This window comes from Acipenser ruthenus, chromosome 5 (assembly GCF_902713425.1).
Source record: "Acipenser ruthenus chromosome 5, fAciRut3.2 maternal haplotype, whole genome shotgun sequence".
NCBI classification, from domain to species: Eukaryota; Metazoa; Chordata; class Actinopteri; order Acipenseriformes; family Acipenseridae; genus Acipenser; species Acipenser ruthenus.
The window spans coordinates 64,780,392-65,068,749 of record NC_081193.1 but is presented as its reverse complement, the minus strand read 5'-3'; the positions used below and the strand labels follow the sequence as shown (position 1 = coordinate 65,068,749).

The window sequence follows — 288,358 nt, the reverse complement described above, 5'->3', positions numbered from 1 at the left end:
GAAAGGGTCCCCAAAAATGGAAAGCATAAGTAAAACTAAGCTTGTTTCTATATATGGAAGTTTACCCTGGTAAATTTGCATGGTAATTCTACAGTTTACCATGTTTGTACTCGTCTGTACCCTAACCATGTTTCCCTATGCTTTCAGTGCTTTAATTTAACAATGTCGTAGAGTCTATGTATATTTTAGTTGTGCAAAGGAAAAAAGTACAGTACATACAGTAGGCTACACAAGCAAATACATTTTGTCGTATTTATGCACTAATTACTGAGAAGAAAAGATTTCAGTTTGTGTTTTTAATTATAGAACTCTGTAATGATTTGTTTCCGTGTTTCCCTTCCATTATTAATGTGAAGTTTAAAATAAAGCACCTTAAAATATAAAAGAAACCAAAACAAAATGCATTTATTGTCACTGTTATTAATAAACACATTTTATTTTGGTTTATTTTTTTTATGGTGCTTTATTTTAAAGTAACTAAAAGCCCATTTAATCAGGACGTTTCACATACAAACAGCTAGTTGAGAGATATGCATAAAATAACAGACACAAACCGAAGTCGTAAATCAGGAAAACATGATAATACATCAAGAGTAAGTGCGAAACTTCGATATTATAATGAGATTCGTACATTTGCATACTAAAGTAGTTTGAAACGAACAGTCATAACTAAACTAAAGGGATGAAACTAAGTTACGGGAGTGACAATTACTTTAATACATCACAGGTAGGTCTACGAAGTCACAAAAACCTACGAAAAGTCAAGATACGAAAGAAAAGTCAGGAAGGCAGCCACTTCCTTCTGGAGTACTGAGTCCTGCAGAGGGTCTGTCACGGATGTATTCGTGACCCCTCGAAAGGGAGGAGGCCCCAAACGGAACTGTAGCACGTAACCGTTGTGCATGGTAGCGAGCACCCAGGTGTCCGAGGTGCAAGCGCGCCAGTATTGCAGCTATGGTGCGGAAAAAAGATGGGTCTGAGGCCGCAAGTCTCCAGGGCCCTTGCTAGGGGCTGTTGAGGTTGGGGTGGAGCACTCTGAGGCGGCTGCCTAGGGTGATGGCCCTGGAATTGCCTCCTAGAATGCTGTTGTGTGGGCACACCATGTCCTGCGTTCCCTCTACCTTGCGGGAGAGCCTGGTTGCCCGCTGCTGCTGTGGCCTGTAGGCGTCGCCTAAAGACATATATGTTCACTCCTTTAAATCAATATTGCACAGGCAGTTGCTCACATACGACAGACAGTAAGAAAAGGCAGCCTGCAATGCAAGCGAAGCAGGCTGATGAAGAACGGAGAAAAAGAGGCTTTACTTTAGAGCCGCTGATTCCACGAAAGCGGCGAGCCAGCTTTCAGCATTAACTTAGGGGAAGAGAAAAGCTCTTTTGAGAAGCAAAAAGAGAATGTGGCTTCCGTGGGCTGACTATTTAATCCCTCGGTAGGCGGGATCGAGGACGTCACCCCAGGAAGGGGCCTATCGGCTGCTCTAATATAAAGAGCTCAGTAAATACCTAACAATAGGAGGCATATCCCATAAGTAATGTTTTGGTGGTTGTCTTCGAATTGAAAGGATGTTTCAATTTTCTAGCTATAAAACATTTCTATACAGTGGCGACTCGAGGCTTGAAAAACTGGTGGGACACAGTCCGCCCCCCCCCCACACACACACATATATATATTTTTTTTACACACACACATTATATATATATATATATATATATATATATATATATATATATATATATATATATATATATATATATAAACTAACAAAGCAGAACCGTGTTCAAATCTGATGCCCAGTTTTAACCATTTTTGTGTAAACATTAAGCTAGCTTTCTAACATTACCAGATCTTTAATCACAGCCAGTTCTACACCAGATTGTCACAATCAAGAGAGCTGCAAACAACACTTTACAGGCAAGGGTCTCTTATCGACAGACAGCTGCACCTGCACTAACCTGAGCGTTTGAAATGGAAGCATCATCACACTCGTGCTGTTAATAACATTCTGAATTTCAGGTTCGGTTTCTGTTGATGTGTCTGGCGTTGGTGGTTTAGCTTTTTTGTTGTAGAAAAACTCGAAACACAGCTGTCTTTTTGCCATTTTAACAGGGCTACATAAAATTCACTCCGTTTTTAGCACATATTTTTGCTGACTGAAAAAGTGAAAGTCTCACATGAGAACAAATATAACGGTGAAGGGTCTTAGACACTCTTTGGTTATGTTATTAAGGTTTAAAAGTTTGAAATAAACCGCACACTTACATATTCTCTACGTTACGTTATTTTTTAGTTTAAAGAATAATATATCCTTGTTTATTTCTACTTCATTAATTAATATTTCTACCTCATATTTAGTTTTTTCACTTATTTTGATTTACAAGAAAACTATCATTTATATATAGGCTACTCCATAAATTAGTTTCAGATGTGTTTCCCAACAAAGCCCTGAAGAAGTTCTTCAAAGCCTGCACGTGAACATCACAAACAAGCTGAGACTGGAAGCAGCCGCAGTGTGACATGGCATGTCTAAATTCCATTGCTGAACAATTGATTGGTAATCATTCCTGGACACAGCTGCTGGTGAGTGCAAGGGTGGTTGGACGGCATTGGCTAACGACTGCTTTTTGAGGATTCGGTTCCAAAATGAGTGACGTTTACATTATTTCTCAATTATAAAGCAACACTTCATGAAAGCAGATGGATGAGGATTAAGATTTCCCTAATTACGATGCCCTAGCTGCTGCCTACCATCTGCCATTGGACACTGTGGTCCATATTTTGTTACAACACACTATGCACCCCCCCACCATTGCGATCTACAAAATGTTCCCTGGGGTAAATTGCCCTTTTTGGGTGTAGATCCTACCAATGTTGAAAACTCTGTTGAAGCATTTGACATAGCCAATACTCTGAATAGTTTAAACGGACCAGTGTATTTCTAAACATACAGCGTAATGACGACTGCCGTTCAAGCTGTTTTATAAATAAATATATGATCATTGTTGTTTAGATTCTCAATGAAACGGGAGATCGGACTAGGTTTGTTAATATTCCCGTTCCCAGTAGAGCTATCAGGGGCATCAGCTCAAGTCAGGCACAATGCCAGCAAGTGTCACAAGTGACATTTTAGAATTATTATTTATGCCCTTGAATGGTTTATTATTGTGTTAAACTCTCTTTTTTACCTGATTTGTTTTTTGTATTTATTTATTTTTTTTGTTTGCTACACCTTGGAATCTTTCGATTCGAATCACTGTTTATTTTTTGTGTGTACTGTATTTTACCGTCTGCATGAGGACTTTCTCCACATTAGTAGGAGGTCCCGCCCCACAACCAGTCGAGCGAATGAGAGTGGAGATTGAGCATCTGGGGGGGATATAAAAGGGAAGGACAGAAAGAAGGAAAGGAAGCAGTAGGGTTGTGGCAGTGGAAGAGAAAACAGACTTTGTTGGACTTACTATACAAACTGAAGGAAAGAAGAAACAGAAATAATCTTCTGCTACACTGAAGAAAGAATTCTGACCAGATGGTGAAGAATTGATTTGGATTTCTTTTTGTTCATTTGGGATTTTTTTATATGGGACTGTGTTGTGACTTTTATGTTTACTTTACTGGATGTTTTTTTTGTTTGTTTTATGCTGTCCCAACTTAGTGTTGAGTTTCTTTCTTACACTGTTTATATTGGGCTGTTTTTAGAGGAATAACACACATTGTGAGTTTCGTTGGGTTTTAGAAGGTACTTTATTGTATAGTCTTGTGGAACTGTGTAAATGTTATATCTCCCTTCTTGCCTTCACTGAGCGTGTTGGAGACATTGCTTGCTCCGAGTGCTTGTTGTTGGTCCGGCTTCATTGAAGAAGTTTCCCAGGTTCGAGTGGACTGCGTCAGAAGACCTGCTACCTGCAAAAGGAAAGAAGGAGGGATTGCCAAAGAGAACCACTGCGGTTCATAGAGTGGATTACCTGGGCGAGAATATGAGTTCGCTGCCGGTTCCAGATGACGTGTACTGCCTGGAAAAGGGAAGTGACGTTTATTATTCTCAGTCAGAACTATGGGGCGAGCAGTGGAGCGTGGCCACTGGACTGCGTTTTCTGTTTGTGTGTGTGTGTGAGTGTTCTGTGATTGGTTGTTTATGTTCTGTTAATGCATACTGGACTTGCAGGGCGGTGCTAGTAGCCTTCATCTTAGCCTGTGAAAGGACGCTCACAGAACTGTTCATGTGAAGCTCACCGTCGGATCTGTGGCTGTTCACACTTAAACTGCACCCGAGAAGGGAAATAACTGTGTACTGTACATCAAACAAAGTCTCAAGTCTAGAGATGTTAACCAATCCAGGGGGAAAAGGTGGAGAGACCATCAGTACAGCAGTCTTTGAGCTTCACATTTTCTATTACAGTTTTGTGGAGAGCTGCTCTCAGAACATCCCTACATACATCCACTTTGAAAAAGGGATGTACTTCCCAAAAATACACTTTTTTTTTTTTTGAGGGGATTTTAGCCTTTTTTCAAGGTTATTCATTATGCTCATGTGCATACGTCCATGAAAATAAGTTTGTTTGTTTTATCCAAAAACAAAAAGTGACTAGCATATACTTTTGAGGTGTTTTCAATAGTTTTTTGGTTGACTGTGTGGGATATATAAGCAATAAAACACAACAGGGTATTGGTTGAGCTAGAATAACCGCACGCCCAGGGGCGTAGTAAGGGGCCTTTAGCCCCTGGAAGTGTGGTTATTCTAGCACAACCAACACCCTGGATTGTCTTAGTGCGCTTATAAAATGGGTTACTAGTTTTTAGAAATAAAGATATAGACACATTTTTATTTAAAAATGAATATAGTTTTTTTTTCCTAAATATATTACTACGCTAGGAAAAATAGTGTGATAATTCCAATGAATTTAATAGATAAACAAATTATTTTTTTTATAATAAATTAAATAAATTCAAATAAATTAAATAAATTCTCAGAATATTAAGTATTTGTCTCTTGAAGTTAACTGTACCAGGGAATGTAAATTAAATGGCTGGTTACGCAGTTGGACAGATTGTGCAGTAGGTGGCACTGTTTGGTGAGTAGGGGAGTTTGTTTCTGCCTTTTGTTTAGGAGTTGATGACGGTACTCCAGAGAGGATGTATACTTTATACTTGAGGGTGTACAATACAATGTAATTTTGTTATAAAACAAAACAGTTATTTAGTTTCCACTGACACACAGCCTTTTAACAAAGTTGCTGGAATGTTTAAATTGAGTTACGATGTTGCTACAAGGTTGTGTGTTAGTGGCTTCTCAATGACCGCATGAAGCATGTGAAGCTAGTGATGTAATATAAACACCAGTCTCCAATACGCGCTGGGTCTGCTGGCAAATATTGTATATAAACGTCGGAGGCGTTTAATTGAAGTTTTACGGTAAAGCGTGAAATGTGCTTATTTGAAACTAAATGCATGTATACAATCCATGTAATCCCCGTACTAGCTTTAACTTTATATTCACGTTATTTTCTATATAATCATTGAAAATAATAGTGACTGTTTTATACCTGTGTTTTTCTTTCATTATGTTAGTGAAATGATGACATTGACAAAGTTTATACCGACATGAAAATGTAGGCAATGTTGACAAAGATTAGTATAAATTAAGATGATATACGTAAGCAATAAGGCACGACAGGGTGTGGGATATACTCTAATATCCACACGCCCCGGATGCGTTATAAGGCACGAGGCGAAAGTAATCTCCAAATATGTAGGCATTTTATGGGTTAAGTTGAAAAATCAGGATACAAAATAAACAGGCCAATGGGAAAACTTTCAAAACGTTGCCTCCCCATTGAAAGTGTTGTACACAGCTCCGTACACTGCGTATGCCTGGCTACGCCACTAGTTGGGTCTATATTTACATGAATGGGCTGGATTTGTGCTGTTGCTGAATAGTAAATGAATGGCCTTATGTGCTCTGATTGGCTAAAACAAATGTATGTATTGCATACATTTTAATATTTTAGATGAAATAAAATTATTAACTGTTAAATTAATAATAAAACAATGAAAACAATGGTTGAAGTGGGAGAAGGGAGGGCTGCTGGTTCTAAGTGAGTAATCCTGTTATGAAGCGTGTCCAGGAGGTTGATGACTGAAGAAACGGCAGAGTTGAGAGTCTGAATGAGTTGCTTAATATCATTGGTGATTTGGAGAAGTATGTCGGAGAAAGAATTAGGAGAAGCTGAAGGCTCAGGTGAAACAGTAGGCGGGAGATGTGAAGTAGAAAGAGCAGGATCGGGAGTGCGTGCAGCAGGGGAGGAGCGAATTAACATTCTTTTTTTAAAGAGAGCTTTCATAAGCTTGTCAGTAGGTCAGTCTTTAAAGAAAAGCCAACCTGTTGGTGAAGGTGTTTAGAGAGGCGGGAAGGATTAGTAGCATCAGAGACCTGGATAACCAGGACAGCAGGAGCGGGATCAGTGGAGGTTGAGGCAGCGGGTCCAGCGGTGTCAAGGGTAGATGGGTCAGCGGCGTTCTCAGGATTTATTTTTACAATCACCAGGTTTGTTACTGTAGTTGCAGCTGGCTGCCACTAGAGTACCTCCAATGGTAAACCCTAACGAACAGTAATACACACAGGTGTAAGAAAATAAGGCATCGGTTTTCAAAACAAAACAGTGACAAAAGTGCCCAAAAGAAAAACAAAAAACAACAAAAAACAAAAGGTGACTGTGGCAGGGTTGGGGTTAAATCTATCCCTGCCAACAATCACAAGTGTTGCCATTCCTTAATTTGCTAATTGGTCACCTTTATAAAAAGGGAGAGAAAACCCTGTGTTTGGTGGTGGTGTTTAGGTGAACAGAAGCCAGTGAAGGTGTTGCTCAGCCTCACAATAGTAAATGTTTTTTAACTCTTTATTTTGGCCCTCATGCCATGTTAATTTAATAAATGTGCACTCCAGAGCTTAAACAGCCTATGAGTCTCCTTTCTCCCGGTAACAGCTTGGGCCCTGATGCTATCCTGTCTAAACAGAGGGTCCCGCACTCCAGGAATGCTACCCTACACACTCAGTCTATACTGATCAACAGGGTAAAATGAAAGCTTACTTTTGCTTTTCTTGTTATGCTCTTACCACGCCAAGCGTTTCCGTGTCCAGTCTCGGCAGTCTGTTTTCTCCATTTCACTGCAGCAAAGTCAGTAGATTGCAGACGCTCCCTCGGACACACCCCTCCTAGTAAATCATGGACTCACAGTTATTTTGACTCCAGCAGAGCCTCCCTGTCAATCCATTGCCTGGTAGCACGTCTCCTGTGGAGGGTCTGAGCAAATCCTGCAGCAGTATGCACACTCTCTGAATTCAGTGACAGGTCTTCCCCTGTCACATACACTCCCCCTCAGAATGGCACCTGCGGTCCATTCGAAATTCTACAACCCCACACCTTCCCGAGAGAAGAAGTCTGCATTTTGGTGCATTTTCTTTGCTAGGTGGATTACCCTAAGGCATAGGGCTGCAGAGCCAAATACTACTGTGTGATTCTGGCATTGGTATCCTTTATCCAGTGCAGCCATTTTAAGGGAGCATGGTCGGTGACCAGAGTGAAGTGCCGACCCAGGAGGTAGTACCGGAGTGCCTCGACTACCCATTTTACTGCAAGGCACTCCTCGATGGTACTATAGTTTTTCTCGCGGGGAAGTAGTTTCCTGTTGATATACAGAACTGGGACAGCTGCACCCAGACCTGTCTCAGATGCATCCGTCTGCAGGATAAAACCCCTGCTGAAATCCGGATTGAACAGCACTGGCTTGTTACACAGTTTCATCTTCAACATCCGAAAGGCCCTCTGGCATGGCTCTTTCCACTGGACCATATTTGGGGCAGCCTTCTGGGTGAGGTCCGTCAAGGGAATGGCTATGGAGGCAAAATTTGGAATACATTTACGGTAATAGCCCACCAGTCCCAGGAAGGAGTGCACCTGGGTTTTGGTCTTGGGAGTTGGACAATCAACCAAGGCTTGCACCTTATTGCCTTATTGATCTGTCTGCCCCCCTCCCCAATCGATACCCAAAATACTCTGATTCTGACAATTGCACACTTCTTTGGGTTAGCAGTGTGACCGGCCTCCCGCAAGGATTGCAACACAGCCACTACCATACGCAGATGACTCGGCCACTCCATGCTGTGGATGACCACATCATCTATGTAGGCAGCGGTGTACTGCTGATGGGGCCTCAAGACGCAGTCCATCATCCATTCAAAAGTGTCCGAGGCTCCATGTAACCCAAAAGGCAGTGTGGTGAACTAGTACAAACCGAAGGGAGTCAAAAACGAAGTCTTCTCTCGAGACCCTTTAGTCAGGGGTATCTGCCAGTACCCTTTCGTTAGGTCCAGTGTCGTCATAAAATGAGCCGTGCCTAGACGCTCCAGCAATTCATCTACCCGGAGCATTGGGTATGAATCAAAATTCGTTTTGTCATTGACTTTTCATTGACTTTTCTACTGGAAACCAATATAAGCACCTGGCTTTATCTCCTGGCTTTAACATGTGCAATTGGGCCCCTCAGTTATAAGTGGTCTCCTGTCTGTGCTGGGCCTGTCGTAAGTTATTCTGAGACCACTTGTGCAAATCCAGCACATACTGGACTGTGTTGGTTGAACTGCTCTGCTGACCCTCCCATCTCTGATGAGAACCAGCACACTCCGGGGCTTCGCCCATATAGCAGAATAAATGGGGAGAACCCTGTGGAAGTCTGGGGTACTTCTCTAACAGCAAAGAGAAGTGGCAGAATCAGCTTATCCTAATTATGCACATCACTAGCAATAAACCAATGCAACATGCTCTTCAGGGTCTTATTAAACCACTCCACCAAGCCATCAGTCTGGGGGTGATAAACCAAGTTCATGATGGTCTTAATATTTAAAAGCTTGCATGCCTTGCTTACCAGCCATGACGTAAAACTGTTGCCTTGGTCCATTAACATTTCATAACATAAGAAATTCAAGAATGCTTTAGTGCCAGCGTGGTCAGTTAGTGCTCAGGAGAGGAAAAACAAAAACTCCTAACCGGGTAAGGGAAATTAAAACCTCTGGGAATCCACTGCTAGACAGACCGCCCTTCCTCCAGACAGGTAGCTAAAGGTCTTATTGCGGTCACAGAAAGGGTTATATAATATTATTATTATTATTATTTATTTCTTAGCAGACGCCCTTATCCAGGGCGACTTACAATTGTTACAAGATATCACATTATACATTATTTCACATTATACAGATATCACATTATTTTTACATACAATTACCCATTTATACAGTTGGGTTTTTACTGGAGCAATCTAGGTAAAGTACCTTGCTCAAGGGTACAACAGCAGTGTCCCCCACTGGGGATTGAACCCACAACCCTCCAGTCAAGAGTCCAGAGCCCTAACCACTACTCCAAACTGCTGCCCAATATTGTTCATGACAGCATCCAGTCTTTTCTTGAAGGATCTGATAGTCTCTGCTTCAACAACTGTCCGGCAGCCTATTCCAATGGTTCACCACCCTTTCTGTGAAAAAGGTTCTGAATGCCCTTCTTCCTCTTCTACCCGTGGCCCCTGGTTCTGTTCTCTGTGACCTGTAAAAAATAATTCTCAGCAGTTACTTTGTTAAACCCCTTGACAATTTTAAATACCCCTATTGAGTCACCTCTGACTCTCCTTCTTTCTAGGCTATATAGATTAATCTCTTTCAGTCTATCTTCATATGACAAGCCTTTTAATCATGGAATTAATAGTGTTGCTCTCCTCTGTACTCTTTCCAAAGCCTCTATGACTTTCTTATGATATGGGGACCAGAACTGTATACAGTATTCTAGGTGTGGTCGTACCAGTGTCTTAAATAATTTTATTATAACTTCTCTAGATTTGAATTCAACTGTCTTGGCTATGTAATCTAATATTCTTTTTTTATAGCTTTTCCACTATATGTTGGCTTTTCCGTCTAGTTGGCTTAACCACTCCAGGGCATATGCATGTGTGTCAAATGAAAGAGCACTTGCAGTACCATGCCATACCTGCGTACATCAAGATTTACCATCTATTCTGTTTTTTTTTCAATCTGATTTCTTTGTATATACGCCCTAAGGCAGTGTTAGTAATGTGATATGTGTCTAGAAGTCGGGAAGGAGAGGTCGAAATCATCTGGTGAGTTTATTATCCAATTGCGTGCCATACAAAAATCCCTATCTATCCGTAACGGCCACTCTGTTGATAAACAACGGCGCTATCCGCCCAAAGGAGCTATTATTGGCCCCAAAAATGAAGATAAAAAGGATTAAGGTTAGTAGGATTGACCGACAGCAAAACTTAGGGACATCAGAAGTACCAATTTACGAATACACGGTTTATTACATTGATGTCAATAAAGCCAGAAATAAATTAATTACAAAAACCCAGTAAAGAAACAGATATGAATAAATAGAAATGAATAAAAGTATAAATATGAATAGAATGACTGTTGAGTGAAAGTAAGTAGAAATGATAGAAACAAAATCAGAGGAAAAGTATACAGTATTAGTTTTTTGGACCTAACTGAGGATCAGATTATTAGTCGTTTTCAACTAAATACACAAGCAACATTGGATTTATGTGAGGAGTTATCAGAGGATTTGGAGATTTGCCGTTCCTGTGGCAGTGAAGATAACCACTGCCCTAGTAATTCTGTGTGGCATGGGGCTAAATATGGAGAATATTGTATGGCAAAATGAAAAAGAAATAACCAAATAAATACATAAATGTCAAAGATCCATTGGAGACAACTCGGGTATAAGCCAGTCTACCATGTCCAAAATAGTGACTGAAGTGACTGCGCGTGCATAAATATATATGCTTTCCAAAAACTACACAGTTGTCACAAAAACAAAAGAATAATTGTATACAGTTGTGGGGATTCAACATGTTATCCCATCCTCTTTTTGTATGGTCAGGAGATCTTTGCCTTGTGGGTCAACCCAGGGGAAAAAAGAAACAAGGACCAGGGGTCACAGATGGAAATTAGATAAAGGGGCATTCAGAACAGAAAATAGGAGGCACTTTTTTACACAGGGAATTGTGAGGGACTGGAACCAACTCCCCAGTAATGTTGTTGAAGCTGACACCCTGGGATCCTTCAAGAAGCTGCTTGATGAGCTTCTGGGATCAATAAGCTACTAACAACCAAACGAGCAATATGGGCTGAATGGCCTCCTCTCGTTTGTAAAGTTTCTTATGTTCTTATATAAATGAAAAATGTCTTTCTGTTCTTTTTTATTTTCTCCAAAACCAGAGTGGCAGACTCTCCAGTTGTATTGGAGTTTGCAGCTATTTATTGTAAAGCACACCTCGTGTTTTATATTAAAAAAACATTCAGAAATGCAAATAACTTTTACAAACGCCTAAAGAACTACATTTAGGAAATTCTGAGCCCCGTCTGATCATTACCATCCTAACTGATATTCTGCCTAGTCAATGAGCACGTTTGTGACTACAGGTTTTGAAAATCTCACCTACATTGACACGTCTAAATCCAATGTTACCTGTAGGAGATAATTTAGTCATCTAGACGAGCATAAGTGATTTAGATTCTTAAACCGCATAACTGAACACTGAGTCATTTATGAAAATTGGGGCTATACCAGCCCTGACTACACCTGCCTAAAAAAACTTTAGTCAATTTAGTCACCTATGAAAATAGGGCCCACAGAGCACAGACATAGGCACAAACACGGCACACACTCTCAGTAAATCACAGCTAGTAAACATTTTAAACACTTCTAATAAGATCTACACCCTTAGACAAAATTAATTTGTATTTGTAAATATGCATTTCAGTAGTAAGTAGTTTATTTATGAAATAAGAGTCTTTGCATGTACACTTTTGTTTGTACAACTGCACATATCTAAAAACAATTTTATTTATCACACAAATGTTAATTAAGCGGTAATGGCAGAGCACATGGAGTGTATGTGGAGATTCCAGTCTTCTGACTGGATGACTGTGGTAGAGCGGCCGGGTGTCTACCGTAGTCAGGAGTCAGAAAGGAGACTCAGAACTGAAGAGTTGCAAGTGTATTTTCATAAATCAAAATTAACAACAAAAAACACAGCTCAACGAGCCGAAAGAAAAGGTTAAACAAAAACAAGTCGTGCAAATGAAATGAAACAGGAAATCCCCCACTCAAGTCTTTCACTATCACAGTGAGGTTTTAAATAATATATATATATCTTTTTATAGGATGTGGGTGCTCCCAATTATTCTATTTTGGAGCAGCCACATTCTCACATGTTTTTGGCAGGGACAGGAATTAACTCCATCCCTGCCAACCACCGGATGTTATACTAGCAAAGGAGACTTTTGTCTCCAAGTAATAACTATATAAGTTGTTACAAGGTGACCTTGTCCACTCACCATATAATCACTCATACAAGTCTGAAATAAACTATTGATCATATGAAGCCCATCTAAGAGGCTTATGAATACAAGTTATTTTTTGGGTTAGAATTTTTCTTTGGGTCTGCCTCAGTAACTGTCTTGTTACTGTATGTTTCGGTACAGCACAAAGCGATATACCAAGTCTGCATTGCAAATAACCCTGGATTTACACAGCCATTCCAAGAGAGAATCCTTTTGAAACACAAAATGATATGCAAAGTGAATATAAACAAGAAGAATACATTAGTTAAGATAAATGTGATATTTCAGACATGTACCAAGTTGCTCCTAAATGTACTATAGCACATTTTAAAGTTACATTGTTTTAACAAGGCACATCAGAGGGCATATGAAAGGCTAAAAATCTATCTCGTTATTTCTCACGTTACAAGGGCATTTGTACATTTGACATTAGAAACTTGCTTTACTGGTACACACATTTTCATATTTTTTCAAAGGACCTTCCCTACTGATGTCAAAAGCTTCAGTATAGACATCTGTGCTGGTTTTCAAGAGTAAATGAGAGCAAGTTTACTTTATAAAACAAGTGAAGTGTATTTTGTACCTTTGGAGGACACCTGAAGGTAAGTGGATATTATATATATATATATATATATATATATATATCAGTACATGATGGCTGAGGTTAGAATTGAGGGCTTTATAATAAAAGGAAATTAAAAATAAATGACTTATACTTTAACAGTCGTTGCTACTGGTAAGAATGATGTTAGGTGTTATCAGTTTGGTCCTGGGGTCTGACTCCCCTTACCTTTCTGTTCCTTGACAGTATTTCCAGAAGAAGACCTCTTGGCTAAGACTGTTTTTTCTTTTTTTATTTTTTACCCCCTTGAGCATCTATTTTCTTTTTTTCTTTGCATTTGCACATTGACAGTCTGTCTGTATTATCCCCATACGGGATCCTCCTGGCTGGTACTGATTTGAGAGTGAAAAGTGTTTCCCCTAAAGAAACAGTTGAACTAGACAGAAATAAAGTTAAGGTGGAGGGTGAAGTGACACAAAGGGGAAGGAGAGCATGGAGATAGCCCAGAAGGGAAAGAGTGGCAGGTAGTAGCATGGAAAAGAGACTGAAATGCTGTGAGGTGTTGACCATAGGGACGGACATTTCCCTGTTAGGTTTGGATTCAGTCTGTCAGACACTCGGTCTTGCCATTGAAGAAGGTTATTAAAAGTTGCCTCTTTAAATCTATTTAAAGAGTACCGCAAGTGCTTTAGCATTGAAGGATCCCACATGAAAGATCTGTACTGGTGACTTGCTAAAACTCATAAGTTTAAAGCACGCCTGTGACCTCAAAAGGGCTCTCAAACGTGTCTTCTCACTAAGTTCAGCTGGGACACGAGATTGTAACTATTAAATTGCCACCTGTAACACTTTGCTCCAAGTGTATGTAAGAAGAACATCAGTAAGAAATACCACATAGAACAAATGTGGTACTTCATACATCCACTGGGGGCAGAGTTCTGCAGGGACAGGTTCATGGAAACAATCTAGTGAAGCAGCTGAACTTTAAGAGAAGACTTTTTTAGAGGACTTTTGAGGCCATACAGCTGCTTTAAGAAGTCATGAGGATGTGATAGAAATCCGGCAGGCTGGTTCAAGAGCTGCCAGTGATCCATTGTCGGTTGGCCTGTGAGCTGGCTCACAACATTTGCATATAAAGAAATGCCATTCAATGCCAAAGGGTTAATCTATATGCTGTTTCTATTATCTTTGAACCTGTGCTTTATGTAAGATGCTGAGAAGATACAAATTCAATATTTTTCAACCAAGTTATTTGGACATTTATATAATGCGATGGAAAACTGTTTCCTGTATAAAAGCTTTCGGTTGTAGACATGGACTGTACTGAATCCATACATACAGATATACTTTCGTTTTTGCTCTAATTTTGGACAACATAATGTTAACTTAATTGGGGTGTATGAAACCAGCTATAAGTGAAAAACTTAAATACCGGTATTTTAAATATAGCATGGAGCAATACTTACCAATCTCTTCCTTAGTTTTTCATCATGTTATTCTGTTTCAAATTCTTGGAGTGCCTCTATTGTATCCATTTTTTTGCAATCAGGTAGGACCATTTCAATGCTCTCCAGTGTGTCAATCATCATCATCATTTGTTATTTTTTTTAAGTATTCATTGATTTATGTTACGGATTTCTCCAGTTTGTCAAGCTTTTCTAGACCTGAAAAAAGACAACTGTAATTGAATGAACAGTATGAACAAGTGCAAGCACATGGAATATTGGATGTTACTGCATTAGTTATTAGACATCCCATATCCACATTATTTTTTTATATGGATTACTATTACATGCATTTTTTACATGCCTAATATTGAATTTTTTTTTTAATAAGCATTTTATTTTTCTTGAAACTAAGACTACATTTACCTGAAGGAGAAAGGGAAAGCATACTGAAAAAATCCCCAAACAATGAAGAACTATCAACACTTTGTGGCACATGGAAATTAGTAGATATAGGAAAAGGACACCCCATAAACAACATTCTAGAAACAAAAGACTTTTTAGTCTATTCATTGTAATGATACCAACTAATGTAGTTACAGCTTCCGGACACTAGAGTGCGAGAACGCTGCCACCACACAGTACATGATATATTGGGGTACACTCACCTTAGTCTAAAGCTGCATCCACACTGGACGCGAGCGAGTGATGTGAGCGAAGTCACTGAATGTCAATCCACACCAGACGTGACTTGGAAACGATCCAAAAGACTGGAAATAAATACATGACCCCGCCCATGCATTTTTAATGGACGTACTAGAGATGGGTTGTCCTATTATAAAACAGGTCTTGTTTTGATAAAAGGTTACCACCCTGACCTCCAGCAACTCTGTTGTAAAATAAAGGTTGGACTTGTAAAATCTATAGTAGGTCAGAGTTATTGAACATCCCTATATATCCAACAGTTTTATTGTTATCATATATTATTAGTAATTGTACAGATGTACTCGTAGTATTATTTTTTTCTTCGTGGTACCAGTCGTAGTCGTAGTCTGATTTGAAGCCCGGTACATCTCCAGGTGTCAGAAGACAGCTGGACAATAGCAGTATAGTTGAACTGATATTTTCAACAAACTTATTTTATTGTTATACATTTATATATACAACTTACTGCAATCTCAATTGTATTTCTTTACAAATTCCTCCATTGATCCTTTCTATTAACTTCTTTAAGTATTTTAAAGTGCAACATTATTATTATTACGTTGTCATTGTTAAGCATATATAATCACTATATTATTATTATTATTATTATTATTATTATTATTATTATTATTATTATCCAAGTTATTTGCACAAGTCACCACTTACCTTGTATTACTACCGATGCCATTCTGCAAATCTATTTTTCTACTTTATCGTAAACACTATTCAAGACTGCGACACATCAGATCATGGGTGAGTGTTTGAGCCGCCTCTGACTTAATTTACTTGTGAATAATTATACACAGAACAAGGTCATATGCCATGGCAAGACGCAAGACTTATTTAGTTTCCTTTTAAAACAGTCCAGTGAACAAATATGGCTCTATGGAACAAATATCTTCAAAACTATGAGCTTGGAAATGTGTTACTGTTTACAATGGAAACACACCTAAACTATATCTTAGGTATATTGACGACATCTACTACAAACCAACTGATTCTCATTCATATCTGCAGTATGACTCCTCACACCCTAAGGCTTGCCGTGACTCGATTCCCTATTCACAACTGTTAAGACTCAGATGTATTTGCAGGGACGATCAAGATTTCTTCACCAAAAGTGAGGAAATGTGTGTGTTTTTTGGAAATTGTGGCTTTCCAGACAAGATCATCACTAAAGCTAAATCCCCCTTTTCAAATATAAATAGATAAAATGCTTTATAAAATAACAATATACAACACACAGATGATAGAATCCCTCTGGTCCTCACTTACCACCCTACCAACAGAAAGATACAGACAATTGTGCAAAGAAACTTTAACATTTTACAATAAGACCCATCTACAGCGCCTATTTTCAAGACTCCCCCCTTGATATCATATAGAAGAGACAAGAATATAACAGAATATGTGGTACACAGTGCTATTTAACCTTCTGGGGAACCTTTGAAAGGCACATATCCATGTAATAGACTGCAATGTAATACCTGTAAATACATTCATTCTGAAACAGAGATTAGAGGCACTACATCTTCATTCAACATTCATGAACATTTTACATGTACCTCTAAAGAAAGTCTACTGCATTATCTGCAAGAAATGCAACAATTTGTATGTTGGAGAAACTAAAAGGCGTTTAGCAGACCGGTTTGTAGAACACTTAAGCATTTGCATTAATACCACTGCATTTCCAGTAGCCCGTCACTTCAACAGTGATGATCACACTGCTGAAAACATAACAGTCTGTGCTGATCGCATCAGTGCTATGGATCAAATGTTGCTCGGAAACAAAAGGAATGAGAGTTTATCTTCAAACTGGGAACTTTGGAACCTCTGGGAATGAACATTCTATTCTAATAATCATGACACCATCCACAGATTTTTTGTATAATTACAAATCTTGAATAATAACAAGTTGTGACAGAGACAGAATGATTCTTGTTGATAAATCTCCCTCCTGACCTGCGAGGGCGCTGTGTAAAAGGGAACAGAGTGCCCTGGACTGGATGGCCAGACAATTCATTCCCAGGGTTAGGTGGAATTCGGCCATCTAGAAAGGGGGTGGAGCTACGGTACACTAAATCATCGACCCGGAAGGTAAACAATGTGGCAGCCACGGATTGGAGGAGCGGTTGCAATCATTAACCAAGGGGTCATGATTAACGGTATAAAAGGGGACGTAGCAAAGTGATCTGTTCCTTTGTTATGGTTAACGCTAACCGGAAAGAGTACCGTATTGTGAATTGTGAGTGTTTTGTTTGTTTTTGTTGTGTCTAATTGTACTTGTTTGTTATTTAGACTGCTAACACGATTCGGAGCTGTCGCTACAGGTCAGCACAAAACCTGGACAACACTGCACTTGTTTCACGATAAATTGTATTTGCACCGTGAGCATTACAGCACTCACTTTGGACTGGTGACCATGTTTGTATATTGTGGGTGTATTAAAGACTGTTTATTGTTTTGGGACTGTGGCAATGTGCCCCGCCCCTGTGTGCATTTGTGTGTTATGTGTTGTATGTTGCGTGCGTGTGTAAATGTTGGTGTATAGATTGGTACACGGGATATAAACGGGTCTGTGTTTCACGTGTGATTTAAATGTATATTTGTATTTAGGCACGAGGATGGCACAGCACTTCACGTGCAAGTAAAATGTAATATGTGAGCACGGGGAATTGCACTTTATTGATTCACGTGCAGTTGTACCGCGACTCCAATTGAATGATTGATTAGCAGTCGAGTCTCGGTACAACTGCATATATAGATGCACATTTCATTCAGTCGGGGTTGGGTGTTCGAGAGTGGAGAACGGGAGAGAGAGAGAGAGGAGTTAAAATAAATAAGATCGTAAATATAAGTGTTTGTACTCACCGTGTTTGTTTGTCTCTCCGTGCACCGTTTGTTAAGTGTTTAGTACGTTTTGTTTGTCTATTTATTTTGGCGCAAGTGCCGTGTCCTGTTTTGTTTTGTGTTCAAACCTTTTATTTTCTGTGCTGTTAATTATTAAATGCTGAGCGCGATCACGCGCTCAGCTTAACCAAAATCCAAGTCTCTGTGTGTTACTTCCTGGCTCTGGTCTGACACCACCCACTCCGGCCGTCTTTGTGACACGTGGTGTCCTGCGTGGGATCTACAGCGCCTCCAGGACTCAGGCCAGAGCGGGAACCGCAGTTTTTGGGGTAAAAAAAAAACAAAAAAAACCCAAAAAAAAACCACCAACCGAGGGAAAAAAAAAAAATGGCAGATGACTACAGGAAACTGCGGGACTGGATTCTGGAGAATGCTGGGCTGGAGGCCCAGTCGATACCAGTAGCCGTCCGGTTCCTGCAGTTGATGGACAGCGAGCGATGGGAGGCGTATGCGAGGGAACAGACCGTAAGCACCTGGGAGGAAGGTGTGGGGTTGGTCCTCAGCTACCTGGAAGCAGTTATAAGTGGAACAGCAGCCCAGGTAGCAGGTCCACCAGCAGCGGAAGAATGCCTGCTGTCCCCGTCTCCACCAGCAGAGGAAGAATGCCTGCTGGTTTTGCCTCCACAGCCCAAGCGGGAGGAGCCTGAGCGTCCACAGCCCGAGCGGGAGGAGCCCGAGCGTCCACAGCCCGAGCGGGAGGAGCCCGAGCGTCCACAGCCCAAGCGGGAGGAGCCCGAACGTCCTACGCCTGAGTGGGAGGAGCCCGAACGTCCTACGCCTGAGTGGGAGGAGCCCGAACGTCCTACGCCTGAGTGGGAGGAGCCCGAACGTCCTACGCCTGAGTGGGAGGAGCCCGAACGTCCACAGCCCAAGAGGGGGGAGTCGGTGCGTCCACAGCCCAAAAGGGAGGAGTCGGTGCGTCCACAGCCCAAAAGGGAGGAGTTGGTGCGTCCACAGCCCAAAAGGGAGGAGTCGGTGCGTCCACAGCCCAAAAGGGAGGAGTCGGTGCGTCCACAGCCCGAAGAGAGGGAAGTCGGGGCTTCCACAGCCCTAGGACCCAAGCTGCCAGCAGAGGGAGAATACCTGTTGGTTCACCTGCTGCTGCCATCCCAAGAGCCAGAAGGGGAGAAGTTACAGGCGCAACCCCCTGAATTTTTCTGGGGGGGAGAAGGGCAGGATGCTGGTGTCCCCCAGCAGCCTCTATTTATGCTGCTGAAGGGAGCACGGGGCACACCAGCCCAGCCGCCACAGCAGAGAGAGCCAGCACCGCCACAGCCTCCCTCTGAGTGGCCAGCATCAGCCCCATGGCCTCTGCATCCACCGCAAGGAGCAGAGCAGCAGGAGCTGCCTCTGCCTCCGCCACCTCCACCGCTTCCTCCACTAGGAGCAGAGGAGCAGGAGCTGCCTCTGCCTCCACCACCGCCAGGAGCAGAGGAGCAGGAGCTGCCTCTGCCTCCGCCACCACCACCGCAAGGAGCAGAGGAGCAGGAGCTGCCTCTGCATCCGCCACCACCACCGGAAGGAGCAGAGGAGCAGGAGCTGCCTCTGCCACTTCCAGGAGCAGAGGAGCAGGAGCTGCCTCTGCCTCCACCACCGCCAGAAGCAGAACAGCAGGAGCTGTCTCTGCTTCCCGTACCTCCACCACAGAGAGTACGGTGGCCGGAGCCCCGGAAAGGGGAGCTGTCGGCCACGAAGAAGGGGGAGGAGGTCTGGAGACCACCAACCCCAGCAGCAGTTTCGCTGCCGGAGATCGTGGGGGAGGTCCGGAGACCTGCTCCCACTGCAGCTTCTTTGCTGCTGGAAGTACTGTGGTCGGAGCCCCACCAAAGGGAGCTACCGGCTACAAAGACAGGGGGAGAGGTCAGGAGACCACTTTCCCCAGCAGCAGTTTCGCTGCAGGAATGGACCAGCATGCTGTCAGCCGTGCCACTACCGGCAGGGGTGCTGACAGCATGGCCAGCCATGGGCCCACTGAAGCCTCCCTTCCCAGCCCGAGACTTTGTTCTGGACTGCTGGGTTTTTAAGGGGGGAGGTGGCCATTGAGGCCATGTGTGCTGCGCACAAGGGGGGGTATATGTGGCAATGTGCCCCGCCCCTGTGTGCATTTGTGTGTTATGTGTTGTATGTTGCGTGCGTGTGTAAATGTTGGTGTATAGATTGGTACACGGGATATAAACGGGTCTGTGTTTCACGTGTGATTTAAATGTATATTTGTATTTAGGCACGAGGATGGCACAGCACTTCACGTGCAAGTAAAATGTAATATGTGAGCACGGGGAATTGCACTTTATTGATTCACGTGCAGTTGTACCGCGACTCCAATTGAATGATTGATTAGCAGTCGAGTCTCGGTACAACTGCATATATAGATGCACATTTCATTCAGTCGGGGTTGGGTGTTCGAGAGTGGAGAACGGGAGAGAGAGAGGAGTTAAAATAAATAAGATCGTAAATATAAGTGTTTGTACTCACCGTGTTTGTTTGTCTCTCCGTGCACCGTTTGTTAAGTGTTTAGTACGTTTTGTTTGTCTATTTATTTTGGCGCAAGTGCCGTGTCCTGTTTTGTTTTGTGTTCAAACCTTTTATTTTCTGTGCTGTTAATTATTAAATGCTGAGCGCGATCACGCGCTCAGCTTAACCAAAATCCAAGTCTCTGTGTGTTACTTCCTGGCTCTGGTCTGACACCACCCACTCCGGCCGTTTTTGTGACAGGGACTGAACCCCTGGGTTAAACTGTGTAGTACACAGCCTTGTGTACTACCATTCATTATTATTTACTGTTTGTCATCAGACTTTGGATTACAAATAAAATACCATTGCACCTGGATTATCGTTGTCTGGATGTTATTGATCACCGCATCACTCCTGCGCCTGTACGCTGCTAACCACTTTGCCACGCAAGTTTACTTTTCTTTTTAAAACAGCTGAAGGGCTTTTGCCCGAAACATCCTGAAAATAAAATATTTTTTAATCTTTTAAACCTTTTGTTTAAATTATATATATATATATATATATAAAATAATCATTAATATCTTAAAAACCATAGCGGCACAAACGTTTGTTTCATTCAATGGCACAAACCTGCACAAACTAATTTGATATTTGACGTTTGTGCTGTTTGTAGGAGGGCCAACTTTGACAACATTGTAACTATAAGACATCAAGTCAAAAAAGTTATCAAAGAATTGAATACTTTTTTTCAGCATTGATACATATATTAAGAGATTAAAAAAATGTATATAGCACAATATTCCTCTGTGATTTGTCACAATTAAAAGTGGGCTTAATTATTTAATATTTCTTTGCATATTAAGGGAGAGTAAAAGGTCAGACCTCTTAATTGAATTTGACTACAACTCATTTGGTTGGTCACTAAATTTGAATTTGAAAGTAGAAAAAGGCATATCATTGTTACCGGGTCATCAACATATCCCTAAAGGATACCTGTATGTTGCTGAACTGATTTTATAAATTTTAATAATTAACTTATGTGTGTATTATTGTAGCGTAGGGGAGGTTGTTTGGCCTGTCGCAGCACTTTAACAAGAATGCCCACTCGACCCTGTTTATTTCACTATCATTTCCCTGGTGGGATTAACTGCTTTATTTCAGCATTCACAAAAGGGGTTGGAATGGCACAAACTGCCCTTTTCACTATGGTGGCTGCGCCTGCTTTCTCCTCCCTCTCCCTATTTGACAGCTCCAGCTGTATTTGTAATACATTATCCCAACCCAATCACCACCTCATTCCCATGCTGTGCCTAAAGTCACAATAACAGAGCATAAACAAGGACTCGTTTAGCAGTGCACTACCAGGCCGGTTCTTGTATTCTTGTACCTAGTCCTCGGTTAAGAATTAGCTACTGCCTCACTGCCCATACAAATGACTGTAAACATTATAGGGTGTACCCCCCCTGACACTCTACACTAGTGATGCGTTGGTGTTGGTATTTAATCCTTTTAGTAAAGTTTACACATTTTGATAAAATAGCACTACTGTTCATATATATGAAATGCAGTTAAGCACAGAATATTTTGTACATGTGATGGGGTGCCAGCTCGCCCCTATAATTTGTGTTTATTATTGTTATTTTTACTGTTGTTTTTCTTAGAATTCTTGTTTGTTTTGGATTGGCAGGGAGGGGGTTAAATTCCTCCCTGTAAAATACATGTGAGAATGTGGCTGGAGCCTTAAGTGTTTAATTGTTAATTATTAGTTAATTGGGAAGAGGAACTCTGCCCACGGCCACCCTGGCCGGAGGTTCCTGCAATGTTGGCCACGCCCAAGGATGCCTGCCTCGCATCGCCTGGGGTTGCCTGCTGCTCTGCTTTTGTTCCTCCTAGGGTCGCCGAGGGTCCTGCTTCGCCTGGGGTTGCCTGCTGCTCTGCATTGCCTTGGGAGCCACCGGTTGCAGAGTACGAGAGAGAAGTGGAGCTCCCGCTGCCGCCTTCATGGCCAGGGGCTCCCCTCCCGAGTTCACCTCCTGAGGGTCTGCTGCCGCCGTCGCCTCCCGAGGGTCTGCTGCCGCCGTCGCCTCCCGAGGGTCCTGCTTCTCCTGGGGTCGCTGCCAGTCCTGAATGGCAGCAGGAAGTACTGTGGCCGGAGCCTCACAAAGGGGAGCTGCCGGCCACGAAGAAGGGGGGGGAGGTGAGGAGACCACTTCAACCACAGCCCCGACCACCACCCCTGTGCCACAGCCCGGCGCCTGGGGGTTGGATCCCTCGGCCTGGGCTCTCGGACACCCAGGCTCCATGTCTGGACCTTTGGTCGCTGGGCCTGACTCCCAGGTCGCAGCACCACCAGGCACAGGAGGTCGTCTGGTCTCCTGCTTCGCTCCCCCTGGTTGCCCAGACGTCGCTGCACTGTCGCCTGGGCTTGCACCTCTGCCTGGGGCTGCAGCCAACTGGTCACCTGCCTGTGCTCCCGACGCCCCATCCAATGCACCTGTGTCCCCTTTCGCCAGGTCTCGGTCCCGCCAAGAGGGCGACGGGCTATGGACTGACCCTCCCTCAGCAATGGGAGAAGGAAGACCTCCCACCATGGCCGCCCCCATGGGCCACTTGCTTCCCCTCGTCCGGGACTTTGGGACAAAGGGGGGAGGTGGCCGTTGGGGCCAAGTGTGCTGCGCACAAGGGGGGGGAAATGTGATGGGGTGCCAGCTCGCCCCTATAATTTGTGTTTATTATTGTTATTTTTACTGTTGTTTTTCTTAGAATTCTTGTTTGTTTTGGATTGGCAGGGAGGGGGTTAAATTCCTCCCTGTAAAATACATGTGAGAATGTGGCTGGAGCCCAATTAACAATTAAACACTTAAGGCTCCAGCCACATTCTCACATGTATTTTACAGGGAGGAATTTAACCCCCTCCCTGCCAATCCAAAACAGACTATAAAAGACAGCTGAAACCCTTTGTTAGGGAGAGGGTGATTTGGAGTGTTTTGTTTGAAGAAAGAGACAGAGTAGATGTTGTCTGTAAGCCTTTGTTTGATGTTTAAACCTTTTGTTTTGCCCTTGTGCCTTTTCATTTGTGTTTTGTCAATTAAAATATTTTGGTTTTACTGCATTTTCTGTCTCTGAGTCTTCCCTCTGCGGCTATCCTGCCACAGGACTGTATAAAGAAACCAGACACATTTTTATGGCCGCAACTTTTGAAGGCCATGTCAAATACAGTTTGAAATTCAGGAAAGGGCGCTGCGGTCGAATATTAGTATTTATTACTTGAACATAAAACTGGTACCACATTGAATGTTTGTGTAAAATAAAGATAAAAAGTAATTCAGCATTGGTAGTAAATGAATAATATCTTACTAAGGCTGTGGGACATGCAGTTATAAATATTTATTCTGGAAAATGGTGATACAATAATAATTTATAATGTAAAAAAACAGTACTTATATAAGAAGCCCAGCTGGCACTTGTTTATCTTATAGAAATGCTTGCAGAAAATGCAAACACTTGAACCATTGTTCCCTTGATAAGTAACCTAATTGACCCAGTTAACTGATAAAAGTACCAGTAAAGCAGAAAACATACATGCAGGTAAGCAGTACTAAAGAATGGCAAATTCGGTACTTTTATAGCCATTCTCTGCAGCAAAATTAGCACCAAACCAGACAAAATAAATCAAAACCGCTGTAACTTCCAGGGGATGGCAATTAAATAAACCCCCACTGTGCAAACAAAATGTAAGCTGCATAATAAAGAGATGGTAAAAGGAAAAGGAAGCGACTCTAAATATCAGCCCCATGGTAACCCCTAACGAGTGGCTTTGAAATGTAAGAAACTGTATGACAAACAACAATGTGTAGCATATAACGCCAAAATCTGTCAGCTTGTTATCCAACATCAGCAATTTCAATTGTTTGTAAAACACAGCAATAAATGTAGATTTCAGAGGCAGGGGGTCTGGGGAAAATACTGGAAAAACCAACATGCTTCAAAGGCAATACATCTTGTATATCTTTTTCTTGTTCAAGTTATTTTATTTCCAATGTAACAGGTGCGAAGTAAAAGCAATCACAATGAAGGATTAGCTTGATTTAATTCTGTTGTGACTATCTACTGTAGCAAACAGACTTTAAAGAGATTCAAGTTAATCAGTGTTTGGTCAGCATGAAGCAAACACAATGATTACTGTATAATTAAGACTGGAATAGGACACACTCCGTTACATGCAGTGATAAGAATTAAGTTTGCATCCATGACAACTAAAAATCGAAAACTTGAAAATGTTTATGTTTATTTATACAACATGTGTGAGCTTTTTACTATTGAGGTATCTGCTGATTATAGTCCACTGTGATGTCATACTGTTGAGAAAATATTTTCTCAATACTGTTACATGACATCACACTGACTGGATCTTTTTTCTGCAACCAAATTAAGAAGTGAAAGGACACTAACACTAGAACTACAGCTAAGAAGGTTGCTTTGACTTTGCTTGACAGCTCTTGCTGTGCAGGTACATTCATGTCTCCACCCCTGAATGATAGCTGCATTGAAACCAGCTATGTTAGGCTTCACCAGTAGAAGAGAATCTGGTGGAACCTTCAGAAAATTCATAACTTCTGCTGGAATACTCTGTAATGTTAGTGTTTTGCTCTTTGAAGTTCTGTGCAGTCACACCATTTTTTGTTTAACAGAAAGCAGCAAATCCCCAGGGAGTGCGACATTTCCTGCAGCGGGAAGCAATCCTTAACACAGCTGTGACAGTGCAATGAACCCTCTAAAAACTCCATATGCATATACGGAGTGTGTAACACCCCTAGCGAAAATAAGGTTGCACAATTAATTTTCTCTGGGTCTTTGCTCATGTCATGCTTTACAGCATTGCATGCAAAGGCCTAATCAGTTTAAATAGCCAGTGCATTCAAGGCAGGCTGCCCCCCCAAGAGAAACACTAGATCAACGCTCATCAGCTGATTGTACCTAATGGAACAGCATGTGCTTATTATGCCTGTTTGCCTGTACCCTGATGTTTTATCCAAAATCTTTTCTAGGATAATACCTTTCCCCAATTAACACTGATTGAGCAATTTAATATCTACACTCCATTCTGTCAAACTCAATTGCTTGTGGTTCTGTAAAGGAAGTGTGAGTGATATGAAGTCAAAACATCTGAGACTGGGGTGATTATGAAAGCTACGGTTAATGTTTCTGTATGCTTCAGTGTTGACGGGCATTTTTGTATCTGTGATCATTTTGTAATCCACAATCCGTTTTTATGAAAGGGGAATGTGATGGTTGATCTGTCTTGTCTATTGAAAGACTGGCATCAAATTGATTAGCAAAAATGCTGAACGGATCAGTTTGATTAATTACAGAATGAAACAGCTGTGTGCTGCTGGTATTTCAACTCCTTCTAGCTCTGTAAAGCTTCAAGATACATTGATATATGCCAAACCTCAATAATTACTAAGAAGATTATGCATGATGACTCTATCATGGGCCCATACTACTGTGCAATCTCAGTCTCCCAGACTTCCCACAATATATTGTTTTGGAAAAGGAAAACATTTCTATAAAACTTGTAACAAAGAAAATCCTTGAGTTATTAAATTAACACTGTGTACTCGGGACTCTTAGGTTTACAGTTGTCTGCGTCTGGCAGTCTGACGCGGGCAGCCCCACCGCAGATTTATTTGTGTTTTTTAAATCATGCAGGTAATACAGCTGCATTGTGTGAGGTTCAAGCTTCAGAATGTTAGCGAGCTCATACTCTGTGTTGTAGTTCCTGCTGTGGAGTACTGAAAAACATGGACCCGGAAACGCCTTGGATCAGAGCGGAATGAAAAACTGAACACTTGAGTCAGAGTCCTGCACGGGTCTGATTTTTACAACCTGATTCCAACCCGGACCCGCTACTACAGGACCCGACCCAAACCCGTAACCCGCTGTAGCACCGTCTTCTTACCTGTGACCCAACCCGCTTTAATAAGACCTGCAACCCGACCCAGACCCGCAAGTGTTTGTCCTTTACCTACTGCCAACTTGAAATTAGACACAAATATACATTTTACTGGTTGAATTTAAGTCATAATAAATAAAAAAAAGAAAAGTATAGATCACACACTATTGTCTTGTAATGCTAATTAGTAATTGTTGTATCTATAATTCATTTGTTACACAATCTTTGCGGTTATCAAGAAAATGGCACACATGTCAATCAGCTTTTACAAAAACCACCTTACTACTTTCCATTGCTACTATTCTTTTCTTGCCGATTTCTTAATTCCAATACAAGAATTATGCATGAACTGAAAAAAATTAATGAAGAACAGATGTTATAAATGTAGGATTGTGCAGATATAATACATTGTTTATGTATAACATTATTGTACAAATTGAAAATATAATAGGATGACATTTTTTTCTGAAAAAAAAGACATGAAGGCTTTTTTTTTGCCAGACACATGCACAAAGAAAAAGAAAGACAAAAAAAGTACTTAAAAGGCTAAAGTTGGCTTTTATACAATCTGAAATTAAAAAAGCCTTTTTTTTGTTTTTTAATGCTGCCAAAAAATCCACAAACTTTTAATTATCTGTCAACTCTTCTAGAACAAAACCCACCAATCGTGGTTCTAATATAACTATGATATTGTAATAAACCTCAGTTCCCGCAGGCAGGTGAATCACACAGGGCAAGGCAATCCACACATAGGCAGAGGGCGGGCGCGAACCCGGGACATCTCGCACTAAAGCATAGCGGCGATACCTATGTACAAAAGAGCCGGCTCCCTTGCAGGAACATATATCGGGCTTATGTCTTTTCAGATTGCATCACCTACCAGCACTGACCCCTACCCCCATGCACGCTACACTCTCCCCTGCCAGCCTCAAGTCCACCCTCGGACTTGCTCCCCAGGCTACAGGCTTCTAAGTGCACCACCGGGGTACCTGCGTGCACTTTCAACACCAATGTAATGAACCTCAGTTCCTACAGGCAGGTGCATCACACAGGGCGAGGCAATCCACACACAGGCAGATGGCTACAATATATTTCACACTTCTGGCAAAGATTTTCCGCCTAAAATAGACAACTCGAGTCATTACTTCAGACAAAAATAAATAAATAAATAAATTAAAAACACGTTGTTAAAAAAACAACACTATGACCAGGAGGGAGAGCCTGAAGCCAAGGTTTATAAAATGCCCATCTTACTCGCGTTCACATTCAACCACATACCCATGTCCAGAACAGCAGCGGTGAAATTCTGCCGGTACTTAGTACCTGGACTTATTTAATTGGCACAAAATAAATCCGCCCCTGTGTGACAGGGAGATAAGGAATCTGAGCTGCAAGTCCACCTCCCAACCAGGAAGGATGTCAGGTAAGGTTGGTGGTGCGCCATCTCCAAGATGGGTCAACTCGATGGTGGGATGAAACTGGAAGTCTTGGGGAAAAGGCGTAGTTGTATGACTGAGGAACAACTCCATTGTGATCAGCTGTGGTGCAGGCCGCACTGATCATAGGGAGTTTTGCAGTACAAAGGGAACGCAGCTACATGAGTAGGGCCCCTTACACTGACGTTAATGCAGCTTGTTTTCTTTTGGCAGACGGAGACGACGGAAGCTGAAGCTACGCAGCCAGCACAACACCTGTACGCTGTTATCCTTAAACTTGAAGAGACATTGAACATTTTAATTGTTCATTTGTTTAAACAAGGTACAGCGTTCGCATCTCAACTTCACACTTAATTTACAGCAGAGCCCTATGCAGCATAGCCCAATTTAAACTCCAATTATAAAATAGTTCGCAATTACCTAATGTAATAATTTATAATCCAATATAAATTGCAATTTTTAAAAGAGGAAAAGAGTAGTTGTAGATCTTGACAGCGTAGAAAGAGTTACTGCGGTACCACACATTATTTATATATGTGTGTGTGTGTTACAGGTCGGCACGGGTACCCGTCAGGTTTTAAAATTACCCAACCTGACCCGGGTCTCTTTTTGCAACCCAGGTATCAATTATTAATTTGAGAATTTAAACAAAATGTAGAAAATATGACAATTCAGTTGTATGGGTGCGTCTCTGGCAGGTGTAATAAAGACAATGTTAAAACAGGCTTTGCACTAAACATTTTCTTAACTGACAGGATATCAAGGTTTTACAGAAAACAGTAACACACAACAGCAAGTACACCTCAATAATAATAACTGCGACGACTACTCTTATCAGGAACTAAATCGGAAAGAAAACATCACAACATCCTGGTGGGCTTATGTCAGTGATAACTCTGTGATCCATTAATAATAACATTGTGGCTTCCAATATGGAATACTTTATCTACAGTTATTGTGCAGATACAGTTTATTAACAAAAAGATAAAAAAAGAGCCTTTATTAAAAATAAATAAACAAATGTCTGGGTATACGGTTATTTAAATGGTCTGACTGGCAGTTGTATGTGTGACATGCGATACTAGGGCCCTATGAAATCTGTTTTATTATTTTGAATTTTCTGGTTTATTTTTTCCTGATTTCGGATTTTTCGGTTTTAAAAATCTGTAGTTTGTTAGTTTGTTTTTTTTATAACCACAAGTGTTTGATACATTGACAGCAATGATGAAGCTAGAAATGCATGAAAAATGACAAAAAAACCCCTTTCTAAACGGTTTTAATCAAAGTGTTTTCAGAAAAAAGGGTACAAATTGACACAATGTAATAGAAACAAACTAGGAACGTTGTAAATTTAAAAAAATCAAAACGTAGGCTTTTTTAGTAGTTTTTCTTTTCAGCACAAGCTGAACTATAACATTTCAAAACAGATAGATTACAAACAATTAAATAAAAGCCTACATATTTTGATTTATTCTAATTTAATAAAAAGACACTAGTACCTCTGTAAAACCCTCCAGCGAGCAGTACATCGCCAGCTCTCTGCTTTCCCTGTCAACACATTCTCTGCTCAACCTCCTCCAATCTGGTTTTCGCCCGGCAAACTCCACTGAAACTGCTCTTCTCTCCGTCACTAACTCTCTACTCTCTGCTTGTGCCACCTCCCTCTCCTCTGTCTTAATTCTGCTCGACCTCTCTGTTGCCTTTGACACAGTTGACCACTCTATTCTCCTGTCCTTGCATTGTTCTCCTCCTACCGCTCTGATCGCACTACCAGGTGTCCTGGCGCGGCTCACACTCTGCCTCTTCCTTCTTTCGACACATGTCTTCACATCTCTTCTTTCGACACATGTCCCCCAAGGCTTAGTCCTGGGACCCCTCCTGTTTTCTCTCTACACCCGCTCCTTGGGTCCCCTCATCTCCTCCCATGGCTTCTCGTATCATTTCTATGCTGATGAGGCCCAGGTCTTCCTCTCCTTTCCCCCCCTCTGACTCTGACATTTGCTCCCGTATCTCTACCTGCCTCTCAGCCATCTCCTCCTGGATGCACTGACATCATCTCAAACTCAACCTCTCCAAATCAGACCTCCTTTTATCCCCTCCCCCCTTCCCACCACTGATCTCTCTCTTTTTCCTCTTGAATCCACCACCTTCTCTCCCTCCTCATCCACCAAGAACCTTTGTGCTATCCTCAACCCCTCCCTCTCCTCTCAGCACTTCTACGCTGGCATGCTCCTGTCACTTCTTCCTCAGCAACATATGCAGAATTCCCCCCTTCCTCACTGACTACTCCACACAGCTCCTAGTGCACTGGCTCCCTATTGCTGCTCACATCCAATTCAAAACTCTGCTGTTTCGACCTTTCTACTCCCTCATATCTCCAGACCATAATTTCTCCCTACACCACCTCTCGCCCCCTCCTCTCACCACCGGCAGATTAGCTGTACCCCCCCTCCGCTCCCCCGCTTCCAGAGCTCGCTCCTTCTCCTCTCTTGCCCCTCAGTGGTGGAATGACCAAATGTATATCTTGCAAACTGTAAGCATACAGATGTGGCACATCCCCTTTTATGGGAAGTCGTGCACAGCCAAAATAGGCCACTTTTTTCTTCATAGCTGTGTTTTTTTGCATAGTTTTGTTAAAGAAGCAACACCACCCTGAGACATACCACTAATGGTATGCCAGTAGTGGTGCATGGTATGGCACCTGCATTTTTGTTTTATAAATAAAATAAATATAACCTTGGTGCCTGTGTTTGCAACCACAATCCTTCAGTCTCTAAAAGGAGGTATACATACAGACTACAGTTAAGTTTTAATATATGTTCCAGGTCTGGGTCTTGATAAAAAGATTAAACAAAACACAAATCAAAAAAAGGTTTAAAACAAGCTCACAATGGGAAGAAGCCTTCCCGCATATGTTAAAAACAGACCGAGAGAGAAGAAGTGCAGATGACAGCGGCAGCGGACTTCATAGAGTGGATCTACAGGAACCACACGCAGGCAGCTCGGACGCCCTACAATGAATGGGTTAGCCTGAATTTAAAACAGAAAGAAATAAGTTAGATCACAACAAGAAACTACACTGACAAATAACCACACTTCTATTTATCCAAGAGTAAAATTATGAATATGCTCACTTTCTTAACACAGATGCCACAAGCTCTGTTTCAGCCCGTCCTTGGCATTCCTCTCTCTCAACCACATTGCAATCTCCTGCGTCTCCTCAACCACCATTAAATAGGCGAGAAATAACAAGCAGATTAACTCCATGAATGATAATTAACAAGGAATTAACAATAAAGTAAAATGAACACAGTGGTACAATGTCAGAATTAACTAAAAACAAACCAATACAGAAATTAACAAAAATAGTGCACCTGGTTAAGATCAAGAGGAGCTAATTAAACAGACAGATCACTGTAGCCACTGATTACCCCCATTGAATGAAATGTACTTGATTTCAGAAAGATATAATTAAAGTGCTTCACATAGTGACATTCTAACAACCCAGTACTGAAGTGGCAATACAGGTTTTACTTAAGCCCCTGCAACAAATTAAACAAAATTAGCATCTGCTTGTTACATGTATTTCAATTCAAATGTTCCATTGATTCCTTATTAAGTTTCTTTTTCTTTACAACAAATCTAAATATATTTTTGATAGTAAAAAAAAAAAAAATGTTTATTAGTTTTTACCATTGTGATGCTCCCCCTAGCATTTTATAATGTTTCATTGATTCATTCCAAAAATGCTCAAGCAGGATCATGCCCTGCATCCAAACCATTTTTAATTAAACACTTGTCTTTGGAGAATGCCTCTATTTGGCAGTCCGAACGACATATTACCCATGTTTCTGTGCAATACAAATCTCTTTCAGTCATAGTTGATAAAACAGAGACACAGAAGGGTTTAAAGGTACATAAGGACCTTTTTATTTGCTTGTGTTACATGTTCCCATGTGTTGCTTCAACTGTTCACGTAAGGTGTGTGTATTGTTTTATTTTATTTTATTTTATTTATATTTTGACAACTTTTTTAAACTTTTTGCATTGCCTGCCTCAAAATGGCTTCACATGTACCTGCATGGACCTCTCAGAACTACATTTCCCATCATCCTCCAGCTCACATATGTAACAGATGGATTTACCAGTGAGCAGGAGGATGATGGGAAATGTTTTTCTGGATCAATGGATAAACACTCCAGAGACTTGATAAAATGTTCTCTTTTAGTTTTGTCATTGCCAAATACATTGTTCCAGTTTGTATCCACTCTGGCAACCTCTTTTATGTGTTTTTCTTGGATATTATTTGTTTCTTGGTTGTCAGACATGTTTCCTAGTTGATACAGCCACTGTGTCATACAAAGAAGACCTGTTTCTGTTCTTGTTCTAGAGAACTGTATTACTTCCTTATGTGAGATAGCTCTCCAATGTCATTCATTCTGTATAATTCTCGCCTTCCAGGTTTCTAAAGTAAACAACATCTCCACTTCTTTAAATCCACTGTTTATGCTTCTAAAATAAAAAATTATCCCCAGTCCTTGATCCAACAGTAATCCTCTGGTGAATCACAGACATGTTGTGGAATTCCCCTTTGTGAAGCAGTCTCACTAAAAGCCTTGTTATTGTTCATATATATATATATATATATATATATATATATATATATATATATATATATATATATATATATATATATATATGCACAATGTTTTATTGAAACATAATCACACATTTGTGGTCACATACAGTACATAATCCTGTGGCTGTTGTTGATACTGCAGTCTTTTTGGCTGGCTGGTTGTAAATTAACTTTCTTCTTCCAAGAAAACTGTTTGCTCATGTGACTTTTTGATGCTACCTCAGTTTGAAGCCAACAAGCACTGAGGCGTACAGGAAATACAGATGTAGACGGAAGAGATTGTACACTGCAAATAAGAATGCTTAGGAGCCAGAACATTATTATTAAATGCAATAAACAAAACAGCTCATTCTATATCCCTAATAATGTCACTTATCAGAGTAACAGTTTAAACAAATCACTGACTACTCTTACTTCTGATTGGTGATGAGCCCTCAAGTTATATTTGTTTTCTGATAGCAAATAACATTGTTCCACCAGGTCCCTGATTTCCAAGCTTTCTGATACAGTAATACAGACAGTTTTATCTCCTTAACGGAGGGCAAGCTAATTCTCATGGGTTATGAATGAGTCTTATTTTCACTGGTGAGAATACATGTTTAATTCCAATGAAGCACATTACGTCTACATTGTCTTTCAGTATACAGTATAGCATTATTATTACAGCATTGGGGTTACCTTGCAAGAAGGGTACTGCCATCTCCGAAAGAACAAGTGTGTCTGTTCCAGTGCTAAACAATCAGTATTATTGCCCACATAACCCTGACATATAGGGTATGGCTATGAACAATTTATTACATTAGGTAGGGAGCGATTCCCTGTTAATGCAGTTTGTTCACAACTTGCATTCAGTGATTGGGCTATTGTGCACATTGAGTGAAGTGAAGCATTTCCCAGTTATGTGTGTTACCTAGCTGAGGATAACTATTAAAGAGTAAGCCATTTTTTTTTTTTTTTTTCTTTTACAGTTATCTTACCTTTTGCATGGTGTTTGCTATCATTCTCAGAAGTTCACATTGAAATTACTATACTCAAGTACTTTTTTATTTATAATTTGTGGTAAGTTGTTCTGGCACAAATAACACAGGCTAGATCAGTCAAGGGTCTCTTTAGACATACTGTACTTAATTCAGAATATTGCTAGGCAATACAATAATTCATTGTATTAATTAATTGTAATTAGCATGTAATTAGCAGAAATATTTGATTTTATTTTTTTCACGACTCTTATAAAATCTGGCTAACAACAAGTTAAGCTTTTCACCAAAAACAAAATAACAATTTCAGTTTCATTATTTTATATATATATATCTTCCAGATCCTGGGAATGGTTCACTGTATAACAATTCATTAAACACAATAAAACCATTTGCCTGTTTTCTATTTGTAGATACAGATATGGTTTCCTCCAGTGGAACTTATTAGAAACATGTAGACGTATCGTGATTGGCAGGAGTCCAGGAATAGAAATATTTGTTTCTCAGAGCACCATACCCATAACGTCTGCAGATTCCCAAGAGGGATTTATAACAGCAGCTGAAATTATAACTCAATCCCTGATTTCAATTCACACTGACCAGGGCTTGTTCTTGAAACTTAATGAAATATGGCTTGTTGTTAATATCTACAAGGGAGTTATTCATTCAACCTCAAAATTAAATTGCCCTTTTCTCCGGATTTGATCCAGTCTAAATTGACATAAGATACTTATAAAGCTGTTGATTGTCATCTATTCATTAGATTAATTAGAATTGATTGCTATTTGAAATGCTGCTGGAGCGTGTGTGACTGTCAAGCTACATTTCTAACACAGTTTCAGTTCTTTATTTTATTTTCAGTTGCTGATTTTATGTTTCAATGTAAAAAGACTTGTTGATTCTATTTCTTACCAGCCATTCTCTGAGATCGCAGAATCCTGATTTGCTGGTGATTCCAAAAAAGTCAGTTAAAATCTGCTTGGGCAGATGGTTTTAGTAGTTCAGAAATGGAATTCAGTGGAATCCATTGATATTAGGATAGTCATCATATTTGAATATTTAGTCTATTCCATTAAACAGCTTTTACAATCCCTTACCTTTTTCTGATATTTGCTATGGTTCTTAGTAGTTATTAGTACCGTTGTTCAAATATTGAATTTTATTTATTTTGACTGGTACATTTTTTCAAAAGTATTTCCAAATCTCACTCCTATTTTTTTTCCACTCCTGTGTATATTGGCCCTAACATCATAGTTTTTTTTTTCATTGAAATGTACTGGCAAGTTGCATTATTTGAGGAAAAAAGCAGACTGAAAGCAGATAGGTGGCTTCCTAAGCTCATTCTGCCAGTGTATCCCTGTTCTGGTAAGTCAGTTAATGTATTTTAAATCTGTACTATAAACATATATTTATAGCCTGTTCTAGCCTGTTTAAAATTAAACATTCACAGCATTTGATGGTCTTGAGATCAAATGTGAAACGTGCGCTTGAGGCATATAGTAATTACTATAGTAATTACAATGTGGAGATCAGGATTCAAACACTGTAAAATATTTGAGTGAATTTTTTGACAAATACTGTATCCTGCTGTGAGATCCTTCGAAAAAAAGTATATATATGCTGCATCGATGATTTCACAGTATCCAATTAGAGCCTACACTCAAGTAGATGCTCTTATCCAAATAACCGCTCAGACAAAGTGAAGATTGAGAAAATATGGTAAGCGTTGCTATTTTGAGAAAATACAGTAGTATATCCTCTAATTATAAGTGTTTTTTTTAAAAAAGATTATTGGGGAGTGTCACAGACTGTGAGAATGTGGGGTGCGCTATCGAAGAAAACCACTTGAGACAGTATTGATTTTCGAGAAAATTCTATTATTTTCTGTTTATTTTCTTTCACAACATCTTCTTAATTCCACAGGCCTTTTATTCATACAGTTCTCTATACATTCCTTCTTCTTATCTTAATAACTCAAAGTTTCTTTAAAGATCATACTCTCTTTACAAAAAATAACCAAAATAATTCCTTGAAAAATCCTCCCCTCCTACCAACAATGGTATTCGGTTTGGTCAAATTAAAAAAGTCTTAAACGTAAGAGAACCGCTAACCAAGGACTTGCAATGAACAGAAAAAAAAAAATGTTTTAAAGTTTTTACAGCTTCCTGCTCAACGTCTTCACTTCATGGGAAGAGCCAGCATTCTGTTGGGTTTTCTCTCTTTCTCTCTCTGGATCTATTGTCCACACAGAGTGTTAGCGTCCTCTTTTAACAAGCATCTGTGATAGCAGTGTGCTTGCCTCCTTCCAAAAAAAAACAACCCCAAGCTGTTACAATCTGGGCCCTATATACACAAGGAAACGCCCCCCCCCCCCAGCACTCAAACATCTGCTGATTCAAGAATGTTCCAGCATGTTCCAGGGTTGTTGCCCCCAACAAAGATGGCGACCGCTGAAACTGCACTTCCACCCCAACGTCAGTCCCACGTCAGGTGATCCTTGTTGGGAACTTCGTGGTTGATTCACAGCCCTCTGATGGCTGGGAGGTTGAATTGCAGTACAGGATTGCTTTACTCCATCACAGGGAGATAATCCAATTAAATTAGCTTTTTTATTTGTTATATCTCATTGCATGGCCAATATGTGCTGTCTTGCCCCAAACAAAGATGGTGCTTTTACACTTCTGTGTATTGTAATAAATTTGCATCTCAGCCTATTGAATTGCAGGGAAAGCCAAGTGCTGGACGCGAACCGCAAACCATACGATTCATAGATGAACGTCTTACCATTCAACTAGAACATGCTCTGTAGTCGAGATGTCAGTATTATTAACTCATCAGCCGCTAGGAGGAGATCCATTACAGTATGCAAACTTGATGGCAAAATACAAAGATGGCACTCAAGGCATATGAGATTCTGATGCCATGCAGGCATAATTCGCGATATAAATGACAACACATTACGAGTGCGAGAAAAAAAGAAAGAAAACTAACTGTGAATTAAAAAGCAGTGTTTTAATACTGAACATTTAGACATTCTTTACAAATGCATATAGTTTACTACAGGACAAATACGTATCATTAACTGGAACAAAACAGTTTGTGTCATTATCTTAAAAAAGGCATGAATTGTGAACTGATGAGAGCTATCAATTCGGCGTTGGACTTGGTGGGTTTTTTGTGTGTGCATTTGTATAAGACTATGTTAAAGAATAATTTGGTGACGTTGATGTTTTGTAACTGAACTGTATCCCGTTAAGACAACCCACACAGCACTTGACAAGCTGCACAAAATGTCAGATGATTATTGGTTGTTAGTTGCGATGGAAATTGATTGTATCCTGGGGTTACTTAGTAAAGCCCGGCCACACAGCATTTGACAGGCTGCACAAAACATGACAATAAGTGGGTTTGTGAGATGACATTAAGAGAGGTAATTTCTCAAAGAACCTGTGGTGCATGGCAAGTGTTTTTTGAAAAATCGTGATAATAAACGGGGTATGATAGGTGATATAAAACGGGTTCATCTGTATTTAAAATAAACAGGAAAATTCAATAAAAGTGAAGCTGCAGTTATATATTTGTGCATATGAGGAAATGCAATATGCAGTACTGTACTAAGGTTATTGTAGGTGAAATCACTGACAAAAAATAAATAATTGCAGAGAATCATCTATAAGGACCTCTTTACCTAAGATACCTGAGAGTGACTTTCTTTATCTCTACCTCGACTTGATAATAAATATCAGTGACCTGGAAGCACACAATAATGGAGTTCCTCGTGTGTTTCAGTCAGCAGGTACATGAAACAAAGCATGGTATAGGACAAGCCTTTTGTACAGTGTTGATTAACAAGCATAGAGCCCTCCAGGGCAAGTAAGCACTCTAGGATAAAATAGTATCATATCCATACACCATTAACTGCCTTTACCCTTAACTATTGGACCAGCCCTAAGTGGGGATCCCTCAGTGCTGGAAAAGCAGTTGCATTCATAAATACCCTTTAGTGTTTAATTATTATTTATTTCTTAGCAGATGCCCTTATCCAGGGCAGCTTACAATTGTTACAAAATATCACATTATTTTTACATACAATTACATTATTTTTTACACATTATTTTTACATACAATTACCCACTTATACAGTTGGGTTTTTACTGGAGCAATCTAGGTAAAGTACCTTGCTCAAGGGTACAGCAGCGTCCCCCAACTGGGATTGAACCCACGACCCTCCTGTCAAAAGTCCAGAGCCCTAACCACTACTCCACACTGCTGACCACTGCCATGACATACAAATGAAAGTCGATGAAGCAAATCCAAGTAAAGATTTGGGTCCAGGCTAACCCTTCTAAAAGTTTACCATGATATTTTTGCACAGTATGTTTGCAGTTTTCTTCCCATGGTTACACTTTGTATTTACTGTTTGTGAACACAGTCCTGCCAGGCAGTGCAGTGCAAAAGGGTCAGAAAAAACTGAGAGAGAAAAGAAAAACAGTATGGGCACAACAGCCAACACCCTAGAGCTGTGAAGAATGTTCAAGGATAAATATCAGGATTTTCTTCCTATGCATCGGGACACGGGACTTTTGGTAGGAAATCAGGACTGTCCTGACCATATAGGGACTGTTAGCATGTATGCATAGTTTACTCTGGTTTGCAATTATTATTATTATTTATTTCTTAGCAGACACCCTTACCCATTTATACAGTTGGGTTTTTACTGGAACAATCTAGGTAAAGTACCTTGCTCAAGGGTACAACAGCAGGGATTGAACCCACAACCCTCCGGTCAAGAGTCCAGAGCCCTAACTACTACTCCACACTGCTGCCTACTACTCCACACTGCAATGTTTATTAATATGCTTTAAGATAACTCACGCAGTGCTCCATAAGGTTTTGGGTCAATAATTTACTTTCTAATTTAGACACTATGGGCCTCATTTACAAAAGAGCACTAAACATTATGGTGCTAAGGCCCTGTTTTTATTTATTTATTTTTTTAATTCAAGGCAGTGTCACGGGTAAAGTATCATATTTTGTGGAAAATGCACGAAACTATTTAGAAATTATGTGTACAGGTTTTTTAAAAAAAAATCAAGATAAATGAGAGATAAATGTACTGACATCATCAAAATGAATGTCAAAGTTATTCAAGCACTTACAATAGCTTGTGAAATGGTGTTGTAGTTAACAGCCTGTAGGTAAAGTGAATCTGCAAGGACCGCTTTCAATTCTACGTCAGATGCATGCTCCACCATTTACGTAACTCTGGTTGTCCAATTTTTCAAGAGGGATATTTGCACAAACAAACGCCTCTGTCAGGTCCAAATTTAATGTGTTTCGACTTCATGGTTTTCAGTGGTCTTTTGAAACATGGAAGTCACCGTTTTTTGTTTCTTTGCAAGTAAAGCAGTTGCATACTGCTCTGGATTTCTGCCATTCTGTTTTGGTCAATACTTGAATCTAAATGCCTGTCAACAGGTGATTTTTGTCAGTGATCTATAACGTTGCAAGACGTACAAATAGCTTACCTCCTAGGGCTAGATAAGCCTCCAAATAGCAATCGATTAATTGGGCACACAAAATCGAATCGTTCAAATAAATACTGATGATTGTATTGCCCACATACATTTTTGCTCCATTCCTCTCCCCTGATGTGATTATTTTAATATCATTGCAGTTAATTAAAAGCCTGTGAATGAGAGGGGTAATTATGCCTTGGTAGTGTCAGGAGAAAACGTAAACACACACACAACAACATTTGCAACAAGCCTAAAACAAGTTTCACATACTACACGGGTGTTACTAAAATATTTATTCCAAACAGATTACAGTACTTTGGAATGTAATATATATAAACTAGACACAAGTTTATGAAAACTGTCTTTTTTTATTCAGTGACAGCTGCAGTATCACACATTGCATCTTCTTAATACTGTACCACCTGGCCTTCACTATCTGTGAAACACAATGTGGAAATCCCTGCCTAAAACATAATCATCATAATAATAATAATACCTTAATACAAATGAATAGATTTACTTACTACAACATGCATACCCGCTATAGGACATTACTCCAAAATTGCATTTAACATCACTGATTATTTATTTAAATAAAAATATATTGTTAAATATTCATTATATAACAGTTCATTTTGAAACTCCAAAGAAGCGCAAACTATACAACATGCACAATTTATTTACAGGCTGTTTGCCAGGAAAACAAGCCTGTCATCCTGCTCTGGATTCAAGGTGGCACACTTTTTTGTTTATTTACATCGAATACACAGAGGGGGTACTTACAAAGCATTTTCAAAACTGATTTGTTGTTTAAGATGGGACCAACAAATCAGATACTAGTTAACACGAGCAGGAAAAGAAGAACACGCCCACTGCTTGTCTGTGGCAGAAATACTGTAAATAGCATGGCAGGTTGATCAACTTAAATAATGTTATTATTGAATCGATTATCCAGTATTTATATCGCTGTATATAATGAGGAATGGAATTGATCGAAAAGTCGATTTTCGATTTAATCGTAGCAGCCCTATTGCCTCCGTCGCTGTGTAAAACTCCTGCTGTTTACTGCTTTATGTGATCTGCTGCACACATTTTTTGCCTTTTTAGAGACATCCGTTTTCTTGTTTACAGTATGTAGTATTTTAATTTCCCTCCTAGATTGCTTATAGTCACATGACATAATCACTGCACAGCACTGTGTGCATGGCGAATATTACATGCAGGCACAAAGCAGAGCTGTACAGTTTAGTTAATGTGATTTTTTTTGTATGAAATACAAATAATAATTATGAAATATTTTCTTTTATTATTTCTTAAGAATATTGAAAAAATCATGGTATTGGGTTAATTTCACGATTTCCGCGCAGTCCGTGAAATCGCGATTTACGCAGGGCCTTAATTATGGAAAAACGTCTTGTGATATGGTGAGTGTTTATTTGTTTTGTCGTGTTTAATACTGTGCTTGTTTGTGATTTATTAGATGGCTAAACATGATCCAGGAGCTGTCGCTTAAGGCCAGTATGAACCTGGACAACACTGCACCTTTGTTCACAATAAACTGTAATTACACCACGAGCACTAAATCACTCACTGTGGACTTGTGTTTGTGTTTTGTGTTTCGTGTGAGTGTTTAAAGAATGGGACTGTTTATTATTTCGGGACCAACCCGCGGATTACAGTAAAGCAATATTTTGTTATTATTTACTGTGTGTTTTGTGTCATCAGACACTTGGATTTAAAAATAAAACACCATTGCACCTGGAGAGAAAGCGGCTTGTAACAGCTTTGTCGCAGTGGTTCGGGGCTTCCTGGGCAATCACAAGGCCGAAAACTATGTGGAGCTGGTTGAGACTCTGGTGAAGAACTACGGCACAATGGGCTGTAGGATGTCCCTCAAAGTCCATATCCTTGATGCTCATCTTGATAAATTCAAGGAGAACATGGGAGCGTACTCGGAGGAGCAAGGCGAGCGCTTCCACCAGGATATACTGGACTTTGAACGCCGCTACCAAGGACAGTATAGCGAGAACATGATGGGAGACTACATTTGGGGGCTGATTCGTGAAAGTGATTTACAATATAATCGTAAATCTCAAAAAACTACTCACTTCTAAATCTTTTGTAGTCATTTTTGTATTACTTTAGTATAAATACATGTTAATTTGGATTCATATGTTGTTTTTTTCTGACTTTATGTTTTCTCATTGGAAATAGGTAAATTTCAAAATATCACTGTCCTGGTCACAAAAGCAAAGTTTGTGGGGAATAATAGCCATTTTCTATACTTTTGAGGCATAAGCAATTAGGAAATAACACTTACTACCCAGGAACAAAAATTGTGTTACATAGTGTTATCGTTGTCTGTTTATTGATCACCGCTGCACACCTGCACCTGCACACTGGTAACCACTTTGCCACAGTGCCACACTATGCTAATCAGAATGAATATGTGATTTGTATGGTAGTGCAGGCTAATGTATGTAAATGAGGTACCCACTCTGAATAATGAGATGAGCTTTATTCACACCATATTTACCAAAGGGTGATAATCATAGTGTGCACCATAAATGAGTGGTAATTAGGGCTGGGACAATGCATCAATCCATCAATGCATCGAATCGTTGGAATAACCATCGATGGATAAAATAACCATCGATGGTTGAAAAAAAACGTATCTATCAGTTCATTAATAGGACCATTTTTTAATAGGACCGGCAAAATTTAAATCTACACTCTTATTCCTTGCCTTTCCTTTGGTTCCTTTAAATAATAATAATAAAAAACAAACTCCCCACCCACTACGCAGCATGTACGTTTTCAGAGTAATAAGCGTGACAAAAAAAAAAACCTAGAGAAGAGACTAGAGACTAGGCTGCATTTCAGGATCAGATTTTGTTGGTTAAATTTTGAATTAAATTTAATTTTATATTATATTGTCTTTGTATGATCATCTACAAGCTGATCTCAAGTCAACAACTGGCAGTAATGCCATGCCTGGTCTAGTGAAATTGCTGTGTTCATTATATTATTGGGTGTAGTTGCTGGGATTTCCCAGGCCGCCTTTTCAAGGTGTTTCGGGCAGGTACTGCCTACCCTGCTGAAGCTCACAGTGAATTATATTAAATTTCCCACACAGAGTACAGTGCAGGAAGTGAAAGTGGGCTTCTACCAGGTTGCTGGCTTCCCCATTGAGCGGACATTTGGTTTGTTAAAAAGTCAATTCAGGGGGGCCCCCCCGAGTGGCTCATCCAGCTAAAGTGCTGCCACTGGGAGCACAGGATGAGTCACACAGCTTGGACGGCGCCAGTTCGTGTTCAGGCTGTGCAAAGAGGCCGAACTTTCCTGGGGACCCCAAGGGGAGGCGTCACATTGGCTCTGACACTCCTGGGGTAGGGGATGGGAAACTGGCAGGGATTGCTTCTCCTCATCGCGCAACAGTGAACCCTACTGGCTAGACCCCAAGCACATTCAGAGTGGATAAAAAGCAAGGCTGATCTCTGTTCTCCGCCTCTGCTCTGGATTGCTCAGCGTAAAAGCGATTCTGGCTTTAGGCTTGTGAGATGGGAGGACGCTCACACGCCCTCAGAACATCTGTGCTGACTGGGGACTCGCTGCGGTGAGGAGAAAAAACATAACTGGACATGCCAAATTGGGGGAAAATAAATAAAAATAATAATTGGTCACTCTAAAATTAAAAAAAAAATTTGTAGACAGCCTTCACCCCTATGGAGCCTGCTCTGCAGGGTGATAATACCAGGCAAGGAAGAGAAGCGAGGCTATGTATCATTAGTCAATATTTCCTGTGTAAGTAGATTAAAAAGAAAATGATTCCATTGCACAACATGACTTTTATTGTATATGAATTAAAGGAAAAAAGCCCTTTTTTAACATCAGACAAGGAATACATGTTAAAATTAAAAGGTAAGCATATTCCTGTTACTGTGACAAAATCCTATCCATAGCAATGGGTGTAGTGGTTTAAAACATACATACTTTTGTTTGTAAGAGAAATTAACATTATATAAACACTATGCAAAGGATGTGTATACCTAGAGGAGCATTTGATTATTATTTCTTTCTTCTTGACTTTCTCCCAGGAACAGTGAAAATTACCTGTAAATAACAGGTTATATTAAGTGTGAATAAACATGAATGCATGTTATTATTTGTTTATTATTATTTGTTTATTTAGCAGACACCTTTATCCAAGGCAACTTACAGAGACTAAGGTGTGTGAACTATGTCACTTACAATTATGTCTCACCCGAAAGACAGAGTACAAGGAGGTTAAGTGACTTGCTCAGGGTCACACAATGAGTCAGTGGCTGAGGTGGGATTTGAATTGGGGACTTCCTGGTTACAAGCCCCTTTCTTTAACCACTGAACCACATGTTATAATTTCTTAGATTTTATTGTATAGGTCATTACATTGGTAGAAATAATAGAGTGGTTAAATAAAACACTTAATTCTTAAATCAGATTACAGTTTTACCTTAAGATGTTGTCTTCTGATCTTTAAAATTAGGTTAAAAATGTTCCTTTTCGATATGGCTTATTCTTGATTGTACAGCGCTCTGTGAGAACTCTATTGTGAAAGACACTATATAAAAAACAACTTGTATTGTATTGTATGTTTCATAATTATAAAATACACATTATAAAAGCAATTAAGTGGTGTGTGTCGTTTGTACCTGGTTGAGAGTCATCTTTAAGTCTCATGATGTCAATGACGCCCTGCACACCTTCCAGTTGTTCTGGGAAGAAGTTGTCAATTTTTTTCCCCAGGCTGGTCAGTTCCACCTGTCCAGATGGTCCTCCTTCTGTGCATGTTGCCGCATACCGATTCTGAGCAATTTTCTCTTTAATGTTTCTTTTCAGCTCAATCCATTTTTTTAACATGGCTCTTTGGCTGTGACCCCAGGCATTGACCTTGTGTTGTATGGCTGCCCATATACCTGCCTTCTGGAAGCAGGAGTTTTGGAAGCGGCTAGACCAAACAAGGTAGTATAATTTAAAACAACCCCCTCCACTAGAATTTCAAACTCCTCTGCGTGCGGTTTTAGTTTGCGTTGCCTCTGCCTGTCCTCTGCGAGGGGTTGTGTCTTGTCACAAGGCTAGATAAGATCCTTAGGCCTGGCCTGATGTGGGAAATATCATCTGGCTGTAATTATGATTAATAAAATGTAGGGAGAACATGAGGACGTTTTAATACAGGGCCAGTTCTGCTACCTGCCTTGGAAAAGAAGGGATCTGAAGAAATACTTTCACCCTAACTGAATGAACAATGTGGAGTTCTCAGTTAAAAAAAGACTAAGAGAAGAGCCTGCTTGCTTTCAAAATAACTATTTTTTATAAGCCTGACCACACCATTAAAAAAGGAACTTCTTGTACTTTCCAACTAACAGTTTTTCTGAGAATAACAAATTAACTTTCTGTGAACTGCTAAAATAAGTTTGTGCTTAGCAATTACCATCTAAACAAACTTTCTGTTAACTGAAAAAACATGATAATTGCTTGCAACTGTAGTGTCACTGAGTTGACCATTATGGTCTGGTGATGAGTTTCTGAAGAATTAGCACAAAATGTAATTTTGCTAAATGTGTTAGTACAGGATCTGTTCAGGATGTTTTAACTAACATGCTAGCTTGCTGAAATTAATTATTATTCTAGTTAAATTATTAAAGAACAGCATAGTGCTCATTTAAAACTAAGCTAATGCATTATATTCATTTTTATCTAACATAGTATATGCATTTTTACTTATACATGTATATAAATAAAGTACATAAGTGTATATATGCAATATATGTATTTTTTAGCATGATTTCAGTAATGCATTATAGGTATATTAGCTTTCAACACATTTTAACCACATAGCATGATAATATGCAGTGACATCAATTAGGACAAGCGGCAACTTTCAGGCAGAAATAAATACTGGAGTCAGGTTCCCCTACATTGTTCACAATCTTCGATCTCAACTTGAGCTTGTGTGTTGTTGAACTCAGCCTTTGCAGTTTTAATCCTGAATAAGAAACTCTGCCTGAAAGCTCTCTCACCTACTTGACATCACCTGATTGCTCTGAATTACTTACTCCTTAAAAGAAAAGGGTAAGCATACATTACCTGCCTGAAAAATAGATGTCTTATATAAGTAGAATATGCTAACACTGTTAGTTTTGGATAAGATTGTTTTGTATGCCTAAACAACATGATACTACATTTTATAACGCTTTTTTTTTTATTATTATTTTTATAGAATTGAGTTCTTAAAGGATTATTGTTTTAGATTTACCATCTTTAATCGAGGGCCTAAACTTTTTTTTTTTTTAAATTTTTAGTCGTTGCCAATTAGTTTTATTATTTTCTCCCCAATTTGAAATGCCCAATTATTTTTTAGGCTCAGCTCACCGCTACCACCCCCGCGCTGACTCGGGAGGGGCGAAGATGAACACACGCTGTCCTCCAAAGCGTGTGCCGTCAGCCGCCCACTTCTTTACACTCTACAGACTCACCGTGCAGCCGCCTCAGAGCTACAGCATCGGAGGACAACGCAGCTCTGGGCAGCTTACAGGCAAGCCCGCAGGCACCCGGCCAGACTACAGGGTCGCTGGTGCGCGGTGAGCCGAGGACACCCTGGCCGACCTAACCCTCCCTCCCCCCGGGCGACACTCAGCCAATTGAGCGCCGCCCCCTGGGAGCTCCCGTCCATGGTCGGCTGTGGAATAGCCTGGACTCAAACTCGCGACGTCCAGGCTATAGAGCGCATCCTGCACTCTAGCGAGTGCTTTTACTGGATGCGCCACTCGGGAGCCGAGGGCCTAAACTCTTGATAAACATAATGGGGGTTACTTTCAAAAGAGATCCGCTAGAGGATCGCATTATTTTTGACTGTTTTTCCCACCGATTCAGTATTTTCTAAAGCTGCGGAAAACACGGCGGGACTCTATCCGCTAGTTTGGTTCATTAGTTATTCTGACAGTTTCTTTTGGTGGAATACGTAATGATCTAAGAATCTGTGTCTATTTTCTAAAGACAAAAGTGGTGGATAATGTAAACTTCCACCAGTTAGCTTTCTCCCTGCTTCAGCACGGTCAATACGACTATCTGCCAGTAAAAAACAGAGTAACACACAGAGACTGAGTCTCCCTGGCATTCAACGTGGATCCTATGTTAGAAGCAGCTGTGTGTGTGTCTCTGTGTCTGTTTGTGTGTGTGTGTATGTGTCTGTGTGTGTGTATTACGATCCAAAGCTGAAATACAATCCCATTGCAATTCACACAATGCTCTTTACCTTAAGCCCATCTGAAGAAGAGCCGACCATCCCTTTGTGTCAAAGTGAGACTAATTATTCTCCAGGGTAGCCCCAAATGTGTCAAATATAGGATACTTTGGAAAATTACAAAATTAAAAAAACAAACAAACTGTTAATGCGACGATGCTGAAGTTGGCTTCTTATTCGGCCAGCTTCTTATCCATATGTACCTGTATTATTATTTGTTTATTTAGCAGATGCCTTTATCCAAGGTGACTTACAGAGACTAGGGTGTGTGAACTATGCATCAGCTGCAGAGTCACTTACAATTACGTTTCACCCGAAAGACAGAGCACAAGGAGGTTAAGTGACTTGCTCAGAGTCACACAATGAGTCAGTGGCTGAGGTGGGATTTGAACCGGGGATCTCTTGGTTACAAGCCCTTTTCTTTAACCACTGGAACACACCACCCTGTCTTACATGGAATTTGCTTTCCTTTGTTATCTTGTCTAATAACCCATTTTTTAGTTTCATGGTTGCCCCATTTAATATAGCATACTCACACAGACCTGAACAAGAAAAAGTTAATTTAACAAACATTCTGGAGGAAACTATAAGGTCTGTAAATATACTGCAGAGCTAAAATGTTATTTAGGTAGAGATTGATGTTCAACAATGATACAGGGTACACATTCCTCTGCACAGATATATGTTGGGCTTACCTTTGAAAAGGTAATATTTTCCACTGTTTTGGTACAATTTTTGATAGTTTATATAGCATTTGCTAACAATTGAACCGGAAGTATTATTTTGGAGGATAAAACCGCTTAAATGCTCATTACTTATTCATTTAAAACTGCAGAAAATTCTGCATGAAATGTGATCCACCAGCAGATAAAACGGAGGATCACGTTTGAAAATAGGTGGATATTTTTTATTTTTTAAAACAAAATCTGCGTAGAGGTAACGAAGGACCAATGTTAAAGATCACATTCCAATATCCTCCAGAGTTTCGAGACTATTCTTTTAATGTCATTGGATAATTATTCTCAGTGAAAAAGTTATTATTATTTTTTTGTGTAGTCAAATCATTAATCTTTATAATTTCTACAAGCTCACTACGTTCTTTCATTTCTGTTCTACTAAAAGCGGTATCAATTAAGTTCTTATTATAACCCCTAGATCGAAAGCAAGCCTACATATCTTTAACTTTAATTTTAAAATCTGATGTATCACTACATATTCTTTTTAGCCGTACAAACTGACCATATGGCAAATATCAAACTACTTGTATCGTAAACCATTATATATAAAAAAAAACAAATATTCACCATCCACGGTCATCCCCTACACAGCCTGTTGAATTTCACTATCTTCTGCAGTGGCACAGTTGTACAGGTTCAAGGGTCAAGGAATACAGAAGATCAAACATAGCTCTGGTGAAAAGTTTCAATCCACTGTTCATTAGAGAAAAATGGATGAAGCACAATCTCTTCCCACCAGACAGAGGGGTGATGTTGCAGCCACATTTGTCTTTCCTGTCTATGTACAGTCCACAAATGACTGTGCATGGGGATGAACTGGTTGAGGGTGCCTGCAAAATGAAAAGCTCTAGACATAACAGCAGTAGATACATGATCCTTCTCCTGCAAACGCATCAAACAGGAGTTTATAACTAATGAGCCAGTCTCTGTCTTTTTCTCCCTTTATCCATGTTTGTCTGAGTAAACCAGTAGATGAAGAACAGTTTCCTATAGATATAGATTTCAAATGTTCATCTCGTTTAACCAAATATTGACAAAATGTATTTTTTTCTGTAACATGTTTTCCACATAATGTCTGCTGTAATAGACTAGTTTGAAAATAAAGATAGTCTGCATGGGTAATGTTACTGTAAAAACTAAAAACTAAAACTGTACATTGCCCAAAAGCAACATTTGACGATGTAGGGTTAGGAGAAACAATCAAGTGATGTGTGATATTTTAGGAATGTAAGCAGACATCAATTATGTTTTTTCCACTCTCTCCTGTTTTCTGCTGAAATCCTCGTGGAAACCCAGTTTAAGAAAGCTGCATGATATTAGTAGTCATGTAAGGCCAAATTGGAGGGGGTCTGTGCTGACTATCTGGCGCATGCGTGATACTGCAGGAAGGGGGCAGCAGCAGCGTAGATCTGCCTGTTAGTCATGGCAGTGACATGGAGAGGTGGGGAAGAGGGTGTGTTGGCTTTCCCTCTCTCTGAGTGGCTGAGAGGCAGGCTTGGTTATGCATTCGGGTGGCCAGAGAGAGGATACCGAGTGACGCTGGCGAAAGACGCCAGTGTAAACAAAAACCAGGCAGGAATGCCAGCGGGTGAAGAGAGAACAAATCAGGCAAGCATGGCTGAGGAAGACAGCCTGCCTTAAACAAATAAATCAAGAATTAAAATAAGTAATTACGTACGCGAAGAGATGTGTGTAGTTATAAGGGGAACTCTGGCCACCCCAGTGTATAGGGAATAGCTGAGCGTAGGTTGGAGACCCGAACTGACCGGCTTAGCGGCAGTGGGGGAACTGTGTAAGCAGCACCTTTATTTTGTAGTTTTATTACTGTGTTTTATTTTCTCTTTTTATTTCGCCTTTGGTTTTCATTATTATTTTAGAGCACCTGTGTGTGCTGTCAGATACAACTGCAACCCCTGCTTACCATCGTTGGTATAAGGGGAGTTACAGCACCAGCGCCATCTGATGACAAATAAAAAAATAGAAAATTCCCAAAATAAAACTTGGCGCCAGTGCGGTGTTTCAAATAAAACCTTCTGTCTCCGGTGTGTGTCAGTGAATTGTCCACCACCTGTCCACAATGACCATTAGAAGACCATGCACACTTTTATCAATCAAGGTCCACACTCCAAAATAATACATATAGTGAATCTCAAACCATTACAAAATTTGAAAACATGGAAAAAGACTTCTAGTCGAAACATTTGTTATTGAAATGTAGTTACTTCTAGTATTTCTATATTCATCACTAATTAGTGTTTGATGCAAAAACTGTTTTGTTTACCCTCCATGAAGTGCATTAATATATTTTTTAGAATTCAATATGTTTACACCATTTATTACACCATTTATATAGAAATGTACACTTTCAAGATGTGCAGCATTCATGATTATAGTTATCTGGTATATAAATGCATTAATGCATTAAACCCTTTCACTGGTGTGGTAAATTAAGTGCATGCACCCCCTCCCCCATAACACAATTGCCATGAGTTTCTTTTAAAACCCAGAATCCAAGGCCTACATAGTGGATGCCTGTACATTACAGATAATAACAATATGAATTATAAAAAAATGTGTTTCACATAATTTTCGTGTTTAAAAAAATGTTCCTCTCAATGATTAAATAATGTATCTTGCAGTCCACATAATGATTACTACATTAGATGTGTGTAGGTCAAGCACCTTCTGTATAAAAAAGTAGCATAGCATTTATATTGTTAGGGACAACAATGCATTAATGTATGAAATCTTTTGTATTTAAAATGAGCACTCCTGTCTGGGCAAACTTCCCCTAGATAGCAAAAACAACGAATTGCCCAAGCATATGATCAAGATTAAGAGACTTTCAGGGGAGCAGTTCAATAGACAGAACAGGCTTCATTAGGAAACAACTAATTATGTATGTGAGCTGCTGTCAAACTTCCAGCCTGTAGATGTATTTAGGCACTGTCTGTTAATTAATATAAATTAACAAGTGATGTTATCTGCTACAAATGAACACTGTAACCTACATACTGGCTCAGGAGGACAGAAGATCAATGGGTGCCATCTATTCCTGTCTCACCTCTTTTCATCCAGTAAACCTAAGCAGGAACATAATGGCCACTGAGATCCTGATCACATGACTTGCATGAATGAATAAACAACCTGTTCACAAAATGTTAGGGTTCCTGTTCAAGACTGGGTTTGTTCCACCTCAGCCTGAGATAACTTCTTTGGTTCTGTGGTGAAAATCTTGATCCCTTGACCCATGTTTATATTTCTTGCCTCCATTCAGGCACTTCTTTCCTTAGTCCCTTCATACTGCAATCCCCACAACTTGTTATAATTTGTTTGGTTCTGACTCATGGAGGCTGTGCTCTCTTGTTTGTACTCCAGTCTTAATTTACATATACAAGGGGGAGGGGGGATTGCAGGGTGCTGAGCACAAAACCTGATAATGCAAGTTAAATATAGATGCTCAGTAATCATACCTGCTAAGCAGTGAATTGCAAAATAACGCAGAATACATTTCAATGTAGTTCTCAACTTAACGGACCGATAGTAAAAAACAAACCTTTGCACAGTGGAGCATTGAAAGGACTGGCTCAGCGAGAATGGAAATACCCAAACGACAATGAACAGTGAGTAAGCAAGATTCGCAAGAACCACACTTTTGCTCTCCGGTCAGTGGCTCTGACCGGAATCTGTAAAATTTCCCTTAAAACCGGACACTTGTCAACCCTAACTCCAGACTTGCTTTGTGTCTCAAAGTACACTTTGTAACTGAGATATTTACATGCAGTAGTATGAGTAGTAGAATTACCATAATATAGCCATTGAAATGTTCATTTAAATGTTTTACTTTCACTTTTTCAAAATATAAAATTACCAAATTGCTCACAATATTATGGATTTCAGTTTAATCCAACTGTTTAAATTAGAAAATAGTCATTAATAATGCTTTTCAGTTTGCAAAATAGATTCTTAGTATAGTATCTTAAATTATAGTATCTTACATTAGTGCAACATGCTGTAACTTTGTTTTTAAACAAATTAACAGTTAAACTATTACATTTTTATGGAATGCGATAGTTTAAATGGTCTCCAACCGTAGTCCTGGAGAGCCCCTATCCAGCAGGTTTTATAGGTCTGTACATCATCAGTGGCTAAAGATCTGGAACACCTGTTAATCTTGACTAATTAAGCCAATAATTGGTTCAATTAAGTAACTGAGAGATTGGTTGAAATGAAAACCGGCAGCCACAGTAGCTCTCCAGGACCAGGGTTGGAGGTTAGTATCTCATGAGCATGACTAAGTATCTGGTCAGCACTTGTGGTAACCTCATGTTTCTCTTCTTTTGTAATTTCTCTCTCAGTCTTTGCAATACTGTCATTTTGGTAGATGAGCCATCACTTTGTGTTGCTGCTGCACCCACTTTCTGAGAACAAAAACAGGATCGGGCTCAATCACAAATGTGTCAGTTTTTCTTGCAAGTTAGTCGTCAGGAGCTATGAACTGTTGTATGACGTAGCCTACTGTATAATGTAAAGGGCATATATGTGCATATTTTTCTTCAGATAAATCAAGATAAATAAATCGCAAAATATGAAACATGACTAAAGACCCTTTCACACTGGCATGCTCTACCCTCTACCCAGGTCGGAACCTACCCAGGTCAGGACCCGATGTCATGCAGGTTGGCTACATGATTTCAAACTGCTTTTGATAAAGCAGGGTTGACCTGGGTGACAGACACAAGTACACAATGCACGTATCAATGCCCCGGAAGCAGCTTGTTACGGACGCTTCCATCCAAGCTTCTCTGGATTGAACCGTCGGCCCAAATGTTGATTAGAACAAATTTTTCTACATCCCTGCTGCAATTTGGCTCATGGTGCGTCTCAAGCAACAAAAATATGGCTAAACAGAATACACAGAAATGTTCCGTGTGGAAGTGAAACCTTCATGCAGGCGTGGTTGTTTTGTTATTGCGTCAGCTTACGAACAGTCGTCATGCATTTTTTCTCTATCAACCCGGATCAAAGCTTGTTGACCCACATCCTGAAGTGGGTCGCTGTGTCCCGAGTCAACCCGGGTACGACCCACATACGTGGTTTCACACTATGCGGGATACCTGGGTAGGAGTGGCAGTGTGAAAGAGGCTTAAAATTACACATTTTGCATTTGTTTTTGTAACCGGGTGAAAAGTTCCAGGCAGTAAGATAATATAATTGGATGCAAGACAATATTGATTTATTTATGTTAAAATATCATGAGTCTAAAAATACGGTGATTGTCTCCTAACCCAGTGGTGGGCAAACCTTTTATATGATGCCTCATTTTTTTTTTTTTTTTTTTAAACTTGACGATTCAACATTTACCTAACAGATCAATCTGAAAAACATTATCATTCACTAATTAAATCTAAGAAAATAAATCTGAAAAAATAAATCTAGGTGAAGCTAACATGCCACGTCCTTTGACGCATTTGATTTGGTGTTGCTGCAGAGCTGCCACACTCCGACTTTTAAGAATGTGTTTGTTAACATTTATGTATTTAGCTAAATCTGGACTTTTTTAGATAAATCTAGGAAAAAATATGTGATTTAATTATACAGAATGCTGGTATGTAGATGAGCTAGATTTGGCAGGTTTTACTGTAAAAGGCAATAAATAAGTAGTTTGGGAAAAGCTAAAACATGTATTATTCATTTTAAATCACAGCAACTACCAGTTTACTTAACTCCACAAGAACTGACAACTTTAACAGCAAGGGCCATTTACTGAGTTTTTAGAAGCTTTCCAAATGGTTTCACAAAGTTATTTTAATTTCACCGGAACTTCTGTCCTTGACTTCAGTAGCACTAGGTGCAGAATGCAATTTACCCATCACATTGTTGAATAAGTAGACAGGCTTTTGAAACTCTTTTATTTCACAATTGATAGTTTTATTTTAGATGACAACCAAGTAGCATCCCCCTTTAGAAGTTATCTTGGTGGCAATTAGAGGTGTGCATAAACTGACAATGAAAAGTTTTTCTCAATGATAACTCCTTGCCCAGGACTACAATCCCACAATTCACTGCAGAGATGATATTTCATATCAAAAGGATAAAAGAACGGTAAGACAAATAATCACTTAGATAATATAAATTGGAGAGTCTCTCTCAGGAGGAAGTCTCAGCACAACTCCACGGTCAGCTTTCCCTGGCAGCTCCAACACAGGCAACTTAAGTCTTGGATCTCTGCAACAGCCTCAGATTCAACAGCACTCCGATCCCCTCTGTTCGCTCTGCAACTCCTGCTTTGATCTCTCAAAATCTCCTGTCAGCTCTCACCCCACTCATACACCCTCTTCAATCTATTAACACCTAGTCGAAACCTTGTGCACATTTAAAACAGAATACGATATTTTGAAAAACTCCCATTGACTTGGTATTGTTCCACTGGGTACAAATGGAAACACAATTGGCTGTTTATACTGTTATGCTTTCAGAAGTGATACTAGAAATAACTACTTACATTACAGACTGATACCACAAGTGTCCCAAAAGATGCTCTTTAAAATTAACCTGAGGCATAGAGACAGAGGTGTGTGTTACCATACCATGGTTCTAAGCTGTCAAGTTTTAACTTAACTGTAAAGTGGTTTGAATAACGCTGACTCCTTGGGTTATCTTCACTCTCTGACATGTTATGTTTGCAAGTCTTGTTCACCTGAGTGAAAGTGAAGGGGTTGTAGGGAATCAAAGAAACAAGAAGCTATCGTAAATCACTGTCTAGCCCAGAGAATCTCACTTCAGGGTACTCCCATTAAGGCAGGCCCTAAACACAACAAATACAACCTGGATTCTACATCCCTACGCTTTGGATTGTGTGGTGCAGTAAGCTCTACAGTCCTGCACACATGCTTCTCTGCGTTTCATCTTTTGCATTGGTATTTCTACTATCTTTCTTCCCATTTGCCAGTGTCACATGTCTGTAGCGACGCTACAATGACCAATCCTAACCCAAACCATGTGTGCATCCCTAATGACATAAATAAATAAATAGTCATTCAATTTAGCCTGGGCCCCTCTCAGAAGCCTGGCTGGGCATTTGCTGAACATATTACTATGGAAAAAATTGAAAGAAATTTGCAATGAATGGTACCTGATGTTTATTTAAAAATGGGTTTGTTTTCCAGAGACCTTTTTATGCTTTATCCAGATGACACCTTGGAGATCTGCACTTATTGCCTCTGACACACATCACTGAATTATTAGTTCAACAGCTGGGACTCTAAACAGAGCGCTTGTGCTTACCTTTGAAACTCATTTTCAGAGGAGAAACGGGATGATGCTGAATTCTAAACAAAAATGTTTTTTTATTAATATGTTGAGGGAACCCTTAAATATTGAGGTAAAATTATAATAATCTAATAGTCAAGTGGGCTAAATGCCTTCTTTAGTATAACCATAAAGTGCTTTCAGGAAAATGGTTGGGGATGAAACACACTGCCACCATTACCTAAATTTGATTTGTGTTTCACTTGGTTACATCATTCGAGGGAGTTATGGTTTGTTATGTCAGAGCACTTCAGTGGTTTTAAGACCAGGCAGTGCACTGGGAGAGGCAGAACATACTGTAGGCCCCCATGACCACATTGTCTAACCTGGTAGATGTTCTCATCTATTTTAAAACCTAGTTGAACAATAATCTAAAAACAGTCAGTGGCCATATTGGGCTACCACAGTGTCTACTGTGTTGCTAACAAGTGTTTACAACAAAGTTGCTTGCTTTCATCAGAAGCAAATGAAGATACTAGCAATGGGGCAGCAGACAATTAACACGATTTTAATTTTATACATACTGCACCTCAGTACGAAATGAGTGTCACTTCTCCCATTGAAGCAATTGGACCAGAGCATTTTTTCTTAGTTCAAACATCTTAGTTTACTGGTGACGGAAACAGACAGGACCAGTTTCCATTTTCAGTACCTGGCACTTCACTTAACACAGTGATATTTGAACTATAAAACAACTTTAAAATCAGTTTCATTTGATGGTAATTCAACAGTTGCCCAGTGTTTCATGTGTTTAAAGTTGCCTCAGCTGCTCACGTACCTGCCCACCTAGTTTTTGACATTTTCAACTTGGCTCCAGGAATGGCTGTGCACATCTGTTCTGCATAGAAACACTCATACATTATGCTTATTATTAGCAAATACATTAAAAAAAAAAAAAAAAATAGAAATCAAATGAGTCAAATTGAAAAATGTAAACCGAGTAAATAAGGCTACATATTTTCTTTCCATGTAACAAATATTTAATCTACTGTTAGCTTAAACGTATCAGCATATATATATTTTTTTCAGTAATTACAAATATCTAGTAGTCTACATGTTTTAATGTTGATCGTGCTATTTGTTCAGCAACTTGTGCAGTGTTGTTATTGTGATATGCTGAAATAAAGTTGCTGATAGTAATCAGACTGTATCCAGTTGTTAGATTTCTTCAACTCGTCATTCAAACCAGAGAGTAGTTGCTATTTTAAAAACTTTAGTTTCCATACTACATTTAAATAGATCGATTGAACGTATAGGACAGCGAGGAAGCAGGCTTAGTCTATATTTAAAGACAACATTCAAGGGGCATGTATTAGACCTGAGATTTTCTTTCACCAAGCTGAAAAAAGCTCAAATACATGAATACTGTATTTACGTATTTTTCGGCAGATTGATTTGGAACAGTGATTAAACATAATTTGAACGATAACATTCTAGGTCTACCAGAGATAAAAGCCCTCGTATTGATCAGGTTAAAGGAAAAGTCCGATCCATGTTTTTAACCCTCCCGGTTCAGCATGCAAATTTAGCACATTGTTCTACAAACAATTTCCACCAAATTGCATTAGAATGGTAGGCACTGTAATAAATCAGGAATCTGGTATCCACCTTGGAAAAGTACCCAGTACTGTGTAGGAAAAATACATTTTGGGTTTTGTTACTTTAAAATTTTCAGGTACCCGTGCCAAAAACAAAGCGTTAGCCAAAATGTTTGTCCACTTGATTTTCGGTGTTTGGGTTATAGGCCTTTTGAATGTATAAAACATATTTTAGAAATCATCTGTTTAACACCATGTACAGAACTAATTGTCACTTAAACATACTGACGCTATGTCATTGATGTTGAAGCTCAGGAAGATGAGGAGGAGCTTGAGCATAATGAAGTGACAGCGATGAAAGTGATGCATTTCTTTAATGCAGTTATTATGTTATTAAAAGTTCTGATCATTTTAAGCATGGTGAAAGTAGGCCAGCTACAAACCTCTTGGTGTATTTTGTTGTATTAAAAATGTACAAGTTTGAGATTAAATAATAAATTATTTTTGATAATGATAGCCTACGTATTGCTTTTATTGTTCATTTTTAAAAACAGTTTAGAAGTTTGTATTATTATTATTATTATTATTATTATTATTATTATTATTATTATTATTATTAATAACAATGGTAGATCTAATTCCATTTTTAAAAACAAATTCGTACTTCTGCCTGTTCATTTTCCAACGTTTTGCATACCGTATCCTTGTTAACCAGTGCATATAAAAATACTTTATTTTGTATACTTTCGCTTTATACTTGAGGGTGTACAATACAATGGAATTGTGTTATTCTGTTACTTAGTTTCCACTGACACACAACCCTTTAACAAAGTTGCTGGAATGTTTAAATTGAGTTACGATGTTGCTACAAGGTTGTGTGTTAGCGGCTTCTCAATGACCGCATGAAGCACGTGAAGCTAGTGATCTAATATAAACGCTGGTCTCAAATAATCGCCAGTCTCCAATACCGGGCCCAGTCTGCTGGCAAATATTGTAAATAAACGCAGACATTTAATTGAAGTTTGAAGTTAATTGAAGTTTTACAGTATATATATATATATATATATATATATATATATATATATATATATATATATATATATATATATATATATATATATATATATATTAGCTCAAAGAGCCAGCTGCCCTTAAACAACAAGCGTTTAATAACAAAATTGGGAGAACACTGGAAGTTTGAAGTTAATTGAAGTTTTACAGTATATATATATATATATATATATATATATATATATATATATATATATATATATATATATATATATATATATATATATATTAGCTCAAAGAGCCAGCTGCCCTTAAACAACAAGCGTTTAATAACAAAATTGGGAGAACACTGGAAAATGAATAAAAATAATTGTTTAAAAAAAGGTAACAGCACAATAAAACATTTAAATATAATCTGTAGCTGCATGCTGTTTAATCTTACTGTATGTTCTGAATATTAACTGACAAAGAGTCAGGCAGTTAAGTTGTAAAAATACAGCGTGAATAGCCTTTTAATTGAGTGGCTCTCAAGCTGTGAATGAGCTTTACTACTATGACCAGACTGGTCTGGCATGTCTTTCAGATATGGTTACATATGAATACAATACCTCCTGTTATCCTTCAGTTTGGATTTGGTGCCTTTTATAGGATTTTCAGTAGCAGTAGTACTCAAGTTTATACCATATTCATATATATATATATATATATATATATATATATATATATATATATATATATATATATATATATATATATATATATATATATATATAATAAAACAGTCTATAACATTTCCTTTTAATATGACAGCTAGATTGCTTTTTCTGTTACCAATCCAGCATATCCCATAAATCAGTACTACAAATTTCAATAGTTAAAGAGCAAATAGGTGCAAATTACTTTACTGCCCTCTTTTTTATGACATTTGCAATCGCTCTGTGCTCTTTCAGTGTCCTTCCTCAAAAAATGAGGTTTATTGCTATTTTTGTATAGCCTGCAAGGTTGTAATTGCTTGCTTGGTTTCAAGTTGTTGGAAGGAGCTGTAAAGTTTGTGTACGACTGTCTACATGGCTGCTAATATACATGGCTAGTATACCCATTAGCATTCAAATAGGGGAAAAGGCTTCTACTGTACTTATATATTCTGTTATTCATTTGATTTCATGCACTGGTGTCCAAGTATTAGCACTTCCATGGTTGAACATATGTGCAAATGCAAGGAGTATAGTACTCAAATAAACCAAGGGACACAACTGGTTGACATGGAGACAGCCTTGTAAGACTCTTTCCGGAATAGGGGAGCTAAGAAGAGAGACAGCAACTTCAGGCAACTTGTGTCTGAGCTGGTAATTTCAAAACATGTAAAAGCCCTTTAGTCCTGCTATACGAAAATGTCAATAAAACGACATGCAGATCTACTGAGATTCATTGCAATCATCATAAAAAAAAGTAATAGGACAGGGGGCTCTTAGAGTGCAGGAGACGCCCTATAGGCAGGTGCCAGCGGACTGGCCTGCATGCAATTCAGAACTGCGTGGTCCTCTAACGTTGGAAGTTCTGGATATGGCTGCACGGCGGGCTTGCAGCGCAAAAAAAAGCAGACGGCTGACAGCACTCATTTCAGAGGATGCGAGTGCTCGTCTTCTCTCTCCCGAGTAAGTTCGGGGGTTGCAGCGGCGAGGCAGGTTGAATAATAATTGGACATTCCTAAATTGGGAGAACATTGGAAAATGAATAAAAATAATTGTTAAAAAAAAGGTAACAGGACAATAAATCATTGAAATATAATCTGTAGCTGCATGCTGTTTAATCTTACTGTATGTTCTGAATATTAACTGACAAAGAGTCAGGCAGTTAAGTTGTAAAAATACAGCGTGAATAGCCTTTTAATTGAGTGGCTCTCAAGATGTGAATGAGATTTACTACTATGACCAGACTGGTCTGGCATGCCTTTCAGATATGGTTACATAGGAATACAATACCTCCTGTTATCCTTCACTTTGGATTTGGTGCCTTTTATAGGATTTTCAGTAGCAGTAGTACTCAAGTTTATACCATATTCATTTATATAATTTTAGACCAAGGAAACTTTTCCCTTCTCTTTTTTATTGAATGAAATCATTGTTGAAAAAAGCATGACATGCCAAGTATACTTTTTCAGAATGATGTATCATCTGCACTTATACTTGGTTCGTGAACTTTCAGTAATGGATTCTGAATAGTGCAATTATTCTCTTTTCTGTATGCCAGTTCCTATTAACTGCCACAGATGTTACAAACTGTTTAAGTGCACCATGTATGAATTGGTCCAGTTTTATAAAAAATAATAAGGTAGACCTCCATTATCCATCCATTCCTATTACTGTTAATAATAAAAATAATAAGGTAGACCTCCATTATCCATCCATTCCTATTACTGTTAATGATAACAGTTTATTTGATGCCCTAACCACTACTCCACACTGCTGCCCCTAATAAACAATTTTGCCCATACAGTGGTCCATAAAAGGAACCTGTATACCTTCTCAGTAAGAGTGTGGTATTTATCCTAATGCACGTTAATTTTTTATTCGAAAGCCATCGTGTGGGAGAAATTTTTAGTTATAATTGTTTACTTTATAATCTGACATTTCAAATCAAACTATAGGAATGAGTTGCTGTGATGTTAATTAAGTTTGTCTTCACTGATTTCAAACGCAGTGACGAACAAGCAACACCTGAACTGAGTACATTGGTTTTAGAATAATTTTAGAACTATCTTGCGGTTAAATATGTTTTCCCAATAAAATTGAAATGTTTATTGTGTTTTAATGAAGTTTGAAGTGAAAATAATTCTGAAATTATTTTCCTTTAATTATTGTATAACTTGTTTGTATAACTTGTCCTCCTTTGTAAAAACTTGTGAAAAGTAATCATTTAATATATTTGCTATTTTTGTTTCCTCGTCTATGATTTTGCCATTTGTATGTCTTAAACTCCTCTTTGAATGTTCTCTTGCTGTTATAATATTGGAAAAACATTTTGGAATTGGTTTTAGCCCCCATAGCAATGTTCTTTTCTATCTCTCTCTTGGCCTTTCTAACTTCCTTTTTGACTTGCGGAAATATATATATATATATATATATATATATATATATATATATATATATATATATATATAACATCAACTTTTTGTGTGATTATATTAACCTGGGTCTACAATATATCCCCTCTGAGCAGCATATGTCGTCAACTTTTCAGATTAGTTTACTTTCATATACAGGTGTGTGTGTTAACAATGTATTGAACAAAGACTGTAGGCGGTTATCATAAGCCCTTGTATAAAAGTACTAGGCATACTGTGGTCAGTTTAGTTATTTCCATTTAAATTTAAGCTATAATGAACATGTTAAATATAATAGCCATTCTTGGACTAAACCTGACCTCTGTTTCTAAAATTTTCCTGCACAAGCAGGTTTTCAGAGGCCAGTGTTTTAATTAATATGAAACTCTACTGTAAGCGCTTTTCCAAATTCACCGCATGAAGTCATTTTTGGCTCACAAACATCATCCCCAATTAAAGTCAATACCTGCTTGATAAGAACTGATACCATAGATAACTTTTCTAATTTAAATGAAATTCTCACCTCGGCTGCCAAGTTTTCATTAATTTCTATGATATCATGAAGAGAGTTAATTTTGCTCATTATAGAAAGGCCTTGGATTCAAAAGTGCTGACCACAAGTAAATCTCACTTTGACTGCCAAAAAGAACTTTACAGGTCTAGCACCGTTCTGCTGCAAGCAGGCAAAAGGCTGGGCTATTTTTCTTCCAGTAAGTCTTTTGTGAACTAAAGTTATTAAATACAGTTTACACTTTATTGTCTTATATTCAAACCTAACGGTTCCTGTTTTTCATTGCAGTAAAACCTTTATATAAACTAAACATTTATATTCTTTGGTTTAATTGATATTATAATGTCTAAAAGACTTTTTGTTTAGTTGGAGACAGAAACTGAACTAATTCTTAAATGGATTACATTAAATGAACATTATCTCAAATGTGTCAACAATTTGTCTACAACATAGTCAATGTCAAGCATCTGTTATAATAATCTTTAAATGTGTTCTTTCAAATATATAACATATATTTCCAATTCAGATACTTCAATAATTTTATTTTATTCCATTAATCTGTTATATGAAGTCATTTAAGCTTTCAATGGAGGGTCCAGTTATTTTCATCTAAATTCAAGCCTCTGTTAACATGTTAGAATGTAATAGTTTTATAGTGACTGAACTAAGTCTGACCTTTTCTCTGTTCATACAAAATCCAGTTGAAGCAGGTTTTAAGACAACCTCTCCTTTTGCCAATTTTCAGTGTTGATTAACGTGAGACACTACCGTAAGCATTTTCTAATAGTCATTATTTTAAACCAATCTTTAGCTTAATTCAGTAAAATCGTCCTACGCTCTGTGCCTCCATCTCTTCTTTAATTTCTCTGATATGTAGAAAAATGTTTATTTTAATATAAACTCCAACCTTCAATTATCTGAAAGGTATTTTGTTCATTAATATTAACGAGACAGCTCATTATAGAGAGGATCTTGGCTTTTAAATTGCTGGCCAGCAAAAAATCCCTGCTTCATCAGCCAAAACCAATGAGTCATCTCCAACAATGCTTTTACTTCAAGCAAGTAAGAACAAGGTTACAAAATTAGTTATTTTCCTTCAATCGATTCACTGTATACTAAAGTTATTATATTAAGTTTCTTATTTATTAAAATACTTTTGTTTTTTCTTACTATAATCAAACCTAGTTTGATTGCTTCTGGCATATTAACTCTGTTCCACAGAGTTTGCCATTCTGCTCTTGCTGGATCAGAATGTTTTAAGGCTCTGAGTCTAATTAAAAAATATGCTTTTGCCTGATAAGGGAGGTTTGGAACTTTCAGCAGGTCGGCCTGACCTTTTGATACCAGGAGTTCTCTTTTTCAGAACCTTACACAGACTTATTTAAAATGATACAACATACAGGATCCTACAACATTACTATTAGCAATGTATTTCATTCTATAGCATCCAATCCATATCTAGTAAGTCAGCTGTTCCCAGCAAGATTCAAATTCTCCTCCTGGCTCAGCTTGAAGTGACTCTGTGAACACCACAACAGGCCTTACACAGATCTGCTAATAATATTTTCTACTGGTTTTATTAAAACACATTACAGTCATTACAATATTTGTTGCAGTTTCACAAATGTCCAATTTGTACCCCAAAGATCGTCCTGCTTCCAGAAGCGCTGACAGTCTTTAAAAGAATAATACCTGCAAAAACTTAAACCCATCTCTACATTCTCATTCCCATCATCACTGAGCAAACACATTTTAGCTGAATCTGGGTCCATCATAGAACCGCACATCCTTGCAACCGAAGCCTTCCATGCAAAAGGATCTAATGATTTATAGCACAAAAGGGACGTGCCAGAACCATATGTGACAGTTGGAAAGAAATTAATACAAGATTCATTGATATAAGCAGGGAAACATTTTCCCTCTTCTAGCTGTGGTCTAGTGAGAGGGAGGTAGAAGAGGTAAAGTGATATTGAGGAGGGTCGGAAGGGTAGCAATGCACCATCTGTGAAGTGACAGAGGGGGAGACAACAGCATGTTTTGCCTGCTGTATTTCACAACACCTCACAGAGACATCAACCCGATTCATGACATCAATCGTACCATATTGAGTTTTTACTGTGGTTTTTTCTCAGTATTAGTACTGTTCACTTCTACTCTGCTGATATTCCCCTCATAAAGATGCTTGCCATCTTGTAATCCTGTGTAATAACAGTAATATTTCTTATAGAGAAAAAACAAGATAAAATAAATGATAGTCTACCATTTTGAATGGTGCCTTTTCTTGACGTGTATACTAACCCACAGTTTTGAAAGAGTTATGTCAATTTAACTAAGAAGACACAAACTTACAAATGAACAGTCATAGCACAGTGTACATTATCTTTTTGAAAAAGTTAAATGTTCAGGATTTTCTCTACTGTGATGAAAAATTTGAGATTCTATATTTTATCCCTGCTATTCAATTATTTATAGTGCTGTATTAGTCATTTAAGCTTTATAGTTATTATGTTTCTGGCTGAGTAAGGAAGCCATTCTCGATGTGTGCTCTTAACTCCCTTTTAACCTCACTAAAGCCCTGGGAGGCTGAAAATCAGTTTATGATGAGAACTGAAAAAATCCATGTTGTGTTGTTACTTTTCTCACATAATGCACTATTTACAGTAATATCAGTACTGTAATTCCATGTAAAAACATGAAAGAAACACTCTTAAATATTATATATCTGTGCATCAACACCCCCATCACTGAATGGCAAAGACGGGTGGTGCCACTGCTTAGGAACAATAACGTTCTCTTCTTGAGTTCATGCCATGATATTATTTGATCTTTTTCTACAGTATGCAGCATCTAGGGTCTGTTTTCCAGAGCATAAGTCCATATATTTATTTATGCATTTATTTATTTCATTGCGCCCTTATATTTTTATGACGGTTGAAATCACTGGTTCCTATTGCAAATATTCAAAGTCTGTGTCTGTGTCATGCTACACTTCATATAACCATTATATAATAAATGGCAGGTTTCAAATGTTTGCCAAGCACAGTTTAGTCATTTCACATGTCAACAGCATGTTAAGAGAAATGTTAAAAAACAACAATTTAATCATCCACTACAAGAGTCCATCTGGTTTACTGGCAGAACCATCACAGTTGGAGTGTATGTGTTTCTTGTGGGAGCCTGGCTATTCATCTTCCACCTCGTAATAAACCAGTGGTTGTATTATATGTTCATGCTAGCAATAAGAAGTGCACGTCCAACCACTTAGATCGCAGACCATTCTGGTAAAGGATTGTGGCAAAGTGTGTAAGTGTGTGCAGGTGAAGGTAATACAGCAGTGCAGAAGAAACAGACAGACAACGATATCCAGGTGCAAGGGTTTTTATTGATTGGTAATTGTCCAGAGTCTGACGGCAAACTGTAAACAGTAATGATGTAAAGTGATACAGCGGCGTGTATCACTTTATTTATAATCCCTGGGTTTGACCCGCAACCGAAAGTCCCATTCTTTTTACACGTCCCCTATTTATACCCTCATGACCTCTTGGTTAACGAGCGCATCCGCTCCTCCAATCCGCGGATGCCCGGTCATTGAGTTCGGGTACCGTAGCTCCACCCCTTTTCTAGGTGGTCGACTTCCACCTAACCCTGGGAATAAACTGTTATGCCATTTAGTCCAGGTTACTCTGTTCCCTTTACACAGCGCCCTCGCAGGTCAGGAGGGAGATCTAACAGCAAGAATCATTCGATCTCGGTCACAAGGATCCACAGCACTTGAGGAAGCAAAGAAGTTTTGCCTTGCTTTTAGAATTCCGTAAAACATACTGGAACGTGAAGTCCGAAACGCTGCCAGTAAAATGGTAATAGTGTACTCTATTCACAAAGCTTTTTTTAATGGATACAGTCCTAGAACGATAAACATAACATGTTCATGGATGTCAACTATTTTAAAGGGTTAAATAACTCTTCCATTGAGCCCAATAGTGCCCCTGTAAGATGTTTTAAATTGAATCATTCTGTCTCCCATGGCTTGTCCTATGCCAGTTAAAAACAATTAGCACATGTGTTAAAACAACCCATGTATGCCAACTCTACAATAAAGGATATATTGCTGGGTATTAACTGACTTTGTTTCAGAATTGTAAAGGGTGTAAGCATGTGTGTTGTACTAGTTACAGTATGTGAACAAATTTGTCTAAATGACACGATAGATTAGATTTAGTGGAAGAGCTATGATTTTAGCAGTCTGGTAAATAATACATTAAATGAAAACCTGATGTTGAGCTATGCAAGAAGGCTGGTATAGGTTACTGAAAAAGGAAATTGAATGTCCTCAATTCTGTTATATGCATGTTGGTGTTATTTTCTTAAAATCAGTAGTACTCCTGGTAGACCAATCTTGTCACAAACACCTCTTGTTTCAATGGGCAAATAAAAGAACATTACAGCTTGTCGCTCAGTGTATTCAGAATAACCACTGCAGTTTAAACAGAGAGGCTTTATTTTAAATGCTCAGGTACCATATTGATTTTTTGAAAAGAATAAACAAAACATGGGCAAAATAAGCAAGGCGGTTGTGAAGATATTTACAAATAGCTCATTTGTCATCATTTGTCACTTATCACATATGTTTGCATTACCCATGTGTGTATTATCCAGTTTTCCAACATCTTTATTTTGTTACTAATCTCCAAAAAAACCTTTATGCAGGTTTGGGGTAAGTATGCTACTGGCATGCAGATTGTTTTTTAGAGCAACAACACATGTTTTAAGATGCGTGAGACTGCATCAGCTTTGATAGTCATCATCCATCTTCTGTTGGTTGCACTGGTATACGCACCGCACGTAGGAGGTCTATAGCTTTTGTTTCTGTAACTTCCAGATTCCTTCTAATCCTCTTCATGAGGACTATTGATTAATTTAATTTTAGCCTTTTATTTTAATTGTGGTATAACATAGATTTTTATTGTTTTTAATCCGAGAATTTCTTTTTTTTTGATGAGGAAAACTAGGATCCCTGCTGATCGGTTATTCTCAGTTATGCTCTGCATAAAATGTAACATGATTTATTCTTTTTTTTTTTTTTAGTTGTCGCTAGTGGTTTTTTTATCGCGGTTTTCTCCCCAACTTGGAATGCCCAATTATTATTTTTATCCGGAGGACAACACCGATCTGAGTGGCTTCTACAGCGCCCTATCGGCCACAGGAGTCGTTGGTGCACTGTGAACCAAGGATTACCCTGCCGACCTGAACCCTCCCCACCCGAGCGGAGCTCGACCAATTGTGCGCCGCCCCCTAGAAACTCAGTCACTATCAACGATGGCATAACCTGGACTCGAACCAGCGATCTGCAGGCTATAGGGCGCATCCTGCACTCCACGTGGAGCGCCTTTACTGGATGCGCCACTCGGGAGCCCCACAAAATGTAACATGATTTATGATTATTGCAATTATGACAGTTTTTGTAGATTAAACTTTAATTCCGCCCATCTTGACAACATATGTACGCCCGAAAATAGTTACCCCACTCAATGGTACTACAGTAATCCGACACGTATCCGCCTGTCACATTTCCTCCATGATCAATCTCTTCAGCAATGTTAGTCTATTATTGAACAGAGAACATTAGTTTAGAGATTGTAGATCCTACCAAAGTTTTCGTACACTGTGTTGTATGTGCTCTGTGCGCAGCCATTGCTGTTAGTATCACGTGAGCTGTTCGGTGTGTATCAACTTCAACCTCTGCCTGTCACTCAGCAGCGAATGCACGCACCCACACAGCAAATGGCTACTCTGTCACAAGCATTAATACCCTGCATCTTTCTAAACAAGGGATTTAGGGGATCTCCCTAATGAAAGCTGAATCTCAAAACAATAATTGTGTGAATATAGTAATTGTTACAGCTGTGTATAATGGTATTTAAAACAGGATTCATTTATTTGACTTTTTACATATCCACCTTTACTCTGGTCTCATCGAGACGGATTTCTGTATTTTCCACCACTAAGGAACTCTGACTGCTAAACTTTGTATCACTGAGCATTTTAATATTTTTTTTTTGCAATTCCAGTAAAACCTGTCTAATCCAGCCCCTCTACATACTGGCTTTCTGTATAATTCAGCATAATTTTGGGTCCCGACCAAATCCCTAATGAAATGAATGGTGTGATACCCTCTACAATCAGTAACCTGTCTATTCTGGAATCCAGCATGATTTAAAAAAATATCTTCTGCCTGAAATCAATGTAAATCTGTCTGTGTAATCTGGCACTGGGTCATGTGATCTTTATTTTCTAAGTTTAAAGCTAGTATAAAAAACAAAACAAAAACAAAAGCAAGATGTTGCGTATATACTTGCATGTCCCACCAGCTGAATTGTGCAGTTGTTGAACAGCAAATGCATGTCTAAACATCCACACAACCAGCGATCTCTTGAAAAAGACATTATGCTTATCAAAGAAGCTCAACATTTACAGAAACCAATACAAAAAGTGCTAAATTAAAAAATTGTAAGGCAAACCGTTTCAGACATTCTAAAAAAAGAAAAGATGCCACTTAAGACACACTGAGAGGACCTGTTTATTATATATGTTACGGTAAAAGTCAGAATCTGGTCAATCTTAAATTCTACTGGTAAATGTCAACATTTACCAAATAAGGTGTTGAGTGTCGGATATTATGAAGAAATAGATTGCTTTTTGGACATTTACCAGTTAATCTTATGATTTACTGAAGCTTATTGCTAAAAGCAGGTATATCATCGAAGAATGTATTTATTCCTGCATATAAATTGTCAATTAACAAAATAATTATTAATGTCGAACAATATATTTATTTCTGCATACACATTTTCCATTAACAAAAAGCACTGATGTCGAAATGTATTTCTGCATACAAATGTTCCATTAAAAAAAAACAAAAAAACATTAATGATGTCAAGCAATATATTTATTTCTGCATACACATTTTCCATTAACAAAATAATCATTAATGAGCTTACAGTAATGCACAATTGAGCAATTCAACATGGTACTGAACAATATTGTGATCTACTTATGTAGAACAACCAACATTCTGGCATGTTTGCGTATAAAACCATTCACAGTGGTGCTGAAGGATATTGTACTCAAAATACCTAGTAGTTTGATAAAAAAAAAAATAACATTCTGTTAAACGCAAATTACATATTTTATGACCTTCATTTTTTTTTCAACAGAAAATCACACTTTGGTTATGACACAAAATGCCACAACAGACAGTGAACAGGTATATTTACTTATTGATTGCAGCATTTTATGGCACTAGGTTATACAGAACTCAGTCATTAGCCAGGCACTTGGTTATTCTTGAGATTTACCGGTAAATGTCCGACGTAAAATGTTTTCATGTTTATTTCGGATATTTACCACTTTGCTTGGTAAATGTTGACAAATTTGCCAATATTCAGACTTTTACCATAACATATATACTGTGTATTTACAGTTGCAGACAAAAGTATTGACACTCTACACTTAATAAAGGATTATTCAAGAAAACATGTCAAGTACAAGCATTTAGTGAACATTAGTGGAGGATGGAGGGGAGTAGTGCTGCGACGCTAGCATCACTGTCAAGCCTTCCTTAATTGTGATGGGCTAGTCGACACTTTTGGTTGATCCCTAGAGCCAGCACTGCCACCATTGTGTGTGCCGATACTGCAGGGAGCCACAAATAGGCTGATTCCTGGTGCCAGCGTTACACTTCAGCCATCGACACCAGGCCAATAGGAAATCCATGTTACCTGGCGGAGGAAAAAGCACTGAAGACATATATTACAGCGAAGCTATGTCTAGGTTGGTTCCCACCACTACAATCTCATTTTATCTTTTCAAAAGCAGAATCCAATATTAGCATTAAGTAAATACCAGCTACTCTCAAGAAACGTTTTGGCAACACAGCAGGTGATGGTTAAGACAAAGGAGTTGGATTCACGATTGAGAAATGCACTCATTGCAAACTACAACAAAGGAAATGCAGAACACTATCAAAGAAATATGGAATACCAAAATCTATAATCCGAACAATAATCAATAAGTACCACAAAACAAATTCAACTAAAACGCTTGAAGGAAGTGGACATCCAAAGACAATTACGGTTACAGCAGGTAGCAGAATTGTCAGAGTAGCTAAAAAAAATCCAAAGATCAACAACCAAGGACTTAAAAGATTTAGACGCATCAGGCATAATAGTACACAAAAACTGCATGAAGGCTGCAAACCACGGACACACAGAATACTAAAGCAGGTATGCTAACACTTTTGTCATGAACGAATACTTTAAATTAAATACATTTTTTTCTAGAGATTATTTGTTAAATTACTAGAAATTGCATATTTTGTTTTATTAAAGTGTTTAAAATGTACTAAATGCTTGTCCTTAATCCGTTAATTCTGGTATAATAAGTGTAGGGGGCCAGTACTCTGGTCTGCGACTGTACAGCAATGTTATATATATATTATTATTTATTATTATTATTTATTTCTTAGCCGACGCCCTTATCCAGGGCGACTTACAATCGTAAATATATATATTTAAGCATTAACATAGTGTTGTCATTTTACTTTTTTTTAATTTTTTTTTTTTTAGGTACAGCATTTGTTTTTTTACAGTAACTCTGAAATCCAGCGCACTAATTTGGCACAATTTCCCAGTCCCAAGCGACAATGCAATGGACAATACTAATTATTCCAGTATCTTTCTGTAATTTTCTTTTTAACCAGACTGACTAATTAATTAAAATACATTTTATTTTTAAATAAGGTGACCCCCTGTGAGAGATGTTTTAATACACAGTAACAGAAAAAAAAGTACTGTCAAGAGCAATACAGATGTACTGTAGTAATTGCACATCAAAACAATGTATTCTTAAAATCCCAACACTGGTGGAAATGCAGATAAATATGTGGTTTGTGAATCCAGAAAGATGTAGGTTTATGAAAACCATAAAATAAATAAATAAATAAATAAATAAGATATTTAGCTGTGATTAGTGTATGTCACATCTGAATTTTTGTAAACACCATGGCAACACTCGCCAAGGTGTTCACACTTACACTGGCACCTTCCTCTCTCATTACTGTCTACAATATGTAATATTTACTTCATAAATGATCAGAATAAATTCCCACAACAAAAAAAACTGTTTTTGAAAAGCTATTACTAGCATTGAGAACTGGTGTTTGATAAGAAAATGCACAAACACAAAGTCTCCCAGGATAAACTTGTATTTTCAATGTCCTGTTTTACCTGGGCCATTACATTAAAACAATTTATATATCTATATATTGTAACAGAACAAGGGGTAGGATCATTAATGGGAGGTACGTGAGGGCAAGTTTGTTGGCAAACTATGGCATCACGTTACCGGAAACAAGATGGCCAAACCCAGGGAGACTGCATTTCCCAGACAGCCCCACAAAAGGAAATGATGTCACAATGACAGGGCGTTAATACGATACAAAAAGGGACAGCCCCATTTAGTGAAGTAGTAGGAGACAGCATTGTGCTGCTGCAACAAAAGAGATAGAGAGAGACCTAATACTGATACCTGTGAGTTTTGACCTGGACTGTTCCAATTACCCGATTTGTGGCCTGACCCTGTTTTGTGTGGATAACCTGCTATGTGTACCTGTACCTTGCCTGTTTACTGACCTGCTTTTGAAACTGTGGCATAATAAACTTGGTGCTGCCCTGATTTACACTAAACTTTGTTGTGTGTGAACATAGTTGTACATGTCTCTCCTGTTTTATATGTGCACAAGTTTCGACTGCCCTCTTTATTTGTCACTATATATATATAGTGCCTTGCAAAAGTATTTAGACCCCTGACCAATTCTCTCATATTGCTGAATTACAAATGGTACATTGAAATTTCATTCTGTTTGATATTTTATTTTAAAACACTGAAATTCAAAATCAATTACTGTAAGGTGACATTGGTTTTATGTTGGGAAATATTTTTAAGAAAAATAAAAAAAATGAAATATCTTGCTTGCATAAGTATTCAACTCTCATGCATTAATATTTGGTAGAGCCACCTTTCACTGCAATAACAGCTTTAAGTCTTTTGGGGTAAGTATGTACCAGATTTGCACACAGGGTCGGAGTGATTTTGGCCCATTTTTCTTGGCAGATTTGCTCCAGGTTGTTCAGGTTGGTTGGACGACGCTTGTGGATCGCAATTTTCAAATAGTGCCACAGATTCTCAATGGGATTGAGATCAGGACTTTGACTGGGCCACTGTAGGACATTCACCTTTTTGTTCTTGAGCCACTCCAATGTTGCTTTGGCCTTGTGCTTGGGATCATTGTCCTGCTGAAAGGTGAATTTCCTCCCAAGCTTCAGTTTTTTAGCGGACTGAAGTAGGTTCTCTTGCAGTATTTCCCTGTATTTTGCTCCATCCATTCTTCCTTCAATTTTAACAAGATGCCCAGTCCCTGCTGATGAGAAGCATCCCCACAGCATGATGCTGCCACCACCAAACTTCACTGTAGGGATGGTGCGTCTTGAGGCATGGGCAGTGTTAGGTTTGCGCCACACATAGCACTTTGAGTTTTGGCCAAAAAGCTCTATCTTGGTCTCATCTGACCACAAAACCTTTTCCCACATCGCAGCTGGGTCACTCTCATGCTTTCTGGCAAACTCCAGACGTGCTTTCAGATGGTACTTTTTGAGTAAAGGATTCTTTCTTGCCACCCTCCCATACAGGCCAGTGTTATGCAGAGCTCTTGATATGGTTGACTGGTGCACCATTACTCCACTCCCAGCCACTGAACTCTGTAGCTCCTTCAAAGTGATTGTTGGCCTCTCTGTGGCTTATCTCACAAGTCTCCTTCTTGATTGAGCGCTGAGTTTTGAGGGACGGCCTTTTCTTGGCAGTGCCTGGGTGGTGTGATGCATCTTCCACTTCCTGATTATCCAACTGTGCTCACTGGGATATCCAAACACTTGGATATTATTACCCTTTCCCTAATCTATGCATTTGTATCTCTAACTTCTGTAGAATGCTCTTTGGTCTTCATTTTCCTTCAGATTCACAGCCTGACCAATGATCCTTCAACAGTGGGGTTTTTATCCAGAAAATGTGACAGCAACTTTAATGGTTCACAGGTGGAGGCCAATGGTAAGGTAATTGTGTCCTTGTTAGGGCAATTTCTTTTCGGTGTAAACTGGGAGCTTCCACAGCACAGGGGTTGAATACTTATGCAAGCAAGATATTTCAGTTTTTTATTTTTCTTAAAAATATTTCCCAACATAAAACCAATGTCACCTTACAATAATTGATTTTGAGTTTCAGTGTTTTAAAATAACAAACAGAACGAAATTTTAATGTACCATTTGTAATTCAGTAATATGAGAGAATTGGTCAGGGGTCTGAATACTTTTGCAAGGCACTGTATGTGTATATATATATATATATATATATATATATATATATATATATATATATATATATATATATACACACACACACACAGACACACACACATACACAAAAAAAACTGTGCACAATCACCCTAAATCAGCTAATATTAGTCACTGCTCTCCAATCTAGTTTCAATGGTACGGTTTACCTTGTTTGCCACTATAGAAAACATCCATCAAGCACAGGTCAGGTATCAATACATTTTCTTTTGTTTTAAATCTTACGGCTAATTACTTGTGTCACATTTATATACAATTAATAAAAATGGAGTAATGGAATTTGCACAGCATCAAGTGTTTTGTGTAAAAGCAATTTTAAAGTTAACATCAGAACTATGCCATATGTTCTATGCATAGTTTGTACACGTGTTTATCAAAAGCCAAATGACCACATAAAACAGTATGTGTTTTTATGACCTACATTTATTTTAAAAAGCAAATTTATGTCCCATCTTAAATGAAACAGTTTACAAAGAAAGACATAGTAAAAGCATACAAACCAACAAACTGTGTACTAGCAGCATCCAAATGTTGGAGTTTCTAGAAATCATCAGTATAGCCCTGACAAGCTACAGAAATGTCAGCTTACAGGAAGCTGTCCTCTTCATAGTGCAGATAAACAAACAAAAAACAAATCTTAACAAAATAAACACTGTAAGGTTAAATAATGGTGTTAAATACAAGACACTTCCTCAGAGTTTCTGTACAAAGATGAACACATTTGGCATTGTAAAAGTGGTTTGTTGGCTCGCACCCTAGTTCTAGTACAAGGTATTAGAACTATTATAGCCTCAAGTAAACTATACAAAAAGAAAATGAATTGGTGGTGAGTAAATTAGTGAGCTGTTAAGAAGGCATGTGTTTAAAAAAAGAAAACCAGTCCATACACTGTTCATATCAGGCACCATTCGTTCCTGCAAATAAATAATTTCTAATACAACGGCATTTCAACAAGTATTTGATCACATTAGTGCTAACTTTTAAACCCAGTTTTGTGACTATTGACTATAACTTTTTATTGCTATGACACTGACAGTGGAAATAAAAACTACTTACAAAAAATAGAGCTCCTTTACCATCAGTTACTACCTAGCTCTTATAGTTTACAATACTGAAAAGCCAATAGAGTTGGTTAATATCTTGACTGATTAAACATTGAATGGTGGATTACGTTACCTTATGGTTTATAACAAAATAAGAATATAACGTTTGTTGTTTTTAGATTTGTCTGAAATGACACCATGAGATACATTCATTTTTTTTTTGTAGTGAGCACAAACTAAAGCAGATTCCCATATAGCTTCACTTGATAAATAATATGAATTAGTTCTCTTTAACTACCCCATCACTGCTGGTATTGTCAGCTGAACATGGTCAGACACAGACTATAGCTACTACAACTATTAAGTAATTGTATTTAAACCCTATGTTTACATTAAATCAGTTAGGGCTTTTAGTGTAATCTAAGGTTTCTTGTCGATGGTGTAGAAAAACCACTCTGTGAATTTCCTCAGCTGAGCGGCAGCAGTCTGGGACTCCTCCTGAAGTCGCATGTTGTCTTGCCTCAAGTGCTGCACTTCAACCTTTAGGATAGCCTTGTCTTCCTTTTCCTGGTGGGATAAAAACAAATGAAGCATGTTAAAGTGCTGACACCTGGAAGACTTAATGGAGGAAAAGGCCAACATCACCAAATCACCACAATCATTTGAGCTACATTTCCATTGCACAATGTTGCCTTGCTCTGAATACGTTCTTGTTAAGCAGTTCCCATGAGCCTATAAAATTAGCAGTAAATCATTTCCACTAGAAATTGCATCCAACAATGATAAATCAGTAGTTTAAGATCTTTAACCCCTAGCACCTAAGATGACTTTGCTTGTTTTGAGCCTTGTGTGCTTATTTAACCTGCCTTGAGAATGCTTTACTAACAGTCTCTAAATGAACCTTCTTGCAGAGGGATGGGAGGGCAAACAGTTCATAATAGAGGAAATATTTATAATTTCAAGTTTAATATCGAATGGAATATATGCACATATGATTGATCAAATCATTTCAACTTAGATCTGTCTCTGTTTATTTGATCTATTTACACGGGCACCTAACATTTTGCAAATATAAATTTTTAACCATGCCATTTTTTACTTCTCCTAAATGAACAAAAAATCCACTTAGTGTTTCTCCTAGATTGATCATTTACTCAAACACGATGTTTCTAGTCAGTATGACACATGAAACTATATTCTCACCCCAATGGCAGGGTAAATGGGACTTTTATGCTACCGCTTAACAATATTAGGCTAAGGCTACAGGCTAAATTATCAAGAGCAAGACATGCATACTTGCACCTAAAGGATGGCTAACTGTAGAAAGATTTAAGCTTTAGAAATCAACTACAAAAGATGCATTACCTTTCGCAAGTCATATTGCAGCTGTCGGAGAATCACTTCCAGTTGGTTTACCTTCCCTGTAAGAGTAGATGGTGAACTCTCCCTAAATAACCAAAAAGAAGGCGAATAAAGGGAATTATAGCCATCACATTACAAATATGGTATAAAAACACATATTCTACATAATAAAAATAATAATTCACTAAAACTTAACACTATTCAAATATACAAGGGTCTACTGGTCTAAGAAGCTTTACACATTTTATGACTGAATGTTTAAAGTTATGGATGACTAGAATTGTCCCCCAAAAATATACCACATACAAGCAGTTCTTGAATGCCAATCAAGATTTACTTCCCTCAAGTTTCTGTTGCTGCCAGGGTTATGGCGAGACAGCTTCCCCACAAAGCTCAGGGGAACTATAGATCAGCGAGTGTCCTCCAATCCCACAATCAAGCCAATTGCCTTTTAACACCCAGGAGCTCTGAAGTGGATGTCAGCGAGCTATCAACCCCTGGAACACCTGACTAGTTATGGCTGCTATTGCATGGTGAATCGATTATTGATCATCTGTCCTTAAATTTCCAGAGCTTCGATTACATATTGGTGAATCGATGCATCAAATTAGAACCCAGTTTAAAGTCTCCTGTTGGCGGTTTACATTAAAGCCTTAAGTGTATGTGAGTGAGAGCTTCTTTTAGTGCTAGTACGGTAGATTAGAGCGTTGCTAGGATACACAATTTAGGCCTCTACATTCACATTGGACAAGCCAAATCAGAAGTAGGCATATTGTATTCACATTTTCTTGATTAAAAAATTAAGGCAAAGGTTTTTTTTTTTTTAAGCTTTTGTTTCAAAGCATGTTGTTTGGATTATATGGCAATATTATAAAAAAAGAAGCTGAATTTAGTACGATAGTTACATTAGTCAGAATTTGTGAGATTAATTCAAATGTTAACGATAGTTCAGACAGAAATTACTTCCGTTAAAATATAGTATTTTCGATTATTATTACAATGTTAACACTAGAACCACTGCGGTTATACTCATACCTAAAAACACCGCCGGCAGTCATTATGACAGTTACATTTTAAACATCAGTATTAAAATGAAAGACAAACTATCAGATACAACTCAAAAGCTTTATTCAAGCATGTTATATCAAACATCTGCACAGCCAAAACATTATTTAAATGAACAATCAAACAAAATTGTTTGTTTTCTAACTTACCACGATAAAACAGTACTTTAAAAAATGAAAAACTATAATAAAATAAACATTTCAAAAGAAACTAGTTGTAAACAGGTATATGTTACATATGTTTTCTCTGCGTGTGCCACTCGGTGCAGCACTGAATCCAGGTTGAGCTGCAGCAGCCTGCTGCTTTGCAGTTTTGTGATTGAAATGTTTCTGCTGAATTGCTGTTCAAGATGACATCTGATATTTTCCCCAGTGCATTCCTTGTACAAAAGGAATTGGTGGCTGCCAGATCCAGTAGAGATAACAACAGGCTTGTATATTTAAAAAAAAAATAGAATATTGTAGGTTATATTCAAAATAAAAACATGTATTGTAAAGGGCAGTCAAAGTGACAGCTTTGGCGGTTCTAGGTATGTGATTATTATAACATTTTTACTTTTGGGATCCTGTCTTTCAAACGCTAATCAGGGTATGTTTTTAAGTCAAGAACAGACAACCGCGTATATCTTTCACACACACACACACACACACACACACACACACACACAGAGTAATTAATTTTAAAAGTGAAAACCGTCAAAATGACTACTTTGACTGCCCTTTTTTATTTTGAATATAACCAACAATATTCTATTTTTTTTTTTTTTTTTTTTAAATATACAAGCCTGTTATCTCTACTGGACCTGGCAGCCATCAACTCCTTCATTTTGTACAAGGAGTGCACCCTGGGGAAAATATTAGTAGGAGAGATTTCATCTTGAAGCCAGCCACAGCGCTTCAGCAGAAACATTTCGATAAGAAAACTGCAAAGCTGCAGGCTACAGCAGCTCAACCTGGATTCTGTGCTGCGAGTGACACACGCATAGAAAAAACATGCTACTTTCATTTTAAAATTACAAAATAAATTTGTTTACAGTTTTGCATGTTCATATACCTGTTTACACACTAGTTTCTTTTTAAATGTTTATTTTATTATAGTTTTTCATTTTTTTGAAGTAGTGCTTTATAGTGGGAAGTTAAAAAATAAACCCTTTTATGTTTAATTGTTCATTTAAATGCAGTGTTTCGGCTGTGCAGATGTTTGATACAACATAGTTTGTCTTTCATTTTAATATTGATGTTGTTTAAAATGTAAATGTCATAATGACTGCCGGCGGCGGTTTTAGGTACGAGTATAACCGCGGCGGTTAAAGGGAGAGCTGATGAGGATGCATGCATATTCTTTCCAGTTGTTAAACTCAAGTCCTTTGCATTTCTTTTTAAATAAGTGTTCTAATTTGACTGCAAGTTGTGCCTTTTTGTTTAACTATTATGCACAAGTGTTTTTAGTTACTGGATCTTCTGTTAAAAAAAAACTAATGTTTGTTTTTTATTTTGAAAAATAAAATGTCATTGCATCGATTACTGTTGATAAATGCCTATACGATAAATCGAATATGAAATTAGGGTGCCGACTGTACCACTAATAGAAACATTCCCTGCCGGTTTTGCCTCCCTAACCAGCGGGACTGCAGAGCCAATGCGACGCTCCATGTGGAATCCCCAGCGAAGACAGATTGCACAGCCCGGATGCAGACCTGCACTCCCTTGACTGTGTGATCCACTCTGTATACCATGTTGTCATGCCTTTACCAAGTGAGGTACTTGGGGACCCAATGACATCTGAGAGCCAAGGGGTGTTGGGTTTATTGGTATTCAGCATTTTATTTTCGTAGCTCAATCCAGTGAAACTGGTGCAGGTAATGGAATAATTTCTCCACACAGTCGTTGTATACTGCATTCATCATAGTGGCAATTACATTTTGTTATTTGGCCAACACACAGGGGGAAATAGTAAAACTTCTCCTTTAATTCAGTTCTTAATATAGTGTCCTTGTTTGACACAAGACATGCAAGTTGTAGTGGACATTTTGTCCTGTAACTGGCCTTACAATCCCCTCTGCAATCATAAACATGTACTCTTGTGAAAATAAAAAAATAATAAAAAATAGCAACGGTAACAAGCAACACGGAGCAAAGATGTTTGTTACTAATTACATACAAAACATGTGCATTTTGCACTTTGGTATAAAGAGGCTATCGAAATTCCAGCATGTAAAAAAAGTAAAACTGAATTCTCAAACGCAGTGTTTTTACTGGTTTTAATTTTTCTTGTTTTACTTCGTAAGTAAACTAATGATCATTAAACAGAGACAACAACTGTAATGTTTGTATTTTTGCAAGCTTTGATTAAACTAAATTAATATTTATTATATTCATACTACAGCGTAGCCCAGGAGTTTTCAATCGGGGGTATGTGTACCCCTGGGGGTACTTAAGGGTCAGGGGGTGGCCAGAACGACTCAGAAAAGCACAAATAAAAATGAAAGCAAAAGAAAAGAATGATCTTGAATTTTTTTTTATGGTATTATAATTGTCTCTAAACCACTGTGCATAAATATTTCATTTTTGTTTCGCAGCTCAAAGTGAATCACAGATGAGAATAATGTTTTTGATACTGTAAACATTTTAAATGGCACACAATTATGCTGAGATGGGAAGTAAATGGTAACATGATAAATATTTACAGTGCAAACTATTTTGTATTGCTTGTTCACTTTTTTATTTTTTTTATTTAAGAGGATAGCCTACATGCAATGTAATAGCTTAAAGACGGTGCTTACACATTATTGTTTTTATCAGGTTACTGTTTTTATTTCTGTTAAGTTAGTTTTTTTTGTACACCTGAGGGATATGAAGGATGTTCCGTCTTCTCCAATTCCGGTGCCATCACAGTAACAGTGCCATCACAGTAACAGTTGCAAACTGGTCACAAATCTTAATAAAGTACCTGGATTTTGCCCACGATTCTGGCTCTACTGAGGATCTGTCACTCTCACCTTTTCAACGACATGGAAATGCCCCCCTTCACACTACATCAGTAATACAACTTGCATTTCTCAATAATGTATTCATATAATCTTTACAGAGTCGCCACTAAGTAAACGGAGGCATCGTTTGACACGCAATGCATTCTGGGCAATCTTAAGAGAGGAGATGCCTTAAGCAGCGATTCACACTTTGGTGGGAGTGGTATGGTGTTTGATGTAGAAAGCGGGTGGTGAGGGATTTGTCACAAAGAAACATGCAAATATTTCTGTTATTTTTTTTTTTTTTAAACGGATATGTATAATTGCTTCCGCCCACTTGCATCAGAAAGTGAATTCATATGCATGTTTTGATGAAATCTTTTTTAATGTTGCCTTCACTTATCTGTACACCACTTTTGGAAATGTAATGTACACTACACATAAAATACATGTAAATACAACTCCTGCAGTTTACAGATACAGTGTCGTACTGTGAAAACATGCCGATTTAGTGGGAGAGGGGGGTTAAAAAATCAGTGATCGCTTTTCTGTGCGTCAATAAGACAAATGTTTGCTGTATTTATATTTTCTCAGAAATAACCCTGTGATTTACAGAAATGTTTTCAGGGTATGGACAATGTTTCCTGCAGTTGCTGCGAAGTAGTTCAGTGAAACAAACCAGATGCACTGTTTCACATAGATGCATTAGTACTCTTATTCAATGATACAATGTGGTTACATTAGTATCTTTTAACTAAATCCAGTATTAATGTAAAAACGAGGTTCCCAAAACTGAAAGTGGGTTTGAGCAATTTATTGAGATTAATGTAAAAAAAAAATATATATATATATATATGCAATTTTCTTTTCAGGCCTGCTGTGTTGGAATGAGCACAGTGACCTAGAAAGGTAATGGTGACATTTCTATTTCAGGGAACCAGGGTTATGATAATAACCTAATGTTCCCTTTCAAGTACAAAATGTTTCCATTACTGAATGGGATATAATAGCCAAGCCATCGCAAGTGAAGGACTTGCAGCACCAGCAAAAGGAAAAGGAAGATAAACTGCCTTTACTATTCTGCCCAAAGACCGATTTAGGGTCCATGGCATAATGTCCACATTACAGTGAGGGAGAGCCCTCATGCAGTGTATGTGTTGCAATGTTATACTGTGTAACCTCAGCATTTAACACCAGATGTCCAATTAAAATGTGTGGCTAACTACCCCAGGACATAAAGTGGAACCCAATAAAGTGTTAAAAGACAAAAAGGCTGCCCTTAACACCCTGGTCTCAAAAAAACAGGGTTCTGCTGATCTATAACATACAGTCGATAGAATCTGGTAAAATGCTGCTACAGATGCGCCCTGGAATAACGCCCAAGAGGTTGCAAGGCCTCTGCAAAAAACAAAGGCTTTCGCCATTGAGAATGCTTGCATTTCGCCTACCCGCTTGGTGGAGGTAATAGTAAACAGTAAAGCTGTCTTTAAGGACACGAATTTCAGCTCTACTGAATGTAGGGACTTGAATGGCGGTCAGCGAGGGACAAGGTCCTTTCTAGGGGGTCTTAACCTCCGAGCTCCCTTTAAAAACTGTCCTACCAGGAAGTGTGAGCCTGGGGGACCATCAATTTCAATATGGCAAGCCGAAATAGCTGCCAGGTAGACCTTAGCTGTGAAGGGAGATTCCCCTTCATTAAAAATGTAATATCTGCCATGGGGCAAGTTGTGGGGTCCAGTGCACAAGACACCACGTCTGGAAGACACCCCATTTGTAGACATACTTCGAGCGGATAGATGCTGCCCTGGCATTCTGAAGAGACAAGGACCCAGTCAGATAACCTGAGGTGACTCAAATGTCTCCACTCAGGGGCCAGACCCAGAGTTGCATAACTGCTGGGTGTGGATGCCACAGAGTGCCACTCGCTTGACTCAGCAGGTCATGATGGGCCTGATCTTCTCCATGCACAGTGGAAGCATTGGCAATGGTGGAAAAGCACAGAGCAGTCTTGGGCCATCTGTGGGCCAGTGCGCCTATGCCCAGTGGGCAACAGCTCTCCATTAGTGAATACCAATAGGGACAATTGGTGGACTCCTTCGCGCAACCGAACTTCTCCCAGATGAGCTTAAAAAAGCTTTCTGGGCAACACAACTGAGACTGGGAGTCCGAAGAGCACCCTGGTAGTTGATATAAGCCACCACTGTGGAGTTGTCCATGGGAATCAACATGCGTCTCCCTTGTATATCCCGGGAAATTGCTGCAGGGCCAGATGAACAGCCCGCAGCTCGAAAACATTATGTGGGAGACCCTCCCATGAGGGTTTCAACACGGCATGCACCTCTGGCCATTCCAGACAGCGCCCCAACCTTGGTTGGAAGCATCAGTGGTCACCACCTCTCTGTCGTGACACTACCCAGAACTGAGCCTATGCACAGATGAGCTGGTAGTTTCCACCACGAGAGAGCTTTCAAACAGAGACACTGTGTGCAGGCGGTGTCGGTCCAAGACAGGGTTAAGGACCCTGTGGTTGAACCAGGCTTGGAGAGGGTACATGTGTAGGAGCCTTAAGGGGAGAACCTGAGATACTGCTGCCATCAGGCCCAGAAATCTCTGGAAGGTCAGGACCATCACCGCTGCACTGGGCTGAAAAAGCTCCAAGCAGACAGTTAACCTCTGGATCCGTTCGACAAAGTGGAGATCCTGTTTACAGAATCGAGGCTTCCCCCGAGATAGACAAGCCTTTGAAAGGGTGTCAGCCAGCTTTTGAATGGTTCGTGAAGCCTAGCCGTTGGAGGTGGCTGGTGACCAGTCCCATGTGCAACACTGCCTGTGCTGGTGACTCGACAGATAATTGAGCACTGTTGTCCAGGTAATTGAGCACTGGTGCCTTTGAGTCTCAGAGGAGCCAGAATAGCGTCCATGCACTTTGAGAAAGTGCGAGGAGCTAGACAGAGGTCGAACAGTATTGCACGGAACTCGTGTGTGGCCCCTTCAAAATCGAACTGCAAATATTTCCTGTGGCCGGGTTTTACAGGGATGTGAAAGTAGGCATCCTTGAGGTCCACCATAGGGAACCAGTCACCTGACTTGACTGACTGTTGCATTATTAGCATCTTGAACCTGTGTACTCTCAAGTACAGGTTGAGACGTCTGAGGCCGAGGCTCGGTCCGAGACCACCATCCCGTTTCGGCATCAGGAAATACATCACAGGACCAGCTTTTAAAACTCACAAATTGGTAGATAAACTTTGTGACTAAAATTCTTTCATACCTACTGAAAATAAGTTAAAACAAAAAACAAACATGTTAAAAAAGTGAGACACTCATTCTAGATATATTATGGTCTGCTGACTGGGATATAGTCAAGCTGTATGTACAGTATTGTCCCTTTATAAACTGGGATGGGCATGGCTCCCATTTTCTCTATAATGTCATTCCAGTAGCCCTTTCATTCAGAACACAAATAACAAAGTCTCTTAACTATGGCATCTGACTGAATGCATGCATGGACAAACAAGACGCATGAAAACCTAACATACTTTTTATATTCTGCAATTATTTTTCTCTAACTTGGAAATACATTGCATGAACATGTAAATATGTAAAACTGAACAGCAGAAGATATTCGCCATTATGCATACTTCTGTTTAAATAACAAAAAAAAATGCAAATAGTGAAATCCTAATCCATCTCCCATAAATCTGTAAAAACAGAATAAATGGTATTCTGTTGCCACACAGTTTTCAAAAAGCATTCTAGATTTGTGTTTATAATATCTGGGTGCTTGACTCTGCCTTTAGTAAGCAGCTACATCAATTTGCTGTACTAAATGATCCAGGCAGTACCTTTGTCTTAAACTGGGTTCACATTTTCAATTGTGTGACCCCAAGGCAAAGGGATATGTGGACCCCAACAAAACTGACCACCTTTATATAATATCATAAAAGTTGGTAATCTATACTGATTTTATAATGAATATAAACTAACAGACTGAATTGGCAAGTACCTAAATAAAATCTATTGTGAAAATATAATTTAAAGTGAATTAAGAAGTTACCACTGTTCTGGGGTATTCATATGACTGTTGAAGGTGTTAGTTGACTTTAGATTAAGATTTTGATTCATTTAAAAAAAAAAAAAAAAAAAGTACATACCCAGTTTCATCAATGTTCTTCCCCTCTGCTTCTGCAATTTGTCTGGACAACGCCTCAGAGATCTGCAAAGCCTGTGCCTGCTGCATGTCAGTCATGGTGCAAAAGGACGCAACTCTCTGATCTGCAGAAAGAAAAAGAGAAAAAGAACTTTCACTTCACAGTTTTCATGGGAATCAGCTTACACATTTGTATGGTTAGTCAGTCAGTGTAATCCTGTTAGTGCCATAGGCAGGCCAGGGAATTCAAAATGCATTTAATTTGCTGTCCTTGCCAGAGCTGAAGGGTTTGGCATCATAGCTACAAGGACAAATAACAAGCACAAAAACCTACTCGTGCCTGCCCTTCCCCTGACATCTACATACAGAGGCAAACCCACAGCAAGTGCTTGTGCACATGTCAGCAGAGGACAGACCAATTCTTTCTGATTAGTTCATGATAATTTGATAAGAAGATTGCTCTTGCTCAGGTCTACGGCAAACCCACAAATCTGGCAAGATGTACATGAAATATATAGATATATTTATAAAAAATGAAGAAAAACTCTGCCTCATGCAAGCATGCACAAGCGCAGACACAAATCTTTTCTATATCACAAGCTCTCGTGCCATGCCAAATTGTCACCTAGAAAGCCACTGTGATGACAGACAGGACTCGGATCCTCGTCTGAGTCAAGACCTGGAATTAAATGCAGAGTTTTCCCTAAGAACAACAGCTTTAGCAAAGGGTCCAGCTGCACTCCAACAGCTGCTTTTAAATGTAATACCTAAACAGAGAGCTGTCAAATCCTAGTCATGCTTGTTTTACTGAGAGAGGCCCTTAGGTCTGCTTAAAGCCCCAAATAAAGCAATACTTACATAATGCCAGCCAGTGTAGCGGACTTAAGAATTGTATGCCTCATTTCTTCCAACACTCAATAAATACGTCAGACACTGGTGTAGTGAATTATTATTATTTATTTTTTTTAAAGCGTTTCAGACAACTGTTTATTACACAATCTAGACTGCAACAACAATATCCCCACCTTAGTCAAAATGTGAGTCAACTCTAATCTTTTGTCTCACTGAAAGCATTAAATACTATATTTTAACACACTCATCTGTGCCCATTTTCCAAAATCTTAGCTGTCAAATGAAAAGCCATGTTTGTATGTAGATGTTAAACAAAAAAAACAAAAAAAACAATATGATATAAACATATTAAAAAACATGCAAGTCAGCCAAGCCGTTTCAGTTTTTGAATCAAAGGTTTGATAGGGATTTACTGCATGAAAGCCCCTGTTGAGAGAGCAGTGCGGCTTTGTTACCGCTTGTGTTTTGCAGATCAGTGGGGATAAGGACTTGTGTTTTCCTACACTAATGCATGTGTAACGTATGCATGCTTAAACAGTTTAACAGATGCCCACGTCATTATAAAATGTGTGGCTGGTGTCTAGCAAGATTAGCACCGGAAAAGCAACTGCAACAATTGTGCCAATTTGGCAGATTGTTGTTTCAATTTGCATAGATCCACAGGCAGAGCTGGGAAACTGTTCCAAAAACTTTGCTCAAGGTAAATCAAGATTATTTTCCACTGTTGCTCAATACCTTACATAAAATGTACTTGTGAGCGAATCTGACATTCTGCCAAAGTACATCTCAACTCAAATGCACCTAATGGAGATCTTTAGACACAAGCATCAGATAAGTGAGAATTAATTGAAACGTAAATTAGTCAAGTGAGAACTGTCCAACTGTTTCTATAGGGTGATCCAAAATGTTTCTCTGGTTATTGACGCAGAACTGAAAATCAGTCTTCTTGAACAGCAATGGTGACAGGCAATTTGTACAGCTCATATTAGTGACAGACATGGCACATGAATTTAATACCAAATCAGCTTATTGGGAGCTACATGCCTATTCCAAAAACCTGCTCGAACCAGGGAGCACAGGTTTGGTTTCCATTTTTTTTATCCAGCAAACATGTTTTTGTATGATGGATAAATTACAAAGTACCTTAACAGACTTAACATCTAAAAACTAAATATTTGAGTAATTACAATAAGAAATCTTTGAATTATTGTAAACTAGGGACCTCCCAGTCTTGGTATACCTTCTGTTACATGAAGCCTTAAAAAACGGTAAAAAAAAGGGCCTATTTCACAGTCTAAAAATTGGTATTGCAAGATATTTTACAATTGAACACAACATTTATTAAAAGCAGAAAAAATATCAGTCGCATTCAAAAATTGATAATTTTCTCTAGTTTTAATACAACTAATGTTCCTAAATATTTAAATGCTTAAATAATTGTAAAAACAACAACAGACATGTGAAATGTCCCCTTCTTGTACTGGACAGAGTGATCCGATCTTTGATGCAGCTGGTGTCTTTTTTGTTGAAGACATTTTACAGAAATCGTACAGCTCTATGCAGTGTGCTCAATTATTTAACGAAAGCAAACTAAACCGTCTGCCATTTGGGATTGGTTTGTTTATTAGTATCAACCGCTGCGGTTTAAAGTATAAATAATTATACCATGACAGCCGACAACTGTATGATATCTCTTCTTTTAAAATATAAAATACCTCTATTTTGTTGTCTCTTGAATTAATTCAATGTAAATATTAAACATAGTTTTAATACGTGCAATGGTGCATACCAGCCACCACCGTTGCCCCATAGCTACAGTATTGGTATCAGCCTGCACTTAAGAATGCCAGATTTTTTGTATCTGTCAGGAGTTTGAGTAATTTAGAGCCACAAAAAGAAACAATGAATTATTTCATATTCATGTCAGGCTGCAGCGGCAGGCTTAGCGTGGTTAATGGTCTGTTCAGACCATTTATATTTGTTGCATTAAAAGACAGATTATACAATTATTAATTTTTTAAACAATTATTCGAATAAACGATTACACGTGTCCATCCCTATTGTAAACATCATAAAAAACATAAGATAGTAAAGCTTACAACACCTAAGTACTATTAACGTAAGTGTGGATAGAACTCTCAGTAACAAAATTAAGTTTATTTTAAATTAAGCTTTGGAGGGAGGGGGCATAGTAAGTAATATGTTACTTCTCAAACTCAATTACATGTATTACTCACCGTCATTATGAATCTCTACCCTGTCACATTTGATCATTTTAGTGTTATCAGCTTAAAGCTTCAACATTCCAAAGACCCAGTTACTTATACACACACACACACACACACACACACACACACACACACACACACACACACACAATTAGAGTTAATAACAAGGATTTCACACGTTAAAAAAACAAGCTGTCATATCAACACCCAACAGATGTTACCTTCCAGAAAGAGAGCATATGAAAGTTCTAAAGGAAGAAAAAGAAAGAAAGTGATACATTAGCACCACACGGGAACAAATGTAGAACAAGCAGATTTAAAAGCGGCAAACTATTTTATTATGAGGTTTTTAGAAGGACAATTCTAGGTTGTATACAGTGTCTGCCGCCACCCGAATTACTACAATATAGCACACACTTTTTAATAGATATTAAATAAATAAACAGAAAAACAATTCTCATCTTCAAAGAAGACGTTTTTGAGAATATATGTCTGTATCCATTACATTCTGGTACTTATGCATGATGTTGTGTTGAACAAGACAGGTTTTTCACCCCACCCATCAACGTAATTATACAGAAGTCTAATGTTTTACAGCAATCGCCTTAGAAACTGACTGTTGTTTATATGTCAGCTTCCATAAAATCACCACCAGACCACAGCAGGCCAGCATTTGCTTCTCTAATCTTTAAATACATATTCACTGGATATTCAGCTTCCAAGAAAACATGCATCCCCCCCCCCCAGATTAAGGTTAATAGTATAAAATCTTTTAATATTTCAGGAAATCAAAATACCTTTAGAACAATATTTCAGGATTGTTGAAAAAAATGTATCAAGCTCTGAAACCACTGTATGATTTAAAATCAACCGATGACTAGCTTGCAGAGCTAATCATTAGCTTCCATTACGCTTTATCAATAATATTCCTTGTCAATTATACTTAAATTAAATAACTACCAAGAATCATTAAAATGCAAATAAAAATACAAACCATGATAAAAATTGTAAAATATATGAAAACCACATGACCTCTATGAAATCATAATTTTCAGAATCTCCTACTGTTAGGGCCGGCACCCAGGCACCCCGGGCAACCGCCCTTGGCCCTGACGCCAGAGGGGAGCCCACACACATACAAAAAGAAAATTGCAAATATGATTAAATGTACTATTTCTGTGCCAGCTATCCTACTCAAGCAGCCTTTACGGCTAGAAATGTTTAGTTTTCACTAAACTAAAACCAAGCTGTATGCGTGCCGTGCAGTGCAGTGAAACTTTTAGATCTCCTCTTTTTTATTTTCTTCTTTCCTGCTTGTGTCCTGTTCCCTTAATCTTGCCTCTTCTCACTCCCTATTGGCTTCCGTCCTCCCCAGTTCTTCATAAAGTCGAAAGCTATGACTGACATAAAATTAAACAAATGTACCAATTAAAGTCATTCTATAATTGGCACATTTTACGATATACTTTACAACAATCAAGTCTTTGACAAGCGTTTTTTCGCACCTCATTATCATTTTACAATTTTAGTCCATCAAAAATGAAGCCTACCGAACCTCTGTAACCTCCAAATAAAAAGAAACAAAAATCTAGACGTCAAAAATGGAAGGAAAAAGATGCAAAAAAAGAAAATCTAAAAAAACTGCAATCAAGACTGTTGATTAAACATTTTTTGCAGCCATGTAGCAGTCAGACGGAGAAGACTGAAACACCTACAGTAACCGAGAACGAAGTGGAAGAACCACCTTACGACACTGAAAATGAACTCCAAACCCAATGTGCAAGTTTTTCTGCTTCAGTTAATTCTCAGGGTCATGGTAAGACTAAGTTTGTGGCTGCTGAAGCTCTACCTTTCTGAACCACTACCAGAGCGCAGTGGAGTTTCTGCTGAGTGGCCGGACAAACTTACTCATCACTTGCGATATCAAGCAGTTTTGAAAGGAACTAAGCAGCTAGAAGGGTCAGATATGTTACATGGAGATTTTCCAGTGACCGAATACCTTGACGGCACTAAGAGATGATTCTCTTCTGCCCACTACTAATTGGAAAGTAGGCAACGGATCAAAAAGTCAGAAGAGATTGGCTAGTATACTGAAAACCAGCTGATTCTGTGTTCTGCTTCTGCTGTTTGCTATTTGATCATGATGAGGTCGAGTTTTTCTAGTCTGACAGGATTTCGTGACTGGAAACATCTGCCTGGCACAGACGGGTCCCTTCATGTACTTACTGGAAGTGGAATGAAATGGAGTTAGCTGTTAAATCAAATGTGACAATTGACAAAGAAATGCTAAAAATGCTAAAAAATGGAAATGGAGAAAGAAAGGTGGCATCAAGTGTTAAAACGTTTGTTAGAAGTAATCTGATTAGCTAAATGCAAATCTCCCCTTACGTGGATCTGACAGTTTTCACCGAGCACAATGGCATATTTCTGCAGCTACTCAAACTAATTTCCAAATACGACCCAGTTTTGATGAAGCACTTGCGACAGCCTAGCGAGAAAACCAATGTCTTAGCAATGACATGTAAAATGAGCTTCTCAGTCTTTTGGCAGATGCCGTGCTGGATAGCATTACTGCAAAAGTCAAGAAAGCAAACTACTTCAGCTTGATAGTGGACTGTATGCCTGACATTTCTAAAAACTATCGCTAGTGCTCCATTATGTTGAAATCGACGAAACCAACAAAACAGCCGAAATTAGGGAGAGCTTTCTGGAATTTCTGCATGTTACAGACGCAACTGGAAAAGGTCTTGCTGATGTTGTGTTAGACTGCCTAGCAAAATATGGATTTTCAATCTCTGATCTTCGTGGCCAGTGTTACGACAATGGTGCTAATATGAGGGGCCAGTACAAAGATGTGCAAGCCATCATTGCCGAAAATAATCATCTTTCTTTCTTTGTTCCCTGTTCCCCCCCACAACTGGAACCTTGTCATTGTGCATGCTGCTAAAAGTTTAGGCATTTAGGCAAAGACGTTTTTTTTGGAATTTTGCAGAGAACGTATTGCATTCTTTGCTGCATCCACGAAATGCTGGGATGTTGTTTCACACCATTTTCCCCAATCTCACCATTAAAGGGCTCTCCAAAACATGTTGGAGTGCTCGCCTGGATTCAGCTAGACCAAATCTGTTCCAATTTCCACAGCTTATTGAATCCTTTGAGCAACTTTTGCATGGCAACACTCTCCATGCTGAAGCTTTTTTCTGAAGCACAATCTCTGACGGCTCAAATTTCCACATACAAATATCTTGTTTTGCTAATGATCTGGTATGAAATCTTGTCAAAATTAACAGAATTAGCACGATTCTACAATCCGAAAAGACAGACATGTCCATTGCGATTCCCTTGGTTCAAACCATGATATCAGCAAGTTGAAATTTATCAAGGGTTATCTAATGATTAAATGCCTTAGCTCGCCTCTCAAATCGAGTGGAATGAAGCAGAATGAGTAAACTTTGATACCATTCTTCACAAATTTGCCTCTGGCAAATCAAGACTGAAAGTCTTTTGTTAATTTGACTGATAACTGTCAATTCAGTCAGGCCACATTCACTATTGTAAGTACACTGTCAAATTTTCTATGTAAATTTAAAAATTCTTATTTATGTAAAGTGTGTGTTCTGTTATGTACTAAGTATGCTACAGTAAAAAAAAAAGAAAGTGCACTAAAATTATTTCGTTTTAATAAAAAATAGTCTTTTACTATTTTCACACTGTACAGTAATGTGTAAAATGCAGCAACATGTTTTATTTTGTGTTACCGGTAGGCTGAAGTAAAAAGAAAGTGTGCTCCAGGTATTCATTTTTTAAAAATCGGACAACATGTCTCCAGACATGTTCGGTTTAGCGAGGGACTACTGATTATGAAAACCTGGCGGCGGGCCTGCCTACTGTAGATATTGTGCATTCAATAAAAAACAAACTGTGCTTCAATCTGATGCAAAGTTATTTTCTGGACAATCGATAGGTGTAAATGAACTTGGAGGAAGCAGTAAATTGTTTGCCACGAGGCAGATCATAACAAGTGAACAGCATGTATGTTTTCATACCTTCAAATGCTCGTGCAGCATCTACAAGATGAGACCAGTCCAAGTCAGAGGCTGTGTCTGGTAGGGGCATCAGGCCAGGGTCAGTAAACTTGGACTTCTCAGCGAGGGACCCGTCAGAAAACCAGAATTCATCTGAAAGACAACCAAATCAGGTTAATGCACAAATACACCAAGCATTAGCACTAAATGATTGCTTAATTATAGAATACAATGTTTTCACCAGTCAAATAAAGGACCAAGTACTTTACATCATTTGATTATTTCAGGTTACAATGCCCAAATATCACCTATTTTAATTGGATACATTCAGAGGCATGTTCCTATTCTGAAAAAAAAAATACAGATGAACAAAGGCTGGATCTTATGAAAGTAGGCTTTCAAGTATCTGTATAAACCCTCATAATATGCACAACATTTATAAAAATCTATCAGTAAGCTCCAACACTTTGGCACCTAAAAAAATATCCATAGATTTCTTTCAAGTGATCAAACTTTTTTCCAGTGAATTTCTTTCAAAATACATTTTACAAAATCTCCAATGTCTGGACTTCTTGTAGAATATACTAACTGCTGTGTGGCAAAGTTTGAAATACCACTTGGAAGCTTGTGCAAGTGGAATAAGCTGCACAGAAATAAAGAAATTCCAAAGACCATCTGTTGCAAGTGGACAACGGTGGCAATGAGGGGCATGTTTGGAGAAACATGGATACTGATAACAAGATTGCATGTCTTATTGCACTTTTAAACTCTCACAGTATATTGTAGCACAACAGAAAAAAATATATATTCTAGACATATCAGCCACCACAATTTAGCCCGTTTTTACCAAGCACATAGAGAGTAAACAGTGTAGTTTGTATAAAGTAGGTAATTTCCTTGAAAACATTCAGTACCCAAATACTATCAAAGCTTCTCCCACAAGAGATTCCTGTGGTTGTACTCAGCAGGAATTCATGAAACACAGGCATTCATGAAGACTTTGAGTTCCAGAAATGTACTGAATCACATAATGCTCCAACAGACCGGAAACCTGAAGAGAGGGTTCACTGCAAAGGGGGACTAAAATGTTGAAGATGATCAACTTCATAAAGCTGTCATCTGGTTTGAATGAAGTTTAAGATAACAGCCCATGTTTGAAATCAGCGTATTCTTATTCCAAGTGGGAGGGCATATTTCTGGCAATGGGAATACAGTGGAGGTGTTTCTATGTATATACAGCATACAATAATATTGATTATATTAATATCCATTTTTGTATTTGATTTGTGTCTTGATTACTGTGGTTGATAATTCATTATTATTACAGTAGTTTCTAGTGAATGGTGTCAAACTGTGACAGTAATGCGTTGAAATGATTTCATGTGACACTATAATAAAAAAAAAACAAAAAAAACTTGAGATATATAATCTAATGACAGTTGGTAATCCTTTGCTTTGCATTTTAACATGCAATGCATCACTGTTTATTCAACATGTGTTCTTTCTTTTTTTACCCAGTTAGATCACACCAAAAGAGAAATTAATGCAGGGGGACACATTTAACATATATTAGGGTTTTTAATCGATTAATGACCTTGGGAAAAAGGGCAACTGGACGGTATAGCCATCATATATTTCAGAATGAAGAAAAAAAAGACGGCAACTTGCAAAATTTGCTCATCAGTACTTTTCCTTCACTTATCTAAGTCACAAGTATGTTTTTTTATTCAACATATTTCTTTCAAAACGGTATCAGATCATTACAGCTATTTCATACTTTTTCTTCAGCTAACTAAAATAAAATAGCACTCTGTAAGTTACCTGTCTAAGTCTGAAACTTGAAAGCTTACGGTATACCAAAAACAGCAAATAAAAAGTTAATATTTTAAATGACTCACTTTGTCCAACTTCCAATTACATGTAAGCAAATATTTTCAAAATGTAAAATTACATGTAAGTAAATATATGTATATAGTCAACATTAGCTGGCATTATGAAAGCATTGTTAATACCTTGTATTACTTGGAATTATCATTCAATACAATTTCATATCACTAGCAAACAGCTGTGATTAATCGATTAATAGATTGGATGATTAATCAATCAATAGAGCATGTCAAGATATATTCTTCTCTATAGTAAAAAAATAAAAATAAATCCTGCAGTTTATTTTTTACAGTCAGTATAATTGATTAACAGCCGAGTGCCTTTTTTTCTCTTCATTAAACCTGACGCTAGCAGTTTAACCTCACCTGCAGGTTTAAGGCTGGATATCTTTACTGCCAGTCAGAGGGTTCTTGTCCATTAACTGACACTTGTACGCATCTCTTAATACAATGCCTTAGGAAACAGACCCTCATTACACTGCTTAAAAGAACACTTAGTGTCACAAAGTATTTATTTAAATGCACTGTGTCCAAATCGAAGAACCTACGTGCTTTCTGTGATCCTACACTTTTGAATTCAGCCAGAAGCGTGATACAAATATCATAACTAAGCATTACAATACTGCTTTAATAGAGCATGTACCAGAGGATAATGACCAGCTCTTCTAGGATCCTTAATGGCCAAGACAATACGTTAGTTTTAAAAGTTTTCTAATTCACATCTTTATGTGGAATATCCAGTTTATGGACCAGAATGGATTAACAGATACGACCAAGTACAATATCAGTTACTATACCCAATTAGGCTGGTCAGAACAGTTTCCATCAAATAAAATGTTAATTAAAAAAAAAATGTAGGTCAGCACTTACTTCTTAGGTTTGATGCACCAGGGTTTAGTGTCATTCTGGGTGGTAGAGTGCTGTGGTACGGAGGCGTAGTGCTGAACAGAATATCATTTGGCAATACTTGGTCAAGCATTGAACTTCGAGAACTGGCATACGAGGATCCTCTTCTGTTACTGCACAAACTCTCATCCGACAGAGTGCGATACAGAGACCTCCTTGAGGACAGACTGCCAGAAGCAGACATCTGATTTAAAAAAAATTAAATAAATATAAAAACTTTTTTTGATGTATTACATTCTGAAAATATGTTACACCTTGAAACGTCACTGGCTCTGTATCATTATTGGGGGAATACAGAATCAAACCTTTTTACTTCAGGCAAAAACAAATTCAATAAAATACAAATACAACACACTCACAGGACATCCACATAACAGACACGGGGGTGATGAAAAGCAGGCAACCCATAATGTAGAGCTGATGTAAGAGGGCTCTTACCTTCCCTTATGCCATGTTTCCCTCTAAAAAGTAGGATTATTTTTCACTGTTGTCATAGTGTGTGCTTTTTTTGTTCAACAACCAATATATATGCTTTTTTATTTTTTTAAAACAGTTTTACATTTAAAATGTCTCTGTCATGACAGACTATATACAGAAACAGTTAATATATTAATGGGAAATCAATCAATGAAATACAGGGTATGCCAACACCTCATTACTTAACAACTTAAGCAACACCACTAGTAGATTGTTAAATCTTTGGTGCCGAATGCACCCACCCAAGCATGTAAGCTGTACATTTCTGAAACGTCTAAACAATGCAGCATTACAATGTACTAATCTTGAAATGTAGTAATCTTCCTGTAACAGGATGTTTGATAAGGTACTCTTGATAACCCCTAAACCCTTACGGTCAAGGACCAGGATTATTATATCAGGATTAATAACCCTTGGATTTAAGAGTTCAGACAAGGTTTGTTTTTACTTCTTGGATAAAGCCTTGTGGAAAAGTCATCAGATTTACTAGTGATCTCAAGAATGTCCTCATGAATGCATCTTAATTTCCCAGTCAAATTTATTATTAACTCAAGTGCTTCAGTTGTGTTATTATTAGGTTACCTTCAAATACCATGTTGGAAATATGGGCCTTATGAAATGCTATTAGTATAAAAAGACATTAGGAAAAAAGCAGACGCTCATGTTTAACATCACTGTGGAGCACTAAGCTACGTACCATATGATATGCATAACATCCTACTACTGCACTACGTAGACAAGGCATTTCTTCAAGAACACAAAGACAAAGAAGAGTCAGGTTGAAAGGTGCCACATGTCCCAGAAAAAGTGCGTTCAGGGTCAATGCCCCCAAAAAGAAAATAAATAAGCAGCATACAAAATAAAAATAAAAAAAGTCAGTGCTCCTACTTATTTTGTGATAATTTTTTTTTTTTGTTTGCATTAAATACGACTGTTGGGGTTTACATTTTTGTAAATATTTATCTTGTCATGGTTTATCAGCTTCTTAACATTCATTAGATATTATCTTAAAACAGGGGTTGTCATCATGTGTGGCCTGAAGACAGAGGAGTGTGATTAACGTGTGTTAAAAAAATGAATCTCCCAAAAACGTATGCGATAATCGCAGAAGTTAACTGTGATTAATTGATAGTCCTAGTTTAAGCAGTGGATTTTTGTTGCAGTTGTGAAAAACAAAAAATCTAGAGCTGGATCTCTACATAGCAAAAAAAAATTAAACCTATAAAAACCTATAATTTTTTTTTTTTTTTAAACTTAAAACAGTGATGTTTGGGTCTTGTCATTGTAAGTGCCAGTTGTAATCACCAATGTCAGTGGTAAAGTTAATGGCTTAGATAATATACAAAGTGAAGGTGTCTAGTGTTGCTTCCTTCTGAATAAACCATCATAATTAGGCTTGATAGTTTTAGACATGTATTTCTACCAATACTACTTGCCTTAAATGGCACTTGTGCTGACTTTATATATATTATTTTTTAAAAAAGGAAAAAAAAAAAAGATTAAAAAAGCAAGATAGCAAATGATGCACAGGAATAAAGGAAGTGGGCTTAATAGACTAGTTGGTCACTCTAACAAAGTTAATTGCTCCGTATCATTAGATTGATATTGCGCCCTTTTTAATTCAAACACCTAATGAATCCCCCCTATCGTTTCTTGCTAATTCTGCATTTGTTACGTGCTTCTCCAAGCAGAATATTTATTTTATGAAACAAGCAGTGTGTAGTGTAGTGACTACATCTTCCTTACAACGAGAGTAAAGTGATCAGTTCTGTTCAAGGAATGTATAATTAGAAAACAATGTTTTAGCTTGTTGCATCATTGTCAGCTATCCATGATGTTATTAAGAAATGGAGATGGTTTAACAATGCTAATTACAGCTTTAAAAGGCAGGTAGAGGAGACAGAAATAAACGTTGAAAGTAGCAAGCCTAACCTTTTTAGCAGTCTAGGCCAAAACACAACTGTACATTTAATTTAACAATCTATTCCTACAAGTATTACTGTACAGCATTCACTGAATTGATCCATGCAGATTGTATGTAAAACACATAGAAATCAACCGTGGACTGTAATTGGCTGTATGAAACAAATTGGGTTCTACCACATGTCATCTAATACTGTTTATTTTAAAATAAGTAGTGCAATATATATATATATATATATATATATATATATATATATATATATATATATATATATATATATATATATATATATATATGCTGTTTTGAAGGCAAAGGGTGATCACACCAATTATGGATTTGATTTAGATTTTTCTTCTGTTCACTCACTTTGCATTTAGTTAATTGATAAATATAATCTATTAACATGTCTATTTTTGAAAGCATTCTTACTTTACAGCACCTGCCTAAAACTTTTGCACAGTACTGTATATAAGAAGAATATATACAAGAAGATGGGCCAAAATCACTCCAACACTGTGTGCAAAGCTGGTACATACTTACCCCAAAAGACTTAAAGCTGTTATTGCAGCGAAAGGTGGCTCTACCAAATATTAATGTGTGGGGGTTGAATACTTATGCAAGCAATTTCAGTTTTTTATTTTTCTTAAAAATATTTCCCAACATAAAACCAATGTCACCTTACAATAATTGATTTTGAATTTCAGTGTTTTAAAATAAAATATCAAACAGAACGAAATTTCAATGTACCGTTTGTAATTCAGTAATATGATAGAATTGGTCAGGGGTCTGAATACTTTTGCAAGACAGTGAGAGCATGCCACACTTGCACAAACCAATAAATCTTCAATTCATGTATTAAACAAATATGTATACTTGTCCACAAACTTGCTCGGGGAGTAAGTTTTTGTTTCTATAGTTTAAATTACCTTTGGGAAACAAACCAACTAGGCAGCCAAAGTGAACCACTAGAGGCTAAATTTAGGAATAAAGAAGGGAACAGTTACCAAGGAAATATAATTTAAGATTCTGGAACACGGCAGCTTTTAAACTACTGTATGCTTCACCTGAAAATCAACATTGAAGTCAGCTTTTTTTTTAAAGCTTTCAAATCATAAATATACTGTAATCAATATGTAAAAAGCACTTTAGCTTAAGGCTGATGCAGATTCACAAAAAACTGCATAATTACTTCCATCTGGTCTGAGAAACCAAGTTGATTTAACCCAAGAGGTTATACTATTTAGTGAAATACTGTAAGGATCCTGTTTTTATAGGGTCACAAGAAGGGAAATCTGTGAAAGGTGGCAATTTCCTGGTGCAGTCATCGTAAAACCTCGCAGTTCAGGAAGCCGTCTATAATGACCTGTCAGTTTTAAAGTAAAATCCATTTACATCCAAATCACACAGACTATTTTTGCTGCACCGTTTTGCCACCTGCTCTTGCAAAGTACAGCTCCTTTTTTAATGATCTCAGTTTATCAAAAGAGCACACGTCAGTAACTGGTGAAATATTAAATGTTCTCTAAAGCTTGAAATACTAAAACAAAGGTTTCCTAACCCTGTGACAGCATTAGCTCACAGGACAGTGCAAGGTCACAGTGTCTGGCAGCTTCTATTCAGGGATAGTGCACGGCAGGGTTTTGATTTTAATTTAAAATGACTACATTCTAATATCATGCCATTCTGCATTGATTAAGAGGATGAGATGCACAGCAGTACTTGAATGACAATGGAGTAAATTAATGTAAGAATAACTGTCTGAAGAAAGTACAAAATGCGTTCTGTTGCAAGAAATATCTGTTTAAACAAAATGAACCCAACATAAAAATGCGCTGGTGGTCCACTTTTAAAAACAAACAAAAAAATCCAACATAAACATTGAATCCACAGTACATTTAAAAAAATATCTTTGACGATATCTTCAAAGCAAAAAACTAAACACAAAAAACCGACATACACTACTCTAAACAATTAAGGCATTATGCACATTTCATGGGGTGTGTGCGTGAAGTGTCACAATTAAACTGAGCATCTCTATTGTGGGAGAGAACAGTGGTATTTTAATTCAAAGCATACTGAGAAAAAGAGGCAGAACTGCCAAATAAGGATGGACTTAAAAGGATTTTTTTAAAAAAGGATTCAAGATAATAGTGATTATTGTGATCATTTTAAGATGATAATAATCAATTGAAAATGGAATAATCATGCAACCCTATCCTGACGTCGAGTGATGTCAGATATTTGCATATTACCGTTACTTGATTATACTTGTTTGGCAAATCTCCAGGCACTCTATATCTAGTTGTGACACATACTAGATGCAGAGAGCCCAGATGAGCGTAAGCAGTTGTTTGTGTTGTAAATATGCTAACATGTTAGCATAAGTTTAATAGATAAGTCAGTGAAATCCAGTATCAACAACTAAATCCTGTCAAGGCAAAGAGAAAAACTGTCTATTGACATCATTAACTTTACCATATAACCAAACATACAGGTTATGTGTGGGGGAGGGTGTGTGCCAACACGGGATATGTGTTCAAAGTTAAGAGAAAAAAGATAGAGAAGTAAATTAGAAACCAACATTACAATACAATATTTTAACCTTGAAGACCATTCCAGCCACAAAATAGCATGCTTTTGTGTATTTGTGCAAATGTGTAAACATCTTAGCCATATCCTGTATTTACACTTATCTTCAACCATTGGGACTCTTAAGTCTGCATCAGTATGGCATATGTATGATTATACGGTATATGAAAAATGTATTGCATTTTAAAAGTAAATTGTATACCGAAGTAGAACAGCATACACCAATTTGTGAGTCTTCTCAGGTGTATTTAATTCCTAATTTTCCACTCTATAACTGTTTAACAATGGGTTTACATTTTCCAGGTTTGCTAGTATTACTACCTGTCCTAGCAGACACAAGCTCATTTGGAAGACAGACAGTCAGGATATTGGATTTTTGACGTATGAACTCCAGCCCACTGAGGATGCAGCTGAAGCCAGCTTAAGTCAGCAAAATACACACTGACCATTGTTATACTACTATCATGCATTCAGCATACCTCCACTGATTAATTTTCCAAAATGCTGTAATCCTTGCCTGGCTCATTCTCTGCAAACAATAGTACAGTTAGTGCTTCCTCTCTGGACATGAGGGTGTTGGAAAGAGTTGTGTTTTAAATAGTAAGCAGAATATAGTGTCTAAATATAGCTCCATTGTATGCATTCTTTGCAGCCTTTCCTGGCTGATAATGAATTCCACAAGGTAGGGAATTGTGAAGCGCAATTAAGTAAATTAGACTTAAAAATGATAATGATTTAGATCATCCTCATGGCCACAGTACTTTCCAGGCTTGCATCTATAGCTACATAAAACAGGAAAATATCTCACCCAATATGTACTTTAAAGCATACACTAGAGTGAGTAACTGTCCGGATATCATTACTTTTACAAAGAGAATTCAGGCTTCCTCAACGATAATGAGATATGTCGACAGTCTGCTTACATTTACACTAAACAAGTTAAAATGGGAACTAGAAAAATATACAAAAATACATCTTGGTTGAAATAAACCATCTCTCTGAAGCAGATAATGCAATCAGACTTATTTTGTCACTGGAATGCAACTGGGCTGTATGTCCGGTGCTGTTGTCAAATTACATTTTATTCCATTTCATAGTGTGAAAGGAACAAAGCCTTCTTAAAAGGATAGCCCTAACAAGCAATATTAAGCTCAAAATGTGTTTTCGTGGGCAATTCATTGGTGTGGTGTTTAACAACGTTAAATAATTAAGATGACAAAATTACTATAGCTTGTATGCAACCAGAACGTGCATGTATTTTCAGTTGTCAAAAGTAGTGCTTCATAGTTTTTCAAGGCGAATGTGCCCAGCATTATTCCTTCTTATGCTTTTCTAGTGAGCTTAAAGTTTTGTGGTCTACTCTTTTTGATGATTTTTGAAATATCAATGGGTTGCCTGTGCAAATTGCCTGTGACAGAAGTACAGACTAAAGGCATGGCTAACCTTCCTCTTGCTCTCTTCCACAGGGGGGCTGTCTGGTATCATCAGCTTCAGAAAATCCTCCTTGGAAAAGCTTGGCTGGTGCTTAGTCTCTCTTCCGGAAGTCTGGAGCTGACAAGACATTGGCATTTCCGCTGCATCACCATATAGTCTCCTAAGAGAAATAAAAGATGAATGGAGTATTAAATAAATACCATCATTCAAAAGTAAAAGTAAATGACAGCAGGTTGAAATGTTTGATTGTTAACTATTAGCCTGGAGTAAAATTAGTCGGGTTAGCAGCAACTATTTGGCAGAATGTTAAAATATCTTCTTATTCCTGTTTTGATGTCATGTAGTGACCAAGGAGGTCATTAAGTTAACCATTAATTTATGTTAACAGAAAAGCAAAACTTGCTTTGTGAACTGTTTGTAAAACATGTAAAGAATAAAAGTACAGCTAACTTATTTTTTTTGTTATTTGGATTTGAGTGCATGTTCATGTATTTGTGTTTCAGTATTTAAGTTACCGTTGGGTCCGAACATTTATTAGCGAAATAAATAAAATAACATTTTTAGTAATTAAAACATCTAGTTATCTACATAATGTGTTAATCCGGATCGTGCTGTTTGTTCAGCAACTTGTTCACTGTGTGTTCAAAAAGTTAAAGCCTCCTTCTCCTGGCTTTAGAGAAGAGATGCAATGTGCCTGTGATATGCTTAAATAAAGTTTCTGAAAGTAATCAGACTGCGGAAAGCTGTTTGATTTCAACTTGTCATTCAAACCGGAGACTAGTTGCTATAGTATTGTGATTACTGTATTGCTGCTGATAGCAAACCCTAGTCTCGATTATTTATTTTACTTTATTTGCTATACTACATTTAAATATATAGATAGAACAGCGATGAAGCAGAATAGTCACAGACAACATTCAGAGGGTGTGTACAAGAACAGAGATTTTCTTTCAACAAGCAGAAAAAATACACAAATGCTGTATTTACGTATTTTTGGGTGGATTAGGAACAGTGATTAAACGTAGTTGGAGAGATGACATTTCAGGTCCTTTATGAGATATTTAAAGTTCTCATATTGGCCAATCAGGTTAAAGGAAATCTCCGATCCATTTTCGAATTTTTTTGTTTTTTTGTTAAAAGAGAATAGCGGTGTTAAGACATGGGAGAACAAAAAGTGAATTACTGGCACCGGTAGCTACAATGATACAAACATGAAGGATGTATCATCTGCAAATCTAAATGTGAAGGATATTAGCACTGTTAAATATTTTTTTCCAAACGTTCAGACTCCTCTGGGGCCCTCTGAGTGTGTGGGCCCCTGTGCAGTTACACTGGCTATTCCTCTGCCACTGACGGTACATCATCATGGCAAATCATCTTACGGTTGAAAGAGTAACAAAATGAGTTTTTGCGAATCAGATCTTAGAACCGTCTAGCCTAAGAGCCAACATGCTGTAGCATGTGACTATCACAAGGTAAGCAGAATGCCTAGTGCCATAAGAGTTCAACCATAAAGATTTTGACAGCTTAAATCCAGGGATTTAAAGTATGCCTAGTTTAAACCAGATCTGAAGGCTGGAAAACGCCTATGCATAGAATTGTGAAACAATGGATAGCTGGACATGTATCTATGCATGACAAGCTTTTGTCATGTACCTAATTTTCCACAATTTGTATTAACTTCTTGGGGTAATTGGACATTGTATATTGTTAGACTGCTATACTCCTCTATACACACACACACACACACACGCATAAAGAAGAATAAATGGGATGAATATTTACAAGATCGCCAGGTCTCTTTTTAGAAACACTACAATGTACTGTAATGGCAAATACCAACCTACTGATAATGTAAACGTGACTGCAAACAGCAGTTCTCCAGGTAGGTTTCAGCATTTGGTAAATCAACCACCAAGGTCACAGTCTAGTCTGGATTTGTCCCTTGAAGCAGTCCATCACTTGACAGATGACAGTTAAGCACTTGGCATTCGACTGAGAAAGCTCACATTTAAAACGTGCTTCGTCTGCTAGGTCAGTGGTTTTCAGACTGCAGTTTGTATTATTGCTCTTACATCTCGAAAATGTAACTGCTAATTTAATGTTGTTTTCAGCAGTATTTGAAGCAGAGCTAAGCAGACTAGTAATATAAAAAGATAAACAATATACCAAGGTTCATTAAAGGTGTTAGAACCCAAGCTTAAAAAAAAAAGTGCAATTCCCTCATAGTTTTCCTGTTGATTTAATGAATATTTTTAATTTACTTCTGAGAATCTAAAATATAGCAAAAACTGGAATCCTATTAGAGCTATGTGCTACAGCAGTGGAAGTTCTTAAACAAGCATGTCTCGATCATGTTAACTGACCTAGTGACCTGCAGCCTCTATTTGAAAAAGGCTTCTGTGCAGACAACACTGGATATGAAAACTGATAGGGTGACATATGGCACGGAAGACACACTGGAATGTCAAATCCATGCAGGTCACCGATGTACACTTGAATGCCATAATCTTTCGGCGCCGGCAAGAAGCGCCAGCAGAGAGCTCAACAAAAGAGCCGGGAGTCTAGCTGTGGGAGTCCAGCAAGGGGAGGCCTGCACTGAGACGCTGTTCGACTAGATCCGAACCTAACGGGGCTCTAGAAGAAGCTATCTACTAGTCAGGTCTGTACCCTCCACCCCACTGCTCCTACTGTGCCTTTTGTCCTGCCTGTCCTGCTATGACTGCCTCTCACATCCCTGTTCTGTCCTCCCGTCCTCGTCCTCTGCCCTCCCGCCGCTGCTGCTCCTCCAACCCCTCTAACCTCATTTCTCTGCCTCTCCCCCCCTCCCGCACACTCTCTGGTGCACTCTGGAACTGTCACTCTTCTGCTAACAAAGCTGATTTCATCTCTGCCTTTGCCTCCCACCTCTCGCTCTATTTCCTTGCTCTCACTGAAACCTGGCTGTCCCCTGATAACACTGTTACTCCTGCTGCCCTGTCCTCTCTCTACGTCCTGTCCCATACCCCGCGTCTCACTGGACGGGGAGGTGGGACGGGTCTTCTCCTCTCTCCCTCCTTACTCTTTTCTGTCCTCTCCTCACTCTCTGTCAATACCTTTGAATTTCATGCAGTCCAACTAACCTCTCCCTGTCAACTCCTGCTCATTGTTCTGTACCACCCCCCTGGGCCTCTCACTCACTTTCTGGATGAACTTGACTATCTACTCTCCTCCCTCCCCTCTCTGTCTACCCCAACTGTCCTATTAGCTGACTTCAACATCCATCTCTCCAACCCCAGCCACTCTGCTGGATTCCTCCCTCTCCTTCACTCCTTCGACTTCTGTCTCTCTCCATCCCCTCCTACCCACAAAGCTGGCCGTCAACTGGACCTCACCTTCTCCAGGGCCTGCTGCCCCTCCACCCTCTCTGTCACCCCCCTGGACCTCTGATCACTATTTCATCTCTTTTTCTCTGTCTCTCCCCCCTCTCCCAGCTCCTCCTACCCCCACTGTCACCTCTCGCCGTAACCTCCGATCTCTCTCCCCCTCTGTCCTTGCCTCCACTGCTCTCTCTCACCTCCCTCCTATCGACTCCTTTTCACAACTCTCCGTAGACTCTGCTACCTCCACCCTCTTCTCCTCACTCACCTCCTCCCTCGACTCCCTCTGTCCCCTCACCTCCCGACCTGCTCGCCCCTCCCCTCCCCATCCCTGGCTCTCCTCTGCGCTCCGCTCGGCAAGAATCACACTGCGATCTGCTGAAAAGAAATGGAAGAGAACCAAACTCCCTGCTGCCCTAGACCTTTACCGCACTCTCCTCTCCTCCTTCTCCTCTACTCTCTCCTTTGCTAAATGTACTTATTTCCAATCTGTAATCCAAGCCTCCACTAACAACCCACGTAAACTATTCTCTACCTTCTCCTCCCTCCTAAACCCTCCCCCCCTCCTCCTCCCTCCTCTATCTCTCCTGATGACTTTGCCTCCTTCTTCTCTTCTAAAATCTCAGATATCCGCAAACTCTTTAACACCTCTCTCTCCCCCGCACCCCCTCCTGCTCCAACCCCTACACCCACTACTTCCCCTACTAACTCGCCCTCCTTCTCCACCTTCTTGCCCCTCTCAGACTCTGACCTCTCCTCCCTACTCCAGGGTCACAAACCCACCACGTGTGCCTTGGACCCCCTCCCCACTCACCTCTTTCAAGCTGCTGCTCCTGCTCTACTCCCCTTCATCTCCTCCCTCCTCAACACCTCTCTACTTTCTGGTATCTTTCCCTCTGGTTTCAAAAAAGCCTCTATCACTTCCCTCCTCAAAAAACCTACCCTCGACCCCACCTCCCTCCAGAGCTACCGTCCTGTCTCCCTCCTACCCTTCCTCTCCAAAACCCTCGAGCGGACTGTACACCGCCAGCTCTCTGCTTTCCTGTCCAACCACTCTCTGCTTGACCCTCTCCAATCTGGCTTCCGCTCTGCTCACTCCACTGAAACCGCCCTCCTGTCTGTCACCAACTCACAAGTATGCCCGAGCTGCCTCTCTCTCCTCTGTCCTAATTCTCCTCGACCTCTCTGCTGCCTTTGACACTGTTGATCACTCTATTCTACTATCATCTCTCGCTGACCTGGGGATCTCTGGCACTGCTCTGGCCTGGTTCTCCTCCTATCTCTCCAACCGCACTTACCAGGTAACCTGGCGTGGAGCAACCTCCACACCTCACCCTCTCTTAACTGGAGTCCCCCAAGGGTCAGTCTTGGGTCCTCTCCTGTTCTCTCTTGTTCTCTCTCTACACCCGCTCCCTGGGCCTCCTCATCGCATCCTATGGTTTCTCATACCATTTCTATGCTGATGATGCTCAGATTTTCCTCTCCTTCCCCACCTCTGACTACACCATCTCCTCCTGTATCTCTACCTGTCTGTCTGCTATTTCCTCCTGGATGCACTCGCATCACCTCAAACTCAACCTCTCTAAATCTGACCTCTTTTTCTTTCCCTCCTCCTCCCCCTCCTCTGATCTCTCTATCTCTGTTCCTCTGGAATCTACCACACTCTCTTCCTCCGCTAAGAACCCTGGAGTCACCCTGGACCCCTGCCTCTCTTATTCCCAGCACATCTCCACTCTGGCACGCACTTGCCGATTCTTCCTGAGCAACATCCGAATAATCCGACCCTTCCTCACCAACTACGCTACCCAGCTCCTGGTCCAGGCCCTGGTACTCTCCCGCCTAGACTACTGCAACTCCCTCCTGGCTGGCCTCCCTGCGTCCGCCACCCGTCCACTCCAGCTCATCCAGAACTCTACTGCCCGCCTGGTGTTCACATTCCGGCGCCTCCTTAAGACTCACCTCTTCAAACAGCACCTGTAGAACTCCTCTGTTTGTATCCTGGGACACTATCACCCTTCATTTAAATGTGCTTTATTTTGCTCTTATCTGCCCCCTATTTTACTGCATTTAATCCCGTACTTCAGAATACTGTAATCTGCCAAGTGTTTAACCTGTAGTATTTTGTATTTAATCATATCCTGATGTAACTATCACTATTTAATCATATCCTGATGTAACTATCACTATTATCTGCTGTATTATTGAATTGTGTTTTGTCACACTTGTACTTTGCTTGAACAAAAGTTATTGTATTTCTTGCTCTTATTGTATTACTTGTATTGTAACACTTGAAATGTATTTGCTTACGATTGTAAGTCGCCCTGGATAAGGGCGTCTGCTAAGAAATAATAATAATAATAATAATAATAATAATAATAATAATAATAATAATAATAATAATAATAATAATAATAATAATAATAATAATCTCATGGAAAGGCAGACATGACTGAATAGCCACTTAGTGAAGACTCATGGGGTTTGGCGGTGGTACACAGTATAAATGGTAACATGGAGTACCTGAAGCAAACTTAAGGGGCCTCAGAAATCATCATTTCTGATGTATGGAATACCCCAAATAGCCAAGCCAACAAAGATATACAGGAAATCTAGTTTTCAAAGCAATGAAAGGTCAAGACACTACCTCACACACAAGTAAAAACACACACTCAAGCCATCACAAACACTATTAAAAGGAGCAGGGTGTTATTACAACCTAGGATCTATTTAAAATGAAGTATGTTTCTAAATATTTGTTCAATTAACTGATATGCAGGTAAGCATGTAAACCATTAAAGAAAAATGTGGACTTCCATATTGTTCTTTAGGACACAAAGGCGTACCGTCAGTACATTTTTAACAGAAAAGCACTTTTCATAAAGGCAGCGAGGGCGGTCACGCTTACAAGGCAAGCAATACCTGCCTAAACTCTGGATTTTTCCCAGCAACTCAGGGTCTCTGGGCTCCATCAACAATCTCCAGGAGGGTTCCAATTTAACTACAGTTCCTCCCTGCTTGTGCTATTATTGGCTACTTCAAGTTTATATTAAAAAAAAATGGAGTGATATGTGGAACCACTCCAGTTCATAACATTCATTTTATTTTAATGGGCACTTGAAACAAGCAATGATGGCAGGGATCTCTATTAAGCCATCCATTCAGAGAAGAAGGATGCAGTTACGGGGAGTGACATTAAGGAAGCTCGTGGACGTTTCACTTCGCAAAGTGAGCATGGGTGAGAGGCGTTATAAAAGCTGTTGCATTTAAATGCAAGTTTAAAAAAATACATTTACTTAACCATTTTACTTAAAATAGTATATTTTTCCCCCTCAGTTATATCCTTGTATAAATACTGTTGTGCCGTCAGGCTAACGGGTTCAACAACACTAATAAAGCTACAAAGTGTTTGGGTTTTTGCTTTTTAATCCCCAAGGTGGCAATATGGTGGTAGGATATTGAAATAATGGAGAATACGTGATGACTTTTTAATTCTAATAACCAGCAACCCGAACTCCTATTTAAACATTCAGAAACTATTGTTGTGGTCTCTGACACTGCCATCCCAATTGTCTGAACTGTCGGAAGGAGGAGGAGGTGGAGCTAGACAGTGATTTGGTGCGTAACAGACTATTTCTGCTGGTACTCACGTGAGAACCTAAAAAAAAGTTATGTGAACCCCTGGACAGACTTTTATAATGAAGGTCACACACAAGAAGGATAGTACCTTATACTGTAATTCTAAAGTTGTGACCCACATTCTAGCATGCCTCTCCACGTGTGGCCTACATTTAAGCTACAAAGACTGGGACGGCTGGTTACAAAAATAGGTATGCGATACATAAACAAGTTTCCCCCCCCCCCATTTAATTAATCTATAGAGTCCATCCTAGATGATAAATTAGAACTAAAATCAACTAATTTAAATTTATTGGATTTATGATGATACACATTGAATGTAACAACTGCCACTAGACATGTGTATCATATTGTTTGTTCCTTTTTTTTTTTTTTTTTACTACTGATAATATTAATTTAGATTCCCTTCTGCTTTATTCACAGTTTTTACATTAAAAAAGTATTATGAATTTGAAGTCATATCCATAATAAATTACTGCAGTGGTTCACCATAGCCCATCTGTTCTACATGTATTTTCCATTTCACACCTCACCTCCCACATTCTGTAATGTCAGACTCTTCAGGTGGTGGGCTGCCCTCAGTTTTTTTCCACCCTATCAGGTACTTGCTGACAGCGCCTTGTCGAACATACGCCCTTGCTTCTGACCCAGAGACCTGCTGACTGCTATTCTGAGACATTATGAAGACCTTGGAGGTGTCCAAGGAACCACTGTTCTTTGAACTGCGTGCGGAAAGACTTCCCGAGTGGTGCAAACTGCTAAATAGTAAATACAGAAACACACAAAGGAGTTTAACACAAATACTGAAATAATTACCAGTGCTTCTAGCAACACTAATATTTTAAAGCCCGGCTTGAACCACACGCTCACTGTCCATTATCGTTTCTAAGACTTTATTTTCACTTAAATTTTGGGGAAGCCAATGTATCAAGCTGGATGGCAGTACTCTGCCCATTCACATACAGTAGTTTCCAGTACCAATAGTATCATTTTTAGTCAACAGCAAAAATTATGTTAAGCTAATGAGGGCTAAGAAAATGATTTAAATCATTGTAGTTATGCAGCTCAAGAGAAAATTTATATATTCACAAATGACGGGAGATTTTACTTTCAAATGAATTGTGAGAATGCGACTGTAAAGGAATGGTCATGGATTCAGGGCATGTCATAAGCAATTTGCTGTGCTTATGGCAGTGCAGTGTGATAGGGCATATAGAGCTGATGATCAAACACTCATCTAATAATATCACTGTCACTTGATCTTTGGGTTGCTGACCACATTTCCTTTGTAAGGCACAGACAAAGATCTGATTAAAAGAATGCTTCAAATGTTTGGATTACAGATGCAATGATGTACAATATGTTTGAAACTGTCTGGTACTTTATCACTCACTTCATCTTATTTAATTCTGCATTAACTTATTTGCAAGCTGAAGTCTCAGTACACCCGTGTGAATCAGGCTACGATACCCAGGGTTGGTCTATGAGTAAACACCCACTGTTCTTGGACCTGTCATATGTCATAGATTGTACGGGCAGCAGTGTGGAGTAGTGGTTAGGGCTCTGGACTCTTGACTGGAGGGTCGTGGGTTCAATCCCCAGTGGGGGACACTGCTGTTGTACCCTTGAGCAAGGTACTTTACCTAGATTACTCCAGTAAAAACCCAACTGTATAAATGGGTAATTGTATGTAAAAATAATGTGATATCTGTATAATGTGAAATAATGTATAATGTGATATCTTGTAACAATTGTAAGTCGCCCTGGATAAGGGCGTCTGCTAAGAAATAAATAATAATAATAATAATAATAATACTGTATGATAAATAATTCATACGCTTAATATATGTCACATGTCATAAAATTAAACTGCTGTAGTAAGGCATACCTTAAAAATCAAGACCAATTGTCACATCTTTAATTTCAAACTGGAGCAATGTGATGGGGTGCTAGCTCGTCCCTATAAATTTGTGTTTTGTTATTGTTGTTGTTTTTACTGTTTTCATTATGGTTTTAGTGATTCTTGGTTTGTTTTGGATTGGCAGGGAGGGGGTTAAATTCCTCCCTGTAAAATGCATGTGAGAATGTGGCTGGAGCCTTAAGTGTATAATTGTTAATTATTAGTTAATTGGGCTCCAGCCACAGACTATAAAAGACAGCTGAAACCCTTTGTAGAGAGAGGAGTTTTTGGGTGAGTTTTGTTTGTTGGTGTGCTGTTTAGTTTTTTTTGGTAAAGAAACTGTAGTGAAGGCTAATGCCCAGCCTACATTTCTGTATTTTGTTTAAACCTTTTGTTTGGGCCCTTGTGCCTATTTATTTGATTATTTTTGTTTAATAAAGATCATTATTTTGCCCCTTCCACTGTCTCTGAGCCTCAAACCTCTGTCATCCTGCCACAAGCATCTATAGTCTAATCCAGCATGTGGATCTGACAAAGTGAAGCACAAGTCGTCAAAAAAGTAGTACTTAATAGTGCACTACAAAACTAGAGGTTTCAATAGATAATTTACTATAGAAATGTTTCTCACTAAAGAACAAGAGGGAATAGGATTACTCATATCCTTTTCACAGAATCTTGATAAAAGCAACTAAACCACTTTTAATACAACACTCCAAAACAAAGCTACAACAATGGTAACCTGCAGCTATAAATGCAGCTCAGTGAAACAGGGTACAGTAGAACCTGTCTGTGGCGGAGTGTCCCGCCCCTATATTTATATGTGCACTGTTTATTATTATTTATATTACTGTTTGCGGCGCGGATAAAAGCGCAGCGTATTTGTTATTGTTTTTATATTTAAAAACCCTGTGAGGATGCGTGGCTGATCAGCTACTGATTATTTAACTAGCTGACAGTCACGTATCCTTACTAAACTCATGCAGACTGTGGCCAAGGGGTAATAAGATAATTAACAGCTAGTTAACCCCTCGGCCAGAGTATAAGAACCTGCAGCTGTCCGTGCTGCGGGGAGAGTGTACAGAGGAGAGTACTGGGAGCAGAGAGAGCGAGGAGAGAGAAAACAGTTAAGAACAATTGCTATATTTAAATATACTTGTTTCTGTTTATTTGTTTGGCCAACACGGCTTTTTGTTTTGTGTTTTGTTTGTTTAAATCTTTTGTTTTGTTTATTTATGTAATAAAATCAGCTGAACGCCGTTGCGTTCAGTTTCACCCGCCCATCCACTGTTTTGGTTCAGTTACTTCCTGGTCCGTGACGTCACCACACCTCACCACTGCAAGCCATCCTGCCACACTGTCATCTCCATTGAATTGGTTCCAGGGGCCCAACAGATACATGAAAATATTTTACCTCAGAGGGAGGAGTTATACTGCATTGTAGTTGCTTCATCCACATCGTGGCATTATAGTGTCAGGTACATCAGAGTGTAAAACACCAAAGTACAGTACTGCATGTTTATACAAAGAAAATCTGTGACAACTATTGCAAAACAAAGCACTGTAACAATGTAAAACAGTAATTACTGTGCTTTTTCAGTGCATGCCAAAATATATATGTTTTTGCATCGTTAAGTGCGTGTTAAATAGCTTTTTTTATAATAAAAAAAGAGAAAAAAAAAATCACTGAAAAAAAATCATGGTTTCAGCTTTTTATCTGTACAGACATTAACCCTTTGCTTTCTTTTTCTTGTTTTCTTTTATTGTACATGGTTAAGCTGGGCAGTTTGTTTTACGTGAATTGCATGTAAAAAGTGAAACTGAATTTCAAAACGCACCATCTTTTCTTTTTACCTGCAAATGACTCCATTCTGTCCTGCAAAGCACTGAATGTACTCTTTTAGACCCATAATAATATGTGCATGGATCAGTTTCCCTCTGTACCGTTCAGTTGGTTGCAGCATGTGTAAATGACACATGCAAGAGGTTCATCGGTTAATACAGGGTATTATGTCTTACAGGATTGGTTCTACTGTATTTAACTTCAATAATTATGAGAATTCACATAACCTTATATCCGATCCGTGCAAAAAACATAAAAAAATAGATTTGAACTGCACATTGCATTTTTGTTATTACTAACACTGCAGAAACAAAAGAAAACTTTCTTATTACACTGCCAAAAGAACACCAACATTCAAGCACACCATGTAGTTTTCATAGAGCAATAATTCAAAATCTTACACAAGAGAGAGAACTGTACGTAGTAAAAGTGACAGGAGGTACAATATATACCTGGAGTGGGGTGAGATTTCACTGAGGTCTCCGATACTTCCTTCGGTAGCGTGGCTGGCTGCTATAGCTGCTATAGCAGAGGCATAGCTCTGGATGCTGAACAGTTTGGCTTGCTCTTCCTCTGGCCCTGCATCTTCTTGATGATCTGCCCACTGTATCATCTGCTCAGCCCGGCTGTGTTGGGCTGCCCGGCTGCCTGCCAAATGCATGGCTGCCATACCACTGGGTGGGATGCATGGGGCAGTGTCAATCCCACTGTCAGTTGAAGCCCCTTTAATGTAAGTTAATCCCAGCATCTCAGGATCCATGAGATCCCCTGAGCCAAAGTGCTTGTCATCACTGTTGCTCGATGCATTGCTTGATAAGGTGTTGCTGCTGGAATGACTGGAATTTCTATCTCCATTCTGCTGGAAAAATAAAAAAGCACAATCATTTATAAACAAAAACATTTTTGGCAAGGATATGGAAAAGTAGCTAAGGAGTAAGGGCACAGTTGTTCACATTTCACAATTGTAATTTCTAAGAAATTATGGTCAGAACTCGTATTATTGTGTCTAATTACGAATCAATGATTTCCCACTGATTTTGTACAAAGAAAAAAAATATTTTGGTGACATTTCATGTTGGTTTAGGTATGTAATTTGCAGCACTAGCTTTTATAACAGAATGGGCTCTCCAGGAGTCTATAATAAACATTCTTTTTACATCTTTTTCATTTTTTGTAGTTTGAAGAAAGTGCAGGTAGAAATGAACCCATTAACAGTGAGAAAGCTGTTATCCAAGAGCAGCATACTGGTAATCAAAAAATTCACTACATAAAGAACTCTGGTATGCTTCCCACTGTGCTGTGCTGTTTATGCTGTTCATGTTATTGAGTTTTGAGCAGTCTTAATTGTCAAGGCACTAAACAAATACATATTTTGCAATATATGCTTACTGTAACTATAAAGCTAACATTAGTGTAAATAACCATAAGCAAAGGCAGGCCCACCAGGCCAACATTGTGCCAATACTGAGAAAATGATGGCAAGAGTCAAAAACTTAAATTAAGAAGAGTTAGTTATCTGATAAACAAATGCCATCCTGCCAGACACCTCACTGCTCTTGAAAAATATGACACGTTCTCATTTATGACACTGTAAAAGCTCCCAAATTTTATAAGATTACTGTGGGATAAAACATGCTTTGTTTCAAATAATATTCTTTGAAAATTGTGATGAATATTTAAACATCTTTCATTTTTAATAAGATGGACTGTACAAATAAACATAACATGGAAATGCCCGATGTAAATTTTAAATATAATCAAACGCTGTACCACACGAAATTACCCGACACAAAAACTCTTCCATACATTAAAAATTGTTCTAAAAAAGGCTAATTTGAATATGGTAATTGTTGTCCCTTAATATATATTAGTACTAAAATAGACTTACATGTGAAAATTTGTTTGGTGAGTCTTTCCCACTGGTTTCCTTCTGAAGGCCTTTATCTTTCAACGAATTTAATATCTTGGTGGATGGTATGTGCCACTTTGCATCTGTAACATAACACATGAACACTAAACAAATCTCTTACACAAATAAGCTTTAAAAAGTGAATTCAAAAAGGTACTACTTGTGAGAATTCCCTTGAATTCTGAAGTCAAAATTAACCCCATCCCCACCACACACACACATACTACAGCAATTTCCAAACATGCAACTTGAGGTACCAATATTAAATGGCTTACCAGTAGACCTGGTCCTTTCTAAAGTTCCCTCCCTCTCTCGTGGTCCATCGCCATCTGCCAGAGTGCCAGATGGATCGCCTGGATGATCATGCAGAACAGGAGACTGACACCTTGGGAAAGAAATAGGATCAGTCACAAGATGCTCTTTTTGTCTATTCTATATAAAGAAGTAATAACTGGGAGAGAATAGGAGTCCAACAAGGAGGCAATGCACCCTCGAAATTGAATAAAAACACTGTACTCCCCCCTCCCCCCTCCCCCCTCCCCCCATCCTCAACCCTTGCTGCTTTATACAGATCTAACAATTCCTAATTGCAGGCTGTCACAAGCCTTCAACTTAAATACTTCCTGGCAAATTAACAAGAAAGGGCAAATGAATTAAAATATATTGACATGCTTTCTATTCTGGATATTAATCCTACTTAGAATACACAGTGTCACCAAAGAGTATTAAGTCTCTTACCTCAAGTTTCAATACCTAGAATTTTATATATTGCAAAGGAGGCAATGCATGTGAAAGACAATACTTCAGTTCTATATCTGCTGGTGCAGCCAAGCTAGATGTTTTTGGATAGCGGCCCTCTCTCAAGCTGCTTCCTGCTGTATGGCGTGCCACTGCCTATTGCCTTTTTGCTGAAGTTTACATGTCTGGAACTTGCTATATAAATACATGGATAGGTTACGTGATTGACACTAAATTACTTCATGTTGGTCAAATGTGTCCGGTTAAAATGTGGCAGTAATTCAAATCAGTGAAGTGTATGTACTTAGCTTTACTGGACATGTGTTTTACACAACTGAACCAAACTAACAAAGATGAAACATTTTCTGGATAGTTTACAATGTGGTAACACTGTCACCTCTGCCAACTGAGCAAAGACTTTTAGTGTCCTCTGCAACTGCAAAGGCACAGCTTTCGTTGTCTCGGTTAACAAATTCATTTCATCATTACACATACTGCATTTTCTTTGTCAAGGACACTGTTCTCTATATCGACAGAGTTCTAACTCAGTACTGGAGTCGAGACATTAACTATTAACCTCTTGATACAAGCAAATGTAACAGTGCCAAGATTTCTGTAAACAAACAGGAACAAAAAGGACACACATTAAAAATGTGTGCAGCTGTTTAAAGATAAAAACACATTAAAAAAAAAGAATCCTGGTTAGTCTAAAATAAATATTCTACCGGTAACCATTGGATGGCCTCCAGGAAGACAGACTAAAGAGGCCCAGGTGTAATTGTAACCAGATCTGCGAACATATTGGATTTACGCCAGACTGTCTAGAACACTGGGCAGCAGCAACCAAGACATAGCAAATGCCAGTGGATTATCTTGTAACTGACTGGCCTGCATGGCCAATGCTTGAAGTTGAAAATACATCTGTAGTAATAAGAAGTAATTAACTACCCTTCATATCCTGCCTGCTGTGCCCAACTGCTGCTTCCACCAGGCCCAGGGTCACTGGAGGATGACTGGTTGCTTGGAGAGCTTCTGTAGTGCTGACCGGCATTACTTTTATTGCAACGAGGTATCTGGGGGTTTTCAACATCTTGAGTTGGCCTACAAATAAAACAGAGGACATATTGCTATTATTTAGTATTCACATAGGTTGAATAAAATCAGTTATTGCATGAATACAGTAGTTTAACAGTCAAAAGCAAAGTGTCTTGTGCAATTACACTTTATAAATCAACATCAGTTATTCATACAGTGTGGTTCATCGAGATACAAACTTGTTCACAGGGATTAACTGTAATCTAGCACTCACTCATTCTCTTGTAATCATCAAATCTAATCATGTCACAGAAAATAAACATGGGTCAAAAGTGAGCCACTGGCTCTCCCAATATGCATTTTAGTTCAGTCTTAGAGAAAGAACAGAATGTTTCCCTTTTCAAAAGGATGGCTTTTTAGGCTGAACTGCTTATCAAAACATTTGGCAATTGCTTAGGGGGGGGGAGATTAAGTGAATTTGAAAATTGTCCCTTTTCCTTTGCATATAAAAAGGAAGGAAATATATTTGCTCAAAGCAGATGGCCAAATCCTATTTATAGGAGCCTAACTGTGTCTCTCAGTATCAACCAACAGACATGTTCCAAATCTCAACGTGAAACATGACACACAGCACTTCAGGCAACAGCATTTGGAATGTGGAGACTTAAAAGCACTGATGCCAACTGAAATACAAACACATAACTCTTCAAGTTCACTGGGCTAGCATAATAGAACGACACAATGTTAAGACCTTTTAGAAGGAGAGGGCACCGAAATTTTTTTTAGTAATCACAATGTTGAGTATGTAGTTCAGCAAAGAAACTGGAAAACCATGTGATTTCTCTTAACACATTAAATTGATATGTGATGTGTGTCAGAGTGTGAATGTTGGAAAGAAACCCCAGAGTACTCACCTCAGAGAAAAACTTGAAAAAGCCACTAATTATCTTCTCCATGTACAAATATAATCTCAATATAGAAAATACATTTACGTTTTCTTTTTTCTTTCTTTATTTTATTTAGAATCTCCAATTATTTTGATCCTTGATTTTCTCCCAATTTGGAATGCCAAATTATTATTATTATTATTATTATTATTTTCCTTCACAGCAGCAATTCCCCACACAGCTCAGGGACCAGAAGCTCAGTGGGCGTCCTCTGATCCCATGAGCCAATCGACGGCTTTTTACACCCAGGAACTCAAGAGCGGATGTCTGCAGGCTACCAGCCTCTGGAGGACAAAGACCAGCCCAGCAGATCTCTGCCCCCAAGCTCACTGGTCGGAGTCGAGGGTCTCCGACTCAGGGTACATGGTAAAAATCGTCTAGGAATATTTTTGAAAAAAAAAGACAAAAACAAAAAGGACAAAACTATATCGAAAGATTTATTTTTAATAATGTGCTCACTTTCATTTTTAACTGTGGCATAAATCGACATGTTTTTATATTATTATTATTATTATTATTGTATTTGCCATTTCTTCTAAACATTACTGTGATCTCAGGCTGTACATATTTGACAGCCGGGGTATTGACTAGGACTATATAAAGATTATATACTATATAAATATTATTACTTTAATTAAGGGTTTAGTTAAGTGATTGAGAGCTCAGTTGTAATGAAAAGCAGAAGACCCATGGGGTCCCCAGGCCCGGGTTTGAGAACCCCCGTTTTAGAGCATCCATTTGAATGCATCTCACCAAATTTGATATATCCTGTACTTACAAACTCGAGTTAAGTTTGATACATTTAACCTGCTTTACACAAAAAATGACACTTTTTATCAAATATAAACCAATAAACAAAAACTACTAAATAAGCACCACATTCCTGGGAATGTCGAAAGAAGAAATATGTAGAAACGTTTTAAATAACATGTTTACACGGATAATCACAAATAAACTAAAATATAGGGGGTAGCGTCTCGCTTACATCTTGGCAAATTTGTTAACACCAGCCTGTATTTGTAAGTCTAATGTCTTTACTTGTCGGGTTATCTTGCAATAACCAAAAGATCGCTCAATCTCTCATCCCCAGTAGCATATACGCAGGTGTATTTTGACACTAATACCAACATTTGCATACGCCGAAAATATGTTTGGAAAATAAATCCATATATTTTAATGTATAACATTGCCTTAATTTATTTCCATATAAATGCATATTTAAGCAAAGTAACATTTTACTATTGACTGTAGTGCAGTGGTTCCCAACCCGCAGCCATTTTAGAAGTAACTTGAAATACGCAACTGTTTAAGAGCTGAAAACAGACCCAGCAGTGTCAGCACCAGTCTTACCAGTCCCAGTTGTGTCAGCACCAGTCTCCAGCCCCAGTTGTGTCAGCACCAGTCTTACTAGTTCCAGCTGTAGCATCAGTGTCACCAGTCTCAACATTAACTTCAGTAGCAGTGAACCAAATGCATGTCTCTTGTCCTTTTAATATCACATATTTCTGACAATGTGAATAGGATCATTTTAGGTTTGTGTTGTTTTGCTGAGAGACAATTTGTTTTAAAAATATATGGGTCATGAAATTTCAATCATCCAAGGTGGGTCACTGGGTAAAGAGTTAGTAATGTATATTGCTTTTCAGTTTGCATTAATAATCTCCAGGCTTTATAAGATGATAACTTTCACCTTCATAACAGGATATGCAGGTTTGTTTTTTTTAAGACACAAATTTGATTTTTGCCTCGGTAAAAATCTATTCCTAACTATGCCCCTGTGAGACAAGTCGGAATTATGTCCTCTACAATCTTGCGACATGAGTCTTTTTTGGAAAGGCGTACAGCCTTAAAAGACCATCAAACCTTTCACCTGTCATTCTAAAATCTCTCTCACTGTCACATACCCACATCTCTCTAATTAGTGTTTGAAATTCTCCCTTTCGGGTTCTGTGTTGGTTGAGAGGACTGATGTACCAATAATGTTGCTTTTTTATTTTTATAAACCTTGTTCATATTTAAAAGTACGAACAGCAGTCAAAATGGCTACAACAAGATGCGTCCTTTGTACAGCAAATAGTGAAGCTGCACAGCTTTTAGCTATCTGCGCCGGACGTATCGCATTCATCTGCGACAGAAGTATGAACTAGGTTTTAGAGTTTTCCACAATTCTGAAACAGCATGTTGTGAAGAAAGCCTCTGTAAGGTCGGTTAACTTCTGTTCTCCGATGCATTTGTTCGTCTGTCACCCATTTACATGCTATCTCATTCGCTGACTTATACATGCACGTAAATGCTGTGTGCAAACACAACCAAACAATTTACAAACTCGCAGATTTGTATTTTCAGTGCATGACATACTGCATTTTTTAAAGGAAATAAAAGGAAGCGCCTAATCAAATGTGCTTTTACATCCATTTCCAAGACTTCACGGATTTCATTCAAATTAACAACTTTCACAATTTCCATGACCTGCTCGTAGCCTTACTCATTATCAAGTAAAATACAGAAAACTCTGATTACACTTCTCCCAATGAGTTGACAAATACAAAAACAGACTTTTGGTAAACTATTACATATGTTGCATTGACCTGGGCTTTAGAAAAAATAATAAAATACTCAAGTCACTGATGCAACTAGTATAAATCCCATACTGTAAGGTCAATACATTTGAAATGTAAGAGGTGAAGTTAAAATACCTCACACAGATAAGTCATTATTCTCTGCAAAGTGACCTTTTTTATAAAATTAGAGAGATAAACAGATTCAGGCATTTCAACATGGATTTCTTGGAGTCTTTTCACAGCGGTACCATCACAGCATGCCTCTGTGATGGTGTAATGAACAACAGGCTGTCATTAAACATTAAAAAAAGTACAAAGTAAAAGTACAAACTATGATGGCTTTGGCTACATTTTACACAATTTAAAATTTAAAATAAAAATGTGAAACTTACTGTATATGCACCCAGCTACCTCCAGACCCTTATTTCTCCCTACACCCCCAATCGACCTCTCCACTCCTCCTGCACTAGAAGACTGGCTCTACCTCATCTACGCTCCCCTGCCTCCAGAGCCCGCTCCGTCTCCACCCTCGCCCCGCAGTGGTGGAATGACCTTCCTACAGATGTCAGGACTGCCCAGTCCCTGACCACCTTCCGGCGCCTCCTCAAGACTCACCTCTTCAGACAGCACCTGTAGAACGCCTCTTTTTTTCCCCTCTGGACACTCTTCCTTAAATGCGCTTTACTTGCTCTTATCTGCCCCCTATTTTACTGCATTTTATCCTGTACTTTAGAGTACTGTAATCGGTCAAGTGTTATTTAATCTGTAGTATTTTGTATTTAATTATATCCTGATGTAACTATCACTGACACCGTTATCCGCTCTGTTATTGAATCGTATTTTGTCATACTTGTACTTGCTAGAAGTATAGTCATTGTATTTATCTTGCTCTTAATTGTATTATTACTTGTACTCTGATTCTTGAAATGTATTTTTGTTTACGACTGTAAGTCGCCCTGGATAAGGACGTCTGCTAAGAAATAAATAAAAATAATAATAATATAATAGTGCAAACAAAAAGTGAAAAATGTATGCATACTATAAAAAAAAAGGTTATTCATTTTAATTATAATATCAACCAGGAAATGAAATCATGCTAAGTAAATCAATACTACATAAAAATGAGTTAACAATTAAAAAGAAAAAAAACACAACACAACACAATACAATATAACACACACACACATTAACCACTTGATGTACCATCTTATTGAGGGGGTCTAATAATTTATAAATGTTTTCAATTAACTAAAAAAAAAAAAAGAAAAAACCCTCAATCATTTAATATATACAATTATTTGCACATTTTTAAAAAAGTAGTCTTAAAATTCAATTTAAGAACTTTGTGTTGCACTCACTTTGAGGGGCCTCTACTATGCGACCCAATAACTCTTTGGCTTTAAGCCTTACAAGCTTGACCAGTTCTCCGGAAATGTTTGTTTTTTTAGCATTATTACATCATAATTTTCTAAGGGCTTTTATAGATCACCATAACATGTAGTACGCTACATTGCCCTTTTTTGAGGGAAAAAGATTATGTATGTGAAGTCAAAAGTTATTTTCCAGTGGATGTCCCCAGATAATGACCTGTAATCTGTGATTAACCCTGTCAGTTGTAACATAAATAGTCAACAGAGTGGCTAAGATAACTTTGCGTCCAACTGCTGCATGTGGAGTGGAAGGAATTTAATGCAGTACACTACCTCGCGCCATCTGGCAGCTTTCTGTCAAAGGAGGTGCTGCGGGGAATGGCTGCTTGGGCCTGCTGAAGAAACTGCTGGCCCTGCAGCCGGTCGGCAGGTCCTTGGATGGGAGAGGCACGCGAAACGGGCAGACCACCAGGAGTAGGGACGCGATGCCATGTTGTGTTCCTTCTGAAAGGGGTTTTGTACTCACAAGGGGTGCCTTCGCTGTCAAGTTTGTACTCCACCATTGGAATCCGGTACAGCTCTGAGCAGCCCCTGACAAAAAACAAAATTAAGATTTAAATTTGGCCATTTAGCATAAATAAGCCTGAAGCAAGACAGATCCATTACATGACATCATACTGCATGTGTACAGACAGTCTTTCCTTCAGCAGATGTGTATTTTAAGTCTATTTCGGTACAAACTAGCTTCCCACATTAAACATGCATGGCACATTGTACTGAAACACGCACTGCCCATTTTGTAGTAGAAGTAGAAGAAAAATAAGTCCATGAATTTTGACAATTTAGATTTGTCATATTACCAATTTATATCAAAATGTTATAAATATGGCATGGAATAAATGGATTTCACACTGTACCACCAACATAGATGCCTGCCTTTGTTTTGCTGTTCTCCCCAAGGCCGCCAAAGCTTGCCTTTCTGAGCTACGATTTTGTTTATACTGGTTCGGCATCCTTTGCTGTAACTATCTTTGCTTGGTTTAGTGTGTGTGTGTGTGTTTTAAATCTTCTAAAAAGGATCAAGCTTATTAAAGTTGAAATACCTGCTGGAAATTGATTTCATTTTTATTGGAAGTAAACTCTAATCTAAATGAAGTTCATCATTGCATAACGGCTCTTCAATCATAAATCACTTGTTATCAGTCACAGACTTTCCATTTTAGTCATGCATTTTGGGGATTTTGACAAATATTAGTATCTGGCTCATATGCAGCACAGGCCACCAACAGGTTTTCTCAAAAAGAACCATTATAAATCATACTGTAGATCATTTGAGACCCAAAGCACTATTAGCTAATGTCGAAATATACCGTAATTTATATACTGTATCTCGTGTAATCTGTAAAGTGTAATGGGTAAGCTTTGTCAAGGCAGCAAGGTCATAGATTTAAAACCTAAGGTCTTAACACAATTTTATTTTCTGGCATAGAATTACGTACACAGCACTATGCCATTTATGTAGTTTGAATTTTTAAACACCTAGGTAATAGAGTACTTATAAAATGCAGCAGAGGGCAGCCCAATAAGATCCATATCTGGAAGCTATAACTCTTATGGTTGGTTTCACAGACCCTGCTTAGCAGTAATCTTGGACTGTCTAATATTAAATTGGGCTAATCAGGGTCCATAAAACCAGCCCATAGAGATCCATGCTATCCAGCTGAAAGTGCCTTGGTTCAGGAAGTCTGCCACCATCGTGTTACCAACAGCAGCATTTGAAAAACACTTCCACGTCCCCATCCCCCAACTTATGCCAAACAATTCAGAAAAACTGTTTATGACATTTTATGACAATGCTGCTAACCCAATCATTAAACAAATGAGTGTGTTACCCTGAAGCACTTTTGCTATGCATTAACTAATATATGGGTTAAATAATGTAAACAAGATGCAAAATAATGTTTTGCTTATACTGTAGAGGGCTCCTTATGGTCACAACACAAATATGATATTCTACATTTCATGTTATTCCTTGAATTCCTTGAAAAATACCAATCCTAGTTGGTTAGTTTACCCAATTCTGTATGAACAGTCATCATTAAAATGTTTATCTGCACTCTAATCTTTGACCGCAGACCTTTCTAACCCTGAACCAGTGAGTTTCAGCGCTGGTTGTTAAATATCATGGAATAGCTTTATCCATTTTCTACTGTCAAGAAAACACACTATGGTTCAACCCCAGCCACATGACAACAAATCTAGGAGTCATACAGCAATACTGCTTTCTTTGTTCTGGTCATTAAGTAAACTCTGTCTTTTTTTTCCTTCTTCACAGTGCTAAGTGAAACTGGTCGCAAACTGTTTGTCAGTGGTTACCAATTAAATAAAAATAGCATTTTCCCCCAAAATGCACATATCAGTTGCCAGAAACAGGTAGTTTTCTGTCAAGATACAAAATATTATTAGTTACTCAAGGAGCCTCTAATGATTTTGGCTTAATTCTGACATGGCTAAGCGCCCATGTACAGTGGCACACACATCTAATGTGGAAGTCTTGAGGTACTGCACTCCTTAAAAGGCATGAAGCTATATTAAAATAAATAAATAAAATAAAAGGCCCGTATTTAAAAAATAACTCTGTGCGGTCCACTTTCACTGAAAGGGACAGCTAAGGCCTTTCCAAAATGGCCATTTCCATGGATTATTTTTAAACCTTTACCACATTAAATACTGTAGGTCTATTTCAAACTGCTGGGAAAAAAATACTGGCACTGCTTGGGTTTCAGAACCTATTTTCAATTTTGTCTTCAACATATTACATCCAAAACTATTTTGGAGCAGAACCGCCTGGTGCTTTGCTTAAAGGTTTTTGTTGGTTTACTGAATCTGACTGCACCGAATGAATAGGGTCTGAATTTTCCCACAAATTCCTTTAAACTGAGATCATTGTTGACCTGATGAGTTTCCACTTGAGTTATTTGGGAACCCTCAAGACTCCTTACGCAAACGCACATACCATGTTCAATTTAACAGCAAGCAAAAGACAAAGAAATATAGTCCAGCTTAGCTGCCCATTTTGGTAAAGGCTGAGCTAGCCAACAGAGAATTTCCTTGACATACATGAGTCATGACACAGGGAAGGAAATGGAGTGGACTACTTTTACCACCAAAACAGAGGGCCAGATGTAGTGATAAGAAAACCAGAGAGCACTTCTGCTATCAACTACTGGGAGTGACTAACACATGAGCATACAACCTAAAACAGCACTGCCAGCACAAACTCAGGAAGCATCACCTTTACAACATGATTACACACATGAGCCACCGCTGCTCAGATCTGTAATCTCCAACCTTGCTTACGACACCAAAGAGTGCTGGAGGACATCCAAGTCCTGCCATCTCTATTTTTGAGAAAACATATGCACACCTTTCCTTTGGTCTATGGTGTATGTTATTTTTACATTTTATTCTATAAAGATAGTTGCTGAAGTCTTCAGCCAGACACAGATTTGTCTGCTACACTGCATAAACACCTGTCCATGCCATTGTATAGCTCCTGAACACAATTAAAACAATTGAAAAGTATTTTGTCCTACACAAAAACAATAGTGCTTTATTGCAGAATGGTGAAATTATGTTTGCTACATCAACAACAACCACAACAAAATGTTATGGTGCCAATCGAAACTGTAATGACATTACAGTGATGAATGACTTATTGGTTATTATGAAGATTATGGTTGTGCATTATAATGCTGTAAAGCTATATGTTATAAGAAGAGGGGGACATATAATGTGCTTGTAGTTGCTGACTCAGTAAATAACATACAGACTAAATAATAACTGTCAGACACTGTAACCATTGTTCTGTCTTTAAATCAAGATATATATTAAATAATCATAATTAGAATATAATGACTGTAGATGGTCTGATAGTTTACAGACCAACTGTTTCCCCATTACTATTACAGCTATTAATATTGCATTCTCCTGTTTTTGTTTCAGGTCTTTTGTTAAATACCTGATTTGCACAGTACTGCCTGACAAGCAAAATTAAATGTGTAGTCTGCTGTATTTCATCTAATTAGCTTTTATGGCAGCGATGGGCTTTTGCGCTACCATTATTTTATTTTATTTTAGGACAGACAGGATGCAGCACCCTATCCTCCCAATCAAAGCCAGTTGCACTCATTATCAGCATTGTACTTTTCTCAGCAACAGGGTTTTCCATTGAATTACTTGTTCATTTATGCCAATTTGCTTTAGGTTGAATGTAACCCATTCAATGTTGTGGGTTCTTATATTTCTACATATGAATGAGATTTTAAAATAAATCATGGTAGAGGCTGAACCGTCAGTTGGTTGTGTTATAGGGAAGAGCTCATAAAGCAGATTAGTTACAAAAAAAAACTTTAAAAATCAATCTTATCCAAAATGATCTATCAACTGGAGCTATTATAGCAAAGGGAAATATCAAGTCAGCTAATCTCATTAAAATAAGCATCTGCTTATTTCTTATTCCATAATTAAATGAGTTTCATGAATGAAAAATTGTTCGCATTAAAATGCAGGAATTCTAATCCGTTCTGTGTTAATATTTTCGCAACTTGACATTATCTTAACTACAGTACAGAATACCTGTAGTCCTTCAGACAAATCACCACTTTAAAAGTTCCATAAAGTTCCATAAATAATGTAGGAGTGGGATTTATTTATGATACAAGACTAAAAAAAATACAAATGATTAAAGAATAAAAACATGAAGCAGGTGTTTCAAAAGCTTTGGGAATGCTTTTAAAAGAACATAAGAAATGCTGTGAATGAGAAGAAGCTGTCAAGCCCATCGAGGATCAACACTTGCTAACACATCATTCGTCCCTGGGATGTATCTAAGCATGCTTTGAATGATCAAAGAGCAACTAAAATGGTATTGCTGACAAGCGACAAGTTGGTCATTATTTGTCAAAGGGGTTATCTAATTAACTCATTCAAAACATCTTTACCTGTTGTAGGTGCAGTTTTAAAAAGAACAACATGATATAACAATGTATTTTCTTGGTCATTTCATCTGAATATTAGAGTTGTACCCAACCATTCAACACATCTTTCCCTTTCATTAACAAACTAGCTGCTTCTTCAAATAACTGACATTATTTGCAGCCAGTGATATGCTTGACTCTTCTGAGACTGAAAGTGAAACATTAACAGACCACATACCTGAAAGTAAGGCCCTCAAACTGAAAGCTTTCTTTTTTTTTAATTATTAAAATACTATTATAATGGAAGTGTGTGACAGAAAAATTATACACTTCTTTCATTATTTTAACCCCTTTCCCACTGAATGAAGCCACAAGCAAATTAAAACCACAAGATATATATATATATATATATATATATTTACCTCCTGGGTGTGCCATCCTCATGTGGTTGAATAATCACCACCTTTACAGCCACAGATGTCCGCAAGAGGTCAATCATCTGCTCATGGGTTAAAGTGGCCACTGCCACTTTGCAGATCTCCACGAGACGACTGCCTTGCCTGAGGCCAGCCTTCCATGCAAATCCAAAGGGCTCAACATCTGCCACTATTCCCTCAAAGTTCACGTGGAACCCGAGCTGGCCTAGTGCGTTCCTCCGGAGGGTCATTTCTGATGTCTCACAGCCCCTGGTTACAATCTAGATTACAAAAACAGGAAGAGAGAAGAGAAAGAAAGCCATCGTTAATATGTTGTCTTCAGAGATACATTTTCTTAAAAGGCAAGGCAATTGTTTTTTACGTAAATTAATCTGGGCCTCTTTGGTGCAATAAAGCGCCAGACAGCAGCAAATATTTCCCTCAAACAATGAAACAGGTCAAGTATTATGCCACTTGATACAGTAGTTTAGACATGGTCTCTTAATAGGTTACACAATACCAAAATCCTTACAAAGCTATTCTGTAGCTCATGGCTATTCTAGTTTAAATTGTTCATGCATTCAACAGGTGCAGGAGGACAGAAGGCAGCAGCAAAATAGGAAAACCTTCAACGTCTTCAGGCATCTTGCCCAAACAAATGGATCAGGGGGCAGACTTTTCGTAGGTTACTCTATTGTAATGGCAAATAAAGCAAAGATGGCCCATGACATTTCAAGGCTAGAGTTTCATAAAAGATAGTATGTTGTAGGCAAGAGATGTGGCTTCAATATACATTCTTCAGTAGATGTATTGCTACAATATAGTAATTCAATTCAAATTATTAAAAAAAACTGTCAAACTCTAAAGTTTAACAACCTGTGAAATTCACAACTGTAGGCTGCATATTGACTTGGTGTTTTAAAAGAAATAGCCAAATGTTTCACAGTGAAGATCAACCCTAAAATTCTAACCCTGGAAGGTTTGGCTAGAAAGGAGTTCTAGCCAAACCTTGCATTATGTAACAAAAGCTAGGCTAATATTTAAAGGTATGTTTGCAATTCCTTGTGGTTTAACCAGTTAAAAAATAAAATCCATGTTTATGAAATTATTTATTTGCATATCACCAATACAAACCTGCTTTTAAGTCAAATGTCCTTAATATGATTACAATGGGATTTACTGATGCAGACATACCATACATAGTAGAAAGTGGGCCACTTTGAATGATTAGTCTGGTTGTTGGTCTCTGAATTGCTTATTACAGACACCTTATTACAGTGTGCAAATGCACGGATTCAAATACATTCTGATTGGCTGCAGAGTACCACAGCTCAATGCTAAGTTAATCCCATCTGAACCTGCAAGTGTAGTCTTGTGTGTTAAAAATCCCCAACAGAAGTTCTGTAGGTACATCACTCTACCCTAATGTATCTCATACCCAAAACATCACTTGTCTGCCAAACACAACTATTAATAATATCTTCAAGCCCTGCTACTGCCAAGGAAGAAGGAACAGTGAACCACCTTCATTTTCTAAATAGTGTTTTTGTTTAGCCTTTTGCAGGAAACACTTAATTATGGGGCACTACATAATAATTCCAGTAAATATATATATATATATATATATATATATATATATATATATATATATACACACACACACAGACGTGCTCAAATTTGTTGGTACCCCTCCACAAAAAACGAAGAATGCACAATTTTCTCTGAAATAACTTGAAACTGACAAAAGTAATTGGCATCCACCATTGTTTATTCCATATTTAATAGAAATCAGACTTTGCTTTTGATTTTTTATTCAACATAATATTGTAAATAAGAAAACAAATGAAAATGGCATGGACAAAAATGATGGGACCGCTAACCTAATATTTTGTTGCACAACCTTTAGAGGCAATCACTGCAATCAAACGTTTTCTGTAGCTCTCAATGAGACTTCTGCACCTGTTAACAGGTAGTTTGGCCCACTCTTCCTGAGCAAACTGCTCCAGCTGTCTCAGGTTTGATGGGTGCCTTCTCCAGACTGCAAGTTTCAGCTCTTTCCATAGATGTTCGATAGAATTCAGATCAGGACTCATAGAAGGCCACTTCAGAATAGTCCAATGTTTTGTTCTTATCCATTCTTGGGTGCTTTTAGTTGTGTGTTTTGGGTCATTATCCTGTTGGAGGACCCATGACCTGCGACTGAGACAGAGCTTTCTGACACTGGGCAGTACGTTTCGCTCCAGAATGCCTTGATAGTCTTGAGATTTCATTGTGCCCTGCACAGATTCAAGGCACCCTGTGCCAGGCGCAGCAAAGCAGCCCCAAAACATAACCGAGCCTCCTCCGTGTTTCACTGTAGGTATGGTGTTCTTTTCTTTGAAAGCTTCATTTTTTCGTCTGTGAACATAGAGCTGATGTGACTTGCCAAAAAGCTCCAGTTTTGACTCATCTGTCCAAAGGACATTCTCCCAGAAGGATTGTGGCTTGTCAATATGCATTTTAGCAAATTCCAGTCTGGCTTTTTTATGTTTTTCTGTCAAAAGTGGAGTCCTCCTGGGTCTTCTTCCATGGAGCCCACTTTCACTCAAAAAGCGACGGATGGTGCGATCAGAAACTGACGTACCTTCACCTTGGAGTTCAGCTTGTATCTCTTTGGCAGTTGTCCTTGGTTCTTTTTCTACCATTCGCACTATCCTTCTGTTCAATCTGGGGTCGATTTTCCTCTTGCAGCCGCGCCCAGAGAGGTTGGCTACAGTTCCATGGACCTTAAACTTCTTAATAATATTTGCAACTGTTGTCACAGGAACATCAAGCTGCTTGGAGATGGTCTTGTAGCCTTTACCTTTACCATGCTTGTCTATTATTTTCTTTCTGATCTCCTCAGACAACTCTCTCCTTTGCTTTCTCTGGTCCATGTTCAGTGTGGTGCACACAATGATACCAAACAGCAGTGACTACTTTTCTCCATTTAATAGGCTGAATGACTGATTACAAGATTGGAGACATGTGTGATACTAATTAAAGAAACGAATTAGTTTGAAATATCACTATAATCCAATTATTTATTATCTTTTCTAAGGGGTACCAACAAATGTGTCCAGGCCATTTTAGAATATCTTTGTAGAATAAGCAATAATTCATCTCTTTTCACAGCTTCTTTGCTTTATTCTATGACATACCAAAGGCATGCAAGTATACATGATAAAATATCTTTTAATTTCATCACTTTTCAGGAGGAATGAAGCAATATTTCAATGAGCTGTAAGGGTACCAACAAATTTGAGCACGTCTGTGTATATATATTATATATATATATATATATATATATATATATATATATATATATATATATATATATATGTTCCTCTAAAACGCACACATTATGGTAAAGATGAATTATATTTTTAACGGAAATTGAATTGAAGCTGTTTGCAAAAAAAATTTAAAGAGCGCTCTTTGCAGATATATCTGCTATTTCCTGCTGGATGCACTCGCATCACCTCAAACTCAACCTCTCTAAATCTGACCTCTTTTTCTTTCCCTCCTCCTCCCCTTCCTCTGATCTCTCTATCTCTGTTCCTCTGGAATCTACCACACTATCTCCCTCTTCCTCCGCTAAGAACCTCGGAGTCACCCTGGACCCCTGCCTCTCTTATTCCCAGCACATCTCCACTCTGGCACGCACTTGCCGATTCTTCCTGAGCAACATCCGAAGAATCCGACCCTTCCTCACCAACTATGCTACCCAGCTCCTGGTCCAGGCCCTGGTACTCTCCCGCCTAGACTACTGCAACTCCCTCCTGGCTGGCCTCCCTGCGTCCGCCACCCGTCCGCTCCGGCTCATCCAGAACTCTGCTGCCCGCCTGGTGTTCTCTCTGCCCCGCTTCGCCCACGCTACTCCACTACTCCGCTCGCTCCACTGGCTCCCGATCACCACTCGCATCCAGTTCAAGACTCTTGTACTAGCCTACAGATGCCTTGACCAGACTGCACCCAGCTACCTCCAGACCCTCATCTCTCCCTACACCCCCACTCGACCTCTCCGCTCCGCCTGCACTAGAAGACTGGCTCTACCTCCGCTACGCTCCCCTGCCTCCAGAGCCCGCTCCTTCTCCACCCTTGCTCCACAGTGGTGGAATGACCTTCCTACAGATGTCAGGACTGCCCAGTCCCTGACCACATTCCGGCGCCTCCTTAAGACTCACCTCTTCAAACAGCACCTGTAGAACTCCTCTGTTTGTATCCTGGGACACTATCACCCTTCATTTAAATGTGCTTTATTTTGCTCTTATCTGCCCCCTATTTTACTGCATTTAATCCTGTACTTCAGAATACTGTAATCTGCCAAGTGTTTAACCTGTAGTATTTTGTATTTAATCATATCCTGATGTAACTATCACTATTTAATCATATCCTGATGTAACTATCACTATTATCTGCTGTATTATTGAATTGTGGTTTGTCACACTTGAAAAAAAGTTATTGTATTTCTTGCTCTTATTGTATTACTTGTATTGTAACACTTGAAATGTATTTGCTTACGATTGTAAGTCGCCCTGGATAAGGGCGTCTGCTAATAAATAAATAATAATAATAATATTGCAGTCATTGTCTGGGAAATAATAATAATAATAATAATAATAATAATAATAATAATAATAATAATAATAATAATAATAATAATAATAATAATAACAACAACAACAACAACAACAACAACAGTGTCAGATGTGTTTCTTCAGGAGGAAGTGCAGTGTCGAAAAGAGTGCAAAAGACGCCAGTTTTATTGATTACAAATACTATGAAAAAATACCATGAAAAATAAAATAAACATTTAACAATGTATGCATTTTTCATATAGAAAAATGTGAAATCTACAAAGTGATGTCAATAGCTGTACTAGATAAGATGTACTGGAATTACTTTGTTAGCTAATATGTACTGTAGTTTAGGAGTGTGCAGATATATTTCTCACTTTTTTGATGTGACCCACCGTGGCACCTCCAGCCTCTAACAGTCTAATATCCTGTGCTGTTTAATGACTGTTCATTCTTGAACCTGGCTATGTGTCTGCTTTTCAAAATACCATAATAAAACTGTCAAGGAAAAGAAATGCTACGTGCCATTGTCAGGAGAAAGAATCTAAAGGATATCAAGACAAAACCATTAGAAAATGCCTGTAACAAAAGGGTGCTGAGCCACCACGGACAGCCAAGACAGCACTGGTTTGATACGACAAGTATGCATCCATTCTTTAACTCTTTCACTACAAATCTGTCTAAAAGATAACTTTACTCAAAACTGCAGACCTAATACAAAAATATATATGTTTAGCTATATATTTTATTGCACAAGACACTGAAACAGTCAAATGACTATTATTATTTGTTTACATAGCAGACACCTTAATCCAAGGTGACTTACAGAGACTAGGGTGTGTGAACTACACAACAGCTTCAGAGTCACTTACAACAACGTCTCACCCAAAAGACGGAGCACAAGGAGGTTAAGTGACTTGCTCAAGGTCACACAGTGAGTCAGTGAGTGAACCGGGGACCTCCTGGTTACAAGCCCTTTTCTTTAACCACTGGACCACACAGCCTCCCTTACTTAGGAGTTCACCTACTGTATCTGTAGATATCCCGAGATCACCACTAAAAACAAGCAATCCATAGAGTTGTACATTTTCTGCGGCTGTAAATTGCTCTAACTCCATCTATGACTTATCCTGGCGGGGAATAGATTGGCAAAATGCAGTCGGTTCTCTGAAACAGCCTGTACAGTGACGAGTCATTAATGTCTACAATCATGGATGGAAATCTGAACGTCGGCCAATGTCAAAGAGATTTCTTAAACAAAATTATAAACTAACAAAACAAAGTCTCCTCTGTGAATAAAAGTAATTTACAAACTCTATGCGAGACACAAAGAGAAAGGGGCACACACATTCTGTACACTGACATTTCAACGACAGCATGCAATACTCTTCACAGGCACAAACTTAAATAAAAATAAGAGTGCTGCACTCATTTAAAGGTGTCTGTTATATACCATTTTTCCTGTTAAAGTGTTATTACAAGAAAAAATGGCTGCCCCTTCTATATTTTGCTGCTTTTACCAGAAGTTGGACATAGTTTACTGTATAACCTGCAAGTACAGGAGCAACAGGGCACTGCTTGATTCAGGTAGAGTGGAAAGCAGGTTTCCAACGAGGGCAGAAAGTGTCTAGTAGCAACTGTAATACTAGCTGTAAATGTAAACAAACTGGACTGTCAACAATTCCTTTTTTCCTTTAATTATCTAGAACTCTTCAAGCACTCATACATTCCAAGGTAGTTTCTGATAAAGTACAATGGACTACATATAAGGCTAAAATATGGATAAGAAACACTTCATTCAAGAAATGTACAACTGATTCAGTATGCTTACAGGTACTGTACAGTACCATACAGTATCTCTTTATATACACAGTTAACAACTCACTGCCCGCAGTTTAAATGGGAGCACCAGAATAAAGGCACATCTCTCTCCCACCCAATTAGTGACATGCTATAGAACTTCAAATTAAGCAGTTTTCAATAACTTAGAAAACTTTTCAAACTAAAATGGTCAGCTATTGCAGGAGTACAGTACACAGCTGTTGCTAGGGTATAATTATTTCCTTTAGGGATTGTTGTCAAACATTAACTGCTTCTACATTAGGTTTCTTCTCTTACCGTAGTGGCTATAGCCTAGCTGGCCAGTCTATAATGCATGCCTGCTCCACAGTAACAGGAAAGTGTACTGCACTGCTAACAGTCCACGCTATGTTAATCCTGATCTTTGAAAAAGTGATACAGAATCAACTCTCGTACATTGTTAAGAATGAGGGGAGGGTGGCTTTCATTTGTCCACAGAAATAAAGATAAAGTTTCAACTAGAGCTATATCTACAGGTACCAAGGTGAAGAGGGCCCTCAAGGTCCGCTAATCACGCTACAGACACTGATTAGCACTAATCTTGGATTACCTTACCTAAGATAACAGTTGGTACACTACCCTAAATGTAAAAGGGACATTTTTCTCAAGCTGAAGACAGCAACAAAAAGTGGTACAAAAAAAACTGTACTGTAGATGCGGGGTACATGTTTAATGTAAAATTGTACAAATACAATACACTAATAAAGAAATGTTGATTACTGCAGGTCTATCAGCAATATGTGCTTTGCTAACCAGAAATGGCCTTTTCAACCTCACTAATAATAATACTGTAAATTAGGGATGCAAGTCGGATATGATCGGTTCACTTTTTTTTTTTTTTTAAATCAACTCTTCAGGTAAAACCAACATTTTTAAACCAAAAATAATTAACTGCATTTATACAGCCAAGAGAACTGGACATACCAGACTTGGGAACTCAGCACAGGCTAATTTAACTAACACGACAGACTCAACTGTTTATTTTATTTATTTATTTATTTATTTATTTTAACTCAAGCACTTCCAGTTTTTCACTACATAGGATGCATTTTTTTAACAAAAGTTAAAAGTTGGGGTTAGGGTACAGTACACAGGCCAAGTGTATGCCTGCTACACCCAGACTAAGTACAGTATGAATCCCCAGTCAATCGGGTAAGCCTGGTCATAACTTTTGTCATGTTTCCATATTAAATTTATTAAGGGGTGTTAATATGAAACATCTACATGCAGCTAAGTGTGCGATGTGCTCCTGAAAATGCCGGCCGAGGCCCAACACGTTATTGTACAAAATGATTGATTTATTGATTTATTTAAATGTATCGTTTTCTGTTTGGTTTTAGCTTTTGTCGGTCTTGTTTGGTTTGTAATTTTATGCATATAGTCAGTTTCTGTTTGGGAAACTCATAACTGTTGCATCCCTACTGTACACTACAGTTGACTGTAAGCCCCACCCTGCCACATTGGAAGATGAACACAAAGCCAGCCGGACATAGTTCCAAGCACTCTAAGCCATGTGAAGCTGCCTGGGTTAATGTAATCTGGAGGAGCCACCCCACCCCCCTTCCCTCGCATTTTATGATCTGAAATATATTTAGCAGCTACAGTAACCTACAATTAAAACAGGCCAGAGGCCAATACAAATAGGTTGGGTTCAACATATTTAAACTGGTGACTAGCAGAGCCAAGGTCAAATTACAAAATTGTGCAATTTGTAATTAATTGCAATTACGATGTAATTGTACCTTGGCTTGTAATTGTAATTATACCATTATAATTGATAGATTACAGTTCAATTACGCACTTTTGGTGAGCCCATTTGTTTTAAAAAAAATAATAATAATAAAAACTTAGGCCTACAGTATATAGTATGTTTCTGTATTTGTACCTGTGAACTACTTGGTTAGTTAGAATACATAAACATGTTAGTGTGTGCAGTTGTTTATGTAACTTTGTATTGTAATTATAATTACTGCTGCATAATTGTAACAAAATAGCATTGTAATTGTAATTGAACACAATAGCATTATAATTGTAATTTCAGCAAACAATTCTGCTGTGATTGTAATTGTAATTTTTCTGTTAATTATCCTGGCTGCAGTCATGAAAAAGTTATGATTTATTTTATTATTAAGTACTACAGATTCTATCACCTTGTAGTTTAAAGCCCTATTACATCCAGTGGTTGTTGTCCCCCTTGCTATACAGCCATAATTACTGTACAGTACACAACAGAACACTTCTGAAGTAGCCTAGTGTCACTCAACCTTCCAGTCAAGTAACTCAAGTAGTGTGTAGTGTGATGAACTGTCAGGCTGTTGTCTCAGGAATTTAAGAAACAATTACAGTACAAAGAAAAAATCTGCTACTAAGGTGGCAAATGGCAATGCATATACTACAATAGAGAAATGGGTGAATTCAAACCTGCAAAATTAATTACTTAAATTTAATTTGCTAAGACATCTCACCAAACACAAATCAATCGGAGGATAGAAATAGAGGCAGTGTGTTTTTTAATGGAACTACACTTTCATAATTACACACTTACCACGTTTATTTTGATCACATACTCTATGATGAGACAGTAAAATTACGAGACCTCTCGACAAATGCATTGAAAAGCTTAAATTAAGCTAAAATCCTACTGTATTTGGTTTTCCCCTAATAAATAAAAATAAAAACCGAGATGCTTTCTGAAAATAGCTATTGACATTGTGTACAATATATACAGCACTAACCCCCTAGATTAGCAATATATACATTAGCAATATGTAAATACACTATCATTTACATTAATGTTCAGCTTATAAAAATGTAATACATGTAGATTCTCTGTATTGTTTCAAAACATCCCACAAGTTTGAGTTGTTTAAAGAAAAAATTGCATTAAAGACTTACTACTGTAAACTACAAAGAACCATATAAAAGATTGCTTGCACACTCGAGAGCTTACCTCTAGCCGCAGAACAATTTCTCTGATGTCTTCATCGCAGTTATCCAAGGCAGAGAGCAAGACGCATTCCCCTCTTTCATAAAATATTTTTATACTCATAACTCCATATGTCCAGCCAATAACATCCCTGCAGGAGCAGTTGAATACCACATTTTTGGATTCTTTTTCTATCAGCATAATGAATTCATTCGAAGTTCCAAGCAGACATTCAATGTCAGCGGACTGCCCAAAGTCTCGAGCAATAACATTCCATGTAATGGCTCCGATGCTGTACAGGTGGGCATCCTTTCGTGGTTTAGTTTTTTCCTTTTTCTTTGCTCCCAGTGTAATGAAACTAAATTTCACTGTGCTGTCGACAGTTGCCGTTGTGACAAAGTTTTCTGCCAAGTCTTTCAAGTATTCCTGTCTCGTCCTTGTAGCCATGGCACGAAATTTCTCAGATTTGTGTGCTGCGTTTTCTGCATTGATCACTTTGGCTAAAAGAAAGTCCCTAAAAACTGCAGATTTGGGGAAAGTCACTCCTTTAGGAATAGGGGGCCCAAACGGAGGCACATCTTTAGACCTTGAAACTGCCACACTGTATAAGTAAATTATATAGAGGTTAGTTACAAAGCTCTTGCACGCAGCCATTGATATGGCTTTTAAAAAATAGGCACATTTTGGTAATCTACAACCTAATACTACCAGACTACCACAAATAAAAACCAAAAACATTTCTGGAAATAAATAATGGAAAATATATACATTTAAAACGAATAAAAATATGTATTTTTATTTTTTTATGTTTTACTAACCAGGTCCACCTAAATGGAACATCTTCTGGACAAAAGTCAGCATAATTTCTATGCAAAGTTTCATAAAATCTGGGAAAACATTTGAGGATATTGCCTTTATTAGCAAAAACAGGGTCCAGAAATCATGACACTACACACCCAACAACTAGTGAAAAAATGAAATCCCATGACAAGTTTCATCAAACTTGGATTAACGGTTCGCAATATACATGTACAAATGTAATTAATATGTACAGTATAGCTGGCATCACCTCTATAACATTATATCCTGAGATATTCAACCCCCTCAGGTGATAATAAAGAATGACTGACTTATTGATTCATTAAGAAATACTTCATAGATTTAAGCAACATCGTTGCTATTGGAGAACCCTAGTCAAAACATACAAGTTTACAGGATTAATAAATAATGCAACATTTATAGCCTACTAATTGCACTTGGGAAACCATTCTTAAGTAAAACACAACCTCCACTTATAGCCAGGTGGTAAATACTTTTTACAGACCACCGAAATCTCAACTGGACTTCTCTAAGTTGTCCCCAGGTGGTCATGATTTACCAAACTGTTAACCATCAAAAAGTTGTTGACATGGATTTGAGAGTTCAGCTTTCTAAGTGTTTTATAAAACTAGGAGATATTAGAGTTCCATCTATCAACTCTTCACTCACTTCCAAACATCAGCGAGACATAAAACAAGCAAGGCTGTGCATTAACCAACTAACAAAAACATTTCTATGAATACTGAATACTTTAAAAAAGTTTAAAATTGCACTACATAATCTTAAACTTACCTGTAGCAAACATTTTCAGTGCAGGGGTTATATACTTTGACTATGACAAACACATGTTGAAAGTGGGAGCGGATGTTTTTTGGGGTAAAGGGAAGGGCCCCAGGCTCTTGAAAAACGATGGTGACAATGTCATTTCCGATGTGCCTTTTCCTTAAGAGCTGGAATGGAAAGAGAGACAATAGTAAAGAGGATTACAACATTCCCAGCTTATGCAAGGGGTTAATGAGAGTGCGTCAGTATGTATGACAATGTGCTTAACCAGTTAGTGGCTCTAATGCCATGTTACCTTTCCCTTACCTTCTTAATGTTTGACCATTTAACCTGTTTGTTTGTTTTGTGAGGAAAGCTTAAACAAAGTTTAAACAAAAAGTGTTTCATTTTAGGATAGGACGACAACATGTTGCCTTCTTAAAATATGAGACGCTCAGGAATTCCATCAAGATTAACAATGAAATGATGACTGAGAGATATAGAAGCTGTAATCTAAACATTTTTAATTGGTTTACTTCTTTTCTCCTAAGGCAGAATATTTTTAACATAATGTACAACACAAAATACACATAAACCATTTAGTGTCTTTCCTGCCAAGAATCCCCAGGCATTAAAGACCGGAATTACATGTCCGTTGGTAATCAACATTCGGCTCAGTAAAATTATCCCCATCATTTTTAGTGCCATCTTCCTGTGTACTGCAATTGCCTGTAATTATTATGCCAGCAGTCTGATTTAGAGGTCATTGTGCCTTAGAGCTGGAATTTTACTTTACAGCTGTACCTGTGCCCAGATTTTCAATTACAATTGATTCAGTCACATCAGTCAGATCACTCAGAACATACTGTTCTCAAATACAGCCCAATTAATACTACTCAATAAGGTAAACTTCAAACCTACTTCTATTCTATTGCTTGGGGAGGTTTTATGAAAAGGTAAAGTCAACTCATTTTAGCCACACTAGCAACATTGTGTGGATATCTTTTGAGTATTAACACACAATCTTATGCTGCAAAAGTTGATAAAAGAAATAACAATTTTATTTTTTACAATATCACTATACAGCCTAGATCAGTGGTTCCCAACCTGTGGTCCGTAAGTAAACTCCAGGTGGTCCATAAACAACTCACAAAATTCGGTGAAGCTGTTCTTAGCAACACAACAAACAGCTTGTGATCGTGTAATGAGACGGACATTTCATTTTTCCCCCATTATCTGTTTTCTTTTATTAGAGGTATGTTTGTAAATTAATATTACAGCTCCCTTTGATACCAAGCATTGACTTCAAAGTCACCATTAACTGAAACAGCTTTCTTATGTGAAACAAATACTAACTAAATAACTGTTACACATTATGAAGGCCCATTTGTCTTGTCAAAATTACAGACCTTTTTTTTTTTTGCCAGAAAAATCTACATCTAGCATTAATGTAAATACACATCTCTCACAGTAACAAAAGTTAAATGTGAAACAAAAATAAGCTATATTTGTTGTTTGACTTGTGAACTGTACCATAGTGTGAATGATCAATTTCAGCTCCATGTTATCATATGGGTTTATTCAGCTAGGTTTAATATCTCACAAGACTATGCCAAAAGGAAATTCTGTTAACACTACTTGTGGAAATAATGTGTACAGTCTGTTCTGACGCTGGCATATTTAACCAAAATCCGAGGACGACCCAAAGCCCCAGTGCATTATTTGTCAGGAGGTTTTGTCAAACAAAACTCTTAAACCTGCAAAATTGAGATGCCATTTATCAACAAAGCAATCAGAATGTTTTTTTTTTTTTTTTTAAACAAAACAAACAGGTACTGTGCCATCAGCAACTTTCAATGTGTAAAATGACAACATTTCTTTATGAACTGGTAGCAAAGATTCAAGACTTTATATAAATACTTTACTTTCTACATGTACTTCTACATATACACATAAAAAGTAGTTTCAAAATGCTGTTGTGAAGAAATGTGTGGCAAGGTGGTCCGTGGAAAAAATCCAAACACCAAGGTGGTCCCTACATTGAAAAAGGTGGGAACCACTGGACTAGATGCATGAACATGGTTTTTCCGGGATACATTTTAATAGGATCAGATCAAATATGCATATATTTTATACAGATTCTATAATATCCTATTAACAAGTTATCACCAAAAAGAAAAATAAATAAATCTTGTATGTGGACCTGTGTGGCTATTCACAAGTTAATGTACAGGCTATAAAATTTTGAATTTAAATTAAACACACTCACACATACATACATACATACATACATACATACATCAACACACAAAATGTGTGAGACGATATTGTACTATAATGTGTGCTAGGCTAGGCAATGTTAGAGTTTGGGGAATATCAGCAGAAGGCAAGTCAACATTTTTGATACTTCTAGTTGTAAAACTAAAACACAGATCTGCCAGTGCAACTGTGTTTAGGAAGTCTGCATAAGTCAGGTTTGGATCCTGCTTGTTTACTGCAGTGAATAGAAAGAAACCTATTGTGGTTGAAATTGGTCCCCTCTAATTATTTCTTCACAACCGTATAGGGTTCAAACCACATTTCTGGACAGTGCTTTAAAATTGGCAACACAAAAAAAAAGACCAATGCTGCAAAAACACAAAAGAAACTTTGTTTATAAATTAATTATAAATTATAATTTATAAAAAAAAAAACACCTTTCAAAAAGTAAGGGAAATACTAAAGGGAAAACCACCAAGCGGCATGTGAGGTTAGCTGTCAATTTCAGGAAATTTGTGAAAATTCCCCAAACGGCTTGAAACCCAGTCAATTTAATTATTATTATTATTATTATTATTATTATTATTATTATTATTATTATTATTATTCTGCTTCCAAGCTGGCTTGGGAAGCCTATTGTTACTGTAAAGATGTATTTATTTATTTTATTTTTTGTCGTTTTTCCTCCCAAAACTTTAAACTGCTCCTGTTCACAAGCAGTGTAACCAATCAACATGAAACTTGGCAGGTATCATCACGTGTAGATTACAGTTCAGATGCCAAAAAAATTGTGCTCCTGCATTCAATCAAGATGGCAGCCTGACGCATCTTTTGGAAAAACATTTCAAAATCTTCTTCTTGGGAATCGGTGAACCGATTGATCTGAAACTTCGCATATGTCATCAGTCATCAGCAAACAAACCCGCTTCAAGTTTGTGAAGCAGAAGTTGCTACGATAAATTTTACTATCAAAATGGCTGCCACCAAATTTGCCAAAACACTCCCCAAACATCAAACTGCTTTTTTCTGCAAACCGTTTAACCAACTAACTCTGAACTTGGTATGCATCATCTTGGGGGCAACGAAATTCAAATATGGCAAAATGGTGTTCTTTTGCAAAACAAGATGGCTACCAGACCTACGTTTCGTTCTTAAGTTGAAAAACGGTCCAAAGTTGACAAGCATCAGTCCTTTTCAAAATCTTCGGTCAAATGCAAAACTAGCTTATAACTCCTTACACGGTGCAGATAGGGTAATGGTTACTATGAAACACATATATGCTACAGCTTGCCAAAACATCCAGCTGGTACTGAGCTTGGAAGCCGTAAAACTGCCTGGCAGTCCTAGTTATTACTATTAGTATTACTATTATTATTACTATTAGTATTATTACTGGTATTACTATTATTATTACTATTACTATTATTATTATTAAAGAGTAGGAGCAACAGAAATATGTATACATTGTAAAGATTTTAATTGTAATCTACTGTACCTATTCACTTTATTTATTTATTTTATGATTATATGTAATGCAGTTCTCCTCTTACATCCTACCAGTGTCAAGTTGTATCCACCTGTATACACCTGACAATTCAGAGGTGTTTTAAACGAGATTGTTAACATTTGTGTCTGACTAACACTGTACAATTCTATTGAGAAATACTACAGGATATGAGGATTTATTGACTTCATTAATATTTTGTCAAGGAAATAAACATCAGAAACTGACTTGAAAATACATACCTGCTGTGTGTTATTGGCAGTATATGGAAGTAAAGTTGACACATGGAACATCAATTCATAATCTTTATAGGTGGTGTACAGTGAGTGACTTCCAGTTGAATCAGCTAAAAAACACACAAAAAATATATATTATAAAAAACACACCTAGATAAACATTTCTATTATTTCACGGAGTGTGTGTATTGTTCATTATATATATATATATATATATATATATATATATATCTTCATTGAACACAAAAATAATTCTTAGCAGACGCCCTTATCCAGGGCGACTTACAATTGTAACAAGATATCACATTATACATTATTTCACATTATACAGATATCACATTATTTTTACATACAATTACCCATTTATACAGTTGGGTTTTTACTGGAGCAATCTAGGTAAAGTACCTTGCTCAAGGGTACAGCAGCAGTGTCCCCCACTGGGGATTGAACCCACAACCCTCCAGTCAAGAGTCCAGAGCCCTAACCACTACTCCACACTGCTGCCCTATCAATCAAGCAAACACTTCCTACTGAAAAAAAAACACCCTCTGATGAATTACTTTGCAGGTTGTCATGACAACTCAATTTTTAAAACCTTAAAAAGATCATATACAAAAATACATTTTGACATATCATATAACAGTGCACACCTGTTTGGAAGCAATACGGCTCTAATTGCATGTTTAGCAAGTATTGATTTGCTACAAAATACTGCACTCCATTACAAAAACTATATTTGTTGTTATCTAAACTGGCAGGTTTATTTCTAAGGCATGACAAAAGTTGTTGGAGTGTTGAATGTTGCTCTGAGATGGAGATATATAGTATATATACACACACTGGTGAGCAATTTTTTCAATGGGCTCATCCTGTTGATATTTCCTTTATCACACAGCTGTGCGATATGGGAAACACGCGCTCATTAATACCAGCAACAGAGCGCCATCCCAGCGTGAGCTGTTAAACAGCAGCTAGTGTGTGATAAATGGGAATTTAAATGCCCACCTGAGGGCGAAGCCTGAGGGGTTTATGCAAGCATCCCACCCCTTGGTTGTGCGTTAAATTCTCATATCACACACCATCCCATGCATTATTCTCTATCTATCTATCATTCAATATTACTCACACACACAAAATCGGATTGAAGACTTTTCTTCTAAAGACTTGAAAACAGGTTTATAGTTATGCCAGAATATTTGCTTGACATGTCCTGCTTTACACAAAATAGGGCACGTGCTGGTTCTGGCATACCGTGGAATGGAGCACTCATGTCCTGCAAAACTACAGAATATGAAAGATACTGCTCCCTTGTAACCATTAAAAATACAGATGGGCAAAATGTTTATAAACCATATTCTGTACAATATAAACCTGAATAAACATCTTGTCAAAGAGACTAAACATGTGTTGCTTATTATATAGGAGCAGCCAATTCCTTGATCAACAATTAAGAAACACTAAAACCACTAAACGTCTTCAGTATGATGAAATAAAAAATATGAAAATGAAAAAAGTACTTATAAAAAACTTTGAGGCAGATACATTTTCATCCTCCCCAAAACAGGGATTTTCTATCTATTTAAGCACACCCTTATATTCAGATATTACACTAAAATGAATAAATAGGCTTTAGAATGGATACAGGGTACGACTGTATTCTGATACATACTTTTGTTGTCCAGCTGGGCTCTGTACTTGCTGAACCCCTTCAGCCGCACTTTCTGACCCAGCAAATCCAGGAACTCGTCAAAGCCAGGCCCAGCAGTCTCATTGTTATACATCTCCTCCTCTGTGCTCTGCCCAGCCTTGCAGTAAAGGATCCCAACTTTGTGCTGAAAACTCAGCTAAAAACAGAAAAAAATACACCAGTCAGCCACCTTAATCAAGACCTATGATGATGTAGGTGCCCTAGGATCTTGTTTGGAAGACAAAGGTTATGTCAAAACGCTGGCCTTCTGGACTAAGGATTTAAAACGTTAGGTTATTATCATAACACTGGTTCCCTGAAATAGAAATGTAACCATTACTTAATGGGCGTTTACCTCCTAAAGACCCAAAACCTGAATTTATATACCAAAGCTGCTAAGCCGAGACTGGCGACGCAGTCATGGCCCGCCCCTGAGGGCATAAAATGACAGCACTCACAGGCCTCAGAGTACTTTTTCCTACAAGCCTGCTGCAATCATGGATGCAGCAACCTTAAAGGTTAATGGTTACATTTCTATTTCAGGAAACCAAGGTTATGATAATAAACCCAATGTTCCCTTTCAAGTACGAAATGTAACCATTACCTAATGGGTGAGTATGCCAAAGCCGTTGCAAGGGCACACTACTGTAGAACGATTGGAATGCTACAAGGCTAAGCTGTGTGGTAAGAGTCGACTCTTAACGTTCTAGTTCCAAAACCAGGGTTTTGAGGATACACGATTTAAGTCTGTAGAACCTAGTAAAAAGTAGGGGGAGTAGCCCACACCGCTGCATTGCAAAAGTCCTTGACAGAGGCACCCTGGAATAAAGCCCATGAAGTGGGCAGTTGTGGGGGCAACTTGGCCAGCTCATAGGCAGTCCCGATTGTGTCTGCTATCCATTGGGACAGCCTCTGCTTAGACAGGGTTTGAACATGGGACTTGGTCCCAGAGCAGACAAAAACTTTGTTTCAGACTGCCTCCAACTATTCATTCTGTCAACGTAGTATGCCAGGGGCCGCGCTGGGCAGAGTGTATGGAACTGCAGCTCCCTGTCAGACTTTAAAAGGAGGTGGAAGGAAGCCTCCAATTCCACAGATTGGTTGACATGGAATGTCTTCGGCAAAAGGAAGGATTGGTACAGAGCATAACCTTTGTCCTGGCCTCTGTAAAAATTAAGCAGGCTTTCGCTATAGTGAATGCCTGCATCTCGCTCACTCGCATTTTGAAGGTGACTTTCGCTATAGAGAATGCCTGCATCTCACTCACCCACATTTTGAAGGTGACAGCAAACAAACAGTCGCTTGAGCGATAAATATTTCAGCTCAGATGAATGCATAGGCTCAAATGGAGGCTTCAAGAGTGCATTGAGCACCACATTTAAAATGTCCTTCATAGGTGGCCAAAGCCAATGAATCCCTTTCAAAAATTGCCCCGGCCTTCCTTGAGAGGAGGTCCACCTCCCAGTTATCACCCCAGGCAGATGTACTGCCCGCAGTGAGAGGTTCTCGTGTGCCCAAAAGCTTCCGGGCCACGCAATGGAGACTGGGCGAAATGAGCCCGCCCTGGTGTTTGATGTAAGCCACCACTGTTGTGTTGTCTGTACGGAAAGGCACATGTCTCCCTTGAACCTTCTGCAAGGCTAAGTAAACTGCCTGCAGCTTCAAAACATTTATATGGAGACCCTGCCAAGGGGGGGTTCCACACCTCCTGTGCACCCCTGCCATTCCACACATCACCCCAGCCCAGGCTGGACGCGTCCTTGGTCACAACCTCCCTTCTGGTGACAATGCCCAGCACTACGCCGAGGTATAGATGGGCAGGCTCTTTCGACCTAGAGCTTGCCTTTAGACAGTGGCGAGTCAAAAGGCGGTCGCGGTACAGCGCGGGTTGAAAAACCCTGCTGTTGAACCAGGCCTGCAGAGGGCACATGCACAGGAGACCCAAAGGTGAAGCCATCAAGCCCAGAATTTTCAGAACTTCACTTCAGTGAGCGCTCTGTCAAGCTAAGATAGCTCTAAACAGGCAGCTATTCTCTGCACTCTGCTGTCTGACAAGCCTATGCTTAGTATCTGTGAAATTACATAAAATACTTCTCTCATACAAAATACAGTAATAACAATTACTTTAATTATACAAGGTGTCTCTTAATTTTGACCGAAGCCAAAATGAGAATAAAATAACTCCAGCCGGAGCTATTGCAGCCTGGGGAGAGAGCACAAAGTCAGCTGACTTGCGTTGCTTGATCCCTGGGAAGGGGTGAATCAAGCCGCCAGCTTCACGTGGAGCACAAGGCCGCAGTGGGACGTAACAAACAGGCTATAGTGTGCAATATACACAGAATTATTTATAAAAATAAATAAATAAATAAATAAATAAATAAATACATACATACAGCAGAAATAAATGATTGCATAAATTATGTGAAACAATAATTAGCGGAAATTATACAGTCATAAGTAACAAGTACTTATCTGATAAGCTCCTGTCAGGTCAGTCTTGAAAGGAAAAATGGCGCAGAGGTCTGTGAACGCTGTCATTTTATACCCTCGGAGGGGGGGCCATGACTGTGTCACAGGCTCTGCGAGCAGCTTTGGTATAGAATATTCCGGTTTCGGGTCTTAAGGAGGTAAACGCCCATTAGCTAATGCTTACATTTCATACTTGAAAGGGAACACATATCATTCCAACCCAACAACAAATGTTACATTTACATTCTAAAAGAACCCTGGTTTTGAGAACACTGTAATAACAAGAAAAGGTTAGATTTCAATTATGCAGCAATTTAGGCCATTTGAGATTTTGATATATGAACTTAAATACTTAAAATAGCTTCTGTGGCTTAGGATGCAAAGGGAGGAAAGGGGCTTGTTATGGAGGTAATATAGTATATGTGATTATGCAGGTCTTTTTTTTAGTATTGTAGCATGTGTTTGCGGTTAAAGGTCAATGGGTAAAAAAGCAAGACTTCATTTTTTATAAGGTTAAAAAAACGATGCAGTTACCCCACATTCTGTAACTAAACCTACTATGTTTCTATATCTTGGTTATTACAAGTACATTTTCAATACAATTTTCATCCAGCCTGATGTTCCTGGCCTAGACCTAGTTAGTGGTTGTAGCTGTCTGTCTACATTCATGGTTACTTGGCAGTTAATGAACCCATACAAATCATGTGAAAACTCCTCACAAGACCTTTCACCTTAAGTACATCAAATTCCTTATGTTTTTTTAATGCAAACACCCCCTGACATTCAGTCATGAATGTCACTTGTGACTTGATTCAAACCCAGACCTTCTAGAAGGTGAAAGCCATAAAAGATAAGCAAATTAGCCTGCTGTGCCATTTAGACCCCTATAAAACGCTATTTTAAACTTGGACCATATGTACGCAGTGGTCATTGTCACAATAAAGCAGCTGTTTTGAAGGCATGCCAAATTATGCTAAGCATTTATGTACTGTAAATAACCTTCTGTCATCCAGTCATCCATAACTTTAAAACACTCAATATTAAGATATTCAGTACTAAAATTAAGCTTCGCTACAAGCTATAAATACAAACCTTGATGCAGATCCTTGCCTAAACTGCAGATTAAGAAAAATATTGCATGACTGCAATAGATTAATCTTTTTTTTTTTTAATTAGAAAAGTCAAGCGTGAAACTTCACATTTCATTGTCTTTAGCCTTTAAATACCCAGAAATAAAATATTCCATGCATTCCTTCTATTTTAAAACTGGCATCTTTTATTACAGTAAAATCAAGATGCTCAGACACAGTATTTTCATTTCAGAATAATTCTCACGAAAAACCAACGACAGTCCAGTACTTTACCCCTTGATAAATCGTTCTTTAAAGAACAATTTACTTTTAAACAAGGATTAGTGTAATACAAGTGAAAATAAGGTTCATTTTACATCGAGTTTTGAAATGGTGGTAAAACTCCACAAATAACCAGCACATTTCAAATGTAACCATGTCTGCAGTTAAATACATTTAAATGCAAAATATGTCCACTTAAGTCAGTATAATTAAAAGCATTAGGTATTTGTTACACCAGAGACATTTACCTAAGTATTTAATTGATGGTGTGGCAACTCTGAAAATGTGAAAGGACAGTATTTACATCCAAAGTGCACAAAATCCTTTACAGACAGCTGTGAATTATTTATTAGGCTTTGAAATTCTCTGAACAAAAATAACTCACTATTGACCAACTCTCACATCCATTAAAATGGATGTAAGCAAGGAGGGTCACCATGTGTCTTCCAAAGGTTTCATGACAATTATTTCTGTAATGAAATAGCTACGGTAATTACAATAATGTCCCTTTATTTACACATTTAAACAGGTCAATCAGTCAGAGCAAATACACAATGTTGTTGTCATGGTAACTCCCTTTGTGGTGTAAAAAAAAAAGAAAGAAAAAGAAAAGAGATACTCATTTATTTTACCGTTTTGCTTTCAGGTCATACTGAGTTGAAAATGTGCTTTGTATTTGTAAACTTGACCCTCTTTATCCCAAGTGTTGTACCACACTACCAAGCTTAACTGGCATAATATATTACAGGCGACAATTTGAGTGGATCCCATTATAATATTGACTGTAATTGACATTGAGGATATAGATAATAAAGACTATCAACAGCCAGACTATTTTACTTACCACTACAGTGAGCAATTAAAGCTGATGCTCAAGTATAATGACAAATAGATGGTAAATTGCAGTTTAGACAGTCCGTAAATGAGTGATTCAGGGGATTTCTTAATATGAAACAGGTGCATTATACTTTAAAACTGAGAACACATACAAAAAAAATAAAAAATCCCAAACAGTTTTTCAGGTGAGCTCTGATAATTACTAATCCTCTCCGTTTAAACACAGACTCGAAAGCCAATTACTGACCCACCCTTTCAACTCAGAACCTTTAACAGTCCCAACTTGGTACTAAATTCTAAAATGTCCTCACACCGCTACAGTACCACAGTATTCTCATTCATTTTAACATTACATGTCGTTTGCTCTCAACACATCCGACTGATGACTATGACTTCTTAAATGCTTACTCCCACGCTTCTGAATCTCCAGTGGCAGTTGCATCACAGTTACCCCCTTAGTGCTTTGTTCAATACCACCCCCCCCTCATTTTACTACATCATGATACAAATTCCATACAGCTTATTTGTATGTTTATCAGCAATATGTAGATTTACCCACAGATAGATAATTACAGCTAGAAAAGGCATAATTGGAGAGTGAGTCTGTCTTCCTGCAAATGCCTTCCACTGTTCAACATCAAGCTGTGCACATGACAGCATGGGGTCCTTCAACAGTTTCCCATTGCCTTTCCTACAAGAGGGCAACCACTTACTCCATCCTCACGGGCATCACCAACCTCCCCCCCCGCAGAACCAAATCTAGATCATAGAGCTAGTCACAGCAGTGAGCTCAGTATAGGGGGCTGAACTTCAAAAAACAAACCAAGAACAAACATATGGCAATCTGATGAGCTGATATAACAAAACTATTAGGTCTGAACCTGCAAATGAGACATGCTTAAAAATCAGCTTAATTTTATATTTTTTTTCTTTCTGATTGCAATCATAAAAAGGTTATTTAAAAAAAAAAAAGATAAATCTGTGTAGGGCCGTTTGAGGAACTGCTCTTTAGTTCTTGTCCTGCCAAAGACATATGTAATGTCGGATGAAAGTACCTTAACACAGACTTATTAAAAAAAAAAAAAATAAATAAACAGATTTGAGTAATTGCAACAAGAAACATCATAAAAAGAAGACCGTAACATTAAAAGATATAGATAGACAGATACAAAACTGATATTTCAAGGAGATACATTTTTAAAAAGGTTGACAATTATAATCTGCAATCTCATAAAGGCAGTTTTGTGACAAAAGTGACATTAAGACGTAAATAAATAAAACATATTGTGTCTCCCGATATAGATGAGATGTAAATCATAATAAAACAGTGATTTAATCTCCAAAATGCTCACAGGTAATGTCTGATTCATAAACATTATAGTTTCTTTATGCAATGCCAGGAGAGAGAAATACGGAAAAAGAGTTTCCTATTAAGGTTGGATGCCTCTAAATAACAAATGTATGTACAGTACTAATCTAAAGGTTTTATTATATCACAGAAATAACAATATAACCCATTGCATACAGTAGCACATCTCCGTACCTATGAAGAGGCATTTCATACAGTACTTCCCCAAAAGAGCAAAATAAACATACAAAATAATATTCTTGATTACACAGCAAAGATTTTAACTGATTGCACAGGGTGTGCTATGTATTATGTGGTGGAAAGTTTTTTTTTTTTTTTACAAACAACCAATTCCTCTGTGGTTGGTATTACTTTTTAAATGCAGCTGTTTCTGATTGTAGCCATCTACTGTTTTCATAGTGCATCCTAATCAGGCATCCTTTATATTGAAAACTACTTCAGGTTGAAACTGTGATACTACATCTCTTACCATTGCGTATTTTACAGTTATGGATGCAAATCCTTTCTATATAGGGGTACTCCAGGCCTCTTCATAGCTTTTGGGTTTTTCATGTGTGATTATTTTTCATAACGAATACATACTGTGATTCTGTAATTTTTGTTTCTACTATTTATTTATTACTCGCACGAGACAAAAAAATAAAAACTTTCCAAAAAAGTTCGCTTTTGCTTTGTGGAGACAATTTTGATTGAAAAACAAACCATAAAACATTTTATTTTTGTTTTACAATTTTCAAACTATCGCTTTCGAGTCCTGATTCATGAGCTGCGTAATCAGAAGGTCACAGACTTAGTTCAGAGTTCTCTTTGAACTTCAAAGACCAGGCAAACTTCAAGTCGCAAATGTAGAACCCAAACTCAAAGTGTATGGAATTCTACGGTCACCCTTATATATTTGCTCTGCATTAAGAGTATTACTACCACTTTCTGTTCAGTAGAGCAATGTTTATGAAATATAGCAAAAAGAATGATTTCAAGTGAAGCATTCATGCATTTGTAATTAATATGCAAATTGGTTATGATTGGCATAAGATGAAAAAAACAATAAACTGAGAAAATACTGTGGGTAGCACACTCACAAGTTGTGAAGAAAATCTAACTTTAAAAAGGGACCAATACCCAGGCTATTACCAGTAGAGTATTTCATTTAAATAAGTTTGATTCATTTCATTCATTTATTTTTATATAACAACCAGTAATAATAAAAATAAGTCAGCTATCTTTTTACAAAGCCCACAGTAGTTTCATTTCAATTTTATAATGTTTAGTATACAGTAAAACTACTGGATTATAACAACTATTTTGAAATACAAAAAGTTCCCAATATACAAGGCCATAAGCACATTTTAATGATGTACAGTGTAGGGAAGGCTAATTTTAAATCAATCAGTCGCATACTTGTGTTGCAAGTAATACAATACCAGAACAAATTAATTTTCATTGGGAGTTAAAACTAAGAGATCAAGACTTTGTTTCAAACATACCCGATTTTCCAGGCCTTTTACCACGAAACCATAAATGAACAAGCCGCAGGAAACGGCTTTAATTAGATGCCGACATGCAGAGCAGCATCCATCTGCTGCATGTGCCAGCAAAGCGGACTAGAGCCGCTCCAGTCAATACTGGAAGTATTCCTTTTAATTGGTCTCACCCCCTGCCCCGAGGAAAAAAAAAAAAAAGAAAATCTGCACTTGCTTGTTTTCATCTGGGGATGATCTCACTAACTGAAGTGGCATGTTAAAAGCTTAGCAGTCCATGAATCTAACAGCCATCAACCAAACAGATGGCTTGTATACCAGTTTAGGGCATTAGAATAAAAGGGCTTAAAATGAGCTTCTTGGTATACTGGGGATCAGCTAAAGTTCATAAGAAAGCAGGGTCATTGGCTGAAATGACCAGAATATTGTCAAAAAGGTTAGTAAAAATGTATTTCAATCTAAACTCATTAACTTGTGGAAAGAAACATCACGATCTATTAATTTAAATTTTCGGGTTTTCTAACCAGAAGACACAACAAAATTTGCAACTTACCCCTTGTTCATCCAATTTAAGCAGCTGTTCTGGGACTTTGGGTGAGTTTAAAGCCAGCCTTAGGCACTGGATGTTTAGCTCTGGTATTGCGTACTCTAGCACCTCTTTGAGAGGCAGTCCCCTTGCTGTGCCATGTCTGGCTGTGGAGGGCACAGCATCTTCCAGTATCGCTCCTCTCAGAGTGGTGAGCTGTGAGGAATATATAGAGATCTGATTCAATATTTATACCTGCATACTTCAAAACATTGTCAACTTGAAGCCAGAGGAATTTAAACTCAATTCATTTTGGAAAAATAAAAATGTGCAATTGAGTGAGAATGACATCTATATCTTGTTCACACAGGGTGACTCAAAAGCAACATGGGGGGGGTGGGGGGGTGGAACACCATACAGTATGTTTTCTGTTCCTTTTCAGTTTAGACATTTGTAGTGGAAAGGAACGCAAAGAAAATGTTGAATTGTTTAGTGGAAAGGAACGCAAAGAGAATGTTGCAATGTTTAAGGCAATTCAAATCATTTACAGATTTAAAAATTCTCTTCACACCAAATGTGGATGGCTGTACTGCATCTAGGTCAGCGTTTACTGCTTGTAAATGTTTGGGATATTTCTACCAAAGGGCATCACATATTTTCACATTGCAGAGAATCAACTAATTTGACAATATTTTAACACAGGTTAACCCAAGTGAAATGCACCATCTCACCTCTAATGGGATTTGGCTTCTTTACAGCTGGACTGCCTGAAGCACCAAGTAATAATATAATGGACAATGGTCATATAGTACTGACTGGCACTGGAGGCATTTGAACCCTGAATCCTTAGCTACCTGTACTTTTTTTCTGTTGATATTTATCCAATAAATTGTATTAAACAATCTTACCAGGGCAAAGGACAATAAAAAAATGTAAGCACAAATGGATGCAAATAAATCCCATGTGCAGAACTATATATAAAACTTTTTAGAATACGGCTAGATTCCTCAGACTGCATTCATCTATAACACTTGATTCTAATATATTCAGCAATACCAAAACTGGGCCTACAAAAATATGTCGGATAAACATTTGATTAAAAAGTGTTTTAGCCCATAGTTAAATTTACAAATCTAAGTTTACTTTTCATATTTCTGAATATCCTGATATGGCTAGTCTGTATTGCATTTTATAGTGCATGGTCTTGAAAAACTGTAGCTGAAAATAAACTTACTAAACTAAAATTATGTTTCAATTTTTACATTGAAAATGGCTGTAGCTCACTCCACCATGTTATCAAAGATATATAAACTGTAAATTTGAAGTAATTAAATACATATTAATAACTAAATAGAAAAAGTACAATGTTGTAATAAAATGAGTCCACCCACTGTCTTTTTTTTTTTGTTTTGTTTTCTTCTAAGACATCAAAATGAATTTACCTCACTGGTCCTGAAGGTGATCCGATAGTTATATTGCACTCCATCCTTTTCTTTTCCATCCTCTAGCTTTTCTCTTCGGATGCTTACGGCCACAGGCCCCAGGTTTTCATCTACTCCAAAGTAGTTTTGATGTTCTGTGAAGTGAAGAAAAAAAAATGTAAAAAGTTAAGTAGGACATAAATAGATCATTAGCTAGTGGTCTGCTCAAAGCGTGGAGGGACCATTCACAGCAAGTTCGGTATTTTGATGGTTATAGTCCAGCATTGTGCCGTTTTAGATAAACACTATACAATCTGTAAAACTGTCTGCTAGAAAGTGAGTTTTACCTACACACCGGTTCCTTTGTTGCAAAAGTACTGTAAATGCTGCATTTTAAAAGCAGTTTTATATTAATGGATTTTTCTGCATTAAATTTGTATTGGGCATAAATGTGCTGAACCTATGCACTTCCAGTAAGGTTATGCAGAGGAATACAAATAGAGGTTAGAAATATACAGTTTATGAAGTAGCTAGCAGGCTCAACATGATTTTACTGTGCTGACCAGGAGAAGTTTACATGTTTCAGTCACAGTCACAGACACAGACAGTTAAGACAGCCACTGAAAATTGTGTTTTTGACATTTCTCAAAATGTGTGTATTTAATAAATACATACATAAATAAATAAACAAATAAATAAATAAATAAATAAATAAATAAATAAATAAATAAAAATAAGTACGCAAACAGGAACGTGACCGACTGCCCGAGAAAAGACAAACCAAAACGTTACTGCCCAGTCTCGAATCATTCATGACATACAAGCAGCCATTTTCAAAGAAGCGGGAGTCATGTCTGGGAGATGTCATGTAATAAAAAGAGGAGGGGATGACTAGGGTAGATTCATTGTTGTTACATGCATGTTAAATTTCCCAATATACAATGCTTTACCAATATGCCTAATAGACGAGTTTGTAGTACTACATTGCAAAAAATGCAGTATTCCATTGTATACATGGCTCTTAAGCGTAATTAAGGTTGTATCTTTGTAAAGACATCTTTATTTGAAGTTTTATTTTTTTCTGAAAGTTAGGGTGGGAAATTTGGGCTACATCTTAAATTTGAGGCCATCTTATTCTAAGGAATTCGGTAGCAACTGTAAATTACTGGTACTGTACACAATCTACAGAGTAAATGTACTGTACTATCACAATTGCCTGACATTTGATCGTAGCATTTCATATTTCACAAAAATGTTTATCCGCATGCTTTGTATAGTAATTTAGGATATTGCAATCAAACAAGGACGAAGATAATTATTACAGTACAGCAGGGTTTCCCCTGGGTTCTAGATTTTTGTAGTCACTAGTGACTAATACTTTCTAAAAACATTAGGTCACTCCAGATATTCAGTAGTCACTAATGGCGCACAGCTCAAGTTTTCAAGGGTGTTATGAGTCCTGTTTTTATTTTATACCTTAAATCACTGTATTGACCAAAACAATTATTTAATTAAACCATTTTAATAATGCTCTACAGTTTAAATAAATTGGTAATTTACAGCTGTAAAGTTTTAGAACATTAAAACTCAAGAACCAGATTTATTTGCCCTGAAAAGCTACATACAGACACAGAATGCATTATGAATTACTTATACCATGTATGTCTTTTTACAATAAAAAGAAAAAAACAGTGTTAGATTATTATATACAACCCATGGAAACAGAGTTTTGCAATAAGGCTGAAACTTTGCTGCTTGTTTTCTTTTTCTGTTATCTGCCGCATGTGAGCTTGTTTGTTCTTTTTCTATATCTATAGCAGAGGGTAATTGCTTCTCATCAACTTCAGTCTCCAATTTATTTCATGAGTCTTCCTCTCCTTTCTCAAATGCCCAAACCCACTGCATTGAAAGAATCCACTCCCAACAGGCTTGTTGCTAGGGAGCTGACGTCACTGCCAGGTGACTTTTGCTAGCGCATTGCTGCTGCCACAAGTGAACACCTCGCTGGCTAAAATAAAAACCGTTTCAGCAAGTAGATATTTAATTTACTTTGTATTACTGTGGAATGCGTGTGTATATGATAACAGTACGATATTAATGCTTTGTTCTTAATTGTTTTGTATATTTTTGTTTGTGGTGTGCAGTATGAAATAAAACAAACAGTAATTCTAAGTGCCTATGTATATTGCAGCTAAGGCATGCACAGTTAGATAGTAAAGATTACCGTGATATATCTGAATCCGCAGTATAGCGATTACCGATATAAACGAGGGGTGGGTGTAATATGTTTCTCATACAGTACACCGTACCATACAAAAACAGCTTCTTTTAAAACAAACAATACAATAGGCCTACAGCTACAAGGCAGATTGAAAACTGATGCCTGTTCTGCAATACATACTCTGTTTCATTGAGAAAACAACCTAACCTCTTGAACTAACTAGGGCTACAGGAATACAATTCCGTTTTACATGACTATGCATTTAATATAACTAGAAATAAATAAATAAATAAATAAATAAATAATAATAATAATAATAATAATAATAATAATAATAATAATAATAATAATAATAAATGTCAGTAGTATGATGTTTTAGCACAAATGCTTATGATCGTATTCAAATAGTATATCAGCGACAACAAGGGGTGTGGGAACGTTCTAGAAGTACAGGGGTGCTGTGCACCTGCTGGTGCAATGATAAATCCTATTAGTTTCATGAATGTTATGAACTGTGTGTGCAGTGCACTGCGCCTTTTTACATTGCTTTTGAACACAAACTATAATAGACCAATCAGCACCATCTGTCACAACAGGGGCAGGATATTTTATAAAAAAATGATTTAGTGACATTCTGGACGTGCTAAATGTCCATTTTCTTATCAGCATGACACCAGAGCACAAGCCTTCTGACTCTCTTTGCCTACAATGACCATTGTAAATTGCTGAACCTGTTTAATTATACAAGACATTTCTAAAAGTGCACTATTTAAAGTGGATCTTTATAGTGGATCTTTACAATATACACTACTTTTTGATTTGTTTGCTCTAAACGTTTTATGGTAAGTATGCTTTAAACAATGTAGCAAGGACTGTGGTTAAAGATTTGTTTTACTTCAATAGATAAACAGGTGTTGATGCTGGCTTCATTTTATAAACCAAATGCATGGTTTCCACCATATAGAGGGGTTACAGTTTTGTTCAATGGCTTTAAGTTTCAGCACCTCCACTATAAAAATAGTTCCAGCGCCACTGACAACTGACAATTTAGGAAGGCAAAACAAAAGAAAGTTTAAATATTAAAATAAAATAACTAACTAAAACAACACTATTCGTGGTTGCTTAGGCAGCCAACACAACAACAGCAGGCTAGATGTACAGTACACTGCATGTATTGTATTCTTAAAAAAAAGTTTATACTGTATCTTAGCACGCATTAACTGAAACAAATAGCACAATGCATTTTGTACTGCAGTCATGAACAATTTACCTGCATTCAGTATTAAGCATCAACCATTCAGGACTAGGCTGTCACAAATGTACATCACCCAGGTTAGACAACTACTGTATGAAATGTCACATCAGTTCATAACACACACACCAACAAAACCCTATACACAACCACTTGCACGCAATCACTCTGGCAAACTGGGGCACAAAAGAAAGACATACTGTTCAGCACAAGGTATATCTTTTTACTGGCCGACATGATAACTTTCATTAATTAATACAGTACTATACAAGACTGAATGGATTAAAAAGTCATTCCTACTGAATCTGACAAAACACAAAGCCAGGGATAAAAGTTGAATGTATTTAAAAAACAAACAAAACCACAGGAAAATGTTGCTGTGACCAGCCTAAAATGTCTTACTTACAATCCCCTGTAAAAGGTTTCTTGTACTGTATTATTATTATTATTATTATTATTTATTTCTTAGCAGACGCCCTTATCCAGGGCGACTTACAGTCCATTCAGATTTTCCATCTCCCCCTATACACATATTAGACAAGCTTTCATTTAAAACAATTTCTTTCAGCAAGTGAGACAAAAACAGTGTTAAAACAAATTGTGTAGTACTGTATGTTACTGTACCTACTCCATCTTTATTCTACATTAACCATCATACACTGGTCCATTGCTGAACTTCAGCTACCGAGCACATTGCATTCATGCAATCTTATTACTTTCAGTGAATTTATGCTCATGAAAGAGGAGGGGTACTACAGAAGACCAGAGCTTCCCCTCAAATCTCTGCCAGTGCACCAAAATCCTGATCTGAACACCTGCCACTAACACATATCAGCAATTCTGCAATCTGTTGTCCTCAGCATCATACTCTGACAGTTCTTAATATTTTTAAAAGGTATAAAGCTTCAATTGAATCAGGCCAAGCAAAAAAAGATGAGATTTTGTTTAGAAGTTGTTGCATATACTGTATCCTATACATGCAGTACAGTAGTAAGATCTTGGTTTGTGTCACTCTGGTTGGTGTTCAGAACTGCTTTGATCCACCGCTTAGATTATGGCATGAAATAGATTGCTTTGAGGACAACTATAATGGGACCTACTGTATAAAAAATACAAGCCTGATGAATCTAGAAAATCCAGTTCCCTTATTGGCACCAGGCCAAGTTAAATCAAAATGTTATAAAGATCCTAAAGAGCAACACATGTCACCATATAGAATGAGCCTTCACATACTGTACCGCAACTGTATCTTAAAAACGCCTCTGCTGGGCAAGAATCCTTCTCTGAGAAAACAGATTGGAGGGACTGGGTGGTCTTGTAAGACACTGGCTGCCTACATTCTTTCTCGTCTAGGGTTTAAGATAAAGGGAATCAGCCTAGTAAAGCACTGACAGCAGAAATCCGCCAATTTACTGCCAGAAAAAAGAAAAGAAGAAGAGTCATTCAACATGACGGACAGTAAATGTGCCTGACAGCAGCTGCATTGAGTCTGCTGTCTTGTGGTAAAGCCAATTAAGGTTGTGAAAGAAAATGAGAGGTTACATCAGGAGCAATATTGTTCAAAATGTTAACCGCTTAATTATCTGAACTGTGGAGGAATAAAAAAAAAAAAAAACACACACTGCTGATGAAGACTCAATAATGCACCCACTGGGTTTAAAGTGTTATGTCCCTGTCCATTTTACTCAAGTGGGACACGGCAGCGACAACCAACTGCCAGAGTGAGCGACTTAACTTGAGCCCTCATTGGTAGTGCTGTCTCTCAAGTCAGACCTGTGTCAGCAAGCATCCAAATGAAAGTACCATACCACAAAAATGTTTACTATCGGAATAGATCCCATTTATCAAGTAACAAATCAAACGTAATTAGCTATTACATTTTTAAGAGGGTATTTTTTTTTTTTAAACTTTAAAATTACAAAAGACATATAGGAGTTAGACGATTGTTTTGCAGGGGAAACTTCAGGGAGGGTTTGGAATGTATTATAAATTATTTCAGCAGTAAGGAAGCTCATGATTTTGTAACGTACAGTAGGTTATAGGACACACCAAGAGAAAGCAATGCTACAGTAGGATCCGAGTCACTGCTGATCACCATTATTTTAATATCTGAATCCTTTTGCAAAAGCAAGCTAATATTTTCCGACTGTCTTTTATTCCCCAGCACAAACAAATGTATTACTGCATGTAGAGTTAGCCTCCAGGCCAGGCATGTTACAATACATTTGTTTTATCATTTGCGACCAACAACAGCAGCAATGCATGATAAATGTCCACTAATTCCAATAACACAATACCATATAGCAAGTGCGCTCAACTAAAACGATGAGTCGCACTGCCTCAGGGAAAAGGGACAGGTAGCATGACAGGCACACTGCAATGAATCTAACCAATGCGCACATCTCTAGAGGCATGAAAAAAAAAATGAAAAAAAGAAAAAAAAAGGCTACAGTACATTACGACAGCCATCAGATACAGGACTTACTGGATATAGTATGCGAGGGAAATCTCCAGATCCAAAACAAAATGATTTTAAAGTAAGTTCACAATCATTAAAAAAAAAAAAAATGTGCTGCTGCATTATACACATTTCTGATTCGTTGCACTAATAAAAAATAAAAAAGCATGATCTTATTACTTTGTTTAGATACTGAAGGCACTGAACTGGAACAATGTGTAAATAAGTAAATGACTAAAAGGCTTACTTGCAATTAGCAGTGGCTGACTGCTGCTGGGTTTTTAAATCAATGCATTAGACCAAAGGTGATTTCACAGCGGGGGACAGAGAGGCAATTTCACAGTACCCAGGAACAAGCATCCCTTTTCCAGAACTGCTGGGTCAGAATTAACTTGAAGTCTTCTGTATTTTATATTAATATTTGTCCTGTTAAGTCCTCTGCCCTCAGTAGCATCTTGACTAAGGGCATATACTGTAAAATGAGCCAAATTCACTCATTAGCAGTAAAACAGTGAAAAATGTATGGTTGATGAGAGTTATTAATTAAAGCTAAATTGGATGTGTTCTTTATATTACAACCCACAATACCTTTGTCCAGTTCATTCTATGCAAGCACAGCATTACTGAGAAAATGCAATCAAGACTGGATGCTTTAGACATCACATTGCTGAAAAGCAAGTTTTCAGTTTCGTCAAAACAGAGAAGAACGTACCGTACATTACCATTCCTGATTTTAAGCTACTGTACAATATTAAGTTAATTCAGTAAGTAATAAATAATAAACAGTAATAAATAGCCCCAGATAGACATTACATCGTATAGCTGTTTATTTGAGAACGTTTTTTTTCCCCCTAGTTCTGAAAGCCAATGTTGGTCCTTAATCTTCATAAAATAATGTCTAAATCCCAATTTAAAAATACAGATTCAGCTCTAGGAAAGGAGTACAAATCACTGCTGGGTTCCACATGAAGTAAGATTTAAAAAATCTCTGCCTCCACTATTTGCTGTTTACAGAATACTGTAATATCTAGGGCCACAGATTTATACTGGGGAACACAACATTCATTTTCACAATAATCCAATTGTAGGATTTTTAGTTTTTCACTTCACTCTGATCTTCTCTGGTTCTCATTTGGTAACATTAAATTAATTAGTTCTTAAAGTCAACCGAACTGTAACTTTTTTAATAGCTTCAGTGTCTTATACGGAAGTACATTACCCAAGACTGGGACTGGTTAACAGACCTGCTATTTTTAGTGGAGTTATTTGAAAGTGTTTAAGATTTAAGACTAGAGTAAAAAAAAAAAAAAAAGGTAATGTATATATTTATGATTGTTAACAATCAAAGAAATAAATAAAGATTATGTGGTTTAGATATAAGCACTTTCCAGTGAGTGCCACTGAAGTCAGTTGACCGAAGGTTATGCATAACTGACATGACATCCAAGAGAATCCAGACGGGTCCATTTTGTACATTCTGCATTCCTGGCAGATCAGCTCCCTTCAGATCAATTGGATGTGACAGGTACCGAAGGAAATGTGCATTTTTGTTGTTGGTTCAGGGTGCATCGTTTGATTATATGCGATAAGACCTTAATTGTGCTTGAAGGTAAATTCCCTTCCCAATACCTACACTAATACCTAAATATCACACACTCCAGTTCAACAAGCTTTCTAACAAAGCTGCGGAGTACACATCAAATACTGTACTGCACAAACAAAATGACAGGATGTAGAGATATAGATTCATATTGTGTCATGCATTTAAGAAAAAAGTTACACTTAAAATGCATAAGGATTTTAATTATCACATACAGTGCCAAAAGACTGGTGCTGCTATTTATTTTTTTTGTTTTACATTTTTACACGACAAAATGTTCAAAACGTGGAGTAAAAATAAATAAAAAAAAAAAAAAACATAAACCTTTATTATATACGGTGATGTTAAGTAGACGTGAAGTCTACCCATGAAGAGTTATATTTGGTAAAGCTTGCCATATGTGCATTCATTTATTTTCTTTTTTAAAGGTCCTTTTAAATTAAGACCACAGGAATCGCAATGATTGTCATAAGGTTTTATTACAAGGGACTCTTCCACACTCAGACCAACAGCTGCAATGAATCGTCTGCAGTACCTGATCCAGTTTATCTTTCTGTACACAATGCGGCTAAGTGAAACGGTCATTGGTGGCCTTATGAAACAGCATACAGTTAAGCGTCTTTAGTACAGTAGCTGGGTAAAGTTAAGCCTGTTTAGCTACTGGCACTACATGAAAGATTTTTATTTCATCCCTTTAGTTTATAATGACGTTTTATTAAACATCACTTAACTTGGTAGAAGTTTTGTTTTAAATGATTGGATGCAATCAAAATAAAATAAACCTTACCTCTGCCATAGAAGTACTTGTGGTAGTAGTATGCTCCAAGATCAATATGTTCTATAATGTAACGTTTGACTTTTTCCCGGTGAATAGGCTGGTTCTCCCTTGGCACCTCAAGCACAGATACACCAGCGTTGGTACAGTGAGAGCTAAGGGAGGACTCAAAGGAGCAGTTCTCGCCAGCATAGGTAGCCGAATTAGCCCTGGATAATGAAATCCTCCTTTCTCCTTCACCTCCAATCTCATTGCGAAAATAGGGGCAGCTAAGAACCAAGCCGTTGCTTTTGCCGTCCCCTTCGTCTGCATTCAAGTTCTCTTTTGAGTTTAAGTCTTCTCTGCTCCCCAATGGGGACTCACAAAGCCCTGGAGCACCCCCTGCAGCTTGATACTGTGATGCTGCAGAAGCTCCAGTAGTGGTGTTCTTTCTTTTCCCAAGGTTAGCTCGGTTAGCCACAGCTTCACTAATGTTGAACAAAATACTCTGGACGTCGTAGTGTGCAAAACATTTCTGAAAGCTCAGTGGCCGTCCAAGCCTCTCCAGTCTGCAGTCATCTTGTTCAGTTGAGAACCTTAAACCGTCATGCTCGCTTTTTATTGTCCGCAGCTTCCGGAACAGAGAGGTCTCCACAGTTTCGGATTTCAATCTCCGCTTAAAGAATTTATCTCTTTCTCTGCTATACAGTAGCGAACTATCCACGTAATCATACCCAGCAACCCTGACGAACTCTCCTCTGGAAATCTGTTCTGCAGTTTGAAGACTAGGGGAGAAAGAAGAGTCATAGTGTAGAAGTTCAGGAAATCCCAACGGCAGCATGGTTTGATGTTCAAGACTATCACCCTGATATCCCCTCAGCATTGCAAAAAAGCTCTCGCCAGACAAGCCCTGCCTGTCAATTGAAGATGTGCTTCCATATTCCCGGTGGAGAGAGGCCCCTGTGTTCGGGTTCACAGCATTCTGGTCGAGGATATCTTCTGAATCTATATCGCTAATGGTGACATCACTGTTACTTCTTTGCCGGATAGGATGGAGCCCCTTAAGAGGAGAGCTGTTGAAAATGTCACCTAAAGCATATTGGGTCTCTGCAAACTCTAAATCCACAGATACCTCCTGGCTTCTTTCGTTAATTGAGCCCATGTCTTGGTCAATCTGTCCATTGTGGAACCCTAACACTAAACTTTCATAGTTTGGTGGAGGTCTGCCTTCCAAACCATCCTTCCTAGGAGGCCACTCTGAGATCCTTGCTCGTACACCCATTTTAGGCATAGCTGGAGCTTCAGATTTCCCCTGTGTATTTAAAGACGGTGGTCCCATGTTACCATTCAAAGCTTTAAACTTTCTAGCAAACAGGTCATCCGCCTGCATATTTATTGAGTCGTCCATGAATCCTCCAGAAACTCCAGCTGAATGGGTTAGGTCTGCCAGTCTAAGACTTGGATCACTCATATCCCTTCAAGGGCAAACAGGCACCTTGTCGAGCAATCACTCTTCATTGCATTGTCATCATTCATTCATTCATTTAGTAGCACTAAGGGAGTTTGAATAGGACAGTGTCGTTTTGCTACACAGTAACTGTAGCAAAATAAAAGTAGTAACATTACAAGTCCATAATCTCTTTTAAATAGGTCTGCAGGATAGTCAAAAAAGCACTTGCCGGTCACAGAAAAAAACTGGAATTTAAATGTTGATTTATTCTGGGAAAGGACGAATACATTTCATACTCCAAGGCTAGTTCAGAAGAATTGAAGATAGGTATTTCTTTGCAGGCTCTGTAGAGAGAGGGAGAGAAAGAAAAAGACCATTTAGTTACCAAAATAAAGACAGTTCCCATTTTAAACTAATGCAAGGTTACAATCTAGTAAAAAAAAAAAGTAATGTAACATGAATGTCTTCGTTTAAACCTATTTACACATCCAGCTGTATTCTACGTTATATAATGAGTACAATGAGATGTGCACATGTACATTCTGAGGTTCAACTCTTAATATATGTATGCATTTGTGGAAATTCTACTTCTTAAAGCAGTTGATGACATATCCCTTTTAGATCACTCTGCTGGATACTTGACTGAATGCTTTTCAAATGGCCATAAAGGAATTTGGAACCAGGTTTCTCCGCAGGTCTTTTCAGCCAGGCGGGCCGGGCCGTCCGGCAAAATGGGTGTCGCTGCCCGGCTGAAAAAACCTGATCCGCCCGTCTTGCAGTTGCTACTGTGCCTTTAACAATAAGGCTTGATTGTGCTTCTAGCAGACTAGACCACTTGCACATTGCTGGGTGAAAAAAAAAAAAAAAGATCTTGGAACCACATGACAGCTGTGTTACGTCTTGACACAACATTTAACCAATCAGAGACTTGAAGGGGCGGGTTTTCTGTGTTAAGCACTTCGAGAGGCTAAAACGTTAAAATGACTGCCAAAAAAAATAACCGATTTATTTTCAAAGCAAAAATAGTGACAATGAATGCAGGGTTTTCAAAATAAGCCGCTGATCCGCGCAATCCACCTCCTAATACTATATTTGCACAGGCTACATTATTAAAAACAAATTAAAGATTATTTTCGGGTATTATCAGTCAGTCCATTTGTTGTCGTATTATTGTACTGTAAGGTGATATAGCGTACATAATAGCTATAGATATACAACAAAAAAGAATATTCCTATCATGATATCGTAAAAATATGTACCCAGGTGCTTGTGAGAGATATTGGGGGTTCATGTACGCCGTTCATGAAAGGCGTGATGGGATATCAGCTGAACACTGAAGCCGACATACAAATGCTTAAGTGCAGAGGTGCTGGATTATTACACTGCGGCTTCATGCAATAGTTATGATGGTGACCAAACAAGTGCGAGTACTGCTGTGTAAAAAAAAAACGGTTAAAATGAACAGTTGCATTAAAAAAATGTAGAACAGCGAAAAACAAAGATAGACGTGCATTAACAAAATGCCCTGAAGACTTAACATAAAGAAAACAATTTAAATGAAGTAATAAGATCAATAATTACGCTAAAAAGGAAGTGAAAAGGTTACCTTTTTTGTGAACTCCATTAAACCTACTTTATCTTTCCCCAGTCAAATCATACAGTGCCTAAATAAATAAGCACGGTCATTTACCATAATAAAAAACAGTAATGAAAAAGAAAATGTAGAATATAAAAAAGTGCAACCAGATATAGTCAATGAAAGACAACACATTATTCAAATGCTTTGTTGTATTATATATTTAAGGTAAAAGGCAAGTTTGTTTTTCCGTTGAAAGTGCTCCTGGCTAATGTTCTGCCACCCAGCTGTACAGAATTCCTGGGGAGAACCTTGGGAAAACATGTTTTCAAAATGTTTAGATACATTTTTTGCCTGATCATTTTTTTTTTATAACCCCTCTGAGACTTCACAGTAACACACAATTAAATGTACTGTATAATTAATAAAATGATTGAAGCTATTGCCATGAAAATAGTTCTAAAATAAATGACAAAATTTACTCTAATATACAATTGATTTTTGTTGAGGCGGTGGGTACAGCATTGTTGTAATCCATGCAATTTGGTCAAATTGTGGCCCACGGTCCCACAGTAGCCTTGCTATGCGGCCCTCTGCTCAGTCAACTTTGGGCACCCCTGTATTAGAATAAGAAATGACACTGGAATTGTTTAAATTGGGAGGACAGTATGCAGAGACACAAATCATGATACAGTAATACCCAGTACTGCACATCATAAAGAATGTAATTGTACTGCATCTTTTAGTCATCTTCTTGGGAGAAATTGTTCTGCATTGTAATTATTTAAGGCTTTAGGTAAAGTGATAACTGCCGATCCGGATTATATGTATAAACTGTCCTGTATTAGCAATTGGTTAAGGGTGGGATCAAAGAACTGTCCCTGTTCAATCCTTACATTGGTATGGGAAGCAACAGTGAGCAGACACTGAGCTTTACAAACTGGCGAGAAAATGGTTGTCAGTAGAATCTCACTGTACTGTATGTAGTTCAGTAGCAGATTGACAAGGACACTGTACAGGGCTTGTACAGCCCCCATGTCTCCTACCATGCATGCAATACTGGATAAATCTGAGTGCAGGGGAGTCTGTTTTTCATAAAAACTGGAACAAAAAAAATAAGATGTACATGTCTTGAGTTAATATTTATTTCAGGATTCAAATATGGTTTGTTTCACTTACAGGAACAGTACCAGTAAACAAAAAAAACTCCTTTCACTCAGTCACGCCGATTTGTTCACCTTAATATGTTCACTTTTGAGGACTCTTTCAGATTCGGTTTAAACTACTGTACAGATTGTCTGTTGTCCTCCATGAAATAAATAAATAAATAAAAAGTCAATGCACTTAAATCCCTACTGTCTACTGAATGAATACAGTACAGCCAATGTAATGGTTATTACTGCAATGGGACACCCACACAAAAAACTATTTTCTCTTTTAATTTTACAAAGAGATACTACATACAGTAAAAGGTATGATTATTGGTGTTGCCCTGTACATTCGTTTTCATTTCTTCTTTACCTGTTCTGACAAAGTACAGCTTATATGAAACACTGAACCCGCTTCCAGCATAGTGCTTGCCTTTAGAAGCCTCCTTCATTAGGAGTAGCCCTGCAATTCCCTTCAAGTTAAGAGCAGACCAGAGAGACCCTGGCCAGCCGCTCTTCTCTACAGTACTGTAGATATTTACAGTGCTTTATTAATAAACTCCCTCTGGAAAAGTTTGACTGCTGTAGATAAGCAGGAGTGCTGTAATTAAGCCATGGTCTATGCATCAAAGCTATTATTATACAGCATATCTGCACAGTTCATTTAAACTCCTGAACCAGGGGACACATGTTGTATAGTAGGTGCAGCTTTGTTTGCCCTATAAGTGATGACTCGCACCCTGTTCTGTACTCAACCTTAGACCATTACAGTTTTACTGAGCCTAAATGTCATTCTGTGACCAAATACATTGCAATGAGATTTGTTCTGTACACAGTAACATTTCAGAACAGCATGTAAAGACGAAACACTGGCTTTGGATTTTTCTGTCAACAAGGTAAATAATGGAAGGCTCCTCAGTACAGTACCAACAAGGCTGTCAGCAAGATTAGAAGTTGACTTTTGAAAATACAGTCAACAAGAGCCCTTGTGAACTCAGATACCATGTCTCTTCTCGCAGGTATTTTTTGTTGGGGAATCTAATACATTTCAGAATCATCAAAAACAATAGGTTGCCAGGTTCCCCTACCAAAAATATAACTAGAAATGGCATCCCCAGAGGCATAATGTATAGGGAATAGCAGTTTTAATCAAAAAATTTCTGAACATGATGTAAAATGGATAAAGCCTACTTTGTGATCTCTAATGGATCGGTGATATGGCCAGAGGAGAGATTAAAACAACGTGACAGCGAAGTATTAAAACACCAGTAAATCAAACTTTACTGAGAAAAACATTGTGGACTGCAGATGTCAAAGTCATGGTCGCCAACATACATGCAGTGTTTCTATATCCCTGCAAATATGAAGTCAGTAGCTCATGGCCAGTACTGCATGTCCCCAAACTTGAGCTACACTGTAGCTATAAACCATCTGGGTTGGAACTGGGAGCAAGGAGATTAACAATATGCTATTGTCAATTCAATTACTGCAGCTACTCCACATTCCTTCCCAATACTAACAAGTTCACTGAAATGAGCAACATAAACTGTACAACTGTGATGTACCACAATGAAAAAAAAAGCATTTCAGATCTGTACACAACAACAAACAGTGTTCCTCAATACAATCTTCCTACAATTACACGTTTTACAGTAAGTAATACATCAATTTAAAAAAAAAAAAAAAAAACATTAAAATAAATAAGTTTTAGAATCCAACTTCCACAAGGCAGCTGAGAAATAATTGATTCAAATCAGTTTCAGGAGCATCAAATGAAACTTATCACTTATATTTGGATAAAATTCGCAAGATGTGATCGAAAAATGAAAAACTCTGTTTTAGAGCAGGTGCAGTGACTTTTTATTGTGCTGATTAACAACTGACATCACGAAGATGCTGCAAAATGATCTGTCGATCTTGGGCAGGTGTGGTGACTCGGTCTCCCAGTTTGTGGCCTGTCATTGACAGAGTGTGTCTGGTTATGCCGTCTCGCCAGGTTTGAAATTGCTGGCTGTAAGCACCCAAGACGGTGAGCCACAGTACGCTGCCCTAGTCCAGCCTCCAACATGCCAATTGCACAAAGGTGCTGCTCTCTTGACAGACGTGGCATATTGTTTTTTTTTCTGTGATTTTCTTTATTGCTTTTATTCAAGCTTGCAATTCAACAGCTGAAATCACTCCATATCCAGTGTCCAATCAACTGTCTCACTAATTAGGTGATTAAGTGCATATGCTTCAGTCATAGTCACTCAAGCGTGTCATGGGCAAGAATGAAAAGAAACCAAAAACATTTCGTCAATGTCCATCATTTATACACCTTATTTTTTTAAAAATAAATGTGTGTTATAATAGTGATACGTTTCTTTTAATGTTCGGTATATTAAACAAACACATACAGTGATAGTTTTTAAAACATGCTACCTAACACTAAAACTTGAAATGTCTAGGGTCACAAACCTGATAACACCAGTGATCACCAGTCACCATTCCAAAGCTGGCAGCAATCTCATGCTGATGTCAACAGAATTTTGGTCAAGGCCAGGGGCCAGTCTACAGTGCAGTGCATTTTCTCCTACTGCTGACTTAACTTAAAAACCACAGTAGGTCACAGTGCACTCGGCATACCACTGTAGACATTCAGGCCTCAAATCCCCTCCCTCGTCTGTCTGAATTCCTGCCAACAAACACAGACCTCTAGAAGGAAAAATTAAATAAAATCAGCAGTAATCTAGTCAGATTACTGAAGCATTAATTTTCCTCATTCTGTTTTAGTAGTAATAGCATTCATGTAAATGATTCCAAGAACTGTTAAATAAAACTTTGAGTGCTGCGGTTCATTTATAATGGGTTGCCATTAAGCAGAAACCATGCTAAGAAATGAAATGCTGTTTACTGTATATACTGGGCGGTATGCTTGATGTTAAAAATCTACGTTCAGAAATTCAAAATGTGCTAGATACATGCAAGTCCATGAAAGTGGTACAGTAAGTCTGTACACCGATAGGTCATCAAAATCAGATTTACGGCAAGCCGAAGATTAAGTCTCTCTTAATGCAGAACATTTTGGTAAAGTCCTGGACATGTCAGTAGTCCAACAATCATTGAATTTTCATAGAATGGCCCACATACTGTACAAGTGTAAATAGGTATACTGTACACCTACTGTACAAGCTAAATGTTTAATTGAGTAACTGCAGTAAGGCCTTAACTGGTATTATGTGCTCTTACAAGTCCAGCAAGACATTCCTTTATCCCAGCAGTTACACTGATTGTTGGGCTTTCAACATCGAAATGTACCGTAGGTTAGATTACTAGGTACTTATTTTCTTGTACCACTCCAACCAGTTCAAGGTCAAGATGGGACTCACTACTGGTAAACTTGAGATCAATATAATGATACCATTGCTCTGGTGGTGGGAGGGGAGTGTATTATTTTTTCTTTTCTTTTATTGCTGTGGGATTGAACGGTTGGGGGGGGGGCATAAAATGTGGAAAATGTACAATGCTTATGATTGCAAATGTTCCATTTGATGTAATAAAAGAAAGATGGTTACAAAAAAAAGAAAGAAAGAAAGAAAGAAAGAAAAGCTGCTTGATGAAGTGGATGTTTCTATTGCTTGGGATTGAGACAAATAGCGTGCAGAATGAGAGTAGATTGGATTTGATAGTAAGTTGTTTTGATCTCTAGGGTCTGGTGACAAGTCAGTGTGCCACATATGCACTGTTGTACATATACTGTTTTTTAAAAAAAACACACAACACTGCTGTATCCCATGTGACATGGAATTGTAATATTCAAATGAAATACTTTCAAAAAGTCAACTCAATGATCTAGAACTATTGCTATAGGTTTCAGTACCTTGTAATGGATACAAGTCATACAAAAATTATAAAAAGGGCATACCCACAACCAGGAGCAGTGAACTGATGTGCAGTGTTGTGCAGATTACTTCACGAGTAATCTGTCATTTTGAGTAAGGTAGTTAATATTCCTACCTTTGGAGGAGGTCTGTTGTGTTGAAAGTGCGAACTCTAAAATGATGTACCGGGGAGAAAAAACACAGGGTGCAATCATTTTTAAACTAATTTAGTGTTTGAAACAGTGCATTTTTTGTATTTAGGCTTTATTTTATTTAACACATTTTTAAATCGATTAAAGATAACTTGTGTGTAAGTTTTTAAACATTGCTTAACATTCCTTATTAAAAAGTCTGGTGCAAAGTATTCTGAAACACCAAAAGGTAACAAAGCTTAGCAGCACATATGAGGCTAGACTGTACAGTAGAAGCTACAGTAATTACAGGAAAGTCATTCATGGTTTCCATTCTCCATTTAAAAGGGCAATAGTTTTGGCACCATGCTAAGGCAATTCAAGGTTACAAAACAGGTTTATTAAATTCCCAATTGTAGAGGTGAGAAGGGTTATAAAATAAAAGTGCAACCAGCCAGCTAGTTGGAACATGATAAACACTTTTAGTTCACCTCTGGGGGACTCAAGTTCTAATTCGAGTTGGGTCAATGAGAAAAAATAAAGTTCGGGAGTCTGGCCAAGCCATGCCTTAACAGCCACATTATCAAACCGGTATACAATTCAAATTTGGCCCTTTATCAAGACTGGATCAAACAAGGAGACAGACAGGCATGGGAAATTAAGCAGACTCTCCACCTACAGTACTGAAGACTGGTTTCTCTTGTTCAGCACTGAAGCACTCATGACAACACAAAGAGGGACATATGCAACACCACACTTCTTAATGTTTTTATTTAGCAGATGCCTTTATCCAAGGCGACTTACAGAGACTAGGGTGTGTGAACAATGCATCTGCTGCAAAGTCACTTACAATTACGTCTCACCCGAAAGACGGAGCACAAGGAGGTAAGTGACTTGCTCAGGGTCACACGATGAGTCAGTGGCTGAGGTGGGATTTGAACCGGGGACCTCCTGGTTACAAGCCCCTTTCTTTAACCACTGGACCACACAGCCTCCTATACTATAATGTACAGCATCATAAAACGAGGGCTGTGTTTTGAACCATTTCCCTAATGCATATGAATACTGTACTTTATTATAAATATATGCAGTGTACAGTATAGTGCATACTGTAGCCTTAAAAGTAACTATTAGAAAAAACTAGACTTTACAGTAACACAGGTGTAAATCCTACTATTCATTCAGGAAGTTCCAGTATATCAGGAGCATGATCCATGATAATAAAAGCAAAACTATTGGAATAACTGTAATGTCTTTTGTTACAAATGGATAAAACTAAATCATTACATTCCAGAGTCAGGTGTGTAATATCCAAAATAACTAAGAAAGTCCCTTTGCGCCCTCCCCTACGGGTCTTCTTCATTGGCTTTGCACACAACATTTAGTTCAGTTACCAGAACAGTGCAGCTGGGTGCAAAAAAAATCCATAAAACACTGTCGATCTCTGAAGCAATGACAAGGGATTTTAACATCATTACAATCTTAAGCCCCTTTCACACTGGCACTCCTACCCGGGTCCCAACACAGGTTCTGGCTGCCCGGTTCACAATCCTGTGCAGTGTGAAACCACGTACCTGGGTCTTACCCGGGTTGACCGCAGGATGTGGGTCGACATGCTTTGACCCAGGTTGAGTGAGACAAAATGCATGACGGACGTTCATGAGCCGATGCAATAACAAACAGCCACGCCTGCGTGAAGGTTTCACTTCCGCAAGGAACAATTCTGTTTATTCTATTTAGCCATGTTTTTGTTGCTTGAGACACACCATGAGCCAGATTGCAGCAGGGATGAAGAAACATTTGCTCTAAATCAAAATTTGGGCAACGGTTCAATCCAAAGCAGCTTGGATGGAAGCGTCCGTAACTAGCTGCTTCCGGGGCATTGATACACGCATTGTGTACTTGTGTCTGTCACCCAGGTCGACCCTGCAGTGTGAAATCACGTAACAGACCCATGACACCGAGTCCTGACCCGGGTAGAGCATGCCAGTGTGAAAGGGGCTTTAGAATCTCCACATGATCTTCACCGCAGTAGCGCACAAATTGACCTTCACGGCCCTAGGGATACACCTTCAATTCAAATAAACAAATGGCCTCCCTGCTGACCTCAACCGCTAGCCAGGCAGATGGGAGTGGCTTCTCTACTGGCCAGAGGATAAAAATTGTAACATGACAATAAGACAATGGGATACTGTCACTTGAACAGTACTTAGTACTGCATGCGAACTGTAGTTTAAAATGTTTATGGAAGGAATCTGCATAGAAACAAGCCGCTTCTCACGTTCTGAAAAAAATAATATTTCAAAGGGAACTGGATAAGGAAACATGGTATAAACTCAAAGGAAACAAGTCTTCCACTGAGAGTTGTCGTAACTCAAGTCACAGATGCTGTCTACAGCTAGCTTTTACAAAACAAATATAACCCTCCCCAATGGCAAAACGGCACAAACAGGATAAGTTCCCAATGGCTGCCTCTGCCTTGCTGTAAAGTGGTGTTTGAAGAGAAATTTCTCTGGGGAGCGCTGGCCAGAGTTTAATTTGCACTTCTGTAGCAGCCTGTGCTTGCTCTGAACAGGCAGGGGAGCATGACACATTCTGAAGGTAGAGTAAACAGACCCCAGAGAGCTACTGGAAACGACCAGTGGATTATTTATTTAGCCAAACAGTGGCTGATATGAATGTAAAAGGATGAAGATATGGTTGGTATTTATTATATTTAATTTTTGGTGTACTCCACTCTATTCATGACGGGAGGATAGCACAATATGCCATGTCAAATCAGCATTTGCAAAAGAAGGAATGTGGCACTGACTGTTTCAGTTTACTTATCCCAGCTGTTAAAATAAATCAAGGGGCGAACAGGGACAGACTCCAAACTACTGGATCACTCAAGAACTTCTCCCCAGCACAGGCCAGAATTAACAAAAATAAAACAGCAGTAAAAAGCAGGAGCAACAATGTTTACCACTCTTACTGCTGACCTTCAAAGAAGGTCTTCTGTGCACAACTGTTCATACAGCAGCTTTGACGTACAATATTTTTGGTGTGGGAGGTATAACAAGTTTCAAATGTGCACGCTACATATGAAAGCAAATATTGGTCAATAAACAATATAATAGGCTTTTATATCGCACCTTTCATAAGAGTTATCACAAAGCACTGAACAATTAATAAGCCAAATCAAAAATTATGTTTTTTAACCTACTTTATTAGAAAAAGCTCTTCCACCCATAGAGACAAGGTGGAAAGAAGCAACAGAGTAGGCCAAAGTTAGAGGGACGAAGTGAACGACCCGGAGTGTATGGCTTCACCAGCTCACAGATGTAATCAGGGTAGTTCCTTACAAGTCTTCAAGGTCAGAAGTAGGACTTTAAACTCGATTATCTGCTTAACAGGCAGCCAGTGTAAGGTTGCCAAGACAGGGCTAATGTACTGTTTTAGTTTAGTTTGTGTTAGGAGGCAGGAAGCAGAGTTTTGGTAGAATCAGGAAGGCCTATAAAAGACAGAATTACAATAATCAATCCTGGAAGAGACAAAAGCGTGACTTAGGATCTCTGCTTCCTTTTGAGAGAGCATGGGTCGAATTCTAGAAATATTCCTAAACTGAAAGTAGGAGGTTTTGGTAATCGCATGGATGTGAGAGTCAAAAGAGAGCTCAGGATCAAAGATAACTAAAAAAATTCCTTGCTGCAGATTTACAGTAAGTTAAACTTGATTGTCATCAAAGGACAGTGAAAAAGGGTTTTCTCAACTGATGTCTAGATTCAAATCAGCATAGCTTCAGAATTTAGCTGGAGAAAGTTATTTATCCAGGACTAATATCACTGAGACATAGGGAGAGAGCAAAAGAGGCATGTTTGTGACAAGGATTAAAAGATAAACAAATCTGTATGAAAAATAAATAATATTGTATGATGGCTGTCCTGGAAAAACTTGCTAACCTACATTTCCTTTAGATAACCTGTGTCATGGGGTCCTATTACCAACTGAATACCATGTTATGAAAACTGAAATGCTTGCGGGTTACTGACTTTCTGCCACACCCCTCATTTGATGCTTTGCTAGGCTCTTTTCTGTATCACTGTACTTGAAACTTAGCTTGGCAACCTGGTTAATATTGGTTATATAGGAAAATGGCTTTCTTTGAGCAGAAATTTGAAGATTGTTTGTTTGTTTTCTGTTCTAAAAAACCTTATCGGCACCCATCCTTTAACAAAATGAAGCTTCTTAAATTTATTTTGTGGTGAAATCAAATAGTTGAAGAACAAATAATGAATTCTGGCCATTTCTTTTATGCAGGAAGCACAAATATTTGCCATAATTAGGCTTTAATGTTAAGTTATTTTGATTTCTCCACTTTTTAACCTTTCTCATAATTTCTACCATATGTTCAGTATTGGATACAATATGTTCCACTGAAATACGCTAAAGAGTGAAAGAGGAGCAGAAGTCCATACCACACCGATGCCAAAGAAATACAACTGTCTGGACTGCAACATAGTTTACTTTCTTCAAGGCTTTACTATGTATATTAATTTTATACTTTACCACTGTGGCATAGTTCATAGTGTGGGTTGCCAACTTCTGAAGGGGTTTAACCAAGACACTTACTGTAGTCTTATTTCCACCTCTAAAGGCCATGAACTCTACCACATTTTAAAGAATCACATTTGTCATTAAAATGCCTGTTCTACATTTTAGATTGTTGAAATTGTTTATTAAAATGTATCAGCCTTTTTTTTAAACAAGGTTTGAGAATGACAGGCTGCAGCAATTCCATGAACAGATACCATCCAATTGGCCATCTGGCAACAAAACCTGTGAACACCACAACACAAACAAACTTTCACATTCAGAAACAGGAGGCTGTGGTTGGAGATCCCAAAACAATACCATACCCTAATGTTTTTCTTTTTGCTTTCTTCCAGCGACATTATGACAATGAATCACATCAATCCACAAAGCAGTCAACCTTGAAGTAACATCCTTAACTGCAAGATAAAATGTATTCGAAAGTAACTCTTGCCAGCTGTCAGCTCTTCTTTTTGAAGAATGCTCCGAGTGTTAATTTAAGCCTAGCTGATGAAGTGCAAAAATCATTCGGGCAGACACAAAACCTGTGATATTTTCTGACTGCCTTAACATGCATTTAAAAAACAACTGCTGTAGCGTTGACAGTTTATCCCAACCTCTCCTTCACCACAAGGCAGAGGGGTTTCTCATCAAGTTTCTCAAAGGGTCACCGACACAAATTCTCACATCAAGAAATGAAAACTAAACATGGTAACCTGCACATGTTCAAAAATAAATTTGGAAAGTGAGAAATGGGGGACAGCTACTACATTTTTTAAACATTTTATTTCTGATAAAGTTTGACTGAAGTATGTTTGGTTCCTGTGCAAGAACAAGCAATACTGTATGAGGTTGTTTTTCTTGTAAATTATGTCACAAAATGTATTTTCGATCAATACCTACAAAAAAAAAAGTCACAAGGTACAGGCTTATGTAGAAATATGAAAAAAAACACATTAAATCATACTACTGTATAGCTAACAAATGTGGACGCCAACTGAAAAGTACCGTAGACACCAATGTTAACTGCAGCACGTTGCTGGAGATCAATGGAATTAATGTTTCTTCTCACAGAATACTCACCTTTTCCTGTATATTTTAACGCTGTACAAAACAGCACTCATTCACATGACATTAAGCATGTATATGATACAGTACATAACATTAATTATATGTGGATACCAACACATAAAATACTGTATGCTCTAATGAAAACACATACTGTACCTGAAAATCAAGTTTCAGTCCTAAAATCCATCACGACAGCCAAATTTCAGCTCAGAGAAGGGAGACAAAAGGTCTTGCCCATCGACTGCAATCCAAATTGCCATTGAGACTAGTTCCCAGTTGTTAATGATTAGGAAGTTTCTAAAATGTATTAATTTTCAAAAAAGGACCACCAAAAATACCAGCACTTCGCTGTTGACTGCTCTGTTTATAATTTCTTTTTCTTTCTTCTAGTAATGAGCGGCTACATTGCAACAGAGGCAACCCTTGAGCAATATCCGAAGTACTATGACCATTTTTAGAGTGTTAGAGAGAAAAATCTGGCTGCCATTGGGAGTCAATTAGATGAAATGCATACAGCTGCCCAATAATCCACACTCCTCCTCCACCTCCTCAAACAAAGCTCCCAACTGCTGAATGTAATCTAATAATTAGCATATGTAAGGGAAAGGGCTAGACCGTGACATTCAGCTAATCTGTTTCATAGAAAATCAATTGTTCTGAAACAAACCTGCAGTCCACTATATGACCTTAAATTCCAAATGAATAAAAGGTTGTATTGGGCAGAAACAGCAGGAGATACAATAATCTATTACAAATTCTGCACCTTCAGAGCTGTCAAGCTTTTTTATTTTTCAAACTGAACCCAGTGTCTAAAGAAATAAAAACGCGAGAGGAATCTGGTCTTTCAAAACTAAAATAATCTCCTTGAAGACCATATGCCGACCTTGCATAGTACCACACAGTCTCTGTATAGAAAAAGTGCACCTCATTATTTGTGTAACTACAATGTGCTTGGTTTCCTATGCTGAAATTTGAAGTGCGTTATACAATACTTAAATATTTACAATGTGAGTGAATTTTGTTTAGTTGTGTTTCCAAAATGTACAGAAATATAATTTGTGCATTATGTTTGTTGGCCGTTACTCATTGTATTATTGCTGTGTGGCCTGCCTGTTTTGGAGGTGTCACTTTGACAAGTGGCTGTTATGCTGTTAAACTTTGCAGTAACTATTGACAAAGATCGGCGCCAAAAAAAAATACATTTACATTTTTTTAAATCACAATTTTGATTCTCATAACTTTTCAACAATGTTGTAACCAAGTTAAGACAATGTAGACATATAGTACAGGAAGACATATTGCATGGACAGGTAGTGCAGTATTTCCTTATATTCCAAAATTCTGAGACTTGCTATAGAATGTGTCATTATAACAGTGGATACTGTACTCATACGGGCTCCTCCACTCAATCCGTGATTCCAGGGATATACAAAACAAGCATATTTGTAGGCCTGCTGTACAAGTCAAGTAAGATTAAACCACGGAAATCAGTTACATTAAGGGATTTGGATTAAGCACACTAGTTTAGTTCATCATTGTAAAAGGAAAGATATTACAAAGCAAAATCAAATTCATTTTCTACTGGCAAATCTGTTCACAAGGTTCTCGAAGCAATTGAAAAGCATTCTTAAGCATCCTTGTTAAAGAAAGAGAAAAAAATAGAAACTCTATGCTGACCAGCGCAGCACTATAAAAGGGCTGCTTCAATTTTCACAAATTTGGTCGGCACACACCTCTTCAAAGCTGTCTACAAAAGCAGTCAATATTGACTACACAGTAACACGATATAAGCAACTCCAGAATTGCTGAATGTGAAAAAAAAAAAAAAAAAAAAATGTACAGGTTTTCCACAAGATTAAACTCTGCTCTTGTAGATCTGTGTTTTGTTCACTAAATTATGCAAGGTTGTTTTTAGGGTTGTTTCTTAACTAAGGGAAATGACAAAGCTTTACGAGTCACAACAGAAATGATGAGCTCCGAATGGATCAGATGTGCTTTGGAAATTTATCCCAGAATCTTGATTACAGTCAGTTCCTATGTCCAAATGCAATCTCAGGACACTCCATGTGGTATGGAATATATGCAGACTATGTGGTTCTGCCAACAAGACTGTAACCCTCACAAAAATATTGGTATGGGTGCAGCTGCCGTTTAATGAATAACAAAACACACTCCTGGCAAGTGCAGCAGAAGTCACTACAGTAAACAGCAGACATTTCACATCTTTTAAGGAGTGTTGAAGAGAAGATACTTATAGTGTACTGTACTACTGCTGTTTTGATACTATAAATAAGTGAGAGTGCACGTCGATGAAGACTCTACTGTGTGGTAGTTGACTGCGACTGGAATTGTGTCCCAAGCCGAAGTAATCACAGTATTGGATAAACGGCATTCCGACACCTGAGCCCAAACAGTATGTCAATAATAATATACAGAGCCGTCAAACTTATTCTTAACAGCATCTTTCACACTCACTTAGTTTCATGTACCACAACATAAAATAATTTATTTCCACTTCCCTCAGCAGTGGCACGTTCACAATACATTCCGACAACATAGTTTTATCCACGGATGCCCGAGTGGCTATCTCCAGTGGATGGAGCCAACAGAAGTCAGGAAAAATTCTTTACAGTGTTGTTTAATTGTTATGCTCGGTTTAGGCATTTTAGAAAGAAATGTCTCTTCTCTTCCATCACAATTTGAATTCCCAAACAACTCGCTCCACATTATATCTTTATAATGATTTTTCATTTTATTTCAATTTAATTGTTGCATTTAGTTTTATTTCATATTTGCGAAAAACACTATACATGACAGTAAAGTGTTTTCTCCAAACATTTGAGTTGGTAATACACAGGTTTGGATCAAGCTCTGTCAGTCAAAAAACAAACATGCATCCTCATGGAAATTAACTTGGGTACAGTTTGAGTTACTGCAGTGTACTACTTGCCTGGAGGGCTTCAAACTGTATAATCCTGGGGTGGAGTGAACTTTACAGCACTGTGTACAACCTTAAATCATCAATAAGTTTGCCTTTTAAAACTTACTGTACATGGTAGCTGTTTTTCACACAACCTCAAGTTGTGTGTGCTACTCTGCCCTGTTTTCAGAGAATACCAGTCTACTGTACCTTTTGGTAGTACAATGTGTAGCCTAATGCTTACTGCAAGGCTATATTTTTTCATGGTTAAATCAGATTTCTGTGTAATTGACCCATTGATGTGTAATATGTAGTTCCCCATGAAAATTCCCATTTCTGAAAGAAGTGTAAACATACATTTTTTTATATTAAATACAGAAAACGTTTGGCTTATTAACATGTATTTAGTAACCTGGTAGCCAGTTTATGATTGAATACGCTGCATAGAGCTGCACGATTTCTTTAAAATGTCTTAAAATAATCAGAACTATTTCTGCTAAATATTGCCCTGTCCAGTACAAGGGGACATTTGCAGATGACACAAAAATAGGAGGCGTGGCAAACACTGTTGCAGCAGCAAAGGTCATTCAAAATGATCTAGACAGCATTCAGAACTGGGCAGACACATGGCAAATGACATTTAATAGAGAAAAGTAAAGTACTACACACAGGCAATAAAAATGTGCATTATAAATATCATATGGGAGATACTGAAATTGAAGAAGGAATCTATAAAAAAATACCTAGGAGTTTATGTTGACTCAGAAATGTCTTCATCGAGACAATGTGGGGAAGCTATGAAAAAAAGGCCAACAAGATGCTCGGATATATTGTGAGAAGTGTTGAATTTAAATCAAAGGAAGTAATGTTAAAACTTTACAATGCATTAGAAAGACCTCACACCTAGAATATTGTGTTCAGTTCTAGTCACCTCGTTACAAAAAGGATATTGCTGCTCTAGAAAGAGTGCAAAGAAGAGCAACCAGAATTATCCCGGGTTTAAAAGGCATGTCGTATGCACAGGCTAAAAGAATTGAATCTATTCAGTTTTGAACAAAAACGACTACGCGGTGATCTGATTCAAGCATTCAAAATCCTAAAAGGTATAGACAATGTCGACCCAGGGGACTTGTTTGACCTGAAAAAATGTATTTATTAGCAGACAACCTTACAAGATATCACATTATTTTTACATACAATTACCCATTTATACAGTTTTTTTTTTGTTGTTGTTTTTTTGTTTACTGGAGCAATCACTACTAACCACTACTCCACACTGCTGCCCTACACTTTTACACAGAGAATTGTGAGGGTCTGGAACCAACTCCCCAGTAATGTTGTTGAAGCTGACACCCTGGGATCCTTCAAGAAGCTGCTTGATGAGATTCTGGGATCAATAAGCTACTAAACAACCAAACGAGCAAGATGGGCTGAATGGCCTCCTCTCGTTTGTAAACTTTCTTATGTTCTTATGTTCTTATTTCACAGATATGTTTTTTTTTTCTCCACTTATTTATGTTTATTTTGTTCGATAATTCAGTGATGGTGTAAATGGAAATGTCTATAATAAAGGTGAACATACAGTACAAAATATATTTTACAATTTAGCATTTACTGTTTTTTCAGGTACGGATTTAAATATTTAAGAATATTTGTTAGGGGGGCTCCCGAGTGGCGCATCCAGTAAAGGCGCTCCACGTGAGTGCAGGATGCGCTCTATAGCCTGCAAGTCGCGAGTTCGAATCCAGGCTATTCCTTTGCCGATCGAGGACGGGAGCTTCCAAGGGGCGGCGCACAATTGGCCGAGCATCGCCCGGGGGGAGGGAGGGTTAGGTCGGTCAGGGTGTCCTCGGCTCACCGCGCACCAGCGACCCCTGTAGTCTGGCCGGGCACCTGCAGGCTTGCCTGTAAACTGCCCGAGAGCTGCGTTGTCCTCCGACGCTGTAGCTCTTCGGTGGCTGCATGGTGAGCGGTCAGCTTGACGGCACATGCTTCGGAGGACAGCGTGTGTTCATCTTCGCCCTCCCGAGTCAACGCAGGGGTGGTAGCGGTGAGCCGACCGTAATAAAATAATTGGCCATTCCAAATTGGTAGAAAATAATAAAAAATAATTGGCAATTACTAAATTTATAAAAAAATAAAAATAAAAAAAAAGAACATTTATTGTATAATTTCTCTGGAGACAATACAGATCGTATTTTTTTCTGCTTCAATAAATATTATGTTTAAATCGTGAAATACCTATTTTAAACTGTTCTGTGAAACAAGCATTTTTTACTGTGAAAAAAATACAGCCCTATTAATACTGTAAAATAAAGGTACTGTAGTACACTTATTTCTGACATTTTCATTAAATTCCATACAGCAAGTTCAAGACGGGAATTGGGTACTGGGGGTACAGTAATTACTGTACGTGAAAGTTGTGGTAAAAGGCTCAACAGGCACTTATTTTTACTTGGATACAGTAGTCGACATTTTTATTTCACTGCCTAGAAGGATCAACGCAAACCTGATGTACTGTATGGGGCTGACATTAAGTCGCTTGGGATGTATATACATGGCTTATCTGAGATTTTCAGAGTAAAGAGACAAGTTTTGTACTAGAAATAAAATAAAATGTCCATAGCACTGTTAAAACCCAAAGGTGCAGATGATGATTAGCATATTTATAAAGTTCTGTGTTAAAGGCCTTGTTATTCATTCAGAATTGTAGTCTTATCTCAACACTATTAGGCTTATTAACAACTTGATGTGCACATACAGGCTTCAACTTCATCCCCCAGTACGGAAGACATTAAGTAGTTTTGTGTCGGTACCAACATTTGGAGCTCTTTGTAAGCTAGTTTTTCTTTTAATATCTATACTTTTATTTAAAAAGTGGAAATGGTAAACCACAAAACTGACCAGTTTTCTGGGAGCTGTGGACAGTATCAGTACATAACATGAATCTAGTGTATGGAAAGGAACAGTACTATATGATCCCAGGGTACAGTATGTGTTCAACTTTGTATTCCAATGTTAAAGTACTGTTCACATTTATACAAGGTGCGAGAAAGAACGTCAACACTCCGCAAATAGATTTCCAGGAGATGAAGCAATGTATACTCAGGAAGCCATTACTCTGCTGAATAACAGTCCGCTTTACATTGCAGTTTATTTTACATGCTTACTGAGCATGACAAGTGATCTTCTTGACAGACAGTCCTCAGCTAGAAACACACCCGCCATATGACTAGGTGAGCTAGCAAACTGTACCCCCCATGCCTACTGGCAGTTTACTGAGCCAACCTCAAATTCCCTGCAAGCAGAGAGGGTCAATACTCAGTGAGCTCTGCAGCTGTGAAGTATTACTGACAAAATACAAACCCTCACCCCTTACTTTGGTTGCCTCAACCTTTGAATTATCTGAGCCCTGACCCAACATGCCTTGGAGTGGTATTTATCCTTACATGGTTCACTGCCTGTGCTTTACATGCTCCATTTAAAATCTTTCAAAAAGATATCCATGGCTAACAAAAAGCTCTTTAAAAAACCCACTGAATGTAAAAGACACAGTCTGGTACCATGATTATAAGGTATCAACAATTCTAATCGCTTTCTTGTTAAAAACGTGCAGTGTGCACGATTAATCTTTGTTCGCCTCTAGGTCAAACATGCCTGAGACAAGTAGATGAAGTTTCAGGTTCTCCAGATATATCTGGTAGACTATATATTTTTATAACAGGTCAGAACTCTTATATCATACAAATTATTAAAAAGCAAGGTCCTTGTGTTACAGCAGCTAAGATAGGGACCATGGCTTTGTTCAAAATGAACTATCCCTCAATCAGTTCTAGCTACAGTACAGTAGCTGACTGGATTGTCTTTCTCTACAGTAGTGCTACAAATCGACTGGGAGCAATGGTTTAGCATGATACACCATTGCTCCCAGTCGATTTGTAGCACTACTCACAACTGCAACGATGGGATAATAATTAATGCTCATTAGTTTCATAGTTACTATTTATTAAAATAGAAATTAAAATGTTTGCATATAGGGTCAAAGAAGATGGAATGAATGCGATTATAAATAGCAAACTTCTTTTCTTCCAGTTTTAGTTTAACACATTTTTCATAATGTCGCCGGTCCTGTACTAATCTGTTTATGCAAAAATAGTGTGTAGAAAATTGAAATTATTAGATATAGAGACTGGCTCCTCTAAAGGAAAGAAGGTGAAGTACAGGGCATAGGGTTCTTTGCATTCTCAGGCTTACATAGTAGCCCTGACTGACTTTATTATGGTCTGTCTGTCTGTCTGTCTGTCTGTCTGTCTGCCTGCCTGCCTGCCTGCCTGCCTGCCTGCCTATCTATCTATACATACAGGCGGCTCCGCATACAGTAACTGCATGGGCTCTGGACCGGACAACCACAATTTTGTTAATTACCAGATCAGAACCTGTCAATATAAAAACAGAACTTAAACTGACTTCTACTGCTCCTCTCACTCCCCACGTGGACGTCTGATGATCTGATTCGATTAGACGCATGACGTTGACGGTGTTGTGTAAAATTCTGCATCCCCTGCTTATTGTACTATATGCAATCAGGTGGTCTGGCGATTCGTCTTCCGCACTTTTGCCACGGCTTTGCTGGAATCCCAAAGTGAACACTTTTTTCTAATGTTAAGGTTAGGTTAAGAGCGAGGGTTAGTCTATATATGCATTATTATGGTACAATGTTTATAACTAATCACTTGATTGCATATAGTACAATAAGCAGGGGATGGAGAATTTTATGGGATACAGAATATTACACGACACCGGTAAAGGGGATGCGGCTATTTCGTATGAGGCGAAACGGCAACGCAAATTCCAGGTTAAGGTGAGAGACGTTTTCATGGCTTGGGTACAATAAGGACGATAACAAAATGTCCTACATTGGCAGAGACTGGAGGTCCTTTCTTGATCGGAACATAAACATTTTAGAAAACAAAATGTCCAGAAACACCCTGCCTCCAAACATCATCGTGAGTGTGCAAGAGCAAAGGAAATTTCATTGAGAGTGTCCAGTGAGAAGCCTGAAACGATCACCGACCATCTTATAAAAATGGGAAAGGCGCTATTGGCTCGAGTCACTAAACTTTTTAATACAGTGTACTTTGTGGCAAAATCAGAACTCCCGTTCACGAAAGATTGTGAATTTGCAAGTGAACAATGGACTTGATGAAAATAATGCTGTATAACAATTAACCCAAAATACTGTACAAGTCCAGAAAAATAAAAATATGTTATGCACTCAATACAAATAACACTATTCTCTGGCAATGCACAATATGAAAAAAAATCATGTAAAATAATGTACAGCATGTAACAGCCCAGATAAAGTTATTGTAATACAGTACAGTAAAACATAAGTTAACTACAACGTAGCAAAACAATATTTGATGGAAGCATGCACAGTATCCAGCAGATTACTGATAAACAACTCTAAAAAACTGTCATAAGACTGACAACCACTTGCCTCCATTAAGGCTCGTAGTATGCTTAGGCTTGAGTTTTACAGATTCGCTTTGTCATTTTCTAGTCTCTTGCCTGCTTTTCCCTGTCATGCCGTTGCTATGCGCTCTATGTCACTCCTATTGCTGAAACATTCAGTTATATTACACACACACACACACACACACACACACACACACACACACACACACACACACACATAGGTAAAAGATAAAAGGCAATCCTTGGGTGTGTGATTGACAAGATAATCATTTTGTGTCTCCAAGTGACATAGGTTTGCAATTATCTCATTTTAGCCACACCCCTTGTTGTGCTTTAATTCTTGTAGAATGTTCTTGCCTAAGCCAATCAATGTGGGCTCAGAATGAGGCCTTGTATTAAAATGAAATGGAATAGGATGATATGCGTCAAGTGAATCATAGTTGAGTTTGTGTACAATAGCATTCATTCAACTCTTATTATCATAAAAACATTTAATTCATGTCAAGAGTTAACAGGTTGCCAAACCCTGTGTTGCCTGGGTCACTGTATGCCAAGTGTACAACACCAGACATCCCTGTCATGCAACCGTGCCGTTGCTAGGTAACTGATCTTTAATATGACAGTGACTGGCAGCAGATGTCTCCTGAAAATTAAACCGCATCTTTACAAGGACAAAAAACTGTTGGCTATCTAATAATTCATAGCAATTCCACGGATTGCTTCAGTGCACTTCCATTTCAAAAACTACCTAGTGCAGCAAGTTGAAAGTACTTTTTTTTTGCTTCTTCCCTCAGGAGAGCAGTAGACATTGACAAAACAATTCCGAATTTGTACACAAAAATAAAACTACTTGCTTCCCTCAGTGCAGGTTTACATGTGTGCTAGAAACCTTGTGGGTGTTATAGCATTGTATTCGTCTATGTTGTATGATGGATTGGTAGTCTTACAGCTCATTAGCCACCTATAACCAAACCCTTATATACAGTATGTGCATTATTGCAAATCAATTGACAATCTTTCAAGCAGCAAATCACTTTACAGTAGTAACAGACTTTGGGCAATTTGTTGATATACAGTACAGTAGACATGCTTGTGAGGTTCATCAAATAGCATTGGTTAAGAAATTTGAACTCAGCAGCCACCAACCATTGAGTCAATAATAAAATGACCTTCCCACTGAAAGATGAAAAAAATCTGTTAATTGTTTTAACCTTTCCCTTCACTGTCTCTGGATACAATGTGTTTCAACAACCTACCTACATATCACTCAGTAGAACAGTACAGTATGTGACAGCACCGCAGATCACAGATATTGTAGTTTCTGATGGTTTCCTTCTTCCATTATGGATGAGCTGTCAAGGCTGCAGCAAGTACTAAGGGAGATGGGAATACTGTACACTTAATGTAATTGGGAGCACCTTTTATAATGCCCTCAGCTCAATTACCCGCAGACATTTCAACTCAAGGCACATTCCTTCAGCTCTATGATCTGATTAAGAAGGCTAGACACCAGGCGTCTATGGATTTTAAGGTCGCTGCAAACCAGGCACCCAGCTAAAGTTGATCACATCCAGGAGATCAAATACCTGCATTAGTCATAAAAGAGAGAGACAAACCAATTTGTACTACAGGAGTCCTACTGTCAAGCACTTCATTTGATGCTACAATACGTATCTAGCATGTGCAGTTTTAAAAATAAAAAAATAAAAAAATGCTACTATAAAGCTATAACATATAAACCCTATGGTCCCGTAGGATAAAGAAAACCGTGGTACAGTTGTTTTGGCACATCAAAAAAAACCACTAGAAGTGGAACTATGCTACGAACTGGAATGTTCAACAACAATATTCAATATACGCCAGTTCCATGGAGTACATTGTTTCTGATACTTCAGCCTTCTTGCACATTACAAACCACCACTTGTTAGCTTTCTCATTTGTATACATTCTCAACAAGGTACAGTACACAATTGTGGACCGACATACAAATGAAGTATTGCAGGGATGGAAATAAGACTCCTATTGCATAGCAGTTGCAACTATTCCAGATTTTCATACAGGCTTGATTAGCCACAGTGTATAACCAGCTCAGGTTTGCTTTATTAAACTCACAGTAAAACCAGGAATGGATCAAACTGCTATGCAATGAGTCATATTTCCATCCCTGTACTGTATTCTTTTTTTTCCAATCAAGCAAAGAGTCTTCCGGAATACACCAATACACAATGTGCAACTGAAGTTATCACTTTGGTACGGAAGGATTTCATAAAGCTGTCAGGCATTAATTATACGCTTTCTTGGCAGAGTAAGGAAACAGCAGCATTTGTGCTCTTGGGGGAAATGTTTTCTAAAATGCCTGTGACAGAGGTCAATAACATAATAAATAATAAATAAAATAATAATAGAATATCCATCCCATGGCCTCGTCATGTAAATTGCTGTGCACCAGAGGGAAATCAAGAGTGTTATTTCTATTCCCTCACATTCATTGTTCTTTGGTCAGTTTTCAAGCATAAAATGACATAGGCCTAGGCCTACACAAGATTTGGTGTACCGTTACTCTAGCACTAAAATATTATTAGCTGTAACCACCAATACCGTGAACTTGCTAAAATTAAGAACAAAAAAACAACATGAATTGCATTTTGTGTTCTCATAGTTACAGAATACATTACCGAAATTGGTTTAAAATTGTGAAATAAGGTTGATTTCTCCTCTCTGAGTATTTTGAAGGTCCAGTGTGGCAAGCACTTTTGAAAACTTATTATTTTTTTTAATTAACATTTTAGTTGGGACAGTCGATCAGAAGGGGTCATTTTTATGCAATTCAAGCCTGAGAACGGGCGGTTTTATAGCTCACCAGGTACATTTCTGATTAGTAGACACTTTAATTAATATTTGACTTAACAATGATTTGCCTTCAGTACTTCTTCCTATATCGTAATTTAAAACTACTGTAATAACAGGAAACTTCGTTAACTATTCCGTCAACAGAAAGAACCATTTCTCTACCTTAACATGCACTTGAATGCCTGAACACAAATTAAAAATGCCATGTACTCTAAAACTTACATGAAGTCCCTGTAACCGCATGCAATCAAAACAATGTCCATTTAACAATCCAGTGCATTGAATTACTGCATAAATCAAATCCTGGTTAACATACTGTACTTGAAATAGGCAGAAAAAGTACTGTACAGTATAAGACAGCTGGCAGAACAGTACTGTACAGTGTACATGTACACTACAGTACTGTAGCACGGAATACTTTCCTTTTACAGAAATGCACGGAACGGCTAATGAATACAACTATTGGTAGGAACCTAACTATTTATTAATCAACAGTCTCAATAAAACTAATTGTCATCCTGTAACCCCTTATACTGTACCAAAATTGTCCTTAAATATTCTATTCACTATATTTAAAATGCAACATTAGGCAGAACTAAAATTTAGGATACTACAGATTCTGTAACTCTGGACTTTCCCACAATGCTTTTAGTTATTTTCTCAAATTCTTGTATTTAACTTGGTACCCAGCTTCCTCTAATCACAAAGGAGTTAATGAACGGGCCACATACCAACTTCTTTGTATGATGTGCATGAAAATGAAATGATTAAATAAATGTGCTGTTTGGTTACATGGAAGGGAAGGACGACGTTTCTGGTTTGAGTAATCAACATGTTAATGAATGGATTTATTTAATACCTGCCAAGTTCCACTATCAGCTGAACATTTCTGCATGGAATGTGTATCTTTTAGCTCACCTACAGTAGCGGTTTCACCTCTCGTGAGTCATCTTAAGTTTCCTGCCTACAGTATAGTTACAATAGATAAAACACATAATAGAACAAACAATACAGTAGACTTCCAAGGTAAACCTATTGTGCTGTACATCATGTTGTATGGTATGGGTCAGTTGTCAACCAATGATATTAAAGATCTAAGGATGTTCTGAATACTTCCCCATCACTTAAGAATAGGGATAAGACAAGGAGTACTGTATCTCATCATGTCAATCCAGGTTTCTTCTTTAGTACAGTAATCTTAGTGTTACTGTGATTAAGTGTTTTAAGATAGTCAGATAGTATTTTATTAGCAGGGGGTTCACGTACAGTACTGTACTACCTGTATGTCAGGTATAAACTTACTCTTCACCAAGCTCAGTATAAATCATGTAAAAAATGAAAATGCATAAGGAAAAAATCAAAAACAGAATTAAGACAAGGCCACTGTCAGCATAAGTTATTTCTGGAGTAAAGAGCCTTTACACATTGTATAAAAGGAAAGCTATATAAAAAATTACATTGCACAAAAACAACATCATCAAGCTGGAATCAACTACCCTGACATCACATTAGGACTGCATGGCTGAGTGAGCCTGTGTTACTTTTAAATGACATAATACAAAATGTATGGTCCTTTGTATAACAGGCATCTCTTCCACTTCATCTGTATTTAATAAAGCTAACATATTCAGCAATTTACACACTCCAGTGGCTTCAGCAATAACTCTAGTTCTTGTAAAAAGTGTCAAAGAAACAATTCTTTGGTATTTGAGAGGCAAGCCAATTCGACTTCCTTGCTGATGAAAAATGAAAGCACATGTGTAGAAAAATAAAATACTAAAAATAGCATGTACAGTACATGTACCTCCTTTCCTTAAAGCATCACATATAGTAAATGCACTAAGGAATTTTCAAAAGTTTAACTCTGTAAAGCCCCCCCCCCCCTCCCTTTTTGTATGACTTGAATTTCACCTCGTTTCCATGGACAGCCAACTCAAATTGACTCGAGTGCACTCGAATTGATCTGAATTCTTCCAGAACTCAAGTTGATGAGCAACTCGAGTTGGTGAAAAAGGAGGAGTTTCCATGCTTTTCCAATTTACCTGAGTTATCATGAGAGTTGGGCAGGCAATACTACTGTTTTTCCCCCAGAAATACTTACGAGTTAAAAGGTCAAGATGTGCATTCACTGCAGACGGTATTACAGTCAAATTGTCAATGATTTAAAAGATAAATCCATATAGATATTCTTTCGCGTTTGTTTCACACAGTACATAAAACTCTGGCAGACATATGCAGAATAGGGAAAGCAGCGCTGGACAAGGGAATGTCAGATCATGTCAAAGTGGATATGAGAATGGCAGTAATTAAGCCAATTTGCTTGAAGACATTAAAAGTTGACCGGACATTTCCATCAACGGGGTACACCCTGCCTCTGTGTGCATTTGTTTGTATTATGATTTAAATGTATTTGTGTTAAAAATAAGATATTGTTTATTGATGTTTTGTTTGGCAGGGAAGGAGTTAAAAACCTTCCCTGCTAGAAACTCGTGCCGAATGTGACCGTCTCCAGATTATTTTATTGCTTATTTGGAGCCGGTCACATGTATAAGCAGTGACTGAGCGAGGTGGAGGGTGTTCACGGAGAAAGAACGGGAGACGGAGCGGATAATCAAAACTAAAAGTAAAAAATTGCTCCAAAAAGATTCTGTGGCAGGTGATGTCACAGACCCAGAAGACAGACACAGACTTGTTGAGGATCTGCATTTGATTTTGTCTTCGTCTGTTTTGGCCATCATGCCGTTTATTTCGAGTGTTTTGATTTGTTCAAACCTTTATTTTGTTCATTTATTATTAAAGTGCCCAAGCAGCGCATTCATACCCCAGTGCTGCCTGTGTCTGTCTTCTTCCGGGTCTGTGACGTCACATCACCCAGCCAACCTGCCACAGAATCTTTTTGGAATTAAACGTATAAATGCAAAACTGTAGGTGCCTTCAAAGTCCTATTAGTTAGGTGGCTTAGCGCCATTTAACATTACCGTTACTGGGTGGATAAAAGCACCAAATTTAGTTTTTGGGTCTTTTACGTAATTGTAATCAAAGTTAGGCTAGGAGCCCTTCTGAATTTTCCATCGTATTCAAGTACGACATTGATCTCCAAAATGGCCGACAATTGGTGTGAAACAACACCAAGCTTTTTTTAAAGCAGTTCAGTATGCCCCTGCAGGTCACAGAAAATTGGTGTGAAACAACACCAAGCTTTTTTTAAAGCAGTTCAGTATGCCCCTGCAGGTCACAGAAAAGGGATTCTGGAGATCCAGAGATGTAGAAGCTGTGATAACCTGAACTATAGACATGTACAGAGTCAAATCACTGATATAAAATTTATGAAAAGCGATTTTAATACATGTAATTCTAGATTTCGTGTGTTCGTCATGTTCAATATTCTTGATTTCAAACAGCTAAACTGTTAAGCTACGTCACCACACTTGCATCCGTAGTGCTCTTGCAAAGTGGTGTGCAGTCTAGGATGGGTTTCCCAGACTTACAGTTGTATATACTTGATCATGTCTCTACTTGATCACATCTCGAAATTGGCTTATCCAAACAGTGTTACAATTTCTGTCACTGAAAAAATAATTCTACAATGCAACGTGACACACTATGTGTTTATGGATATGTCTTCATGCGTGATTACTAAGTCTTGTGGATCTGGTTCACTTCTTAAATTACTCTTGCAGGATGGATTAAACTGCCTAAAATCTTGCTTGAGGCTCCTCAAAGCATTTTTTTGGCTGAATGCACCATTTGGTCTGACTATGTGGGTTACTATTCAAAGAGCAATTGAGTGCTATACTTTATTTTTACCATGGATATTGTCCATCTTGAATTTTAGTGTCATACTTGGATACTAGGCAAAATTCAGGAGGGCTTCCAACCCAAATTTGAATATAAGGACCTGAAAGACCCAAAAGCAAAATTTGGCGCTTTTATCCACTAAGTAACGGTAATTCTGCTAAGCCATCTGACTATATTAACCATCTTCCTATTTAGGGATAGCGATTTCACGGTTTAGAAAAAAAACTGTAAAAGAATCATTTAAAAAAAAAAAAAAAAAAAAAAATCAGGGAGGCTCAATTAATGATTATTACTTCTGAAGCAGATCAAATTACTACTGTGCTCATTGGGTTTTTTTTCCTTTTAAATTCTTACTGTAACAGAGAGTACACAATGCCATTGATATTTCCATTCTCATGTTTTGCCCAGATACACTCTAAACTGAAGGTACATTTTTTAAAATGTCACGAGTCCTTCCTGAAAAACAGAAAATATCCTGTAAACTACATTTCCCACTCCAGGCTGTATAATGAATGCAGGAAAGACCTATAGTAAACTCTTTTTAAAACCAATTCCACATCCTACTGTTATCTGCAGGTGTTTTAGAATCATGCAATGTCTGTTTCCTACTTTCATACACAGCAGAGCAACAGCTGTTCCTCTCCTCCATGCTCCAACTGATTGGAGAGCAGTCTGTAACAAATCCTCAGCAGGTTTGATAAAAGCTTACCGTATAGCCCATCAGGTCACAGATTACAAGTCAAAGTGTTACAGTAACTTCTCCTATACAATGTACTGGTAATATAACTGAGGCTTTAAATCTAAATTTAATAAATCATTTGTGTAATTGTTGTTTAGCATTTAAAACTATCAGAAATTCTCAAAGAAAAAGTAGACTAGATTTAGTATAGTTATCTATTTTACTTGTGTAAATATGTTTGTACATTGATTTTTGTACATTGATTTTCACATTGATACATTACTTAATTGCAGTGGCAATACTAAATGAAACTAAATACTAAATATTTTTCAATGGGGATTATTGATTGACACCACCGACAGCGTAGCTTAACCCGATACTGCATGACTTTGTTTCTTGTTATTTATTTAAGGCAACACTATGCAATTAAGGCAGTAAAAACAAAGCAAATCAATGGCTTTAATTTTCAATATTCATAACAAATAAAATGACTATCAAAAACTGAAAATTAATCATTTTTAAATGTTTGCTAAGTTCTAATGCAACTGTTTCTGTAAATCAGATATACTGTAACTCTTTGGTAGTAAATTAGTGTTATCCGTCCACATTTGGGGAGCAATGTGGAGTAGTGGTTAGGGCTCTGGACTCTTGACAAGAGAGTTGTGGGTTCAGTCCCAGGTGGGGGACACTGCTGCTGTACCCTTGAGCAAGGTACTTTACCTAGATTGCTCCAGTAAAAACCCAATTGTATAAATGGGTAATTCTATGTAGCAAGGCAGCAAAAAGAAGGGAGGTCATGATCGTTGGGGACTCCATATATGGACTCCATATTGAGAAACACAGCAAGTTCAGTTCGCAGTTTGGACCCCCTTACTACAACAGTGTGCTGCCTTCCAGGAGCCTCTGTCAAGCACATCACTGAGAACGTGGACAGGCTCCTAGAACGAACAGGAGATGACCCGGTAGTAGTCGTCCACATCGGTACAAACAACATTGGAAGACAGACCAAGAACCCTGCAAAACAAATTCAGAGAGCTAGGAAGGAAATTAAAAGACAAGACCAAAACTGTGGTATTTTCTGGGATACTGCCGGCACCTTACAAAGGACCATATGGACAGCTGGAAATACAAAATCAAAATGCATGGCTGAAATCCTGGTGCATACAGGAAGGCTTCACCTTTCTTGAACATTGGAGCACATTCTACAACAAGGACTATCTATATAGGTGGGACGGACTGCACTTAAACAGAAAGGGAACCAATCTACTCGGAGAAAGGATCCTTGAGGAGGTCCAGAAGCATTTAAACTAGAAAGGAAGGGGGGAGAAAACAAAAAAACAGAAGGGAGACCACATCAAAACAAGGGCAACAACTCAGGTAAGACAACTATTAAATGTATTTATCTTAATGCTAGAAGTCTCAGAAACAAAATGTTAGAACTTGAAGCTACTGCACTAACAAGTAACTACAATGTGATAGGTGTTACAGAAACTTGGTTGTCTGAGAGTGATGGAGATGAATATAATATTAGTGGGTACACACTGTATAGGAAAAACAGGCAGGACAGAAGAGGCGGAGGGGTAGCGCTATACATAAGAAATAGTCTTGAAGCCCAGGTGTTAAATCAGGACAAAGAAAACAATGCAGAATCAATATGGGTCAGAATAATGGACAAAAATTTGGGCATAATAATAGGAGCATGCTATAGACCACCAAATTCAGACGCTGAGCAAAATAATCTGTTATACAATGACATTCAAAATGCGTGTAGAAAAGGAGAAGCCATATTAATGGGGGATTTCAATTTCCCCCATATAAAATGGGAGAACCCGGTGGGGAGCACAACGGACGAAATTGAAATGGTGGAAATGACAAATGACTGCTTCCTAACACAATTTGTCAAGGCACCGACTAGAGGGGAGGCATGCCTTGATTTAGTCTTTTCAAATAATGAAGACAGAATAACTAAAACAGAGGTCAGAGCGCCTTTGGCAAACTCAGACCACAACATGGTCTCATTTGAAGTATTTTTAAAAAAACCAAAAGTAATGACTAAAGCTAAGGTTTACAATTTTAGAAAAGCAAACTATGAAGGTATGAAAACAGAGACTATCAGAAGTAGATTGGAGTAAAATAGAGAGAACATCCACAGAAAAAGGATGGCTGTTTTTTAAAAATGTAGTACTAGATGCGCAAAACAATTACATCCCAAAAGTAGACAAATCTAAATCTAAAACAAAAAGGCCAAAATGGTTTAATAGATCAATTAAAAAAAAAAATTCAACGAAAAAGGCACTTTACAGAGCGTTTAAAAGGGACCAAAAACAAATTACACAGAAAGACTACATGGAACTGCAAACACAAGTCAAAAAGGAAGTTAGAAAGGCCGAGAGAGAGATATAAATCAATATTGCTAAGGGGGCTAAAACCAATTCCATAATGTTTTTCCAATATTATAACAGCAAGAGAACATTCAAAGAGGAGGTTAAATGTCTAAGAGACACAAATGGCAAAATCATAGATGAAGAAAAAATAAAGCAAATACATTAAATGATTACTTTTCACAGGTTTTTACAAAGGAGGACACTGACAAAATGCCCCACATGTCGACCTGTTCCTATCCAATTTTAAATAACTTTAGCATAACAGAGGCAGAAGTGTTAAAGGGACTAGGAGCTCTTAAAATAAACAAATCCCCTGGGCCGGATGATATCCTCCCAATAGTACTCAAAGAAATGAGAGAAGTTATTTACAAACCGCTAACAAAGATCATGCAACAGTCTCGACACAGAGGTTGTACCGACAGACTGGAAAATAGCAAACGTAATACCGATCCACAAAAAGGGAGACAAAACCGAACCAGGTAACTACAGACCAATAATTATTTAGATTTCCAGAAAGCTTTTGACAAAGTCCCACATAAAAGATTCATTCTCAAACTGAATGCAGTAGGGTCTCAAGGAAATGCATGCACATGGATTAGGGAGTGGTTAACATCTTGAAAACAGAAAGTACTGATTAGAGGAGAAACCTCAAAATGGAGCGAGGTAACCAGTGGCGTACCACAGAGATCAGTATTAGGTCCTCTGCTATTCCTAATCTACATTAATGATTTAGATTCTGGTATAGTAAGCAAACTTGTTACATTTGCAGATGACACAAAAATAGGAGGAGTGGCAAACACTGTTGCAGCAGCAAAGGTCATTCAAAATGATCTGGACAGCATTCAGAACTGGGCAGACACATGGCAAATGAAATTTAATAAAGAAAAGTGTAAAGTATTGCATGCAGGCAATAAAAATGTGAATTATAAATATCATATGGGAGATACTGAAATTGAAGAAGGGAACTATGAAAAAGACCTACGAGTTTATGACTCAGAAATGTCTTCATCTAGACAATGTGGGGAAGCTATAAAAAAAGGCCAACAAGATGCTTGGATATATTGTGAGTGTTGAATTTAAATCAAGGGAAGTAATGTTAAAACTTTACAATGCATTAGTAAGACATCACCTAGAATATTGTGTTCAGTTCTGGTCACCTTGTTACAAAAAGGATATTGCTGCTCTAGAAAGAGTGCAAAGAAGAGCAACCAGAATTATCCCGGGTTTAAAAGGCATGTCGTATGCAGACAGGCTAAAAGAACTGAATCTATTCAGTCTTGAACAAAGAAGACTACGCGGCGATCTGATTCAAACATTCAAAATCCTAAAAGGTATAGACAATGTCGAGCCAGGGGACTTCTTTGACCTGAAAAAAGAAACAAGGACCAGGGGTCACAAATGGAGATTAGATAAAGGGGCATTCAGAACAGAAAATAGGAGGCACTTTTTTACATCGAGAATTGAGGGTCTGGAACCAACTCCCCAGTAATGTTGTTGAAGCTGAAACCCTGGGATCCTTCAAGAAGCTGCTTGATGAGATTCTGGGATCAATAAGCTACTAACAACCAAACGAGCAAGATGGGCTGAATGGCCTCCTCTCGTTTGTAAACTTTCTTTTGTTCTTATGTTCTTATGTTCTTAAATCATATCATACTGAACCCTGGTCCTCATTGGATTAACATATATGTTGGTTACTGGCAACATCATGCATTGAAACTTAAATGTTACAGGGTCATCCACAGAGAGAGATTTTGACAATGTTATATTTTGTTGCCTTAAGGCAACAGCGTACATTACAGGGTTAACCATTACTTAAAATATGTCCCATTTACAAAGAAAGCTATACTTCGACTCTGTTCAATGCTCTGAAGGGCAAAAATGTCAGCACTTCCTCAAGAACAAAAGCTTGCAATGGGATCTCAGTGCACAGAGCTGTCACTTCTGCAACCCAGCCGATATCTACCCATTTTAGCTGTCACTTTGAATACAAAGGAAAAAATCAACACGGCCTGGACACTCACTGTCTGCACACAAATCCAGGCTCATCTCCAAACAGATCTTCGATCCTTGCAAGGTCATCCCCATTGTTGCCCTGGAAACTTCCAGCATTCTCTCTCTCACATTGTCCACCAACTTACTTCAGGGACCAAAGGGTTAGAACGGATTGACATTGCACAGAATTCAAGGATGCAAGAATGTTTGTGTGAACAGATAAAACATGCGATTTTGTTTTAAATAAAATTTTCCCAAATCCTTAACTGCAGTTACCTTTTCACTACCCTTTATTGTTTATTTCAATCTTGTGTGAACTTCTCTATATATTTGTACCATAAAGATCCTTCCCCAATGAGCTTTGTGCTGGAAAGAATGTCCTGTACTTAGGAAAGTGTGGCATTCACATTTCTTTCAGCAAAGCAAGACTCGAACCAAAAAAACTTGCTGCTTTTTTGTTGAAATGAATGTCAGTTTATGAGTAGCAATACAAATGTTTGTCCAAAACATACTGCAAAGCACTGCAAGGACAATAAAAAAAGGATGTTGCAGAAATGGCTTTCCAGCAAGAAATACAGAATGAATGTGGGTGGCACGTACCATTTAATGGGAATTATTATTGCCAAGTACTACTGAATCAGACCCTCAGATCTGGTAAACACTGGTTTATCTTATTTTGTTTAAGATTCATTTTCCATATTGGTTGAAAACTCAAGCAAAAACATTCCTAATTTGCATGCGAAACAATGGCTTGATTTACATGAATAAATAAGTCTCACCTTTTATCATGCTATTTTAGTAGTACCTTTCAATTTGGGTTTATATGAAGTTTCCTTTTAGGGAAGGAAATTCTCCTTCAAAATCCAAATGACCTATATTATAATATGAAAGGATATATTTCAATATTTCTGTCAGTGTTCCAACTTGATATCATGCAGCTTTCTTGAACTGGGTTTACAAGAAGTTTTTAGTTTGTGTTGAAGAACTGCAACTGCAGCCAGCCTGCCTCATTTGTCCACCAAAAAAATGCAATAAAAAAAACCCAGACATAGCCATAAACATTTTTTTTTTTTAAACATTCCAGAAGAGTGCTTTGTATTATCTATGTATTATTTGCTGAACATTATTTGACTGCATACAACTGTATAAATGGGTAATTATATGTAAAAATAATGTAATTGTATGTAAAAAATAATGGGATATCTTGTAACAATTGTAAGTCACCCTGGATAAGGGCGTCTGCTAAGAAATAAATAAAATAAATATTAAGGCTGTAAGAAAAACGCGTAAACCGTTGCTATAACGCCCTTCGTTACAATGAACCTTTCGCTATAACAAACCTGTCCCCTGGACCCAAAATAAAAATAAAAAAAAGATCATATAAAACACACACACTGTCAACATCCCCGTCTGTACGCACGGGATGCCACCTCCACAGTGAAGTCAACTCTTTTTGCTTAATAAAAAACGCTCGCTGTGTAACTATGCCTTCGAAAAGATAATTTGATGTTGCACTTCTGTCGTGGCTGTTCAATTATGTGAGTGAGCTTTTACTGTTCTACAAGTACTGTATGTTATGCTCATATCATAATCTATTATTGTTACCATTCTTTTTACTGTACACCTCCCAGCACTAAAGCCATGAGAAAGACGTACTGTATCATTGGTTAATGACGGGTAAACAGAGGGAGGAGAGCTGTTATGTTAGACTGAGCTCAACATGTGCTTCCAGATTTTCAATAACGATAGGTTCCCTGAAAGAGACGATGACCGCCAATGATACTTTAGGGATATGCCTGCTTGTCAGGTATTCGCTAAGCATTTTATATCAAAGCTGCCGATTGGCCCCTCCACGGAGTGACATCCTCGGTCCCGTCTCTTTTGCACTGAACCCGCGAAAGCGAGTGATGCAACCTCACAAGGTTGGTGGTCATCTTCTCTTTCAGCGAACTGGGGTTACATCCGTAACCTATCGTTCCCTTTCAATTCAAAGATGACGGCCAATGATATTTTTGGGAAAGCATACCAGAGCCATCGTGAGGGAGAATGAGCGGACAGCATATGAGGGACATCTTGCTACCGCCATCTAGTGTTGGTGGTGTGAGCATGCAACCTCAAGGACCCTGGTGCCTATTAAAGGCATAGAGGGATTTATGACATTAACCCTTAGCGGTCCATTTATTCAGCGCGTCTCAGGCGCGTCAGGTCCAATTTATTTTCACCCATGCAGTTTATTTTAGATGTGCTGTTTAAAAGTATTTTTTAAAATTGTTTTCACGTTGGTACCTTTTGAAACTTACTAGTCCTTATGTGAAGTTTGTGAGTGGGAATAAATAATGGGCTTCAATTTTATTTTCCTAAAAAAATAACACTAAGTTTTTAAAATGATACACTGATTGGGTTTCTGCATCTGCCTTCTCCTCATTCCGAACACTAATAAAGTCTGTATGGACAACACTGTTGACAGCATATTTCAGAAGCCGCAGTAATGGAACTATCTGAAGAACCGTCAATGGCAACTGCTAAGTATTTGTCAGTTGTCTTTCTGGTTAACTGGGCTGGACGCCGGGTCTTCGCAATAGTGTGTACACACTCCTGTACCTGTTTACAATTTCTATAGGTTTTCCCAACATGTAATCCTTTTGCCTCATCCAGGTCACACCTCCATTCAAAATCAGAATATAATCGTGCATGCTTTTCAAGGGAGTAAGCTGTTCTAAAAAGCACTTTTAGCTTTAAAATCACAGAGGTGTTTATGGTGTTGTAGTAATTGTTACGCTTTTGATGAGCCTTGTTGGGCAGTCTTTGCCTTCGTCAGTTTCACACAGTTGTAATGATTACTTGATCTTTCATGAACTTTAAAATCTACTATCTTAAAGACCCAATCACAAATGTGCCACTCTGGCTTTTGTCATACTGGACACAAACCTTCCTGTACATCTCATTTTCTGAAGGTGTAGACACTGCAGCCAGTCAAATTGTGAAAGCCAGGATACTTAAAGTGTGCTCTCTTTACATTACACTTACTTCAAAAGATGCAATACACTATTAATTGTTTTCATCGCTGTGGTTTAAATGTAAACTTTCGGTATTATAAAACTAAATACTTTTTAGCCACTTCCTCACATTACGTGTCTTTGAAACGGACCATATGAAATTATTGTTCTAATATTTTACACTAAATCTTGTAATAAGAATGCGTTAGTAATACAACAGTTAAGCAATCACCCCTTAAATACTTATATTTACTTATTAAAGATAAACCTACCAAATAAGGGTGTTGTGTTCAAGCAACTGGGCTTTTTAAAAAAAGAAATATATCATTGAAAAATGAAACTTAATGTGAGAAAATGGCTGTTTTTATACTGTTTTGATGTCTAAAGTACATTTTTTTCATACCGAAAGTTCAGTTAAACCACAGAGAGTAAGTAATCACATGGACAAAATTCAATGAAACGTTGACGCATTTGCATAATGCAAAATTCGGCATGACAAGGGGAGATGAAGAAAGGTTTCAGTTCTGAGTGACTGTTTTGTAAGCATTATGAATGTTTGTCCACCACTGCTACACCCAGTTAGAAAATTGGCTTTCTGTTTTTTTTTTGTTTGTTTTTTTTTTTTAAATGCAAGCCTGTGAACCTCGAGAATAGTGGTTTTGGACACAGCAGTGTGGCATTATGCAGATGTTTGGGCGCATACATATTATTATACAATGACCAAATACATTCGGAACAACAAGGTGGGATGGTTTATGTTTTCTCTTTCATGTAGTGCTGATGTACCCTTTAAATGAAAACAAAAATCCTAAAAAATCCTTTACTATTTATTTGTTTAATTACAAATGTACTGTTTTATTAGGGTCTTTGCTTAAAGTGTTTACACAAAGTTTAGTAAAAATTAGGCCTAATCTCATACATAGATTTCCAGCCTTCATCCCAAACATGTACTGTACCTACAGTTTGTTTTGTACAGGTACAAACCTCTTTATATATTTATGAATAATCACATTGATCCAGCAATAAACCCAAGGACACCTCAGATTATGTGTTTCTACAGTAGTTAAAACTAGGTTTTGTGTTCGTCAGTGAGAGCATTGTGAGAATAAATCCATGACCTCAGGACACTGAGGTGGGATTTCAAACCTGCACTGGCATTCAAGACAAGCAAAGTGACACACAAGAGCCTCTCGAATGGGATTTGAGCCCCGTTCTTTCTGTCAGAAAAACAAAAGGGATACAGAATGCCGCTCAGGATGCCTAAGGACATGTGAATGGTGCACCATCTGCAACTCCTACAGTAGCTCTTTCATTCCCTTGTCAAGAAATACCCTGGGTGGCCTGCTTCATTCTCCCAGGCATTCAACCTAATGTGAAAGAAAGAAAATCTACCCCACACCTCCCCTTCCCCCTCTAATCCATCCATCCCCACCTGAAATACTCAACTTCAGCATTATCACTGCAATCATCCTATTCCTATAGTCTGTCCCAAAAAAGCATGACCTCAGAAGGTTAATGACTTGATTTCAGTTTCTGAATCACCCAGGCATTGCGTTTGTAGACTAAAAGTTAAGCATTACAATGTGACGTACTGTAATCATCAAGAAGAATACTGAAATATCCAGGATTAATACTGTAAAAAGAAGACCAAGATACTGATCAAGATGCTAACTTTTGCTGTGTATTACTGCAGGTGTCATTTTGAAACAATAACTGATGATTTACTGTTTATATTAAAATGCCGATCATTTATTTTAGCCGTTTGCTTTTACACACACATAAAATACTGTTCTCATCCATGAATATTAAGATCACTGATGCACCATGTGAGGGTGAGACCCTCACTGTAATATTTCAATGTGTTATTGTGATTATTATTGTTAATGTTATTCTACTGGTGCTAGAGCAGTGGTTTATTATGTATCGTCCATGTTGTTGAGCAAAGTGTATTTGACGGTGTATTGCTGTATTAGATTATGGCGCATCCCTTACTGAAGTTGCTGTAGCTACATGTGGAACAAGGGTTTTGTTATAGCCATATGTGCGGTAATCTTCCAAGAGAAGGGGTAATGCTGATGTTCAGTCTTTACTGGTAGTGGTTAGGGACTAGAGAATAATAATGACTATGACAATAATTATGAGTAAATAAATAGTTTAACAATCGTGTTTGTAAACAAAGATGGTATTCATGCCGGTTAAACAAATCTGTATAAATAAGAACACGTGTACTGTAAAATATGATTGTTTATTGTAGATGGAATGAATGTTAAATAATAGTTTATTTTTGTAGAAAATGATTCCAGATGTAACCAATTATTGAATAATTAATTACTATTTAATGCTGCTTCTTTCCTTTGGAGGGAGCAGTAGTATTAGGTGGTCAGTTGTGAGCTTGTCTTGCGAATGTCAGTCATTGTATGTACAACCTGTTAGTCATTTGCAATCTGAGTGAAGTATCCATTACGAAAATAAATATTTATAAATGTAAACATTAGTAAGTTGCTGTTTCTGCATTCTAAATTCTCAGTGTTCTTGAGAGAATAACGTGATTGTGGATGAGGGTAAGGCCGGACCGTCACCCCGTTACACACCATAACATTAAGTCAAAAGTGTCAATAATATATTTTTTTGTTTCTTACCATAAAATTGCTGCTGTGCTGCATTGAAAAATATATTAATAAGACACATCTGCTACAAATCAAGGATTACTGTATATCCAGATAGCTCTTCCATTCTGAGTGCAATTCACCACATTTTAGGCCTGCTTTTCGGTCACATCTATAGGTGAATGCGCAAAGGCGCCTTAAACTGCAAATGTGAACGGGGTTGCAGACGTAAATATGCAGCAGCCCTGGGCCAGCACAGTAATGCGAATGGGGTCCTAGTTTTAAAGGGCCCTCATTTTTCACAGTCATAATCTTTCCAAGAGGACCATTACAGTAGAGAAGACTTTACAGAAACAAAACAGTTCATTTAAACCTGCCTGGTGACGCAAACAGGTAGATTTGTAAAGCCTTCAGCAAAGGTTGCTGGAACACTCAATCCAGCAAAGCCCTACTGCACTGTATGTAAGGTGCATTTTATTTCAAAAACAAAAGTACATGCCCCACTAATGAATTGCTTGGCTGAAAACTGCATGAAATCTAATCTAGCTTTGGAGTTTCTAGTAAACACAGGAGGACTGGGTTAGCTGGGTCCCTGATGGACCTGTTGGCCTAGTGCGTGTGCTGACTTGCAAACCTTCTGAACCCTGTGGATATGCTGTGCATGTGGGGCCTGTTAAAAAAAAAAAAAAAAAAAAAAAGACATCCACAGAGCACATACAGTAAAAAGTGTCACCTGCTCCCTGCACTGAAATCCAGCTGTATCAGGTGTCACACACACACTACACGTCAGCAGAGTCAGATCTAGGCGTACAGTATGGAGGGACATATCTGTACATGATGCATCAGCTCTAAAGAGCACATTCATAAGGCACGAACATTTGTAAGCTTTGACAGTTTTATCAAAAGGGTTTTTCCAGGTACTTAATCTTGGTTTGTACTTTATAGATAATGGTACGTATCAAATACATGTAAAATCTGAATTGAAAAGCAAAACACAAAAAATACACTACTCCATACACAATGTGTGTCAGCAGAACAGACTCCTTCACAGTGTACCAGTACGGTCATTCCATGCCAACTCAACCAGAAAAGGGACATTTCATTGCCCATCCGTTTCAGATTTTCCTAGAAAAATTCACCTGGGGGTTTTCTGACATGCTGTGACCTTGCAAAGGTCAACCTAAAGTGAGAAAGGGACCTTGACCAGAAAAATCACCCTGGCTGCAATTTAGATGCTACCATCATGTGTAGCACCTTGTTCTACTCGTATTGAATAGGGCTTTTCAGAAAAAAATACTAGGAGCTGTCACTAGGAGCAAATTGCCAGACGAGGATTAACTGACAAGTTTTATTCCAACTTCAGCCTAACCCTTTACCCTGTAGGGGATGTGGGTCCTAAAATGTAAGTATTGCTGTAAGACCCTTAGGTACCAGTCTTCCAAATTCTGTGATTAACACTGGGCTTCAAGTCCCACCACTAGTCATTAAACACCCTTGAAATTTGAATTTTTGCTATTTGTACCAAGTTCAGGCCGTAATAACTTGCGTGGGGGGACTCCAAAAAATCACCCAAAGATATGTTTTGATGGATGTTGATGAGATCTACAAGCATCAAGCAAAATATTATGGTATCCGGGGATTTTTGGTTTTTGAAGTTGCATTTGTCATGCATTTCAAGCATTGCGTATGGCCACTTTGGTGAGGCTAAAGTGCCATATAGTTCTATCCAAACTGGCTATATCTTCAACTTTGAATTCTTTGAGGATTGATCTAGAGGAAAAAGTAACAGTATGTGCTTCCACTGGCACTAGCTTGGAGGTGAGGGGTTATGAACTTGCATGGGATTTGGTTCTACTGTTTCGATGACACATTTTAAAATTACCAAAACCTTACTTAGTTGGGTTTTAAAAACGAAATTCATGGTTTTTCTTAGAAATAAAAAAACGTCCCTGTTTACAGCACCGTTTAAAAACACCTGTCTCTGTCATCGAAGACCTCCTAAACCAAAGACTTTCAGTTGTGCCTGAAAATAATTAACTGATTGGCTAGCATGAAAGTGCAGCAAATGGCTTTTTCACAAATGGTTGGTCAGTCAATCAATTATCCCCATAGGTAGGCACCACAACTTAAAAAAAAAACACTTTACTATCACTTTTTGGTTTTTAAAATCCAACTAAGTGAGGTTTTGGTAGTTTCAAATGTGTCATTATAAGTCCCATATGCAAGTTCATAACCCCTCAGCTCCAAGATAGTGCCATTGGAAGCCCACATTGTTACCTTTTTCTCTAGATCAAATCTTCAGAGAATGCACAATTGAAGAAATAGCTAGTTTGGATAGAACTATGTGGTACTTTAACCTCACCAAAGTGGCCATAAGCAAAGCTCGAATGCAAGACAAATGCAACTTAAATCTGCCAAAAATCCAAATTCTCTGGATACCAGCATATTTTGCTTGATGCTTGTAGATCTCATTAACATTTATCCAAACATATCTTTGGGTGATTTTTTGGAGTCCCCCCCATGCAAGTTATTACGGCCTAAACTTGGTACAAATAGCAAAAATTCAAATTTCAAAAGGGGTTTAATGACTAGTGGTGGGACTTGAAACCAAAAGTTTTTCACAGAATTTGGAAGACTGGTTCCTAAGGGTCTTACAGCAATGCTTACATTTTAGGACCCACATCCCCTACAGGGTAAAGGGTTAGGCTGAAGTTTGAATAAAACTCAGTTACCCCTCATCTGGCAATTTGCCAGAAGTGAGTAGGGTGCTCCTAGTATTTTTTTCTAAAAAGCCCTATTCGATATGAGTAGAACAAGGTGCTACACATGATGGTAGCATCTAAAATTGCACCCAGGGTGATTTTTCTGGTCAAGGTCCCTTTCTCACTTCAGGTTGACCTTTGCAAGGTCACAGGTCTAAGGGGAATTTATAAAAAAAAATAATGGCTATCATTTCTGAACTCAGCGTGTCTGAAACCCCCCAGGTGAATTTTTCTAGGAAAATCTGAGACGGATGGGCAAAGGCACTGGTTGAGTTGGCATGGAATGACCCAGTAGTAAAGCAAAACATCTTCTGACAATCTTTAAAACTCTTCATACAGGAATCAAGAATGTGTATGGTACAAGTGCTGTATATGAAATAACAAAGCCACAAAAAGACATATCTAAATGGAAGCCCTGTTTGGATCAATTGGAACTGCTGAGATCTATTGGTATTTAGTTTCATAGCAGGCACAATATCTCTTCCCCCACAAAACACACCAGTCATACAGTATCACCTCATGGGTACTGTGTTCAGAATTGCTCCACCATTTGTATTACTAAGTGCCACATGGAAAATATCCCAACAGTAGCCATCACATATTCTTAATGCATACAGTACATTAGTGGAGCAACGGCAGTTTGTATTAAATGCATATTTCCTTTTTTAGTTTATTTTTATTTTTGTATTTTGTTTAATGTTAACTGGTCATGAAATGTTGTAAATCACTAAGAGGAAGAGAAGGTCTTGAAATTATTCATGTTTTAAAGAAGTCAAGTCTATTCAGACACCCATTTACACAACATGACAAGATTTTAAATGAAGGTACTTTACAAGACTACCTAAAACAATGTCAAAAATCACAAGTAAAAACGTCAAAACTAAAGTGGAAGCAACTTCCATGCCTCACTCAATTGTATTGTAATAATTACTTGAAAACCAGACTGATACGCTCCAGTACATGGAGACTTGGCTTTGATCTCTAAAGGAATGCTTCAAATTCATGTGTGTAGCCGGATTATGTTACACATAAACTGTAACAAGACAAAATAGACTACAACCCCTGCATTACTCGTACTGAATTGATTTGATGATCCCATGTGAGAAACTCCAAATCAATTAAACCGACTATGCAATTAATTTGCTGGAATACAGTTTGGCCATTCCCTTTTAATTCACACTCACACTGCAAGCCAAATTTCCTCTTTAAAATGTCTAAAGGCAGTCTGTGACCTTCCACAAGCCTACTGTACTGCAGTTGCAGTCAAGACTAGTATTAATTACAGTAACATTACAGCGCTCGTGTCCTTTCAACAGCTTTGCGAGTTTGGAGCCTGTGGAGCACTACTGGGCTGGTTTCCTGGATCTGCTATTGCAGAGATTTTCCACCACTGCTCAAATAAGATACTTAATCCAATCTGTTACAGCCTACTGATGAGAGAGCGCCCCACTGGAGCAAAGAACATGCTTATCAAGCCTTTCTGTGAAACTGTGAGCGAGATAGAAAGTGGTCTGTTATGAAATGTATGTCACTGCAATTAGTCTACCAGAAATAAAGTAGGTTCTACTGACTGGTTTCACCTCTTTAAGCTATCTGTAGCTACATAAAGCAAACTGACATGATCCAGCCCGAAAGCAATTTTCCTGCCTAGTCCCACACCACAGAGTCACTTGGACACTGTCACAACTAATGATTTTTGCTCTCGCTTTCCAAGCTTGTGAATGGTGCAACAAGGGCCGAGTGAAACCCTGGACAGCACAGTTATGCACGTAAAGCCTTTACCAGGGCACTTAAGGCAAACCAGCTCGTGTCTGCATCCCTCACTGAATCTCTATGTGTCAAGCCAAGCAAAGCCGCCTCTTTCTGTAGCACAGATGGCAAGGCTGACCAAATGCAATAGGACTGTAACAAAATCAAATCTCTCATCCCAACCATGAATTTCCTTCATTGATAATGGGAGATGGAAACAATATAAGGTGTTGTCCTGGCGACCTAGGAAGTGAAAACCAGGCTTAGATTTCTCCTGTGGATCACCAATTACAGCCTCCTTGCCCTACATGACACTTCTTCAACTGCCTGCCTGCCTGGAGACTCCAACCATACATGATTATTCCAGGGAAAATAAAGACTCATCTGGAATGAAGAATGAGACACAATGGTCATTACTATGTATGAAGGGTTTATACACAGTTTCAAAACAGGGCTAACTGCCATTTTTAATAAGTGGGCACAACATTTAAAAAGAAACAACTCAGAGTTTTTGGCTTTTTTGCATTTTTAGTTTATCTGGAAACGCATAGATTTATTTATGATACAGTAGATATCAAATACAGTAAACTGTCTGTTTGGACCTACCATATGCTGGAATGCAATACAAATTCTTGAACATGAGTAATGAGTCTTTTTGGGATTGGTTTCTTAGGGCAGAGCTGACGGTTTTCTGAAGCACTGGGGGTTTTATGCACTTCATTGGAAACAAATGGTTTGTTTTTTGGACTTACAAATGAAAAGTGTGGGGATGAAAGCTAATTAAGGTAGACACTTTAAAGAAGATAATGATATATGATTACATATGTATTCCTATTAAATGCAGTATACAGGAGGGAGTTTACTTTTTCTACTTCCCTAGATGAAAACCCACATACTTTAACAGTATTTTTACAGTAATTTCAAAATACTGTAAAAACCAAAGCTATTACTGTAGCTAAACTGTAAGTTCAAGGTTTACTCTACAGTACTTCATAACTGTAATTGTTGAATGGGATTTACATGAAATTTTTCTGACTGACTAAAAACAATACCCTTCCTGGAGACATGACCATGCCCGCTCTTAAAAGAACAAAACCATATGGTAACCACATTTGTTTATGCTCCTGTGAGAATAATGTGGCTAAGGAAACCCATAGAATGTACAACCACAATAAAAACATAAACAGTTAGTGTAAACAAAAACAACTGGCACACTGCAGCCACTGGAAAAACAACAAGGACAATTTACAATACAAAGCAGTGTCCTTTGTTCAGATGAGCCTAGGAAGCTGGCAATAATGTTAAACTTCAAAGCAGAACAAAGGCACTTGCTTTAATTCTCTACGTCCCATAAAGCAAACACATGGTCTAAAAGGATGTTGGTGAATGTGCCAGAATGTTGCCAGTCCCTCTCCTTTATCAGATAATGACCGCATTCATTACCAAGACACCCCCGCCGACACCCCCCCCCCAAAGCATATTGCAGCTGATCGCTGAACATTCAGCAGTGTCTACTGCTATTGTGATCTTGTCCAGTAGAATCCTTTTTTAGAGAACATTAAATTAAGTTAAAAGTGTGATGGAAAAAAAAAAAATTCTCCTTGGTCAGTTTTTTTGGTTTTTAAACTTTGGGCTCGATTCTGATGAACCAAGTGCAATCGCAGACGCAGTGGTTAAAGTCAAACGCCCCCGTAGGGCGTGGCTTCTCAAAGTGCGATTCTGATCAAAATAAAAACCCAGCGCAAGTGCGTTTAGTGGCGCAGTGACACCGCCCAGCCAATCAATGCTGAATAGGTTGGGGAATCTGCTATCCAATCAGGGCCAGGCAACAATCCATTTAAGAGACAGAATGCACTTGCGTCACACCAGGGCTCTGTTTTGAATGTAGAAGTGGCAATGATGTCGAGCAACAGTAGCACTGAGCAAGAACAACCAGTTCAAGTCAGAACAGGAAGTAGTAGGTCACTCGCCGAGAGAATACAAAAACCATGCTTCACAACACAGGAGATGGCTATATTAATTGAAGATTAGCAAAATAAATAAAATAAAAAAAGTTTGTTCAGTTACTTGTTCACAGTGTGTGTTCATAAAGTCAAAGCCTCCTTCTCCTGGCTTTAGAAGAGATGCGACGTGCCTGTGCCACTGTTGTTCTTAAATAAAGTTGATTAAACTAATCAGACTGCATGCAGTTGTTTGATTTCAACTAGTCATTCAAAACGGAGACTAGTTGCTATGGTATTGTGGTTACAGTATTGCCACTGACAGCAAACACTTTCGATTATTTAATTTTTTTATCTTTATTTGCTATATTAAATTTAAATAAATCGATAGGACAGCGAGAAAGCATGATATTTTACATTGACAGACAACATTCAGAGGGTGTGTGCACTACAAGAATAGAGACTTTCTTTCAACAAGCAGGCAAAAGGCAAAATACACGAATACTGTATTTACGTAGGATTGATTTGGAACAGTGATTAAACATATTTTGAAAGATAACATTCAAGGTCCTTCATCAGAGATTTAAGACCTTGTATTGACCGATCAGATTAAAGGAAATTTCCGATCCATTTTCTAATTTGTTATAATGTTTCAAACGAGTTAAGCTCATACATTATCAGACAGCGAAACCGACATCTTGTTTCAGGTCTGCTGATAGTAGTGACTTCTTTCAATCACAGAACAAAGCAAATACATTGTGTTAAGTTTACACAGCAGTTAACTCGTTTAAAGTTGCACATGATACACGCACACACACACACACACACAGCACCAGCAACAACCAGGGAAAGAAAGGACAGACACACATATACAGAAGTGGTGCTCCTGTTATGCTGCTCTCCATATACTGTACATAAATATTTTCACTTGTAATAATTGCTATGAAAATAAATTGCTACAGTCCTCGTGATTTTTTTGAGGATGCAACATCGACAATGGATAATTGCAAAGCATACGACATGGTTTATTTAGATTTCCAGAAAGCTTTTGACAAAGTCTCGCATAAAAGATTAATTCTCAAACTGAACGCAGTAGGGATTCAAGGAAATGCATGCACATGGATTAGGGAGTGGTTAACATGTAGAAAACAGAAAGTACTGATTAGAGGAGAAACTTCAAAATAGAGCGAGGTAACCAGTGGTGTACCACAGGGATCAGTATTAGGTCCTCTGCTATTCCTAATCTACATTAATGATTTAGATTCTGGTATAGTAAGCAAACTTGTTAAATTTGCAGACGACACAAAAATAGGAGGAGTGGCAAACACTGTTGCAGCAGCAAAGGTAATTCAAAATGATTTAGACAGCATTCAGAACTGGGCAGACACATGGCAAATGACATTTAATAGAGAAAAGTGTAAAGTAATGCACGCAGGAAATAAAAATGTGCATTATAAATATCATATGAGAGATACTAAAATTGAAGAAGGAATCTATAAAAAAGACCTAGGAGTTTATGTTGACTCAGAAATGTCTTCATCTAGACAATGTGGGGAAGCTATAAAAAAGGCCAACAAGATGCTCGGATATATTGTGTTGAATTTAAATCAAGGGAAGTAATGTTAAAACTTTACAATGCATTAGAAAGACCTCGCCTAGAATATTGTGTTCAGTTCTGGTCACCTCGTTACAAAAAGGATATTGCTGCTCTAGAAAGAGTGCAAAGAAGAGCAACCAGAATTATCCCGGGTTTAAAAGGCATGTCGTATGTAGACAGGCTAAAAGAACTGAATCTATTCAGTCTTGAACAAAGAAGACTACACGGTGATCTGATTCAAGCATTCAGAATCATAAAAGGTATAGACAAGGTCGGCCCAGGGGACTTTTTTGACCTGAAAAAATAAACAAGGACCAGGGGTCACAAATGGAGATTAGATAAAGGGACATTCAGAACAGAAAATAGGAGGCACTTTTTTACACAGAGAATTGTGAGGGTCTGGAACTAACTCCCCAGTAATGTTGTTGAAGCTGACACCCTGGGATCCTTCAAGAAGCTGCTTGATGAGATTCTGGGATCAATGAGCTACTAACAACCAAACGAGCAAGATGGGCTGAATGGCCTCCTCTCGTTTGTAAACTTTCTTATGTTCTTAAATGTAGTACTTCATTCTATCTGCAAAATAGGATATATATTTTTTTTTAATTCATGTATTTATTATTAATTTACGAATAATATTGTTAGTGTCTTACATTTCGTCGTTTATTCGTCTTAGGTTCTTTTTTCTTTTACTTTTCTTTCTTTGATTTCCTCTTTCTATGTCATTCTAAGCACATGCAGTTGCTACGTAGGACTACTTTGCTTTTTGTAGTGTGTTCAATTCTTAAAGTTCCTGATTGCATCACTAAATAATCCTGGTTTCAGCGGGTCAACACAGTGCTCAATTGTCTATTTAGGACCCCACTGCGCTGTCATCAGAATCGCTTCGGCAAATACGTTAATGATACCACACACCCAAATTTATGCCGACATGTGGTGACGGGGCCGGCGCTATATAATGGCGCAGAACATGTCTTCAGAATACCAATTCAGCGCAATGGGGTTTTTTACGTCTCCACTCTATTTTTGCGCCACAGAATCAAGGGCAAGCGTCGTTTGCACTTGCACTCGCATTTGTGCTGTGATCAGAATACAGCCCTATATGTTCTATTTATATTGTATTCTGGGAGTTTCTTTGAATTTGCTTATTTCCTAGAAAAAGACAGATACACTTCTTGTTAAATAAAATACAAAAATACAATACTCCCTTATGACAATTCCTGGGCTGACAACAAGTTTAATAACTCCTGGAATTCATTCACTAGGAAATGTTCCAGTTCAACTTCAGTTACACTCATACTGAATGCATCAGATGAGTAGGCGTTTTTTTATTTTATTTTTTTATTCAATGATTTACTTGGACAGCAATAATTAATTATATTTCAGATGTACTGTAGCATAAAGCACTTAGACAAAAATGACAAATCGTCCCTCAGATCTTTTATTATGTTCATTCATTTAATGCACATTCAGAAATCAAATATCCTGTTTGAACAGTGCAGAATTTTAAATCAAAACTAGCCAAGAAAATAATACTACTAAATAAGTACTACTGAAAATGCACAAGCCAAATAGGCCCAGATTCTACATGCAGGAGCACAGGACATTTTTTTTGTCAAGCTAAAATGGAGTGGCATTATTCTCCAATCCATGTACACCTTTGAAACGTGCTATCAAGGTCAGCTGTCAAAATTAAGGTAGCATTTCTAGACAATTAGGCACTGTGGCAATGTGCCCCGCCCCTGTGTGCAATTGTGTGTTATGTGTTGTATGTTGCGTGCGTGTGTTAATGTTGGTGTATAGATTGGTACACGGGATATAAACGGGTCTGTGTTTCACGTGTGATTTAATAAGTGTAGATTTGTATTTAGGCACGAGGAGGGCACAAATCACTTCATGTGCTGGTTAAATGTAATATGTGAGCACGGGGTTGCACAGAATTAATTCATGTGCTGGGATTCAAGTGAATAATTAATTAGTAATTGAATCCCAGCACAACAGTATATATAGACACATTTTCTTTCACTCGTGGTTAGGTGTTCGGTGAGTGGAGAACGGGATTGGAGACGGAGGTAAAGATAATAATAATAATAATAATAATAATAGTAATAGTTAAATCTGCTCACCGTGTTTTGTCTGTGTAGTCCGTTTTGTTTGTCTTTTTATTTTGGCGTGTAGTGCCGTGTCCCGTGTTTTTGTGTTTAAAACCTTTTTATTTTCTGTTCTGTTTATTAAATGCTGAGCGCGATCAAGTCTCTGTGTGTTTATTTCCTGCATCTGGTCTGACGCCACCCACTCCGGCCGTCTTTGTGACAGCACTTAATGTACCGAACAGGCAGAGATCTGTAATTGTTCAAAATAATTAACATTAGGAGACCTTCCTTTTGTTTAATGCCTTTACAGAAGCTGCTTTTCAAGAACAGCATTAATGGCCAGATCAGAGAATACAAAAAGATTAAAGTAAATTTGATTTGGCATTTTCATTTACACAAACACAAGCAGCAAAACATCTTTTGTTACACTATTTGACAAATGTTTCAAATATTAGTCTTTCTTTTGGGTTACAACAAGAAATGGCCTTGAACAAAGACTGACGGTCAAAACATTTGTTGCTTTAAGTTTTGTTGCAGTACTACTGAATTGCATAGCTTCTTCATTTCAGATCAATACAGATGAGATCCAGTATATAGTACCTTTTCTCTGAATGATCACAAATCATTACACCTTATGGCCTCTAAGTGTTGTAAGTGTCCAAATATTTATCTTGTATATTTTTGGTCACTATCTCTTGCTCACTTCACATTCAGTGTTTGAATAAATTATTGTGCATTCAGACACCACAAACCTCTGCAACCGGTAAGTGGGTCTTCTGAGAATTCTACCTGTCTGTCTGCTATTCTACCTCTCCGTCTGCTATTCTACCTGTCCGTCTGCTATTTCCTCCTGAATGCACTCGCATCACCTCAAACTCAACCTCTCTAAATCTGACCTCCTTTTCTTTCCCTCCTCCTCTCCCTCCTCTAATCTCTCTATCTCTGTTCCTCTGGAATCTACCACACTCTCTCCCTCTTCCTCCGCTAAGAACCTCGGATCACCCTGGACCCCTGCCTCTCTTATTCCCAGCACATCTCCACTCTGGCACGCACTTGCCAATTCTTCCTGAGCAACATCTAAAGAATCCGACCCTTCCTCACCAACTACGCCACCCAGCTCCTGGTCCAGGCCTTGGTACTCTCCCGCCTAGACTACTGCAACTCCCTCCTGGCTGGCCTCCCTGCGTCCGCCACCCGTCCGCTCCAGCTCATCCAGAACTCCGCTGCCAGCCTGGTGTTCTCTCTGCCTCGCTTCTCCCACGCAACTCCACTACTCCGCTCACTCCACTGGCTCCCGATCACCGCTCGCATCCAGTTCAAGACTCTTGTACTAGCCTACAGATGCCTTGACCAGACTGCACCCAGCTACCTTCAGACCATCTCTCCCTACACCCCCACTCGACCTCTCCGCTCCGCCTGCACTAGAAGACTGGCTCTACCTCCTCTACGCTCCCCTGCCTCCAGAGCCTGCTCCTTCTCCACCCTCGCTCCGCAGTGATGGAATGACCTTCCTACAGATGTCAGGACTGCCCAGTCCCTGACCACATTCCGGCGCCTCCTTAAGACTCACCTCTTCAGACAGCACCTGTAGAACTTCTCTGTTTTTCCCCTGGGACACTTATCACCCTTCCTTAAATGTGCTTTACTTGCTCTTATCTGCCCCCGTAATTGTTAGTGACTCTGCAGCTGATGCACAGTTCACACACCCTAGTAAGTCGCCTTGGATAAAGGTGTCTGCTAAATAAACAAATAATAACAACAATAATAATAATAATAATAATAATAATAATAATAATAATAATAATAATAATAATAATAATAAGTGATCACCTGGTACATCACAGCTCCTTGCATAACAGTCTGGTCACCGGTCACCAAAACACAACTTTTTGGTTTTTTTGGGGAATGTGTTGAAGTTAATACTGCTCTACTGTACTGCATTATCTTGGTAACGTAAAATGGTGTGGGCACAAATAAATCTACTGTACACCCTTATGTATTTTATTTTAAATGTAGTTTGTTTTTGTTTCCTTCCCCCATTCAAATCACTAATGCTGAACTTGAATGCACTTAATATTACAACTGGGACTCACTTTGTGAATAAATGATCAAATAAAGCCACCTAGTGTTTAAACAAGAAAAAAACACTAAGTTACAATTAACCACTGGAAAGATGTGATCCATAATACAATTTAAAATGTTAAACTTATTAGAAAGCAATATAACCAATTCATTCTTTAATATCATATTTTTTTTTTAAAAAGATTTATTTTGTAGCAATCCCCATGTTTTTTTTTTCTATACACCATCTAGAGTAGTGCCATCCTGAGAAACTATTTTGATAACAAACATATAAAAGTAGACTATTGTTTGTTACCATTACATTAGCAAAATAACAAACAACTTAAAAAAAACAAAAACAAGAAGTGTTAGATGCCCGTTGTTTAATTTTACAGTTACAGCTCGCTTAGAATACGTCATTATCTCAGTTTACCAATGTATTGTAATAAATATGTGGGGATACAGGTCAGTCACTGCGTTTAAAAAATACGTGCAATCTACTGTATAATTTGGTGGTCACTTCATGTCGTTAAGAAAGCCTAGATCGGTAAATAAACTAAAGAAGTATAAATTCACTGCGTTTTGCATGGCTTTTCATAGTAAAACAATAATAACCCTACCCATAACGACGCGAAGAAGACATTGTTTCACAGCATAAATGTTTCACTCACTGAATCAACGTCCCAGCACCAGCAGAGCAGTTATACTTTCAGCACCGGTTTCAACTTGACTTCAATTTATAAAAAATGAAATGAACCGCATTCTCACCTGTGAATCCAGCCAATGACGATCCCATGGTACCACAAGAAATGTCTAATGATAATTATTATCCTTGTGTGCTCGTTCCATATCCAGCTTATCTCTGTACTTTCTCGTTTGGCTCCCTAACAATAACAAGCACCCACCCACCTCTTTGCAAGCCAACAGCCAACTGAATACCACTGCCTCCCTGTACAGACAGCACCGCCCGAAGCTCCACCCGCATCTACTGATTTGATATGTAAAATGTCGATCATTCCCCAACCCAACCTACCGAGTCCATATCCTTGGCATTGGATTGTAGGGACTGACGTTTCGACGGACTTATTTCAGACTCAAACGCCTAAGGTATGCATTCTGTTTGTTTCATACATTTAACACAAAATATTTAACATCTTGAACATGAGTCTTTAACTGTAGGAGAGATGTGTGCACACTTCAGCTGATATTAAGGAATACTGCATGTTGTGTTTCGCATTGAAAGTTAAACTAGGCATAGTGAATTGGTGTGCTACTGGCACCAACTGGAGGGTTATTGTAATAAAATTACATTGCTATCTTTTTTACTTAACATGGAATCAAATATATATAGATTTGCCTTGTCAATTTATAACAAATGCTTTGGCTGGGAATTCAGACAATCAATATCAAGCAATTACAGTATAATGCAGGATCCTGGCTGCTGGCGTGAATTTTGATGTCTTTAGAGTTGCCATTAAGATGTGTGTCTGTATTAGATGTTCCCAGGATTAACATGTTATGCACCTAAGCAGTCTATTGGGACAAATGCAGTTTTTTGTGCTGCCAACAAGAATTGTTTCCAGGTTTTGGTTAGGTGCTGTATGCAATTGGCCACTGGTCCTCCCTATCACTTCCTGTTGGCATGCTCTACCAAAGTGAAGCTGGGAACATAAGGGTGAGGCGAGACCACAGAGCTTACCTTTAGCACATGAAGTGATAGGGTACCTGGAAGAAGACATTCAATTTTTTTTTTTTAACTACAGTGTAATATTTTGAATACTATTAATGTCACTAACATTAAAAAAAAAATAAAGATTGCTGAAAATTGTAGCCATACAATATGGTCGTAACTATATGGGCCAACATTGAGCTGAATAATAATAATAATAATAATAATAAAAACATTTATTTATATTGCACATTTCAAAGAAAAACACAATACAGCTTAAAACGAATATACAGGTTAAAGTACAACCAAATAATCATGTATGTATTAATGCACTGTACAATAGAAGCATAACATATTACCCATATTACATTTCATAGTGTTACATATGGGCTTCTCATCTGCTCAAGACTTCTTCCACTTCCAACAGGGATGCTGTCGTTTTAACAAAAGGAGAAACAATTAACTGCTTGAGTGACCTTGAATAATATAGTTTTATGGGTTAAGTTTTGTAAAATGAATCCAGGTACCATAGTAAGCTTTCAGTATCTTTAAATATCTAGTCCTATGTTTTAAAATCAAAACTCCATGTTTCAATGACGTGTGTTTCCTTTCAACCCCAGAATGGGAGATCTATACAGAGAATGGCAGGGCACTAAAGGTATTTTATTAGCTATGTCAAACCTTTCCCATATATACATGTTTTTGATTTTCTACAGCCCATTCATTTTTCCCAAATGTGAGGCTGATTTGAAGCACAGACATGTGACATTCTGGTTCTTGACTTTACAGAAATGACTCTCTGTGCCTATGGTGAGGGTTAAGCTGTTTGGAAACCGCAACACCACCTGGGTATGTCTGAATCCAGATGAAAATAAAATTCAATGAAATGATTCTGTTAGGTGTGACTCTTGGAAAACTAGGCATGCAGATTGTACTGAAATATATTTGGTATTTCTGGAATCGCCTTGGATTGGTTTAGATCATATCTTTTAAACAGATGTCACTCAGTTTCACTTGGTACTTTTGTTTCTGATCCTGAGGTCATTGTTTCAGGTGTTCCACAGGGTTCTGTTTTGGGCCCCTTACTTTTTAACATTTATATGCTTCCTTTAGGCCTGGTCATTCAACACCATGGTGTCAAATATCATTTTTATGCAGATGACACACAAATGTATATTTCTTTTAAAACAAACTCTGATACAGCAGTTTCTGTCTTGTCACATTGTATTGCTGATATAAAATGTTGGATGCATGACAACTTCTTACAGTTAAATTCTGATAAAACAGAAGCCTTGTTGTTAGGATCTGGGAAACAATTGAGTAAAGTCCCCACACTGTTTTTAGACGGAATTACTATTAAAGCTAGTTTTACTATTAAGAAGGCTCCAATATGTTCAAAATGCTGCTGCTCGTGTTCTAACGAGATCAAAATCCCACGACCACATGACACTCGTTCTCTCTAAACTCCATTGGCTGCCTATAAAGTTTAGAATAGATTTTAAAATTGCTCTTTTAACTTATAAAGTCTTACATGGCATGGCAGCTGCATACAATGCTGACTTGATTGTCTCCTACGCCCCCTTCCGAAATTTAGGTTCTTCAGAGGCTGGTTTGTTGGTTGTTCCGAAATCTTGGCTGCGCACTCAAGGGGATCGGGCTTTCAGTGTCTATGCTCCCAAACTTTGGAATTCCCTCCCAAATACTGTAAGAAATTCAGACACTTTAGTGATTTTTAAAACTCTAAAAATGTAGGCATGTTTGGGAGAATTACTCGTGTAATTCAGGTTTGTGGCTGAAAAAAACGGCCAAAGAGAGGGATAGGGTAAATCTCATTTACTTGTGTAAATGATGAAACACATGGGAAAATCCACGCCCAGTTTTACATGGAAACCTGCATTTCATGTGTAAATGTTTATGAGCGTGTTTATCCTTAACTATAAATATTGCAGGGGAGCAGGTCAGTTGTTACTGTAGATTCCAAGATGGCAGAAAGTAGTGGCTGATGGGCGATTTCATGGTTAGCAGTGGAGTAGTTCACCTTAATGATAATGCAGGCGGTCTTTTTTATTATTGTTTTCTGCTGTGTCTGGCCTGTCATGTTGTATATATCTTGTGAGTTTACAGTTCTGTATATAACCACTTACCATGAACTGCGGTGTACAATTGTATTAAAGCAGCTGTTTGAGAATGCCCTTGCTGTAAAAACTATGCTAAAGTTAAACACCAAGAGCAAGTGAGCTGCTTACTCAATGTCTGTAACTGAATTCCCTTGCTTTTGATCCCAGCTATGTCCAAAGACAATGCATGTCTGCCCTCCACTCAAAATCGCTGGAGCAAGGAGGAAACCCGGGCATTAATAAGTATAGTTAGTGCCTTGGATGTGTTGAGCCAGCTCGATTGCTCGAAACAGCGCAACAAGCATGTGTACCAACAAGTGGTTAATGCCCTCTCAGAAAGAGGAATAGAGTGCACAGTCCCACAAGCTAGGGACACATTAAAAAACTGAACCAGTCAAACTGAACAAGGGAGTTGACAAACTTGTAAATACAGTGATGAATTATGGTTTTATGCATCCCAAACACATTGCCAACCTATACAGAGCAATCGCCACTCTTTTTTTCCACTGGCACAGGGGGCCGTATGTAATTCCTTTTTGGCTGCATATCTTCCTTTACCAGTTCCACTATAATACTGAATGTTGCCCTGGTGACGCGAAAGGATCCTATCCACTGCAGATCTGGGAAAGAGTGATGCAGCACAACCTCTTCCCACCAGCAAGGTGAACTTGTTAGGCATCATCCTGGGGACAATGGAATTCAAATAGGGAAAATTGTGTTCTTTTGTAAAACAAGATGGCCACCAGACCTAAATGTTTGTGTGTAAACCAATATGGCCACCTGACGCATTTCTTTAAAAACCTTTCAAATTCTTCGGTCAAATGTAAAACTAGCTTATAACTCCTTACAAAGTGCAGATAGGTTAACGGTTACTATGGAACACATATAGGAAACCATATGTGCTCTATCCAAAAATTACCTTGCCTGTGAACCTAGATTTCTCCTTAAGTTAAAATGTAAAACTAGCTTATAACTCCTTACAGAGTGTATATAGGTTAATGTTTACTATAGAACAGTATTTTGAATTGAAACTGCTCCATAAAACTGATATGTTGCTGACACTTGTGCTGCAGTGCTACAGCTTGCCAAAATTTCCAACTGGTACTGAGCTTGGAAGCTGCAAAACTGCCTGCCAGTTCCAGTTATTATTATTATTATTATTATTATTATTATTATTATTATTATTATTATTATTATTATTATTATTAATCAGTCATTTAGCAGTCGCTTTTATTCAAAGCCTATGGGGTGAACTATGCATCACAGCTGCAGCTGTAGAGTCACTTAATAACAGGACCTCGGTTTTAGGTCTCATCCGCAGGACAAAATGGATGTCGTATTGACCTTCCAGAGGACACAAGCTTTTAGGGAACATGAGGCTTTTATGGAACACTGGGAGACTTTGGGCAGGAGAACTCAGTGCTGGCCTGACGTCATTGTCCTGTTGTTGACCTGTCACCTCATCCTCTCATTGTTCATCTCTTCCAGGGCTGTTGATGTGACAGAGGTGTTGGCCTTCCTCCTCCTCCTCTGTTGAATGGGCTACAGATGAAACAGCAAACAAAATAAAGAACAGACATTTTGGCTGTGTATTTTTTGTTTGTTTTTGTTTGTTTACTATATAACTTAATTGCAGCCTCAATAAAAGATGTACATTCGGCTGAATTCAATATTAATTGTCATTGTTTTTGTGGTTATGCGATACCCCATCGCACATGCTTTTACTATGCAGTTATTAAACAAAACAGACAACGCCTTTAAGAATGTTTTTTAATGAATTGTGTAGGTTTACAATCAATACACAAATACATTTAAAAAAACACATGCCGAATACATATACAATTATTTTAAATGGTGAGGGATTGAAATATATAAGCCTCTGGTTACACTGTAGCCAGCACAAGTTTTATTTATTTATTTATTTATTTATTTATTTATTTATTTATTTAAATTTAGTAGTTCACAATTAGTTTTTTTGTTATTTTCTCATCAATTTAGTAGTATCCAATTATTTTTAGGCTCAGCTCACCGCTACTACCCCTGCGCTGACTCGGGAGGGGCGAAGACGAACACATGCTGTCCTCCGAAGCGTGTGCCGTTAGCCGCCTGTCGGAGGACAACGCAACCCTGGACAGCTTACAGGCAACCCCGCATGCGCCCGGCCAGACCACAGGGGTCGCTGGTGCGTGGTGAGCCGAGGACACCTAACCCTCCCTCCCTCCTCCCTCCCTCCCACTTCATGCTGCGATGGTGTCTCTTCCATGTTGGATACAGACAACATTGAGCTAGTTCTGGTTATTCTTTTACTCAATAAAAAAATTGCTGAGTGTCCTGGCGCCAGCGCAAACAGCTTCTTAAAGGGAATGTTACAGAATTACGATTGGGCATCCGATTTCACCTCCCACTCGGCAGTGATTGGCGTAGCGCAAAGACACTGTGTCCAGATTAGCTTGTGCTGGGACAGACCACTCCCTGCAGCGCTACCGCAATGACTTTGACCATTGCCCTTGCGTTTGTCCCCGTGTTAGCAAAATCAGGCCCAATATGTGTATATGCTAGAAAAATAAGCAGTAAAATTAATTTAGCTTCATATTGGTGCTAAACCTTTCTTGTGCATGGCATATGCCATCTTCAAAGTTATTTTGTAATGAGTAATCACCTTGGGTAAAGGTGTCTGCCAAATATTAATTAATTAATTAATTAATTAATTAATTAATTAATTAATTAATTAAGTAAGTAAGTAAGTATTATTATTATTAATAATAATAATAATAATAATAATAATAATAATAATAATAATAATAATAATAATAATAATAATAATGTGCCTGGAACAAAATGTATATCATGGATTTTATAAATCTGAATTTTAGACAGCCATATATAAATGAGAAGAATGGAAGGTGCTGCCTCATGTTTAGAAAAGGTTCAAAAGACAGGTCATTGTTAGAAAAAGTAATTCCGTTATGTCATCCACTGCACTTTAATATACAGTTTATCTTATTTTACCCACAGAAAAAAAAAACATTTTAGTAAATTGTTCACATGATTCTCCCAAGCAGCTCAGTTAATTAAGCTCCACAGGCAACTTGGCAAATCTGGAGATATTTCAGTTACATACTGAACCTGTGCTGGTTTGTGGCACTCCAGGCCGGGTGCTTTTTACCTCTCTCTCAGACTGCGTATCCTAGAATCCCTGAATAGATACAGTAATTGTCAGCTCTTAAAATATTTACAAATGATTTTAATGAGCAAGCTGTCTAACAAGAATAGAAACCCTAAAAATCACACAATAGTGGTCAATTTAGAACTAATACATTTTACCTGCTTACTATACATGTCTTTCAGTTTTTGATTAATGGGTAATTTTTTTCTTGGATTTGAAATTGTTTCTTCTAATATACTGCAAAGTAATACGTTGTACAACTTATTAATTTATAATATATTATCAGAAACGATTTTTAAATCTCCCACACCCTGACAAAAATATACCTATCTATGTAAAACTGCTAATAGACATTTGTGAATGAAGCCTGCTTTAAAATATTTCAGCCAAAAAGATCTATCTCCAACCAACAGCGTGACTACTTGGCACGTGTACAGCTATGCCCAAAAGTTTTGCATCACCTAGAATTTTAGGATTGCCTAATTAAAACAAACAAACACAAAAACTTAATGGACATAATTTTGATATTTTACTTAACGTCATGTAATCAAATAAACTACAAGACGATACCGCGAAAGTCTACCCCAGAAGCCAATAGTAGTACAGTATTTAAATGTATTAAATGAATATGTTAGATTTTGAAATGTCAGACTTTTTCCATTTTGGAAAACTACCAAGCGATATGTAATTCAATTTGTTAACGCAACACTATTAACGTTTCATTCAACTTTATGAAGCAAAATTAGTTTATTCTATACAGAGTGATGCAAAACATTTGTCCGTAGCTGTATTTTGGGGGCTGCGGACCCTGCTGGACATACTTTAAAAACTACAATTCCCACAGTGCTTTGCAATTCGCTTCCGTGTAAACATGCGAAGAGGTTTGTTTCCTTGGTGCTTAGCGTGAAGCTTGTTAACGGATTATTTAAAATTCACTTTACTCGTTGTGGACCAGTTCGTCAGGGACTATATACATTTTAGTTATCCTAAATAACGTTTTGCATGTTACTACTTTCGGATGTCTGCCTGGTGATTTTACGCTAACTTAACTGTTGCATAAACTAAGCCGCTGAGTTGAAGTGAACTTTGAATGAATCAAAAATGGCAGACTCAGATTTAATCAAAGAAACGCTGTTTTCTTTGGAAGTACTAGTGGATTTTATAAAGACTGATACATCTACAACAGAAAGAAGAGTGTTGGTGCCTGCAGTGGCTGTTCGTTTGCTAGATTTCCCAACTTTATTGATCTATCGAAGAGACAAAGAAAACCAGGAAGATATTTTTCAGGAGGATTTGGAAAGGGAAAAAGAAAACGTAACGTCAGACCTTTTTCATCATGTTGGGGGAGGAAATGGCCAGTATTTCTTTCAGAAGGGCAAGTCATGTTTGTTTAAAATGAGCTTGGACTCTCTCCACAGACATTTGTCCAACACTCCTCTTTACGCAATGGTGCTGGACTTAAAAAACGAGACGCCAAAGTTAGTTGGGAGTTGCCTTATTTCTCTGGCGAAACTAACTGAAAAAATAAGTAATGATGTTAAAGAACATGGCATTTCAATGCCTTCTTTCCACGGAGAAAAGGGCGTTTATATAATAAACAATTTGATGGGTGAAAAGGTAGGTTACATTTCGCTGGGATATAAACTTTTAAGTTTAGGAGCAAGTTTGATTCCACATATGTCAGAGAATACAGTTCTGAAAGTTGAGTCATGGCAAAGCATGGTTCAGAGTAAAGAAAACACAGAAAACGATGCCCATATTACTGAAGAAAATAAATACAGCAAAGGTAAACATAAAAATGAGAATGAGGTTGGGAGATGTTGTATACCTCAGACAAATGAAGGTAGCGTGTTTCTTCAGCAAATTGATTTGGAAGGGCAAGTGACACAACTTATTGTTTCTGAACCAAATCAAAGTGAGATAACTTCTGTTGGGACACAGACTGAACCAGCAATAAGAAAGCAATACAGGAATATAGAAGCTAAAGACAAAATAGAGTTTTATAATGAAACAGGTGTCTTTTGTCCACCAGCCCTGTTTTACAGATGCCCAGACAATGAGCCAAATGAATATGATCCTGAACAGTACAGATCAAATAATGTAGGGGGAGAGGCTCTTGTGGTGGAGGACCTTTGCTCAGAGGAGGAAGAGGATCTGGAAGACAGAGATTCACCTGCAGCGAGGCAGGCCTTCAAATGTTCTCAGGATAGATCAAAAGGTAGCGCTGTAGCAGCAACGGCCTTTGAACAAACACAGCCTGCCTCTGCAGCCCTTGGGGATGCCATAAGACAACTGCCTTTGCTAAATGCCCTTCTTGTTGAACTTTCTTTGTTGAACAGTCAGCCTCAGCAATTGCCTTTATCTGTTCATCCTCATCTTGCCTGGTTGTACAAATCTGTGGATGCGCATTCCCGTAGAGCTACAAAAGACACCAGATCAAGATCACAAGCTGATGCTGCACATACATCGCAAACACCAACAGAACAAAGGTCGGCCAGTCCAAGACTTAAACAGCACCAGTCCCCAGTGAAATCAACTTCTTCATCCGATTTACAAAAGGAAACCAGAAAAGTACAAAGAAAAAACATGAAACAAGAAAAGAATCAAAAGACAGCTTCTAGTTCTCCCAAAAGAAAATTGTTGTATGGGATAACAAATACATTGCGGTTAAGACTGAAGCAAACCAATCCAGATATGTTAATGTACCACGAGCGCAGAGAAGTGTACAGGAGAAAACAGATTGAGCTACAGAAAGCGAAGAACTGTAAAGGCTTTCTGTCGAAAAATAAAAAAGTCACAGAGTCAAACAAAGTATATGATGGAGGTGAGATGTATAACAGGAGCAATCATTTTGATGAAAATGTTCAAACACTGATGAACAGTGTGGAATTGGACTCCCCTCGGATAATAAAGACAAATCCCTCTCTGTTTAACAGTTCAGAAGCAGGTAACAGAAATAAACAAGAAAAAGGCTCCCAGGAAGAGGAGACAGGGTGTTATGTGAATGTTCAGCAGCCACATGAAAGTGTTCCAGCACTAAATTTAAAAGACAGAACAAAACCAGGACCCAGGCGTAATGGAAGAGATGTCAGAGTTCATATTCCCAGAGTATTTAACCAGGATTCTGACCAAAGCTGTAATGAAGTGGAAAACTCTGACACAAGCTTCCCACATGCCAGTCTAAATAACCCAGGATTTCAAAGCACAAGTTTAGATGGTGAAAATCTGAGCCCTGCTAACAGTGGATTCAGTAGCCCTGCCCTGAAATATTCAGATGATTTCATAGATAGCCCAGATCGTGTTGGCTGTTCTGAAGAATTCACCAGCCCAGAACCTACAAGCAGATACTCTGTAAATTTTGATAGCAGCCCTGACCCAGTTCTGAGAAGTCCAAGACGTATGTATTCAGATGACGACTCCAGCACTGGTAGCAATTCTGTCAGAAATCAAAGAGCTACTGCACCTCTTCCAGTTCAATCAGATACCTCTCCAGAGCAGTCTCTCAAAAGAACCTATCCTGTCATGCATCACAGAAAGCCATCGGCATCCAGTGTATCTTCAGAAGCCAGTGAAATTCAGTACTCCTCAAGAGATACCAAACATAAACAAGGTGAAAGGAGGAAATTGGGTTACATAAAGACTGGAGTCAAGGGAGCGCAGAGGAGTTTGGATTGTAAAAATAAGCCAAATTCAGGAAAGGGACATAAAGCTGTTGAAGAAAGCCATTCACTTCAAACGTCTCAAGTGAGCTCATATTTACCAACTAATGACTCTGATCTTGATTTCAGCGGACACAAGGTCAGTACACCCGACCTACATGAGGAAGTTGAAGAGAGAGATGGACTGGGTACGCTTGAGATGGTTAATAAATACCATCACATCTCAGAGCTAGTAGGAAATAAGCTTCCTGGATATACATTATGAAAGGGTTCTGTGTGTAAAGCTTGGACATATTTCAACCCATTCCTTTAACCCAATGCAAAAAAAGAAAGAAAGAACTGTGCTGGTTGTTTTCATAGTTTCATAGCACCTGGAGTACTTTTTCTTTTGTTATTGCAAGATAAACTACAATACAGTAAATTAAAACATGATAAAACGCATAATTTTGAGTCAGTGTGTATAATAATGCCCTTTTCCAAAACTATTTAAAAAGTATATTCCATCATCTGGAAAAAATATATTTATATTCAGTGTTTTAATGTAATATAAAGAACAAAACAACAAAGATTGTTGTATGAGGCAGTTGGTGTTTATGTGAATGTCATTTGATTTAAAAAAAAAAAAAAAAAAAGATGAAAGAATAATGTTCATGAATAACAATTTGAATAACATTCTACGTGTGATACAATGCTGTGGCAGTTACTGGATGTATGTACAAAGTAGTAACACAAATGTTGTACACATTTAGTGGGCTGTTGGTCATGTGGCGGATTCATTTTTATGTAGTGCAATCATTTACAACATGTAGTTATGTAAAAGCAGCATCTTCTTGTTACAAGTCAGTTTTCGTTATAATGGGCAAAACAGCAGACCTGGTAAAAGGCAGATATGTGCTTGGTTGGCAGGTATTTTTATATGCAAGACTGCACAAGTGATTGAACTTTTATTGGAAATCAATTATAATACCTGTCAAGCTTATCAGATTGAATCAGTGCCACCCTGGTAGCCCACTGATTTTGTACACACGAAACACAGAAAATCAGTGGGCTTCCAGAGATCTAACTAAACATCGACGTTGTCAATAAGGGCTCAATACTGCCCCGGAATATTGCTGAAAAATATAAAATCGGAATGCTTCCACAACATGAAAAGCAAGTGCGTTAAAGTAAAATTTGAGGTATTACGATTCCATTTTCCACTTGTGTGAAAATATGTTTTTGAAAGAGTGCTTTTTATGAAAAAGGGCCATTTTAGGTGGAATTGTGAGGTTTGATACAACATTGCCAACTTGAAGTACCAAATTAAACTTTTTGTTAATGCATAACACAATAATCATGCCTGGTGGCAGTTTGGGTTAAATCAAAGGTGGGGATCAATGTCATCATAGGCAACATTGTATAATATTCCTATTAGGATGTTCTCTGCTAATTTTTTATATATATATATATATATATATATATATATAATATATATGGATGAAGGCTATATTTGCATCCAGAGCCATTCGGGAAAAAAGGCATAATAGCACAGTATTGATGTCAAATTATTATAATTCCTCTAGAGGGAAATATACTTGAACTTTGACCTATTCGACTCCTCATGACCACTTTCAATTCAAACACAGAATGTCTAATTTTCAATCACTCGACACCCACAGTAGAGAAATATTCATTAATGAGAATACGTTAAAAAAATACAAAATTTGATGTAAAGCTGGTATATTCGTATCTCAGAGAAACGAGAGGAACGGGAAATTAAAGACATTCCTGTCAATGACTTTCACAATTTCAATCACCTGACAACACACACAATTAGTGTTTTTTAGGCACTTTTAACAAATCTGTCTCTGAGGATTTACAATCGTCCTTCATTAACAGGAGCACCAACCAAGCGAGCGACATAAATCTTCGACTCTGACAGCGAAAAAAAAAAAAGCATACCCCATTGAAACACGTTTTCCTTAAAAAAAATACGTTATTTTGGGCATTTCATTATCTACCCAGTTTAATTCACCGTTCCTGAATTATCAAAAAGAAAATTATATTTAAGATTCTTTAATACTGACTTAATGTACATTATTATTATTATTCATTAAATTCACTTGCAATTTGAACCTTACACCTATTTATTGACTTTTTTATTACAGATCTTAATATGCATGTATTATAAAAAATTATAGATGGGCTTCAGTGAGTTAAAGGAAATTAATTCCATCTCGGGTTTCTGTGGCAATTTATAAATTACTCGCTCCAACGGTCTCGTAGTTTATGACGTCACATAAACCCTGGATGGAATTATTTTCCTGTAACTCACTGAAGCCCATCTATTATTCTATATTTAACCTCAAAAGATTTATTTCTTATAAATCCTTACTTATATTGAAAAAATGAAAGTGTATTTTTTTTTACCCAGAATAAATCTTATTTAGCAAGCTGGAAACCACTTTTTTTGCATGCAAAATGGATTATATGTGATAATATATTCTTGACAGTCCATGCTATCTGATATTACATGTACGGTAAGGATACAATTCTTTAAGATTGATTTGTGGATGATTGCATTATATGTTACATCTCTGTTGTTCTGTGTTGTGTAATAATTTTGTAAAATGAATACCAGACAATACAATTAAACAATAAAACTGGTTATGTTTCCCTGGGATGTAAGATGTTCTCATTTTTATGCTTTGAAAAAAATCTTTGAGACAAATTTGACAGTGGTGAAAAAAACTTCATGAAGTTCAGAAAGATTTACAAAAATCAGCAGTGTGGAGTAGTGGTTAGGGCTCTGGACTCTTGACCGGAGGGTCGTGGGTTCAATCCCAGGTGGGAGACACTGGGTTCAATCCCAGGTGGGAGATGCTGCTACTGTACCCTTGAGCAAGGTACTTTACCTAGATTGCTCCAGTAAAAACCCAACTGTATAAGTGGGTAATTGTATGTAAAAAAATAATGTGATATCTTGTAACAATTGTAGGTCACCCTGGATAAGGGTGTCTGCTAAGAAATAAATAATATATAATATAATTTCCAGACCATTTAGTGAAGTTGGTAAAAACATTTTTTAGAAGAAATAATGAGAATCTGGGAATATAGGGAGATGCCTATCCATACTTAGGATCACACTTTTGCATGTACATACTGTAGAGTTAGGTCATAGAGTAGTGATATACTTTTACATTATACTGAAGACCCTTATTTTGTAATTACATTTCTGGCAGGAGACCTATACTGACTTTAATAAAACCTTAGAGAAATAACTTAGCTGTGTAGACACATAATTGTAGACACTTGATAAAAAATACAACTAGTCAGTGAGTCATTTGGACAGTGATTCAGACAGTCTGTTCAACAAACAAGAACTAAGGACTGTTCCCAGCCATGCATGACACTGCTGATAGATATGTTTTGTTCTTCAGTGTGCAAGGTATTACTCAGGCCAGACCACAGATAAATGTCTGCATCTGTCACGTATAAATTGCCTACAATGAATGCATTTACCTTCCAGCCGTGTAGAAGCGAACTTAAGCCTGTTCATTTTGGGATATATTTTGACATTCCTTTCATAAAGCATGAGGTAGTATTCATGTTTCTATCTGTTTTTGTATACTGTATGCTGTAACTAAAATGAATCATAGCTTCCCTTGAAGATGAATATTTAAAGATAAGATTTTTAAATTCGGAATATCTAAAACAATCTGTGTTTTCAAACTATAGTGGTTATCAAACTGAAGTCTAGGGACCTTGGGAGGTTGCCCGGGGTGCCCAAGACATTCTGGAAACATTTTGTAAACCACAGTATTTAATGTACAGACAAATGTTATTTCATTGTTGTGGTAAGAGACAGGCCTTGTGACGCTTACAGACAATACACTATACATAAAACATCTACTTTAACTGCATTACAGTTTTTTTTCTTGTTTGTGACTTGCATTTTCCTCACTCTCCAGCTGCAGGTCCAAATTCATTTATATTTTCCAAAAAAGGGGTCTCCCAAGCAAATGTTTGCACACCCATAGAACAAAAGGGCAGTCAAAAACCTTGTACTTTTTAATTGAGGTAAAAGTAGTCATGAACAAGTTCAGCACACAAATGTCTATCATGATGATGAAAACATTGGTTTTAACCTTTTTCATCATTTACCCAAAAGGTTTACAAATTTACTTTATAGCCTTAGTTTTTGTTATATAATTACCACCTATTGCCTGTGTTTTCCCATTTGTTCACTTTTCTTTACTATACTTTGCTCTAATTTTGCCTTGGTTATCCTCTGTAATCTTGCATAAATATAGCTTTTACTCAAAGCACTGCCTCTTTTTAATGCAAATGTACTACTTTTACTTACTCTGCTAATTTGCCGTAATGATTTGAAGAACAGTTTTGTTGTAATTAGCTTAATAACATTCCAAGGCAAAAAGAAAACAACACAATTACCTGCTTGATTTCTCATTAAATGATCACTGCTCATTTTTGATTTTAGCTAAGATCCCACAAATGATAGAATTTTTCAGTAGCACTATCAGCAGATTGAGTACATTATTAATTTCAGTGGGTTAATTTAGATCAAAGATAAATGATAAACAGAGAATCATAAATTTAAATGATCGATTAAGAAAATGTGGATTATTTGAACATGGAGAAATATTTGTAATTTAGCTGATCGTCATTCACAATGCTTGCCAACTGTCATTGATGTTCCAGCTCTTCTTAGCAATTGAAGCATACTAGTATTCCTAATTGACTTTCAAATATGAAAACAAGCAATTGACTACAATGTGGTTTCTTTGACGAATCCAGTTTTATGTGAAATTTAAAATGAATCAAATTAAAGATGAAAGAATAACTGCATAGAAATATTCAATGGAGTGTTAACAAGGGCTTTCAAAATAATGTATCTACTCACTCAAAACATTTCCGGCAACCCTTTTCTGGCCCTATAGATCTTTTCATCATTTGCTTGGTTTTAATGTTAATGTAGATAGGCAGCACTAAAGAACTAAACTGCTTCTTCCTGGTACCTTATAACTTCCTGTGCAGCACTCTTTAACCTCTAGTGGTACTTGAGATATGATCATATCTCAACAAAGTGATTTTGAGTTACTGTAAGTATAATAAGCACGCATCAACAGAAAATATCAATCTTCATCACATGGGGGAACAGGAATGGATTTTAGTGGTCACATAAAACATTAAAACCATTCATAGGAGGGTTTTTTTAAAATTTGAAGGTGGAAAAATCACAATTTTAAAAAATCACTAATTTGTGTCACAAGTAGGCCATCTTGTAAATACTTGTAAAAAAAAAACCAAAAAAAACCAAGCTATTCAGTTTGTGTACCAGTCAACCTTATTTCCTTGTGTGAACTCATAAACAACCCCTTTTTTCATAAATAAACATCCTTAGCTAGGGATAAAAAAAAATAGGTTTCTGCCCAGAATCGGGGGCCCCCTTGAACTGCTTGGGGCCCTAAGCAATTAGTCTGATTCTGCCTAGCGCCACCACTGCCCCTCACTTCATGTTCAATACTGTGATTGTGATTGCTAATAATAACATCTGGCCGCTTTATCAATTCTAATCCTCCACTTTCTCTGCACCTGCGAATTCACACTGGAGAGAAATCATATATCTGTGTTGACTGTGGAAAAAGTTTCAGACAGTCTGGCAACTTGAAAATGCACCAGAAAATGCACACAGGAGAGAAACCTCATGTCTGTCAGTAAATATTTGGAATACTCTCATAAATAGCCTTTATGTTCATGATTATATCTAGCCCATTCCCAGAGTAAATACTATATAGGCTATTTAGTGCTTGGGTGCTATACATTGCACATATATTTGTAAATCTATGCTGTTTGACAGTCTTACTCTGGAGATTTAATCCTGCCACCCTTCCCATGTATGCCAACTATATACCGGTATATATTTTTTCGGACATTTTAATCAGCAGAATCTACTTTCAGCTGCTTTTTTTTAGGTTTCTTTATTACTGTACAAGTAAAGATCTTCTGGCAATATGACTCCCCCAAAAGACTTCTGCTAGCAGTTTAACATCAGAGCTGAAAAAGCTAAATATTTATATTGTATATTCCTTAAGTTTAGAGAATTACGAATTTGATGTGTACTGCTGCTTAGAGCAGCAAAAATAGGATGATGCCTCTGTGCCATTAAATATGGTAGTGGAACTACTTACTTGAACCAAAATCATTGTATTTCTTGCTCTTATTGTATTACTTACTTGTACTGTAACACTTGAAATGTATTTGCTTACGATTGTAAGTCGCCCTGGATAAGGGCGTCTGCTAAGAAATAAATAATAATAATAATAATAATAATAATAATAATAATAATAATAATAATAATAATAATACGCCTTTCATATTTCAGACACAAATCAAGCCTCGCTCCCAAATCCGGCAGGAAATGAACATCATAGAAGCGCGTTCTGTATTTAGATTCGTGTGCGCGCCCGTACGGTGGTACGCTTGCGGAGTGTGCGCTGGAAGTAATCTTGGAAATAAGAACCTGTTTATGATCCCAAGATGTATAAACACGTCTTTCTGACAGGACCACCTGGTAACTATAAACATTGAAATGAATGTGATTTGCATTGTGTGCAGTGGATTTTGCTTATGAGGGATTGTTTATACTTCAAATAGCGGTGAAAAATATAAGGCTATAGTTTGGTTTTTTTTTATCACGTCATAGACCATTCAAACGCAGCATTGATATTAGAGCACTCGTGTCAATGTATATGCATAACGTTTAACAAATAACAATTATATGCAGATTTTATTACAGCACGTAGGGCCTAGCAGTGTACCCAGTATCACTTCACTGCATTGATAAGCTTTGGCTGAGTGAAGTTACACACCAGTAAATCCATATTACACGTCATTACAAAACTTTTTTTTTCAGGATAAATAAGTAAACACCATCACTATGCGATATCTCCTAAATTGTGTATGTAACAAAATCAAGCTGTATTGCCTCAACCAAGTTAGTTTACGCACAGAAATGCCCTTCTTTATATTATTGACTGTGGGGAGGGAGGGACGCCTGCGTGATTCATTCAACAATAAACGACACTCTTCCCATATACAGTATTTAGGAACATTCCAGTAACCAGACAGTAACCCAGGTGACACGTTTTAAAGGACATAGATTATGCATTTTGCTATTGTAATAGGAAGCAATCTGATTTGACGTGTGTCAATTGAAACATAGTGTGAAGGCATTTCTTGCTAAATTAATTCTTCTGTGCTTCTGCCGTTCTAAGTTTCTCAAAAGATTTAAAAAAAAAAGTCGGCACAGTTGTAATATTTTTTCTTCAATAGAAACACTGTAAGGCAAACAATACTGTACTGTGCAGAAGGAGACATTAGGGTTAGGATTTATGACACACCCCTGTGCAGGGCTCTACGCCCGTTAAAATTTATAGGAGCGCACTGAAAAATGTAAGCGCACATAAAAATAAAAAAAAAACAAAAGCATAAACACAATTTTGCAAAAATAAGTATGGTACTACAGTGCCAGCATTTAGGTTGACCATCTATATACTTTTGCATCAACAAAATAAATATTGTAGAATGCTTTTTTCTAACTTACATTTTCTTTCTTTTCATCTGATGTTTACCAACATAAAATCTTTTAAAGTAGAGATTTTTGTTTTTTAATCTTCAACAGAAACTATTTATTTAGGCTAATCTTTGTATTATGGTCTCTTAGAACGCTTTGATTGCACAACTGGTAGGGTCAAATTCTGCTTCAGCCCTTATAACTGTCTTCCGTCATTCCATGCATTTACAGTTACAGCAGTGGTGTGTTGGATATGTAGTTTTTACAGTCTTGCTAGCAATAGAAATCTGTTTGTATTTGTAGCTGACAAAATCTTAAATTCTGATCAGTTTTTGAGGTTGTGAACGCATTGGTCGCACACGTGCGCCTAAAACAAAATTAATGGTCGCCTCAACATATGCCACCAATCGAGCCCTGCTATGGGAACTTCTGTGTAATTGTCAATCCACTGCCCATTAGCTTTTTCAACTGCTAAGATCTCATAAACTATCTGTCAGCATAACATATTCTGTACTTTGGAAACTCCTTGGTCAAAATCTAACTGTACCCTTCAATTTGATCTCTTGCCTAATAGCTTCCATATTGTGGTCATGTGATAAAGACCCAATGCAAGTCCATTAAAGGTTTTACTATGAGTTTTAGTAAGACACATCTGAGCTTGCTACCTATATACACTGGCTTGTCAAGCTCATAGTAAAACCTGGAATGGTTGAAACTGCTATATAAACATGGCTTATAAAATTCAATAACAAATGGTTCTTTGTTTGAAGTCAATATTGAAGACGCTGAAAAAAGTTATAAAGTTGAAAAATGTGTTTTTTAATTGTATGTAAAAATAAAAGGTTTAAACAAAAACACTTTAAACAAACACACCTGAGCGGCCACCTTCATTGAAACACATATAACCATTCTCCCAAACTCCTCTCCCAAACAAATGATTTCCTTGCTTTTATAGCTTGTGACTGGGCTTAATTGACCCTCAATTAACCAATTAAAGCGTATCTTGCAGGTCAAACACACCAATACATTTCTGTATAGATTTCATCAATAGAAATAAAATAGTTTTTATGCGGTTAAAAAATAATAATAAACAAGAAAAATATGATGGATTTTGTGTGGTGTATGGCTACTCCCACTCAAAAATCATGCTGGCCGGAATAAAACCCGAAGTTACGTATGAAACAGTAAACACACATGGCGAATGCCGCTGAAAACATAGAAGATGAAGTCGAAGACCCAATTCATTTTAGGGAACAGGCCACAACCCTACATATTTGAACCGCCGACGAGGCAGCAGGATCCCACTGATCAACAGAGGCAGCGACTAAATGGGGATTGACAAGAAATTGAGTTGTGGACCCTCCAAAACCTGTGGCGGAACAGCAACGCTGCTTGGTGAGTGTAATTTCCAAAACTGTAATGTGTTTGACTACCAATAATATACGCTTCAATACGTATACTCAGTAATTAGTTTTTATTCGTTTAGCGATTGTTTGTTATGGCCTATAATACCCATTTTTGTCATATTTTGTCTGTGATCACAGGCCACATACTGTCACAGAACAACAGACCACTGACAGTGACACTGAAATCTTTTCATTTCATATGAAACAGTTTTGTTACAGTCCAGCAATGTCATGTGAGAGTAATCCTATGTACAGTACTCCACAAATGAAGTTTAGCATTTTACTAGCATTATAATAACCAGGATAAAATATGAAACACTGATAAAGGTGTGTTGACATGACTCGTTGCTCTAAAACTGGTTCACTGCTATGTATTACCTGATTGTAATTTAAATAGCGCCCCTTTTAATGTAAACGCATAATTAATCCTCTCAATTGTTTCTTTCCTAATTCTGCAGTGTTATTTGCAAGATTTTAAAAGAGGCATGTCTCCAGACAGAATGTCTTTATGAAACCAACGGTGTGAAGTGTAGTGACTACATCCTTTACACAGTAAAGTGATCAATTTCCTTTAAGGATTGTATAGCTAGAAAAATAGTTTTGAACTCATTTCTTCGTTGTCAGAAAATATAATTCAATTAAGAAACGGCCACGGTTTAAAATTGCAAATTATAGCTTCATTAAAGGCAGGTAGCGTGGAAAGAAATAAACTAAACCTTTATATATATATATATATATATATATATATATATATATATATATATATATATATATATATATATATATATATATATATATATATATATATATATATATATATATATATATATATGTATATAATGCTAATATTCTTAATAAACACTGCTGCATCCAATTCAGTGATTTAAAAAAAAAACCTGCAAGATACACTTTAAGCTCCAGCAACATTCTGCACAAACAAATAAAAACACACCAAACCCACTATTTACACAAGCAGGGCTTCTGCCCTGCCACAGGGACTTTTTTTTTAATTATTCAGATTTAGATTTTCACTCTGAAAATAGTTATGCAACAGTATGATTCTACAAGTGACTAATAGTATTCTGGCTAAACTAATAAAGCATGAATCAGACTTGGGACATTTGTATTGAGTTCCTAATGTTTAGAACAGTCATTTCTATCCAACCACCCGTTCAGTAGCTCAGTTAAACTAACCTGTTACTTGAAAGTCCTTTGTGCATTTCAGGAAAGAAAATGTATTTATTTTGTAGGCGTTGGGAAGACAACTTTGATTAAAAAAGCCACTGACGCTTTCAGATCTCCTGGAGTTCCCATAGATGGATTTTACACAGAGGAGGTCAGACAAGCTGGAAGAAGAATAGGATTTGATGTGGTCACTTTGTCTGGGAAACGAGGAATCTTGTCCAGAATTGGGTACTAATATGTATTTTTTACGCTTTAATTTATGACTAGCTTAAAGAGTAAGTAGTGGGGTTCTGAAAAATACAGCATATGCCCCCATGTGTTGCGACAACTGTTTAAATAATGAACCTGTAATTTTCATTTTAATTGTGAACATCCTGACAGCTTTTTACACTTATAACTTTTTTAAGCATACATTTTGTTGCACACACATATTAAAACGTTAGACCTTAACTTTATATTTTAACAGGTGGTTTTTTTTCACCATTTCATGTAACTCACATATTTTTTCCTTAACCACAAAAGTCCAGATTTAGCTAAATACGTACGCGTATCACAAATTCAATAAGTATAAGTCTTGATGCGACGCGGACAGCGCGTAGCGCAAATACAAATACAACAAATGTATTTCTACATTTGCTCGCTTCATTCGCGCCGCACACTTTGCTTGTGGTGTGCATAGTCCTTTAACATGCAAGCCCACGCCCATTGACGCGTTCGATTTGCCATTGTATGCTGCAGAGCTGCGCTTACACTCCAACTTTTAAGAATGTGTTTAATATTTATGTATTTAGCTAAATCTGTACTTTTTTGTTAAATCTAGGAAAGAATATGTGATTTACATTAAATCTGGGTAAAAAAAAAAAAACACCTGGTAAACCATTAGTGCTTTTTTTAACACTTGTCACCTCATACATGGAAGCCGCCATTTCGGCTCTGTTCACTGCAATTTCACTGACAAACTCACCACTTCAAACATAATTTATCTGGTTCTACAAGTCTTGGAGTGATCGTCAATAGCTCATTTGGACTAATTAGCTGTAATTTTATTTATTTATTTTTTTTAGTCATAGTCACGCCCCCTTACTGACTCTCCGCACCCCCACTTTGCACACCACTGCTCTAAATCACTGCAGGAAGAGCGATTAAAATAAATAAATAAATAAATAAACACAACAATGCTCTGGCTTTTCTGTTCCGTACCACATCATGGATTGTTATTACTGTGTTACCTGTTTGACAATGTGGGCAATAATCCTTACACGATCAGTGCACTAGAGCGGACATTTTGAAAAGAGCTTTGAAATAGACTTTAAAGTTTTATGTGTAAAAAGTTGTCTGGATGTTAACAATGAAAAAAACAAATACAGTTACGTTATTTAAACAGTTGTAGCAACACGTGGGGACATGTAACGCTATATTTTTCGGAACCCCACTCGAAGGTTAGTATCCTGGATTCAATATTTCGTATCCTTATTCCATCTTTCCAGTACTTTGACAAAGCAAAGTTGCAACACAACCTGAGTGAATCCAGACCCCCCAAAACTTAATTTATTTATAATAATGTGTTTAACAAAATAGCTGTGAAATATTAACGTTTAGTAGGCCTATACTTAAAATAAATAAATAAAAAGTTATTTTAGAGTTTTGTCTTTGTCTGATTGTGATAAAACAAGTTACTGAGTGTATCATAATATGGTGGTAAAAGCATTTATTTAGATAACCCCGTGTCACATTCTGCTGAAACATGCTAAAGACATTCTTTAGCACATGTTACTGTATTAACAGTAAAGTACGAGAACCTGGGGGAATATGGATATTCATAAGTGGCAAGTTTTTACATACTGTAAATCTAGAGCGCGTATTCAATTGCAGTGAAACTTGTTCTGGGCATACTTTAGCACAAGCTTTAAGGCGTATCAGAATCTGGGGTATCTGGCCTTCTCTGTCTGTATAGGTCACAAGGCTCAACATTTTTACTACTGATGGTACCGATAGTCTAATTTTGAATTTGCTGCCATAACAAGGGATGAATAGTCAACAATGTGCTTAATTTGTATTAGTTTAATATATATATATATATATATATATATTTTTTTTTTTCAGGAATGCCTCAGGACCTTCTGGACAACGTGAATACAGAGTTGGTCAATATGTAGTAGATCTGACATCATTTGAAAACATAGCTCTTCCACTTCTTCAAAACGTATGGGAAATCTCATATACTCTTTGTTTCTATATGTAATCTTTATTGATTTGTGTCAGTATATCAAAGTGCAGCATTATTACTTTATATTAAAAGAGCAGCATAAATACTGCAATTTTGTAAATCACACCCTCAGAGCCAGACTGCCACAGAATGGTCGTGGAAACTGAACTGCTTCATCACATGCTAAGAGAAGTAAAATCACAGGAATTAATTTATTTATTTAGCAAGTTAACCCACTTCATATACATTTACAGTGCCTTGCGAAAGTATTCGGCCCCCTTGAACTTTGCGACCTTTTGCCACATTTCAGGCTTCAAACATAAAGATATGAAACTGTAATTTTTTGTGAAGAATCAACAACAAGTGGGACACAATCATGAAGTGGAACGAAATTTATTGGATATTTCAAACTTTTTTAACAAATAAAAAACTGAAAAATTGGGCGTGCAAAATTATTCAGCCCCCTTAAGTTAATACTTTGTAGCGCCACCTTTTGCTGCGATTACAGCTGTAAGTCGCTTGGGGTATGTCTCTATCAGTTTTGCACATCGAGAGACTGAAATTTTTGCCCATTCCTCCTTGCAAAACAGCTCGAGCTCAGTGAGGTTGGATGGAGAGCATTTGTGAACAGCAGTTTTCAGTTCTTTCCACAGATTCTCGATTGGATTCAGGTCTGGACTTTGACTTGGCCATTCTAACACCTGGATATGTTTATTTGTGAACCATTCCATTGTAGATTTTGCTTTATGTTTTGGATCATTGTCTTGTTGGAAGACAAATCTCCGTCCCAGTCTCAGGTCTTTTGCAGACTCCATCAGGTTTTCTTCCAGAATGGTCCTGTATTTGGCTCCATCCATCTTCCCATCAATTTTAACCATCTTCCCTGTCCCTGCTGAAGAAAAGCAGGCCCAAACCATGATGCTGCCACCACCATGTTTGACAGTGGGGATGGTGTGTTCAGGGTGATGAGCTGTGTTGCTTTTACGCCAAACATAACGTTTTGCATTGTTGCCAAAAAGTTCGATTTTGGTTTCATCTGACCAGAGCACCTTCTTCCACATGTTTGGTGTGTCTCCCAGGTGGCTTGTGGCAAACTGTAAACAACACTTTTTATGGATATCTTTAAGAAATGGCTTTCTTCTTGCCACTCTTCCATAAAGGCCAGATTTGTGCAGTATACGACTGATTGTTGTCCTATGGACAGAGTCTCCCACCTCAGCTGTAGATCTCTGCAGTTCATCCAGAGTGATCATGGGCCTCTTGGCTGCATCTCTGATCAGTCTTCTCCTTGTATGAGCTGAAAGTTTAGAGGGACGGCCAGGTCTTGGTAGATTTGCAGTGGTCTGATACTCCTTCCATTTCAATATTTTCGCTTGCACAGTGCTCCTTGGGATGTTTAAAGCTTGGGAAATCTTTTTGTATCCAAATCCGGCTTTAAACTTCTCCACAACAGTATCTCGGACCTGCCTGGTGTGTTCCTTGTTCTTCATGATGCTCTCTGCGCTTTAAACGGACCTCTGAGACTATCACAGTGCATGTGCATTTATACGGAGACTTGATTACACACAGGTGCATCATTAGTCATTTAGGTCAACATTGGATCATTCAGAGATCCTCACTGAACTTCTGGAGAGAGTTTGCTGCACTGAAAGTAAAGGGGCTGAATAATTTTGCACGCCCAATTTTTCAGTTTTTTATTTGTTAAAAAAGTTTGAAATATCCAATAAATTTCGTTCCACTTCATGATTGTGTCCCACTTGTTGATTCTTCACAAAAAATTACAGTTTCATATCTTTATGTTTGAAGCCTGAAATGTGGCAAAAGGTCGCAAAGTTCAAGGGGGCCGAATACTTTCGCAAGGCACTGTAATGTAGCTGCATTTATGAGCATTTTAAATAGTATTTTTGTACATGTTACACTTAAGTGGGAGTGTTCAATGCAATGGACTAATATGAACAAAGTGTTAAATGAACTGGAGTGTTGTAATAATTGACAGCTGAGTGTAAACATTTGAGTGGCTGATTTACAGCTAAATATTATCTACAAGAAAAAAAATGAAACTCAGTGGTGTACTGAAGCATTATTATTTATTTATTTATTTATTTATTTATTTATTTATTTATGTATGTATGTATGTATGTATGTATGTATTTATTAGCAGATGCCCTATCCAGGCAACTTACAGTTGTTACAAAATATCACATTACTGATAAGAGCAGTTATAAGATACAATGAAATAAGAAGTAAATAGGAGTGAATTCAAATAAGAGAAAATAAAAAAAAATACAGTAAATTACGTTTTGAGAGCGATTTTGATTGAAAGCAGTTAAACTTATAGTACAAATATTTGCTTATAAGAGTAAATTAAGAGCAAGTATTAAGTACAATAAATGGATAATAAAAAATTCAAATAAGAGCAATTACAAAAAATGTGACTGGTTACCTTTGAGTAAAATCAAGTACAAGATACAAAAAAGTTAAAATTGAGAGCAGTAGTATAATACAGCAAAATGTGGTGCAGTTTAGTGCAAGTACAAGGTGATGCAAGTACTGATACAATTGGGTGCCATATACTGCAGAATAGTCAAGGGTTGTGAGGTTTACAGATGCTGTCTGAACAGGTGTGTCTTGAGGAGGCGCCGGAATGTGGTCAGGGACTGAGCAGTCCCGATATCCGTGGGTAGGTCGTTCCACCATTGAGGGGCAAGGGTGGAGAATGAGCGGGCTCTGGAGGCGGGGGAGTGGAGGGGGGGTAGAAAGAAATAATAGTCTGGAGATAGGAGCAGAAAGGTCAAGACAGCGATAAGCGAGCACAAGAGTTTTGAATTGGATGCAAGCAGCGATAGGGAGCCAGTGGAGGGAGAGGAGCAGCAGAGTAGCGTGGGAGAAACGAGGAAGGGAAAAGACAAGGCGAGCAGCAGAGTTTTGGATGAGCTGGTACTGGGCATACAGTAAATTTACCATCGTTCACACTTCACTGCTTCATAATAAGTGGTCTGTCATAAATATTTGATAATAAAAGTCAAATAATGTTATTAAACTTCCCCCATAGCTGCCATAGTCTCTGTTATCTCTGGCACTAATTTTAAGAATTGTTTAGCATCTTAACAATCGGGTAGTCTGATCAGATCTGCCCAGTTCTTGCTGCTGATCCACTGTTGCTTAAGAAAAAGCGGATGCTAGTCATGCCCAGATGAGCTTGTGCTCCTCCTGCAACATCTTTGTAACAGGTGCTCTGGGATGTGGCCAAGACCTTACAAAGACAGGCATGTTCCAAAGACCTTTGATCAAAACCTAGGTGCAGCTAAAACGTGGAAGTATAATTCACAATTTTGTAAAATGTTTTGTCTTAAGCATTTCCAAGACTCATCCACTTTCATTTAACTATTTTGAGCATGAACGAGTTAAAACAGAATGCTGCAATCAAATGAATCGACAATTTTAAATAATATAAAGATCCTGGATTGTTTTGTCTTTCAGGTAAATGTCGGAGGGAGTACTGGAAAGCGGGTGTACATCATAGATGAGATTGGAAGAATGGAACTGTTTAGCCAGTCCTTTATTCAGGCTGTGCGGCAGACCCTTGAAAATGCACAGTCTTCAATTCTTGGAACAATTCCGATTCCAAAAGGAAAGCCACTGGGCATTGTGGAAGAAATAAGGAACAGGAGAGACGTTAAGGTTTTTACTGTAAGTATGTTACATTCTTTAAATGCTTATATGTATGTGTATATATATATATATATATATATATATATAGATATATATATATATATATATATAATGTTATGGTACAAGTTTAAATATTGTCAAATCTCAAGAATTACTGGTAAATATCGACATTTACCGAGTAAAGCGGTAAATGTCCGAAATAAACACAATAAAACTCTACTTCAGACATCTCAAGAATAACCAAGTGCCTTTATCAATAAGCTCAGGTAAATCATAAGATTAACCGGTAAATGTACGAAAACCAATATATTTCTTCATAATTCCGGAGATTTGCCCTCACCGCAGCAATTCCCCACGTGGCTCAGGAGACCCGAAAGTTAAATGGGCAGCGTCTGATCCCACGACCAGGCCAGCTTCCTTTTTCACCCAGGAACTTGAGAGTGGATGTCAGCGAGCTACTAGTCACTGGACACAGGCAAGCCCTGCAGGTGACCGCTCTGAGCTCACTGGGCGCCTGGCCAGCAGGGTTTACTGTAGCACAATGATGAAATGAAATAGTCCCCGACAGTTTTGCCTCCCTAACTCACAGAAGCACCAGAGCCAGTGCAACGCTGCGTTCGTAGTCACCAGTGAAGACCGGGCAACTTCGCACAGCCAGGACGAGAATGTGTGCTGTATGACTAGCCCTGTGCACCATGTGGCTGCACTTCTACCACGTGAGCCACTCTAGAACCCCACAATAAATATGTTGTGAAACCCTCAAACAGTCCACATCACATTTTTTTTTTTTATAAAACAGAAAGACTTGGTAGACAAAACATGTTTTCTTTTTCAATCACAAAAGAGTAAAGCCAAGAATTCATCAAGACCAAACTGCTCCTCTAAGTTAGAATATGGTGAGAATTGCACAGTTTAATATAATGGGAATTTATTGTTTATTTTCTTTTTAGTATAGAACGTAATCCATTTAAAGTAGTTCTGTTTTAATGCATTTCACATGTGTGAGTTTTTTTTAATTTGTTTTTAAATCAGCATTTGGTCTGCCAAGCAGTGGTGTTCAATGAACGGGAACAATATGAACCAAATGCAGCATGTGCAGTAAATACAACTTTGTAATAGTTTGTAAATATGGAGTGACAGACATTTAATTTAGGATCTTATCCAAAATTTAGAATAACAGCAGCACATTCACAATATTTGTTTCAGATCTTGTATGATGTGCTGATAAACATTTGAGCAAAATGCTGCACATGCCTTCCCTGTATTTAGGTTTGAAATGGCATTTTCAGGGTTAATTTAAAAGACATGGCAACCACCTTTCACATTACATTAAAGACAAAAGGGAAGCTAATGTACTTGCCACTCAGGTTGCATGCTCTTTGCTCTTGGCAATTTCCACTCCACAATACATGTGGGATTTTCAAGCCTTAAGGGGACTGAGTAAATGCAGTTCTTCATCCCACTGACTATTAAAGGTATAGTATCTCAAGTTTTAAAATCCATGTTTGTCTTTTTAGTTTTAGTACCATTTTCACTGCTCCCAACTTTGGAGAGGTTAATGACACTGAAGTAAATATCTTCTATGAATGTCAGCAGAGAGCCTTATTACCCGTAGACTAGGGCAGCAGTGTGGAGTAGTGGTTAGGGCTCTGGACTCTTGACCGGAGGGTTGTGGGTTCAATCCCTGGTAGGGGACACTGCTGCTGTACCCTTGAGCAAGGTACTTTACCTAGATTGCTCCAGTAAAAACCCAACTGTATAAATGGGTAATTGTATGTAAAAATAATGTGATATCTTGTAACAATTGTAAGTCGCCCTGGATAAGGGCGTCTGCTAAGAAATAAATAATAATAATAATAATAATAATAATAATAATAATAGACTAATGTAGAGTACAGACCGTCTCAGTAGTTTAGTATCAGAGATGTTTAAAATAAAATACATTAGAAATATGGGCTTAGTTCACCACATTGTGCCTCAGTGACCCCTACTGGTCAGTCGCCCAAGTCAAGGTGGAGATTTCTCAGGAAGGGCCCTGGACTCCAGGTTTCAGTTTAGTCTCAACGGGTTAAAAGAGGTGATTGACTTGACTTGTTGATCTTCAGTCCTATGCAACGATGAGGCAACATACAAATTGGGCAAAGTAAGGTATAAAAAACTGTCACAAAATACTTAATACCACTAATTAAGCTCTCTGTTGACGAGGAATGTAAATACAAAAAAAATTCAATTTAATGGTCAAAGGTTATTTCTCTAATCTTTCCTTCTGGTTGACCATGTTTGTTTTTGTCAGCAAGAAGCATTGAGTGCCATTTTCTGTTATTTTTGTAATGTATTGCTTTTCTTCTAGGTTACCAAGGAGAACAGAGACCGCATTTTACCAGAGATTGTGACAACTCTGCAGGATTGTATAAAATAAACCAAAGATAGATCAAATCACACCTGTTTAACTGTATTTTATTTAATTGCATGTTATTTGTTTTAGCACCATTTTGTATTCATTGTTTAAAACAGTTGATGTATTTATTAGGTGTGTGCGGATACTTTTATTTTCCAAGTAATTGCCTTGAAGATGTATTTGTCGGCAGGTATAAAAAATAAAAATAAAAAATAACACCTATTTATTAATAAGAAAAGCTGCCCTTCCCTCACCTTTACAATTGAGTACCAGTAGAAATTAACATCTTCATTGAGTGTTTTAAAAGCCGATTGGAAGTGGATTGTCTTCTCATCCTGTTCACTAGACAATGAAAATATGTTGCAAAACTACCAAATGCAACTGATTTGTCACATAAACTTGACATTTCTTTAGACTTGAGCTACTGCTGTGGAAACTGGGATATGTATTTCTTCGTCAAGTTTAGTCAGAGATAATACCTTGCCCAGGACTACAATCCCACAATTCACTGCAGAGAATATGTATTTCTAAGGAAACTAAGGAAAGTGAAAAAAAAAAAGATTCATATCAATAAAAGAAAGGGAAGACACATGATAAACACACAAGTTTTAGTTGGTTTGATTACAACAGGTTCTATATTAAATAACACTGCCAGATTGTTATTGATTGATACTCAATAAAGACAATCACTAGGAAAATACATGTGTTGGCACACCCCTCGTATTTATTTGGGGTAAAATATAAATATAAAATGTAAATTTATAGAATACAGCAATATCCCCCATTCACATTAGAGATTAGATTTTTTGTTGTTGTTATAAAGCTGTTTAGTGATGAATCATTCAAGATCTGTGAAGAGGTAAAAAAAAAGAAAAGAAAAAGGTGATTTGAAGAACATCTAAATAAATGAGACTAATCTAAATGAGAAATGTGTTCTTTAACCCAACATCCATCAACGGTATCACAGGAGCTCATCAGAAATTTCACCTTGCTTAATCTTGGTTAACTCAAGTCTACCACAGTTCTCAGTTTTTGAGAAACTGGAGTCTTCTTGAACATTGATATTTTTTTTTTTATAAGTCAGTGACCTTCTAATAATCACATAGTCAACTAAGCATCCAAAAGATGCTCAAATGTAAGTGTACCCATGCACAGTATTAAAAAAAAATGCAAGTTAAAATTAAGCACAATACTTGGAAAAGTCAGCTACACAGGTCGTCTGTTTGTCTTCCAGCTAGTGAATTAGGCTGTTCTATCAGTGGCATCATATTAGACATGAATACAAATGGTTGCTTAAACCTGGAAATGTGAAGTTTCAGACACTACTACCCCTCTCCACTGGCACATTTGACCTGTGAGGGCTCGGTACGGTATGGGTATGGGTGGTTGTCCACTGGCTGTCGAGCCGAGAAGACAATCAAAAAACCATACGTTTGGGATATGCCTGCCACAGGTCAGGTATTTACTGAGCATTTTAAGTCAGCTGCTGATAGTCACACTGCGGAGATCACGTTCTCTTTTGCATTGAACCCACAAATGCGAGTGTTGCGACCTCGCAAGGTTTGTTGGTCATCTTTCAGGGAACCAGGGTTACGTCCGTAACCTAACATTCCCTTTCAATGCAAAGACGATCAACAACCATACTTTTGGGAAAGTATATCAAAGCCGTTGCGAGGGAGCCTGAGCGGACAGTAGATGAGGGACGCCTCGCTACCACCAAACTAATGTTTGTGGTACGAGCATGCAACCTCAAGGATACTTGTGCCTAATGAAGGCATAGGGGGATCAACCACATTAAGTCAGTAGAACCTGGTGAATGAATGCAGAGTAGCCCAGTTGCCGCAGTACAAATATCTGTCAATGAAGCTCCTCTAAAGAGGGTCCATGACATAGCCACTCCTCTGGTAGAGTGGGCGGCCACCCTCCCAGGTGGGGGTAGGCCAGCATTGGTATGCAGTTGAAACTGTGTCCACAATCCAGTGGGACAGTCGCTGCTTCGAGAGAGCTTAACCCAGGGTCCTTTCACCATGACAGACGAAGAGCTGGTCAGACTGATGCAGCACTCTCGTCCTATCCACATAACATCTCAATTCCCGAAAAGGGCAGAGGGAATTCAATCTCCAATCCTCCTCCGAAGAAAAAGGAGGGGGAGGGAAAGCCTCTAGTTCCACTGATTGATTCAAGTGGAAAGCTGTAACCACCTTAGGGAGGAAAGCGGGGTTTGTGCGCAACAACACTCATCCCAAACACGCATACAGGAGCTGTGCACTGACATAGCCTGTAGCTCACTAACCCACTTTGCGGAGGTGATGTCTAATAAATAGAGATATTTCAACTATATGCAAAATATAGGCTCAAACAGGGCCTTGGTGAGAGGCTCCAATAGCACATCTAGACTCCACTCGGGGAGGACGCCCTTTCTAGGACGGGTTGCTAGTATATTTCTCTAGGAAGGCCGGGAGCAACAGTATCGACGGGAATGGGCTAGGGCGTTGATGCCTAGTGGACCACTGCAGTGATGGTAGGAGAACCATAGGGGGCAGTGAGTCATAACTGCCCTGGCACAGAGATCGACTTGGGCTCTCCCGAAACGTTCCCAAATGTGTGCATTTGTGTGTTATGTGTTGCTTGTGGTGTGTTAATGTTGGTGTATTGTAGTTGGTACATGGGATATAATGTGGGTAATGAGCACAAGTGTTTAAAATGTATAATTGTATTTAGGCACAGGGATCACTTCACGTGCATTAAGTATTTAATAGTATGTGAGCACGGGGTTGCACAAATTGGTTCTCGTGCTGGAATTCAAGTGAATAATTAGTAATTGAATCCTAGCACAACAGTATATATAGACGCATATTATACTCACTCAGGGTTGTGTGTTTGAGAGTGGAGAACGGGTGAGAGAGAAAGGAGAGTGTATTTAAAAAATAACAATTGCTACTATGTGCTGGAGAACCAGCACGGTACTTGTTTGTGTCTGTTCGTCCACTCGTTTGTCTGTCTGTTTATTGTCTGTTCGTTTTGGCTACTGTGCCGTTTTATTTTGTTTTTTTGTGTTTGTTCAAACCTTTTATTTTTCCGTACTTAAACCACGCAGCAGCACTTTCATTCACTATTTCACTTGCAGTGCCGTGTGTTCATTTCTGGTCTGACGTCACCACTAAAGCCAGCTTGTCACAGACCTGAAGGTGAGGACCTTCCGTCGAGAGGTCCGCCCCCCAATTCACTACTCCAGGGCATGGGCTTTAATTCTGGGGTGCGGGCAAAGTGTTTAAAACTAGTCGGGGTAACGTGTATCACATAATAATTATTACACTTCTAAGCCTCATTTACATTTACAACTCAGACATAAGCCGACATTTTCAGGTTGTGTTTACACGTGTCTCTATTTAATTCAAGAGCTCAGACTGTGCTGCACGGTAATGGGCATTTAAGAATACACTTTAGCTACTAAATTATTTTAACCACCCAGGAAGGTGTAGGATTAAAAGATGGAAAAAGTAGTCATAAAGTGTGCTTTATTAACAATACTTGAAACAATTATAAATATACTTTGCAAAGAAAAACAACCACAACCGAGCAAGAAGTGTAAACTATAATACAAAAAATGCCACCTACTGACATATTGCAGTAACGAAGTGCATGTTAAACACACTGCTCCAACCTAACTGAACAAACAAACAACACAAATTTAAACAGCAAGATACTATGATAGTCATCACACATAGCTTTTTGTGGCTCCACAGCTGGAGCACTGACACACCTAACTAGAGGTACAGTATTATAATCTTTATTGTTTGAACAAGAACTGGAGTCTGCGAGATGCTTGAACAAAACAGTTGACTACCCGCTTTACAAATGTATCCTTGGGGTTGAGCTTCTCTCGATGGACACTTATTAGACACAAGCCAGACAAGCGATCGTCACTCATTGTTGAGCGTAACCATGTCTTCACCCTGCACAGAGTGCTGAAGGACTGCTCGATTGTGCATGTCGTAACTGGGAGTGAGAGTGTTGTAAGGATGGCCTTTCTTTTTTTTTTATTTGGAATCGGCAATAATTTTTTCTCATTTTCTCCCCAATTTGGAAAGCCCAATTATATTTATTTCCACCTGTCTCACCGCTGCCACACCCACGCTGACTTGGGAGAGACGAAGATGGACACGCGTCTTCTGAAATGTGTGCCGTCAGCCGTCCGATTCTTTTCACTTTGCAGGCCCACCATGCAGCCACCTCAAGTGTCGGAGGACCACGCAGCTCTGGGCAACTTACAGGCAGGCCTGCAGGCACCTGGCCAGTCTACAGGGGTCGCTAATGCGCGGTGAGCCAAGGACACCTTGGCCGACCTAAGCCCTCAGCAGTGGAATAGCCTGGAAAGATGGCCTTTCTAATTGCAGGAAACAGTTTGGTGTGGTCCAGTTGCTCAATTAGGCTCATGTCGCATGTGTGCGTTCTCTTGCTATGCCTGTTCACCCACAACTCATACCAAGTCCAAGATTCCCCTAAAAAGTTGTCAAATTTGTAGCCTTCCTGGATGGATTTGGCAAGGGTTCAGAAGTTGTTTTCTTCAGTCTGGAGCTTTCGAGAGGGGTGTAGCTTCAGCAAGATGTAAACAGGATTGTTTTTGTCACAGAACCGGATTCTCAGTGAGGTAAGCAGGGAATCCAGGTAGGGGATATAGATGGAACGGCGGTAGAACTCATCTGTGGATTGGCTCGGTTGGTCTGTCGTATTGTTTGTCTAGGTATCGTGAGTTCCACACCCACTTCAGCTGCCAGTTTCGCAGAGTCCTCCATTATGCTGCTAAAATTCACCTCTCTTGTACATGTGCTTTCTTTTCCATTAGATCTAACTGCACATATTGTAGAGCTTGGGTGACTGTCTCTAGCATAGACAAATACTTATAATCACAAAACAAACAATAAAGGATGATGTCTGTGAAGCACACAGCAGCTGGTGTAAAAGCTGTCTTGTCTTGATGTTGCTTGTTTCTGCTGGTGCTTCAGTGACAATATTCATGTAATTTTCTACAAAAATACGAATGCTCTTGTACTTTTGAGTCCACAGAGTTTCACACAGGTATGTTTTGTCACAGACGGTTCTGGTACATAACAATATTACAGTGCCTTGCATAAGTATTCACCCCCCTTGGACTTTTCCACATTTTGTAGTGTTACAACCTGGAATTAAAATGGATTTAATTGGGATTTTTACCATTTGATTTACACAACATACTTAATACATTGAAGGTGCAAAATATGAGTCAATATGAGTCAATACTTGGTAGAAGCACCTTTGGCAGCAATTACAGCTGTGAGTCCTTTTGGGTAAGTCTCTACCAGCTTTGCACATCTGGATCCTGCAATTTTTGCCCATTCTTCTTGGCAAAATTGCTCATGCTCTGTCAAGTTGGATGGGGACCGTTGGTGAACAGCAATTTTCAAGTCTTGCCACAGATTCTCAATCGTATTGAGGTCTGGGCTTTGACTGGGCCATTCTAAGACAGTCAGGTTCTTGTTTTTAAACCAATCCAGTGTAGCTTTGTCTGTGTGTTTAGGGTTATTGTCCTGCTGGAAGGTGAACCTCTGCCCCAGTCCCAGGTCTCTTGCAGACTGAAACAGGCTTTCCTCTAGAATTTCCCTGTATTTGGCTCCATCCATCTTGCCCTCAATCCTGACCAGTTTCCCAGTCCCTGCCGATGAAAAGCATCCCCATAACATGATGCTGCCACCACCATGCTTCACCGTGAGGATGGTGTTCTCAGGGTGATGAGCAGTGTTGGCTTTGCGCCACACATAGCGTTTTGCGCTAAGGCCAAAAAGTTCAATTTTGGTCTCATCAGACCAGAGTACCCTTTTCCACATGTTTGCTGTGTCTCCCACATGTCTTTTGGCAAAATCCAAACAGGATTTGATATGGGTTTTTTTCAGCAATGGCTTTCTTCTCGCCACTCTTCCATAAAGCCCACGCTTTTTTAAGGTGGGCCTCTGTTATCCTGCATTGGCTGCTAGGTAATGAGGTTTCCTTAGACAAACCTACCAAAGGTGCTCGCCCCAGGGCCGCGATGGTAGAATCTGGAGGAAGTTGTTTGCTCGCTCCATAATTCCCCGAACTGAGCTTGAGGGAGCGCTAGTACCAGTCTCTGGGTAACCTCAGAACTGGGGCCCATCTCCTGGGTTAGCTGTTGGAACTCTGTCTCTTGCTGTGCGAAGATCTTCAGAACATATCCATGCTAAGCTTCTTATTCATGTCAAATTGCATCACAATTGGACGAACTGTTCTTAAGAAATAGCTAAACGTGTGTCATGGACACTTGTATTGGCTCTTCCAATAAATATTCCACACGGGATAATAAATACGTGCTCTAATATCTGCCCTTTATTCACAGACTCATGCTAAATTTATTGCCTTTAAAGGGACCTCAGAGCAGGTTATAACTGAATGGGAAAAAAACAGATGTAGCCCTTGTCGTAAATGACTAAGCCTATATCCATCCAGCAGTGCACTGACTGAATTTCAGCTTGAGCGCCCAGCAGTGCACTGACTGAATTTCAGCTTGAGCACCCAGCAGGTAAGTAATGCTGGTTTAGAAAACCACAGCTGGGCTCAGGAGCATGGTTACCAGGAATATAAATACTGTACAACATGGCAAAGCACTTTCAAGCGAAACTTGAGTATTTGTTTTTTTTGCTATTAAAACACTATTTTGGTTCAAGTAAACAACTGTGCTATATATTTCAAAGCATGGCAGTTTTGTATAACTCAGTAAGTGGAATCTACAATTTTAAAAATAGCTAAAAGCTTTTTTAAGATCTAAGTGCATAACCATGTTAGTACTTAACAAAAACAAAGCAAAGTGGGGTAAAATAAGCAAGAAATACCCCATCCCTCCAGCACTACAACCAGAACAGGTTTGCTAGGCCAGTATATGTATCCCCCATTAAAGATGCATCTTACAAACCTTTTCAGGTTTCTAAATACTTTCAACTACAGCAAAATCAATATTACACTTGGTAGAGTCAATCCTTACTAAAAAAAACATGCTTTATCTGTCTTTTAGAACTGAAACACTGTGAAAACTAGTACTTATAAACTGCTGATTTAAATTTCACGTTGAGTTACACCAGCAATTTTGTTGATAAGCAGCACATGGCCTAAATAATATCTAGCAGCAGCAGCAGCAGCAGCGAGTGCCCATCCATGCTTTAAATTTCTCCCAAACCTGCAATTGCAGAACTGAGAAGCTGTGAACAAAACAGGTTTTATAATACATGAAAGCTACACAGCAATCAACAAAGCTGAATAGAAAGTCTATCATTTATAAGAATAACTTGGCATGATATTGGAGATTTTCATCCAGCAGCGAACAGATGATCTTCTCCTGATTTCCAGGTAAATATACTATATATATTTGTTTTTCTTCTAGTCCATTTCAGATCTTGTTTTGCTCATTATTTGATTTAGTATTTGCCTGTTAGAAAGACAGAACCCACAGAAGCCTCTAGTTGCCAGCTTTGTGCCACTAAAATCATGTTTTACTCATTAATAATGAATTAATAGTTAGGCACTTGAATTGCAAAAAATAATTTACAGTTATTAGAATGTATCTTATTAGAATTAATCTTTAATTTTGTTATTTTAATTGATATGCATTGACTCTCTGGTACTCAGTTACAGTTTGGTGAGAGACTGGTGTCTAAAATGTCTGTTAAAGCAATTTAAAACACCACACTTATCCACATTTATTATCACCTTAAAAAAAAAAAAAGTTGTTTTTATATGCACTGACAATGAACCCTGAAGTTCTTGTGATTTTTCTTATGATATCTTCAGGCAAAAGTCCAGAAGGTGTGACAGTATTGTGAGAATCTTGGAACATAGGAACCTTGCCAATGAGTTCACGTTCATTCCAGTCCTGGACCTTGTTCCAACTATGTAGCCAATTATTTAAATGAACAGCTTTGTTCTAACTAGGTCTTCAATTGTTTAATTGAACCCAGTCATTAAGTAGCCAGTTGAAACAAAGCACTGGATGTAGTGATAGAGACAAAAATATCTTTCCTGGAGGTAATTCTGATAAACAAAAGGTGGAATCTTTCTTCTGTTGCTGCATTTAGTGGTGTTAATACAAACCCATTAACACTCACTAAAAAAACACTACCACATAAGACTGTTCCAGCAACAAAGGGATTCTTATCATATAACAACAGTATTTAATTTCAAAGCCTCCTGTATCTCAGCAATTGTGTTAGTCCACACTCCACAAAATCAGGGTCAGTGTGTGATATTTGATCACAACATGAAACAGAAATAGTCACAAAGGTTTACTGCACAACAAGAACATCCTGACCTGAGCGTTTGCCTATCATGTGCCCCCACGTTGCCATCTTTTTTCCATTGATGCTTGGCCCTGATTGACCTTGGCATATTTAAACATCAGTTTATAGTATGCCTGTAAATTTCTTGGATAGCAAAGGTCACAAACAAGTAGTTAACCACAGGGGAACTGTGTTTTAACACATCTGTACACGTATTCCTTATGCAGCCTGAAAAAAATATAAAAACGAACACTACCAAAACAAATCAATGTGAAAATCTCCCAATTTCTGTAGAAAGGGACAGCTCACCCTGTCACAGAACCTAAACTGTACGTAACTATCTCTGTAACATTGACAGTTCTGTTCTCCTTTCAGAAAAATCAGCTGCATTTTGGAGTAAGAATCTTCCTTGCTTTTCGTTATTAAATTATATATTGACATCTAGTCGAGAGCAAGTAGCTTCATTTTATTTTTTGTGATGTTTCTGTAGTCCTTATTGCAATTACTCAACTACTGCTTTTTTTGGATAAGCCTGTGTTAAGGTGCTTTCACCTGAGTTCAGGATCAGTGCTTCAGTATTAGCTACCTGACAGCCGATGAGCATAAGTAACGTAAGCCCAAGTATGCTGTCTCCTTTTGTTCTGCTTTCATTTCTCTGCTGTGCATTAGATGGTGCTGGTGCTTTACTTCTATAAAGACACTTGATCTAGCCAACAATACATTTGTCTATGGCAGGAAGCTAGAACAGTAGAGTAGCTCCTGAACACTAAAGAATATAAAAATAGAAAAACACACAGTATTTGATATTTGAGTAATTGCAACAATAATCACTTTGGATGATCCCCGTTTACCATAAAAAGGTAAGGGAACAGTACCATTTTTTTTAAATGTACTTGATCCTGCTATATTTATTATGTACTAACACTTAAATCTTCCTGAATTTGTAATAGACTTGGAGTATGAAGTCATTGTCATACAAATCAATACTGAGTGAAATGTTCAAAACTCAAAAAGCTTCTGATCCTGTGGACCACCATTTATTGAGAATACAACCCTTTTTCTGTGCCTTACCATTGTGCAGATCAACAGCTCAGGTCTTATGTTACAAAGCATTCTAATTCTAGATATCGAATATCAAACTGTACATAATTCCTGTTAGTTCCAGCGAGCCCCAGGGATCAATTTTTGACCTTTTTTTGCCTTTTAATGTTTATAAATGACCTTCAACATTTTTTGTAGCGGGTCAGAGAATCTGATTGTGCTGAGACTGCTTTAATCATATCTTGGGGGGAAAATAGCTGTTCATGTGGTTTCATGTCAGTTCACTATGCTACTCCATGAGAAACACAATCCACAATGTTGTCTCTAATCCATTGCATTCCCATTGTTGTTAATGTTGTGGTCTGTCAATGGTTCTACAAAGGTTTCTTCAGGATAATATACTGGGTGTAATTTTGAACTTTTCTTTAAGGCAGGGTAATGTGCTAGTTAAATGACCACTGCAATACAATGTATGGGGCTGTTTTTTAAGCATTTTAAGAAAAACCTTTTTTGAAAAGCTGAAAATAAAAAAAGCTGAAAATAAACAGACAGGTCATTGAGAGATGATCAATATACATTTCAATATTAGTTGTACATACACAAGCAATATAGATAGCGGAGTTGTATATACTAGTTAGCTGTATTGCTTGACATTGCCACCCTCCAGTGCTCTTTATATCCCTGTCAAATAGATGATGGAGAACAGAGACATCCTTGCTGGCATCATGGACGCTGGGACACGAGCCCTGTCACTTCAAATCCCGTTCAGGTTTGTTTTTCTCTCTTGATATGAACTGCTAACCTGAATGAACGGGGAGTCAACACACAACCACTCTTAAGGAAATGGAAAAAAACAAAAACAAAAAAACTATAACTATATTTTAGGTTTTAATTCCTTTTTTCTGTGAAACTCCACTCAAAGAGCAAACACAATTTAGATAGCAGTGAGTTAACATTACCAGTTCTTACAAAACCCAGTGCAGCTGTCTATCATGATCATTCCACTGTGGAATGTTCTGTGCCGTGAAATACTCCTTTTCTAGTTCTCATGTATTATGCACTTTGGGCTGAGCAGTTGCCATAGAGAGTGATACTGATATGCACAGACTGGAGGTCCCGCATGGATCATTATAGACACAATGATGTTACTGCAAAGCACACTGCACATTATTCTGGAGCTATATATATATAAATATTAAAACATATTGCTTGAGGTGAGCATCAAGTTTGGGCTGTAAATATAAAGCACTTTAATGTAAACTATAGACTGATATACTGTAATAAGAAAATAAGGTAGCTAGAAAAGTGATTAAAACAATGTGACAGTGAAAGGACCGTAGGAATCCTAGAAAACATCTGTGTGACAACTATAGGTGCTGTCTGTACTCTTGATATGGCTAGAGGTCAAAACAATGAGTGAAACGGATTAAAACAAAGTACTGCTGCAAAAGGGAAGAATGACCTTAGCACACACATTAACAAGACCCATGTCTATATGTTGCTCACACCTTGTCAGTCTGCTGTAGCACTAAGGGCTTTTTGGAGAGATGGGACCCATGAACTGAAGTGCATTTTTTCTTGATATCAGTCCCCAATATAAACTGCTGAAATCGTGTCTATATGTACATAAGAGTTAATCGTCGGTGTTACGCAACTACATTATGAATCCCAAACACCTTTTGTTGGTAATCAGAAACACGCTTTTACAGTTGGGGTTGTTGCTGAGGGAACAGTCTATGTTGTCAATGCTGCCCTCACAAACATCTTGCCCTCTAATTGGCACTCCACCACAGGTTCAAAAGTAATTGAGGATACCTGCCTATCCTCAATAAATTAGTAGGGGATTAACAATGATGTAAAGGCCTCTGAGAATATTAAATATTTGTATTTTGGCTTATGCCGGTAATCTATTATATAGTAAAAGGATTGTAGTATTGATATACATATTTTATATTTAATATACTGCACAAAGGACCTCATTTACAAAATGGGAGTAAATTTCCAGTTAGAGCGCACATAAAGTAGTGAGCCTACTGTAAAAAATAAATAAAAATGGATGAATTAGACTTTTCTTCCATGTCGGCATTGCCACCCTGCAGAGCAGGCTCCATGGATCGGGGTGACAGTGGTGTCTGAGTACAATTAATAGCACAGATCCTGTAAACCTGTCCTCTGTGTGGGAAATTTAATATAATTCGCTGTGAGCTTTAGCAGGGTTGTTTTTTTGTTGTTGTTGTAAATTGCATTTTATTAAATAGGTTGCAGTTAAAGCTGAATGACAAAGTTTAAAAAGCAGGGGTGTCAAACATTTTTTGGCGTCCCGTCCATTAGTTTCTAAAAGTGCATTGATGTACTGTATCGTTTTGGAATTCTTCTTTAAAACAACCCGCCTCTTTAATATAACATGCATATTCAACATGTGCAGTCTGCATTGTATGAGTGACATTCCCATTAAGCCAATCACAGCTCACAGAGGTAGTAAAATAACCAATCAAATAGCACACAGGGTCTGTTTCCTCTCACACACACACGTAACAGTGTAGGACACATAATTTTGATTAGGATAGCGAAGCGAAGGCTTGTTTAAACTATTTATTTTACTTTGTGTAAAATTTAAAATCAGTAACCAAAAAGTAGTTGGAGATGTCACGGAAGCGAAAGGTGGAGGCGGAATACAGAAGATTCCAAAATGGTTAGCCAGATGATTATTTGTTCAATGAATAATTTTGGCGGCAAGGCAATATGTCTGATTTGCAGTGCAACGGTTGCAGTTATGAAAGATTATAGCCAGGGCTTCTGATAAAACCCAATAAAACATCCCCGATACAAAAAAAATTAAATCGGTGGATAGCCAATAAACACCGGAAAGCACCGGAAAAACTGTGTAATCAATTCACGTTGACTTTACCCTATTCCCATTAAAAAACAAAACCTACTATAGAAATAATAATATATACATTTCCCAGTGCTGGGCAATGTCCCGCTTTCCTGACTTGCATCTGTCATTGATTTGTTCTCAATACTTTAAACCCGCCCCAACTAAGTGAATGACAGCACATTCCTACATTTGTAATGGAGACTCCGCTTGCGAGATTTTAAACGAGATTACAATCAGGGTGGAGGCTTGTTAGCAGGATTTCAAGATGTATTACAGTTAAGATACGGAGGATTTAAAACAGAATTCTGGCGAAATGTACAAAAATGCCTAAACACAAAAAACGCCATAAGAATGTGCCCGTGACCATAGGGATTTTGTGGAAGACAGCAATGGAAAGAAAGTACAATTTAAGTGTGCAAGTACTGTCGAGTTACTATACATATTTTGAAAAGTAACCGAAAACACTAATTTCATACAGTATATCAAAAAGGAAAGCCCCGAAAAAAACGATTTACATAAAACTCGAAAATAGCTAAAAATAAGCACCGAAAAATACAATCAATAAAACCCGAAAAACAGAAGCCATAATTATAACATACAACGTCACTGTGATACGCTGCACAAAGCGACGTATTTTGAGTTTACTGGAAATGAAAGAAGCTATAAAGTCTCAACAAAAGGTTTTTCTGAAAATGAGAAGAAAAAAATGGAAGTGCTGTGGATGCCAATGGGAAGTGCAGAATTACCTTGGAGGAAACTAACTGGGAGTACAACAGAGGGAGCACCATATATGACTGGGAAAAAGAGTGGACTGGCTAGCAAAGTGCTGGAAAGAATTAAAGAAAGAAATGCAGAAGTACCAATGTTCTTACACGGGATTCTGCATCAACAGGCATTATGTGGAAAAGTTGCAGAATTAGGACACGTAATGAGCATTGTTATCAAGTGTCCGGACAGAAGTCATAAAAAGGTGCATTTCATAGTGGTACAGTTTACTATTTCACATTTTCAAAGCTTGTCAGTATCTTTTTTTTTCAGTGCTGTTAAAAACGTTATATTTTGCAATATAAGTTAAATATTGAGACTTAGCATTATATACTCAGATTTTTTTTTTTTTTTACTGTTTGAGATTTCCATTGAAATAATAAAAAACTCTTCTATTTCCACCATTATAATATTACATTTGTGATATTGAGGTTTTTTTTTTTTTTCAGTGTTCTACGAAAGCTGTTTCTAGTTATATCTGCATATTTCTGTACTATAAAATACATTAAGTAATATGTTGATTAATTGATTGAAACTGTGCCTGCAAACTTATTGATGACTAGGAATCATGCAGTGGGGGTAATGTGTTGTGTTTAAAGTAGTATATTTGAGTATATTGGCCTACATACAATTTATGCAGACATTTTCATGTACATTACGGTGTGTGTGTGTGTGTATATATATATATATATATATATATATATATATATATATATATATATATATATATATGTGTGACAGTATAAACTACTCGACCCAACTGCCTCGTAGTTTATGACATCACAAACCCTGAATGGAATTATTTTCCTGTCTCACTGAAGCCCATCTATTGTGATAGATAGATAGATATAGATAGATATTTTTTATTTTTTAATATAACTTTATTAACAAATATTATTCACTATTACAAAAAACACACATTGAAAAAAATTCCATTTACAAATTCTAGACAATTTTCAGTATTTTCAATAGACAACCAAATACAACAACCAAAAACAATATATATATATATATATACATATTTACATTGATCTTTTTGAACATTTATTTAAAAAAAAAGAAAAAAAAACATTTACCTTCTCATTTCACCTTCTCGCATTTGGATTATTCACAAGTTATTCACAATTGAGCACAGCACACCCTCTATTCCCCAAACAATCTGAAACTAATCCAGTTGGTGCACCAGTCTATAATAGGTGAACTCAAGTCTGATTCGAGACAACACCAGTACCTTAAACACCAACACCACATCCCCCGTGAGCATCCCTCTCTCCCGGTTCTTTCGGCTCTTTAGTATTGCCAGTTTGGCGTGACCCAAGAGGAAATTAGCCAGCTGCTCTATGCTTTTTCCCCTTGCAGTACATAAAACCAAATATAAATGAGAAAAAGTTAACTGCAGACCAGTAAACAGGTCCTTTAAAAAACATAGAAGAGGCTGTAACCTTGAACAGTGCAAATAACAATAGAATATGGTTTCTCTGCTATTGCAGCAAATACACTTATCAGAATCCCCAAGTTGGATAATTGTAAGGAATGCGTTAGTGGCCATAACGGTGTGCAACACTCTCCACTATAATTCTCCTACTCGCTTCTGCAGTGGTGGCTTATACAAAGCCCTCCAGGCTGGAACAATGGCCTCATCTACATTTAATTTTTCATGCCAACATGTGTCTGGAAGTTCCTTAATGTTTTTAAAGTGTTTTATTTTCACACATAGTCTATACAGTTCTTTCTTATCGATTTCACCAAAGTGTATTCTATAACGGTCCCCAAACTGTAAAAGCTTCCCTGGGCTGTCCTGACTGCTCTACAGCTGGTCTAGCCTGTATCCCAAACCCTGGGGGCTCTAACTCTAGGCTGACTGTACCTGTAAAGAACTCCTTCAGTACAGCCACACCCTCTGCTGACAGGGCAGCACTCAGCTGCATTAAAAACACATCAATGAATCTCACGGACCTCACCCCCAACTGATCCGACAGGAACTCAGGGCTTTTCCAAACCTGCCTTTCCAAATGTAATAGATGGGCCATCTTAAGGACTCCTCTAGACATTAAAAGTTTTATAAAGCTATCAGATTCTAAAATTGGACAGGTTAAAGCCTGATTATATACCAATGGTTCCTCCAGTAACCAATACAGTTTCACTTTGTTCATATCTCACGGAACCCTAAAAATCCTCCATGCAATCAGCATCTCTTTATAAAACCCAGATAGAACAGACAGGTTGAGCTTTTCAGTATTTATTAAAAACATCTGTCTATCAAAGTTCAGATTCCCCACTTTATGAAGGAAAGAAAATGCCAGTGCTCTCCAAGGGAGAGACTCAGGGGCAAACAGCAGCCTCTGCGGAGACTGGAGTTTAAACGCTGCAACCCTGCTACACACATCCACCAAGCCCTGCCCACCTTCCTGTACAAGCAGGTACAGCACACTCTGTTTAACCCAGTGAATACCGTCCCAGAAAAACTGTTCTAGAAGTCTTTGGATGTCCTTTACCAGCGACGGTTGGGGGTCTACACAACTGAACTTGTGCCACAACACTGACGTGACCAAGTTGTTAATAACCAAAACCCTACCCCTAAAGGACAGTTTTGTAATAAGCCAACTCCAGCTCTGCAGTCTTCCTTTTACCTGTTCAATAACCCCACTCCAGCTCTGCAGCCTTCCTTTTACCTGTTCAATAACCCCACTCCAGCTCTGCAGCCTTCCTTTTACATGTTCAATAACCCCACTCCAGCTCTGCAGCCTTCCTTTTACCTATTCAATAACCCCACTCCAGCTCTGCAGCCTTCCTTTTACCTATTCAATAACCCCACTCCAGCTCTGCAGCCTTCCTTTTACCTGTTCAATAACCCCACTCCAGCTCTGCAGCCTTCCTTTTACCTATTCAATAACCCCACTCCAGCTCTGCAGCCTTCCTTTTACCTGTTCAATAACCCCACTCCAGCTCTGCAGCCTTCCTTTTACCTGTTCAATAACCCCACTCCAGCTCTGCAGCCTTCCTTTTACATGTTCAATAACCCCACTCCAGCTCTGCAGCCTTCCTTTTACCTATTCAATAACCCCACTCCAGCTCTGCAGCCTTCCTTTTACCTATTCAATAACCCCACTCCAGCTCTGCAGCCTTCCTTTTACCTGTTCAATAACCCCACTCCAGCTCTGCAGCCTTCCTTTTACCTGTTCAATAACCCCACTCCAGCTCTGCAGCCTTCCTTTTACCTATTCAATAACCCCACTCCAGCTCTGCAGCCTTCCTTTTACCTGTTCAATAACCCCACTCCAGCTCTGCAGCCATCCTTTTACCTGTTCAATAACCCCATTCCAGTTTTCCTTTGCCACCCCCTCTCCTCCTAAAAACAAGCACAGATGTTTAAAAATTGCAGGTCTACTGGCAGGTCTGGTGGCGTACTACCCTCCCAGTAAAAAAGCATTGCTTTTAGCCCAGTTTACTTTTGGGGAAGAAACCCTTTCAAAGACACATTGGCAATCTTTTAATGCTTGCACATCCTGAGTGTTTATCACAATCACTGTGATATCATCCGCATAAGCCACCACTTTTACAGGTTCCACAGACACCTGGAATAGACAAACCAGTAAGTCAAGTGCGTAATTTGTTTACAAAGGGTTCAATAGAAAGCGAGTATAACATTCCAGACAGGGGGCAGCCCTGACAGATGCCCCTCTACACTGGAAAAGGAGAGCTAAGCACACCATTGAGTTTTAATACACTAAAAACATTACTATAAAGCAACTGAATGTGTCCCTGAAAACTGGGACCAAAGCCAAATGCCTTAACTAAATAGATATTTATGGTCTACTCTATCAAATGCTTTTTCCTGATCTATGGAAATAAGCCCTGCATTAAAACCAAAGAGCCTGGAAGCTTCTAAAAGATTTCTAACTAAAAATATATTATCAAAAATTGACCTGTTTGACACACAGTACGTTTGTTCGGGCTGTACAATAGAATTCATTACCAAACACAACCGGATTGACAAGGCCTTAGATAGAATCTTATACTCTGAACAGAGGAGACTGATAGGCCGCCAGTTCTTAATGTTACACAAGTCTCCTTTTTTGGCAGTAATGTCAACGCTGCTTGACGGCAACTCAGAGGCAGTTCATTTTCCTTTATGCTTTCCATGAACACGTCAAACAAATCTCCTCCAATCTGTGGCAAAACATTTTTATAAAATTCAATGGTCAAGCCATCGATCCCTGGTGCCTTTTCAGTATTCAGCCCAGCCACAGCCTCACAGTTTCTGCAATGTCAGCTCTCCCTCAAGCTTCTCTTTTTCTTCTTCTCGGACCCGAGGCAGCCCCTGGAGGAACTGCTGTGCCTCCTCCGACTCATCCACCGCCTCCGTCGTGAACAATTCCGAAAAGAAATCCACAGCACACCTCTGGATCTCCATGGGCTCATATAACAGTTGACCCGTCGCTGTCTGCAGACAGTGCATCAGTTCTCTTTTCCAAGTGCAAAAATAAATTTCGTTGGTGCATCCATCTGGGCAAGATTCTGAAATCTTGAACTTACCAGTGCCCCCTAAACCTGTGTGTCCAACAGATCAGCTAATCTTTTTTTCTTTGTTTTCAGGTCCTCAGACAGCCTATTGCTGTAGCTGGACTCCAGCGCACTATGTAGACCAGTGATATCTGCTTCCAGCTCTTTCATTGCTACACTAGTGTTCTGTGTGATGTTTTTAGTGTACTGTTGACACATCACTTTTATCTGAACTTTGGCCACATCCCACCACTTTCTCATTGAAGAAAAAGCTATTTTTTGTCCTTTCCACCTTTTCCAAAAGAATCTAAAACATTTTAAAACAAAGTAGACCCCCCACCGTCACTGGTAAAACAAATTGGGCATCCTGCAGCAACTCGTTATTAAAATGCCAGTAAGAAGAATTAACCTTTACGTGTGGAATAACCATTTCTAAAAGAACCATACTGTGGTCTGAGAATCCGTTTGGAATAATCTCTGATTTAATAAATAGATTTAAACAGTGATTAAGAACATAGAATTTATCCAGCCTGGCTAAAGAAATACTCCCAGCGCTCCCTTTAACCCATGTGTATTGCCTGATATTATTATGTGTTGACCTCCAGACATCCACAAGATCATTTGCAGTTAAAACTGAAATCAGTTCCCTGACTGACTGCGGGTGGAGTTCGGAGCCATTCCTGTCAGACTGATAGTCAATAGTGCAATTAAAATCACCGGCTAATAAAACAACCTTTTCGGGTTGACACTGCGACAAGACATTATTCAGAGTCTTAAAAAAAATCCACTCTCTCTTGTCCATCATTGGAAGCATACACATTAATAAATATAAAAGTTGTGTTTTTTACACAAGCTTTTACCTGTAACAATCTTCCCACTACCACTTCAATAGTAGAAAAAGAATCAGGTTTAAAATCTGGTGCAAATAACATTGCAACCCCTGCTCTGAAAGTAGTTCCATGACTTAAATGACCTCCCCCTTCCATTCATTAAACCAGTCTGCTCAATTATTTATATCAGTGTGTGTCTCCTGAAGATAAGCAACACTCACTTTCTTCTGCAATAAATAATCAAAAATAGTTGCCCTCTTTATTGTATCTCTCCCACCATTGACATTTAAAGTACCCAGCTTAATGTTCTTCATGGCTAAGTTAGAGAAGGACAGCCAGGAAATTGCACAGAAAATAAAATAAAAAAAACAGATAATCAGCATAATAAAAATACATTTACTAGTTTAACCATTATTACTTTTTTTTAAATGAACCTCTAACTTTACTAATAAGAGTCTTTAATCTTTTTCTTTCTTTTCAAGCCCCAGTGTTATAGCATCCCGCATCACCTGCTGAGCAGAACTTAAAAACAGCACCAAATCAGGAAAGTGTTCTACCACACTGTGGCAAAGTGGTGAGTGAATACAGGTGTTTGCAGTGCAGAGTGGATACAAAACAGATAGACAATGATTTCCAGGTGCAAAGGTGTTTATTGATTTATTTAACAATGTCCAGAGCCTTATGGCTAACACCTGTAAATAATAATGATGGAGTGATACAGTGGCGTGTATCACTCGGTATTTGTAAATCCCCGGTTTTGACCCGCAACCAAAAAGTCCAGTTTTAAACACCAACACTAAACACAAAACACAAACACAGTTCTTAGTGACAGTGAATAAGTGCAAGTGGTGTATTACAGTTCTCCATGAAATGCAGGGGTGAAAGTGATGCCCGAGTTTATGCTGGCTTTTGCTGCAGCTCTGGATCGTGCTACTGGTAGTCTATTAAAAAACAGACAACAGTTAACAAACATTAACAAACACAAGACAAAACTCACGGTTCACGATACTGCAACACAGACTCCATGTAGGTTTGAAAAACACTAACCATTTACCAAGGAACAGATCACTTACACTACGACCCCTATTTATACCCACGCTCAAGACCCCTAGGTTAACGAGCACATCCGCTCCTCCAATCCTCGGATGCCACGCTCATTCCCGTCCAAGTCATTGAGTTTGGGTACTGTAGCTCTGCCCCCTTCCTAAATGACCGACTTCCACCTACCCTATTGTCATGCCATTTAGTTAAGGGTACTCTAGTCCTTTTACACAGTGCCCTCACAGGTTGGGAGGGAGATCTAACACCAAGAATCATTCGATCTCTGTCACACACACTAATCCCTTTTTCCTTTTATAATTTCTAGAAATTCCCGTATGCTCTGTGCGCTATACCCTTCTCTAACCTGCTGGCTAACAGAGAACTCACAGCGGTACGAGGAGTCTGTGTCACTAGTGCCCGCCGCATCACTGTCGCTATTTTCACTCTCAACTGTGCTCACCTCACTCTGAAGTGCTGCACATTTACTAGAACTGGAGTCTTCCACTTCTGACACAACTCCCTCTCCTCTCAGAACAATCGCCGCTTTTGTCTGAGATCATACTGCGTTTCGCTGAACTATCAATGTGTATTGTTTTTCTTAATCTCTTTCTTTAGGTATTTTAAACTCCGGATTGTCTATCAATTCTACCTCTACTTCAGTAACCTCCTCTCCTGAAACCACAGTCACTGTCTCCCCCTGCTCACTGACCTGAGTGTCGACATCTCCCTCACCCCTCTCCCCAGCATTTCCTGTGTCTACCTTTCAGAGCCAACACGCCCTCCCTCACCCTCTGCCTCATTAATCGCCACCGTCATCTTAGCATTCGAAGATCCAGCTTTCTGGCTTCCCAGCTCAGCTGTACTTTCATCTACTTCATGTTCATTCTCTTCTGCGTTATCCTCTGCATTCTTTTCCCCAGTTCGTTTACAATTTTTTGCTAAATTCCCTACCCGATTACAAGAAAAACATCTCATTAACGCAGAGGTGGCAAAGACTACATAGTCACTGCCCTCTACCCAAAACCTGAAAGCGATATTTAATTCAATATTGATGTCATTTAGTAACAAATACAGCTGTCTCCTAAATAAGACTACATGTTTTAATTCTCGCGCTTTACAGCCCAGTGGAATCATAGTAATCTCTGACATTATTTGACCATGGCGGCTCAGCTCTCTAATTAGTACTTCTTGCTTTATAAATGATGGGACATTTGAAATAATAACTTTTTTCGCCGGAACAGCAAGAGGCAAAACAGAGACCAAAACATAATTAATTACTAAACCTCATTAGTTCATTTAAAAAAAACAAACACAAAAAGCACACAAAAAAATAAAACAGTAAGGGAAATGTCATTTATAGCAACTTACTCTTTAATTTCAATTATATATCACAATCTCACCTTTGTAGACTATATCCATACAGATTTGTGTTTTCTTTTACTTGTCTGTACCAAATTCTACTCGTGATGCTTTTTAGGAGAAATAGCAAATACAAACACATGCAATGTGACACATTGTGTACATACCTGGTGGAGCTTGTTCATCCGCACAGCTGGGACAATGACCTGCAGGAGGTCCATGTCAGCAAACACCCACTCATCTCTTGCTGCTATCTGGAAATCTCCTTTAAACAGTGCGTTGAACCCATATAAAAAATATTCCATGCTGCACGAAGCGTGGGGTTTAAAAGCGTTTTACATCAAAATATGCAGCAAGTGTCAAATTGAATTCTTGTAAAACAACCAACCATAACAGAGTGAGAACTGAGCAAACACACACCTTACAACTACTTGGCTGTCTCCTTACCCTACTAAAATATCCTTTTCACAGTGTAATGAGAGGTGAGCTTCTGAACGTCAAATGCACTTTTATTACAGGCTTGGCACACTCAAGCAAGATCTTAAATTGATCTGGGGGATACGTGACCAGTCCTTCATTATTACCTCCTCAATAAAAGCTTTGCTCATTGATTTTGCAGTTGAAGATTATTTTACCATGTGTATACCACATTTGCAGTCTGTGATTTATCCTGCTTACCTGTGTGTTACTGTGATTTCACTGTGCTTTGCTTTTACCATGTCTATTGTTGAAATAGTTATTATTATTATTTATTTCTTAGCAGATGCCCTTATCCAGGGTGACTTACAATTGTTACAAGATATCACATTATTTTTACATACAATTACCCATTTATACAGTTGGGTTTTTACTAGAGCAATTTAGGTAAAGTACCTTGCTCAAGGGTACAGCAGCAGTGTCCCCCACCTGGGATTGAACCCACAACCCTCCGGTCAAGAGTCCAGAGCCCTAACCACTATGCCACACTGCTGCCCCCTAGGTTAGAAAGCTTTAAAACTTGTAGTAATTCTGAAAACGACTTAACATTTAGTTAAGGGGTGTATTCTGTTTGGTACTGTATGGAGATCTATTGGTGGTTACATTCACTTCAGCTTTACAACCGTTTCCTAGGTGATCATTGCCTTTGAACTTGGTAGGACTTGTTTAGATCTCAAATCGTTAGCAGTCACCTGTACAAACTGAAAGGATGTATCTGAATATCGGAGACCTAGCTGTTCAAAAGTGAATATGGTCAGGTTTGATAACTTTTACAACTAGAGGTTCCCAGGCCCTTCAAGAATGACAGACCTGACATAGATGCATAACAAAGTAATATATCCCTGTCACAAAGACGGCCGGAGTGGGTGGCGTCAGACCAGAAGCAGGAAGGAATACAGAGAGACTTGGGGTTTGGTATAAGCTGGGCGCGTGATCGCGCTCAGCATTTAATAAACAGAACAGAAAATAAAAGGTTTGAACAGACAAAAACACGGGACACGGCACTACACGCCAAAATAAAAAGACAAACAAAACGACTGACACTAAACAAACGGTGCACGGACAGACAAACAAACACTTATCTTGCACGTTTTTACTTTTGTTTGTTTGTGTGTGTGTGTGTGTGTGTGTTTTGTTTTGTGTGTTCGTTCTCTCTCTCTCTCTCCTCTCTCTCTTCTACCTCTCTTCTCTCTCTCTCCTCTCTCTCTTCTCTCTCTCTCTCTCTCTCTCTCTCTCTCTCTCTCTCTCTCTCTCTCTCTCTCTCTCTCTCTCTCTCTCTCTCTCTCTCTCTCTCTCTCTCTCTCTCTCTCTCTCTCTCTCTCTCTCTCTCTCTCTCTCTCTCTCTCTCTCTCTCTCTCTCTCTCTCTCTCTCTCTCTCTCTCTCTCTCTCTCTCTCTATCCTCTTCCGAACACCCAACCCCGACTGCATGCTACGTGTCTCTATATATACTGTTGTGCTGGGATTCAATTACTAATTAATTATTCACTTGAATCCCAGCACGTGAATTAATTCTGTGCAACCCCGTGCTCGCATATTATATTTAACCAGCACGTGAAGTGATTTGTGCTCTCCTCGTGCCTAAATACAAATCTACACTTTTTAAATATACGTGAAACACAGACCCGTTTATATCCCGTGTACCAATCTATACACCAACATTAACACACGCACGCAACATACAAATGCACACAGGGACGGGGTAACACAAAGTTACAAAAGGAGAGTCTTTGTCGCTTTCCACAGACTGCAGGCAGGCCCGCCGATGGGGGGAAGCAGTTGCCCGGGGGCCCGTCGATTAAAAGGTGCCTGGGCAGATGGGATATATGCGTATTTTTTTATTTAAAATAAATATTTGCGACAGAAAAATAATTGCCTGTCCCCCATTGTAACATTGAACGTTTACCAGAGCGCTGCTGCCCCCTGCTGGTCTGACTCAGACCATCAGCAATATCAGCCTGAGTATAGTGTTGTTGTGATACCTTACATATCGATTACAAACACAAATCGGGAGCTCAGAAACGGAGAGAATAAGAAGATAAAGCAGCCAGACTTGAAAAAAGTAAGAAGGGTAGTCGTACTTTGTTTGAATGTGGGGTTAGGCCAAAAGAAGATCAGGAAGAACCGCTAGTTACTATGGCTGCGTTCCTAAATTCAATATATATATATATATATATTCATATATACACTGTATATTACTTATTTATGAGCAGACGCCCTTATCCAGGGCAACTTACAATTGTTACAAGATATCACATTATTATTTTTTTATACAATTACCCATTTTTTACTGGAGTAATCTAGGTAAAGTACCTTACTCAAGGGTACAGCAGTAGTATCCCCTACCAGGGATTGAACCCATGACCCTCCGGTCAAGAGTCCAGAGCCCTAACCACTATGCCACACTGCTGCCCATATTAAGAAGTAATGCAGCATATTTAATAAAAACTTGTATTTAATATTTGTATTATATTTTACTAAAAATAATTGGACACTCTAAATTGGGGAGAAAATAATACAAAATAATTGGCAATGACTAAATTTAAAAAAAAAGTAACATAGTGACCCTTACATCTTTTCTACACTTTAAAGTTACAAATACATTCAATTATTATTGTATGCTTTAAATATGTTTTAAGCCTGTCACAATGTCTTCCACCTGTTTTCTAGCTTTTGCCAGTGACTCCATGCCCCTAAAGTTGCTGAAAGTAAGTGAAGTTGCCAGACTATTGCAAACACACTGTATTTGGTGAACAGCCGCTACATACCAGAAGCACTGATGGGAGAATCTTTTCATTCTCTCCGTATCAGGGTAATTCAGATTTGTTTGCAGATATTCAATTCTTCCTTGTATAAACAGCTGCACCTGTTTAATTCATTGGCCAATGGGTTCCACGTAATTTTGCATCTGTTGGTGGAGGCTGTCTCCTTACCCTTAGTGATCATGCAAAGGGAGGGACAACGACACTGGCTCCATCATGTGTGATGAGTTTCACCAGTCCTGACCTCAAAACTCCTTGCCATTCAGTCCTGGGATGCTAATTGTGTTGAATCAAGTGGTGGTTTTGTGATGTGGACTGCAGAAGAGGTGGCTAAGGGTCTGGAAGATAGTGAAGAAGCAGTAGATGGATACAAGCTGCCTCAATCTGGATTGAATGGCAGGGATGTTCATTAGTCTGAAGAACAGGAGGAAGAGGATTCATTTTGCAGCAGCAAACTGTATAAGCAAGCCGGGGTCTTTCCGAGATAAGATCCTGTGGAGTGATGAAAGTATGAAAGCTTGGAAGACAAACCTGTACCTTTCAGCAAGAAAACTACCCAAAGCACCCATTCCTATTATGTCAAAAGAAAAATCTAAGTAGTCTAATGGCCACCCCAGTCACTAGAGTTTAACCCAGTAGGGTAGGGGAGCACAAATCCGGTCCTCGATTTCTTGGGTCCTCCATAATTTTTAGGTATTATTAAATACTTTAGCAATTAAGACCTAGAAGGAGGTTAAATTGGAGTTGGGGGTTGGAGTTGGCCACTCTGGCCATGGCTGCGGCAGGGCTGGCCCTCTTCACAGCAGCTACGGCCGGGCTGGTTTCTGCCGTGCTCCCCTCAGCAGCCAATGCAGTGGCTGCTGAGGAATGCCAGCATCACGTCCTGTTCCCTCATCTCGTGGTGGCAGCTGCAGCTCCTGCTCCTCTCCTCCTAGCTCCGGAGGTGTACTTGGGAGGGGAGCCTCTGGCCATGAAGAAGGCGACGGGAACTCCACTTCTCCCTCATGCTCTAGCTGACGACGTTCTTTTCTAGGGCTCCAGCCCCAGACTTTCCAGCGGCGTAAAGGCTGCTGCTGGAGTTAACACCACCTCGGGCAATGACAGGCAGGCATCCCTGGGCGGTGACATGCAGGCATCCCTGGGCGGTGTCTTGGAGGCATCCCCTGGTGGTGTCTTGGAGGCTGTCTTGGGTTTTGGATGCTCAGTTCCCCCCTCTTGGGCGCTGGATGCTCATGCTCCTCCCGTCTGGGCGGTGGACTCTCCTGCTTCTCCCGCTGGGCGCTGGACGCTCGTGCTCCTCCCGCTGGGTGCTCGTGCTCCTCCCGCTGGGCGCTGGATGCTCGTGCTCCTCCCTCTGGGCGCTGGATGCTCATGCTCCTCCCGTCTGGGCGGTGGACTCTCCTGCTTCTCCCGCTGGGCGCTGGACGCTCGTGCTCCTCCCGCTGGGTGCTCGTGCTCCTCCCGCTGGGCGCTGGATGCTCGTGCTCCTCCCTCTGGGCGCTGGACGCTCGTGCCCCCCCGTCTGGGCGCTGGATGATCGTGCTCCTCCCGCTGGGTGCTGGATGCTGGACGCTGGATGCTCGTGCTCCTCCCACTGGGCGCTGGATGCTCGTGCTCCTCCCACTGGGCGCTGGATGCTCAGTTCCCCCCTCTTGGGCGCTGGATGCTCATGCTCCTCCCGTCTGGGCGGTGGACTCTCCTGCTTCTCCCGCTGGGCGCTGGACGCTCGTGCTCCTCCCGCTGGGCGCTCGTGCTCCTCCCGCTGGGCGCTGGATGCTCGTGCTCCTCCCTCTGGGCGCTGGACGCTCGTGCCCCCCCGTCTGGGCGCTGGATGATCGTGCTCCTCCCGCTGGGTGCTGGACGCTGGATGCTCGTGCTCCTCCCACTGGGCGCTGGATGCTCGTGCTCCTCCCACTGGGCGCTGGATGCTCGTGCTCCTCCTGCTGGGCGCTGGACGCTCGTGCTCCTCCCACTGGGCGCTGGATGCTTGTGCTCCTCCCGTTGGCTGCTGGATGCTCGTGCTCCCCCCGTCTGGGCGTTGGACGCTCGTGCACCTCCCCCCCCCCCCCGTCTGGGCACTGGATGCTCATGTTTTCGCCATCTGGGCCCTTGTTCCTCCTCTTGGTACTGGGAGGGGCAGATAAGCCAGGATGTGACCATACTCCCAACCGCAAGGGCACAATTCCACCGCGAGGCGCCTCAAAATGCCTCCCAGCCATCATCCCACCCTTCTCCTGCTCTTGCTTCAGTCGCTGCTGCTGCCTTCTTCTGCCCATTTTTTTTTCTTTTTCAAACACTTTTCGAAAAATAAATAAATAAAAAGTGCATTTCACTCCTTCCTGGTCCTGGAGGCATTTATCCCATGTGATCAAGTGGGCTTGAGTGGTGCGTGTGGGTGGTGACCAGGAAGAAGTGCGAACCAGGAAGTAGTGCAAAACAAAAGGCACAGGCAAAACTGAAGCGCATTAGCACTCAGTTTTTTATTAAATAAACAAAAGTAGGCAGCAGTGTGGAGTAGAGATTAGGGCTCTGTACTCTTGACCGGAGGGTCGTGGGTTCAATCCCAGGTGGGGGACACTGCTGCTGTACCCTTGAGCAAGGTACTTTACCTACTTTGCTCCAGTAAAAACACAACTGTATAAATGGGTAATTGTATGTAAAAAATAATGTAATTGTATATAACAATAATGTGATATCTTGTAACAATTGTAAGTCACCCTGGATAAGGGTGTCTGCTAATATATAAATAAATAATAACAACACATATTTAAACCAAACAAAAGACTTTACATGAAACGAAAAAGGCACGTTGGCCAAACAAACAAAATGGAACAAAGTATACTCAAATATATTACTATAGTAATTGATATATTTCACAGACTCATGTCTTGTCTCTCCTCCGACATTCTTTGTTTGTCTGAGCCCAGAGTGGGACTTTTATACTGTGGCTGGAGCCTTTACCTTATTAACCCTTTGAGAATTACAAACGTTTATTTTTTAGTATTGGTATTTGTAGCCTAACAGGAATTAAATGTTAGATTCAAATATCACAGCTTGTAGTTCTGTGGAAGTAGTTTTAAAAATAAATGGGCCATTTGAGAGAAACATCTAATTTGCAAGTATATTCTGGAGGGACACAGCAGAAAAAAACATTTAGAAAATAATGGGGGGTTGCATTGAAAAAGAAGCATGCTTTGAAACACAATTGTTAATCTTAAACAAGAACAAATACAATATCAGTTCTACATCTTAGTAATTTCTAAATAACACAAGCTAGCTGTTGCCAAAAGTTATAAAAAATACTTTTTTTGTTTATGTGAGGCAGAGATATTTATTGCTCAAAGTGCACTGTTTTTTATAATGCACCACATTACTAATCAAAACTACAGTCAGAATATCTATTTTATCTCATGCAGAAATTTCTTAAAGGATACATTACAAAAATACTGAACACCCAGAAGTGCTTACAACAAGCCACTACCTATGGTTGGTATCCTACTGTACCATGTATGTTTCACATCAATATCTTATTCAACATAATGCTGTCCCTGTAATTTAAGCTAATTTTAAATTATTTTGCTGCCAAAAGAACCACTTGGTGATTCCATGCTAAAGTCTTAATAGAACCCAACTGCTAGTCATTTTCTGGGGCTTTGGTATTTGGAGGTTTGTTTGAGAGAACAGGCAAATGTGCCAGGACGTACTCCTCCCCAGTGATCAAAGATAACAAGTGTAAGACAGGCTCTTCATCACTATCTCCTGTTTTCCATGGGGTTCATATTCGTTCCAGATACTGCTTACAAAGCAGCAGCTGTGGAGAAATCAACAATTATTGGTGTTTTTACGCAGCTGGTGGAGCACATAGGGATCACATTAAATGCTAACAAAGCAAAAAGGAAGTCACAAGAACCTACCCATAAAACCACAGCTCTCTGCACCTCCTGGAACCACACCATTTGTTCTGTATAACATCAAGACAAATAACATGCTAAGAACAAAAGTGTGTGATATATGGCAGGTGCAGTTTAGTGCAAAGCAGTATATAGATTACAGTACTATATTTATTTATAAAGCAGCACAACATGGTTTGTTTGCATTCCATAAATTAAATAAATTGCATGACTAGTTATAATTGAGAAAACTCACTACACACAGGATCCGCAATCTACACTCTCCAGAATCCTAACACCAACTAACTCTGTGCTCTTAGTGCTCCCTTATATACACACTTGTGCAGCAATTTACACCCACTTAATCAATTAAACCCTCCACCACATTCTCACATGTTTTTAAAGTGCTAGTGAATTAACCCTTTAATTACCCACCACCACTACAAACACTCATATACACACACTATAAACATAGGGCAGTAACCTCATTCTGCCACATTCCTCCCCCCTTATGTGCGTAGAACATACAGGCCCTCAACGGGCCACCTCCCCCCCCCAATTCCACAAGATTTGGGAGGGAAGGTGGGAGGAAATGTTGGGGACCAGCCGACCCCTGTCAAACACCAGACGGGCAGGGCCAGTCCTCCCCCCTTGTGCACCCTGCCATCTGGAGTCCGCTGGTCCCAACACTCCCCAGCACTCCTATACCTCCATGGGGCTTTTGTAAGGGGGTGCCCATTTAACTCCCGTGACTAACCCTGGGCTTCTGTAAGGGGGCACCTGTTTAACCCCCATGGTGACCCCTGGGCTTATGTAAGAGGGTGCCCATTTAACCCCCGGCCTACCCCATAAACCCTCTGTCCTTATTGTCCCTTCTCGGGTCCCTCCTGGATACCCGTCAGCTGGCCCAGGCAGGTTGGCCGCCCCTAGCGGCACAGGCACTAGCTTGGGTCCCTCCACTGGCGCTGGAACCACTGGTGCTGGTGCTGGACCCTCCGGAACCAATGGCGCTGGCGCTAGACCCTCCGGAACCACTGGCGCTGGTGTTGGACCCTCCGGAACCACTGGCGCTGGCTCCGCCCCAGTTACAGGGTACGAGGGAGAAGTGGAGCTCCCGCTGCCGTCTCCATGGCCAGGGGCTCCCCTCCTAAGTTCGCCTCCCGAGGGTCCGCCGCTGCTGCCGTCGCCTCCTGAGGGTCCGCCGCTGCTGCCGTCGCCTGGGGTCATCGCCAGCTCTGCTCATTCTAGGGTTGCTGCCTGTCCTGCTTCGCCTGGGATCGACAAGTGTCCTGCTTCGCCTGGGGTCGCCGGGGGTCCTGCTTCGCCTGGGGTCGCCGGGGGTCCTGCTTCGCCTGGGGTCGCCGAGGGTCCTGCTTCACCTGGGGTCATCGCCGGGGGCTCTGCTTCTCCTGGGGTCGCTGCCGGTCCTGCCATGCAGCAGGAGGTACTGTGGCTGGAGCCCCATGAAGGGGAGCTGCCGGCCATGAAGAAAGGGGGGGGAGGTCAGGAGACCAGCTCCCCCAGCTGCACTTTTGCGGCAGGATATAGTGTGGCTGAAGCCCCGGAAAAGTGAGCTGTTAGCCATGAAGAAGTGGGGGGTGGAGGACATTCCACCATGGCCACCCCCAGAAACACCTTGCTTCCCCCTCTTCCGGGACTTTGGGACTGAGGGGGGAGGTGGCCGTTGGGGCCATGTGTGCGTTGCACAAGGGGGGGGGATATGTAGCAGGGCGGTAGAAAGCGCTGTACATATTATTTATTTATTTATTTTTAGATCGGGGTCTCCCCCTCTGCCCCTGTGCAGTGTATTTTGTATTTGTTTTGTTTGATTTTATTTATGTAGTTATATGACGGTGAGGTGCCGTGTGTTCTGTTTTTATTTTTGTATTTAGTTATTGTATTCTGTGACGGCGAGGCGCCGCAGGTTTTGTTATTGTTTTTGTATATATTATTGTAGTTATATATGACAGCGTAGCCGTGTTTGTTTTATTATATTTGTTTAGTAGCGTGGATGGGTAGCCCCATCCAGAGTAATTAAAAAAAAAACTTGTGCAGATTGTGGCCGAGGGATAATAGAATAATTGCTAGCTGGTTAAACCCCTCGGCCACGGTATAAAAAGCCTGCAGCTCTCCAGCTTAGGGTGGGTGTACAAGAGGAGCGTAGAGAGCGAGGAGAGAGAGAAAACAAAACTAAGAAAAACATACAGGAACAGTGAAGGCGATTGCCCAGCCTGACCTGTGTTATTTTTGTGTTCGAGATTTGTTTTGTTTACACCTTTTATTTTGCTCTGTGAGCACAGGCTTTTTGTTAAAACTTTTTATTTATTTTTGTTGTATCAAAATAAAACGACGCAAGCGCCTTTAACTGCAGTACTCCCTGGTGTCAGTTTCCCTTCCTGCTTCTGCCTTGACGTCAATCGACTCAGCCATCCTGTCACAAGCAGTAAAACACATTATTAATAAAGCAGGCATAGGGTATTTTGCTTTATTACAGCAGCTTAGATACACTCGTGTAACAGTTCTCTGCGCATGGAAACGACATTTTCACAAAATGTCACTAGTAATCTTCAAAAACAGCACGAGTACTTTATGCATAGCTAATTTACATATCATCCCCCATCTTTCCCATTCATTTGCTTGACGTCGGGTGAAAAGCCCGGTTTACTCAAGTAAAATAAACTGAGCGTAATGGAAACCCAACAAAGCATTTTACACCAGACATTTTACTCGTGTAAATGTTTTGAGTTAAAAAAAAAACTTGCATGGAAACCCCATGATAGTAGAGCCAACAAAATAATCATGGCCAATTAAAACAATAAAGTTATGCAGTTAACCTTTGACTCACTTTCCTAATTCTTTGTTCACTGAACGTTCATACCAATGTCATCAACACTCCCGCTCCCAAAGCAAAACAGAAAGTACAAAATGCTGAGTCGACCCTTGTCACAAAGACGGCCGGAGTGGGTGGCGTCAGACCAGAAACAGGAACACAAATGACAGAGAGATGTGGAGTTTGGTGGAGCTGAGCGAATGCTTTCGCTCAGCATTTAATGAATAAACAGACAGAAAATAAACGGTTGTAACAAAACACAGGACACGGCACTTGAGGCCAAAATAAATAGACAAACAAAACGAACTAAACAGTGCACAGACAGACGAACACAACACGGTGAGCAGATTACTACTACTACTTCTTATTATTATTCTTAACATTTACCTCCGCTCCAATCCCGTTCTCCACTCACCGAACACCTAACCCCGACTGAGTGCTACGTGTCTCTATATATACTGTTGTGCTGGGATTCAATTACTAATTAATTATTCACTTGAATCCCAGCACGTGAATTAATTCTGTGCAACCCCGTGCTCACATATTACATTTAACCAGCACGTGAAGTGATTTGTGCCCTCCTCGTGCCTAAATACAAATCTACACTTTTTAAATACACGTGAAACACAGACCCATTTATATCCCGTGTACCAATCTATACACCAACATTAACACACGCACGCAACACACAACACATAACACACAAATGCACACAGGGGCCGGGCGCATTGCCACAACCCTACATTTAACACCAGAGCAAAAGAAAAAAATCTGCATGTATGCATCTGAAAATAAGAAAGCAAGACATTGCAAATGTTTTCTCGCTTAAGTGAGACATACTGTTAGTTGAAGGACAATTGGAGACATTGTAATGGATAAAAACAATTGGCTTACTTTGATGGAACGGGTAGATTTGTTTAACCTGAAAAAGGCTTGACACAGTCTAAAATAAGTGACTTTTGAAAACCACAGTAAAAAAAAAATGTACGGTAAGAGGTTTGTTCGTTTACGTGCAAGTTTTGCAAAAATGAAGGCCGACTTAAACTAAAGCATCAGTTTTGTAAACAGCAGAATTCGTTTTTTTTTTACTTTTCGTTTAAAAAAAGTGTTTGTCGGTACATATTCATCATTTTTTTTTTAACTGCTTAAAAAAATAATGCTGTTGAGCTTAAATTGCTTTGTAAAATAAATAGATGGCATCGTTCAATGGGGGATAGTATTCAGCAGGCTTACAGTCATGCCACAAATGTTCAAATGACCAGTACAGTTAAAAAAAATAAAATAAATAAAAACAATATTTGTACGCTTTGTTTTTATGGAATTGTTTAAAGTATAAACTGTTCACCAAAAGTAACTGTGTATGTTTCATACAGATGGGAGAAGATGATAAAACGTCACTAGTACTGTTGTGTTAAGAACTAGTACTGTAGTTTTAGAAAAGATTAATGTTTTATTAAAATGGTCTGGAGATACTGTAATTGTATAACTCACAAATTTGTGTTTTTGACCCTCACTATAACGCCACCCTTGCTCATTGCCCGTTTTTGCCCATGGCCCTCACCAGGTCGTATAAAGAGGGTTGCCTGTAGGTGATGAGTAGCACACAGTGTTTACAGTAGGCTCCATCAAATTCTGCAAAGACAAAATATGTTGTTTTTTTTTGTTTATTTCTATTATATACAGTGCCGTGAAAAAGTATTTGCCCCTGTCTGATTTTCTGCATTTTTGCACATTTTCCACATTGTATTTGGTCAGATTTTTTTGTGGGTTGTAGTAGTTTATAGAGGGAGTCTGAGAGAAAAAATGACACCAAAGTTTGGTGCTTCTTTCATTTCTTTGGTGTGCAAGGTAATCAAACATGCAATCTTCAGGTGTGAACAAGTTATTGCCCCCCTAGTTAACTCAACCCAATTAAAGGGATAATTAGGGTCAGCTGTTTGAGTACTTTGGTTAACAACCAGGCCTGATTTGGGCCAGCCCTGCCCAATATAAATCTGACTAACTTTGGCCCTTACCATCAGAGTGAAGTTGTCAGCACACAGGTTCTAGAGGCTCATCATGCCATGAACAAAAGAAATTCCTGAAGACCTCCGGAAAAAAGTTGTTGATGCCTATCAGTCTGGAAAGGGTTACAAAGCCATTTCCAAGGCTCTGGGGCTCCACCGAACCACAGTCAGAGCCATATTGTCCAAATGGAGAAAGTTTGGGACAGTAGTGAATCTTCCCAGGAGTGTCCGTCCTGCCACAATCTCTCTAACAGCAAGGCGTAAAATCGTCCAGGAAGTCACAAAGAACCCTAGAACAACATCCAGGGATCTGCAGGCCTCGGCTAAGGTCAGTGTTCATGACTCCACCATCAGAAAGACACTGGGCAAAAATAGGATTCATGGCAGAGTAGCAAGGCGGAAACCATTGCTCACTAAGAAGAACATGAATGATCTTCTCAAGTTTGCCAAAAAGCACCTGGATGATGCTCAAGAGTCTGGAACAATGTTCTATGGACAGATGAGTCAAAAGTGGAACTTTTTGGCCGACATGGACCCTGTTATGTCTGGCGAAAACCAAACACTGCATTCCACAGTAAGAACCTCATACCAACGGTCAAGCATGGTGGTGGTAGTGTCATGGTTTGGGGATGCTTTGCTGCATCAGGACCTGGACGCCTTGCCATCATTGAAGGAACCATGAATTCTGCTCTGTATCAGAGAATTCTACAGGAGAATGTCAGGCCATCCGTCCGTGAGCTGGGGCTGAAGCTGAAGCGCAGCTGGGTCATGCAACAAGACAATGATCCGAAACACACAAGCAAGTCTACATCAGAATGGTTGATGAACAAGAAATTTAAAGTTTTGGAATGGCCTAGTCAAAGTCCAGACCTAAACCCCATTGAAATGTTGTGGCAGGACCTGAAACGAGCAGTTCATGCTCGAAAACCCACAAATGTCACTGAGTTGAAGCAGTTCTGCATGGAGGAGTGGGCCAAAATTCCTCCACGGCGATGTGAGAGGCTAATCAATAACTACAGGAAGCGTTTGGTTACAGTTATTGCTGCTAAAGGTGGCATAACCAGTTATTGAGTCTAAGGGGACGATTACTTTTTCACACGGGGGCATTGGGTGTTGCATAACTTTCTTTAATAAATTAATTAAATATGTATCAAATTTTTGTTTTATTTGTTCACTCAGGGTCCCTTTTATCTAATATTAGCTTTTGGTTGAAGATCTGATAACATTCAGTGTCAAAAATATGCAAAAATGCAGAATATCAGACAGGGGGCAAATACTTTTTCACAGCACTGTACTTTTTTAAAAACAGTACAACATTTAACAGCTATTTTTCCTCATCTAACATCTTGTCCCACGATGGCTCACTGGAACACTGCTGCAGCAGGGGGATCCTGGTTTCATACCCTGATGGGGGGAGGACAACATTCTTTCCCTGCACTACTCTCACTGAAAAATAAATACAAAAATGAATTCATACATAAACACATTGCCATGAGATTTGCAGTCTGTATTTGATTTTAAAATAATAATACAATATTGTACATATAATCTCACATAAGTATTTCATTTCTATCATTATAAACATATTTTTAGTAAAAAAAAATAATATAACGTTTAAATTAATATATATATATATATATATATATATATATATATATATATATATACATATATATATATATATATATATATACAGTATATATGATAAGTAGCCAACTAAGTAAGCAACACTAAAATGGAAAGAAAAAAATACTTACAAGTTTGTCTTGAAATGCTTCTAAACAGCAAACTTAACATGTTTTTTAAACATCCCAACAAGTACAGTACACACGTGACCACAAATTACACAATTTTTTGTAATCCGCAAATACCTTAGCAATTGTGATGTTTTTTTTTATTACTTTTACCAGATTGCTTCATTTAAATGTCAGGTTCATGCATTAAGAAAGCAGAATCACTTATTTGCTAGTTTACAAAAAATGTAAATAATATCTTAATTTAAAAGATTATCTGTGCATTTTACATCCCCTCGGGTTGCTACAACGGTTCAAATAACATACCTGTAATTTTTCTTTTCATATTTAATATCCTGACAACTTTTTACACATAACTTTAAGCCTGTTTCAAAATGTCCACTCTAGTGCACTGATAGTGTAAGGATTATTGCCCACATTGTCAAACAGGTAACACAGCAATAATGATCCATGATGTGGTATGGAACACCTCGGGACGTATAACAGTATTTTCTACATTACATTACATACATTACTCTTTAAGATGCTTTGTCGATAAGTCCGGGGCAGCTTTTCAGTTTTATTTGCCTGCTACAGACATATGTAATGTAGGCTGGATCAGCCAAAGTGTCTTTATATCTAGTGCACATCAGTGTATTGCCAGCAAAACAAAGTAAACTTGGTACATATATGGCAGGAAACTAGTACTAAAGAGCAGTTCCTGGACTTGGGTTAAAGAATCTTGTAACATATGTTTTGTTAGTGACTAAATAAGGACCTATTAATCCTACAGTGAACACAGGATGTCTTATTTGTACCCTTTGTAGCCTCAAAGAATCACAATGCACATTATGTCATATGCCTTCGAATTTAAGAAGCCCTCAAATTTAAGATGCAGCCCAAATTTCCCACCTTCAATTTGAGGAAAAAATAAAACATCACATAAAGATGCATTTACAAAGATACAACCTCAATTACGCAGATAAGAGCCTTTTATACAAAGGAGTACTTGTATACTTTTTTGCAAAGAAATGCTACAAACGTGTCTATCAGGCATATTGGTAAAACATATTGTATACTGGTAAATTAACATTATTATTATTATTATTATTTATTTCTTAGCAGACACCCTTATCCAGGGCGACTTACAATCGTAAGCAAATACATTTCAAGTGTTACAGTACAAGTAATACAATAAGAGCAAGATAAATACAATGACATGCCTGTAACAACAATTAATATCTCCTAGTCATCATCCCCTGAGTTGGAGGAGTCCTCTGTTACTTGACATTTTCCAGACAATGACTCCCACTTCTTTGAAAATTGCTGCTTGTATGTCATGGATGATTCGAGATCGGGCAACAATGTTTTTGTTCATCTTTTCTCGGGCAGTCAGTCACCAGTGGCCAGGGCAACTGCACAGGGGCCCATGCACTCAGAGGGCCAAGAAGAGTCTGCAAGTTTGGAAAACTTAAGTTATAATATCCTTCACATTTATATTTGCAGATGTTACCTTCATATTCATATCATTGTAGCTACCAGTGCCAGTAATTTACATTTTTATTCTCCGTTGTTTCTTCAGGTACTGCTATACTCTCTATACTCTTAATTAATTATGTTTTCAAAAAAATGGTTGAGTTAAAATTAGCGTCCTATTGGCTGGTATGAGGCACTGTTTTATGATTCATTGGCATCTTTTTTTGAACGCCGCGGCCACTTGTATTTTAGCCTAGTGGTCTCTCAATATTGCAAAACATTTCTGCGGAATCCTGAAGGGACTGCTGATTAAACTTGCAAGCTTTTGATTCAAAAGAGTGTAATAATTTAAGTAAAGATGCACACAAAATGCAATTCAAGTAGGTGAGTAGAAAAACTTTTACATGTCATCGTATACTGTTCCATACATGCCAACATTCTGAGAATAAAATAGTGTTAAATATTGAAAACTTGATTTGGCATGTTTTATGTTTGTAAAAGTACTACACAAAGATTGGGGCCCACAATAAGGTCTTGCACCGGGGCCTATCTTTCTCTTCCTCCACCACTGTCCGTCACGTTCCTGTTGTATGTACTTGAACAGTCATGTCTTTTGTTGGCGATTTTAATACATACATCACTATACTCAAATTTAAGACGCAGACCATTTTTGAGAAGAAAAAATGTGTTGAAAAAGTGTGCTAGCTGACAGTTGTGCTCAGTGCATTTGATTACCGATTAAATTCAGGGTGTACTTACAAGCCTTGAAAACAAATTTATATGACATTTCTGGTTTTCCCAGCATGCTGGGAGCAATAGACTGCACACATGTGCCACTAACCCCTCCAGCTCATTCTGAGCATCTGTATAGGACCGTGATCTATTGTGTGTTAATTGTAAATAAGGCCTCCCTTGCCTGCCAGGGCTTCAATAAATTTACGTGGTAAATTTCACGCTCATTACGACGATCGGGCTGCCAAAGTTCATAATTCACTTTCCCTATAGCCCAAATCACCTCATACGGCCTCTGCCATTTAGCACACAGTTTGGATTCTGATGTGGGAAGAAGCAACAGTACCTTGTCTCCTGGTTGAAAGGTCTGAATGCGTGCATTTTGATTGTACTGCTGCTGTTGCCAGCGCTGAGCCGATTTGAGATTGTCCTGGGCCAAATGACTGTCCAAATCCCGGAGTAGGAGCACATGCTGCACTACATTTTTGGACAAGCCTTTGTGCTCTTCGCACCCATCTCTCAACAGATGGAGGATGCCGCGAGGCTGTTGGCCGTACAATAGTTCAAAGGGGGAGAACCCTGTCGAACTCTGCGGCACCTCTCTCACTGCAAAAAGGAGGGAAGAAGCGTTACCCAATGTTTTTGCTCTTGGTTCACAAATCTGCTTTAGTGTCTGATTAAAACGTTCCAGGCTGTGTGGTCCAGTGGTTAAAGAAAAGGGCTTGTAACCAAGAGATCCCCAGTTCAAATCCCACCTCAGCCACTGACTCATTGTGTGACCCTGAGCAAGTCACTTAACCTCCTTGTGCTCCGTCTTTCGGGTGTGACGTAATTGTAAGTGACTCTGCAACTGATGCATAGTTCACACACCCTAGTCTCTGTAAGTCGCCTTGGATAAAGGCGTCTGCTAAATAAACAAATAATAATAATAATAATAATAACCAAACCATCCATCTGTGGATGATAAACAGATGTCCGGATGGGACGTATTTTTAATAATTTATACACTTGCTGTAACGTTTGAGACAAAAAGTTAGGTCTATGATCAGTCAATATCTCTTTGGGGATCCCTACTCTCGACATAATCTGCACTAACTCCTTGGCTATTGCAGTGGCACTTGTAGACTTCAATGGAACTGCCTCCGGGTATCGCGTTGCATAATCTACCACTACTAATATATGTATATACCCGAACAGAAGGTAGCAAAGGGCCTACAATGTCCATTGCAATGCATTCAAAGGGAGTGGAAATCATTGGCAGTGGGACCAAAGGGGCGGGGCGCACTCGACCCGGCGCTACTCGCTGGCAGTCTGGGCATGTGGCTACATATTTAGACACTTCCTTATGAAGTCCTAGCCAATAAAATCGAGCCAATATGCGTTCCCTAGTTTTATCAGCTCCCAGGTGCCCCGCAAAAGGGATATCATGCACCAGCCTCATGACCTCGGGCTAATAAGACTGGGGAACCATCAATTGTATTACAGGCTGTCCTGTGCCCATGGCAGGGTTCACCCTATATAATAATTGCCCCTTGATAATGAAGTGTGGATATACTAGTGCCCCAGCACCTTCAACATTCTTACCTTCAATAGACCGGACCTGTCCCCAAGCGTGCACCAGTGTGGGGTCGTTGTATTGGTCCCACACCAGGTCCACGCTTTGGTCCCACACGTCCAGTATATTGAGAGGTCTCACCCTCTCGGTCTCAGTTTGTACCGAATCCCTTTGAGTGGCGTTTGATACCATCCAAGCTTTCTCCCACCAGACCCCAGCCTTGTTTCATTGGATGCACCTTCCCATTTTTCGATCCGTCTTTCTTTGTTTTTCTGGGACGGAAAAGGGGAGAAACAAGTCAGCCTGCAGGGGGAAAATCTCACCAATCGTTTCCCCTTTGGTGTCTGCCACGTTTACGTGGCCAGTCCCAGCCCAGAATTACGGGGTGCGGCAGCCTTTCCACCACCCCCACTATGAGGTGGTGCTGTATCGGTCCTACTGATACATATGCTTTTAGTGTGGGGTATGTCGCCATGTCTCCATGGATGTAGGAAATCACCATCCTGCCTTGTGGCTGCCACGACACACCGCCCAAGAGAGTTGATTGAATTAAGGTCTGCGCACACCCTGAGTCCACTAAAGCCTTGGTACTCACATTACTGACAACCACATCAATGATACAAGGCCCGTCCCGATCATTTCCACATTGCTTACCTGCTTCTGATGCCAGATAGCACATTGCCACGTTGCACTCCATTGCCAAGGGGCACAGTCAGGCAATGTGTCCGGACTCATGGCACCTGAAACAGATAGGCGGGGCAGAAGGCACTGGGGCTACATATCTGTCCCACTGCTGATAAGGCACCCATGGTAGGGAGGTGGGCCGGCCCATTAGGGTCGGTGGTCTGGAAGGTCTGGCTGTGGTGGTGGTGGAGGTGGAGTCAATACCCAGCTGCTTGGGGTGGAAGGAGTGGTCCGCAGTCCAGTTCGGGTGGAGACCAGGGAGTCCTCGTAATTCTCCACCATTTTGACTATGGCCTCCAGAGTGTCCGGATTGTGGCACTGTATCCATCCCTGGGTCTTGACGCCGACCACATGGCAGAACGGCTCCAGCACGATGGCCTCACCCATTTTGCACCCCCGTCTTTTGGATGGGGCTGAGCCAGTGCACCATGTGGTCGCACAGTCGTTGGGTGACCACCCTGGGGCAGGTCTCCCGTGGCCTCCAGTACTCGCGGAACTGCACTCAATGGGTTTCCCCCATGATGTTCAGGCATTGGAGGATGGCTTGCTTGATGAGGTCGTACTGGTTGCTCATGGCCTGATAGGCGGTTTGGGCCTCCCCAGTTAGACGGGCCCAGCTAACTAGCCCAGTATTCTTTAGGCCATAATGCGGTGGTAGCCAACCGCTCGAAGGCAACCAAGTACCCTTCCGGGTCATCCTCCGCCATCATCATCTGCGCCCTCGCTTTAAGGGTCACCATCACGGGTCCCGCTGGTGCTTGGAGTGCGTCCCTGATGCCAACACTCTCGATCAGCGCCAGTACCTCTCTTCTGTCTATCTCTCCTCTGCTTCCCGTATGAAATCCAGTGCTTCCAGCAGCGAGGATAGTGCAGTGATGTCCATAATCCCGGTACTAACAACACGTGTGGCAAAGTGGTTTGTAGTGCACAGGTGTAGAGGTGATGCAGTGCTCAGGAATTATTTGAAACAACACAGTTCACGGTTAAACAGCTCTTTATTTGCTGGTAAATAATAATAACTGACTCTACACGCCAATGTGTATTGCTCAGTTAAACCACAGGGTTCAGTCCCGAAATAATAACGCAGTAATGATAACACACAACAAAGACACGATCACTTAGCCAAACAGTGAGTGCTTTTTGTGCCGGTAATGCTGCTATACAACAACTGTGAAACAGTGGTGGCCTTTAGCGACAGCTCCCGGCTAGTGTTGGCCGTCTAACAATGACAAACAATGGCAGTTAGAAACAAAACAAACAAAACACAAAACACTCACGGTTATTTTATATCGGTTATATTGTACTCCTTTTACAGGTCAGTCCGTAACCATAACAAAGGAACAGATCGCTCGGCCACATCCCCTGATATACCTTCAGTCACGCCCCCTTTGGTAGCGAGTGCAATCACGTCTCATTTTTGGATGGCCGACTGCCGACTGACCCTGGAATGAACTGTCAAGCCATCAAGTCTGGGGCATATTGGTCCTGTTATACCATGCCCTCACAGGTCGGGAGAGAGATTGTTGACTTGGATTAATTCACTCTCTGTCACATGCAGGCACTGCTATTTTTGCCTTTCACTGTGTGTGATACACTTGTTCTTTATTATCAGCAATAAATTGTTCCTTCTGCTGAGCTATCTGTCTTTTAAGTTCAGCATTCTGTTGTTCAGTCAATTTATTCTCAAAACCACAAGACGCTGCAGTAGTTACTGCTACTCTCAACACTGACAAATCTTTGTCCTGTCCTTTAAACTTTTTTTTTCAACCCAATCCAAACTTACATTTTTGTGCATTGCTTATGCCACCTTTTGTTTTTAAATGCCAATTGAGTGTCAGCATTTAATGCTGCATCAGAGAGATTTTTTTGTTGTTTAAGGTTCAGTTCAAAACCAAACGATAAAAGAAAAAAGGAAAATAAAACACTGTGAATAAAATACAAAGAAAAGTTCTGCTTTCAGCAGGATCTCGCTGCCTCCGCTATTCTACCAGGTATGAGATAATATCGTTCTATTATTCCCTCTATATACTTTTGACAGGGTTACCCAGATTCCCCTGAGCTAACAAAATAACGTCCCAGGGCCTGTATTAAAACCACTTTGGGTACGTGGTAACACAGTTGGCAGCTGCTTCCTTTAAGTGGTCTCTGCTTGCCCTCTTGCAGCCTAAACTTGCTGCTGTGTCAGGAACAGCCACTTTCAGTCAGGCTCATCCCACACTCTTTCTTTCGCCTTTCTTTTTTTACTCCAGTTCACCCATCGGAGCTCCAGACAAATTGTATCCTACAGGGCAGCCCATGTACGTTATTTTTATTTTTCTCGGCCACCCTGTCAGACCTGCCCCCCGACCAATCAAAGAGGTCCACGCGACACACCCTCGCTCAACCTCTGTGTCATCGCCATGATTGACAGGTGGGTTAAACCAGACCCCCCCCCCCCCCACCCCACAGGCTCATGCATTCGCCGGATAGCCAGCACAGATCTCCCGTCAAAAAAAATATATATATTATTTACCCATTGTAGAATATCCAATTATGTTCCTTCATCCCAGCAAATCCTCACAACATCTCAGGAGAACCTAAGGTATCCTCTAATCCCTCCACCAAGACAGTAATCTCTTTATACCAGGGAGCTCAACAGTGGATGCCAGCAAGATACAGGTGTCTTCAGTCATGCCTTTACCAGGTGAACCTGTCTGGAATCCCTGCTCAATTACACTTTAATACCAAACCTGAACAACCCCCTTTTGCATGTGGCTATTTAGCCATATTTGAACACTTAAAACAACACCAAATTAAACTCGTCTTCAGCAAATGAAGGCGAAGTTTAGTTCCTTATCCTCAGACAAATATTTTTATTTACAATATGTTATTGCATTACATTAAGAACTGTTTTCCTACCACTTGTTAACATTAGCAGCATTACCACTGGTCAGTCAGTACCAGGTAACTAAACTATTGCCTGTCTGTATATAAATCAGTTCTATGATACTTTTTTTAAAACTAACAAAACATGTTCTTCTTTAAAAAAGGTAATTAAAGACTGAAGTAACCACTTTGAAAATAAGCATTAACAAAATGTTGTTCCTCAAGGTTACCCATTATTTTTTGTAACCAGATAGTTAAAGTAATAGTAATGTTTCTAGTGTTCAGTGTAGAAGTTGAAAGAATGATAGATATGGATGTGCATTTTTTTATGAGAATAAAAGAGCAGTTGGAGTTCAAATACAAAGCCTGAAACTTATTACTGCTCACGGCATTAAAAAAAAAAAAAAGTGTGAGAAAAATGGACAGGCTGCTGACGGCTGACATTGATTTCCTACATGACAGAGGCACACTGTTTGGAAAGTGACCTTATCTGCTTTTCTAACAGTAACTTTGGCTGATTCAGGCTATTTTTGAAGCTGGCTTTCTGGTCGTGTCATTGTCAATGTAATTTTGTAACTGTGACATTGAATCCTGCATAGAAAATAGGTACAGTGCTAATAATTGAGATGTTTTTGTAGGAAAGTGAATATGACTGTGATAGGCAGACTTTCTCTTCTTTTTTTAGACTAAAATGGAATATTGTAGCGATGGTGACAGTGCAGCAGTAATCAAGACAGACAAGTTGACAGGGTGAAGAATGAGATGAAAAGTCTGTTGCGAAGGCAGCAGATGAAGAGGATACAATGTATTAATGCTCCTTTTTAGTCTTTAAAAGGACAGGTTGTTCTTTCCTATTATTTTTTTTTTGGCTTTGAACCAGGTGTCACATCATATATCCCACATCCAAGTCACAGGCACTTACAATAGCCTTTAAAACTAGAAGAGAAGACCAATACATGCATAATAATAATTCATTATAATACAAATAATACCCATACAGAATGTGCAAACTCCTTAGTCAATAAAGTCTAGCATATATTTGTATATATGTACATTTAAACTTAAAAATATAGTATAGACAGGCAGGAAGATTGTTTATGTACAATGGTAGAGACTTCAGCCATTAAGGGAAAACCCCAAATCTTATCATATCTTCTGTACAACCATGCATAGTGCTAATTATGCCAAGGATCTCAATGTGATCTCAATCAAAGTTTCACAGGAAATGTGTGTCGGTTTGAATCGCTTGCTAAAAATGTTTAATGAAGTGCATCGTGGGCTTGTGGATTCAGGTACAGCTGCTGTGCAGTAGTTGAGAATACACTTGGACATAGCTATCAAAACGGTCAAAACATTGTTAATATCAAGTACTATAAAGAGGTAATGGAACTGTATTGAAGTGTCTGTGAATAATTATACTCCCATGCAATTTCTCCTAGTGTCGTCCGAGCAAAATGAAAGTCCAGCCTCCACTTATGTCTGGTGGACCGACGAGGAGACACGGTTGTTGATAACAATCATAAGGGACATGGATGTGATGCGAAAGCTAGATCGCCCCAAACAGTGCACATCGTCCAATGCATACGCTGTCTGGCCGACGATGTGAGTCGCCTTCTATTTTCATATAGTGACATGTTATGCAAGCTATAGGTATTAATGCAGTTGATAGACTTTCGTAACTATATATTGTGCAATTTGTTTCATATTTGTAGTCAATCACCCCTAGGACGTCAACAAAGTATTTCAGCTGCAGAGTACAGGTGATCCAGCCTGGTGGAAGTGAGACTGTTGCGACGGCAGATGCAGACCACCTCTGGCAGACAACAGTTGTTGCAAGCAGAGCGTCGTCTTCAACGTGACTGGGACAGGTGAATGCAGCAACAACAACAACAACATCAGCAAATGATGGCGATGTTCTCGCAGAGTATTGCTGAGGGTTCGAGAACACCCATGCCTATGGCTGATGTTGCTACCGACCCTGGCGGGGGACGGTCTAGCATCGTTCGCCGTGCCGGTCGTCCACCTCGAATGATTCGCACCGGGCAGGAGGGGAAGGCAAATGTAAATAACAAATATGTAATTAATAAATATGTAAATAGTTTACTACAGTGTTTCAGAGCATTGTTTTCTCTAACAGTTCTACATTGGTATATTAAGTAAACCACACAATGCACAATACAAACGCTGTTGAACCCAGTATTTTATTTAACAGAAGCAGTCATACAAGTACAGCAACAGGACGACTTTAACAGCAAATCATTGTAGTAGGCCTATGTACAATAAAATAACATAAAGGGTTATGTTTCTCTATTTGCATCAGATTATTATTGAACTGAGAATATATATATATATATATATATATATATATATATATATATATATATATATATACACTGTAGAAAGATAAAAAAAAATCTGATGAAACAACACAATTGGTGTTCAAACAGGGACAATTTGTGCCACTTTTAACACAAATGGTGTTGTTTTCAACACAATTTTTTTACAGTGTACATGCAAAATATGCTTATGAAAGATATGTGATGCAAATCAAAAGTACAGCTTACTAAACTGAAGATTGCAGTGCATCACTGATAGCATGACCGTCTTCAGAACGCTGCGGTGCAGGTACCACTGGTGGCTGAGGTAGTTGTTCCTCAACTTCCCTCACATGCAGCAGCCAATCCTGCTTGTACACCCCCTGATGGTCCTGGCAGAGATTGTGCAGTATACAGCTGGCAGTGATTATTTGGGGAATAAACGCATGGTCCACCTCACTCCGCTTCAGTAGTATCCGTCACCTCCCTTTCAGTAGTCCAAATGCCTGTTCAACGACCACTCGGATTTGGCCCAGTTCATCATTAAATGCTTCTTCAGCAGCTGTGAGCTGTATTTAAGACTTTTGAACTGTAGGGTTTCATAAGCCAGTGAAGAAGGGGTATGCACCATCACCTATGAGATACAAGGGTACTTCTTCATCTGCTATATCCTGCAGTGCCTACAAAATAATACATACAAATATTACATCACAATCCAAATCACAATCCAAAAGTCGAAATCCAAATACCTGTTTCAGTGTTCGTTTACCGGTAAATCAATAACAAATAATTTTCTCCGCTCACTCTCCCACTCGCCAACCAAACTCCTTACGTTCCCCTCGACAGACTCTCATAAACACAGAGCTTTTAAATGGCAATTAATTACATCGTTAAAACAATTGACAAGGCATTAATTTGAACTGGAGCTACCCTTGACTCCATGCTAATGCCCCCATGTATTCGTTTTTTCATGCTTAATTTCAATTCAACAGTTATACAAAATTTCAGAATCCTAATTGCAACATTTGAGTCTTATCAACTAACTAATCCCAGAACTGCTTTTAGTCAATTATTATTATTATTATTATTATTATTATTATTATTATTATTATTATTATTATTATTATTATTATTATTATTATTATTATTATATCTTATTTAGAGTGCTCAATTATTTAATCTTTCTCCTTGATGAATCAGTTAGACCTGACCAATTTAATTATGAAAATTAAATCCACTACTTGCACTCTAGACCCCATTCCAACTAAACTGATTATTATAAATGGTTCCTTCTTTTCTGGTTCTGTTCCAAAAATTTTTAAGTTAGCTGTGGTGAATCCATTACTTAAAAAATTGACTTTAGGCCTCAAAGTACTTACTAACTATAGGCCCATTTCTCATTTGCACTTTTTATCTAAGGTCCTAGAATGGGTAGTAGCAAACCAATTAAAATAATTTCTTGCCTTAAATAATATATGTGAGAAATTTCAGTCTGGTTTCTGCTCTGCCCATAGCACTGAGACAGCCCTTGTTAGGGTTATGAATGATATTTAGTCTTTATATGTTTCAGGCTCTTCCTGTATTCTTATTCTTTTAAGTGCTGCTTTCGATACAATTGATCATCGTCTTGAAAGCATAGTGGGATTGTCAGGGACAGTTTTATGATCGTTCCGATCTGGGCCGGCTAAGGCTGTGTGGGACCCTAGGTGGTGAAAATTAAGTGTGGGGTCCGGAATGAATGCTACAGTAGCAGTCGTATCTTAAAGTGAGTATATAAGTGCATTATGTAATCATATGCACCTACATATACTAACGTTAAGATACGGTAAATAATATTAGTGATATTAATGTTAATGAATACTTGTTTCAGCTAGTTTGTTAGACTTATATAATCATTTTATATAATTCACAACTTCAAACCATTCCCAGTCTAGTTCAAACATCACTTATTAACTTTTTCTAAAATGACCATGCCCCAATAGGCCTATTGAAAAATACTGTAATGCCGACAATAAGTGAGTTCTGACAGGTCAGTGGCGAGAATAACCAAGCATAAATAAATAAATAAATAAATAATAGTAATAACAAAAAAAATCCTTCTTTGACACTTGACACTGTGTGCAATGCCACTTTTTACAAATTAACCCCTGGGCATTATCAAATCCATGTTTTTTTTCATTTTATATTCTAAATTACGCAAGACATTTTCCTAACTTTAGCGGCAGCAAAGTCCAATCAGATCTGAGTATTCTAAATTCTTGGCAACGTTGCTCTCATTTGACAGTATGGCCAAATTTGACAATTATTTTTTGAGTCATCGTTGTTTTCATGCATGCACTGCAGTATTTTCATAGGACTCATACTTGCGAGGTGCCGACATGACAGTGTCAGGAGTTCAAATCATTTAGAAAATTGATGCTAAACTATTTTGAAAGTTTAGCACCAGAGAGTGTATGTAAAAATAATGTAATTGTATGTAAAAATAATGCAATATCTTGTATAAGTATGTCTGCTAAGTAATAATAATAACAGATATGAGTAGCCCGAACGTTAATGAAACAATAGCTCATGAACTGCTCATGAGCTACATTTAATTGTATTAATGGATTAGATTTACATTAGCTAATTTGGTTTGAACATAAATCTGTGATTATATGCATCTAACCAAAGCATGACGTGTTGTTACCTGTTAAGTCTACTTTTGCCCACATACCTTTTTCACTTGCTGAACACAGATTTAATTGATAACTGTGTAAAAGTGTGCTGCGACATGCTTGCTACCACTTTTGCACACGACACCACACTTCCCTCCGGTGTATGCGGATGAGTGTGGGTGGGTCATATGAGTAGTCCAGACCCAATGAGAAACTATCATCATTTACGGTTGCTAAAATATAAAATAAAAATAAAAAATACAAAAATAAACATGTCTACTGGCGCCAGAATTTAATGTTACTGGCGCTATATGAGGTACCCTAGCGCAATAGCCCCAAATTTGCGAGTGTTTTGCGCGTGTGTAAATCCCATGGTAGTCCATTTGAGCACAAGGGACCCTCTAAAGGGTGGGGGGCCTAGGCCGCCTCCTCGCTCGCCTTGCCTTAAGGCCGGTCCTGGTTCAAACTGGGATCAGAAAATCCGTACAGTCTGAGGTTGTTTATGGGGTGTCACAGGACTCAATCCTAGGCCCAATCCATTTCCCACTGTATATGTTGCCTTTAGGTGATATTATGCATTAACATGAGGTACATTTTCACTGTTAAGCTGATGATATTCAGCTTTATTTATCTTTAAAACCAGGAAATTCATCAATGGTGGCAAAGCTAACTGCCTGTTTAGATACTATTAAATGCTGGATGTCTATGAATCATCTTAAGTTAAATTCTGATAAAACAGAGGTGATGCTATTGGGCTCTCCGCATCAGTGCAATGTTATGAATCTCTGATTTTGATCTTGGGGACTTTTCATCAGATCTGAAAGATGAAATGACAAATCTGGGATTTATTTTCGGTCCTGCCCTTTCTTTTGAGCCCCATATTAGGAAAATTACAAATACTTATTTTTTTCACTAAAGAAACATAGCCAAACTTAGGCCTATTCTTTCACAGTCTGATGCTGAAAGACTGATACATGCCCTTATTCCATCAAGGATCGACTACTGCAATGTTCTTTTCTCTGGCATTCCCAAATGTGTTGTGTTTCCAACTGGTTCAGAATGCTGCAGCTAGAATTCTTACTAGTACAAGGAAGATCGAACACATGACCCCTGTAATAGTCTCCTTGCACTCGCTTTGTGGCAATGTGCCCCGCCCGCCCCTGTGTGTATTTTTGTGTTTTATGTTGTATGTTGCGTGTGTTAATGTTGGTGTATTGTAGTTGGTACACAGGATATAATGTGGGTAATGAGCACGCGTATTTAAAATGTATAATTGTATTTAGGCACGGGATTGCACTATCACTATTTAATATGTGAGCACGAGGTTGCACATAATTAATTCACGTGCAGGGATTCAAGTGAATAATTAATTAGTAATTGAATCCCGGCACAACAGTATATATAGATGCACGTTTTACTCACTGGGGGTTGTGTGTTCAGGGCGAAAGAACGGGAGAGTGAGGAGAAAAAGTAAATAATCAATTGCTACGTCGTGCTGGAGGACCAGCACGGTACTTGTTTAGTGTTCGTCCGTGTGTTAGTGTCTGTTTGTTTTGTTTGTCTGTTTATTTTGGCCGGAAGTGCCGTTTTTATTTTATGTTTGTTAAAACCTTTTATTTTATGTTTTTGTGTTTGTTAAAACCTTTTATTTTCTCGTAATTAATAAACCGCGCAGCAGCGCTTTCATTCACTATTTCACTCGTAGTGCTGTATGTTCATTTCCTGGTTCTGACGACACCACTCAGCCAGACTGTCACAGGCTTCCTGTTAGGTTCAGAATTGATTTTGTTATTGACCTATAACGCATTCAAAGGCTTCACGCCAAATTACCTTCAGGAATTACTGAATCCATATGTCCCATGTTGAACCCTTAGAACACAGGATCTAGGTTTGCTTTGTGTCCCAGGGGTACACAGAAATGGCTTGGGAGGCAGAGCTTTTAGTTATGTGGCACCGAGACTATGGAATGAAAGACCATTAGGGAAGCTTCAACGGTTGCCACTTTTAAAGTACGACTAAACACTTTTATAGTCTTGCTTTTAAACTGTAAAGTTGCAGTTCATATTATATTCAGTTTTATTTTATTTATTGTTTTATATGGAATGTATGTATATTACCTTTGATATTATATACTGTATATATATACAGCGCTTTGAGATGATTCATCATGAAAGGCACAATATCAAAAATAAAGATTGATTGATTGATAGAACAAACCCATTACTTACCACAGGTATCGCCTGTGCTGTAAGTAACCATGGGTACATTAAACCATGAAAAAAAAAAAAGAACATTGTGTATCTAGGAAATACATACGTATAAAAATATATATTGAAAACATATTATTTTGTTCTGTATAATATTCTCCTTATTTTGATTTAGAACCAATTCAATGTTTTCAAAATACTGACAGAAAACCAGTCAATTTCCTTAAACCGATGCTTGTTATTTGAACTGTCAGAACTGGGATGTGTTGTTTGATTTTTTTTGGTATGTGAGGTAGTGATGTTATGTGTCCCAGCCAGCTGCTTTTTGACAAAATTGTACTTCACAGCTGGCTTGACATGAGCAGGCATCCAGAAAATGTTTATAATGAATATTGATTATCATAATTTGAACTCACTCACTCCAATGTAAGGAACTGTGGACCGACATGATCTGTATGGGTTTTATGAAGTACGTTCATTTTAATTAAAAAAGGAATAATACAAAATTAAGACCTTCATTTAACTCCTGTGGCATAACCCTAATCAAGAAAATGTAAATTTTTTTAATGCACAGAATTGGATTGAACTAAATTTAGTCATAAAAATGTGATTAATATGTAATTAAGATCATTCATAAGCAACAAGGTCCCACTTGTATGTCACATCCTGCACTCATGAAGTTGTTTTTTTTACTGGATGAATCACTAAGGAAACATTCAGATTTTA

General features: G+C 38.5%; 3 protein-coding genes and 1 long non-coding RNA gene across 9 annotated transcripts; 2 read left to right on the top strand and 2 right to left on the bottom strand.

Moving 5' to 3' along the window:
* Positions 1-72,362: 72,362 nt before the first annotated feature.
* On the bottom strand, positions 72,363-210,578 carry LOC117403032 (signal-induced proliferation-associated 1-like protein 2). Of its 5 annotated transcripts, XM_059024379.1 has the most exons (23): positions 210,428-210,578; positions 157,980-159,740; positions 149,683-149,816; positions 148,268-148,456; positions 140,192-140,366; positions 138,529-138,632; positions 134,554-134,711; positions 132,967-133,543; positions 123,565-123,839; positions 118,497-118,754; positions 113,199-113,351; positions 111,788-111,897; positions 111,492-111,595; positions 110,056-110,462; positions 106,397-106,621; positions 98,878-99,028; positions 92,409-92,628; positions 89,674-89,805; positions 85,849-85,875; positions 83,173-83,226; positions 82,552-82,672; positions 74,368-74,449; positions 72,363-73,569 (listed from the first exon to the last, which is right to left on the bottom strand). In XM_059024379.1, the coding sequence occupies exons 2-23, from the start codon at positions 159,415-159,417 to the stop codon at positions 73,423-73,425; spliced, it is 5,241 nt and encodes a 1,746-aa protein (XP_058880362.1). In that variant the 5' UTR covers positions 159,418-159,740; positions 210,428-210,578; the 3' UTR covers positions 72,363-73,422. The 5 variants fall into 5 exon arrangements, with proteins under 5 accessions (XP_058880362.1, XP_033860758.1, XP_058880363.1 ...); XM_034004867.3 differs by lacking the exon at positions 106,397-106,621; XM_059024380.1 differs by lacking the exons at positions 83,173-83,226; positions 85,849-85,875.
* A 6,865-nt stretch (positions 210,579-217,443) lies between these two features.
* Positions 217,444-222,930, top strand: LOC117402710 (microtubule-associated protein 10-like). Its single transcript, XM_034004102.3, has one exon. The coding sequence runs from the start codon at positions 217,713-217,715 to the stop codon at positions 220,533-220,535; it is 2,823 nt and encodes a 940-aa protein (XP_033859993.3). The 5' UTR covers positions 217,444-217,712; the 3' UTR covers positions 220,536-222,930.
* Positions 222,931-226,713: 3,783 nt separating this feature from the next.
* ntpcr (nucleoside-triphosphatase, cancer-related) lies at positions 226,714-239,379 on the top strand. 2 transcript variants are annotated; one of them, XM_034003782.3, is made up of 5 exons: positions 226,714-226,844; positions 230,503-230,665; positions 232,541-232,640; positions 236,124-236,333; positions 238,666-239,379. In XM_034003782.3, exons 1-5 carry the CDS (start codon positions 226,811-226,813, stop codon positions 238,732-238,734), a joined length of 576 nt encoding a protein of 191 aa, XP_033859673.2. In that variant the 5' UTR covers positions 226,714-226,810; the 3' UTR covers positions 238,735-239,379. The 2 variants fall into 2 exon arrangements, with proteins under 2 accessions (XP_033859673.2, XP_033859672.2); XM_034003781.3 differs by lacking the exon at positions 226,714-226,844 and adding an exon at positions 226,870-229,241.
* Positions 239,380-265,967: 26,588 nt separating this feature from the next.
* LOC131737237 (uncharacterized) lies at positions 265,968-266,868 on the bottom strand. The gene is made up of 3 exons (XR_009328809.1): positions 266,832-266,868; positions 266,600-266,646; positions 265,968-266,496 (listed from the first exon to the last, which is right to left on the bottom strand). It is a non-coding gene; the product is annotated as an uncharacterized LOC131737237 (long non-coding RNA).
* Between the last annotated feature and the right edge of the window lie 21,490 nt (positions 266,869-288,358).

Excerpts from the sequence above, each read along its gene's own strand:
- LOC117403032 (XM_059024379.1), bottom strand. The coding sequence starts at position 159,417 with ATGAGTGATCCAAGTCTTAGACTGGCAGACCTAACCCATTCAGCTGGA. Across the intron at positions 138,633-140,191 it reads AGCCCAGCTGGACAACAAAA|CTGATTCAACTGGAAGTCAC; the intron begins GTATGTATCAGA and ends TGTGTTTTTTAG. Across the intron at positions 92,629-98,877 it reads TGGAAGAGAGCAAGAGGAAG|ATGTCTGCTTCTGGCAGTCT; the intron begins GTTAGCCATGCC and ends TTTTTAAATCAG.
- LOC117402710 (XM_034004102.3), top strand. The coding sequence starts at position 217,713 with ATGGCAGACTCAGATTTAATCAAAGAAACGCTGTTTTCTTTGGAAGTA.
- ntpcr (XM_034003781.3), top strand. The coding sequence starts at position 229,175 with ATGGGGATTGACAAGAAATTGAGTTGTGGACCCTCCAAAACCTGTGGC. Across the intron at positions 230,666-232,540 it reads GGAATCTTGTCCAGAATTGG|GAATGCCTCAGGACCTTCTG; the intron begins GTACTAATATGT and ends TTTTTTTTTCAG. Across the intron at positions 236,334-238,665 it reads GAGACGTTAAGGTTTTTACT|GTTACCAAGGAGAACAGAGA; the intron begins GTAAGTATGTTA and ends CTTTTCTTCTAG.